The 288,358-nt window shown below is 38.1% G+C and overlaps 3 long non-coding RNA genes and 1 pseudogene across 3 annotated transcripts; 2 read left to right on the top strand and 2 right to left on the bottom strand.

Annotated features, from left to right (window-relative positions):
* Positions 1 to 75,506: 75,506 nt before the first annotated feature.
* Positions 75,507 to 77,571, top strand: LOC131274499 (uncharacterized). The gene is made up of 3 exons (XR_011646593.1): positions 75,507 to 75,785; positions 76,296 to 76,387; positions 76,837 to 77,571. It is a non-coding gene; the product is annotated as an uncharacterized lncRNA (long non-coding RNA).
* Positions 77,572 to 82,597: 5,026 nt separating this feature from the next.
* On the bottom strand, positions 82,598 to 246,425 carry LOC139436965 (uncharacterized). The gene is made up of 4 exons (XR_011646457.1): positions 246,313 to 246,425; positions 164,104 to 164,230; positions 88,792 to 88,885; positions 82,598 to 87,060 (listed from the first exon to the last, which is right to left on the bottom strand). It is a non-coding gene; the product is annotated as an uncharacterized lncRNA (long non-coding RNA).
* Positions 222,508 to 223,553, top strand: LOC131274681 (zinc finger and BTB domain-containing protein 44-like; annotated as a pseudogene).
* Positions 246,426 to 276,824: 30,399 nt separating the features above from the next.
* On the bottom strand, positions 276,825 to 278,366 carry LOC111759875 (uncharacterized). The gene is made up of 3 exons (XR_011646592.1): positions 278,293 to 278,366; positions 277,679 to 277,770; positions 276,825 to 277,228 (listed from the first exon to the last, which is right to left on the bottom strand). It is a non-coding gene; the product is annotated as an uncharacterized lncRNA (long non-coding RNA).
* Positions 278,367 to 288,358: the final 9,992 nt, after the last annotated feature.

Raw genomic sequence — 288,358 nt, 5'->3', positions numbered from 1 at the left:
CATTGTCAGTCCAGAGATTCAAATCCCCTAAATATATCTTAAACCCCAACATTAACTGCACCTCCAGCACATTAGCATGAAAGTCTTATGAAGGGAGATCCCATCTGAGTCCAGATTCATCACACATAAACACCATTTCCAAAGAGGGGCCATCTGCCCTGGTAGTTAACCCCATCGGCCATGACCATAACTCCCATGGGTCTCTTTAGCCCTCAAAGGAACCAATATCTGGGGGTTGTATCTGCTTTATCTGTCTCTCTGACTCTGCTCAGTTGTGCATGAGGGCAAACCTTCTGCCAGCCTCCAGACTCCTTTTTAGAAACTCGTAGCCATATAAACTCATTTCTCCTTTCCATTTCCCCCTTACTTTAGGTCAAACAGCATTTTAAAGTCATGGTATTTTATGTAGACATGGATATTCTGCTGATCCGCATTGAACCTTCCGTATAAGGTCATTTTCTAGTTGCATCATCAGTTGGTAGTTGATAGTGGTCCCTCGTTGCCAGGGAGGCTCATCCCCGGGTATCATGTCCCACGCTGGGGGGAAGGCATTGCATTTACATGCTGAGTTTGGCTTCGAGACTGGCCACATTTGAGTAACATGAAGGCTGACAGAAGGAAATTCCCAGGCACAAAGTTGCTCTAGGCCTTGTTATTATTATGGGTTTATCAGCTCACAAGCATAGTCATTAGTATCAGGGGCTCACTGTTGAACCCTCACTCCCTCCCGGTCCCCACCACTGTACCTGGGAGACTGTCGCTGCTCCCCTAGGGACCACGACAGAGCACCACTGGCCAGGAACCCAGTACCCCCCCTACTGTGGTTTTTAATTGTTGCCACTATGAGTATATCCAAACATTACCATGCACCCTGGACATATGTTCTGTACAGCTCCCTGTCATTCATATATCACCTGTCATTGGTATCCCATACCAGTATCCCTCCATTGCCATTGTTAAAACACTCTGTGATCCAGAACTCCCCGAAATTTGAAGCCCAATATAATGTCATGGTCCCTTACTAGGGAATGGCATATAGCGATGAGTTTAAAGGATAGATAAAGAACTTGGATAAAGTTAGATAAAGAACTTAGATAAAGAATGTTGACTTGAAAAAATTCCACATCCTATTTTTTTCTTTATTTCCCCCCCCCCCCTAATTATTCAGCTTTTCTTCACAGGAGTCCTAGACCACAGCAATGTATATATATAATATACAGCACTCCCACACATCCACCAGAAAACCTTTTCCCTTCCACAGTGATACTCTTACGCCCTATTCATATCATATTTACTTAAAGTGATGTACAGAGTCTGAGACATTAGCTTTCTAACAAGGTGACATCTGTGTTTACATTATGGTGCATAATTTAGGATACACAGTTCTTTACATTTTTAGTTATCCTATGTTTTACCTTATGGTTTACATTATCAGTCTGTCATCTCCTATATGTTATGGTGTAATATTACATGTTTTATATCCATCCTTGTGTACTCTCAAGAAACTCCTCTCTTACCCCCCATTTACTTTGGTTCCACACATTTAACGTCCATTTTCCCTTCCACCTTGGTGCCCTCAGTGATAGCCAACCTCCGTTTCCTGAGGAGCCACTTCCAGAGATAGATGGAATAGTGTTCAGGGCCTAACTTGCTCAACTGCCCCAATGCCCTGGGAGCCACCCTTTCTCTCGAGGGATACAGTTCCCTCTATTGGATGGCATTAGTCCTCCCCAGGATGTGGGTCCACCCCCACTCTCACTACTTGGGATTCTACCCCATGGTGTCACCCACTCTGGCAGAATGAGCATTTAGACATTCCCCAGGAGCCCGTCCTGCATCAGACCCTCCCCTCCGAGCATTCTAAACAGGTAACCCTCTTTATTATATTTTGATATGATTTTCTCGGCATTTTACTCTCCACCAACACCTGACCCTCTCCTGGTTCGTATGCTACCCCTCCCTCCCCCCACATTTGGGCAACGTTACCCACCCGTCCCTCCCCAGCCACCCTCAAACCCGCAAAGCCCCAAGCAAAGGCAACCCCTTGCCCCCCTTTTATCTCTTCTTTGTGTTCATACTTACCACCATCTCGTCTTAAATTCCACCCCTGCAGACATCGGCTCATATCCTTCCTCCACCCTCCAATTTCCTGCAAGCCTATCGTTCAGTCTCTTGCTATCTAGGGCAGCTTGTTTATTTCATATCATTGAGGTCATGTAGTATTTGTCCTTCAATGTCTGGGTTGCTTCACTCAACATAAGGTTCTCAAGATTCATCCATGTTATCACATGTGTTTGTAGTGTGTTTGTTCTTACAGCCGAGTAGTATTCCATTGTGTGTATATACCACATTTTATTGATCCACTCGTCTGTTGATGGGCATTTGGGTTGATTCCAACTTTTGGCAATAGTGAACAATGCTGCTATGAACATTGGTGTACATATATTGGTTTGTGTTCTTGTTTTCAGTTCTGCTGGGTATATTCCCAGCAGTGGTATTGCTGGGTCATATGGCAAATCTATGGCTAGTTTTTTGAGAAACCGCCATACTGTCCTCCAGAATGGTTGGATCCTTCTGCATTCCCACCAGCAGTGGATGAGTGTTCCCCTTCCTTCACATCCTCTCCAGCACTTGTATTCTTCTGTTTTTTTCATAGCTGCCAATCTTATGGGTGTAAGATGGTATCTCATTGTAGTCTTGATTTGCATTTCCCTGATAGCTAGAGATTTGGAACATTTTTTCATGTGCTTTCTTGCCATTTGTATTTCTTCTTCAGAGAAGTGTCTGTTTAAGTCTTTTTCCCATTTTTTAAATGGGTTGTTTATCTTTTTATTTTCAAGATATAGGAGTTCTTTATATATGCAAGTTATAAGTTTCTTATCAGATATATGATTGCCAAATATTTTCTCCCACTGTGTGGGCTCCCTTTTTACTTTCTTGACAAACTCCTTTGAGGTGCAGAAGGCTTTAATTTTGAGGAAGTCCCATTTATCTATTAGTTCTTTTGCTGCTCGTGCTTTTGGTGAGATATTCATAAATCCATTTCCTATTACAAGGTCCTGTAGATGTTTCCCTACACTGCTTTCTAAGGTTTTTATGGTCTTGGCTCTTATATTTAGGTCTTTGATCCATCTTGAGTTGATCTTTGTATAAGGTGTGAGATGGTAATCCTCTTTCATTTTTCTACATATGGCTATCCAGTTCTCCAGACACCATTTGTTGAATAGGCCACTGTCTCCCAATTGAGAGGGTTTGGTGGCTTTATCAAATATTATGTGGCTATATATGTGAGGTTCTATATCAGAGCTTTCAATTCGATTCCATTGGTCTATGTGTCTTCCCTTATGCCAATACCATGCTGTTTTCACCACCGTAGCTTTATAGTATGTTTTGAAGTCAGGTAGTGTGATTCCTCCAATTTCATTTTTCTTTTTCAGTATGTCTTTGGCTATTCGGGGTCTCTTTCCTTTCCAAATAAATTTCATAGTTAGTTTTTCTAGTTCCTTAAAGAAGGCTGCGTTGATTTTTATTGGGATTGCATTGAATGTGTAGATCAATTTTGGTAGGATAGACATCTTAATAATGTTCAGTCTTCCTATCCATGAACAAGGAATAGTCTTCCATTTATTTAGGTCTTCTTTGATTTCCTTGAACAATCTTGTATAATTCTCGTTGTATAAGTTCTTTACCTCTTTAGTTAAATTTATTCCTAAGTATTTGATTTTTTTATTTACTATTGTGAATGGTATTTGTTTCTTGATTTCCTCCTGATCTTGCTCATTATTGGTGTACAGAAATGCTACTGATTTTTGCACATTGATCTTATAACCTGCGACTTTACTAAACTCATTTATGTGTTCTAGAATCTTCGTTGTAGATCTCTCAGGGTTTTCTATGTATAGGATCATGTCATCTGCAAATAATGAAATTTTGACTTCTTCCTTTCCAATTTGAATGCCTTTTATTTCTGGTTCTTGCCTCAGTGCTTGTGCAAGTACTTCTAAGACAATGTTAAATAGGAGCGGAGACAGTGGGCATCCTTGTCTTGTTCCTGAGTTTAGAGGGAAGGAGTCTAGGATTTCTCCATTGTAAACAATATTGGCTTTAGGTTTTTCATATATACTCTTTATCATGTTCAGAAAATTCCCTTGTATTCCAATCTTTTGGAGTGTTTTTATCAAGAAAGGGTGCTGTATTTTGTCAAATGCTTTTTCTGCATCAATAGATATAATCATGTGATTTTTTTCCTTCAATCTGTTTATATGGTGTATTACGTTGATTGATTTTCTTATGTTGAACCATCCTTGCATACCTGGGATGAATCCCACTTGGTCGTGGTGTATAATACGTTTAATGTATTGTTGAATACGATTAGCAAGTATTTTGTTAAGTATTTTTGCGTCTAGGTTCATCAGAGAAATTGGTCTGTAATTTTCCTTTCTTGTGATGTCTTTGTTTGGCTTTGGTACTAGGGTAATGTTGGCATCATAGAAGGAGTTGGGTAATGTTCTTTCCGTTTCGATGTTTTGGAATAGTTTCAGCAGGATTGGTGTCAGTTCTTTCCGGAATGTTTTGTAGAATTCACCTGTGAAGCCATCTGGCCCTGGGCTCTTCTTGGTTGGGAGATTTTTGATAACTGATTCTATCTCTCTGCTTGTGATTGGTTTGTTAAGATCATCAATTTCTTCTTTCATCAATATGGGCTGCTTATGTGTTTCTAGGAATTTGTCCATTTCCTCTAGATTGTCATTTTTGTTGGAATATAGTTTTTCAAAATATCCTCTTATGATAGTCTTTATTTCTGTGGGGTCAGTGGTGATATCGCCTTTCTCATTTCTTATTTTGTGTATTTGCATCTTCTCTCTTTTTTTCTTTGTTAGTGTTGCTAAAGGTTTGTCAATTTTGTTAATCTTCTCAAAAAACCAGCTCTTGGTCTTGTTTATCTGTTCAAGTGCTTTCTTATTTTCTATTTCATTTAGTTCTGCTCTTATCTTTGTTATTTCCTTCCTTCTTCTTCCTGTTGGGTTACTTTGTTGTTGTTTTTCTAATTCCTTCAAATGTGCAGTTAGTTCTTCGATTTTTGCTCTTTCTTCTTTTTTGATATATGAATTTATGGCTATAAACTTCCCTCTCAGTACTGCTTTTGCTGCATCCCATAAATTTTGGTATGTTGTGTTATCATTATCATTTGTTTCAAGGTACTCATTGATTTCTTTTGAGATTTCCTCTTTGACCCACTGTTTTTCTAAGAGTGTGCTGTTTAATTTCCAAATCGTGGTGTGAAATCTGGGCTTCTGTCCCTTGCAAATCTCCAGCTTGACTCCACTGTGGTCAGACATAATGTTTTGTATGATTTCAATCTTTCTGAATTCGTTCAGCCTTTCTTTGTGGCCTAGCATATGATCTATCTTGGAGAATGATCCATGTGCGCTTGAGAAAAATGTATATCCTGCTGTGTTTGGGTGTAGCGATCTATATATGTCTATTAGATCGAGCTCCTCTAATATACTATTCAGATGTTTTGTTTCTTTGGTGATTCTCTTTTGAGATGTTCTGTCCAGAGTTGATAGTGGTGTATTAAAATCCCCCACTATAATTGTAGATGTATCTATTCTTTCACTTAGTTTTTCCAGCGTTTGCCTGACGTATTTAGAGGCACCCTTGTTAGGGGCATAGATATTTATGATTGTTCGATCTTCTTGACAGATTTTCCCTTTCACTAAAATGTAGTATCCTTCTTTGTCTCTCACAATTGTTTCACATTTAAAGTCTATTTTGTCTGATATTAATATAGCTACTCCTGCCTTTTTTTGGTTATTGTTAGCTTGTATGATTGTTTTCCAGCCATTCACTTTCAATCTCCATGCGTCTCTGGGTCTAAGATGTGTCTCTTGTAGACAGCATATGGATGGGTTATATTTCCTTATCCAATGTCCCAGTCTGAATCTTTTGATAGGTGAGTTTAATCCGTTGACATTCAGTGTTATTACTATCAAGGAATTATTTGTGTTAGCCATATTTTGATTGGATTTGTGTTTGTCATATTTTGTTTGTATATTTTTTTGGTCTTTTTTGTTGTTGTTGTTGGTCTTATACTCTCCTCCAACTTTGCCTTTCCTGTTTTTTCCTTTCTTCCTGCAGAACTCCCTTTAGAATTTCTTGAAGGGGAGGTTTCTTGTTGGTATACTCTTTCAGTTTCTGTTTGTCTGTGAATATTTTGAACTCTCCATCATGTTTGAATGCTAGTTTAGCTGGATAGAGTATTCTTGGTTGGAAGTTTTTTTCCTTTAGTACCTTGACTATATCATACCACTGTCTTCTTGCCTCCATGGTTTCAGAAGAGAAATCAGCACTTAATCTAATTGAGCTTCCCTTGTATGTGATGTTTTCTTTTCTCTTGCTGCTTTTAGGATTTTCTCTTTGTCTTGAGCCTTGGATAATTTGATAGGTATATGTCTTGGGGTGGGCCTGTTGGGGTTTATGACTTGCGGAGTGCGCTGTGCTTCTTGGATATGTACATCTGTCTCTTTCAGTAGATTTGGGAAGTTTTCAGCCATTATTTCCTGCAACACTCCTTCTGATCCCTTTCCCTTCTCTTCACCTTCTGGAATGCCTATAATATGTATGTTTGAGCGTTTTGCATTGTCATTCAGGTCCCTAAATCCTAATTGGATTTTTTCTATCTTCTTATTGACCCCTTCTACTATCTGTTTGATTTCTGAGGTACTGTCTTCCACATCACTAATTCTCTGCTGTCTCTTCTAGTCTGCTGATATTTGCTGCAAGTGTATTTTTGATTTCTTGAACTGTGGTGTTCATTCCCATCATATCTGTTATGTTTTTGCGTATGTCTGCAATTTCCCCTCCAAGTGATGTCTTCATGTTGTTAACCTCTTTCATTACTGCATCAAATTTGTCGGTGATGAATGTTCTGAGTTCTTTCATTGCTTGTGCCAAGTTTTGCTCCCCTTCATGATTATTGGTTTGTTGATTGGATTCAGTCATGTTTTCCTGATTATTGGTTTGGTTTGTAGATTTTTGTTGCTTTCTGGTCATCTCTTTATTTTGATGAATTTAATCAGTTCCTTAGCTTCTTTGTCTGCTTTTGGAGGTTAATTAGTTGTTATTTTTGCATAGGTGTTATATCTTCTCTTTGTCACTTTTTTCTTCTTACTCAAGTTACTTGTTGTTGGTTAAGTTCACTTTAGAAGAAAGTATTAGTGTTGGGAAAAGGCAATTGTGTCAGCAAGGGTAAAGTGTAAAGTGGTATTGGTAATGTATGTTAACAAAGCAAGAATATGAGATCTGGGAGGACGGAGGTTAGATTCATGTAGATTGTATAGAGTTATAGCTGTAGGTAGAGTATCTTTTATGAAGTAGATGCCTGAATATAGGCGGAATATGGTATGAACTACAAAGCTATTGTTTTCATGAGAGAAGGAAAAAGAAAAGAAAGGTAATAGTTTCAAGAGTGGATAACAGACAGAAAACAGAACAAAGGTATTAGAAATTAAGAGTTAGACACTTTGTGGATCAAAGAATGGGAGGTGGGGTGTGGAATATAGGAGAGACAGTAGATGATAGTGGTTATCAAGATGCAGGGGAAGAGGGATAGTGTAGGTAGCCTAAATCAGTTCACACAGAAATGAGGCAGTGGAGGATGGGAAAACCCAGCAAATGTGAGGTGTTCCCTGTAGCACGTATTGTGTACTTGAATTAAAATAAAATAAGTGGAAAATGAGGGACAAGAGGGAAAGAGAGAACCGAAAAAAAAAAAACACTAATTATAATAAAGAAAAAAAAGAAAGACAAGAAGAAAGGAAGAAAGAAAAAGAGGATAGGCAAGCGGTGGGGAACAGATGGGGGAGAGAGATACAGGTATACACGTGTCACAATTGCAACACTATCTAAAACAACAACCAAAAAAACCCCTAAATATCTGTATAAAAAAAAAAGGACTTTGGGGGAGACGCTAGGAGAAAAGACTAGGGGATAATGCAATATTAGCAATCAGGGCGTCAAAAAGAGTAAAAAATAAGATAAAGTGAAAATAAAAACAAAACAATATGAACCATTAAAGATAAAACGCAAACGTTTAGGTCCAGGGCACTCAAGGACCCCAGGTAGACCCCAGAGCGTGATGGATTCAGGGGTGGAAAGTCTGAGACACTGAAGACTCAAGAGGTGTGAGTGTGGGGTGTGGACCGCCAGAGTTCAGGGGACCCAAACCTGGCAAGCTCAAATCTGGTCCACAGAAAGCTTAGGAGCCCCGCAGTGCAACACAGCCCTCAGGGATCCCCGTAGCTGGGTGCCAGCCCTGTGGGGGAAGCCAGATCCGCGAATTTTATATTGAATTTCTGATCCCTGAAATTCACCTAACTCCTCAGGGTATCAGCCTTTGGACAGCTCCCTCCCTGTGCTCCCTCGCAACGGCCACTTGAGGGCGCCTCTACACCACGGCCAGTTCAATGACCCAGATCCCAAGCCCCGCCGGGTGGGGTGGGCTTCAGCTGGAAACGCCGAAAACAGACTCTAAGATCCGAAATCCCAAACTTCGCAAAATATCCTCCAATCAGCTTCCAGACGTGTCCTCCTCCCTCACTGCACCCTACAACAGTCTCCCAATTGTGTCCCCTTATTGTCCAAAATCCAATTCCGTTGCAGATCGGCAGCCGGACCTGTGGGGATGGGGCTCCAGGCGGAAGCACTGCCCCCCCGTCCGGCGACCAAAAACGTCCCCCGCTTCACAAGAAAACACCGTCTGTCTCCCCAAATCAATCTGCAAAGGAGTCTTGTCCCAACAATCCCTCACCAGCCAGCCCAGTATCCGCGAATTTCTCAGCACCGCAAAGCCTCTAGTAAAAGGAAAAAAAAAACAAAAACCCTGGCCGCCGCGGCTCCGGAGCTTCAGGAGCACCTGCTACCGCAGCTCCGCCCACCCAAGGAGGGAACTTCCCGAGCCCAGCTGGGACCTCCGTTTATATATTATAGATGTATCCTCTCTGTTACCTTCCCACCGAATTGACGTCCAGACACCTTCCAACCAGCAAAAATCCCCGAAACAGCACGGTCTCAAAGAGCCTTCAACGCTGCCCAGCCACCCCCTGCAGAGACACTACCAGGCAAGCTCACGCAGCCACCATCTTGCCGAAAAGCCTCTCTTACCCACTCTTGATAACACTGTCTTTCTTTTCTCTCTCCCTCTCTCTTGAAAACACTGGCCTTTTAATTCATACTATATTCCTCCCCATATTCAATTGACTATCTCATTATAGGTACTCTACTTACTGCTATAACTCTACACAACTTACATGAGTCTAATATCTATTCTCCTAGATCTCACATTGTTGCTCTGTTAACATTTATTACCAATACTACTACTTTATACATTTTCTTTTCTTACTCATTTTGCATTCCCTGGCCCTAATATTTTCCTTCAAAGTGAACTTAGCCAGCAACAAGAAAATAGAGTAAGAAGAACAAAGTTACAAAGAGAAGACATAACATTTATGTGCGAACAACTAATAATCCCCAAGACTAGACAAAGAAGCTAAGGAAGTGATTAAATCCATCAAGATAAAATGATGGCCAGAGAGCAACAAAAAACTACAAACCAAACCAATAATCAGGAAAACATGGCCGAATCCAATGAACAAATAAAAAACTAGGAAGAGGGGCAGAACATTGGACAAGTAATTAAAGATCTCAAAACATATATTAGAGACCAACTTAATGAAGTAAAGGAAGAGAATAACAATATGAAGAAAACACTTGGAGAGGAAATTGCAGACATATGCAAAAAGATAACAGATATGATGGGGATGAACACCATAAATCCCAACAGGCTTACCCCAAGACATATATTTGTCAAATTATTCAATGCTCAAGACAAAGAGAAAATTCTAAAAGCAGCAAGAGAAAAAAGAGCCATCATATACAAGGGAGGTTCCATAATATTAAGTGATGATTTCTCATCTGAAACTATGGAGGCAAGAAGGCAGTGGTATGATATAGTCAAGGTACTAAAAGAAAAATATTTCCAGCCAGGAATATTATACCCAGCTAAGCAAGCATTCAAAAATGATGGAGAGATCAAAATATTCACAGATAAACAGAAATTAAAAGAGTATGCATGGAAGTGGACTTGCCCACTGTTAGGGCATCTGTCTACCACATGGGAGGTGCATGGTCCAACCCCAGGCCTCCTAGACCCATGTGGAGCTGGTCCATGCACAATGCTGATGCATGAAAGGAGTGCTGTGCCACGCAGGAGTGTCCCCTGTGTAAGGGATCCCAACAAGTGAGGAGTGCACCCTATAAGGAGAGCCACCCAGTGTGAAAGAAAGTGCAGCCTGCCCAGGACTGGCACTGCATACAGGGAGAGCTGACACAACAAGATGATGCAACAAGAAGAGACACAGATTCCCATGCCACTGACAACAACAGAAGCAGACAAAGAAGAAGATGCAGCAAATAGACACAGAAAACAGACAACTGAGGTGGGGGTAGGGAGAGAAAAAAATAAATAAATCTTTTAAAAAAAGAGTATATGAACAAGAACACTGCCCTTCAAGAAATACTAAAGGGAGTTCTGCAGGAAGAAAGAAAAAAACAGGAGAGCAGAGATGGAGGACAGTGTAAGAACAACAAAAAAGACAAAACATGAAGGGAAAAAAATATGATGAGCACAAGTCCAAACAAAACATGGCTAACATAAAAAATTGCTTGAAAGTAATAACACTGACTGTCAATCCATTAAATTCACCTGTCAAAAGATTCAGACTGGAAGATTAAATAAGGAAATATGACCCATCTATATGCTGTCTACAAGAAACACATCTTAGACCCAGGGATACAAGGAGGTTGAAAGTGAATGGCTGGAAAACAATCTTACAAGAAAACAATAAACAAATTTTTTTTAAAAAGGCAGGAGTACCTATATTAATATCAGACAAAATAGACTTTCAATATGAAACAACTATGAGAGACAAAGGTGGGTACTACATATTAGCAAAAGGGATAATCTTTCAAGAAGAACAAACTATCATAAATATGTATGCTTCTAACAAGGGTGCCTCCAAACACATGAGGCAAGCACTGGAAAAACTAAGTGAAAGAATAGATGTCTCTGCAATTATAGTGGAGGAATTTAATATACCACTATGAACTTAGAACAGAACATCTCAAAAGAGAATTAATAAAGAAACAAAAACTCTGAACAGTATATTAGAGGAGCTGGACCTATTAGACATATATAGATCATTAAACGTGAATATACATTTTTCTCAAGTGCACATGAATCATTCTCCAAGATAGACCATATGCTAGGCCACAAAGAAAGTCTCAGTGAATTCAGAAAGATCAAAATCATACAAAATAATATTTCTGACCACAGTGGAGTGAATATGGAAATATGCAAGGGCCAGAGGCCAAGATTTCACACCATGATATGGAAATTAAACAGCATACTGTTAGAAAAACAGTGGGCCAAGGAGGAAATCTTAACAGAAATTAATAACTACCTTGGAAATAATGAAAATGATAACACAACATACCAAAACTTAAGGGATGCAGCAAAAGCAGTACTGAGAGGGAAATTTATAACCATAAATTCATGCATCAAAAAAGAAGAAAGCAAAAATTGAAGAACTACACATTTGGAGAAATTAGTAAAAAAACAACAACAAAGTAATCCCACAGGAAGAAGAAAGAAGGAACAAAGAGCAGAAGTAAATGAAATAGAAACTAAGAAAGCACTTGAAAAGATAAACAAAACCAAGAACTGGTTCTTTGAGATCAATAAAATTGACAAACCCTTAGCGAGACTAACAAAGAAAAAAGAGAGAAGATGCAAATACACAAAATAAGAAATGAGAAAGGATATATTACCACTGACCCCACAGAAATAAAGACTATCTTAAGAGGAAAATTTGAAAAACTATATTCCAACAAAAATGACAATTCAGAGGAAATGGACAAATTCCTAGAAACACATAAGCAGCCTATATTGATGAAGGAAGAAATGAAGGATCTCAACAAACCAATCACAAGTAAAGAGATAGAAGCAGTCATTAAAGCCTCCCAACTAAAAAGAGCCCAAGGCCAGACAGCTTCACAGCTGAATGCTACAAAATATTCCGGAAAGAACTAACGCCAATCCTGCTGAAATTCTTCCAAAAAATAAAAGAGAAGGAACATTACCTAACTCATTCTATGATGCCAACATTATGATAGTGCCAAAGCCAAACAAAGACACCACAAGAAAGGAAAATTACAGACCAATTTCTCTAATGAAACTAGACACAAAAATCCTCAACAAAATACTTGCTAACCATATCGAACAACACATTAAATGAATTATAAAAGATGGACCAAGTTGAATTAATTCCGGGTATGCAAGGATGTTTCAACATAAGAAAATCAATCAGTGTAATACACCATATAAACAGATCAAAGGAAAAAAATCATATGATTCTAACTATACATTTGACAAAATACAGCACACTTTCTTGATAAAAACACTGCAAAAGATTGGAATACAAGGAAATTTTCTGAACATGATAAAGAGTATATATGAAAAACCAACAGGCAACACCATTTACAATGGTGAAATCCTAAAATCCTTCCCTTTAAGATCAGGAACAAGACAAGGATACCCACTATCACCTCTTCTATTTAACACTGACTTAGAAGTACTTGCTCAAACACTAAAGCAAGAACCAAATATAAAATGCATTCAAATAGGAAAGGAATAAGTCAAAATTTCACTAGTTGCAGATGACATGATCCTATACATAGAAAACCCTGAAAGGTCTACAACAAAGATTTTAGAACTCATAAATGAGTTTAGTAAAGTCCCAGATTATAAGATTAATGTCCAAACATCAGTAGCATTTTTGTACACCAATATTGAGCACGCTCAGGAGGAAATCAAAACACAAATAACATTTACAATAGTGAATAAAAAGTCAAATACTTGGAATAAATTTAACTAAAGATGCAAAAGACTTATACACAGAAAATTATAGAACACTGTTCAAGGAAATCAAAGACCTAAATAAATGGAAGAATATTCCCTGTTCATGGATAGGAAGACTAAATATTATTAAGATGTCTATCCTACCAAAACTGATCTACACATTCAATGCAATACCAATAAAAATCAACACAGCATTCTTGAAGGAACTAGAAAAACTACCTATGAAATTTATTTGGAAAAGAAAGAGGTCCCGAATAGCCAAAGACATATTGAAAATGAAAAACCTAATTGGAGGAATCACAATACCTGACTTCAAAACATACTGCAAAGCTACAGTAATGAAAACAGCATGATATTGGCACAAGGAGAGACACACAGACCAATGGAACCGAACTGAGTTCTGATATAGATCCTCATATATATAGTCATATAAAATTTTATAAAGCCACAGAACCATCTCAACTGGGAGAGAATGGCCTATTCAACAAATGGTGCCTGGAGAACTGGATATCCATATGTAAAAGAATGAAAGAGGATTACCATCTCACACCTCATACAAAAATCAACTCAAGATGGATCAAAGACCTAAATATAAGAGCCAAGACCATAAAGACTTTGAAAAGTAGTGTAGGGAAGCATCTACAAGACCTAGTAATAGGAAATGTCTTCATGAACTTCACAACAAAAGCACGAGCAGGAAAAGAACAAATAGTGAAATAGGACTTCCTCAACATTAAAGCCTTCTCCACCTCAACGGAGTTTGTCAAGAAAGTGAAAAGAGAGCCTACACGAAGGGAGAAAATATTTGTTAACTGTATATCTGATAGGAGACTTATAACCTGCATATATAAAGAATTCCTATATCTTGAAAATAAAAAGACAAACAACCCATTGAAATAATGGGAAAACATTTTAACAGACACTTCTCCAAGAAGAAATACAAATGGCTAAAAAGCACATGAAAATAAAGCTCCAAATCTCTAGCTAACAGGGAAATGCAAATCAAAATTATAATGAGATACCATCTTACTCTCATAAGTAAGGTATGAAAAAAGGTATGGCTGGTATGAAGAAAAACATAAGACTACAAATTCTGGAGAGGGTGTGCAGGAATGGGAACACTCATCCACTGCTGGTGGGAATGCAGAAGGATCCATCCATTCTGGAGGACAGTTTGGCAGTTTCTCAAAAACTAGCTTTAGATTTGCCATATGACCCAGCAATTCCACTGCTGGGTATAGACTCAGTAAAACTGAAAACAAGGGCATAATCTGATATATGCACACCAATGTTCATAGCAGCATTGTTCACTATTGCCAAAAGATGGAATCAACCCCAATGCCCATCAACAGATGAATGGATAAATAAAATGTGGTATATACATGAATGGAATACTACTCAGCTTTAAGAACAAATACACTAGAAACACCTCTGATAACATGGATGAATCTTGAGAACCTTATGTTGAGTGAATCAACCCAGGCATTGAAGGACTAATACTACATGACCTCACTAATATAAAATAAGTAAACCAAGCTGCCTCAGAGAGCTAGAGACTGGATGATAAGCTAAAAGGAAAATGGGGGGTAGAGAAAGGATGTAAGCTGACGCCCACATGGGTGAAATCTATGATAAGCTGGAGTTAAGTATTTGTACAAAGAAGGGATAAAATGTGGAAAGAAGGTTACATTTGGGTGGGGCTTCTTGGGCTTGTGGGGGGCTAGGGATGGGAGTATGGGTAATATTACCCAAGAATTCAGGGGAGGGTGGGGCAATATATGAACATAGGAGATTGTCAGGTATTTGGTTGAGAGTATAATGCTGAGAAAATTTTTCAAAAATATAATACGGAAGTTTATATATTTAAGATGCTTAAAGGGGATAATTCGAAGCAGTACAGGCTCCTAAGGCATATGTGAATGCTTGTTTTGACATAGGGGTTATATCATTGGATAGAGACCCATATAATGAGAGCGAAGGTATACCCACATCCTGGGGAGGACTGATGTTTTCAAATAGAGGGAATTATATCTCTCGAGAGAAATCGTGTCTCCCAGTGCATTAGGGCAGTTGAACATGTCAAGCCCTCAACACTGCTGCAGGTATCTCTGAACATGGCCCTTCAAGCAATGATGACTGACTGTCACTGTGGGCCCTAAGAGGAGGGGGAAAGAGGTGTTGATTAGATGGAATCAATGTAACTGTGTGGGCAATAGAATGTTCCACAAGATTACTCAAGGATGGATATAAGACATGTTAAATTATAACAAAAATATATAGGGGCTGATAGGCCAAAATGTAAGTCATAATGTAAAACATAAGATAACTAAAAATTTAGAAAATTGTATAGTCTAAAATATAAACCACAATGTAAACCCAAATGTTACCTCATTTGAAAGCTATTGTCTCAATATCTGTACATCAGTTTCAGTAAATATAATATGAATATGTAAAAATACTATTGCTGTGAAAGGGAAAAAGGTTTTATGTTGGATATGTGGGAGTACCATATATTGTACATATTAATTACTGTGATCTAAAAATATTGCAAAGATAAATTTAATAAATAGGGAAAAAAAGAAAAAGAAAGGATGTAGACACTGAGGAAAAGACGGAAGAAGTTGCCTTGCCAATTTTCATACAGGGCAACACTTATCGCAGTGATGGAAGGCAAAATATCAAAAACAAAGTTTTTGCATTTTTAAATTTTTTGATACCCCAATTTATTTTGAACTTAATTTTTCTAAATTAATATGTATTCTATATCTAACATTTAAACTCATCACTGTATTCCATTTTACCATTAATGGAACCTAGCAATGTATTGGACTTCACTTTTGAAGAAGTTTTGGATCACAGGGAGGTTCAACAATGGCACGGAAGGAATACTGGTGTGGGATGTTATTGACATGGGACACATGGTTGATGGGGAGTTCTCCAGGATATGTATTCAGGGTACATAAAAATGTTTGGATAGTTTCATAGTGGTTACAATTAAAAACAACTGAGGGAGTGCTGAGTTCCTAGCCAGGGGAGCTCTATCAAAATCCCTAAAGGAACAGCAAAAATCCCTCAAGTGCAACAGCAAAGACCAAAAAAGAAGGTCCAACAATGAGCCCATGATACTGATGACTATGCTTGTGAACCTGTACACCTGAAATAAGGAGAAGGCCTAGAGCTGCAGGGTGCCTAAGAGTTACCTCCTGAGAGCCTCTGTGTTGCTCAAATGTGGCGAGTCTCAAAGTCAAATTCAGCATGTAAATGTGTTGCCTTCCCTCCAGCATGGGACATGACTCCTGGGGATGAGCCTCCCTGGTGATAAAGGATTACTACCAAGTGCCAGCTGAAGATGTAATTAGAAAATCACCTTGAATAAAAGGGTCAACTAGGACCAGCAGAATATCTCAGTCTGCATATAATACCAGGAGTTTAAAATGCTTTTTTACCTGAATAAAAGGTGGAAAGGGAAAGGACAAATGAGTTTATATTGCTATGAGTCTCCAAAAAGAGCTGGGAGGTTATCAGAGTGGTTGCTCTTATTCACAACTGAGCAGAGTCCCAGAGACAGATAAAGTAGATAAAACCCCAAGTATTCATTCTTCTGAGGGCTACAGAGGCCCACAGGTTCTATGGTCATGGCAGATGGAGTTCAGTGCCATCTCAGTTGGCCCCACTTTAGAGTTTGTGTTTCTGTGTGATGGAGCTGTACTTTGATGTGATCTTTGTCCACAAGTCTCTCCTGTTTACTTTCACCAGAACTGTAGTTGGTGCTGGGGTTTAATGTATACCCAGGGGACCTGAATCTCTGGACTGACCATATGATAGCCAAGTTCTAAGTTTCAAGAGACTTGCAACCACTAACCTCTGGTGTTTTGGTCTTACCCCATTCAGCTAACATGGAGGTGAAGATGGTGAAACACCACACCAGGGAGCCAAGAGTGCCTACAACTGAAAGTAGGAGGATTGCATCCAGCATCCATGTGGAATCTAAGCCCCCTCTTGATGCAGATGTGGAGTGGACAAAACTGTTCGAAGGTCCACAGGATGGAGGAATAGTGTATGGATTAGAGTCGACTTACTGATATTCTATTCATGAACTATTGTGATTAGTAATCAAAGAAAATGTGGCATTGGTGTGGAGAAAGTGGCCATGGTGGCTGCTGTGGTAGGGAGTGAGAGGAAGAGATGTGAGGTGGGGGCATTTTTGGGGATTGGAGGTGTCCTGGGTGAGGCTGCAGGGACAGTTACCAGACCTTGTGTGTCTTCCCATTGTCTCCTGGGTGGACTTTGAGAAAGTGTGGGCTATGATGTGGACCATTGACCATGAGGTGCAGTTGTGCTCAGAGATGTATTCAGCAAATACAATGAATGTCTCATGATGATTGAGGAGGTTGTTATGGGGGGAGGAGTGGGTTGAGAGGGGTGGGAGTATATGGGTACCTATTATATTTTGAATGTAATATTAAAAAAATAATGACAAAAATGAAAAAAGTAAGAAAAAAAGGGAAAAAATAAAAAATACACTCACAGAAAATAACAGCAGATTAGAAGAGTCAGAGGAAAGAATTAGTGATGTGGAAGACAGTACATCCAAAATCAAATAGATAGTAGAACTGATTGATAAAAAGATAGAAAAAATCCATCAGGGAATTAGGGAACTGAATGACAATGCAAAATGCACAAACATATGCATTATTGGCATCCCAGAAGGAGAAGAAAAGGGAAAGAGGACAGAAGCAGTTTTGGAGGAAATAATGCCTGAAAATTTCCCAAATATACTGAGGGAGATGGATGTACATGTCCAGGGAGCACAATGCACCCCAAACAGCATAAATCCCAACAGGCCTATCCCAAAACATATACATGTGAAATTATCCAATTCTCAGGGCAAAGAGAAATTTCTAAAAGCAGCAAGAGAAAAGAGAACCATCACATACAAAGGAAGCTCCATAAGATTAAGTGCTGGTTTATCATCTGAAGCTTGGAGGCAAGAAGGAAGTGGTATGATATAGTCAGGGTAATAAATGAAAAAATTTCCAACCAAGAATACACTATGCAGTGAAGCTAGCATTCATAAATGATGGAGAGTTCAAAATATTCACAGATAAATAGAAACTAAGAGAGTATGCTAACAAGAATCCTGCACTTCAAGAAATACTAATGGGACTTTGGCAGGAAGACATAATGAAGAGGAGAGGCAGAGTTGGAGGAGAGTGTAAGAGCAACTAACAAGACAAAAAGGGGGAAAAAAAAGAAAAGAAATATGACAAACACAAATCTAAAGAAAATATGGCTGATATAAGTAATTCCTTCAAAGTAATAACACTGAATATCAATCAATTAAATTCACCTCTCAAGAGATTCAGACTGGAAGATAAGGAAATATGACCCATTTTTATGCTGTCTATAAGAAACACATCTTAGACCCAGGGATTCAAGGAGATTGAAAGTGAATGGCTGGAAAACAATCTTACAAGCAAACAATAACCAAAAAAGGACAGGAGTAGCTATATTAATATCAGCAAATATAGACTTTAAATGCAAAACAATTGTGAGAGTCAAAGACAATTAGTAAAGGGGATAATCTTTCAAGAAGAAAGAACAATCATAAATATTTATGCTTCTAACAAGGGTGCCTCCAAATTCGTGAGGCAAATACTGGAAAAAATTAGTGAAGGAATAGATACCTCTACAGTTATAGTGGGGGACTCTAATACACCACTATCAACTTTGGACAGAACATCCCAAAAGAGAATCAACAAAGAAACAAAGACTTTGAACAATATATTAGTGGAGCTGGACCTAATAGATATATACAGAACATTACACCCAAATACAGCAGGATATACAATCTTCTCAAGTGCACATGGATCATTCTCCAAGATGGACCATATGCTAGGCTACAGAAAAATTCTCAATGAATTCAGAAAGATTGAAATCATTCAAAATAATTTCTCTGACCACAGTGGAATGCAGCTGGAAATCTGCAATGGCTGGAGATGCAGATTTGGCACCAAGATTTGGAAGTGCAACAACACATTCTTAGAAAAACAGTGGGTCAAGGAGGAAATCTCACAAGAAATTAATAACTACCTTGAAACTAAAGAAAATGATAAGACAACATATGCACACATATTGATGCCACAAAAGGAGTACTATGAGAGAAATTTATAGCCATAAATTCATACATCAAGAAAGAAGAAAGAGCTAAAATCAACTAACTGCACACTTGGAGGAATTAGTAAAAAAAAGAACAAACCAACCTAAGGAAGAAGTAAGAAAGAGCAGAGCAGAACTAAATGAAATAGAAAATAAGAAAGCACTTGAAAAAACAAACAAAACTAAGAGTTGGTTCTTTGAGAAGATCAATAAAATTGGCAAATCCTTAGCTAGACTTAGAAAGAAAAAAGAAAGATGAAATTACACAAATTAAGAAATGAGAAAGGAGAGATCACCACTGATCCCACAGATATAAAGAATATCACAAGAGGATACTTTGAAAAACTATATTCCAACAAAAACACAACCATTTAGATGAAATAGACAAATTCCTAGAAACACATAAGCATCCTACATTGACAAAAGAAGAAATTAACGATCTCAACAAACCAATCACAAGTAAAGTGATAGAATCAGTCATTAAAAACCTCCCAAATAAGAACCCTGGGCCAGACGGCTTCACAACTGAATTCTACCAAACATTCCAGAAAGAACTAACACAATTCTTGCTTAAACTCTTCCAAAAACCAAAACAGAAGGAACATTACCTAACTCATTCTATTATGCCAACATTACTCTAATCCCAAAGCCACAAGAAAGGAAAATTACAGACAAATAAATCACTATAATGAACCCAGATGTGAAAATTCTCAACAAAATACTTGTTAATCTTATTCCACAACAAATTAAACAAATTATATCCCACGACCAAGTGGGATTCATTCCTGATATGAAAGGATGGTTCAACATAAGAAAATCAATTAATGTAATACACTGCATAAACAGATTGAAATTTAAAAATTACATGATCATATGTATAGAAGCAGAAAAAGCATTTGACAAAATACAGTACCCTTTCTTGATAAAAGCACTGCAAAAGATTAGAATAGAAGGGAAACATTCTGAACATGATAAAGAATATATATGAAAAACGCACAGCTAACATCTTTTACAATGTTGAAATCCTAAAATCTTTCCCTCTATGATCAAGAACAAGACAAGCATGCCCACTATCACCCCTTCTATTTAACATAGTCTTAAAAGTACTTGCTCACACACTGAGGCAAGAATCAGACATAAAAGGCATCCAAACTGGAAAGGAAGAAGTCAAAATTTCACTAGTTCCAGAAGATATGATCCTATACATAGAAAACCCTGAGAAGTCTGAGAGAAAGATTCTAGAACTTTTAAATGAGTTCAGTAAAGTCACAGGTTGCAAGATCAATGTGCAAAAATCAGTACCATTTCTGTACAGCAATAATGAGCAATCTGAGGACGAAATCTGTGGGTAGAGCTGCTGAGACCTTCAGCCTTGCCATGCTGTGCACCGCCAGATGAGCAAACTCTCAGGCATACATGCTTCAGGGCACACCCTAAAGGTGGCGCACCGGCAGAGAGCGAAAGCGATCAAGCACCACCCTCCTGCCTCTGTCTGTTAGCATACAGTCCAATTTTAAAAATTACACATAAGCTATACTGCACTAGTGCCAATAGCTAACTGACACCTCGCTATTCATTCTATAGAAGCCGCTGATCTTGCAAAATAGAGTAGATTCATGTCCTGAACCGGTCTCTGGAGTGTGTTTATCTCCATCGTCCTCACCCCAGCGGGTGTCAAGTTCAACAAGTGGCTCCCAAACCTGCTGCATTGACGCCATGCACCCAACTTGGGTGAGTGACCCTCGTCATGAGTAATCTGCCTTCCTCTGCATGGGCTTCCCTAGCTAGGGCACTCCATGATCTCCTGGTGAGTAATCACATAAAAATATCAGAAAAGGAACTCAATCAATATTGGGATATTATTGTAAGATTTAATCTCTGGCTCTCTACCGCATCTCTATGGAACCCTCACACCTGGGCTAAACTGTTGAAGCACGTGCACGCTGCAAAAGTTCATGAAAACAAAACGTTCCCTCTTGGCCTTATCCCTGCGCTCCTAACTATTCATTCTTGCCTTACGGGGGCTCCAGTAAACGAACCAGCCCCTATCCCTGATATAATGTCTGCAAACTGCTCCCCAGCAGCACCGCTGCCCCCTCCTCTCCGCTTCCGGATCCCCTGCCCTGCGCACCAGGCGCCTCCCTCCCCTCCCCGGAGTTGCAGGCGGCCAGCGGCGGCAGGTCCCGGAGGCGCCCGCAGCGGCGGCCGGGGGCCTTGGGGCTGAGTCCCCCACAGGGTCCCACGGGCCCAACAGGGTCCCGAGTACCCAGAGGGCCGGCAGTGGCGGCAGCAACTCTAAACGCGCACTGGGCCCTTCCCGTAGATCACCCTGGCTGTGGCGGGCACCGAGGCCGCTCCCGGAGAGCCCCGCGGGCCGGCGTGGCCGCGTGCTCGCGGGTTGGCCTGGAGGAGCCGTGCTCGCAGGAGCTTGGGGGAATCCTCCCTCCCCGCCCCCTGCCTCGCCCCCTGCCTCGCCCCTCCCCGCCCCCTGCCTCGCCCCCTGCCTCGCCCCTCCCCGCCCCCTGCCTCGCCCCTCCCCGCCCCCTGCCTCGCCCCCTGCCTCGCCCCTCCCCGCCCCCTGCCTCGCCCCCTGCCTCGCCCCCTGCCTCGCCCCCTGCCTCGCCCCTCCCCGCCCCCTGCCTCGCCCCTCCCCGCCCCCTGCCTCGCCCCCTGCCTCGCCCCTCCCCGCCCCCTGCCTCGCCCCTGCCTCGCCCCCTGCCTCGCCCCTCCCCGCCCCCTGCCTCGCCCCCTGCCTCGCCCCTCCCCGCCCCCTGCCTCGCCCCTCCCCGCCCCCTGCCTCGCCCCCTGCCTCGCCCCCTGCCTCGCCCCCTGCCTCGCCCCTCCCTCCGCCGCAGTGGTGGCTCCGCCCCCCCCCCCCCCCCAAGTCCGCCTCTGGGCCGCAGTACCGCACAGCGCCTCGCGTCAGCCGGCGCCTAACAGCCAACTTAAAACTAGTACAAACCAAAAAAAATCCTACTGCTTAATTAAAACAAAACATCACAAAAGCTCACACCAAGTGTTAACGCAATGTCATTTCTGCCCAATGCTCTATCAAAGTAAAAAATTTCTTGTCCAACAATAGCTAAACTTTGAGCACATAAAGCCCACTACCAGCCCCCCCCAATACCCCTGTATTTGATATTAAAAAAAAAAACAACGAACAAATGGCGCTTTCGTAATGACTTACAAGCCGTCAACTCTCATAGGAAAAAAATGAGCTTACCACAACCGAATCTCCCTCATCCCTCAGCTATACATGAAAATAGTTATATTTTTATAATAAACATAAAAGATTGTTTCTTTTCCATCCCATTGCATAAACATGACCGCCCATATTTTGCCTTCACAATTCGGGCAATTAACCATGCTCTGCCAACTGCTCAGTTACCAATGGAAAGTCCTCCCTCAAGGCATGAAAAACAATCCCACTGCATATCAAAATTTCATAAGCAATGCCATATTACCATTGCAAACTTACTGCCAAATCGTCCACTACATGAATAACATTCTCATAACACACCCTAATCAAAATCATCTAACAAACGGTTTTAAAGTATTACTCCATAATCTAAAACAGTTAAGATTTTTCGCCCCCCAAAAAGTGCAAACTAAATCAACCTTCAGCTTTCTAAACTATCATATCAGTAGGGCATCAAACCCTTGTCACCATCTCTAACAAAACCACAAAACTGTACATTAAATAAAATGCAAAAGATCTGCAAGAACATAAACTAGATCAAACCACATCTATCCCTATCATCACATAAATTAGCCCCCTTCTTTTCCCTTTTAAAGGGAAACCCCAATCCCACGAGTCGTCGTGTCCTCACTTCTAAAACTAAAAATGTCATAAAATATATCAATTCGCAAATACAAAACACAAAACTAGCCAAACTTAATCCTCATAAACCTATCCTTACCATAGTATTAGCAACCCCCAAAACACCCACTAGAGTTCTTATCAAAACAAGCCCCTATATTAAGTTCACCTTTCCTTCGACAGTCTAAACAAAATCTCGTCCCAAGTAACGGCCATCTGCCTGCTGGAAAGAAAGCTATGTCACACAGCAAAAGTCATTTATGGCCAGGAGCCTAACAAACTAATTCTGCCTTTTTCTAGAGAACATATTACCCATCTCCTCCAAACCAACCCCGAAACGCAAATGCTTGTAGCTGAGTTTCCTGAACAAATAAATAATCATCTGCCCGCTCACAAACTTTTCTCCACCCTCAAGCAATTGCCATGCAGTTTCCATAAAAACACTTACCCGTGGTCCAAGCCACTCCCAAATGAAACCCTTTTCTTTACAGACGCCAATAAGTCATCCAGTGTAGTACTCATAAAACAACAAAAACAGATAAGTCACATTATAAAACACCCCCATGATGGCTTGGTACAATTTGGAAAACTTATGCACTCTTCCTTGCACTATATCATTGTTAAAATATCCCTATAAATATATTCTCTGACAGTGCTTATGTGGTACAAACCCTACGTGGCCGTCCACATGCAGTCTTCCACTCAAGAAAAACCCAAATAACCTGTTAGCCCAAACCAAGGCTATTCTTAAAAATAGAGCACTACCATGGTACATACAACACATTAGAGCACATAGTGGTTTGCCTGGCCCCCTAGCACAAGGAAACCAACAAGCAGATGAATCCAGCCAGTTAATCCTCACTACATCTACAATCAACCAGGCATGTACCCTACACGCCAAATTCCACATGTCTGCACGTGCACTCAAGCGGCTTTTTCCCTCACTCTCTCATCAACAATGCAAACATCTAACTCGCGCCTGCACATGATGTGGTCCCCTGTTACCACTAGAATCACTACAACCCCAAATAGTCAACCCAAGGGAGTTACATCCTAACAGCTTATGGCAAATGAACGTCACCCACATCCCCTCTTTTAGAATACTAAAATATGTCCATGTAATTATTAACACATATTCTAAATTTATGTTTGCCACCGCTCTCTCTAGTAAGCTTACCTGTCATACTACTTCTGCCCTGTTACAAGCCATTCTACAAATGGGGGTGCCATGGGCCTTAAAAACAAACAAACCCTGTTATATCTCCCGATCCTTTCAATCCCTCTGTTCTAAATAGCGGGTCAAACATTCTACAAACATCCCACACAACCCACAAAGTCAAGCCATTGTCAAACGCATCCATTCTACCCTGAAACAACAAATATTAAAACAAAAGAGGGAAAACCCTAGAAATATACCCAAAAACATCATAACAAAAGCCTTAATTGCACTAAATTACTTTTCTTTCAGTTCTGAAGGTCTCTTTCCCACCAACAAGCACTGGGGAGGCCTCCACTCTGTACCCACACCAGTGCCCTTGGTGTGCTGGAAAGACCATCTAACACAACAATGGAACGGGCCCCATCCCCTACTAACACAGGGGTGAGGGTTTGCTTATGTCTTTCCAGAAAACGCAGACCAGCCCACCTGGGTCCCCAGCAAATTGATACAGCCTGCCACGCCCACTGGAAAACATGATGGCCAATCCTCCACTGCCGAAAATAACCCCTCAGACAAGCACTCAACTCACAGGCGGCATAAATAACCTGTCCCTGGAAGAAAGGCGTGAAAGAGGCAGCCCTGTGAGACGACGCCATCAACGCCATACTCCTGCCCATCCCATGCATTGCATCACATGGGAGACATCAAATCATTATGCACAGAAGCCCAACATATGGCACCAGCCCCTGCAACACCAGAAACCCTCTTCCTCCTCATCTGCTCGATCCTCACAGCGAACTCTGCTCACGATCGGCACCTTTGGACTGCAGTACAACACTTGCCTCTTCTTATGCCTGTGGACACGGACGCTCCACAGTTTCCAGCTGCATTTGCCGCTGACTGTACCCTTGGCTTGCCATATCTCAATGAACCTACAATAACTGAACAGCTCTTTAAAACATATAAGAAACATATATGCTTTGGCAACTTACTCATACCCATTGTAACCAGCGGTTCCCATCCATGTGCGTTACACCAATTCCTATAACTAATGTTTTGCTTGCTCGGCAGTGACTCAAAACACACCTACTTGGCCCCTGGAACCAACAGTTCCTCAACCTCACCCAATTATTAACACCCCAAATCTTATCTATTAACAACACCCGAGCTTCTGGAATAGACACATCTTTACTAGCTGCAATGTGAGAACACCTTTGGTCCCTCCTATCACTTCCCAACCTTCTGCTATGGCTTATAATAAGAATATTTATAGTGTTATATGTATTATCTATCAATGTATCAACAAAAAACTTCATGCTTTATCCCAAAGAACAGAAAAACTAAAATTAGTACAATTGGTTCTAATTAATAACAGAGGGGGAAATGTGGGTAGAGCTGCTGAGACCTGCAGCCTTACTGTTCTGTGCACTGCCAGATGAGCAAACTCTCAGGAATACACGCTTTAGGGCACGCTCTAAAGATGGTGCACTGGCAGAGAGCAGAAGCGATCAAGTGCCACCCTCCTGCCTCTGTCTGTTAGCATATAGTCCAATTAAAAAATTACACATAAGCTACACCACGCTAGCGCCAATAGCTAATGGACACCTTGCTATTCATTCTATATAAGCTGCTGATCTTGTGCAATAGAGTAGATTCATGTCCTGAACTGGTCTCTGGAATGTGTTTATCTCTGTCGTCCTCACCCCAGCGGATTTTCGAGTTCAACAGAAATCAAGAATCAAATACCATTCACAATAGTAAATTAAAAAATCAAATACCTAGGAATAAATTTAGCTAAAGATGTAACAGACTTATACACAGAAAATTACACAACACTGTTCAAGGAAATCAAAGAAGACCTAAATAAATGGAAGAATATTCCCTGGTCGTTGATAGGAAGACTAAATATTATTAAGATGTCCATCCTACCAAATCTGATCTACATATTCAATGCAATCCCAATAAAAATAAACACAGCAATCTTTAATGAATTAGAGAATCTATGAAATTTATTTGGACAGGAATGAGGCCCTAAATAGCCAAAGACATATTGAAAAAGAAAAATGAAATTGGAGGACTCACACTACCTGACTTGAAAACATACTACAAAGCTACAGTAGTGGAAACAGCATGGTGTTTGCACAAGGATAGACACACTGACCAATGGAATAGAATTGAGAGTTCTGATATGGATCCTCATATATATAACCATATGGTATTTAACAAGGACACCAAACCCTCTCAACTGGGAGAGAATGACCTCTTCAACAAATGGTGCCTGGAAAACAGGATATCCATATGTAAAAAATGCAAGAGGGTTACCAAATAACACCTTATACAAAAATCAACTCAAGATGGATCAAAGATCTAAATATAAGAGCCACTACCATGAATATCTTGGAAAACAATATAGGGAAGCATTTACAGGACCTTCTAATAGGAAATGGCTTCATGAACTTCACACCAAAAGGAAGAGCAGCAAAAGAACAAATAGATAAATGGGACTTCCTCAAAATTTAAGCCTTCTGCAGCTCAAAGGAGTTTGTCAAGAAAGTGAAAAGAGAGCCTACACAATGGAAGAAAATATTTGGTAACCATATATCTGAGAGATGAGTTGTATATATGAAGAACTCCTATATCTTGAAAATAAAATGACAAAGAGCCCATTTAAAAAATGGGAAAAAGATTTGAACAGATACTTCTCCAAAGAAGATATACAAATGGCAAAAAAAAAAAAAACCACACATCAAAAAATGCTCAAAAGCACTAGCTATTAGGGAAATGCAAATCAAAACAACAATGAGATAACATCTTATTCCCATAAGACTGGCAGCTATCAAAAAATCAGAAGACTACAATTGTTGGAGAGGATCTGGAGAAATGGGAACACTCATCCACTGCTGGTGGGAATGCAGAAGGATCCAGCTATTCTGGACGAGAGTTTGGAGGTTTCTCAAAAAATTAGATATAGATTTGTCATATGACCCTGAAATTCCACTGCTGGGTATATACACAGAAGAACTGAAAACAAGGACACAAACATATATATGCGCACCAATGTTCATAGCAGCACTATTCACTATTGCCAAAAGTTGGAATCAACCCAAATGCCCATCAACAGATGAATGGATAAATAAAATGTGGTATATACATACAATGGAATATTACTCAGCTATAAGAACAAATACTTTACAAACGCATGTGATAATATGGATGAATCTTGAGAACCTTATGTTGAGTGAAGCAAGCCAGGAATTGAAGGACAAATACTACATGACCTCTCTGATATGAAATAAGTAAACCAAGTTGTCTCAGAGAGCTAGAGACTGGATGATAAACTTAAAGGAAGTTGGGGGGTAGAGGAAGGTTGCAAACTGACACCTACTTGGGTGAAATCTATGATAACCTGGAGGTAAGTATGTGCATAGGGAAGGCATAAAATGGGGGGGGGGCATAGCTATAACTTTGGGTGGGGCTATGTGGGCTTGATGGGGCCTAGGGATGGGAGGATGGGTCAGATGGCCCAAGAAATCGAGGTAAGGTGGGGGGAACATTTGAACATAGGAGAGTGTCAGTTATGTGGTTGAAATTATAGTGCAAAGGAAACTCTTTAGAAAATATCATGTGGAAGGTTACCTGTTTATCATGCGTAAGGGGGGCATCTGACCCAGGACAAGCTTGGGGTCAGATGTGTGAGTGCTCATTTTGTCATAGTGGGTTTTATCATTGGTTTAGACCCATGCAATGAGAGTGAAGGTATACCCACATCCTGGGGAGGACTGATGTTCTCAAACAGAGGGAATTGTATCTCTCAAGAGAATATGTGGCTTCCAACATCAAGTATGTCATTCCCTCAACATTGTTGCAAGTATCTCTGAATATGGTCCTTCAAGTAATGAAGTTTGATTGTCACTGTGTGCCCTGCAGTGAGGGGGAAAGAGGTGTTGAATACATGGCATCAGTGTAACTGTGGGGCAATGGAAGTGTTCCACAAGGTCATGCAATGATGGATATAGGACATGTTAAATTATACCAAAAATGTATGAAAGTCTATAGGCTAACATGTAAACCATAATGTAAAACATAAGATAACCAAAAATTTAGACAATTGTATAGTCTAAAATATAAACCATGAAGTAAGCCCAAATGGAAACATGTTTGAAAGTTATTGTTTCAATATCTGTACATTAGCTGCAGCAAATATAATATGAACATGTAAAAGATCATTGCTGGGGAAGGGACCAAGGGTTTGATGTTGGATATGTGGGAGTAACATATTGTATATGTGAATTACTGTGATCTAAAAGCTATGTGAAGACAGACTTAATAATTAGAAAAAAAAGAAAAGAAAAGAGGTAGACACTGAGGAAGAAATGGAAGAAATTGCCTTGTCACTGTCCATACAGGGCAACCCTTATAGCAGTGATGAAAGGCAAAATGTCAAAAACAATGCCTTTTCATTCTTTCATTTTTTGATACCCCAATTTATTCTTCCTTTATTTAATTATTCTAAATTACTATGTATTCTATATCTAACCTTTAAACCCATCGCTATATTCCAATTTACTATTAATGGAACCTTTTTGAAGAAGAAGTTTTGGCCTACAGAGAGGTCCAACTATGGTGGGGGGAGCACTTGTGTGGGGTGTTAATTGTGGGGGGGCTCGTGGATGGGAGGGAGTTCTCCAGGACATGTATACAGGGTACATAGAAAAGTCTGGATATTTTTCATAGTGGTTTCAGTTGGAAACAACACATGAGAGAGTGCTGAGTTCCTGGCCCTGGTATTTCTATCACATTCCCCAATGGAACAGCAACAAACTCTCAAGTGCAATGGCAAAGACCAACAAATTGGATCGTCCAATGATGACCCCTTGATACTGATGGCTCTGATTATGAGCCTGTGTGCCTGAAATGTGAACAAGGTCTAGATTTGCAGGGAGCCTAAGACTTAACTCCTGAGAGCTTCCACATTGCTCAAATTTGACCACTCTCAAAGCCAAACTCACCGTGTAAATGCATTGCCTTCCCCCCAGTGTGGAACATGACTCCCAGGGATGAGTCCCCCCAGTGCCGAGGGATTACTACCAAGTACCAGCTGATGATGTAACTAGAAAACGACCTTGAACAAGAGGGTCAACTCAGACTGGCAGAATATCTCAGCCTACATGTAATTTCAGGCGTTAAAAATGCTTTTTGAACTTGAATAAAAGAGAGAAATGGAAAGGACAAATGAGTTTATATGGCTATAAGTCTCCAAAAAAGAGTGGGTGGGGTCATCAGAGGGGTTGCCCTTACCCATGCCTCAGTAGGGTTCCAGAGACAGCCAAAGTAGACACAAGCCCAGGTACTGGTTCTTCTGAAGGCTACAGAGACCCACATGTTATACGGTCATGACAGATGGAGTACATTGCTATGTCAGTTGGCCCTACTTTGGGGTTTTTGTTCCTGAGTGTGATGGAGTTGAACTCAGATGTGATCTTTCTTCACAAGCCTCTCCTGTTACTTTTACTGGAACTGTGTTTGGCACTGGGGTTTGATGTATACTCGGGGGACCTGAATCTCTGGACTGTCCATATGATAGCAAGGCCCTTAGCCTCAACAGACTTGCAACTCCTACACTCTGGTTTATTGGACTTACCCCAGCCATCTAACAGGGAGGTTAGGAAGGTCAACCACCACACCAGGGAACCAAGAGCACCTACAACTGCAAGCAGGAGAATTGCATCCATCATCCATGTAGAATCTAAGCCCCCTCTCGTTACAGAGGTGGAGTGGACATAAACATCCCAGGGTCCACAGGATGGAGGCATGGGGTATGGATTCGAGTGGACTTAGTGATATTTTCTTCTGGAACTATTGTGATTAGTAATGGAAGAAAATGTAGCATTGATGTGGAAAGGGTGGCCATGGGAGCTGCTGAAGGCAGGGAGAGGGAAGAAGAGATATGATGTGGGGGTATTTTCAGGACTTGGAGTTGTCCTGGGTGGTTCAGCAGGGACAGATGCTGGACATTGTATGTCCTGCCATGGCCCACTGGGTGGACTGTGGGAAAGTGTGAACTATAATGTAAACCATTATCCATGTGGTGATGCAGTGCTCAAAATATATTCACCAAATGCAATGAATGTCCCATGATGATGAAAGATGTTGATATGGAAAGAGGTAGGTGGAGGTATACAGGGACCTCATATTTTTTTAATGTAACATTAAAAATAAATAAATAAAAAGTCTATTTTGTCTGATATTAGTATATCTAACCCCACCCCTTTTTTGGTTATTGTTTGCATGTAAAATAGTTTTACAACCATTCATTTTCAGCCTCCTTGTGTCCTTGGATCTAAGGTGAGTTTCATTCAGACAGCATATACAGGGGTCACATTTCCTTATCCAGTCTGCCAATCTGTTTCTCTTGATTGGAAAGTTTAATCCATTAACTTTCAGTTTTATTACTTTCAAGGAATTACTTACATTAGCCTATTTTCTTTAGGTTTATGTATGCCATATATTGTTTTTATTTCTCTTTTTAATATTTAAGTTATTCTTACACTCTCCTCCAGTTCTCTCTCTCCTGTGTTTTCCTTTCAACATGCAGAACTTCCCTTATTATTTTTTGAAGGGCAGGCTCTTTCTCACAAACTCTCTTACTTTACTTTTTTTTTCTCTGAATATTTTAAGCTCTCCTTCATTTTTGAATGTCAGCTTTTCTGGATAGAGAATTCATGTCTGGAAGATTTTTTCTTCAGCACCTAATCTGTGCCATGCCAGTGCCTTCTAGCCTCCATGTTTTCAGATGAGAAATTAGCACTTAATCTTATCAAGCTTCCCTTGTATATCATGGGCCTCTTTTCCCTAGCAGCCTTAAGTATTCTCTCTTTGTCTTGAGCTTTGGACAATTTGACAAGGATATGTTGAGATCAGGCCTTAACCTAAGATCGAAGCCCTTATAAGCAAAAATGGAAACCAGAGGAGAAGTAAGAGAAGGAGAGAGGGTTTTCCAGTGTTGAATGCAGAGACGCAACTACAAGTTAAAGAACCCCAAGGATTACTGGCAAACTAGCACCAGAGAACTACAAATTCTGGTAAAAAGCATGGCATATGGGTACTAGGATGTTGTGATTCTAGCCTTCAAAGCTGTAATATATGGAATTCCTGTTGTTTAAATCCATCATTATGTGTTATTTGTCATAGAAACCCTGGTACACTAAGTCATTCAGTGAGTGACACAAGAACTAATTTTGGAAGCATGTCTTTACAGTTCCATTGATTAGATAGCACAAGATGTTGCACTGTAAAGTCAAAAGTTCAATGTTCTTATTGGGCTTATTATGATTATATGGGGATTATATAAGGAAGGAGAATGAGAAGCACCTGCCACTTTCCTCTTTATTAAGTAAAGAAAATTTCGTCATTTTACCCTAACACAACTGAGAAAGGCAATTTGAATATATGTTAATAATTTGAGTACCCAAGAGATCTGTTTCATTTTTTAACATATCTAATTTTTTGATACATATTAGTAAAGAATAAATCCACCCAAAGTGCACAATCATGGTATTTGATATAATCACACAGTTGTGCATTCATCAATTCAGTTTTAGAGCATTTTCGTATTCCAGTAATAACAATACTAAAAATCCAATGAAACAAACACAACTCATCACCATTCAATCTCTCTGTACTTATCCTGCTGTACCTAACTGCTATTCTTTTTCCATCTCTCTAGTTTATTTGCATTTATATTTTGTAAAAACCATTTTGTATATGCAATGTTACACTTTTTATGTTTCCTTCCAGTAACTGACCTTAGGATTTCCCTTTTAACCATTGTCAAACCCATAAAATAGCTCTGCTGCTCATGAACAGTATGATGTGCTCTCACAATTTCAATTCACTTTCAAAACTTTAAAGTTTTTACCAATTCTTCACACATAAACTCAGCTTTACATTCTCTACCACCATCCAATTTTCTGGTCATTATATTCTAATTATTAATTCCTTGATTTTACACAATATAATTTAGTTCATAATAGCACAATCATACAGCATTTGTCGTATTTATGTCCGGCTTGCTTCACTCAAATTAATAGCCTCTAGGTTCATCCATGTTGTCATATGTGTCATGATTTCATTTCTTCTTACCACAGTATAATATCCCATCATATGTATAGACCACAATTTACTTATGCATTTATCAGTTTATGGACACCTGTGTTGTTTCCAGCTTTTGGCAATTGTGAATAATGAAGTGTGCAGATGTCTGTTCATGTTACTGCTCTCATTTCTTCTGGTTATATACCTGGAAAAGTTCACATGAGAAGTTGATATTTAAGTTCCTTAGGAACTTTTCCAACATCCTACACAGGGTTTGTGCAATTCTACATTCCCACCAAAGTGAATGAGCATTCCTATGTCTCCACTTCTCCTTTTTAATAGTGGCTAATCTAATAGATGTGTAATGATTTGAATTTCCCTAATTGCCAGTGATGTTGAACATTTTTTCATGTGTTTCTTCACCATTTGCACTTCTTCTTTGGACAATTGCTTTTTCTAGTCTTTTGCCCACTTTTAACTGGGTATTTTGTCTTTTTATTGTTAAATTGTATGATCTCTTTCTATAACATGGATATTAAGCCTTTATCAGATATGTGGTTACCAAATATTTTCTCCCATTGAGTCAACTGCCTTTTCACTCATTTGACAAAGATCTTTGAGGGGCAAAAGTGTTTAATTTTGAGTATTTTGTTGTTGTTGTTGCTCATGCTTTGGGTGTAAGTTTTAAGAAACTGCCATCTACTAAAATATCAGGAAGATGTTTTCCTACAATTTTATCTAGGAGTTTTAAGGTTGTCACCTTTTATATTTAGATCCCTGATCCATTTTTAGTTAATTTTTGTCTAATTTGTGAAATCAGGACGACTTTCTTTGGGATATGGATATCCCATTCTGCCAGGACCATTTGTTGAATACAGTGTTCTGGTCAAATGGGTGGGCTAAGAAACCTTGTCAAAAAATCACGTGACTACATATGTGAGAGTCTATTTCTGAGTTCTTGATTCAGTTCTATTTTCAAACAGGTCTAACTTTATGTCAATGCCATGCTGATTTTGCCACTATAGGTGATATGCTTTTACTCCTGGATGTGAGAATCTTCCAATGACATGTCTCTTTTTTTAAGATATTTTTGGCTATTTTGGGCTAATTGCCCTTCAAAATAAATTTGTATATTGGCTTTTCAGTTTCTCCAAAAAGGCTGCTGGGTGTTTTATTGAGATTGCATTGAATCTGTAAATCAGTTTAGGTAAGATGATCATTTTAATGATATTTAGTTTTCCAATCCATGAACATGAAATGTTTTTCCATTTATGTAAATCTTCATTTTCTATTAAAAATATTTTGTACTTCTCTGAATACTGGTCCTTTATGTCCTTGGCTATGCTTATTCCTAAATACTTTCTTGTTTTAATTGCTATTATAAATGAATTTTCCCTAATATTCTCCTCAGATTGCACACGAGTAGTGTACAATAAATCTATTGATTTTTGTTTATTAATCTGGCATCCTGTCATTTTGCTGAACTTGTCTATTAATTTTAGTAACTTTGTTGTGGATGTTTCAGGATTTTCTAGATATAGGATCATACTGTCAGCACATTGTGAAGTTTCACTTTTTCCTTTCCTACTTGGGTGCCTCTTATTTCTTTATCCAACCTAATTGCTGTAGCTAGTAATTCTAGCACAATACTGAATAATAATTGTGACAAGGGGCATCCTTGTCTTGTTCCTCATCTCAGAATTAAAGTTTTCAGTCTTTCACCACTGAGTACAATACTAGCAGTAGGTTTGTGTGTGTGTGTGTGTTTTAAGATTTTACTTATTATTTCTCTCTCCTCCCTCCCCAGTCGTCTCCTCTCTGTGTCCATTTGCTGTGTGTGTGTTCTTCTGTGACTGCTTCTATCCTTATCAGTGGCACCAGGAATCTGTGTTTCTTTTTTTGTTGCATCATCTTGTTGTGTCAACTCTCTGTGTGTGCAGTGCCATTCTTGGGCAGGCTGCACTTTCTTTCATGCTGGGTGGCTCTTCTTATGGGGCACACTCCTTGTGTGGGGACTCCCCTACAAGGGGGACACCCCTGTATGGCACGGCACTCCTTGTGCACATCAGCACTGCACATGGGCCAGCTCCACATGGGTAAAGGAGGCCTGGGGTTTGAACCGCAGACCTCCCATGTGGTAGGTGGATGCCCTATCCATTGGGCCAAGTCTGCTTCCCCAGCAGTAGGTTTTTCATATATGCACTTCACCATACAGAGAAGGCTTCCTTCTCTTCCAATCTCTCAGAGTATATTTTTAATGTGTAAAATACATTTTGTAAAATGTATTTTCTGCATTAATTTAGAGGATCATGTGATATTTCTTCTGCAATTTATCAATTTATTACACTATTTTTGTGTATGTGTTGAACAACCCTTGCATACCTGGGTTAAACCCACTTGATATGGATATAAAATTCTTTTGATGTGCTTTTGGATTCAGTTTTCAAGTATTTGTTGAGGATTTTTGCATCTCTATTCTTCAGAGATGTTGGGTTGTAATTTTTTTATAGTATCTTTATTGGATTTTGGTATTAAGGTGATGCTGGCTTCATATAATGAGTTTGGTAGTGTTCTTAACTGTTCAATTTTTTGGAAGAGTTTGAACAAGATTGGTATAAGATTGTCTTTGAATAACTGGTAGAATTCATTGCAAAGCCATCTTGATGCTGGCATTTCATCTTTGAGAGTTTTTTGATGATTGATTCTATCTCTTCGATTGTGATTGGTTTGTTGATATCTTCTTTTTTTTAATTGATTTTGTAAAAATATTACATTAAAAAAATATGAGGTCCCATTCAACCCCACCACCCCACCCCACCACTCCCCCCCAGCAACATTCACTCCCATCATCATGACACATCCATTGCATTTGGTAAATACATGTCTGAGCATCTCTGCACCTCATGGTCAATGGTCCACATCATGGCCCATACTCTCCCCCATTCCATCCAGTGGGTCCTGGGAGGATTTACAACGTCCGGTGATTGCCCCTGAAGCACCAACCAGGGCAACTCCAAGTCCCAAAGGCGCCTCCACATCTCATCTCTTCCTGCCATTCCCCATACCCATCAGCCACCATGTCCACTTTTCCCACTCCAATGCCACCTTTTCTCTGTGGACCTTGGATTGGTTGTGTCTGTTGCACCTCTATGTCAAGAGGAGGCTCAGATCCACATGGATACTGGATGCAATCCTCCTGCTTTCAGTTGTAGGCACTCTAGGCTCCATGGTGTGGTGGTTGTCCTTCTTCAACTCCATCTTAGCTGAGTGAGGTAAGTCCAATAAATCCGATTGTAGGAGCTGGAGTCTGTTGAGGCTCAGGGCCTGGCTATCATATTGTCAGTCCAGAGATTCAAATCCCCTAAATATATCTTAAACCCCAACACCAACTACAATTCCAGTAAAGTGGTTTGTTGATATCTTCTATGTCTTCTAGAGTCAGTGTTGGTGGGTCCTGTGTTTCTAGGAATTTGTCCATCTTGTCTACATTGTCTAGTTTTTTTGGCATTGAGTTGCTCATAGAATCCTCTTATGATCACAGTTATTTCTGTGAGTTCAGTAGCCATGTCCTGCCTCCCATTTATTTTATTTATTTCTGTCTTCTCTCTTTTTCTTTGTCATTATAGCTAAAGAGTTGTCAGGTTTGTTGATCTTATCAAAGAACCAACTTTGGTTTTGTTTATTCACTCTACGTTTTTCTCAATTTCTTTTATCTCTGCTCTGAACTTTATATTTCTTTCCTTCAGCTTGTTTTGGGATTAGTTTGCTGTTCTATTCTGGGTTTTCCAGGTAGCAGTAAGCTCTCCAATTTTAGTTATTTCTTCTTTTTTTACTGTAAGTACTGAGGTCTATAAATTTCCCAACCTTGCAGTGTCCCATAGGTTTTGATATGCTGTGTTCTCATTTTCTTTCATCTCAAGATATTTGCTGAATTCTCTTGTAATTTCTGCTTTGACCCACTGATTATTTGAGTGTATTTTTTAATCTCCATGTTTATTCAATTTTCCTTTTTCCAACACTATCAATTTCCATCTTCAGTCTGTTATGATCAGAGAAAGTGTTTTGTTTAATTTCAATCTTTTTAAATTTATTGAGGCTTTTCTTGCCACCCAACATATGGTCTACGTTGGAGAAGGACACATGAGTATGATTGAAAAGAAAGTATAACCTGCTCTTTTGGGGTGCAATGCTCTATACATGTCTGCTAGGTCTAGTTCTTTTATCATATTATTCAAGTTATCTCTTTCTTAATCCTCTGTCCATATGTTCTATCAAATACTAAGAGTGATATATTGAAGTTTCTCTTATTGTAGAGACATGTATTTCTCCCTTCAGCTTTGCCACTATGTACTTCATGTTTCTTGGAGGTCTTGGGTTAGATATTTTTTCTTGGTGACTTGACCCTTTTATTAATATATAATGACCTTCTTCATCCCTTAAAACAGTTTTGCATTTAAAACCTCTTTGGCCCAATATTAGTATCACTACAATAGGCTTTTTGGTTATTATTTGCATGAAATAACATTTCACTTTTTATCAGTATTTGTCCTTATATCTGAGGTGAGTCTCTTATAGACAACATATATTTGTTTCATTTTTACAATCCATTCTATCAGTCTATGTCTTTTGATTCAGGTGTTCAAGACATTAACATTCAAAGTTATCAGTTTAAAGGCATTATTACTTCATGCATTTTGTCCTTTGGCTTTGTGTTTTCATGTCATATTATTATCTGTCTATTTACACAAAAATTTATCCTTCTTGATAATCTTCATTTCTACATTCTTCTCCAAATCTCTTGCCTTTGCTTTTTCCTTTCAGGATGTAGCACTTCCTTCATAAGCTCTTGCAATTGTGATGTTTTGGTAAAATATTCTATCAGTTTTTATTTGTCTGTTTAGTCTTTGAACTCACCCTCATTTTTTAAGGACAGTTTTCCTGGATACAGAATTCTTGGCTGACAATTTTTTCTCCTTCAGTACCTTAGAATCATCATACCACTTTCTTATTTCCTCCATGGTTTCTGATGAGAAATTGGCACATAATCTTATTGATGTTTCCTTGTAAGTGATGTTTGCTTTCCTCTTGCTGATTTCAGAAGACTCTGTTTCTCTGATATTTGTCCTCTGATTAGTAACTGTCTGGGGGTAGGTCTATTCAGATTTATTCTGTGTGGAATATGTTGTCCTTCTTGGCTATTGATAGTTATGTCTTTCATAAGGGGTGGGAAGTTTTGGTCATTATTTTATCAAATATACTTTATGTGTCTTTTCCATTCCCTTCTCCTTCTGGGAAACCAATAATGTGAATGTGTTACATTGACATTCAATTCCCTGAGATCCTCTCCCATTTTTTCCCATTCTCTTTCTGTTTTCCTGTCTTTTTCAGTTCAGATGTTCTATCTTTAAATTACTAATTCTGTCTTTGAGCAATTCAAATCTGCTCTTATGTGCCTCTAATGTATTTTTAACTTCATCCATCATAACTTTCATTCCCATAAAGCCTGTGACTTTTATTTGCAGGCTTTCACATGGTTCTTTATGCTCACTCAGAGTCTTCTTAATATCTTTTATCCTTTTAGTCATACTTTCTTTCAATTCTTTGAATTGATTTAGGAGAGTTGTGTGATTATCATGTCTTGTTTTAAAGCCCATATCTCTTCTGGATATTTGGTTTGTTCATTTGCTTAGACAAACTATTCCTGTTTCCTGATATGATCTGTAATTTTTTGATGACACAGGCACCTGAATATGTTGGTGAATTTACTCTGATGGCCAGTTTTCTCTCTCTGGCCTATGACTTTTTTCACATATCTTCTTTGCTATTTGGTTCAACTTGTTCTATGTTTTTAAAAGTGCCCACCTTAAGTGCAGATTTCCTCCTGGAAGTTAAGGTACAGAGAGATCCCAATGCAATTTTGTCCATGCAATTTCCATATCTGCCTGTAAATGGCACTTGCCAGAGCACCTTTGCATGGAGGTATTTATTTTAATATCTGTTTTCCTGTGTTTTGGTCTGGCCAAAGCTGAAATTGAAATCAAACTCTGCTGGCTGAAGTCATGGAAGAAATTCCCCCCAATCCCTTTTCTTTTCCTTGTAAGAGATGACAGGTAGGAATATGTTCCTCTTTCAGTCATCTGCAGTAAGCTAGGGGCTTAACCCCAGCTTAATGTCTTGGGGTGGGGGAATGGAGCTCTTCCAGGATGCCAAAAGGGTTTGGTAACTTATATTTATAATTTTAAGGTCATCTCTCTGGCCCTCATCCTTCTGGGAATTGTAAAGCACTGTCCCGGTCTGCTGACCCCAAAAGCAGGCCTCTTAGAGAGCTTTTGACTCTTTCTCCATAGTTTTTGCCTCATATGATGCAATCTTCCCAAAATTCTGGTTTCAGTTGTAATATTAAGGGATTTCTCCCTTGATGGAGCAATTGGTCACTAATGGGTCCATTCTTGAAGGAGGACAGTTGATCTCTTATTGTGGAACTGTAGCTTTTCTTTGTCCATTTAAAAAAATTCATTGAGCAATTCTGTATATAAGGTATGCTCTTTCCAATGTATAAGGCATTACGGAAAATAGTGTGATACTTCACTGTAAACTGAAAAGACCAGTCCCAAACCAATTTTAAGCCCTTTTCATCACCCAATTGACTATTTTCACTTATAACAAATTCTGTGGTTTGCTTCACCCACTGGTGAGGACAGTTGAATAGAAACATGCCTAACAGTGAGATGTGGGTACTATTGTACAGGACCACTAAATTAGTATCATTAGAACTTGAACATGGCTGGATATTAACAGTTGCCTTGTTGGCACTCAAGAATTGCAAAAATAATGGAGATTCTTTTCCTGATCTCATTAAATGGTTGCATCTGTCCAGGAACTGATAGCCAGCCATGATCCACTCCTTCTATATCAAACACTGAAATACAGAAATTGTCCTAATATAGGCATCCAGCTTTACTTGAATAGGAGAAAATATGAAGTAAATCAAATCTACTAGTCCTCCTATAGTAGGATTACAGAGGTATGTTTGCTTTCCAGCCTGTACATAAGTGCTACTGAATGTTAAAGGAATGCCTTTACATTTTTAACCACCTAGTACATGGCAATGAAGATAGCCATTTAAGTTACATTTCTTCAAAAGGCACATTAACACAGAGTTGCTTAAGTTTTATAAATACCTTCTGTATTTCTTGGATATTAGACAAGGTCTTATTCAAATACAATTTGTAATCATCACATCTCTTTGGGTGATTTCTAGTTATTGCCTTACAGATACTTTGATCAATTTTTCTCTGCTGCAACACATCTTTTGTTAGGGCCATTCTCACCAAGATCTGCCATCAGGGTGGTTCCAGCACAGGAGTGGCAGTATTCTTCCAATAAATAATGGGGAAACTATTTTAGGTCTTTGTTTGCTAAAGAACTTGGCAATACAAAGTATTCTGGAAGGTAACTGGATATAATGTAACCCTTGTTAATGGAACAAACTCTCCACACAGAAACACCCACCCTATTGATACCTCTGTCCCATTCTGAGTAACTTCAAACCACTGGCTCTAACACCTCCTTCTCAACCTACTGAGGGTAGTCCATTTATTTTTTTGACTGAATTGTAGTATTTTTCCCAGCATGTTCAAATGTAAAGATTAGCTGCAGGTATGTTGGCTGAGAATAGTGAGGTATTTGCAAGGTATATCTTTTTAGGAGTTTTAGGACATGATTTTTAAAAGCAAAATCTGACATTCCTGGAATGTTACAATAAATAACTAACTCTATTGGATCAAATTAGATTTTTTGCTTGGGGCCTAGAACTTTCTCTTCTTTTTGTGTTAATTTATTGTTCAATTTGCTCAATACACTTCAAAGGATCATCACATTTACCAAGAAGAAAGTTTTGTCATGGAATTTCTTAAAATGGCATTGGATTATGTGGAATAAAGGAAATTTTTAAAACTTTTTAAAAATTGAATTTTATCACTTATAAATGAACATCCACAAACAATAAGTGTATAGTGAATGTTGTGAACTTGTAAAAAAAATGCATACCTTCATTCAGGGCTCCCATATATTACCCCAACACCAACACCTTGCACTGTTGTGAAACAATTGTTACAAACTATGAAAAGCATCATCAAAACACTACTACTACCTATAGCCAGTATCTTACATTAGGTATATTTTTCCCACAACCCAACTGATGACAGACACTCTGTATTAGCATTATAAAGTTGTTATAGTTCAAAGGAGAATGTTCTCATATTTGTTCAGATAACCACAGTCCAGCTTCCACCAAATGATTCATTGTGTTATATATTCCCATGATTTTTAAAATCCATTCAGAGTGTAAACTAAGTGGCTCTCATATTCATCACAGAGCTGTGCTGTCATCATCCCAATTTTCCTTACTCCAAAAAGAAAAATCCCATAATCTCTTCTACCCCCCAGAAAATAGAATATGGGTTGAGAATGGGAACTAATTCTTAATGTATGTAGAATTTTTAATAATGTTTATTGTAAATGTGTGGAAATGAATAGATTTGGCAGTAATTTACATTACAGTGAGTAAAACTAACACTGTTTTTTAATAAATATTATTGTAACTGAAAGGGGTAGTCTGTGGATGTAATATTTTAATTGAAAGGAAGGTAGAGAATAATGAGGGACTGTATAATATAGTGATTTTGGTGATGCATGAAGATTGTGGCTAATAGTATAAAAATACTCTTAATATGCAACACTGATAAACTTTGAAAACATACTAAGTGAAAGGAGCCAGACCAAAAAGGCATACATTGTATACTTCCAATGAAATTAAATACTCAGAATAGGCAAATTCACAAAGATAAAAAGTAAATCAGTGATTATCAAAGGCTTAGGGGAGGGGAGAATGGAGAGTGAATGCTAATGGATTTTCTTTTTGAAGTAATGAAAAATTCTGTAATTACATAATGGTAATGTTTGTAAAATTATGAATATGCTTTAAAAAATCACTGAATTGTACACTTTAAAAGAATGACATATGGTATATGAATGCTACCTCAATAAAAGTTACTTTAAAAAGTGTTAATAAAAGAAACTTTAAAATTACTGCATATTAGCTATCCCCACAAATCATATTGGCTTGCATCTGTTGCAATGCAGTTTTGTTCAAAATTGACTTCATTTATGACAATTCTCCTGGCAAAAAACTGGCTTCAGTTTTTAAATATTTGGTTCCAAATTAAATTTATCATCAGTCTGGGTCAGCAGCAGGACATAGGATCTGGAAGTGGGTCTGGGCAGCTTGAAGGAGAATGTAGTGCCCCCACTTATTCTCCTAAGATCTGGCATTACCAGTGGCAGCACTGAGGCCACCCAACACCTCCAGACACTCTGTCTATAGAGCTCCAGCTGCTGAAGTCCTAGGCCTACCTGGAGCAGGGTTGGGCAAATTGACAGGTCAGTCATGAAGAAGCAACTGACCAAGTAAGGAGCAGGGTACAGGAGAAAGCCTATGCTTATGCAGGCGCCCACTACCAGAAGGGACCCATCACTCCACCATGAGAGACTGCACACACAGGGCCCATGATCTGCATCTCAGGACCTCTAACTGATTGTAAAATTTGAAGACAACATTGGGCAAGTTTCTGACATGCAAATATCAGTTAAATCCAGGGCTTTGTCAGTGCAGAGCTAGCAAACTTGATGCTACTGTAATTTGACCAAAGAGCCAGAACCGAATTAGTAAAATTAAAACCCCAACTAATGGCAACTGAGTGTAAAATCCCCTAACAGTCCAAGGTTTTTATCAGATATGTGATGAGGAAGACTCTGCTGCCAAGCGGTTTTAAATCATATGACCAAATTTGGGAGCAGGTAGCTAATAATGTGTCAGTTTGTTTAGTAATGAAAATATTTGTGCCTGATATTGGAGCTCCAGAAGTTGCCTGTCGTCAGCTACTCCAATTTATCCAATTATTATGGGCTATTTGCCTCAATTGTTTGTTCAACTGGACATTGTCAAACCAATAGGTATTTGTACAGCAGGGCTTGTATTAGCCAAATTTGATGGCATATGACTCTCAGCATTTGATATTTTTGTTTGAAAGAATTGCTTATCTGGGGGATTTGGACCTCTGGATTACAAATCAAGGAAACCACCAAGAACAATAGCAACAACAACAACAAAGAGCCAACAAAATGGTATAGGTCTCCAATCAAAGATTTTTTCTTGGTTTATCCTGCTTCCCTTCTTGGCATGAATTATTACCAATAATAATATTACAAATAAAAATATTGCTAATATTGTCTGGTTTCATCATGGTGGGAGAGGGTTTTTGTTCCATATTATTTTCTAATATGATTATCATTTACCAAGTGGAGTTGCTAATCTCCTTTCTTGGTGGCTCATATTTTATGTAAATAGTCCTAGAGCACTAATTTAAATTTACTGAAGGATATTCATAGGGAAAGAGTAATCATTCTTCTCACATATGCTAAAAAAGTGGAACATGCCCAGGGGGTGTGAATTTAGGTTTAAACGTGTCCTATAACAAATAGTCCCATAATAGATCCTGGACTTTAAAATAATCTTGCATTAACGGGCCTAGGAGAGTATGTGTGTCCTCCAGTCCTGATGGGTTGAAGGCAAAATAGGAAATCCATTTTCATGAGAAAAGATATGAAGTGTTCTCATGTATACAGAATCCTCATAAACATGAAAATGAGACACGCCCCTTTTAAGTATATAAAAGAGCAATGAAAATGTTTGTAAAAATTATTAAGTGATATAAGTCTTCCCAAAAGTCTAGAATTAAGAAAAATTAAATCTTAGGCAAAGGTGAAACCCAGGCAAGAAGAATCAATGGTGAGAGTCCTGGGAAGATGGCACCAGAGTAGCTCATACAGGGTGCAGCTGTCATTAAAAAAAAAATGGGGGAGAAAGCATAGACATCATTCCAGGGAGCTAATTTGGGGACCTGCTGGAAACAAGAGTGCCACATTCATCATTGAAGTGAAGTGGAGATGGAAAAATTAATGGCCCGAAAGGAAAACTGTTAGTGGCTGAAACCACAGCTGGGAATGGCACCCATCCCCCACCCTCAAGGAGAACAAGCTCCATAAAACCTGAAGCTAAGTAGCCAACAAAGAGGGAAAAGGGCATATTCCTCCTAGGGAAAGAGAGGGTGTGGCAGAGGCCTGACTGTGGTTTTTGTTAAGGGAGTTTAACCAATATAATTTGGTTTTGAGTCTATGGTTCAGAAGTCAAAGGAAATTGAAGGATTCATTACAGTGGAAAGATTTGACAAAGCACCATCTGATGTCCAGCCAGGAAAATGAAGGAAGACAGGCTTTGTTGCCCCTGATTCTTTCCCAGTCACTATGCCACATTATTGGACCCCTGACCCTGTTTTGATAACTTAAACTGGGAAAAGTTAAAGTTTTAGAAAAAATTGAACCAGAAATCCAAAAAGAGCTGTGGGAAAAAAAATAAAAGTAGGTAAGAGAAACAAGTTGATGAACAGAGTAAGGTCACCAACATGATTAGATGCCTAGATATCAACAACAAAATAACAAAACATAAAAAGAGGAATATATGGCCAAGCAAGGAAATTAACTAAGAATCCAGGTGAGACAGAGGAGTAAAGATAACCAATCAATGATGTTAACAAAAATCTCTTTAATCAATTCCAGAAGTTGAAGAAAGATATGACTAATGAGATGAAGATATTAAGATGACACTGTTAGGTGCATAAATGTTTATGATTGTTCTTTCTTCTTGAAAGATTATCCCTTTTAATAATATATAGTGTCCATCTTTGTCTCTCACAATAGCTTTGTATTTAAAGTCTATTTTGTCTGATATTAACCTTTTTTGGTTATTGTTTGTAAGATTGTTTTCCAGCCATTCACTTTCAACCTCCTTGAGTCCCTGGGTCTAAGGTGGGTTTCTTGTACGTAGTATATAGATGGGTCATATTTCCTTATCTATTGTGCTAATCTTGACTCTTGACAGGTGAGTTTAATCCACTGACATTCAGTGTTATTACTTCCAAGGAATTACTTACATTAGCCATATTTTCTTTGGATTTGTGTATGTCATATTTTGTTTTTATTTCTCTTTTTGTCTTTTTAGTTGTTTTTTCACACTATCCTCCAACTCCATCTCTCCTGTTTTATTCCTTCCTCCTGCAGAACTCCCTTTAGTAATTCTTGAAGGGCAGGTTTCTAATTGGTTTACACTACTAGTTTCTGTTTATCTGTGAGTATTTTGAAATCTCCAACATTTATGAATGTCACCTTTGCTGGCTAGAGTATTCTTGACTGGAAATTTCTTCTTTAATACCTTGACTATGCCATGTCACTGCCTTCTTGCCTCCATGGTTTCAGGTGAGAAATCAGCACTGAATCTTATTGAGCTTCCTTTGTACATGATGGTTCTCTTTTCTTTTGCTGCCTTCAGTATTTTTTTCTTTGCCTTGAGCATTGTATAATTTGACAAGCATATGTCTTGGGATAGTGCTGTTGGGATTTATGCTGTTTGGGGTGTGTTGTGTTTCCTAGACATGTACATCCATCTCCCTCAATAGGTTTGGGAAGTTTTCAGCCATTATTTCCTCCAACACCCGTTCTGTCCCCTTTCCCTTCTCTTCTCCTTCTGGGATGCCTATAATGTGTATGTTTGTGCATTTTGTGTTGTCATTCAAATCTCCAAGTCCTCATGTATTTTTTCTATCTTATCTATTAATTCTACTGTCTGTTTGATTTCAGATGTACTGTTTTCCACATCACTAATTCTTTCCTCTGCCTCTTCAAATCTGATGTTATTTGCTGGGAGTGTATTTTTTATTTCTTTAATTGTGCCATTCATCACCATCATATCCATTATCTTTTTGTATAAGTATGGAATTTCTTTAGTATGCTTTCCAAGTGTTGTTTGTTTTGTTTTGTTTTTTTGTATCCTAATCTCTTCCTTCACTTCATTAAGTTGGACCATGATATTTGTTTGGAGAGCTTTGATCAGTTGTTTGATGTTTTGCTCCTCTTCCTGGTGTTTAGCTTGGTCATTATATTAGGCCATGTCTTCCTGATTATTAGTATGGTTTGTGTTTTTTGGTTGCTATCTGGTCATCATTTTATGTTAATGGTTTGTTCATTTGATTATCTTCTCTGTCTAGTCTTCAGGTTTTATTTAGGTGCTGTTTCTGTGCATGTGTTAAGTCTTCCTTTCAATACTTTGTTCTTTATTCTCTATTTCCTTATTGTTGTCTAAGTTCCTTAGACCGAAGGAAAAAGATTAGGGTGAGGGAAAGCAAAAGAGGTAAGAAAAGAAATAGTATAATAATAGTATTGATAGTAAATGCTAGCAGAAGAACCATATAAGACCTAAGTGAATGAATATTAAACTCATATACAACACAAAGAGTGAACCCTAATGTAAACTATGGACTATGGCTAATAGTATAATTATTTTCATCAATTGAAACACAGGTACTAATGCAGTTTTAATAAAGAAACCTCTTATATTTTTAATATAAAAAAATAAACTCATGTAAGCTCTGTAGAGTTACAGTAATAAAAAGTGGAGTTCCTACAATGAGAATGGAAACTGAATATGGAGAAGAATACAGTGTGAATTAAAAGGCCAGGGTGATCAGGAGAGAGGTATAGAAAAAAGAAAGGACAATAACAAAGAGTGAATAAAAGATAGAAAACAGAGTAGAGGAGTTAGAAATAAAATGCCAGAAATTTTGGTGGCTAAACAAAGAGAGGTGGAATGTAAGAGCAGCAACAGAAGATGGAAGATAGAAAGATGTAAAGGAGAGGAGATAGTGTTGGTAGCCAAAATTAGTACAAAAAGAAAATTAAGGGAGTGTTGAATTCCCATCCTGGGGAACTCTTTTGCATTCCCCAATGGAAGAGAAAGAATTGCCCAAGTACAAGGGTAAAGTGAAGTGAAGAAGGAATGTCCAATGATGGTCCCTTGATACTGATGAGCCTATCATTATGAGCCTGTGTACTTAAAATTTCTATGTGGCCTAGAACTGCTGTGTGCTTATGAGTTACCTCCTGAGAGCCTCTACGTAGCTCAAATGTGACCACTTTCTAAGCCAAATTCAGCATATAAATATATTACCTTCCCACCTGCATGTGATATGACTCCCAGGGATGAACCTCCCTGGCACTGAGAGATTACTACCATTCCCAGCTGGTAATGCAATGAGAAAAAGACCTTGAGTAAGAGAGGTAAATGGTAAAGACAAATGAGTTGATTTGGCCAAGAGACTTCAAAATGAGTCAGGAGGTGACCAGAGGAGTCATATTTATGTCTCAGCAGGATCCCAGAGACAGCCAAAGTAAATACAATCCAAGGTAGTGCTGCTTTTGAGGGCTACAGAGACACACCAATTCTACAGTCATGTCAGATGACTCTGGAGTTTAGTGCCTTGCCAGTGGGCCCTACTTTGGAATTTGTGTGAAGGAGTTGGACTCAAAAGAGACTTGTCTACACATGCTTCTTCTGTCACATTTACTGAACTTGTGGTTGTCACTGGAGTTGGTGTATGCTCAGGAGACTTGAATCTCTGGACTGTGCATGTGCCAGCTTGGTCCTGAGGCTCAGCAGAGTTTCAACACCTACTCTGTTATTCAATGGACTTACTCTGGTCTGCTGACAGTGAGGTGAGGATAGTCAACCACTACACCAGGGAAATGAGAGTGCCCACAACTCCAAGCAAGAGAACCACATCCATCAACCATATGGGACCTAAGTCCCCTCTTGATTTACAGGTAGAGTGGACATCACCATCCAAGGGTCCTCAGGATGGAGGAAGAAAATATGGATTAGAGTGGACTTTCTGATATTCTAGTACAGAACTATTGTGACCCTAGCAATGCAAAAAATTGCATCACTGATGTGAAGACAGTGGCCATGGGAGTTGCTGGGGGAAGGGAGAGGGAAGACAAGGTGTGATATGAGGGATTTTGGGGACTTGGAGTTGTCTTGAATGATATTGCAGGGTCAGATGCAGGACATTATATATCATCCCATAACCCAATGAATGGAATGGGGAGAGTGTGAATTACAATGCAAACTATAATCCATGTGGTGTATCAGTGCTCCAAAATGTATTCATCAAATGCAAAGAATGTGGCACACTGATGAAAGAGGTTGTTGATATGGGAGGAGTGGGGGGGTGGGGAGTCAGCTATATGGAAAACTCATATTTTAATGTAACATTTTGTGTGATATGTGTATCTTTTTAAAAAAGACAATAAAAAAGAAAAGAATTTTGAACCAAAAAAAAACACAAAAAGATGATACTGTATGAGCATAAAGAACAATTTGAAAGCCTGTAAAGAAAAGTACATAACATATAGAAATGAAAGACAAAATAGAATAGATTAAAAATACATTAATGACATATAATAGCAGATTTGATTTGGTTGAGGACAGAATTAGTGAAGTAGATGACAGAGCATCTGAACTTAAAAAGACAGAAGAACAGAAAGTGAAAAGAATGGAAAAGATTTAACAGGGTTTCCAGGAATTGTATACTAGCATGAAACATACAAACAAACACATTATAGGATTCCGAGAAGAAGAGAACTGAAAATGGGCAGAAAGAATTTTTATGGAAATAATGGCTGAAAATTTTCCAAATCTTATGCAAGACATGAATATCAATATTCCAGAATTACAACATATCTTAAACACAATAAATCTGAATATATTTAATCTGTGACATATTCTATTTATAATTTAAAATTTAAGAAATAAAGAGATTTCATAGAGCAGCAAGAGAAAAGCAATTTATCACTTACATGGGAGCCTCATTAAGTCTAAGGGCTGATGTCTCCTCAGAAACAATGGAGGTAAGGAAACAGTGGCACAATATTTTTAAGGTACTGAAAGAAAAACATTCCAGCCAAGAATTCTGTCTCCAGCAAAACTATCTTTAAGAAATATTTAAAGCCTTCACAGACAAAGAAAATCTGAGAGTATGTCACCAAGAGACTGGTACTACAAAACATACTACAGTGTATGTTACAGGCTGAAAGGAAACAATAAGGGTGAGAGACTTGGAGAAGTGTTTGGTAATGAAGATAGTGAATAAGGGTTACTGGAAGTGTTAAAAGACAGAAAATAGTAAGATATGACAACAAAAATCCAAAGGATAAAATGGACAAGATAAGTAAATCTTGATAGTAATATTTAATGTTAATGTATTGAACTTCTCAATCAAAAGACATAGAATGACAGAATGGATTAAAAATATGAGCCATCTGTTTTTTGACTACAAAGAGCTCACTTTATTATTATTACTTTTTTAGTTTTTTAAGGAAGTACTGGGGATTCAACCCCAAACCTCATACATGTGAAACAGGCACTCACTACTGAGCTACACCCACTCCCCCAAAGACTCACTTTAGATGCAAGGACACAATCAGCCTGGAAGTGAAAGTTTGGAAGGAGCTATTCCATGCAAGTAGCAACCAAAAAAGATCTGGAATAATGACATTAATATCAGAAAAAATGGATTCTAAATGCAAAACTGTTACAATGGAAGGAGAAGGTAACTATATATTAATAAATGGGGAAAGTAAACAAGAAGAAATAACAATAATAAATATTTATGCACCTAACTTAGTTCTCCAAAGTACATGAGGTAAATACTGGCAAAACTGGAGGGAGAAATTGATGTTTATACTTTCAGAATTGAATAAAACACCTGGATAGAGAATAAATAAGAAAAAAAGAGAGCTTGAATAATTTGATAAATGTAATAGATCTAACATGCATTTATAGAACATTACACCCCGAAGCAATATGATATATATTCTTCTCAAGTGCTCATTAACTTTTCTCCAGGACAGACTTTATTTTGGGACATGAATCAGATCTGAATAAATTTTAAAAGATTGAAATTAAGGAAAGGACTGTCTCTGATCATAATGGAATTAAGTTGGAAAATAATAACAAGTTGAAAAAAAGGAAAATTCACTAATACATTTAGATTAAACAGTACACTCTTAAATAATCAGTGATTCAAAGAAGAAATTGCAAGTGAAGTCAGTAAATATCTCAAGATGAGTTAAAACAGGGACATAGCATATAAAAATTTATGGCAAGGAAGCAGATATGGCTCACACCACTGGGCTCCTGCCTACCACATGGTAGGTCATTGTTTCAGATCCCCATGCCTCCTGAAGAAGACAGCTACCTGGCATGATAGGTGGGCATGGCAAGCTGACATAACAAGAGACACAAGAAGAAAAAAACATGTTGAGAGACACAAAAAAGCATGAGCAGAGGTTCCTGGTGCCTTCTAAAGAAGACAGTGAGCTGATGTGATGGGACGGCATGGTGAGCTGATGCAACAAGATGATGTAACACGAAATGTGGGGAGGAAAAGCAGAATAAGAGACACAACAAAGCAGGGAGCAGAGGTGGGTCTAGCAATTAAGCACCTCCTTCCCACATCAGAGGTCTGGGGTTTGGCTCCCAGTGCCTCCCATAGAATCAAGGATGATGAACAGGCACAGTAAGTGAAAAACAACAAGGGGGTGGGGAGAAATACATAAATAAAGGAAATTTTTAAAAAACTTATAATAGGGGAGCAGCAGTCCAATTGTTTGAGTATCTGCTTCCCATGTATGAGGCCCTAAGTTCAATCCCCTGTACATTCTAAAACAATTATGGCAGTGCTCACAATGAAATTTATATCCTTCAATGTTTACTTTTAAAAAGAAGAAAGAGCTAAAATTAAAGACATAACTGTACATTTGGAGGAACTAGAAAAAAATGTGCAAACCAACCCAAAAACAAGTAGAAGGAAAGAAACAGTAAGATTAGAGCATAACTAAATAAAATGGCTAATAAAAATAGACAAAAGAGAGAATCAACAGAACCTAAGGACAGTTCTTGAGGAAGATTAGATAGTTTAAACAAAAAAAAAGAGAGATGATGTAAATAAATAAAATTAGAAATGAGATGGGCCACTAATGCTACCTAAGCAGAAATTAAAATATTAAGGAGAGACGCCCAGTGCGAAGGAGGGAGCAGCCTGCCGAGGAATGGCGCTGCCCACACTTCCCGTGCTGCTGACGACAACAGAGGCGGACAGAGAAACAAGACGCAGCAAAAAGACACAGAAAACAGACAACCGGGGAAGGGGAGGGGAATTAAATAAATTTTTTTAAAAATCATAAAAAGATATTAACTATATGCAAACAAACCTGACAAATGTTCATGAAATGGATGAATTCCTAGAAATCCATGAACAACCCACACTGACCCTAGAAGAAATCAAAGACCTCAACAAGTCAATCACAAGTAAAATAAATGTAACAGTCATCAGAAACCCCCCCAAAGTGAAAGGCCCAAGGCCAGTTGGCTTCACAGTGAATTCTGCTAATCATTCAAAGATGATCTAATACTGATCTTTCTCAACCTCTTCCAAAAGTTAAGCAGGAAGGAACACTACCAAACTTTGTCACTAAAGCCATCACCTCAATACTAAAGCCAGATAGAGATATTATGAAAAAAATTATAGACAAATATCTCGAATGAATATAGATGCAAAAATCTTTACAAAAAATACTTCCTGACCAAGTTAAAAAGCATGCTAAAATTATGCATCATGATTATATGTTGTTTTTTTTGTGTGAGGTACTGGTGCCAGGGATTGACTGTAGGACCCTGTATGTGGGAAATCAGTACTTAGCCACTGAGTTGCAATGGCTCCCCTGAGTTAGTTTTTTTCATTTGTTTGCTTGTTTATATTAATTTTAGGAGGTACTGGGAACTAAACATGTGGGAAGCAGAGGCTCAACCATTCAACATCCACTCCCTGATCATATAGGTTTTATAGCAGGTATGCAAGGATGGTTCAATGTAAGAAAATCAGTGTATTATACCTCATTAATAAATCGAAGATAAAAAGCACTTGATTATTGCAATTGAGCCAAAAAGACTTTTCACAAAACACATAACTTCTTGATAAAAACTCTCTGAAATATAGCAGTAGAAGGAATCTTTATCAATAGGTTAAATGCCATATGTTAAAAACCCCAAGACAAACATGGTAGTGAATGGTGAAAGATAATTTTTTCCCAATCTCATTGGGAAAAAAACAAGGATGTTCACTATTTCTCCTGTTAATCAGTATTGTGCTAGATGTTCTAACTAGAGCAATTATGCAAGTAAACATACAAAAGACACCCAAATAGGAAAGGAAGAAGTAAAATGTTCACTATTCCCTGATGATATGGTCCTATCTTAGAATATCCTGAAAAATCGACCACCAAATTACTAGAACTAATAGATATTTTTAGCAAAGTTGCAGAATAAATATTAATATGCAAAAAGTCAATACAGTTTCTACACTACTAAAGAGCAAACTGAGGAGGAAGGTAGGAAAAAAATTCCATTTACAAGAATGACTAAAAGAATCAAACATTTAGGAATAACCAACCAAAAACATAAAGGGTCTGTGTTCAAAGAACTACAAAACATTTTTAAAAGAAACCAAGGAAATCTTCAATAAATTTAAGAACATTCCATGTTCACGTGTTGTAAGACTAAACATCACTTAGATGTCAATTTTACACCAACTTAACAATAGATTTAATGCAATGCTGATACAAGTTCAAAAACCTTTTTAGGGAAGCAGACTTGGCCCAGTGTTTAGGGCATCCATCTACCACATGGGAGGTCTGCAGTTCAAACCCCAGACCTTCTTGACCAGTGTGGAGCTGGCCCATGCACAGTGCTGATGCGTGCAAAGAGTTCTGTGTCACACAGGGTTGTCCCTGTGTAGGGGAGTGCCATGCACAAGGAGTGCACTCCATAAGGAGAGTTACCCAGTGCAAAAGAGAGTTCAGCTTGCCCAGCAATGGTTCCACACACACAGAGAGCTGACACAACAACAAGATGACACAACAAAGAGAAACACAGTTTCCCATGCTGCTGACAACAACAAAAGCAGACAAAGAAGAACATGCAGCAAAATAGACACAGAGAACAGACAACTTGGGAAGGGGGAGGGAAGAGAAATAAAAAAAAAAAAAAACAGTGTCTTAAAAAAAAGAAAACCTTTTTAGTTTAATTGGAAAAGCCAATTATCAAATTTATCTGGAAGGACATGGGCCCCTGAATAACCAAAACTCTCTTAAACTAAAACAATGAAGTTGAAGGACTCTCACTTACTGACTGTAAAGCCTATTATTTACCTCCAGTGGTTAAAAAAAAAAAAACAAAAAAAAGAAAACAGCATGTACTGGTTTAAAGATAGATTGATAGGATCAAATCAAGAGTTCCAGAATAGACCCTAATATCTATGGTCAAGTGATTTTTGACAAGGCTGTGAAACAAACCCAGATGAATCAGAACAGCCTATTCAACAAATGGGGCTGGGAAAACTGGATGCTCGTATCTCAAAGAAAGGAAAGGATCCCTATCTTACACCTTATACAAAAATAGCTCAAAATAGGTCAAACTAAAAACTAGAACCATAAATCTCCTAGAAGAAAATGTAGGGAAACAACTTTTAGATCTTGTGTTAAGTGGTGGTTTCTTGGCCCTTCCACACAAAATGCAATGAAATAATGAGCAGATTAAAAGGACTTAAAGACTTCCTCAAAATTAAACATTTTTGCATTTCAAACAATTTTTCAAGAAGGTTAAAAGGCAGCATATTCAATGGAAGAAAAACCAACAAGGGTTTTATTTCCATGTTTTATAAATAGAACACATAAGTCAATGACCAAAAAACAACCAAATTTAAAAATGGGCAAAAGAATTAAATAGACATTTTTTCCAAAGAGGAAATACAGATGACCAAAAGAGCACATGAAAAGCACCACTAGCTATTAGGGAAATGATCAAAACTGCAATGTGATAATGTTTCATGCCATACAGAATGGCCATTATTTAAAAAGGTAGAGAATTACAAGTGTGTGAGAGTACGTGGAGAAATCTGAACACTCTTTCACTGTTAATGGGAATGTAAATGGTGTTGGCTCTGTGAAGTATGATTTGGTGGTCACTCAGGAAGCTAAATATAGAAGTACTCTCTATGATCCAGCAATCCAAGTAGGAATATATACAGAAGAACTTAAAGAAAGAATGTTAACAGATATTTGCACATCCGTGTTCACAGTGGCATTACTCACAATTGCTAAATGATGGAAACAGCTTAAATGCCCATCAAACAATGAATGGATAAACAAAACATGGCATAAACTTGCAAGATAATACTCTTTACTTGTAAGAAGAAATGAAATCAGATGCATGTGACAAAAAGGATTAACCTTGAGAATACTATGTTGAGTGAAATAAGGCAGAAACAAAAGGATGAATATTGTATGTTCTCACTGATATGGACTAAATACTGTTAGTAAGCTTATGTAATTACACTATAGAGTACAGGTCTAGCTAAGAAGGGGTAGATGATATGGAATGTATGTAAAAAGTTTAATAAAGTCAGTTGTAAATATGTTGCAATGGAGAGAGTTGAAAGTAGCACATTATAATGACTATTACATACACTGCTTATTTATAACCTGTGATTGTAGATGAAAGATGTAGTCTACGGAGGTTAATGTTAATTGAAAGACAGCTATAGGATAGTCTATGCGGTCATTTTGGTGGTAGATGAGGATTCTGTTTAATAATATAAATACAAGAATGTTCTTCAACAACAAGATATTAAGAATTTGGTGATAAATAAGAAAAATACAACTAATATAGACTATAATTATGAACAATATTGTAATGTTTTTGTAGGAAAGGTGAAGAAGGTACTATATTAATGTAAAAGGTAAAAAAAATGAGTTTAGTTTTATGAGAGGTGAATATGATTAAACAGTTTTTTCTTCATCTCCTGCATTAAGAAGGAGATGTAGGTCATGTCATTTAACCAATCTCTGCTCATTTATGTATCCTTCTGAACACTGAAGAAATAATTGAGTTTGCTTTTACGATTAAATATGATAAATGTGACTGGACAGAAATTTTTAGATTAATGCTTCCATAATTTGTTAGGCTGACTTTGAATATTATTTTATTTTTTGAAGTTGAGATAAAGTTAGAAAAAATCAATGAGGGAGTAGATACAGCTCAAGTGGCTGGTTTCCTGCTTCCCATGTATGAGGCCCTGAATTCAATCCCTGGTACCTTCTGAAAGCAAAATTTAAAAAAATGAAATAAACCAACTCTCATTGGAGAGTGCATGTAACTCAGTGGGTGAGGTCTTGCTTCCCCTGTAAGAGGTCCTGAGTTCAATCACTGGTAACACTTGAAAAAAAAAAAAATCAGTGGTGGCGGGGTGACATCATCAACAAGCGACGGAAGTCATATCCTGAAAACACCTCCGCAGATAGTCTGGAGGATGGTAGAGACTGCAGAGGGGCTCCACAAATGCCAAATTGAAGCAAGAAAAGTATCAGGTAGGAAACTTCTTTCCAGGACCAACTGGTCCTCTTCGCTTCCCTCTCAGTGGGGGCCCTGCAAAGCTTCTGGGTTCTGCAGCAAGCCGCCTGGACGCCTCTCACTGGGGAAACAGGTTTTAGAGGAACTAACAGCAGTAAGTTGGAACCCTGTGCGTATTCAGGCACAGAGACCCAGTGCTGAAAACCATTTGCTGCAGGGTGCAGGAAGCAAAAGAGACCCCATTTTGGGGGGTTGGGGAATAAAATCTCAGCAGATTGGCCGTGGCTGAGTGGTGCACTAAAGATTCCTGAAGGAGGACGAGAGGAAAAACTGGCAAATTATGGCAGGCTGTTTGTTATTTTTCTTGTATTGGGGAAAGGAGCGCTTATAAGAGATAGGAATTAAGTTAAGCTTCAGTTCGCTGATGTAGGGCTTAGCATAAATGTCTCCATGTAGGGTCTGCTTAATTTATTTAATTTACCTCAGTTTGATCTGGCTGTCAGCCACTGAGAGTTGTGATAAAAATTTAAAGTGTTGAACCCATTTTCATTTACTGCCTAAGGCCTTGGGGTAATATTTGCTAGTTGTTTTCATGTTGGGCTCATAGATGGTCATGATGTCAGTTTTAACAGGATCATAATTTTTAGGTCATCCCAGACATAAAGAAATCATTTGCTGGGTCACAAGTAGTTGGTGACACACATTCAAATCTTTGGGAAAAACAGTCCACCAGGGAGATTATAATGAATACTATGAGTGATAAAAGGTCCAAATGCCCACCTCATAGTATATGCCTAAGCCGAGTTCCTATGTTTTGACCCAAATGAAATCAAAGTGATCAAAAGGAAGGCCTTACCTGTTTAAATAATGTAGTGCATTTAATTATTTCATTCAATTTTACCCTAACTTCCACAGAAGTATGTACCCAAATACAACAGGTGGTGTTGGCAATGACAAAAATGCCTCCTTGTGCAGTGAATAAATAACAAGTAATTAATAAGTAACAAATCTAATGACTTGTTGTGCAGCTATAGCTTTAGCAGTAGATTCAGTAATTTCTCCTATTGTGAGTCTAATACTTTTCTCATTTGTGTTAGCCCTAAGCCAGGATAGCAGCAATCTGCCCAAAGAACCAAACCCAGAATCATTACCTCCTTGGGTAAATTCTCTTTCCCCTGAGACTGTAGCTTGAGGGGAGTAGTCCAAAGAGAAGTTTCAGATTTATTATAAATTCCTAAAGGACTGTGAGGTGAACAAATGCACATTGCCCAGGCATTTTATCAACTATAAAATTACAACCCAGTCAAATATCTGATAACATTTCCAAAATAAAAATATTGCCTGGGGAAATGGATGTGGCTGAAGTGATCAGGCTCCCATCTACCATATAGGAGGTCCAGGGTTTGATTCCCAGGTCTCCCTGTTGAAAGGCAAACTGGCCATAATGGTGAGCTGGCCTGAGTGGAGTGCTGAGAGCTGGCCCATACAGAGATCTGGCACAGCAAGGTGATACAACAGAAAGAGGCCCAGAGGAGAGACAATAAGAGATGCAGCAGACCAGGGAGCTGAGGTTGCACAAGAGTTTGAGCACATCTCTCCTATCTGGAAGGTCCCAGGATCAATTCCCAGTGCCACTAAAGAGAAGACAAGCAGACATAGAAGAACACACAGAGAGCAGACAGTGAGTGCAAGGTAATGGGGTGGGGGAGAAATAAATCTTAGAAAAATTTTTTAAAAATTATTGCCTGGCAGAGCAATGTAAATACAGTCAATGTGATGTTGTTTGTAGATTTATTAGTAAGAATACTGTCATTTGTCCTTAGTATCCAAGGGTCTGTCTTATTGAGACTATAAATGAAAAGTTTACCAAAATTTATTTGTATTGTGAATATTTTGCAGAGCCAGTAACCTAAATCTGAAAGTGGACAAGCATTGTTAATGTAACTTGTAGTTTGTGGAAATATGTGGACTAGTATGGCAAGTTTTCCAAACTCTTCTATGATATCTTTATAATTCTCTCAATCAGTTGTGTCTATTATGTGGTTTACACTGAGAAAAAACAGGTACTTTCCTTCCAATACACTTTAAAGACCAGTTCCTGAGACACTGGGTGTCCAAGTGAGAGAGTTTATTTGCTAGACAAGCAAAGAGATCATTGGTCTAGCAAGGTCCAAAAATCTGCCTCCTTGATTTTGAGGAGTTTAGGGTTTTTATGGTTTCAAACAGGGGAGGATGGAGTGGTTATAATCACAGTAGTAAATATACACAAACCTAGCTTTCAAATAACCATAAACCAAAGTAAGATCAGACTGTAATAACCATCACAATAGTATGTGTACACAAAGGTGTGCCTCATTTGAAATAACCAAAAAGAAAGGTGAGGTTGACCTAGCCAGTTTCAGTAATTTCAGGTATTAGCTTTGGACTATTCTATAATATAGTGAAAAAATAAGGGAAAAAACCATCTGTATAATGATTCAGTAATCATAAACTTAAGCTAAGTCTTAATTTTTGGTTACAAGGTTCCAGGTCCAAGAAATTTTAAAGCATAATAAATAAGGCTTCGGTCTAGTATTCATATCTGATATGAAACAAAGTGTGCAGTTTGATCTGAAGAGACTGAACCATTTGGGATAAAAAAGAAATGTGTTATGGGTAGAACTATGGGGTCCCTCACAATGTGCATATATCAGGGTTTATGGTGACAATTCCAACAGTCTATAAGGTTACATTCCTTTGAAAAGTCCTTGTAGAAACAACAATGACATTGTCTTTCTAAGCCAGTGCAAGGGCAAAGCATAATGTAATATAAAGATTTTATACATTATGGGTATTAGTAAGGTAGAGTCTGTGTGAGGACTTGTTTATGCTAGCATTTGATCTGCTACCTTGGGATTAAGTAGTCTACTTTGTGACATTGTCTACTTCCCTTCCTGGCTAGTTGGATTTTTAACTCTCCAAAATTAGTCCAGGAGTCTGATAGAACAGTTTTTTAGTTGAGTAATGTGGACCCATGGCTTAACACCCTGTAATAAATTTGCATTACCAGAAGTTAGAAATACTTAGCAGGGTTCCTTTTAAACAGGACCTAGGGCTGTATTTGTATGTGTCATTTCCAGTAGATCCATTATCCTGGTGTCAGATTATGATTAATGGAGTGTCTGTCATGTGTGATAGGAAAAGTGTCCTTTATTTGTTGAAGGTAATTTTTGACATAATGCATTAATGATTTGCAAATTGGGTCATGACATTGTGTGACAATGTTCTCAATTTATTCCCAGAGATAGGTCTGCCAGGAAAAATTTCTTATGGGGAGAATTTGAATTTCCTACAATAAATGCTATGAATAAACAGAGGGCCTAAGGTAAAATTTGGGGCCTGTAAAGGCTAGGTTCTTCAGTTAATTTAGACAGTACTAATTTAAGTTTATAATTATATCTGTTTTACTAGTGGCTGTTTTTGCATGAAAATATGCAAGTGCATCTTTTAAATATTCACACTCAGTTCTTTTTGTGTAAACCTTTATCTTAATAATATTAACTGTAAATGGGAATAAAATGGCAAAAAGGAGATAACTTACTTGTCCACAATTTTCAACTGGCATAACAGATATGAGGAACCCTCTTTGCTTCCAGAGCATGATGAAATCACTGTAGATCAGGGGCTCTAAACCAGGGTCTGTGGAGATTTCAGGGGCAGGTTTTCAGGGGGTCTGTGAATTTGAATCAAATTAATTTAAAGACATGCTGATGTTGAGTGTCGTAAAATTATGTGCTGCTACATTCTGAGCTGGGGTCCATGGTATTCACCTGACTGGCAAAGGGATTCTTGGGAAAAAAAATGGTTAAGAACCTCTGTTATAACTGTTCACTGAATTTCCTTCTGATGGAAAGCAGGGTGGGTAAGGGTACAGAGTTCATCCTTTTTGGTGGAAGAAAATTGTAGATGGCTGCCTTGGCACATGGCACAGCACTCCTTATGCACATCAGCACTGTGTGCCACCCAGCTCACCACATGGGTCAGTTTGAACCCTGGGCCTCCCATGTGGTAGGTGGACATTCTGTATGTTCAGCCAAATACGCTTCCCTCTCTTACATTTTTTATGTAACATTTATATGATCTAAGTATCTTTTAAAAAATTAAAAATTTAAAAATTTAAAAAATATATTATCATGAAACATATGCTGAAATATGCATGCTTGGAATACATCTGGCAGTAAATATTACATACGTTGGGAGGTAATGTTTGGGAAGTAGGTTTGAAGCAGGCAAGTTAAGCAATCAATAGACAGATCTGGAACCTGGCAGAAAAACCACCACGATTGAACATGTGGAAATTGGTACTACCAAGATGGCCGCTGGAGAAACTTGCAAGAATCCCATTCTGAATGAGATTTCCTCTGAAGTCAGAATCCCTGGATATTCTCCAGGGGCCTTATAATAGGTCCCTCCTGGGGGATTCATGGGGGAGTCAATCAAAACAGCAAACAGCTGGGACAACCCCCTGTCATTAGCAGAAGGGTGTGATAATGTTTCTAAATGCAAGTGCAAAGGCCAACTGACCCTCTCTTGCCTTTTGACCCCTGTTCCTGACTTCTGCCCACTGTTCTAGCCTTCTTCACCCCTCACCTGGATCAATACACTAGTAAACCTGAGGATTTATAATCTGTAATGGGGAATTGTAGTCTGTCAACCCTCTTTATCACTCTTCAGCCCCTTCCTCTTTACTTGGGCCCCATGATCTGTTATTTTCTCCCATTTCTCTTCTGACCATTCACCAATAAGTTACTGGCCTAACTAACCCAGTTTGCTCTTGAAATTAATTTATTATTGCTTAGCCAAGGACATAGAGAAAATCTGACAGCAGGTTCAATGGAAAGGAGATTTCCTTGAACAGGTTTGCTCTTCATGGGTGTAACTAACAAACTCTATGAAGAGGAAGTTTTGACAACAGTGTGAGGATCTGAATACTGAAATGAGAGGTGACATTCCATGTAGTACCTAGGTGATGTAACCCTTAAGATACTAGAAACTGGGATACAGGAAGAAAAAAATGAATCTCTAGCTGTGTCTTTCAGTGGTCATATAGATTTGTCATTTTACTTCACCTCTCTGAATGTTGATGTAGGACATTTGTTAAAGGAGTAAATTAGCCTTTATCAGGTGTGTAAGTGAGAAGATTAATTTTTCAATAAAATATGTAATTCTCCAAACATGTTGAATATAATCATTTTCTTCCTGGAATTGAGGTATGAATGATTAAGTTAATCTTGGTTTTGATCAACCTCATAATAATTATATATTTTTTTCTTTTTTCTTTTATTTTAATAATATAAATTCTTAATTTTCTTATCTTATTTCCAAATATATGTGGGTGGGATGTAGAACTCAGTGTTGAGTGGGTTGCATTATACATATGGAAGAATAAAGGTGTTTTAGGACAAATGTATCCAGAAGGTCAGGTTCATGGTAGAGCAGGGAGGGAGAATCCAGAAATCAGAAATGCATGTGAGAGAACCAATGCTATCTCAAAAAAACAGTAATATTTATAATGAGAGATTCCAATCTGCTTCCTCCTATGGTGAGGTCCCAATTCCAGATGTGATTTTGGTAAGGGATACCTATGTTTTGGAATCAGCAATGAATTAAAAGTCTCCAATGAACCAGAGAGCATGTTTTGCAATTCTCTTGAGGCTCAGGGCCTAGCTGGCACATGTACAGTCCAGAGATTCAAGTCTCCTGAGCATACCCCAGCACCTACCACAGGTTCAGTAAGTGACAGAAGAGGCATGTGTAGAGAGGCCCCATCTGAGCCCAACTCCATCACATTCAAGAGCACAAATTCCAAAGTAGGACCCACTGACAAGGCACTGAACATGATCTGTCATGACTGTAGAACCTGGGTGTCTCTGTGGCTCTCAGGAGCACCACTATTTGGGGTTCTATCTACTTTGGCTTTCTCTGAGATCCTGCTGAGATGTGCGTAAGTGTGATCCCTCTGATGACCTTCTGACTCATTTCAAAGTCCCTTAACCATATAAACTCATTTGTCTTCACCATTTCCCTCTTTTAATCAAGTCTTTTTCTACTTGCATCACTAGCTGGTGTTTGGTAGTAATCACTTGACATCAGGGAGGTCCATCCCTGGGAGTCATGTCCCATGTAGGGGGAAGGTAATGCATTTACATGCTGAGCTTGGCCTCAGCAAAGTTGTAACACCTGCTCTCAGGTTCACTGGACTTACCCAGGTCAGCTAACAGAGAGATGAGAATGGTCAACCAGCACACCAGGGAACTGAGAGTGTCTACAACTATAAGCAGGAGAATCCCTTCCAACAACCATGTGGGATCTAAGCACCCTCTTGATTTAGAGATGGAGTGGACATCTCCATCCCAGGGTCCTCAAGATGGAGGAATAAAATATGGATTAGAGTGTACTTACTGGTATTCTACTACAGAATTGTGACTCTATCAATGAAAGAAACTATCATTGATGTGGTGACAGTGGCTATGGGAGTTGGTAAGGGCAGGGAAGGGGAAGAAGAGGTGTGATAAGGGGGCATTTTCAGGACTTGGAGTTGTCCTGAATGATATTGCAAGGACAGATGCAGTACATTATATATCCTATGATAACCCACTTTAATGTACTGGGAGAGAGTGTAAACTACAATTAAACTCTAACCCATGCTGTGTAGCAGTGTTCCAAAGTATATTCATCAAATGCAATGACTGTGTCACACTGATAAAAAAGGTTGTTGATGTTGGTGGAATGGGGGTAGAGGGGAGTGGGAGTATTTTGGAACCTCTTATATTTTTACTGTAACATTTTATGTGATCTAAGTAACTTTTTTTGTCTTTATTTTTTTAATAATACATCCAAAAAATATGAGGTCCCCATATACCCCCCACCCCCCTCACCCCTTACCTCCCCCCCATAACAATCTTCTCCATCATCATGAGACATTCATTGCACTTGGTGAATACATCTCTGAGCACTGCTGAACCTCAGGGTCAATGGTGACATCATAGCCCACACTCTCCCACGTTTCAGCCAGTGGGCCAAGGGAGAACATACAATGTCTGGTAACTGTCCCTGCAGCCTCACCCAGGACAACTCCAAGTCCCAAAAATGCCTCCATATCTCATCTCTTCTTCCCATTCCCTAACCCCAGCAGCCACCATGGCCACTTTCTCCACACCAATGCCACATTTTCTTCGATTACTAATCACAATAGTTCATGAATAGATTATCAGTAAGTCCACTCAAATCCATACTCTATTCCTCCATCCTGTGGACCTTGGAATGGTTGTGTTCACTCCACATCTATATCAAGAGGGGGCTTAGAATCCACACGGATGCTGGATGCAATCCTCCTGCTTTCAGTTGTAGGCACTCTTGACTCCATGATGTGTTGGTTGACCTTCTTAAACTCCCATGTTAGCTGAATGGGGTAAGTCCAATAAACCAGAGTGTATATGAGCTGAAGCCTGTTGAGACTCAGGGCCTGGCTATCACATGCTCAGTCCAGAGATTCAGGTCCCCTGGGTATATATTAAACCCCAGCACCAACTACAGTTCCAGTAAAAGTAACAGGAGAAGCTTGTGAACAAAGATCACATCTGAGTCCAGCTCCATCACACAGATACACAAACTCCAAAGTAGGGCCAACTGACATGGCACTGAACTCCATCTGCCATGACTGTAGATCCTGTGGGTCTCTGTAGCCCTCAGAGGAACCAATACCCAGGGTTGTATCTACTTTATTTGTCTCTGGGACTCTGCTGAGGTGTGCATAAGGGTAACTCCTTTGATAATCTCCTGGCTCTTCTTGGAGACTCATAGCCATATAAACTCATTTGTCCTTTCCATTTTCCCCTTGATTCAGCTCAAAAAGCATTTTTAACTCCTGGTATTATATGTAGATTGAGATATACTGCTGGTCCGAGTTGACCCTTTTATTCAAGGTCATTTTCTAGTTACATCATCAGCTGGTACTTGGTAGTAATCCCTCAGCACCAGGGAGGCTCAACCCTGGGAGTCATGTCCTACACTGGAGGGAAGGCAATGCATTTATATGCTGAGTTTGGCTTCGAGACTGGCATCACTTGAGCAACATGGAGGCTCTCAGGAGGTAACTCTTAGGCACCCTGCAACTCTAGGCCTTGTTCTTATTTCAGGTGTTCAGGCTCACAAGCATAGCCATTATTATCAAGGGCTCATTGTTGGACCTTCATTCTTTTATGGTCTTTGCCATTGCACTTTGGGGATTTTTGCTCTTCCTTGAGGGACTGTGATAGAGCTTCCCTGGCTAGGAACACAGCACTCCCTCAGTTGTTGTTTTCAATTGTATCCATTATGAAAATATCCAATCATTTTTATGTACCCTGGATATATGCCCTGTAGAACTCCATGCCAACCATGTGTCCCCTGTCAATAACATCCCACAGCAGAATTCTTCCACTGCTATTGTTGAACCTCTCTGTGATTCAAAACTTCCTGAAAAGTGAAGCCCAATATATTGCCAGGTTCCATTAATAGAAAAATGGAATATAGCAATTAGTTTAAAGGTTAGATATAGATATATATTAATTTAGAAAAATTAAGGTAAAAATAAATTGGGGTATCAACAATTTAAAAACTGCAAAAGCTTTGTTTTTGATGTTTTGCCTTCCATCACTGAAATGTGTTGCCCTGTATGCAAATTGGCAAGGCAACTACTTCTGTCTTTTCCTCAGTGTCTACGTCCTATCTTTTTCTTATCTTTTTTCTAATTATTAAACTTATCTTCACAAGAGTTTTAGATCACAGTAATTCATATATACAATATACAGTACTCCCACATATCGAACATAAAACCTTTTCCCTTCCACAGCAATAATGTTTTTACATATTCATAGTATATTTACTGAAACTAATGTACAGATATTGAGACAAGAGCTTTCAAACAAGGTAACATTTGTGTTTATATTGTGGTTTATATTTTAGACTAAACAATTTTCTAAAGTTTTAGTTATCTTATGTTTTACATTATGATTTACATTTTAGCCTATCAGCCCCTATATATTTTTGGTGTAATCTAATATGTCTTATATCCATCCTTGCGTACTCTTATGGAACACTTCTATTGCCCACACAGTTACATTGGTTCCATCTAATCAATACCTCTTTCCGCCTCCCCTTAGGGCCCACAGTGACAGTCAATCTTCATTGCTTGAAGAGCCATGTTCAGAGATACTTGCAACAGTGTTGAGGGCTTGACATGCAAAACTGCCCTAATGCCCTGGGAGCTACTATTTATCTTGAGAGATAAAATTCCCTCTATGTGGGTATACCTTCACTTTCATTATATGGGTTTCTACCCAATGATATAACCCACTTTGGCAAAATGAGCATCCACATATTCCCTAGAAGCTTGTCCTGTGTCAGATTATCCCCTTTAAGCATGTTAAACAGGTAACATGCCTTATTATATTTTTGAAAAAGTTTTCTCAGCATTATACTCTCAACCAAATACCTGACAATCTCCTATGTTCGTATGTTGCCCCACCCTCCCCCTAATTTCTTGGGCAATATTTTACCCATCCTCCCATCTCTAGCTCCCCTAAAGCCCACAAAGCCCCACCCATATGCCCCCATTATATCCCTTTCTTGTGCAAATTCTTACCTCCAGGTTATCATAGATATCAGCCATGTAGATGTCAGCTTACATCCTTCCTATACCCCCCAATTTCCTGTAAGCCTATCATCCAGTCTCTAGCTCTCTGAGGCAGCTTGGTTTACTTATTTCATATCATTAGGTCATGTAGCATTTGTCCTTCAATTCCTGGCTTGCTTCACTCAGCATTAGGTTCTCAAGATTCATCCAAGTTATCACATGTGTTTGTAGTGTATTCATTCTTAAAGCCGAGTATTATTCCATTGTATGTATATATCACATTTTATTTATCCATTCATCTGTTGATGGGCATTTGGGTTGATTCCAACTTTTGGCAATAGTGAACAGTGCTGCTATGGACACTGGTGTGCATATATCGGTTTGTGTCCTTGTTTTCAGTTCTACTGGGTATATACCCAACAGTGAAATTGCTGGGTCATATGACAAATCAATTGCTAGGTTTTTGAGAAACTGCCAAACTGCCCTCCAAAATGGCTGGACCCTTCTGCATTCCCACCAGCAGCGGATGAGTGTTCCCATCCCTCCGCATCCTCTCCAGCATTTGTTGTCTTCTGTTTTTTTCATAACTGCCAATATTATGGGAGTAAGATGATATCTCATTGTAGTTTTGATTTGCATTTCCCTGATACTAGATATTTGGGGCATTTTTTCATGTGCTTTTTAGCCATTTGTATTTCTTCTTTGGAGAAGTGTCTGTTTATATCTTTTTCCCTTTTTTTAAAATGGGTTGTTTATCTTTTTATTTTCAAGATAGTGTTCTTTATATATGCAGGTTATAAGTCTCTTATCCAATATATGGTTTCCAAATATTTTCTCCCATTGTGTAGGCTCTCTTTTCACTTTCTTGACAAACTCTTTTGAGGTTCAGAAGGCTTTAATTTTGAGGAAGTCCCATTTATCTATTTGTTCTTTTGCTGCTCATGCTTTTGGTGTGAAGTTTATGAAGCCATTTCCTATTACAAGGTCTTGTATATGCTTCCCTACACTGCTTTCCAAAGCCTTTATGGTCTTGGCTCTTATATTTAGGTCTTTGATCCATCTTGAGTTGTTTTTTGTATAAGATGTGAGTTGGTAATCCTCTTTCATTGTTTTACATATGGATATCTGGTTCTCCAGGCACCATTTATTGAGTAGGCCATTCTCTCTCAGTTGAGAGGGTTTGCTGGCTTTATCAAACATTATATGACTATATATATGAGGGTCTATATCAGAACTCTCAATTCAGTTCCATTGGTCTGTGTGTCTCTCCTTGTGTCAATACCATGCTTTTTTTCACTACAGTACTTTGTTGTATGTTTTGAAGTCAGGTAGTGTGATTCTTCCAATTTTGTTTTTCTTTTTCAATATGTCTTTGGCTATTCAGGATGTCTTTCCTTTCCAAATAAATTTCATAGCTAGTTTTTCCAGTTCCTTAAAGAATGCTGTGTTGATTTTTATTGGGATTGCATTCAAAGTGTAGATCAGTTTTGGTAGGATTGACATCTTAGTAATATTTATTCTTCCTTTCCATGAACAGGGAATATTCTTCCATTTATTTAGGTCTTCTTTGATTTCTTTGAACAGTTTTGTACAGTTCTCTGTGTATAAGTTTTTTCCATCTTTAGTTAAATTTATTCCTCTGTATTTGTTTTTTTATTGACTGTTGTAAATGGTATTTGTTTCTTAATTTCCTCCTGAGCTTGCTCATTATTGGTGTACAGAAATGCTACTGATTTTTGCGCATTGATCTTATAACCTGTGACTTTACTGAACTCATTTATGAGTTCTAGAAGCTTTGTTGTAGACCTCTCAGGGTTTTCTATGTATAGGATCATGTCATCTGCAAATAATGAAATTTTGACTTCTTCCTTTCCAATTTGAATGCCTTTTATATCTGGTTCTTGCCTCAGTGCTCAAGCAAGTACTTCTAAGACAATATTAAATAGAAGAGGTGAGAGTGGGCATCCTTGTCTTGTTCCTGAGTTTAGAGGGAAGAATTTTAGGATTTCACCATTGTAAACGATGTTAGAGTGGGTTTTTCATATATACCCTTTATCATGTTCAGAAAATTTCCTTGTATTCCAATTTTTTGCAGTGTTTTTATCAAGAAAGGGTGCTGACTTTTGTCAAATGCTTTTTCTGCATCTATAGTTATAATGTGATTTTTTTCTTTCAATCTATTTATATGGTGTATGACATTGTTTGATTTTCTTACATTGAACCATCCTTTCATACCCGGAATGAATCCCACTTGGTCATGATGTATAATTTGTTTAATGTGTTGTTGAATACAGTTAGCAAGTATTTTGTTGAGGATTTTTGCACCAAGGTTCCTTAGAGAAATTGGTCTAATATTTTCCTTTCTTAGGGTGTCTTTGTTTGGCTTTGGTACTAGGGTAATGTTGGCATCATAGAATGAGTTAAGTAATGTTCCTTCTGTTTCCATTTTTTTGGAATAGTTTCAGCAGGATTGGTGTTAGTTCTTTCTGGAATGTTTTGTAGATTTCACCTGTGAAGCTGTCTGGCCCTGGGCTCTTCTTAGGTGGGGGGTTTTAAATGACTCATTCTATCTCTTTACTTGTGATTGGTTTGTTGAGATCATCAATTTCTTCTTTCCTCAATATAGGCTGCTTATGTGTTTCTAGGAATTTGTCCATTTCCTCTGAATTGTCATTTTTGTTGGAATATAGTTTCTCAAAGTATCCTCCTAAGATAGTCTTTATTTCTGTGGGGCCAGTGGTGATATCTCCTTTCTCATTTCTTATTTTCTGTATTTGCCTCTTCTCTCTTTTTTTCTTTGTTAGTCTAGCTAAGGGTATGTGAATTTTATTGATCTTCTCAAAGAGCCAGCTCTTGGTTTTGTTTATCTTTTCAAGTGTTTCTTATTTTCTATTTCATTTACTTCTGCTCTTATCTTTGTTCTTTCTTTCTTCTTCCTGTGGTGTTAATTTGTTGTTTTTTTTTTACTAATTCCTCCAAATGTGCAGTTACTTCTTCAATTTTTGCTCTTTCTTCTTTTTTGATGTATGAATTTATGGCCATAAATTTCCCTCTCAGTACTGCTTTGGCTGTATCCCTTAAGTTTTGGTATGTTGTGTTATCATTTTCATTTGTTTCAAGGTAGTTATTAATTTCTTTTGGGATTTCCTCTTTGACCCACTGTTTTTCTAAGAGTGTGCTGTTTAATTTCCATATCTTGCCATCATGGCAGATGGAGTTCAGTGCTATGTCAGTTGGCCCTTCTTTGGAGTTTGTGTTTCTGTGTGATGGAGCGGGACTCAGATGTGATCTTTTTTCACAAGCATCTCCTGTTACTTTTACCAGAAGTGTAGTTGGTGCTGGGGTTTAATATATACCCAGGGGATCTGAATCTGTGGAATGACCATATTATAGCCAGGCACTGAACCTCAACAGACTTCAGCTCCTACACTCTGATTTATTGGACTTATACCACTCAGCTAAAATGGCATTGAAGAAGGTCAACCATCACACCATGGAGCCAAGGGTGCCTACAACTGAAAGCAGGAGGATCGCATCTAGCATCCATGTATAATCTAAGCCCCCTCTTGATGTAGATTTGGGGAGGACAAAATCATTCCAAGGTCCACAGGATGGAGGAATAGAGTATGGATTAGAGTGGACTTACTGATATTCTATTCATGAACTACTGTGATTAATAATTGAAGAAAATGTGGCATTGGTGTGGAGAAAGTGGCCATGGTGGCTGTTGGGGGTGGGGAATGGGAAGAAGAGAAGAGATGTGGAGGCATTTTCAGGACTTGGAGTTGTCCTGGATGAGGCTGCAGGGACAGTTACTAGACATTTTATGTCCTCCCATGGCCCACGGGGTGGAATGTGGGAGAATGTGGGCTATGATGTGGACCATTGACCATGAGGTGCAATGGTGCTCAGAAATGTATTCACAAAATGCAATGTCTCATGATGATAGAGGAGATTGTTGCTATGGGGGGAGGAGTGGGGGGAGGGTGGTAGGGGGTATATGGGGACCTCATTTTTTATATGTAATATTTAAAAAATAAATAAAGACAAAAATAGGACCTCTGCTGGACCTCAGGGTGCGGTGGATTCAGGGATGGGAAGTCTGTGACACTGTAGACTCAAGGTGTGTGAGTCTCTGGGGCATGGACCTCCAGGGTTTAGGGGACACAGACCTGGGAACCTTGCATCCAGATAACAGGGGTACTGGGAGCACCACAGCACAACACAGCCTTCAGGGATTCTCACAGCTGGGTGCCAGCACCTGCAACCTCTGACCTCCATGTCAGAAACCCAAAATTCCACCTCTCACAAGAATCTCTTCTGTCACTGTCTCACCAAATCAACATCCAGACACCTCCTGCCCTGCAAGCCCCTGAAACAGCCCACTGGGAGTGCTGCTGCACTACAAAGATTTCAGGCACTGCTGAGGATGGGCCACCATTCCTAGGGGGAGGGGTTTTGCCTACAACTTCTGATTTCCATGTCAGAAACCAAAAGTTCCACCTGTTACAAGAATCTCCTCTGTCACTGTCTCACCAAATCAACTTCCAGACACCTCCCGCCCTGCAGGCCCCTGAAACAGCCTGCTCAGGGCTTGGGAACTCCCCAGGACAGCAAAACCTTCAGGAATCACCACCGCTGGGCCACCAGCCCCAGGGAAAAGGGTCCTGCCCATGACCCCAACCTCCATGAAAGAGACCCAAAATTCTACCTCTTGCAATAATCTCCTCTGTCACCATCCCTCTAAGTCAACATCCAGACACCTCCTGTCCTACAAGCACCCAAAACAGCCCAGCCCAGCAGGGCTCCAACTCTACTCAGCTGCTTCTTTGCAGGAGAGATTATGAGGTGCGCTCACTCAGATGCCTTCTTGCCCCCTAATCTAAGTATCTTTATAAAAAGCTGCTACAAACAAAAGAGTAAAACTGGCATTATATTTTCAAAAAAAAGTCTCTGACATCATGGGCTAATTAATACATGCAATTCATGGATTTTCATCTTTTTATCTATAATATGAAGTAATCATATCTTTATTAGCCAAAGAAGGCAAGATCTCCAACATCTTGACCCTGGGAAAGGAGAGTCCTTCCTTATTTCTCTTGAGCATACCTTATATTCCAATTTGGGCAGGGGATATTCCTAGGTGAAAATTTTGGCATTCATGATGGGGGACTTAGAAAATTGTGGTCAAGACTTGAATCTTAAGACTTCTTTCTCAAGATTTAAACAGACACTTCTCCAAAGAAGAAATACAAATGGCTAAAAAGCACATGAAAAAATGTTCCAAATCTCTAGCTATCAGGGAAATGCAAATCAAAACTACAATGAGATACCATCTTACTCCCATAAGATTGGCAGCCATGAAAAAAACAGTAGAATACAAATGCTGGAGAGGATGTGAAGAAAGGGGAACACTCATCCATTGCTGGTGGGAATGCAGAAGGATCCAACCATTCTGGAGGACAGTTGGTGGTTTCTCAAAAAATTATCCATAGATTTGCCATATGACCCAGCAATACCACTGCTGGGTATATACCTATCAGATCTGAAAACAAGGACACAAACCGATATATGAACACCAATGTTCATAGCAGCATTGTTCACTATTGCCAAAAGTTGGAATCAATCCAAATGTCCATCAACAGATGAGTGGATCAATAAAATGTGGTATATACACACAATGGAATACTACTCAGCTGTAAGAACCAATACACTACAATCGCACGTGATAACATGGATGAACCTTGAGAATCTTATGTTGAGTGAAGCAACCCAGGCATTGAAGGACAAATACTATATGACCTCAATGATATGAAATAAGTTAACTGCCTCAGAGAGCTAGAGTCTGGAAAAGTGGCTTACAGGAAATCAGGGGGTGGAGGGAGGATGTGAGTTAATGTCTGCAGGGGTGGAATCTGTGATGAGCTGGCGGTAAGTATGAGCACAAAGAAGGGACAAAATGGGGGCAAGGGGTTACCTTCGGGTGGGGTTTTCTGGGTTTGAGGGGGGCTGGGGATGGGAAGAGGGGTAATATGGTCCAAGAAATAGGTGGGAGGGAGGGGCAACATACGAACATGGGAGAGTGTCAGAAGTTCATTGAGAACTAAATGTTGAGTAAAACGTATCAAAGTATAAGTAGGAGGGTTACCTGGTTAGGACGCTCAGGGGGTGTGGTCTGATGCGGGATGGACTCCGGAGGGAATAGCTGAAGGCTCATTTTGCCAAGGTGGGTTCTACCATTGGGTGGGGTGGACCCATATCCTGGGGAAGACTAATGCCATCAAATAGAGAGAACTGTATCTCTCGTGAGAAAGGACGGCTCCCAGGGCATTAGATTGGCAGGCATTGTGGGCCCTAAGGGGAGGGGAAAATGGATGTGCAATGGATGGAACAAAGGTAAATAAGGGGGTAAAAGAGGAGTTTTATGTGAGAGTACATGAGGATGAATATAAAACAGCTAATATTACACCAAAAACATATAGGGGACGACAGACTAATAATGAAAACCATAAGACAAAACATAGGATAACTAAAAAATTTAGAAAACTGTACAACCTAAAGTATGGACCACATAGTAAGCACAAATGTCACCTTGTTTGAAAACTATAGTTTCAGAATCTGTACATCAGTTTCAGGAATATGATATGAATAAGTTAAAAGATTATTGCTGAGGAAGGGAAACGGTTTTATGGTGGATCTGGGGAAATACTGTATATTGTATATATGAATTTCGGTGATCTAAGACTCTTCTGAAGCTGACATTATGTTGGGATTCACTTTACGGGAAGTTTTGGATTACAGAGTGGTTCAACAATGGCAGCAGAGGAATACTGATATGGGATGTTATTGACAGGATATATATGGTTGACAGGGAGTTATACAGGGCATATGCCCAGGGTATATGGTAATGTCTATATATACTCATAGTGGAAACAATTAAAAACAACAGCTGGGGGGGTACTGGGCTCCTGGCCGGGGGGTCACTGTTGTGGGCCCTGGGAGAGCAGCGGCAATCCTCCAGGTGCAACGGCAAGAACCAGGAAGGAAGGAGGGCCCAACAGTGGGCTCTTGATACTAATGGCTACACTTTTGAGCCTATACACCTGCAATAAGAACAAGGCCTAGAGTAGCATTGTGCCTGGGGGTTTCCTCCTGACAGCCTTCATGTTACTCAAATGTGGCCACTCTCACAGCCAAACTCAGCGTGTAGATGCGATGCATTCCCCCCAGCGTGGGACACGACACCCGGGGATGAGCCTCCCTGGCACCGAGGGATCACTACCACATACCAGCTGAAGAAGCAACGAGAAAATGACCTAGAATTAAAGATTCAATGCGGAACAGTAGAATATACCTGTCTACATATAATAACATGACTTTGGGAAGCGGTTTGACCTAATGTAAGGGGGAAATGGAAAGGAGAAATGAGATTATAAGGCTGTGAGTCTCTAAAAAAGAGTCTGGAGGTTGTCAGAAGGAATACCCCTATGTACAACTGAACAGAGTCTAAGAGACAGATAAGGTAGATACAACCCCAGGTATTGGTTCTTTTGAGGGATAAAGAGACCCATGGGTTCTATGGTCATGGCAGAAGGGGTTCACTGCCATGACAGATGGCCTTTCTTTGGAGCTGGTGTTTCTGCGTGATGGAATTGGACTCAGAGGGGATCTCTTTTCACAAGACTTGCATGCTACTTTATTGGAATTGTAGTCAGTGCTGGGTTTAAGATATATGTAGGGGATTTGAATCTCTGGACTGATAATATGACACCCAGGCCCCGAGCCTCAACAGACTTCAGCTCCTACACTTTGATTTATGGACTTACTCCACTCAGCTAACATGGAGTTGAAGAAGGTCAACCACCACAACATGGAGCCTAGAGTGTCTACAACTAGAAGCGGGAGGAGTGCATCCAGTACCCATGTGGAATCTAAGCCCTCACTTGACATAGGTGTGCAATGGACACAACCAATCCAATGTCCACAGAGAAAATGTGGAATGGGTGTGGGAACGGTAGCCATGGGGGCTGCTGGGTGTGGGGAACGGGAGGAAGAGATGAGATGTGGAGGCATTTTCGGGACGTGGAGTTGTCCTGGATAGTGCTTCACGGACAATTATGGGACACTGTAGATCCCCCCAGGGCCCACTGGATGGAACGTGAGAGAGTCTGGGCTATGATGTGGACCATTGACTATGGGGTGCAGTGATGCTCAGAGATGAACTTACCAGGTGCAATGGATGTGTCATGATGATGGGAGAGAGTGTTGCTGTGGGGGGAGTGGGGGGCGGGGGCGGTGGGGTTGAATGGGACCTCATTTTTTTTTAATGTAATTTTAAAAAAATAATAAATAATTTTTAAAAAAAAGACTTCTTTCTCCATTTTCAGCTTTGTTTTCCTTCTGCTTATCTGGTTGCAAGTGAAAATCCAGAGGAAGATAGATGCCTGCTAAGGTTTTCGCAATGCAATCACATGTGAGTAGGTAATTCTTTTTTGTACCTCTGTTGCCAGCATATGGGAAGATTTCTCCTATTTGTGTGACTATTCCAAATGTATTCAGGAGTTATTCAAGGATCTTAAGCTTATATATGACTCTTTATTAATTATGGTAAGTTAGGTATGGATCTATGAGTAATCTTCTAAGGTAATTACAAGAGTTGATTAAAGCTACTGTTAAGGCTGTGTATTCTCTGAGAAGATTACAGAAGTTTTCTTTTTCTCACACATCCATGGCCTCATTGAATAAATAATGAAGTCATGAATCATGTTAGTGCTTGAGATTGGCCTTACCATATGATGAATAGTGGTGACAGAGGTGAGTAAGAAGAGATGTTTACAGTTAGAAGGGTGCTGAATTTTCAGCTGTGCATTCAGTCAATCCAACATTACAGATACTGGGGTGTAAGGATAGATATATTTGTCAGAAGCACATGAGAAGTTTTGTAAATTAAATGAAATTAGAAATAATGTATTTGTTTCCTCCAATTTTAGTTTTCTTAAAATTTGATGGAATATATTTGTACATTTTAAAATAACTTCAAAAAAGATTTATTGAATCCCCCTCATTGTTTGCACTCACTGTCTGCTCTCTCTGTCTTTTCATTGCATCCTCATCTTCTATTTAAAAGGAACAAGGAACTGAACCTAGGACCTCCCATGTGGGAGGGAGACAACCAATGAATTGAGCCACCTCTTCTCCTGCTGGTTGTGTCTCTCACTGTGTTTCCTATTTGTGTCTCTTCATTGCAGCATCTTGTTGCATCAGATTGCCATGCCAGGTCCTCATATATTTGTCTCTTCATTGCATCATCTTGTGTCAGCAAACTCTGCCAGCCCATGACAGCTTGCTATCTTGCTCATCTTCTTTAGGGGGACAACAGGAACCAAACACAGGGCCTCCCATGTTGTAGGCAGGAACCCAACTATTTGAGACACATACACTTTCCTTGAAATAATTTTTCAAAAACTACAATTCTCCTTACCACTCTTGCTCAAATTTCCCAACTTCAAGTTTCTAAATTAAATTTATTAAAATATTATAAATGGGTGCCGTGTATAGAATTATTTTTTTCTTCATTGTGGCTGAGGTTTCAGAAGCTGTATAATAGAATACAATTTATGTCTCAGTGAAAAATTTTAAAGATTAGTAAAGGCCAGAGGCAATGAACAGGATTGTTTTAATCTTAGACAGACGACATGAAGATAAAAGTGAGACAATAAAACTGGTCTTTGTACACCCCAGAAAAAGTTGAGATTGGGGGGTCTCCTACCACAGGAATGGTCAGTCTAAGTCCATGTATCAGTACAACTCTCTCAAGTGTCCCAGGTTCGTGACACTAAACCATCTGTATTTATGTATTACAGTGAATACCTGAGCTTTGTAACACTGAGGAAATCAGGACTTACTGATTTGAAACCTATTTAGTTTTGCAGAATTCTGGTTATGTTTTCAAGCATCCCTGCCATTTTAATGGATAATAGCCCTGTGAATTGAATTTAGATAGAAAGCAATTGATGCATTAACTTGCATTTGCCAAAATGCATAACAAATTCTTAAATGATTTTATAAATGAGAGGAAAGTGAGCTCATCTATATAGGGGAGTAACCTAACCATACCCATTTTTTTAAAAATTATACATATAATCAATATTGCTTGCCTTATAATATCTGTAAATTTACTTAAAATTGTTGACAAATATTGATTGTCATTAATGCTCAAAGGAAAACTGAATAATTAGCAGAAAGAGGCATAATTACAAATTTATTGGGATATTTCCAGGTGTATATCACACCCTATGTCATGTGATTTTCTTTTACAATGGGGTGTTGTGGGTTCAGAGTGTGTATGTGCCTGTGAGTACATCTGAAAGGCAAATGGAAGTTTAGCATTGATAATGTTGTTTCTGGAACCCCAACACCTTTTGTGTTTTATATACAGTTTCTGCTTCTTTAGTGCTGTTATTTTGTACATCTCACTCAAGACATTGGTAAGGGTAGACCTGTATGAACACAAATTTCTGTGATTTTTTTAGGAGTTAGTGACCTTGAAGGATGTGGCTGTAGACTTCACCCAGGAAGAGTGGGACCTGTTAGACACAACCCAGAGAAAGCTGTTCAGAGAAGTGATGCTGGAGAATATCAGTAACCTGGTCTCAGTAGGTGAGACTCTCAAAATATATTTACCACCCATATCTATCTTTTTTCTATCTAACATCTATCTAATCTACCTATATATTCATCATAAATCATCTTTCATTTTTTAATTCAGATATCTAAATCAGCTCTGAATTGTATAATCTTTCTTACATTATATTTTTAAATTTTATAATTTTGATACATTTATATTGTGCTAACTATCCCGAAATGAATTTGCTTCCTAATTTTTTATTTACATCTAGTTCACCCCAACAGAATCTAATCTTCTTGACAAAAATTTAATGTCTTTTTTGAAATTCAACTTCCAGCAATCAGGGCTGTGCTGATATAAGTATTCTCCTCCAAGTCCTATGCTGAGGCTTCAGAACACAGTAGTAGAAACATTGCATATATCCTTTTCCATATACAATTTAGATCATTTTTTTGGGAATTTATGTTAATTGGATTATTTTTGAACATAATATTCAATTGCTTTGAAAACATAGACTTCACACCATTTAGAATATAGACAATTCCACAGTCTCTTTTTACTAGTACATGGGTAACAACAAACAGTGGTCCTCATTGAAATGGGCAAAAGGTCAAGAATTACAATTTCTATTGAAATATTGTCAGTGATCTAAGTTCAAGTTATTGTTGCATTGCTGACCTTCAGTGCTTACCCTATTCTTTGGTAACTTGTGATGTACATCATGATCATGCCCTGTTACTGTCATAACTCAAAATCCAGGTAACTTTTTTCCATACAAACAGGATATCAAGTCTGCAAAAGAGATGTGCATTCACAGTTGGAACAGGAAGAAGTGTCGAGAGAAGGAGTAGTTGTTCCTCAATACCAGAATCCAGGTGAGCTGTGAAGACTTCTACATTAGAAGAGGGGTCTCATGATAAAGTATGTGCTTGCATATTTTAACTTCAGGATTCCTTAAGTGTGTAATGATTTCTTCAGTTTTCTTTGTATGAGTTATGATTTCTAAAATGTACCTCAAGATATGGGGACATTTTAGTGACATATGTTTGTTCCATATATCTCTCAAGCTTTATTGGGTTTCATTGGCATTGAGAAAGGAATATTCATTTGTTTTTGTGATTAACTATCACATAATAATCCTTTTCTGGTTCCTATTCTTGGAAGATTTTTTCTTCTTTTTTACCTCACTGCTTTTTCCTCACATTCCATGTCTCAAAATCCTTTCTGACTGTGATGTCCTACAATTATCTTATGTATGACTTTGATATTCTTCCCAGTTAATTGTGAATGTGGGAAACATACTGAAAGGGATATTTGGAACTTTTAAAATTTTTCTTCCCCTGATACTATTCTAACAATTTATTCTGCTTTTGCAATCACTACAGGGAGGAAATGTGCCTTTAAAACATGGGAAATGATAGAAATGGTATTCAGTAAACCTACCTGTAGGAAAGACTCTTCTAAAATCATGTCATTGGTAAGTTCAATTTTTAAAACCCTAGTGTTCTAAATAGATATCAAAGGATGAAATAAATTAGAAATTCAGTAAATCATGAAATTAAAATTAATGTTAGAATTATGTGCTAATCCAGCAAAAATTTGTGATAGTTTGAATTTTTGATAAAAACCTAAACGCATACTCTAACTTGAGTTCACATAAAAATCAAATTGCATAAGCAGGATTCATGAATGTAATCTTTAAAACATCATGAAGCTCAAAATTGATCAGATAACCCTGCAATTAGATTTTTATAATAGAGACAATCTATGTGTATGGATTAGAATACTTTTTATATGAAACCAACATGGCAGATATTTTCATTGTAGACTACCACTAGGGATTAGCCTAGGTTTCATATATAGGGAAATGCAGGAATTCATTTAAATGGACAAAAGTTTTACAGTCTCTCATCTAATTCCCCACAGCACAGATCTCACACCCAGAAGAATTCCTTTAAATGTATTTCTTTGCAAGAAGATTCTTCTTTCACATCCATAGTGAATCAATATGCATTGATTCACTTAACAAAGAAATCCTATTTCAGGAAACCACCTCCAGCAGTCCTCAGTGACTATTCAAATTTTAAACAACATAAGCATTTTCACCATACAAGTAAATTATATGAATGCTACCAAAATGATAAAAATTGTATCCAATGCTCTGAACTCACGCAATACAATGTAACTCCCATTGGAGAGAAAACCCATGAATGTCATCTAGGTGGGAAAGCCTTCACTACATCCTCTTCCCTTAAACTGCATGAGCGATGTCACACTGGAGAAAAACAGCAAGAATGTGATCTTTGTGGGAAAGCCTTCATTCAATCTTCTTCCCTCAAAAAACATGAAAGAACTCACACTGGAGAGAAACCCCATGAATGTCTTCTATGTGGGAAAGCTTTCATTCAACGTAGCAATCTTCAACAACATGAGAGAACTCATACTGGAGAGAAACCCCATGAATGTCATCTTTGTGGAAAAGGCTTCATTCAACTATCTAACCTGAAACAACATGAAAGAACTCACACTGGAGAGAAACCCCATAAATGTCATCTTTGTGGGAAAGCCTTCATTCAGTCATCTTCCCTCAAACAACATGAAAGAACTCACACTGGAGAGAAACCCCATAAATGTCATCTTTGTGGGAAAGCCTTCATTCAATCATCTTACCTCAAATATCATGAAAGAACTCACACTGGAGAGAAACCCCATAAATGTCATCTTTGTGGAAAAGCCTTCATTCGACTTTCTCGCCTAAAGCAACATGAAATAACTCACACTGGAGAGAAACCACATGAATGTCATCTTTGTGGGAAAGCCTTCATTCAATCATCTTACCTCAAACAACATGAAAGAACTCACACTGGAGAGAAACCCCATAAATGTCATCTTTGTGGGAAAGCCTTCATTAAATCATCTTACCTCAAACAACATGAAAGAACTCACACTGGAGAGAAACCCCATAAATGTCATCTTTGTGGGAAAGCCTTCATTAAATCATCTTCCCTCAAACAACATGAAAGAACTCACACTGGAGAGAAACCCCATAAATGTCATCTTTGTGGGAAAGCCTTCACTCAACTATCTAACCTGAAACAACATGAAAGAACTCACACTGGAGAGAAACCCCATAAATGTCATCTTTGTGGGAAAGCCTTCATTCAATCATCTTCCCTCAAACAACATGAAAGAACTCACACTGGAGAGAAACCCCATAAATGTCATCTTTGTGGAAAAGCCTTCATTCAACTTTCTCACCTAAAACAACATGAAATAACTCACACTGGAGAGAAACCACATGAATGTCATCTTTGTGGGAAAGCCTTCATTCGACTTTCTCGCCTAAAACAACATGAAATAACTCACACTGGAGAGAAACCACATGAATGTCATCTTTGTGGGAAAGCCTTCATTCAAACATCTTACCTCAAAAAACATGAAAGAACTCACACTGGAAAGAAACCCCATAAATGTCATCTTTGTGGGAAAGCCTTCATTCAATCATCTTACCTCAAACAACATGAAAGAACTCACACTGGAGAGAAACCCCATAAATGTCATCTTTGTGGGAAAGCCTTCATTCAATCATCTTACCTCAAAGATCATGAAAGAACTCACACTGGAGAGAAACCCCATAAATGTCATCTTTGTGGGAAAGCCTTCATTCGATCATCTTCCCTCAAACAACATGAAAGAACTCACACTGGAGAGAAACCCCATAAATGTCATCTTTGTGGGAAAGCCTTCACTCAACTATCTAACCTAAAACGACATGAAAGAACATCACACTGGAGAGAAACCCCATAAATGTCTTCTATGTGGAAAAGCTTTTAGTCAATGTAGCTCTCTTCAACAACATGAGAAAACACACTAGAGAGAAACCCCATGAATGTCATCTTTGTGGGAAAGCCTTCATTCAACTATCCACCCTAAAATAACATGAAAGAACTCACACTGGAGAGAAACCCCATGAGTGTCATCTATGCAAGAAAGCTTTCAGTCAACATTACGCTCTTCAACAACATGAGAGAACTCACACTGGAGAGTAACCTCATGGATGTCGTCTTTGTGGGAAAACATACAGTCAGTATACTAGTCTTCAAAAACATTTGAGAATTCACACTGGAGAGAAACCCTATGAATGCTATCTATGTGGGAAAACTTTCACTTTTAGCTCTGCCCTCAGGAAACATTAATTATTCTAACCTTGGACAACAGGAGATTACTTAAACTGGAGAGAATCCCTATGAATGCCAAAAATTTGAGAAAGCCATCAGTCAATATTCTTTAAATGTAAAAACTCACAGTATAATAGTTTTGGGTATGAAAGAGACTTCAGCCACATATTTAACCTTTAAACATACCAAAGAACTCACATAGTGAATAAACGGTGTTTTTAATCTGTTCAGTAGTTCCTGTAGTCATTTGTACTATTTCAATAGCTTGCATGTATACTTTAAGCCCCTGAATCCTGACCATTTTTTACTTATTATCATTTATATATATGTGTATTGAGTGTAATAAAGGTTTATTTATCACTACCTTTTTTACATTTGCATTTACGCACTTGTAGGAAGCAAGATACAGAGTTACATAACAAACAATACAATACAATAATACTGGCATTTACAATTACCCAAATGGTTACCTGTACTGCAGATCATTGTTTCTTTAGGCTGTTTTTGAAGTACTATCTAGTGTATTTTCATTTCAGCCTGAAAAACTCCCATTAGCATTGCTTGTGAGGCAGGTCAAGTAGTGATGAATTCCCTCAGCTTTTGTTTTACAGAGAATGTCCTAATTTCTCCCTCATTTTTCTCTCACCGCTCCCCTCCACCCTGCTCTTTTTCCTGTCTGTGTCCCTTTGTTGTGTGATCTTCTCTATTTCTCTTTTTTGGTTTTTGCTTCTCATTTTCTCCTCTAGGATGCACTGGGATTTGGTCCTGGTAACCTCTGATGTGGAGAGAGTTTCCCTGTCACTTGTGCCACCTCAGTTCCTGGTTTCTGTTGTCTCACCTTGACTCTCCCCTTCATTTCTCTTTTTTGTTGCATCATTATCTTGCTGCATGGCTCACTGTGTGGGCACTTGCTCACCACATGGGCACTGGCTTACCACATGGGTTGCCACATAGGCACTGGCTCACTATGCAGGCACTGGCTTACTGTGCAGGAACTGGCTCAATGCATTGGTTGCCACACAGACACTGACACCGTGTGGGTCACTGCCTTGCCACATGGGCCTGGCTCACCACATGGGCATGCCTTTATCAGGAGGCCCCAAGGATCAAACCTGGGTCATCCCATTTGTTAGATGGAAGCCCAATCACTTGAGCCACATCTGCTTCCCTCTCCCTCATTTTTGAAAGAGCAACTCGCTGTATAAATTTTTGTCAGGCATTTGTTTTCCTTCAGAACTTTTAGTATTTCAACCCTCTGCCCTCTTGTCTCCACTGAGTTCTGGTGAGAAATCAATCACTCCTCAATCTAATTGGGACTCCTTGTATGTAAAAATGTTGCTTTTCTCTTGCAGCTTTCAGAACTCTGATTGTCCTTTGTGTTTGGTAGTGTAATCAATATATGATGGAGTATATTTTTTCATGGTTATCCCATTTGGTGGTCACCAAGCTTCTTGGATTTACATATTCACACCTTCTTAAAAGTTTGTGAATGTTTCTGTTATTTTTTTAATATCCTTCTGGCCCTTTTTATCTTCTCCATCTGGCAGAGCCAGATATATTGGTATGCAATAGGCGTTTTAGGCTATTTTCACTTTCAATATTTCTTTTCTCTTTGTCCTCCTCAGCCTAACTCACATCAAATGTTTTTATTCAAGACCACTGCCAACTCCAATCTACTCTTGAAAGCCTCCTGAAAATTTCTCATTACCATTTATTTTGGTATTCAACTCTGGTACTATTGTTTTGCTACTTTTACTTAAATTGTTTACATTTTTCTCTTTACTTAAACTTTTATATTGCTCATTTTTTGTTTTTCTGATATACTTTAGTTCTTTACCTGGACTTTCATTCACCCGCTTTAGAGTTTTTAAGACCTCTCTTTCAAATACTTTGTTCATTATGTCCACATTCTCATCTTCTTCATTAGAACTTTCTGTATTTTTATCTGCTTCCTTTGTATGGACCATCATTTCATGTTTCTCTGTTTGTATTTTGGGTTTTTCTTGCACATTCTTTGTGCTAATATTTTAAATGTTAATTCTTGTATTTATGTTCAGGATGGATTTTTTCACTTTGTAAACAGCTGGTGAGAAGACAAACATTTCCTTGGAATTCAGCCCTCTTATCAGGAAGGCTTGTCAAGGCAAATGTACTGTGCAGGGTTTTCCTTGTCTTTCTGGGCCTCCATCTTGTCCTGTGGCTTTGTTTGTTAGTTGTTTTGGAGCTTCACTGTTTACAGGAGTTTGGTTTTCTGCTCTTTTCCTAGTATATAGACTGCCCTTTCCTGAGTATTTGAAGCTGTAGGCCTTTGTCTCAGACTGTCCACTTCTAGTTTTTCACACTCATTTCATTGTCTCATGTTGCTTTTGTGTAGAGTATAAATTCTGGTAGGAAGGTCACCCCAGACATTCCCAAGTTGTTCTTTCCTAGTTATAACAGAGCCAGGGACTAATGAAGGGTTGTAGGCTTGCTCCAATGTGTCCTGTGGAGATGGAGAGTAAGGACAGCAAAACTTGAATGTCTTCCTAAAGCTGAGCTTTTCTAGCCTGGCAACAAATGCAGCACTTCAGCTTACTCTCCCCCACAACCCTGGGGAACTACTGCTTTAAATCACCACTGCCTCTGCCTCTGTCCAGGAAAGGTTGGTAGATGCCACCCTGTTTGTGCAGAGCAGTTTGAAACAATAACATCCTCCAGAGCCATTACCCAGTGATCTTAACTCATTATTAAAACCTGTGATCAATGATCAAGTGTGCCTCTCCTGTTCTTGGAGAATAGGATTTTTAAATACCTTTCTGCCAGTGGCAGCTAGCCAGGGTCTATGCCCCATGGGGGTGGCCTTTTGTGAGATTGTACAGTGGGCACCAGTAGCTGCCACTCAGAGACTGTAATTACAGTTTTTTATGATAGTTTATTGGCCTTTTCCTCCTGCTCTTTCATGGATGTTGTACAGTGTTATACTGGACTTGAACATTTGAAATAGGTGTTTCAGATGTTCCTTGCTTGTCTTATAGTTGTTGTGGAAGGACTGAGTACTGGAACTCCCTACTCTATTATCTTTCTAATGTCTCATAATTTTGATTTCACCTGCAGGTCTCCATTTTCAATTCTCATAATCTCCTAAACAATGAATGGCCTCACACTCACAACAATATTATTCTCGGAGGCCTGATTGTAATCCTGGTTCCAGAATGAAAAGAGATATAAGAAACCATGAGCCAGAATCTGGTAGCCCCAACCTCATTGATCTTAGGATTAAACCAGTTTGGCAGCTCCCTGGTATTCATGGGGGATTCTTAAAGTCCCATTTATTGATACCCTTCCTCAAGAGGATGTAGACATCATGCCATAGGTACCTGAAATGTGGGGCTTTACCTCTACCCAGGATTGTAGACAAGGTTGAAACATTGGCTACTACTATCTTTGTGCAGAGCAGGTTGAAATAATAACTTCCCCCAGAGCCATTACTCAGTGATCTGAATTCAGTAATCAAAAACTGTGGTCAGTGATCAGCTGTAGACAGTTTACTACACAAATGCTTCAGTCCTGTATTGCTCAAGACACCACCATACAAAAGATACAAAAGAAAGTTGAAAATAATGGCCAAAAAAACACAATTCCATTCCATAATTTGCAAGGTACTCTGCAGCCCCCTAAATCAGTGGAACAAGTTGCTCTGTAGTGCATCTTGGGAACATAGGCTCAGGCACAGAAAATCGTGTAGTAAATGAACAGTTTATTAGTTAGCACAAATGGCCAGAAGAGGAGGCAAAAGATACAATCATGGCCAGTCTCCCAGGCAGGCCTGCTACTCAGGCCAGAGTTGGTAGATGCCTGCTCTACATGCTCCACTAGGAGAGAGTGACTCTGTACTGTTTTGGTGTTGAGTATTTATACACTCAGAGGGAAGATGACAATAAATCTTAACACATTTGATCTTATTTCACAATTTGGAATATTGTGCATTTAATATACACTGAAAAACTGGCATTTATGGTAAATCACTGTCACCTTGATGGTGCTTTATTCACCGCAGGCCTAATTAAATGCCAGAAAATATAACCATTTTTTCATGCAATGATTTGAAGGAATTAAAAAGAGAATTATTATCTATAGACTTTTCATTAATCTCAATGCTTCAATATTGATTGATCCGTTTTAACAAATGGACCACACTAATCAGCAATGTCAGTAGTGGTAACCATGTGTGGGTGCCAGGATGTTGTATGGGAATTCCCTAAATTGTTATTGTAATTTTTCTGTAAATATAAATCTAAACATCTCTAAATATAAAGTTAAAACATAATCACACTAAGGAAAAAAAGACTACTATGATCACTAATAAAGTATAGGTGGTTACAGAGATATCCTTTCATGTGAGGAGATGAAGTGAGCTTCAGGCTTAGTTATGAAGAATTTGGAGGCAGCCATTCAAAGTGCTAAGGCAAGAGCTTTCATGGCAGCAGTCACAGGAAGGGCAAATGCTTTAAATGGGGAAAGAAGTTCCCCAGTTCAAGGAACAGAAGAGAGAGTGGGGAAAATTGGTTGGGAATGCAATTGGAGAGCTGAGAAGAAAGCAGATCACATGGGACTTTGGAATCTGTATGGAGAGTGGTGGAAGCAGGGTAGAAGCAACAGGAGGAACATGGCATATTTCTGGGCAAGTTAACCCTTTTTTAAAAAAGATTATAGTTATTTATTTCTCTCCCCTCCCCCCCACCCCAGTTGTCTGTTCTGTCTATTTGCTGCATCTTCTTTGTCCACTTGTGTTGTTGTCAGCAGCATGGGAATCTGTGTTTCTTTTTGTTGCATCATCTTGTGTCAACTTTCCGTGTGTGTGGCACTATGCCTGGGCAGATTGAACTTTTCTTTCATGCTGGGTGGCTCTCCTTACAGGGCACACTCCTTGTGCATGGGGCTCTCCTACTCAGGGGACACCCCTGTGTGGCAGGGCACTCCTTGCATGCATCAGCACTGCACATAGGCCAGCTCCACATGGGTCAAGGAGGACTAGGGTTTGAACAGCAGACCTCCTGTGTGGTAGATGGATGCCCTAATCATTGGGCCAAGTCCGCTTCCCAAGTTAACCCTTATTTGTTCTAACCTACTAAGGTAAGGAATAGTCAAATGGGTAAGAAGATGTTTCTGCCTAACTTAGTGAATCTATCCAAAATATGCCAATCGATGAACAATATACTTGAATAAGCAAATATTAATAGGCCTATTTCAGTTGACCTTGACTATGTTGCTTCTCATCTTGCCCCAACAACCTTGTTCAATCCCTTCAGATGTCTCGCCCCTTTCTCTCTGGCTTTCCCTTGGCACATAAGCATGCTCTCCCCTCTCTTTATGGCTCATCCAAAACTGAAATATCTGCTTTGCTGAAGGCCTTCACCACTGTAAGTACTCTTCCCTCAATCTCCTCTCAGAGCTAAGGTTCTTAGATGAGTCTGTCATTACTTGACACTACTTCCTCATTTCCAATTCAACTAGCTGTGATCTTGTCACACTTCAACCAACTACTCCACTGAAACTGCTCTTCTAAGGACCATTTACATTCAAGTTCTCAATTGTAATGACACATTCCTCTTTATCTTCTTGATCATTTCTTCCTAATTTCTCTCATCATTATTTATAGGTTTGATTATATTTTTCCCTACTCCCACCTTGGCCTACCCATGTCATCCTTTTCAACTTCCTTCCTACCCTTTGGTTTCTTCCTTCTCAGTGTAGTCTTCCACCATTTATCCCTTTCCTGTTGATGCCCAAAGTTTCAAACTCCTGCCCATATACCCCTCACTCTAATATAATTTGGAGTGACCACTTCCAAATTATGGATTCAACTGAATCAAAATACAAGATAACCTAAATCTTCACATCTAGTGAGAACTGTCCCCTCAGCCCCACATCTGAATTTCCAGTGAACTCTCATAGACACCTCAAACTAAAGCTTATCATACAATGTTCTTCCCCCTCTTCCCTGTCAGGGTGTAGTCACCACCAATGGTCTAAGACAGAAGATAGAAGATTTCCTTGACATGTCCTGCTTTCTCATTCATTAATGCACTTAGTGATGATGTGTCAACTCTACTCCCTAAATACATTTTCTTAATTTCCCTCCTCTTCCCTGTTTTTCCTGCTATAGACTATCCCAAGTGCTTATTACTTGTATCCTGGCTCTCTATCACAAAATTTCTGCTAGTTCCTCTGCCTCTTGATGGAACGTTCTCCAATTCATCCTCTATATTGATGCTATTAAAAATATAACAACCCTATTGAAAATCTTTCACTGGTTTATGTAGTCTCCATAGTAAAGTCCAAATTCCTCAACATTTCATACCAAAAATCTCATGGTCTGGCCACAGTTCATCTCTCCAGGCTCACCCCTACCATCTCATCAGAGTTATGCTACAGTAGAGTTCAGGATATTCTAAAAAGGTTCTGAGTAGAAATTCACAAATTATTAATAAAATTCTGAACAAATAATTTTAATTTGTGAAAGTGGGGAAATTGGTTTAAACACAGTAATGGGCATTAAGAATAGCCAGGAAAAGAGCAGAATGTAAGTTTTGAGTACTGAACTCCTGTTTTTTATTGAAAACCTATTAACATCCTTAGGAGTTCAGTTTAGAAAATGCTACTGAAGGCATTTGGAACAACTTATAACAGGTCCTAGAATATGCTGTCTTCCCTTGTTTCTCCATCTCTGTGTGGGATGCCATCCATTCATTCATTTACTTTTTTAGTGCAAAAACATTCATTGTACATCAATTGTATATACTAAAACTAGTATAGTTTGGGCATTCAGAGGGAGAAAATGATCTACATGAGCCAAATTAGAAAATGTGCTTTAAAAAATCAGGCTGAATGTTATGAACTTGGCAGTATAAAGTATGAGGAACTGAATTGGGGAAGATCATGAGACAGTAACCTTGCCCCATCCTTCTTCTACTGTCTCTGAGGTAGGTGTCAGGGTTTTATTTTAGGTATTTTGGGGCATAGATATTAAGTATGCATATATTTAAAGTTATATTTTCTTCATGTATTCATTCTTTTGTTATGAAATATACATCATTGTCTCTAGTAATGTTTCTTGTAAAGTCTATTTTGTCTGATACTAATATAATTACTCCAGTTCTCTATTGGTTTCTGCTTGAATGATATGTCTTTTCCCATCATTTTATTTTCACTCTATTTGTGTCTTTAATCTAAGATGGGTCTCTTGAGACAGTATATAGTTTGATCTTGTAATTTCATCCAATCTGATGATCTCTAACATTGGGCTGTTTAGGCAATTCACATTCAATGGGTTGTTGGCATTTCTGGAATTATAAATTATATTAGTAGTTATTTATTTTCTATGTCTTCTTTCTTGTTCTTCTGTTTTGTATAAGTTACTATTTAGTGTAATCTTTAAGTTGATTTGTTTACTTTTAACATTTCCTTTAGTTATTCCTTTCAGATTCTTATTGAAAGATTGGAATACAGCTTATTTTATACATTCTACTTGAGATCAATCCATAAATACAGACACTTTTCTCCAATGTACCTCTATTTCTTTTCCCTTTTCTTTAGGTTGTTATGATATATATTTTTTATATGTTACAAATGCTCCATGTAAAAATTATTGATTTATACAATTTCCTTCTCATAAATTAAAACAAAAAATAAGACAATGTATACCTATAGAAGCTTTTATATTAACCTACATATTTAACATTTTCTGTGCTCTTCATTGCTTCCCAATGGAGTAAGTTCTTTTCAGTCTGCAGTACTTCCTTTCAGTTTTCTTGTAAAGCAGATATGGTAGTTAAAATGATTTGTCAAAGGTGGGGCAAGATGACATCTGAGTGAGTGCACTTCATCATCTCTCCTGCAAAGAAGCGGCTGAGTAGGGTTGGAAACCTGCTGGACTGGGCTGTTCTGGCTGCTTGATGAAGTTTCTGTCATGATCTCTGGAAGAGATCACTGCCTGCAAGGGATGGTGTTTGATTAGTATTCCCAACTAAAAATTCTTTTGGTCTGGTGCCCCATTACATGTTACACACACAATTCACAGAGGTTACAGTATAAGTGGGGATATTTGTACTTACCGTGAGGGGTGCCTCTTCCTAGAAACCCAAATGTCCTGTTTTTAGGGTGCATCTCACAGATTTCAAGGAATTTGAAACAGTGGGGCCCATATGTGCAACATCACAGACAGGTTGGGGATTCTGAGATTGGTTACTCAGACCACCAAAACTCACATAGCCATGCTGGTTTCCCCAAAGGAAAGACTTGGAATACTCATGTGTCTTGTTATCCATGTGTGGTATTTTCCTGTCTAACTCTCAAAGAGTCAGATAGACAAGGTCAGTGAAAAGTTTGCTTTTTGACAAGGTTGATTTTTGGGTTTGAGCATCTCCAATTAACAGGGGTGTAAAAGGTGCTGTTGTATTGCAGTAATTTGTGACAGGAGTGCTCTTTCTGGCAATGCTTCCCTCCCTTATTTAGAGATATTGCCATGGTGAACAAGTAGGACTTGGATGATTAAGGCCTTAGCTCTAAGCCCCAATGGACCACAGAAGAAGACTGCTTTCAAATGGCAAAGAATCAGGAGGAAGGAATTGGAAGATTTTTCCACTGCCCCAGGTGGCCTCAGCCACTTGGGGAATTGCTGGGAGTCTCCAGAGCCCCACCTCTCATCCCAGAGTCCCTGAGATCTGTAAGAACAAGGACATTCACAGTTCCCGTCTCAGAGGGAATCTCTTCCCAGGTGAAGATGGCTTTACATGGCCTGTCTGCAAGTCCATGGTCTCCCAATCTCCATTCGGGCTTCAGGCTGAAGCTTCCTATGATAGCATATCTAATCTGAGCCCCTATTTGTTTCTGACTGCTGAGTTGAGAGGGATTCCCAATGACAGTGAGTGTGTCCTGCATGAAGGCAGAAAGTTGGGCCAAGTGGGACCCTGGTGCCCACAGCTCCTGCAGGCCCAGTCCGCAGGGCAGATATCAGCTTTCTGCCTTGGGTGGTTCCCAGTTGGGCTCTGAGGGCCTAGGATGGAGCCTGGCAAGTGACAGGTGCTGTGCTCAATCAAGGGTGGCCAATAGCAGGAATTCTGCAGCCACACTGGTGGGAGGATGATGGGTGGAATGGGTGGACATGATGGGAGGGTAGGGGAGGGCAAAGCCCAGTTGGGGCTCTCTAGATGCCCAGAGCAGGCTCACTAGAGGACAGAAGTTCCTGGGTATGGTTGGAAAATAAAGCCTCTGAATTCCTCCCTTGTCTGCTGGTTCAAGCATGTTGAGTAGATGGGGCCTTGGGCAGGCTTGGTGTTAGAGAGCATCCAAAGGAAGGCCCAAAAGGGAGGGCAGCTCACTGCTGGGTGAGATGGCAGGGGTGAAGGCAGTTCCAGTTGAGAAGTTGAAGACCCTGGGTCCAGGCAGGGACCAGCATAGGCTGGTGATGTGGTTGGGCATGGTATTTCGATGGGATTGGGGTACTTTCCAGAAACTGAACAGGGCTGGGCAGGGTTGGGTAGTGCTGCAGGACTGATGGCACAAAACCCTGAATTCCTGACTTGGTGGTGTGTTGAAAGCCAAGGGGAGCTTGGAACTCCTTGGAGTTCCTTGGAACTCTTATGGTGATTGCATGGGACAGGGGGTACAGGCCTAAGCCTCTGGTCTACCTGAGAGGGAGATGGACACTGCTGGGCTTTCTCACCTTGTGCCTTGTGCCCACTGCACTTGCACTTGGAATGTCAGCACTAGCAAGACTGGAAGGCTACCACAGCAGCTTGGATGTCTGGCATAAATTCCTGTTATTTAAGAAAGAAATAAGTAATTTATTATAAATTGTGCTTTTTCTGTAGCCACAATTTCTTAACACACACCTGCCATCTGGTGAATGGTGAATCATGGTGAAGAATGAATGTTTTTAGGTTCTATCCTGGTCCACACTGACTCAGATTTGTATTTGAGGTCCTTATCCTGTCACTTTTCCTGGGTCTTGCTGTTTGCAGTGTGCCACAGTGTCCCCAGACCCGAGAGGCCATGACATGTGTCAATACACACCCTAGTTGCTGATCTATGGTGGCGGGGATGCCACCCCTTCAGAGGGATCAGGGCACAGGTTCTGCCTGGCACTCTGATTTGACTTCTTCTGGTTCTCTTCTGTCACTCTCCTCCTTTCCCACCCACTGCCAATCTGCCATGTGGTATCACTGAAGTCAGCAAAGCTTTCCTTTCACATGACTATGACTTTTTTCTCTTCCAGTGACCCCTAATTTCTGGGTTCTGATGCCCTCACATTTCTCTCTCTAGAAATGTTTTAATTGTGGTAAAATAAACATAACATAAAATTATTTTAACCATTTATAAGTTCATAATTATGTGACATTAAGTACACTGACAATTTTGTATAATATTTATCACTGTTTTTTCCCAGAAACTCACTATCCCAAACAGAAACACACATTAAGCAAAATCCTCTTCACCCACCACAGACTTGTTAAAACTCATCTGCTTGCAGTCTTTACAAATTTTCTTATCCTATGTATTTCATATTTTAAAAATCATGCAATATTTTTCTTTTTGTATCTGGCTTATTTCACACAGCATGGTGTCTTCAAGCTCATCCATGCTGTAGCACATACATTTTTTTAAAAGCAGTTTTAGGGATTGTGGGAAGATGGCACTGCACTAGCAGGCAGGGTTAAATTCTCTCATAAAAAACAATGGAGAAATATCCAAAAGATGCCTGCAGGAACAGCTTTGGGGGCCAGCAGAATAGGACAGTGCTACAGAACTCCCAGGAGGGTGAGGGGCAGAGAGGAAAAAAACTCAAAACAACAAACATGAGTTACCAACTCCCTGCAGTGGCTGGGGAGGGTTTGCCTGCCCACCCCCAAGATATTAAGTTGGGGTAAAACCCCTGGCTCACTGAAGCTGACAGAGAAGGGAACATGTCGGCTGTTTCAAGAGAAACTGGAGAAGGAGTTGGAAAGATTTCTTTTGATGAATTTGGCCAGCAGAGCCTGCTTTGAATCTCTGTTCTGGAGAATCAACAAAGCAACAGAGGAAAGCCCAGACTGAAACAGCTCTGTGGAAAGATGCACTGATGAGCAACACTTGCTCACTAGTCTGAAAAATGCATGGACAAAAACTGTTTTTGGTTCTCTCTCTATCTTAACACCTGAGGGAAAACCTGGACCCCATTAGTGGGCCCCTGGACTGATTTTTGTAATTTAAACTGGGCAATAAAGATTTAGAATGAGTTGAATGAAATATTTTTAAAATGCTGTGAAACAAAATAGGCAAGAGAGAGAAATTGACCAACAAAGAAATTAACAAACATATTCAGATGCCTAGATATCAGCAAAAATTTACAAGTCATAGTAGGAAACAGAAAGAGATGGCCCCATGAAAGAATCAAACTAAATATTCTGAAGAGATACAGGATTTAGGACAATTAATCAGAGATAATCTCACAACTCTCCTGTCGATTAAAATAATTTAAAGAAAATATGAGTAAAGAGACAAGTAATGGAAGAAATTGTAGCATTGATGTGGAGAAAGTGGTCATGGTAGTTGCTAAGGGCAGGGAGAGGGAAGAATGGATGTGTTGTGGGGCCATTTTCAGGACTTGGCACTGATTTGGCACTGATATTGCAGGGACAGATGCTGGACAATATATATCCAGCCATAACCCACTGAATGGACTGGGGGAGAGTGTAAACTACCATGTAAACTGTTATCCATGTGGTGAAGCAGTGCTCCAAAATGTATTCACCAAATGAAATGAATGTGCCACAATGATGAAAGAGGTTGTTGATGTGGGGGGAGTGGAGTGGGGGTTGGGGGTATATGGGAACCTCTTATATTTTTTAATGTAACATATTTTGTGATCTATGCATCTTCAAAAAATATAATTCAAAATGATGGGGTGGGGGGTGGGGAGTGGGTTATATGGGGAACCTCTTATGTTTTTTAATGTAATGTTTTGTGTGATCTATTAACTTTGAAAAGAGTTAATTAAAGATAAATAAATTTTTTCTTATCCCCCCCCAAAAAAGAAGATACTGCATGAGCTTAAAGAACAATTTGAAAGCCTGCAAAGAAAAGTAACAGAACTTATGGGAATGAAAGAAATGATGGATGAGATTAAAAATACATTAGAGACACATAAGAGCAGATTTGAATTGCTCAAAGACAGAATTAGTGATTTTGAAGATGGAACATCTGAACTGGGAAAAACAGAAGAACTGAAAGAGAATAAGAGAATGGACAAAATGGAGCAGAATCTCAGGGAATGACATGCACATTTACATTATCAGTGCCCTAGAAAGAGAAAAGAATGACAAAGGGGCAGAAAGAATATTTTAAGAAATAATTGAGAATTTCCCAACTCTTATGAAAGACATAAACATCAATATCCAAGCAGGACAATGCACAAGAAACAGAATAAATCTGAATAGACCTACCCTGAGACAACCACTATTCAGAAAGACAAATATCAGTGATAAGAGAGGATTTTGAAAGCAACAAGAGGAATGTAAAACATCACATACAAGGGAAACTCAATAAGATTAAATGCTGACCTCTCATCAGAAACCATGGACGCAGGAAGAAAGTGGCATGATGTATTTAAAGTACTGAAAGAGAAAAACTGGAGTCAAGAATTTTATATCTGGCAAAACTGTCCTTCAAATATGAGGGTGAGTTTAGTCTTCACAGACAAAAATACTGATATAATATGCTATCAAAAGACAAGAATTTAAAGAGGTACTAAAGGGATTGCTGCAGACAGGAAGGAAAAAAGTGTGAGAGATTTGGAGAAGAGTATAGAAGTGAATATTATTAGGAAGCATATATTAAAGGGTAAAAAACAGACAATAGAATAGTATTACAACAGAGGGCTAAAGGACAAAATGGATGAACAAGTACTTTTACTGTAATAACATTGAATACTAATGGATTGAATTCCCTCATCAAAAGACATCGACTGAAATAATGGATAAAAAATTATGAGCCATCTATATGTTGTCTACAAGAGACCCATCTCATAAGGTCACAAACAAGTTAAAAGTGAAAGGTTTGGGGAGATTATGTGGTCAATGGTTAAGCACTGGCTTTCCACACTCCCACATAAGAAGTCTTGGGTCCAATCATTGGGGCTTGTACATAAAAAAAAAAAAAAAAAGTTAAAGGTTGGAAAAAGATATCCCATGCAAATAGCAACCAAAGAGGGCTAGAGTAGTTACACTGCTAATGGACAAAATAGATTTCAAATGTAAAACTGCTATAAGGGATGAAGTTTATTATATATTATAAAAGGGACAATTCACCAAGAAGAAATAACTATACTAAATATTTATGAACCTAACTTGAGTTCCCCAAGAGACATGATGCAAACACTGAGAAAACTGAAGGAAGAAATATTTATCTTTATGATAATATTTGGAGAGTTCAATATACCACACTCAGTATTGGATAGAATATCTGGACAGAGGATAAATAAAGAAATAGAGAAGATGAATAATATGATAAAGGAACTAGACCTAACAGATATCTATAAAGCACTGTATCCCAAATAAAAAGATATACATTCTTTTTTTTTATTTTATTTATTTTTTATTGATTTTGTAATAATATTACATTAAAAATATATATGTGAGGTCCCATTCAACCCCCCCCCCCACCCCACCTCTCCCCCCCCCCCCTCCCAGCAACACTCGTTCCCATCATCATGACACATCCATTGGATTTGGTAAGTACATCTTTGGGCACCTCTGCACCTCATAGTCAATGGTCCACATCATGGCCCATACTCTCCTCCATTCCATCCAGTGGGCCCTGTGAGGATTTACAATGTCCGGTGATTGCCTCTGAATCACCATCCAGGGCAGCTCCATGTCCCAAAGACGCCTCCACCTCTCATCTCTTCCTGCCTTTCCCCATACCCATCAGCCACCATGTCCACTTTTCCCAATCCAATGCCACCTCTTCTATGTGGACATTGGATTGGTTGTGTCCATTGCACCTCTATGTCAAGAGGAGGCTCAGATTCCACATGGATGTTGGATGCAATCCTCCCACTTTCAGTTGTAATCACTCTAGGCTCCATGGTGTGGTGGTTGTCCTTCTTCAACTCCATCTTAGCTGAGTGTGGTAAGTCCAATAAATCATATTGTAGGTGCTGGAGTCTGTTGAGGCTCAGGACCTGGCTATCACATTGTCAGTCCAGAGATTCAAATCCCCTAAATATATCTTAAACCCCAACATTAACTGCACCTCCAGCACATTAGCATGAAAGTCTTATGAAGGAAGATCCCATCTGAGTCCAGATTCATCACACATAAACACCAGTTCCAAAAAGGGGCCATCTGACCTGGTAGTTAACCCCATTGGCCATGACCATAACTCCCATGGGTCTCTTTAGCCCTCGAAGGAACCGATATCTGGGGGTTGTATCTGCTTTATCTGTCTCTCTGACTCTGCTCAGTTGTGCATGAGGGCAATCCTTCTGCCAGCCTCCAGACTCTTTTTTAGAAACTCGTAGCCATATAAACTCATTTCTCTTTTCCATTTCCCCCTTACTTTAGGTCAAACAGCATTTTAAAGTCATGTTATTTTATGTAGACAGGGATATTCTGCTGATCCACATTGAACCTTCCGTATAAGGTCATTTTCCAGTTGCATCATCAGTTGGTAGTTGATAGTGGTCCCTCGGTGCCAGGGAGGCTCATCCCCGGGTGTCATGTCCCATGCTGGGGGGAAGGCATTGCATTTACATGCTGAGTTTGGCTTCGAGACTGGCCACATTTGAGTAACATGAAGGCTGACAGGAGGAAATTCCCAGGCACAATGTTGCTCTAGGCCTTGTTCTTATTTTAGGCTTATCAGCTCACAAGCATAGTCATTAGCATCAGGGGCTCACTGTTGAACCCTCACTCCCTCCCGGTCCCTGCCGCTGTACCTGGGAGACTGTCGCTGCTCCCCTAGGGACCATGACAGAGCACCATTGGCCAGGAACCCAGTACCACCCCTGCTGTGGTTTATATTGGGCTTCAAATTTCGGGGAGTTCTGGATCACAGAGTGTTTCAACAATGGCAATGGAGGGATACTGGTATGGGATACCAATGACAGGTGATATATGGCTGACAGGGAGCTGTACAGAACATATGTCCAGGGTGCATGGTAATGTTTGGATATACTCATAGTGGCAACAATTAAAGATATACATTCTTTTCAAGTGTTCATGGATCCTTCTCCAATATAGACTATATGTTGGGTCAAAACACAGGTCCAAATAAATTTTAAAAGGTTGAAATTATACAAAATACTTTCTCTGATCATAACAAAATGAAGCTGGAACACAAGCATGGATGGAAAAGGGGAAAGTCATAAATATACAGTGATTAAACAACACACACTTAAATAATCAGCAGGCCAAAGAAAAATTGCATGAGAATCCAGAAAATATCTTGAGACAAATGAAAACGAGAACACAACATATCAAAACCTATGGGACTCCACAAAGGCAGTACTGAGATGGAAATTTATAGCCCTCAATGCTTACCTTAAAAAAGAAGAAAGAGATAAGCATGAAGATCTAACTGCACACCTGGAGGACCTAGAAAAAGAACAGTAAACTAATTCCAAAGCAAGCTGAAGTAAAGAAATAGTAAAGATCAGAGCAGAAATAAATAAAATTGAGAACAGAAAACCATAGATACTCAACAAAACCAAAAGTTGTTTTCTTTGAGAAGATAAATAAAATCAACAAACACAAACACTTAGCTAGACTGACAAAGAGAGAAAAAGCACAAATAAATAAAATAAGAAATGAAAGAGGGGATGTTTCAACTGAACACAGAAATAAGAGAGATCATAAAAGGATACAGTGAACAACTATATGTCAAAAAAGTAGACATTGTAGATGAGATTGACAAACTCTTATAAATATATGAACCACCTACATTGACCCTAAAAGAAACAGAAGACCTCAACAAACTAATCATAGGTGAAGAGATCAAAACAGTCATCAAAAACCTCCCAAAGATTAAAAGCCCAAGACTAGATGGTTTCACAGGTGAATTCAATCAATATTTAAAGATGATCTAATGCCAATCTTGCTCTAGCTCTTCCAAATATTGAGCAGGAAAGAATGCTACCAAACTCATTCTAGGATGCCATCACCACCATAATGCCAAAGCCAGGTAAAGATAGTACCAAAACCCCACAAAATTACAGACCAATATCAATGAATATAGGCAAAAATCCTCAAAAAAATACTTGCAAACAGAATCCAAAAGCACATTACAAGAATTATACAAATGATCAAATGTTTTTTATTCCAGGTATGCAAGGATGGCTCAACACAAGAAAATCAAATAGTGTAATTGTTAGAGTTTGCCCTTCCCCCTAAAAAGATTTGCACTGATTAACAGGTCATAAGGCTGTGACTCCATTAGAATTGATTGAGCAAGAAGCCAATGTGCAGAGTACAGCATATTTCCACCCAAGGATGAGCCATATCACAGCGGGAATGGAGCAGATAAGGACCCTCATCCCTTCCAGGCCACCAGACCCCCGCATTCCAAGTAAACCCTACCTCCTGGCCCACTACCCCCAAGTCATGCATGAGAAGAATTCACTTTTACAACCCCTACTAACCCCCTCCTCATGGACTAGTGTTTCCCTGCTTATTGCTGTACTGTATAAAGTCATATCCATCACTTCATGAGTTGTCTGAAGTCTGATCTTCAGATCCCCTCTACTAGAAGAGTTTCCCAATAAACTTACTGCCTGCCTGCAACCCTCAGTCTCTGTCTCTCAGTGAGCACTGTTTATCTCTAACATTTGTTGATGAAAACCCAGCTCTGGGTTTCCACCCTGCCACTGTTGAATGCTCATCCAACATCAGACATCGAATCTCAGCTGAGTGAGTTAAGGATTTCTCCACTGGAGGATCCTGCTGTCTCTCTCTCTCCTTTATCCATTGCCCAGAAAAACCCGCTGAGAAAAAACCTAGTGCTAGGTCAGGATCTTCAATGTTCCCTGAGGGCCACAGCAAATGAAAGGCCTGCGTCCTCATGGGAAGAGACCCATGGCTCTGGAGACATCCAGTCCCAAGTGCAGTCTCCTGTTTTCTTGGAGATATCTGACTGATTTGGGGATGCCTGTCTCACAAGCTCCTCTGTCCTAGAGATCCTTAGTCTCACCCAGGCCACCTAAAATGGGGAAATCAATTTTGCCCCCCCCAAAGCCATGCCTCTGGGTTTTCTCCTTCAAAACCTTAAAATGTTGTACCCAAAAGGAGACATCAGACCCAAAAATCTCATTTTCTGTTTGACCTCTGTGTGGCTGCAATACCAATTGGACAATGTAAGTCAATGACGAGAAAATGCACTTTAGTTCCCAAGTTCTCTGAGACTTAAAGAACTTTATCCAGCATAGTGGCAGGCCTGTGAGATTCCTTACACTCAGGCCTTCTCTCATCTTTGTATCCACCACTCCCTCTATCAGCCCTGTTCTTTTACACCAAAAACCTCCTCAAAAGCTTTCTTCTTTCTCCTTTCTGCCCCTCAAATCCCCCAAAAACCTCAACTTTGATCCAGCTGGTCAGGCTCCCCCTTCAACTCCATATATACCTTGGACATCACCACCATCCCACCCTCCTCATCCTCTGACTCCCCTTCCTCATAGTCACTGCCTTCTGCCCCAACTTTATCCCCTCCTCATACAGGAACCAGGGCTGGAGCTCTTCATAAAACTAGCTCTTGCCTAAATTGAATAGCTTATTTTTCTTCACAGAAAAAAATGAAAGATGTGAAATTTAATAGAAAGTTTGTAGCTGATTGAAATTTGATAAGTTTGTTCAAGAAAAGTATTATTTTTCCTAGGATGGGATGGCTGGTTTTCATAAAATCAGAATGGAAGTATGTTATTGTGAACTAATTGCAGCATTCATGAGTAAGAATGACAACACTGTACTAAATGCTACTTATTTTGACCAATAGCAAGAGAAATAACTGGATTTTATTTACCACAAGAGTAAGGCAACTTTGTATTTTACAGTCCACACCATGGCTTACAAATGCATGATTTAGCTTCAGAAATTTCAAAACAAACATGAACACTTTTCAAATGGTCCATAAATGTTTTCAGGAATTTTTAACTTGTTACATTTCTATGTAGATGAAGCACTGAAAAATGCAGAGTCTGTATCTTGGCATGACCCAAATGCATTGCTGGCTCAGGAACTCTGCCAGTTCAAACAAGTCCAAAGGAAGGAAAGCACATAATGAATGTTAGTTCTGTGTTCACTTCACACAAACTCAGAGAAGTCAAACAGTCAAAGCTTAAGATCAATTCTGTGATATTAGTGGGAAAAAAAGTGGAGAAAGAAGCCATGCTATAGGCAATAGTCTTAATGATAAAAACACACAGCAATTAAAGACAGAGAATCAAAAGCCAGACTCTGTTAACTCTTACAATGAAATAATATTTCTCTGGGCATGTAAACCACAACATACTTTGAAAATGTGGTTGACAACTCAACTATGATTTACAAATAATCATCAAGTAGAAAAATATTAATTGTCATTCCTCACTAGTCCCCAGAATAGGAGCATCAAAGAAACATTTGCAAAGAAAACAAGTCACCTGTCTTTCTTATCTCAAGCTAGAACAGCATAATGCTACTCTCCAGATTTAAAAAGTGAACCAAACTCATCAAAAATTCTCATCTCATCCTAGAATATGAAGTCACAGAAGCTAACAAGCTACATCAACAGGATAAGTCTCATGTTGTTTTCATAGTGGGTGAAATGGGTGTGTGGATCCATTCATACTCCCATCTAGTTTCTCTTGATAATCATTGTCGAATGGCCTGCACAGATTGTAAGTGTCACACACAGACATACAGACTATGAAAGACCCCTACAGATCACTACAGCACACACGTACAAATCTAAGTAGTTAAATAAAGGGCCAGGGCTCTTTCTGTATGTATTAGTTTGGGTAAAATGCACTCCTAATTCAGTGATTTGAATCTCTCAGATGATGAATCCTAACAGGAGAAAATGGTACATATCTTTCCGGACTAAGTTTAGGATGTACCAAAAAACAAGATAATAAAACACTTGACCCAGTCTGAATGAATGAATGAATGAATGAATGAATGAATGAATGAATGAATGAATATTGATGTTATCTTTCCCTTCTTTCACTCCTCTGCTTTTAAACTAGCAGTCCCATTCCTGGGCCCAGATAACACTGATTCCCACATGGAGACACCAAATGAAAGCCTTACCACATCCACTAACTGCACTTTTATCAGGCTAAGCTCCCATCATGCCTGCTCTGTGCAACTCCCTCCCATCATCCTATCAGCAGATCCTGCCCTCAACTTGGTCAGGTAATGGTGCCCAGGATTTCAGTCAAGCAAAGAGTGGTCTAATTTTTACTGTGAGAACATTTTGGGGACATAAATCATTAGTGAGTTGCTCACCCCCATGCCTGACTAACATCTACAGTCAGCTAAGAATGTCCTCAGCAATGAAAGCTATCTCATCCAATCAGTGGAAGGCCTTTCAATGAGAAGTGGTTCCAGCAGTCAGTGAGAGAATTCCCATTTCTACTTCAGACAGACATCTTCTCCTAGGGAAATAGTCCATCAAGAACGTTCATCAAAGTTCTAGGCTTGCAACCTGCTCTACAGAATTTAAACCTGTACATCACTGCAGTCACGTGAGATGATTTTATAATATCTCATATTTACAGATATCTCCTGTCAGTTGTTTCCCTCGAGAATCTGACAGAGTTGAAATTAGATTGTTATTTAAAAAACTTGATTGCTATAGATTTAGGATGTTAAATTTAACCCCCTATAAACATAAAACAAACATTTGAAAAATATACACAGAAAGAAAGAAGGAACTAAAAACTTTACTGCAAAAAAATCAAATCAATATAAAAGTAGGCAGTAAAGGAAGAATTGAGAGATACGAAAGATTTAAGACTTACTCAATTATATGGTATACCTATATTATATTTCAAAGAAGGTTTAAGAAATCATTCCCTCCCATGAATTGTCATTGCTATGTCCACCTCTCAAACACCAATACCATGCTGAATATGAGGAACACAGAGCACATAGATGGTTGGCATAAAGAATAAAGTGTAGAAGACTTGCTTTCCATTGTTATGGAACTCCTACACACTATATACTTAAAGGAAAGAAAGGGAAATAATGAGATCTCTAGTTTTTGGAAGGTGTAAATTATTCCAAAGAAACTGAGAATAACAGTAAAAAGAAATAAAAAATATGAATTGTCTTTCCCTCAGCAATTTTAAATGGTAATAATATTCCTTATGCTTTAAGCAACAGATTACTTTTATGTAAAACCATGACATCACTTTAGTTGTGACATCATTTCAACTCCAAACATGAAGGATTACAGAAAACAAATTGGATATTTTCAATGTCAACATTATCAACACTTTCAAAGCCATATATTATTATTGGTTTCAAACTAGAAATGTGGAAACCTCTGGAGTGTTCTAGGCTTTAATTTCTGATAAGATAAACATAGCTAGATACAACCCACATAAACACCAAGCCCTTTGGGATCTTGAACATTTTTGTTAAAAGTGTAGTGAGTTATTGAGACCAAAAAGTAAGAGGAAACCACTGAGTATGATCCATAGACCTTACAAGGAGCCATTGTTATGGAACTCCAAGTCCCTATATAAGTCCTATGATCTCAGATATGTGGTCCACTATCCCAGACTGCTCTTTTTGGTGACCTGTTTCACAAAGACTGTTCTTGGCTTGTTTATTTCTCATTCTTGTGGATTATTAGTTTATTTTGTCTGTTTATTATATATTTTTTCTTTTTGTCCTTATTTTTTCCAAGATTTTCTTTTCTTTATTCTTTTTTTTAGTTTTTTTATTTTATTATCTTTTTAAAATATTACATTCAAAAAATATGAGGTCCCATTCAACCCCACTGCCCCCACCCCCCACTCCCCCCACACCAACACTGTCTCTCATCATCATGACACATCCGTTGCACCTGGTAAGTACATCTCTGAGCATCACTGCACCCATAGTCAATGGTCCACATCATAGCCCACACTCTCCCACGTTCCATCCAGTGGGCCCTGGGGGGATCTACAATGTCCCGTAATTGACCGTGAAGCACCACCCAGGACAACTCCATGTCCCGAAAATGCCTCCCCATCTCATCTCTTCCTCCCATTCCCCACACCCAGCAGCCACCATGGCCACCCTTCCCACACCCATGCCACATTTTCTCTGTGGACATTGGATTGGTTGTATCCATTGCACATCTCTGTCAAGTGGGGGCTTAGATTCCACATGGATACTGGATGCACTCCTTCTGCTTTCAGTTGTAGACACTCTAGGCTCCATGGTGTGGTGGTTGACCTTCTTCAACTCCATGTTAGCTGTGTGGGTAAGTCCAATAAATCAGAGTGTAGGAGCTGAAGTCTGTTGAGGCTCTGGGCCTGGGTATCTTTTCTTTATTCTTTATATCCAAATATAATCAAGTCATTTGAAATCATTGGGAATGAGAGAAAACTATCTTATTATGGAGTATGCTAGTAGAGGAAAACTCTTTGAACACCTTGTGGCTCAATGTCTTCTGTAAGAACAAGAAATCTGAAAGAAATTTGATCAAGCAGTATCTGCTCGGCAGTATTGCCAACAAAATTGCATTGTGCAAAATATTTTAATCAACATTTCTCCGAAGAGGAAATGGCCAAAAACAACATGAAAGAAACGTTCTCTAACTCGCTATTAGTGAAATGCAATACAAAACAATAATGAAATACCATCTCACACTGCATTGAATGGAAATTTTAAAAGTAACAAAATAATAAGTGCTAGAGAGGATGTGGACAAATAGGAACACTCCTTCACTATTGGTGGGATTGTAAAATGCTACAGTCTCTGTGGAAGACAGTTTGGCTGTTCCTCAGGAAGCTAAATAGAGAACTGCTGAATGGTCCAGCATTTCCTCTACTAAGAATATGTCCAGAAGAAATGAAAACTGTGACACAAACATACATTTGCACACCGATGTTCACAGTGGCATTATTCACAATTGCCAAAAGGTGGAAACAACCCAAGTGTCCATCAACCAATGATTGGATAAACAAAACATGATATATACATATGATGGAATACTATGCTGCAGTAAGAAGAAATGAAATTTGGACACATATATAATTTGGTTGAATCTTGAAGACATTATGCTAAGTGAAGAAAGCCACACACATAAGGACAAATATTGCATGGTCTCATTAATATAAACTAAATATAAAGAATAGAAGCATGGAGGTAAAACTTCAAGTATAGGTTATTAGTAGATAAGAGGAAAGCTGAGAAGGACTATCGATACTTAATGCATGTAGAAGTTTTAATTAACTGGACTATGAAAGTGTGAAAATGGATAAAGTTGATGGTAACACATTATAGTGAGTAGCAGCTGGTTTATAAATGGGATTGTGGCTGAAAAGGGTAGTCTAGGGATGTAAATGTCAACTGAATGAAAGCTGGAGAATAATCTAAGGACTGGATAACACTGTGAACCCAGATAGATAAAATTTGTGTTTGATGGTACAGATGCAGGAGAGTCCTTCTGTGGGCTAGAGCAGATGTATGTCACTATTGCAGGGTGGTGAGAATGTGGAGAAGCATGGGAAAACTCAATTGGTTTGACATATGGACTGTGATTAACACCAGTACTGTAATATTCTTGAATCAATGCCAAAGATGTACTGTGTTGATAATGGGAGGTGTGGAAAAGATGTGCCAAATACATGCTATGGACCATGGTCTGTGGAAATAATCTGTAACAAGTGTTCCAACACAGGGTGGTGTGTTGATGAGGGGGAGTTGAGTGGGAATTCTATATATGTGCATGATTTTTTTTTGTTTCACAACTTCTGTAATAAAAATATATTTTAAAAAAATGATAGGGTGGGTTGGGGGTAAAATATGCCAAATGTAAGTTATGGCCTAATATTTTTATGATATACTTTCAAATTTTGTAACAAATGTTTCACAATGCAAGGTGTTGTTTCTGGGGTGTTGTTTGGAACCCCTGTTTGATGTTATGCATGCCTATTTTGTAGGCTCACAACTTTTACTATACATGTATTGTTTATCCATGTTCGTGTATGAATGATGTACTTCAATAAAATTTTTTAAAAAGATAAAAAAGCAGAAAATCCCAGTTCTCCAATTTAAAGGAAATAAATTCTATGAGTAATAAGAGTGACTCCATTCCTAGTCAACCCTCCAAATGATAAGTCAGTTTTTAATTTTGATGAAGACAACCTTATAGGTATGATAAAAATATCATCTTCTGTGAATCCCACATTTATGTCATATGAAATAACTTTTTGCCTAGCCAAAGTCACACAAACTTTTCCTATATTTTTCCTGATAATTGTGTAATTCTACTTCTTTCTTTAAATATTTTTACTTTTTTATTTTTTTTAAAGATTTATTTTTATTTATTTCTCTCCCATCCCCCTGCATTGTCCACTCTTTGTGTCCATTCACTGTGTGTTCTTCTGTGTTTGCTTGCATTCTTGTCATGCAGGACTGGGAAACTGTGTCACTTTTTCATTGCATCATCTTGCAGTGTCAACTCTCCATGTGTGTGGCACAACTCCTGGGCAGGCTGCATTTTTTTTTTTATGGAATGGTTCTCATTGCAGGGTACACAGGGGACACCCCTGCGTGGCATGGCACTCCTTGCATGCAGCAGCACTTCACATGGACCAGCTCACCACATGGGTCAGTGACCCTGGGTTTGAACCCTGAACTTTCCATATGGTAGGCAGGTGCTCTATCAGTTGAGTCACAAACATTTCCCTAGTTCTACTTCTTACACACAGTTCTTTTTTTCCCAATTTTGTGTTGATTTTTTGCTTGATGAGCCATAGGAGTCTACGCTCATTTTACTATTTATTCTTCATTTATTAATGTCATTAGGGATGCATATGTGTATGTGTATATGAATATATGTAGTTTTTCATTGATATCCAGAATGGGTGTAGCATAGGGTGCCATGAGTGGGGACCTACCTTTCAATTCACTGAACTCCAGGACCTGTGGAGGACCCAGGGCCTGTGTAACTCTTATTTGAAAAAATGTAAAAAGCTTAGACATTTGTAAGAGAACACTACAGCATATAATGAGTGATCCGTGGGTAATGTGGGCTATGAACATCAAGAACTGAAGCCCTATGTGGCACCCCTCCTGGATTACCAGGACCCTCAACAGTTATCATTGATAGTGTCCATGAGATACAGCATAGAAGAGGTGAAGGAATTACTCACTCATGAAAAAGCATGCTGAAGTCATGGCAACCTATCTGTTGTTGGGCTACAACAGATGAAAGCAGGAGGTCTCCACAATTGCCCTGCAGCCTGAGCCCTCACTGATCAGAAACAACACAGTGTGCCTTCCAAGCCAATTCTGCAAAAATAGTGAATCCATATTTCCTGCTTCTGATTCCTTATTTAAAAACATAAATGAATAAAGGAGGTTCAAGTGTCATGAAAAGGATCAGAGTTCAGAGAGGAAGGCCTGGAGCAAAGTCACCATTGCTGCCCACCCTATGCCAAGCAAGGAGAGGGAGAAGCCTGCCCCTGTCCTTCCAGGCACAACATCTTCACCAGCATTGGTCAGCAGTGCAAAACTCCTCTTCAGAAGAAGAGCAGCCTTAGCCAGGCCTTCATTCAAAAGGACAGAGAGAGCAAAAATGCACCAGAGTCAGGATCTTCCAAGACCTGTGCTTTAGCCATATAGCCCCAGGCACTGTCCCACCTGCAGCAACAACTCCTGATGGCCTTGGTGCAGCCTAGCCTGGCTGGGTCTGAAGAATGACCCTGGGAGGGACCACAGCCCAAGTCAAGCTCCCAGCTTTGCACTATGGCCTCACATTCTATGTATATAAAGTGCAGTTAGGATGGAGACCTTCCAAGCTGTTTCCAAGGGAAACTCCCTCCAAGCTGTTTCCAAAGGAAATTCCACATGGAGCAACACCAAGTGAATGGGAAGCCACAGAAAATTCCTTATGGTGTGAGGTCAGTCTCCCCTTCTGGCAAAATCTAGGGTCAGCAAGGGGCCGTGAAGCAGTTCATTAATTTTATATGACCTGAAGTATGCTTGGGATGTGCCAGCAGGAAGCAAGACAAATGGGAGAGTAAATACCAGAGAGAGATTTTCAGGCCCTCCAGTAGTCTGGCCATGCTCATGGAGCTTGAAACGGAGGATGAGAATCATGAGCTCCCTGGTTCAGCAAGAAATGATGCAGGAGATTTGTGAGGTGCTTTATGCACTTGAGGCTGAGTGGGACCTGACCAAGTGTTATAAATTGTTGTGCATGTGGTGTAAGAGGTTATCCACAGGCTGCAAGTAAAAAGGACATCTGGGATCCCTAGCAACTTTACAACTATTACTATGAAACTAAGAAAGGAATTTAGCTTAAAAGTGCTCCTAGGATTTGACTGGAAGTGTTCAGGAGGGCTATGCACCCCTACTGCCAGATGGCCATTCTGCATATTATCTGGGTGGACCTACAGAGATTGGACTGAAATGTTTCCCCTGGGGTGCTGGTTTCTTGGCCTGTCCTTCTCCAAGTCTGGTAGTGATGGCCAGGGGCCATCATAATGACTCCCCCACACCACATGGAAGCCTGTTAAAATAGAATCCCCTTTGTGATTTTTGTGGTAATTTTTTGCAGGATAAGAAGGTGCTGAGTGTTGGAAACTGAGGCACAGTGGCCTCACAAGGAGAGATGTGCTGTCTCCATGCTGGTGCTGTCTCCATGGCTATGCTTGCACCCTAAGGAATGTGGTAATTAAGAGTTCCAGGCAAATGGGATGAAGCTGTTAAAGGCTGAAAGAAAAGATGAGCACATACCTTTTGTAGTGAATATAACACTTAGACTTTGTACCTTGAGATAAGATTTTTAAAAAATTCCTTAGACTATGGGTAATGCTGATAGTTAACTGCATGTTGCTGCTTGTTGTCATGTAGGCTATGCGTTGCTGCTTGTTGTCATGTAGGCTACGTGTTTCTGCTTGTTGCCATGTAGACTGGGGTATATAGAGAGCCCCTTGTAAACAATAAAGTTGTTTGATGAGTTTCTACTTGCAGACCCCCTGATCCCAGCTCTCTTGTTCTTTCTTTCTTGTTCTTTCTCTCTTTCTCTTTCTTTTTTTACTCTCCTTTTTCTCTTTCTCTCATTCCCAATACACTTCAGATCCAAATCTCCAACAACTGGGGTTCTCCTTAGTGGAACTTCACAGAACCTGCTATAGTATACACATATCTCCACCCTGCCCTAAACAATATCTCCCATCCTTGTGTGACACATAAACAGTAATCAGTTTAGTTTTCACAAAAAGGCAATATAAAGCAGGGAGGAAAAATATCAATTAATATAACTTGGCAGCCTACTGCCTCAGTTTCCCACTCCCAGGTTAAACAGGAACAAATGTAAGCAGCTTAAGCCAGTCCTATAGCTAGAAAAAAGGATGCACAAGAAAGAGCTAAGTCAATACCAATTCAACACTGAGTTCCTTTCTTATGTGGCAGAAGGAGCAGGTAAAAGCCAAAAAGTTTGGAATGTGATGGGGGAACTGTTAATCTTAAACTGGAGGACTTACACTGTAAAGTTAGACTTCTCAGATAGGCTGTAACCTCTGAAGTATACAATCTATGGAGAAACAGAGGGAGGGCTCACATGCTAGGCTTAGGAGTATAAATTGTGTCATTTTCCTTTGTCTGGGGTACCAGCTACATGTTCTGGTTATGCGCTCCTTCTTGCAAGATTGAGAATAAATTATTTTCTTCTCTACAATCATGTGAGCCATATTTTCTTCCAGAAAAAGATTTCTTTCTTACAACTTTGGATGTTCATCTGGGATTCTGAAGCTTCAGAGAGTGGGCCCCTGGGATGGATGATAGGGAGGTGTACCACACTGCTTAAGCTGCCTTAGACTCCACCAGTGGAGGCTCCACCTCTGACTGCCAAGAGACCCAAAAACAGATGTTTAGATCTGCTGATTGTGGATGAGAAAAAGGGAAGGGAAAATCTGCCTCTCATTGACCAGGTAACTCCATGCATGGACCAAGGTAAAAATAAGGGCTATTAAGTATGACCTTGGTGGTCGGGAATTCTGGTGAGTCTGAAGTTGATTGTGAATGCATGACATGCATGGCATACTGGGAAGTGAGTGTGTGTCATCCCAATTCATGTTTTCCTCCTCCTGTGAGGGAAAGGACAGGAGATAGATGAAACAAATGATTCGAGAGAAAGGGACCCAGACAAAATTCAGAAGGGGAAATATAAGCAGTTCACTGGGAAAAAGGGGAATGGGTATCTGTAGGATCCCCCAGAGATATTCCTCTGGATAATCCCTTAGGGAGGATGTAAAACATTGGAATGATAGACTCAGACCAGGGGAAAAAACAAGAAGAAAATGATTGAATACTGTTGTTGTATCTAAACAAAGGGAAGTCTTCCAGGGCCCAACATATTCTGGCCAAAATACAGGGCAGATGAGGATTGGCTTTGTGCTGAACTTGTACTGTGTGTTAATGGGAAAACACCCTACCAAAAACAAAAAGAAAGAAAGAAAGAAAGAAAAGAAAAGGAGTCTGACTATGCTATGTGCTCATTAAAAGGAAAGGGGGGCCACTCTCTATCCTAAAAAAGCTGAAAATCTAAACCCCAAAGCTAATGTAGAAATTAAGGCTGCAGAAACTAAGGTTGCAGAAATAAAAGTGGCAGAAACTAAAGCCTGGGAATCCTTGTTGTATCTGTCCCCTCCTGATGTTACCTCTTTCCTCCTGGGACAATGGCCAGGAGACTTGAAGGGCTCAAAAGAACAGATTCTAAACCCTGCGGAACTGGAGAATCAAGTGGGGCAACAGCCCCACTGGTTAGAACCTACCAAAAGCTGAAGAAAGAATTTGAACAGTGTAAGAAAGATATACAAAATTTTCCATTTTCCAGAGCATATGAGGAAAAGAGATGGTGAAAGAGGAACACTCCATTGAGCCTTTGTATCCACTGAGAGAAGTACCAATGGGGCCAGGGGAAATTGGCTATGTAAATGCCCCACTGACGAGTACTGAAGTAAAGAACCTCAAAAAGGAGATTAAAATCACTAATGGAAGATCTAGAGGGGCTGGCTGAACAAGTACATCAATTCCTAGATTCTAGTTTATATACTTGGCCTGAACTTATGTCCATACTGAATATTCTCTCTACAGGATAAGAAGGAGAGATGGTGCATAAGGCAGGTATGAAGGAGTAGGAAAGGCAGCATCTGCCCAAACAGGGAGTAATGGCAGCAGAACAGAAGTTCCCAAACACAGACCCTAATTGGGATAATAATGACCTATAGGACAAAGCACAGAGGAAAGATCTTAGAGATCTCATTATACAGGGGATCAAATTGGCTATACCCAAATCTCAAAACTTGAATAAAGCCATTGAAGTAGTCCAAGAGAAGGACAAAACTCCCTCTGCTTACCTGCAATGATTGAGGGACCAAGTAAGGAAATATTCAGAGATGGACCCTGATGACCCTGTGGCTCAGGGAATGTAAAAGTCAGCTACATGAAGGGGTATTGGCCTAATATTCAGAAGGAGATTCAGAAAATAGAAAGATGGGTGGGTAAGCCATTGAAAGAGTTACCAAGGGAGTCCCAGAGAGTATTTGTAAAGAGAGAGAAGGAAAAGCAGAAGCAGAAAGCAAAATTTATGATAAGCACCATCAACCAAAAGGTTAAGAAAAGATTGGAGAGGAGTCAGGGAGGAAACAGGCAAAGACAGATAAAGATGCAAAAGGAGTTTATTTAGATAAGGGGGAAAGGGAAATGCAAGTCTGAGCAGAGTGCTATCATTGTGGGAGGCCTGGTTATTTCAAAAGGGAATTCTTGAGTTTAAAGAAAGAGAGTGGGGTAATCCCCCTCATAAATTTTGAAAATTAGGAGGGTCTCAGGCTTCTTACTTCAAAAGCCCACCAGGAGGTCCTGGTAAGTAGACCATCGTCATCTCTCCTGCAAAGGACCCTCTGAGTGCTGATGGAATCCTGCCAGAGCAGGCTGTTTTGGGAACCTACAAGGCAGGAGGTGTGTGGACATTGATCTGGAGAGACTGCAACAGAATTACTGCTTGCTCAAGGTAAAACTGCAGGTTTCTAACACTGAACTCAGAAGCAGTGGAAAGGTAAATCTCTTCCCCCTAGGGCTAAGGGCTGCAGCATTCCCTGACAATTACTGGCTGTGCAGCAGAGTTCCCAAGACCCTTGTTCCCCAAGTGCTGGAACCCCAAGCCCATGTTCCCTGAAGCCCCACAACCCATTTCTCACAGAGCCACATACCCCGAGTCCCCATTCTCCTGGCCTCTGTTTCCCAAACTCAGCACTCCTGGATATCTGGCATTGTCCTAGTCCTCCAGTCTTGTACTAACTCTGGGAGTGGGAGGGCTTAGGTGAGAGGTGCAGAGGGACCTAAGGAGTGCAGGTTCCATTTTCTGGTTCCTCCTTTTATTGAGTTTGGAGGTGCATACCAGCTGACTTGGGCAGAGCCTAGGAAGAGAGGAGAGGTGAATCTGCTGAGAGAACCTGATTTACCTAAATATCCTGGAATAGGAAATTTGGTCTGGGAGAAGGTGGAGTCAGAAAATTAACTAGCTCCCTGTATCACATCAAAGGGAGAGGGACAGTAGAACTTGTTTTGCAGGCTTCCATAGTATATTTAGGGTTCCTGGCAATGAGTAAGGTGATCTCTCTCAAGAAATTAAGAGACATTATTTTCTGAAGGGAGTTGGTTTACCAGGGACCCATTTTAATCTCCTACAGGAGCCCTCACACAGCCTTCTTACTGCCCCAAGAGAGAGGGAAGTGAGGAAGGGAGAAAGGGGGAAGGTTAGACTCCTAGCAGTTTATTCAAAATATGACAAACACAAACACAAAGAAAATATGGCTAATATAAGTAATTCCCTGAAAGTAATAACACTTAATGTCAATGGATTAAACTCACCAGTTATGAGACGAATATTGGAAGACTGGATAAGGAAATATGACCCATCTAAGTGCTGTCTACAAGAAACACATCTTAGACCCAGGGATTCATGGAGATTGAAAGTGATTGGCTGGAAAACAATCTTATAGGCAAACAATAATGGAAAAAGGACAGGAGTAGCTATATTACTATCAGACAAAATAGACTTTAAATGCAAAGTCATTGTGAGAGACAAAGATGGGCATTATATATTAGTGAAAGGGATAATCTTTCTAGAAGAAAGAACAATCATAAGCACTTATGCTCCTAACAAGGGCACCTCCAAACATGTGAGGCAAACAGTGGAAAAACTAAGGGAAGGAATAGATGCCTCTCTACAATTATAGTGGGTAACTTTAACACACCACTAACACCATGGGACAGAATATCTCAAAGGAGAATAAATAAAGAAACAAAGACTTTGAACAATATATTATAGGATCTGGGCATCACAGACATATACAGAACATTACATCCAAAACAGCAAGATATATATTCTTCTCAAGTGCACAAGGATCATTCTCCAAGATAGACTACATGCTAGGCCACAAAGAAAGTCTCAATGATTTCAGAAAGATTGAAATCCTACATAATAATTTTCTGTGCCACAGTGGAATGAAGCTGGAAATCTGCAGGGACAAAGACTCAGATTTGGCACCAAGATATGGAAGTTAAACAACACACTCTTAGAAAAACTGTGGGTCAAGAAAGAAATCTCAACAGAACTCAAAAACTACCTTGAAACTAATGAAAATGATAACACAACATATAAAAACTTATGGCATGCAGCAAAAGCAGTACTGAGAGGAAAATTCATAGCCATAAACTCATACATCAAAAAAGAAGAAAGAGCTAAAATTGAAGAACTAACTGCACAATTGAAGAAATTAGAAAAAAACAAAAAACTAACCCCAAAGAAAAAAGAAAGTAATAACAAAGATCAGAGCAGAACTAGATGAAATAGATAATAAGAAAGCACTCAAAAAATAAACAAAACAGAGAGCTGGTTCTTTGAGAAGATCAATAAAATTGACAAACCCTTAGCCTGACTAACAAAGGAAAAAAGAGAGAAGATGCAAATACACAAAATAAGGAAAGTGGACTTGGCCCAATGGATAGGGCATCTGCCTACCACATGGGAGGTCCATGGTTCAAACCCAGGGCCTCCTTGCCTCATTGGAGCTGGTAAATGCACAGTGCTGATGTGTGTAAGGAGTGCTGTGCCACACAGGGGTGTCCCACACATAGAGGAGCCCCAGGTGCAAGGAGTGCACTTCATAAGGAGAGCTGCCCAGTGTGAAAGAAAGTGCAACCTGCCCAAGAATGGCACCACACACAGGGAGAGCTGACACAGCAAGATGATGCAACAAAAAGAAACACAGATTCCTGGTGCCACTGGTAAGGATAGAAGTGGTCACAGAAGAACATGCAGAGAATGGACACAGAGAGTAGACAACTGGGGGGGGGTAAAGGGAGAGAAATTTTTTTAAAATATTAAAAAATACACAATAAGAAATAAGAAAGGGGATATCACCAATGAACCCACTGAAATAAAGGCTATCATAAGAGGATACCTTGAAAACCTATATTCAAACAAGAAAGACAATTTAGAGGAAATGGACAAATTCCTAGAAACACATAAGCAGTGTATATTGACAAAAGAAGAAATCGATGATCTCAACAAAATACTCACAAGTAAAAAGAAAGAGCCAGTCATTAAAAACCTCCCAACTAAGAAGAGCCCTTGCCCAGATGGTTTCACAGATGAATTCTACCAAACATTCTGGAAAGAACCAACACCAATCTTGCTTAAACTATTGCAAAAATAGAAATAGAAGCAACAATGCATAACTCATTTTATGATTCCAGGATTACCCTAATAATACCAAAGCCAAACAAAGACACCACAAGAAAGGAAAATTACAGACCAAACTCTCCAATGAACCTAGAAGTGAAAATTCTCAGCAAAATACTTGCTAACCATATTTAGCAAAACATGAAATGAATTATACACCATGACCAAGTGGGTTTCATTCCTGCTTTGCAAGGAATATAAGAAAATCACTTAATGTAATACACCTCATAAACAGATTGAAGGGGGAAAATCACATGATCAAATCTATAGAGGTGAGAAAAGCATTTGACAAAATACGCAATGTTTCTTGATAAAAACACAGCAAAAGATAGGAATAGAAGGAAACTTTCTGAATATGATAAAGGGTATATATGAAAAACCCACAGCTCATATCATTTACAATGGTAAAATCCTAAAATCTTTCCCTCTAAGATCAGGAACAAGACAAAGATGCCAACTATCACGCCTTCTATTTAATATTCTGTTAGAAGTACTCACTTGAGCATTGAGGCAAGAACCAGATATAAAAGGGATCCAAATAGGAAAGGAAGAAGTCAAAATTTCACTATTTGCAGATGACATGATTTTATACATAGAAAGCCCTGAGAAACTCCAACAAAGTTTCTAGAACTCATAAACTATTTCAGTAAAGTTGCAGGTTACAAGATCAATGCACAAAAATCAGTAGCATTTCTGTACATGGATGATGAGCAATCTGAGGAGGAAATAAAAACCATTTACAGTAGTAAATTAAAAAATCAAATACTTAGGAATAAATTTAACTAAAGATGTAACAGACTTATATACAGAAAATTAGCCAATACTGTTCAAGGAAATCAAAGAAGATCTAAATAAATGGAAGAATATTCCCATTCATGGATAGGAACACTAAATATTATTAAGATGTCTACTTTACCAAAACTGATCTACAGTTTCAATGCAATCCCAATAAAAATCAACACAGCATTTTTTAATAAACTAGAAAAACTAACTATGAAATTTATTTTGAAAGGAAAGAGGTCCCGAATAGCCAAAGACATACTGAAAAAGACAAAAGACATTGGAGGAATCATAATACCTGACTTCAAAACCTGCTACAAAACTACAGTAGTGAAAACAGCAAGGTATTGGCACAAGGATAGACACACTGACCAATGGAAACAAATTGAGAGTTCTGATATAGATCCTCATATATACAGTCTTCTGATATTTGACAAGGCCACCAACGCCACTCAACTGGGAGAGAATGGCCTCTTCAACAAATGGTGCCTAGAGAATTGGATATCCATATGGAAAAGAAGGAAAGAGGATTACCACTTCATACTATATACAAAAATCAACTTAAAATGGATCAAAGACCTAAATATAAGAGCCAAGACCATAAAAACCTTGGAAAACAATGTAGGGAAACATCTACAGGACCTTGTAAGTGGAAACGGCTTCAAGAACTTCACACCAAAACATGATCAGTGAAATAACTAATAGATAAATGATACTTCCTCAAAATTAAAGCCTTTTACCCCCCAAAGGAATTTATCAAGAAAGTGAAGAGAGAGCCTACATAATGGGAGAAAATATTTGGTAACCATGTTTCTGATAGGAGACTAATATCCTGCATATTTAAAGAACTCCTACATCTTGAAAATAAAAAGACAAACAACCCATTTTAAAAATGGACAAGAGACTTAAACAGACACTTCTCCAAAGAAGTAAATCAAATGGCTATAAAGCACATGAAAAAATGCTCCAAATCACTAGGTGTTAGGGAAATGAAAATCAAAACTACAATGAGAGGAAGGAGATGGGGCAAGATGGCGTCAGAGTGAGTGCACCTCATAATCTCTCTTGCAAAGAAGCAGCTGAGTAGGGTTGGAATCCTGCTAGACTGCTCTGTTTCAGGTGTTTGGAGGGCAGGAGTTGTCTGGACTTTGATTTGGTGGGACAGTGACAGAGATTCTTGCAAAAGGTAGAATTTTGGGTCTCTTGCATGGAGGTCAGGATTGTGGTCAGGACCCTTCCACCTGGGGCTGGCAGCCCAGCTGCTGCGATTCCCAAAAGCTTTGTTGAGCTGGGGTTTTCCCAAGCACTGAGGAGGCTATTTTGGGGGCTTGCAGGGCGGGATGTGTCTGGATGTCGATTTGGTGAGACAGTGACAGAAGACATTCTTGTGAGAAGTGGAATTTTGGGTTTCTGACACAGAGGTCAGAAGTTGTGTGTGGGATCCCTCCCCCTAGGGCTACCGGCCTGGCCACTGTGATCCCTGAAGGCTTTGTTGTGCTGCACTGTTCCCAGGCCCTGTGTTAACCAGATGCGTGGTCCCAGGTCTGTGTCCCCTAAATGGTGGTGGTCCACACTTCAGAGACTCACACACCCTGAGTCTGCAATATCATGGACTTCCTATCCCCAAATCCACCATGCCCTGAGGTCCATTTGAGGTCCTTCATTGCCCTAGTCCTTGGCATTTTGTTTTGTTGTTGTTGTTTCTCTCTCTCTCTCCTTGAACTTGGAGGAGTGTACCAGCTGACTCGAGGAGAGTCTGGGAAGAAAGGAGAGGTGAATCTGCTGAGGAAGCCCAATTTACCTAAACATCCTGGGATAGGAAACTTGGCCTGGGAGGTGGTGGAGTCAGAAAATCAATTAGACCTCTTCTAACACACCTACAGGGGAGGTACTGTAGGAGGTGCTATCCAAGTTTCCAATGACATATTTGGGATTTCTGGTGAGGTGTAGGGGCTCTCAAGCTGGAAATAAAGAGTCATAGTCTTCTGTGTTAGGGTGGATTCAACAAGGACCTACTTGAATCTCCTACAGGACCTCTCAGGCAGCTTTCCTGCTGCCCTGGGAGAGAGAGAGAAGAGAGGAAAGGAGAAAGGGGGAAGGTCAGATCCCTAAGTATATTATTTTACTGCAAAGAGGATTCCCAGCTCGAAAGTTGTTTTTTTTTGGGGGGGGGGGGTGTGTGGTTGCTTATATAGCATTGTCTCCTGGTCTTTTCTGTTTTATCCATCAAGGTCCTTTTTCATTTATTTAGTTTTTTTCTCTCTTTTCCTTGCTTGTTCCCCCCCTTTTCTTTGCAACCCCTTTTCTCTTTTTTTTTCTTTTCTCTCTTTTTCTTTTTTTTAAATTTTATTTTTGTTATATAATAGGTGCTGCAGGGAGTGCTTCACACTTGCCTTGTTTCCTCATCCATCATTTCCTCTTTTCTGTGTGTACTGATTTTGGTCACCTACACTATCCCCTTTCCCACACATCTTTCTATCCTCCATCATCTGCTGTTTCTCTTACATCCTACCTACCTTTCTTTGGCCCTCAAATTGTCTGACATTTTATTTCTAATACCTTTGTCCTGTTTTCTATCTGTTATTCACTCTTGATATTACTGTCTTTCTTTTCTTTTTCCCTCTCTCATGAAAACACTGGCCTTTTAATTCATACTATATTTCTCTCTATATTCAGTTGACTATCTCATTATAGGTACACTACTTACTGCTATAACTCTACACAACTCACATGAGTTTAATATCAATTCCCCTAGACATCACATTGTTGCTCTGTTAACATTTATTAACAATACTACTTTACACATTTTCTTTCTTTACTCATTTTGTGTTTCCTGACCCTAATATTTACCTTCAAAGTGAACTTAGCCAGCAAGAAAAAAATAGAGTAAGAAGAACAAAGTGACAAAAAGAAGACATAACACTTACCCATGAACAACAATTAATTAATCCCCAAGACTAGACAAAGAAGCTAAAGAACTGATTAAACATGTCAAATAAATTGATGACCAGGCAGGAATAAAAAACTACAAACCAAACGAATAATCAGGAAAACATGGCCAAATCCAATGAACAAACTAAAAACCAGGAAGAGCACCAGGACATTGGACAAGTAATTAAAGATCTCAAAACATATATTAGAGACCAACTTAATGAAGTAAAGGAAGGGATTAACAATATGAAGAAAACACTTGGAGAGGAAATTGCAGGCATATGAAAAAAGATAAAAGTTATGATGGTAATGAACACCATAGTTCAAGAAATCAAAAATACTCTCAGAAAATAGCAGCAGATTAGAAGAGGAAGAGGAGAGAATTAGTGACATGGAAGACAGTACATCTGAAATCAAACAGATAGGACTGATTGATAAAACATAGAAAAAAATCCAGTTAGGACTTAGGGACCTGAATGGCATATAATGGAGGCTCCATAAGACTAAGTGCTGATTTCTCATCTGAAACCCTGTAGGCAAGAAGGCAGTGGTATGACATAGTCAAAGTACTAAAAGAATGAAATTTCCAACCAAGAAAACTCTACGCAGCTAACCTAGCATTCAAATATGATGGGTAGTTCAAAATATTCACAAATAAACAGAAATTAAAAGAATTTGCCAAAAAGAAACCTGCCCTTCCAGAAATACTAAAGGGAGTTCTACGGAAAGAAAGAAAAAAACACAAAAGGCAGAGTTGGAGGAGAGTGTAAGAGCAACTAAAATACAAAAGGAGAAGGAAAAACAAACAAACAAAATATGAGAAACACAAGTCCAAACAAAATATGGCTAACATAAATTATTCCTTGAAGTTAATAACACTGAAAGTCATTGGATTAAACTCACCTGTCAAAAGATTCAGATGGGAAGATTAGATAAGGTAATATGACCCATCTATAAGCTGTCTACTAGAAACACATCTTAGACACAGGGATTCATAAAGGTTGAAAGTGAATGGTTGGAAAACAATCTTACAAGCAAAGAATAACTAAAAAAGGCAGAAGTAGCTATATTAATATCAGAAAAAATAGACTTTAAATGCAAAACAATTGTGAGAGAAAGAGAAGGATACTACATATTAGTGAAAGGGATAATCTTTCAAGAAGAATGAATATTTATGCTCCTAACAAGGGTGCTCCAAATACGTGAGGCAAACACTGTAAACACTAAGTGAAAGAATAGATGCCTGTACACTTACAGTGGGAGATTTTTAATACACCACTGTCAACTTTGGACAGAAATTCTCAAAAGAGAATCAATAAACAAAAACTTTGAACTGTATATTAGAGGGGCTGGATCTAATAGACATATACAGATCATGACACCCAAATACAGCAGGATATACATTTTTCTTAAGTGCACACTGAATCATTCTCCAAGATAGACCATATGCTAGGGTGCAAAGAAAGGCTCAATGAATTCAGAAAGATTGAAATCATACCAAATAATATCTCTGAGCACAGTGGAGTGAAACTGGAAATCTGCAAGGGCCAGAGTCCCAGATGTCACACCAAGATATGGAAATTAAACAGCACACTCTTAGAAAAACAGTAGGTCAAAAAGGAAATCTCAAAAGAAATTAATAACTACCTTGAAACAAATGAAAATGATAACACAAAATACCAAAACTTATGGGATGCAGCAACAGCTGTACTCAGAGGGAAATTTATGGCCGTAAATACATACATCAAAAAAGAAGAGCAAATATTGAAGAACTAACTGCACATTTGGAGGAACTAAGTAAAAAAACAACAAAGTAACCCCACAGGAAGAAGAAAAAAAGAAATAACAAAGATAAGAGCAGAACTAAATGAAATAGAAAATAAGAAAGCACTTGAAAAGATAAACAAAACCAAGAGCTGGTTCTTTGAGAAGATCAATAACATTGACAAGCCCTTAGCTAGACTAACAAAGAAAAAAAGAGAGAAGATGCAAATACACAAAATAAGAAATGAGAAAGGAGATATCAGCACTGTCCCCACAGAAATAAAGACTATCATAAGAGGATACCTTGAAAAACTGTATTACAAAAATATGACAATTCAGAGGAAATGGACAAATTCCTACAAACACATAAGCAGCCTATATTGATGAAAGAAGAAATTGATGACCTCAACAAACCAATCACAAGTAAAGAGATAGAATCAATTATTAGAAACCTCCCAACTAAGAAGAGACCAGGGCCAGATGGCATCGCAGGTGAATTCTACAAAATATTCTGGAAAGAAGTAACACCAGTCCTGCTGAAGCTCTTCCAGAAAATTGAAACAGAAGGAACATTACCTAACTCATTCTATGATGCCAAAATTACACTAGTACCAAAGCCAAACAAAGGCACCACAAGAAAGGAAAATTACAGACCAATTTCTCTAATGAACCTAGAAGCAAAAATCCTCAACAAAATACTTGCTAACCATATTCAAAAATACATTAAATGAATTGTACACCATGACCAAGGGGGAATCATTCCGGGTATGCAAGGATGGTTCAACATAAGAAAATCAATCAATGTATTACACCATATAAACAGATTGAAGGACAAAAAACCACATGATTCTATCTATACATGCAGAAAAAGAATTTGATAAAATACATACCTTTCTTGACAAAAACACAGCAAAAGATTGGAATACAAGGAAATTTTCTTAACATGATAAAGAGTATATATGAAAAACCCACAGCCAACATCATCTTCAATGGTGAAATCTTAAAATCCTTCCCTCTAAGATCAGGAATGAGACAAGGATGCCCACTCTCACCTCTTCTATTTAACATTATCTTAGAAGTACTTGCTCGAGCACTGAGGCAAGAATCAGATATAAAAGGCATTCAGATTGGAAAGGAAGAAGTCAAAATTTCATTATTTGCAGATGACATGATCCTATACATAGAAAACCCTATGAGGTCTACAACAAAGCTTCTAGAACTCATAAATGAGTTTAGTAAAGTTGCAGGTTATAAGATCAATGCACAAAAATCAGTAGTATTTCTGTACACCAATAATGAGCAAGCTCAGGAGGAAATCAAGAAACAAATACCATTTACAATAGACAATAAAAGAATCATTTACCTAGGAATAAATTTAACTCAAGATGTAACACTTATACACAGTGAACTACACAAGACTGTTCAAGGAAATCAAAGAAGACCTAAATAAAAGGAAGAATATTCCCTGTTTATGAATAGGAAGACTAAATATTTTGAAGATGTCTATCCTACCAAAATTGATCTACACATTCAATGCAATCCCAATAAAAATCAACACAGCATTCTTGAAGGAACTAGAAAAACAAGATATGAAATTTATTTGGAAAGGAAAGGGCCCCCGAATAGCCAAAGACATATTGAAAAAGAAAAACAAAATTGGAGGAATAAAATTACCTGACTTCAAAACATACTACAAAGCTACAGTAGTAAAAACAGCATGGCAATGGCACAAGGAGAGACACACAGACCAATGGAACCGAATTGAGAGTTCTGATATAGATCTTCATATATATAGCCATATAATATTCGATAAAGCCACCAAACCCTCTCAACAGGGAGAGAATGGCCTATTCAACAAATGATGCCTAGAGAACTGAATATCCATATGTAAAAGAATGAGAGAGGATTACCATCTCACACCTTGTACAAAATTAACTCAAGATGGATCAAAGACCTAAATATAAGAGCCAAGACCATAAAGCCTTGGAAAGCAGTGTAGGGAAGCATCTACAAGACCTTGTAATAGGAAATGGCTTCAAGAATTTCACACTAAAAGCACGAACAGCAAAAGAACAAATAGATAAATGCAACTTCCTCAAAATTAAAGCCTTCTGCACCTCAAAGGAGTTTGTCAAGAAAGTGAAAAGAGAGCCTACACGATGGGAGAAAATATTTGGTAAACATATGATAGGAGACTTATAACCTGCATATATATAGAACTCCTATATCTTGAAAATAAAAAGACAAACAACCCATTTAAAAATGGGAAAAAGATTTAAAAAGACACTTCTCCAAAGAAGAAATACAAATGGCTAAAAAGCACACGCAAAAAAATGCTCCACATCTCTAGCTATCAGGGAAATGTAAATCAAAATCAAAAATCAAAATGAGATACCATCTTACTCCCATAAGTTTGGCAGCTATGGAAAAAACAGAACACTACAAATGCTGGAGAGGATGTGGAGGAATGGGAACACTCATCCACAGCTGGTGGGAATGCAGAAGGATCCAGCCACTCTGGAGAACAGTTTAGCAGTTTCTTAAAAAACTAGCCATAGATTTGCCATATGGCCCAGCAATTCCACTGCTGGGTATACACCCAGTAGAACTGAAAACAAGGACACAAACTAATCTATGCACAACAATGTTCATAGCAGCATTGTTCACTGTTGCCAAAAGTTGGAATCAACCCAAATGCTTATCAACAGATGAATGGATAAATAAAATATGGTATATACATACAATGGAATACTACTCAGCTTTAAGAACGAATATACTACAAACACATGTGATAACATGGATGAATCTTGAGAACTTTGTGTTGAGTGAAGCAACCCAGGCATTGAAGGACAAATACTACATGACCTCAATGGTATGAATTAAGTAAACCAATCTGCCTCAGAGAGCTAGAGACTGGATGATAGGCTTAAAGGAAATTGGGGGGTAGAGGAAGGATGTAAGCTGATACCTACATGGGTGAAATCTATGATAAGCTCGAGGTAAGTATTTGTATAAGGAAGGGATAAAATGGGGGTGTACAGTTACCTTTGGTTAGGGCTTTGGAGGCTGGAGAGTGTCAGGGATGGGAAGATGGGTAATATTGCCCAAGAAATTGGGGGTAGGGTAGGGCAACATATGAACATAGGAGATTGTCAAGTATTTGGTTGAGAGTATAATGCTGAGAAAACTTTTTCAAAAATATAACAAGAAAGGTTACCTCTTTAAGATGCTGAAAGGGGATAATCTGATGCAGGACAGTCTCCAAGGGAATATGTGAATGCTCATTTTGCCATAGTAGGTTATATCATTGGATAGAGTCCCATATAATGGGAGTGAAGTTGTACCCACATCCTGAGGAGGACTGATGACCTCAAATAGTGGGAATTATGTCTCTCAAAAGAAATGGTGGCTCCCAGTGCATTAGGGCAGTTGAGCATATCAAGCCCTCAACACTGTTGCAAGTATCTCTGAACATGGCCCTTCAGGCAGTGAAGATTGACGGTCACTGTGGGCCCTAAGGGGAGGGGGAAAGAGGTACTGATTAGATGGAAACAATGTAACTGTGTGGGCAATAGGAGTGTTCCACAAGATTATGCAAGGATGGATATAAGACATATTAAATTACACCAAAAATATATAGGGGCAGATAGGCTAAAATGTAAATCAAAATGTAAAACATAAGAACTAAAAATTTAGAAAACTTTATAGTCTACAATATAAACCACAATGTAAACAGAAATGCTACCTTGTTTCAAAGCTATCGTCTAAATATCTGTACATCAGTTTCAGTAAATATAGTATGAATATGTGAAAAGATTATGGCTGTGGAAGGGAAAAGGATTTTATGTTGGATATTTGGTAGTACTGTATATTGTATATATGAATTACTGTGATCTAAAACTCTTGTGAAGATAAGCTTAATAATTAGAAAAAAGAAAAGAAAAACATAGGATGTTAACACTGAGGAAAATACGGAAGTAGTTGCCTTGCCAATTTGCATACAGGGCAACACTTATTGCAGTGATGGAAGACAAAACATCAAGAACAAAGCTTTTGCAATTTTTAATTTTTTTGATATTCCAATTTATTTTTACCTTAATTTTTCCAAATTAATATATATTCTATATCTAACCTTTAAACTCATTGCTATTTTCAATTTTACTAATAATGTAACCTGGCAATATATTGGGCTTCGCTTTTCAAGAAGTTTTGGATCACAGAGAGGTTCAACAATGGCAGGGAAGGAATACTGGTGTGGGATGTTATTGACAGGTGACACATGGTTGGCAGGGAGTTCTTCAGGGCATATATCCAGGTTACATAAAAATGTTTGAATATTTTCACAGTGGATACAATTAAAAACGACAACTGAATGAATGCTCAGTTCCTAGCCAGGGGAGCTCTATCACAGTCCCTAAAGGAACAGCAACAATCCCCCAAGTGCAATGGCAAAGACCAAAAAAGAAGGAAGGTCAAACAATAAGCCCTTGATACTAATGACTATGCTTGTGAGCCTGTGCACCTGAAGTAAGAACAAGGCCTAGAGCTGCAGGGTGCCTAAGAGTTACCCCTGAGAGCCTCTGTCTTGCTCAAATGATGCCAGACTCTAATCCAAACTCAGCATGTAAATGCATTGCCTTCCCCCCAGTGTAGGACATCACTCCCAGGAATGAGCCTCCCTGGTGCCGAGGGATTACTACCAAGTACCAGCTGATAATGTAACTAGAAAATGACCTTGAATAAAAGAGTCAACTCGGACCAGCAGAATATCTCAATTTACATATAATACCAGGAGTTTAAAATGCTTTTTTACCTGAATCGAGGGGGAAATGGACAGGACAAATGAGTTTATATGGCTATGAGTCTCCAAAAAGAGCTGCAGGTTATCAGAGGGGTTGCCCTTATGCACACCTCAGCAGAGTCCCAGAGACAGATAAAGTAGATACAACCCCAGGTATTAGTTCCTCTGAGGGCTACAGAGACCCACAAATTCTATGGTTATGGCAGATGGAGTTCAGTGCCATGTCAGTTGGCCCTACTATGGAGCTTGTGTTTCTGTGTGATGGAGCTGGACTCAGATGTGATCTTTGTTTACAAGCCTCTCCTGTTACTTTTACCGGAACTGTGGTTGGTGCTGGGGTTTAATATATACCCAGGAGACCTGAATCTCTGGACTGACCATGTGATAGCCAGTGCCTGAGCCTCAAAAGACTTCAGCTCCTACACTCTGGTTTATTGGACTTACCCCACTCAGCTAACATGGAGTTGAAGAAGGTCAACCACCACACCAGGGAGCCAAGAGTGCCTACTACAGAAAATAGGAGAATTGCACCCAGCATCCATGTGGAATCTAAGCTCCCTCTTGGTATAGATGTGGAGTAGACCAAACCATTCCAAGTTCAACAGGATGGAGGAATAGAATATGGATTAGAGTGGACTTACTGATATTCTATTCATGAGCTATTGTGATTAGTAATTGAAGAAAATGTAGCATTGGTGTGGAGAAAGTGGCCATGGTAGCTGCTGTGGTTAAGGAATGGGAGGAAGAGATGAGATGTGGGGCATATTTGGGAATTGGAGTTGTCCTGGGTGGTGCTGCAGGGACAGTTACCATACACTGTATGTCCTCCCATGGCCCACTGGGTGGAATGTGGGAGAGTGAGCGCTATGATGTGGTCCATTGATCATGAGGTGCAGTGGTGCTCAGAGATGTATTCACTAATACAATGAATGTCTCATGATGATGGAGGAGATTGTTGTTATGGTGGGAGGAGTGGGGTAAGGGGGTTTGGATATATGTGAACCTCATGTTTTTTTAATGTATTATTAAAAAAATAAATAAAGTAAAAAAAATGCTCTCTTTTTCATAATGTGAGAAATCTAGGTAGGGTATTTACCTAGACACTGTTGGAAAAAGGCTCCAAATAGGAAGGTTCTAATTTTCTCTGAAGTGAGTTACTATAGCAAACAAATTAACAAATTTGAATTTTCAGTGATCAGTTCTCCTCTTTCTTCAATGAGAGCTTTTGTTTAATGTTCTATTTCCAAATCATTTCCTCTGACTTACTTGTTACTGTCATGCCATTTTAATTTTGAGACATTTTAATTTTGAGAAATACTGTGTGTGGATGCCAGTCATGATGTTGAATATTTATTTCCTCTACTTCTGACAAGGAGTTTCTTTCCACAAGAAAGTAATCAGATTTGTGTAAGTTATGATTCTCAATTCTTGCTTCAAAAATATTTCAGTTATTCCTTTTACCTCTTTCTCATCCAGAGAATCCTCTTTTGGTTTTACTTTGGATGAAATGGTACCTCTTCCTGGCTGTCCAGGAAAAATTGGTCTCTCCCTCTGTGCTGTTCTCTGCTCCTCTCTCTGTGTAGAAATTACTGGTTTATAATATAATGATAGATTTCTAGGTCTGTTTTCTCCCCCTAGGATTTCAAATTTCCCCAGGATAGGAAAAGGATAATTTTCCTTCTATGTCCCTTCTGCTTATGAAAGTGTCAAGCACATGGCCAACCTAAAAGGGAAACACTTAATAACTCTTTATTCCTTTAGACATTTTCTTATATTTTAGACCTAGCATTTTTCTCAGGTGTGATGGCATGTGTATTTAGCTGTTGAAAATGAAATGTAAAGATTCTCTCTTGAAAAGCTGATACACTGTTTTAAACGTCCCTTGTTAACCACTCTGTATAGTCATTTCAGTTAATTAAAGCTCTTAAGAGTTAAATGGTTTAAAGACATTTGACCTTTACAAATTTTGAAAAAATTATCATCACTACTATTATTTTACTTTAATGGCACACATAGCTATTGATAAAATACATTTAAAGCACCTGTCTGGTGAGAACTAGCATAGGGATCTTTATCCTTTATGTCCTCCACTTGGACTCTAAGTGTCCATTTGTCTGTGGTTGAAATGGGCCTAGAATTTTCCCCAAGAGACGTTACTGTCTCCTGCTGCTCTCCTGGTCATCCATAAATGTAGGCAATGACCTTCTGTTCATGCATATTTTAATTCACCCTACAAACCCTACCTGAACTCAATTCATGATCAAGGGATATGAACTGCCCATAGTTTGCAACATGGTATTTGCATGTTGTAAAAGCAAAACTCTAAATGTTCTTCTGACCAATACTTATCAAAATCAAGAAATAATATTTATAGAAGTTGATCTTAAGAAAGACAGTTTTGCACTTCGTATGTTAATCTTTCAATAATTAATAGAATTTTCCTTTTCACTGTCATCTGCTTTCTTCTTCTTTATTGTTAAATTGTTGTTGATACATTATGATAAAAGAAATGTAGTCCATTTGTTCTCTAGTTCTCTTGGAAAACTCTAAAAATCCTTCTTAGTCCAGACCATTAGATTGCTGAGTGTATGCACCTCATTATTGTGGTCTTTTGTAGACCTGAATTTCTGGATTGGGTAAGTGGTATAATTTGGAGATTGAGAGCTTGGGGTTTGGAAATAGATATTCTGATTTGAATCCTGCTCTTAGTCTGAGATCTCCCTCTTGCTCTTTGCATTACCACTGTCACTTTTCCTGACCATTCTAAGGCTCAGCTCTCCTTCCCATCTGTAAAATAAGGTAAGATGATTCCTGACAGGATTGTGAAGATCACTAAGGGAATAATTTATATATTGCAGTGAACACAATGCCTCACCTAGTAAGTGTTCAACATAAAACTATGGGCAACTTGGTGTATTGTCATTGTTCTGCATGGGGTAACACTATATGACAGAGCTCCCCTAGTCACAGTAGAGATGTTACCAAGAATACTCATTCATTCATTTATTCAACAAGCATTTTGTGCCAGCCATAATTCCTCTCACCAGCCATAGAGCAATGAAAAAACAGAAAGTAATCCCAGCACTGAAGGAGCTTATATTCTAGGTGGGGTGGGTGGGATATACATAATGTATAAGTAGATTATTTAATACAGGAGGTGAGAGGGATATGGAATTAAAAGTGAGAGCAATGTAGTGGATGTGGGTAGTGTTGGGAAGGAGAATATATTTTTAAAGGTTGTCATGCAAGGGATCACCAAGAAGCATCACTTGAGGAATCCTTGAGGGAGGAATAAGGGAGGCATGCAGATATCTGGGGAATAGAATCCCACCAACAACATTGATGTGGAAGTGAGTTCCTGGTGTGTTGAAGGAATAGCCAGGGCACTAGTGGGGCTGGGGAGCAATTGGCTGGTTAGTCAGTGGTGAGGTTGAGATTAGGTGTAGGGGAAGATTTGGACTGGGGCAAGATAGGAAAAGCTTATGTGCCTTGGGTTCTCCTTTGAGTGAAAGGGGAGCTGCTAGAAGATTATGAGTGGAGAGTATGTTGTTCAGTTTGTATATCCTACAGTTTATTCTTCCCTCCCTCCCTTCCCCCTCCCTCCTTTCCTTCCTCTTCCTTCCTTCCTTAGTTCCTTCCTTCTTCCCCTTTTCTCCCTTTACTATTTTCCCTTCCCTTCCATTTTTTATATTATCTCTCTGTTTCTCTCTCACTCTTTCTCTTAAAATCTGAGATAATCCCATCTGTGCCATCTCATTGTTGGTATCTATTGATTGTCTTTTCTCATTCAAGTTGAAAATTACCTGATTCTTGGCATGATCATTGGTTTTTATTGTACCTTAGACACTGGGGTTATGAGACTCTGGATCCTATTTAATTTTCTTCTTTGCAGGAAGTTACCCTTTTGAAGTACATGATGCTTGTCCAGATAGAGGTGGAGGTTTATTTTTTCCTACTGGGATCCAATAGACACTACCCAGCATAAATGAAGCAACAAATGACCTCACCTCACCTTATCAGTTTCCACCCCATTTTGTAGCTTAAGGATGGGGTAGATATTCAGCTCCCAGCTTGACTTCACTGATATCATGAAGAGTGGGTGCAGAGGGAGGGAAAGCAAAGTGTTGACTATCATGAACTCGCTTTGAGTCATTCCACCTCACTGATGCTTAGTGAGGGAAGAGTTTTAGCTGCCTGATGCACCTTGTTCACACCACCACTACAAAAGCAAAACACCAATTTGCAAAACCCCACTGTGGCTTTTTGCTTCCAGCTGGAGTAGGTATTCAGCGGTCTGTTCAGTTCCACTGACACCTTGGGCAGTTTTCCTTTGGAGCTTGGGTGGATGGGTGGACATTATTTTTAAAAAGTTTTTATTATAATGTCCACCCATTTTTCTGGTCTTTTGGTTGGGGTAGCAAGCTCTTTCTCTTCAGCAGTTGGTTCTGCATTGTCATGCCATTTGCAAATTGTGGAAGTTTTACTTCCTCTTTACCTCTTTGGATACCTTTAATTTTTTCTTGTCTAATTGCTCTAGCTGGAACTTTTAGTAAAATGTTGAATAACAATGGTGATAGTGGGCGCCCTTTTCTTGTACCCAATCTGAGGGGAAAGATTTCAACATTTCCCCATTGAGTACAATATTGGCTGTGGGTTTTTCATATATGACTTTTATCATATCAAGGAATTTCCCATTTATCCTTATACTTTGAAATGTTTTTATCAAGAAAGGATGCTGGGTTTAGTCAAATGCCTTTTCTGCACCAATTGAGATAATCATTTGTGTTTTATTCCGTCAATATTTAAATGTGGTGTATTACATTGATTTTCCTATTTGAATCAGCCTTGCATACCAGGAATAAATCTCACTTGGTCCTGATATATAATTCTTTTGATATGCTGTTGGATTCCATTTGCAAATATTTTATTGAGACGTTTTACATTTATGTTCATTAGAGAGATTGGCCTGTAATTTTCTTTTCTTTTTGTATTTATCTGGCTTTGGTATTATGGTGACGGCTTCATAAAATGTGTTGGTAATTTTGCCTTCTCTTCAATTTTTTGGAAGAGTTTTAAAAGGATAGGTGTTATTTCTTTTCTAAATGCTTGGTAGATTCACCTGTGAAGTCATATGGTCCTGGATTTTCCTTTCTTGGGAGATTTTTGATGATGGATTCAATCTCTTTAAATGTGATTGGTTTGTTAAGTTCTTGTATTTCTTGTAGCATCTGTTTAGGTTATGGTTTTCTAGGTATTTGTCCATTTCATCTAGGTTATCTCATATGCTGGCACACAGCTTTCTCATAAGGATCTTATGATCCTTATTTCTGTGGAGTCAGACATACCTTCCCCCTTCTCATTTCTGATTGTATTTATTTGCATTTTCTCTCTTTCTTGTTTTATTAGTCTGGCAGGCTAGGGGTTTGTCAATTTTACTGATCTCAAAGAACCAGCTTTTGATTTTGTTGATTTTCTCTCTTTTTTTTTTTTTTTGGTTGTTCTCAATTTCATATAATTCAGCTCTTATCTTTATTATTTATTATTGCTGGCTTTGGGATTGCTATGCTGTTCATTTTCTAGTTGTTCAGTTAAATCCTTTTTCTTTTAATGTAATCATTTAGAGGTATAAATGTCCCTCTCAAGACTGTCTTCACTATATCCCATATGTTTTTTATTTTTTAATGTGTTGAAATATATACCTCATACATAAACATACATAAACAATAAGTGTATAATAGTTGTGAACTTTCAAAACAAATATATATAACATCAAACATATATAACATCTCACCCTACCACCGATAAATTGCATTGTTTTAAAAACCTTTTAATAATTAAAGAGCATTGTCAAAATATTACTACTAAACAAAATATTTTCCCCTAACCAACTCTATTATTATCTTTATATCATTTATAATGAACATACATAAACAATTAAGTGCATAGTAAAAGTCATGAACTTACAAAGCAAACATTCATAACATCATACAGGGGTCCCATACATCAGCCCTCCACCAACACCTTGCATTGTCATGAGACGTTTGTTGCAAATTATGAAATAATATTGTCAAAACCTTACTACTAATCATAGTCCTTATCTTATATTTGGTGTGTTTTTCCCTCAACCCACCCTATTATTATTTTATAAATAATTTTTGACAGAAATTGTAAACTTATAAAGCAATCATGCACATGTGCAGAATTCCCAAACGCCACTCCATGAACATTTGCTACAGATAAAATATCATCTGGTTGTTACCATGTCCATAGTGTACATTTGCCCCACATTTTCCATACTGCCTCAGTATCAACACAGTACATCTTTTGCATAGATGCAAGAATAGTATATTATTACTAACCACAGTACATAAATCACTCCAGCTGTATTTTTCCCATACTTTTCCACATTCCCAACACCCTGGAGTAGTGATATACATTTGTTCTAGCTAACAAAGGACACTCTTGCATCTGTACCATCAACCACAATTCTCATCCTCCTCTTGTTTACTATGCTATCCAGTTCCTAGATTATTCTCTAGCATTCTGTCAATTGGTATTTACATAACTAGACTGCCATTTTCTGTCATATCCCCATTTATAAACTAGCTGTTACTCACTGTGTGTTACCATCCACTCTATACATTTCCACACTTTTACAGTAAAGCTAATTAAAACTTCTACATATATTAAACATCAGTAGTCCACTCAATCCTTCTCTTATCTCCTTTAAGAATCTGCCACTTACCACCGGGTCTTGAAGATATTTTCCTACAACTTCTTCTAGAAGTTTTATGGTTCTAGCTTTTATTTTTAGTTTTCTTTATCCATTTTGAGTTAATTTTTGGATAAGGTGTGAGATAGGGGTCCTCGTTCCTTCTTTCAGCTATGGATGTCCAATTTTTTCAGCACATTTTGTTGAATGGATTGCTCTGACTGAACTGTGTGAGGTTGACAAGTTAATCAAAACTCACTTGACCATACCTGTGAGGATCTGTTTCTGAACCATAAATTTGGTTCCATTGGTTTATTGTGTCTGTCTTTAGGCTAGTACCATGCTGTTTTTACCACCAAAGGTAGGTATTATGATTTAAAATCTGGAGATGAGGGTTCACTTTTCCTTTTTATGATGTTTCTGGCTATTCAGGACTCCTTACCCTTCCAAATAAATTTAATGGTCATGATTTCAATTTTTTCTTTACTGCTGGCAGAATTTTTATTGGGATTACAGTAAATCTGTATATCAATTTCAGTAGAATTGACATCTTGATGATACTTAGTCTTCCAATCCATGAGCATGGAATGTTCTTCCAGTTATTTAGGGCTTTTTAAAATTTATTTAAACATTGAGTTGCAGTTTTCTGAATATAAGTGCTTTACATAATTGGTTAAGTTTATTCCTGACTATCTGAGTTTTATTTGTCATATTATATTTTCACCACTTTTTACACTTTCAGTTACTTTTTTGATATAATCTTCATTTCTAGTCTCAGTTCCAGGCCCCTCTCTCCTGCCTTTCCTTTTCAGGCTCTAGCACATCCTTTAGCATTTCCTGAAAATCTGGTCTCTTCCTTAGGAATTCTCTCAGTTTCTGTTTATCTGTGAATATTCTAATCTCATCCTCAATTTTGAAAGACAGTCTTGCTGGATATAAGATTCTTGGCTGGAAGTTTTCTCCTGTAATATCTTAAATATATCAGACCACTGTCTTCTTGCCTCCATGGTTTCTGGTGAGAAATCAGCACTTAATCTTATTGGGTATTCCTTATATGTTATGCATTGCTTTTCTTTTGCTGCTCTCAGAATTCTCTGTCTTTGGCCTTTGACATTCTGATGAGTATGTGTCTTGGAGTTGGTCTATTTGGATTTTTTTTGTATAGGAGTATGTTGTGCTTCTTGGACATGGATATCTATGCCCAACAATAGGATTGGGAAATTTTCTACCATTATTTTTTCAAATATTCCTTCTGTCCCTTTTCCCTTCTCTTCTTCTGGGACACCCATGACACATATGTTTGCATGCCTTTTGCTGCCATTTAGTTCCCTGAGACCCTGTTCAATTTTTTTCCATTCTTTTCTTCATCTGTTCTTTTGCATGTTCAGTTTCAGAGGTCATTTCTTCAAGCTCATCAATCCTTTCTTCTGCCTCCTCAAATCTGCTATTATGATTCTGTTTTATTTGGTGCTGTAAGCTGTGGAGGCTCAAGCTGCCCTCATTGTGCCAGGGACCAATGGAGCTTCTTCCAACTTTCTCCTTTGCCAGGGGTAGGGACAGAGTCACAACTGTGTTGAATAACCCAAGTGCAGGCGTAGACTGTAGTTGCCCAGAGAGACTGATGAAGTTTCACAACCCTTTCTCTCCTCTCTGGGGGAAAGATGGAGCTACAGGTGTGGGCAGCAATCTCTGCAGTGTGGGTCCAAGATGACCACAGTTGCTCTGGTAGACTTCTGATTTTCAGTCTATGCCAGCCAAAGTTACCTGCAGTTACCTGTATAGGCTGGTGCAGGTCTCTTCATCCTCCCCACCAGAGGCAGGATTGAAGCCTGGGCAGACAGCAGGCTGATATGCGTGAAAGAAAGTGGTTCCTGCCAACACTGAGAGTTTCAGTCAGCCTGGCTTCCCCTCAGGCTGTGGGCAGAGGCAGAATGGTGGCCACTGGCCTCTTTCTGACTTGGGCTGGTTCACACTCCAGCCATTCCCAGGTTATCTTTTAGCCAGCCAAGTCTCCCAATCAGTAGCTGAAATCAGCAGCCAACTGTCTCCCCCTCCCCTGTTTCTGGGAAATGGAACTTCCAATTTCAGCCACAGAATAGCTCCTGGGGTGGCTCATGCCACCAAAGTAGGATAGTCACTGGCCTCCATGGCTTGGCTGGCAATTACCCGGAGAGTCTGGTGCAGGTCCCCACAGCCCCCTCCCTCCTGGAGGTGGCACTGGGGCTTAGGCTGGAGCTGCAATATGATCAGGATGGAGAGAAGCAGCTTCCCACCAGCACTGGAATCCTCAATACACCTCACTTCCCCTCATACCAGGGGCCAAACTTAGATGGAAGCTCCTGGCCTCTCTCTGACTTGGACAGCCTCAAACTTTAGCTGTTCTTAGAATTATACTGTAGCTGCTGAATTTACTCATCAGTAGCTGAAATTGGTGCCCAACCATCTCTTTCTCCCCAGTTTTGGCAAAGTGGAGCTTTCAATTCCATCCACAAAACAGATCCTGAGGCTGCTTGTGCCTCCAATGGAGGATGGGCACTGGCCTCTGCAGCGTGGAGTGCTCTACTTATGATTCTTTTTGGCAGATAGGCAGTCTCCTCATTCCATTCCTTCAAGGACATTACAGGATGCTCTTCTGGTCTCCTGGAGCCCCCCAAACAGGTGCTTCAGCTAGCTCCAGATAGCTCTGGGTGTTTGCTAACTGCCCTGTAGCAGGAGCTGAGTCTAGGAGCTCTTTACACCATTACCATCTTGCTGGTTCCATCCCATATGTTTTGACAGGTTGTGTTCTTGTTTTAATTTGTCTCAAAATATTTACTAATTTCACTTGCAACTTCTTTGATCCACTAATTATTCAGAAGTGTACTGTTCAGCCATCACACATTTATAAATTTACCCCTTTCCAAATATTGATTTCCAGTTTCATTCCTTTATGATCTGAGTTGGTGCTTTGTATAATTTCAATATTTTTATATTTATTGAGAGCTGCATTGTGACCTAACATGTGGTCTATCTTGTAGAAAGATCCATAGGTAATTGAGAAAAATATATATACTGCTCAGTTTTAATGCAATATCCTTTATATGACTGTTGGGTCTAACTATTTACCATGTTGTTCAAGCTCTCTGTTTCCTTGTTGATCTTCTGTCTAGTTGTTCTATCTAATATGAGTAGTGTGCTGAAGTCTCCAATGACTATTTTAGAGAGGTCTAGTTCTCCCTTCAGAAGATGTGTATTTCTCCCTTCAGTTTTATAACTTTAACTCATGTATTTTGTGGCACCCTGGTAAGGGGCATAGATATTTATGACATATCTTCCTTGTGGAGTGTACCTTTTATTAATATATAATGGCCATCTCTCTTTCTAGTACATTTTGTATTTAAAGTCTGTTTTGTCTGATTGTAGTATAGCAACCTTTGCTTTATTATTTGGTTTCTCTTTGCATGGAGCATCTTTTTCCAAGCTTTCACTTTCAGATAGTTTGTATTAGTGTTCTATGAGAAGTCTCTTGTAAGGAGCGTATGGATGGTTCATGTTTACATTTTATGCATTCTGCCAGCCTATATCTTTTGATTGGAAATTGAATCCATTCACATTCAATATTACTGTAAATTCATTATTTACATCCACCATTTTATTCTTTTCTTCTCATGTCATATCATATTTTCATCTCGTTTTAGTCTTTTGGTTATCCATTCTGCTCTTTTTTCTTATGTACTCTTCTCCAAACCTCTCTCTCCTTTTTCTTTCAGAATCCAAGGCTTCCTTTAATATTTGCTGCAAGCTTGGTCACTTTTTTACAAACTCTGTTAGTTTCTGTTTGCTTGTAAACATTTTATACTGTTTCATATTTGAAGGTCAATTTTGCTGGATAAAGAATTCTCAGCTGACAGCTTTTCTCTCATTATCCTGACTGTATCATATCACTGTCTTCTCACCTCCATAATTTCTGATGAGAAACCCACATTAAGTCTTACTGGGTTTCCCTTGTATGTGATTGTTTGCTTCTCCATTGTTGTTCCTAGAATTTTTTTTAACTTTGTTTGACATTCTGAGCAGTACATGTCTTGCAGTAGGTCTTAGTCAAATTGATTCTGATTGGGGTATATTGTGCTTCTTGTAGAGGTAAGTTCATTTCTTTCAAGAGCATTGGGAAAATTTTAGCTATTATTTCCTCAAGTACTCTTTTTGCCCCTTTTTTCTTCTCTTGCTCTAGAACTCCCATGACATGTATATTGTTGCATTTCATGTTGTCATTTAACTCTCTCAATTTTTTCCATTCTTTTCTTTCTCTGTCCTTTGTTCCCTTCGATTTCATCTGTTCTGTCTTTGGTATCACTTATTCAATCTTCTATCATTTTGAGTCTGCTGTTGTATACTTCTTATGTGTTGGGTTTTTAAAAAGATTTATTTCTCTCCCTCCCCCCCCCAGTTGTCTCCTCTCTTGTGTCCATTCATAGTGTGTGCTGCTGTGTCCACTTGCATTCTCAGTGGCACCAGGAATCTGTGTCTCTTTTTTGTTGTATCATCTTACTGTGTCAGCTTTCTGTGTATGTGTTGCCCTTCCTGAGCAGGCTGCACTTTTCATGTGGGGTGGCTCTCCCTGTGGGGTGCACTCCTTGTGGGGGAGCATTTCTATGTGGGGGCCATCCCTTTGTGGCACAGCACTCCTTGCTCACAGCAGGACCACACATGGGCCAGCTCACCACATGGGCCAAGAAGTCCTGGGTTTGAACCCTGAACCTCCTATATGGTAGGCAGATGCTCTATCAGTTGAGCCACATCTGCTTCCCCCTAATGTATTTCAATGTCATGTATTGTCTTTCATTCCCATACAATGAAATCTTGTTCTATTTAAGATTCCAAATTCTTCTTTGTGATCACTCAATATCTTCTTGATGTCATTTATCTCTTTGGCAATATTGTCTCTCAACTCAATGTGATTTTGGAAATTTGTGTCCATCTCATTAATTATTTGTCTCAAATCCTGCATCTTTTTAGGGGCTTTGATATTCCTTTTCTTGGGTCATGTCATCCATTTTGAGTATAGCTTGTAATTTTTTGCTCGTGTTTAAAAATCTGATTAAGATTGTAGTTTACTCTAGTGCTCATTTTCTCTTCCCTTTTTAGGGATTTAGTGGAGGAGGTTATGTGTTACTGCTGTTCTTTGATTCTTGGTTTAACCTGTGCCTTTAGGATTCTCCCTGTTAGTTGAATAAAACTGGGCTCTGGGCCCAGAAATGAGTTGCAGAACTGCTTCCCAGGGCTTTGGGGACGGAGGCTATAAAGGCCAGCAAATCTTTTTTACTTATTTGCTTTTAATTTCCTCACATATACTTCTTTGTTCTTCCAGCAGACAGCATACTTTAGCAGCCATCTCAATTAAATGTCTAGTCAGAGTGTGTTCTGCAACAAATGCTGAACCAATGTAATTGAGGTTCCGTTCTGGAGACTAAGAGCCTTGTTATTCAAATTTTCTCTGAGACAGATTTCCAACATTCACTGGGAGACCTTTCTCTTTCTTTGGGTTGAAAATAATTCTACTCCCTTTGCATCTACAAGAAAGAGTCCCAGTTAATAGATGGGGAGATTGGGAGGGTTGGATCTCTTTAGTCCTGGAATTCTTTAGTTCTCAGTTAGCTCCCAATGCAAACAATGGCATGGCCTAACCCAACATGGAAGGGTTTGTGAACAGAGCAGACCAAATTTGTGGGTCAGAATCTGAGTGTGCCTTAGGCTGTTTCCCTCTCTCTCCCCTTTCCCAGGGTGGTGGATCCCTGGAGCACCCTTTGTCTGTAGCCAGCCCAGAGGCCTGAGAATTCAAAAGTGTATTTAGTGTGACGGGGTGCTGGGAATAGCAGCTGCTGGTTTAAAATCAGATTTGCAGCTGTACTCTTATCCTTTGTCCCTCTCTCTCTTCTAAGTGGTGTCCTGCTTTTGCCTGGTATCTTAAACCCTAGACGATTTTTTTCGAGGACATTTCAGCCTGTCTTATAGCTAAGAAGAGAAGAGAGTTCTGTGTCTTTCTAGACTGCCATCTTCCCAGAAGTCAGAATTTTTAACAACTCACAAAAATCAGCAGTGTCCTCTTCTTCAAATTTCTGGTAATGTGTTAAAGGGTTGTGGTAACTGAATGTGTGCTGAATCAAGAAAATACAGATTTAAACATGGTAGCAGCCATGGCACCTTGCTGGCACCCTTCCTCCAACTTTCCTTGTGTGATGGGGAGCTGGACTGTACTCCCATTGTGAATCCCTGGTCATGTTCCAGAGGGATCAAAGTAACCCTTATGCACATACAGGGGGAGCCTGCATACCAGCACCAGTTCATCAGGTGACAACATGGAAAACTGAATGAGGGAACTCGTCTCTGCTTGGCTTCCCGCAATTTTCCTTGTAAGCAGAAGCAGCTGGCACACAGCTAATACAGTGTAAGAAGCAGTTATATCAAAGTGGCTTAGGAAAAGTATCAGGTTTTTAGGCATATGATAGAGTGCAAATGGGGGGGGGAGGCTATTTCACAAGGTATGTCAGAAACATATGGATTTCTGTAATGGGAGAATTCCTAAGGCCATGGGTGAACATAAGTCTAGGTCAAGACATGGGCTCAGAAAATATACAGAGGAACTTCCATTTCAATTTTCCTCAGGGTGATCTTTTTGATGGGAAGGTAATACCCTGAAGGAAAGCAGCACCCAATGCAGAGTCAGTTTGCAAAGACTGTGAAAAGGTGTTCTTTTGAGTTGACTTGTTTGTTTTTGTTAGCTCCCAGCACTCAAAGAAATCTGTCATATCACTAGCTAGATACAAACTTAAGGAACAAAAACCTCAGGGGATAAATTTCAGAATCAACTCCTTAAAATATACAATGTGCAATAAAATAGCTCAAAACAAACAAACAAGACATGATGGCCTATTCAAAGGAAAAAGAGAAGTCCAGAAAACATCAATTAAGAATAGGCTATGAATACAGCAGAAAGAGAATTTTATAAAAGGATCTTCAATATGGTCAAGGAGAAAATGGAAAACCTAGACAAAGAATAGTACAAAAGATATCAGGAAAACAATAAATGGGCAAAATGTGATCTCATTGAAAGAATAAAATTTATTAAAGCTAAAAAAAAATTCTAGAGTTGAAGACCATAATAAATTAAATTAAATTAAATATCCCTTAGGAGTGTTTTAACAGCAAAGTGGAACTGGCAGAAGAAAGAATCAATGAAGCTGAAGATAAGACTATTGAAATGATTCCAGAAGAGGATCAGACAGAAAAAAGTAAGGAAAGTGAACAGATTGTAAGAGAGCTGAAAGACACCATCAAGCAGATCGATACATATTATGGAAGTCACAATAGGAGAAGAGAGAAAGGAGCACAATGACCATTCAAAGAAATAGTGGCATAAAACATCTTGTTTAACAAAATACATGAATGTACACATTCAAGGACCCCAAACTGGATGAAATTTAGAAGAGCCATGTCCAGATAAATTACAATGAGTATAATGAATGCTGAAGACCAAGAGAGAATTCTGAAAGCTGCAAAATAAAAGCAACATGTTAAATACAAGGGAGCCAAATAAGACTAAGTTTTGGTTTTACATCAGAAATAAAGGAAGAAAAAAGGCAGTAGGCAGTGTGGTGAAATATTTAAAGGGCTGAAAGAATGTAATTGCCAAACAAGAATTTTATATCCAGTTTGTCATGGTTAGGAATATATGTTAGCTTGGACAGGTAATGGTGCCAAGGATTTCAGTCAAGGAAGCAATGGCCTAATTTTTACTGTGAGATCATTTTGGGGACACAAATCATCACTGATTTGATTACATCTTTGCCTGATTAACATCTACAATCCGCTAAGAATGCCTTCAGCAATGAAAGACATCTCACCCAATCAGTGGAAGGCTTTCAATGAGAAGTGATTCCAGCAGTCAGTGAGAGAATTCCCATCTCTACTTCAGACAGACATCTTCTCCTAGGAAATAGTTCATTGAGAACTTTAATCAAAGTTCTAGACTTGCAGCCTACTCTACAGAATTTAGACCTGTGCATCAATGCAGTCATGTGAGACAATTTTATAATATCTCATATTTACAGATATTTCCTGTCAGTTCTTTTTCCCTTGAGAATCTGACAGATTTGAAATTAAATTGTTATTTAAAAAACTTGATTGTCATAGATTTAGGATGTTAAATTTAACCCCCTATAAACATAAAACAAACATTTGAAAAATATATACAAATAGAAATGAGAAGAAACTAAAAATTGTTTTCTACCAAAAATCAAATCAATATGAAAGTAGGCAGTAAAGGAATAATTGAGATATATGAAAGATTTAAGACCTACCCAATTAAATGGTATATCTATACTATATTTCAAAGAAGGTTTAAAAAATCATTCCTTCCCATGAATTGTCATTGCTATGTTCACCTCTCAAACACCAGCACCATGCTGAATATGAGGAACACAGAGCCCATAGATGGTTGGCATAAAGAATAAAGTGTAGAAGACTTGCTTTCCATTATTTTGGAACACCTACACACTATATATTTAAAGAAAAGAAAGGGAGATAGTGAGATCTCTAGTTTTTGGAAGGTATAAATTACTCCAAAGAAACTGAGAATAACAGTAAAATGAAATAAAAAATATGAATTATTTTTCCCTCAGCGTTTTAAATACTAATAATATTCCTTATGCTTTAAGCAACAGAATACTTTTATGTAAAACCATGACATCACTTTAGTTGTGACATCATTCCAACTCCAATCACGCAGAGCTACAGAAAATAAACTGGATATTTTCAATGTCAATATTATGAACACTTTCAAAGCCATATATTTTTACTGGTTATCAAACTAGAAATGTAGAATCTTCTGGAGCATTCTAGGTTTTATTTTCTGATAAGAAAAACATAGCTAGGCACAACCCACATAAACACCAAGACCTTTGGGATCTTGAACATTTCTGTTAAAAGTGTAGTGAGTTATTGAGACCAAAAAGTGAGAGGAGACCACTGAATATGATCTACAGACTTTACAAGGAGCCATTGTTATGGAACTCCAAGTCTCTATATAAGTCCTATGATCTTAGATTTGTGTTCCAATATCCCAGAAAGCTCTTTTTGGTGACCTGTTTGACAAAGACTGTTCTTACCTTATTTATTTCTCATTCTTGTGGATTATTAGTTTATTTTGTCTGTTTATTATATATTTTTTCTTTTTTCCTTATTTTTCCCAGATTTTCTTTTCTTTATTCTTTATATCCAAATATAATCAAGTCATTTGAAATCATTGGGAATAAGAGAAAATGATCTCATTATAGAGTATGCTAGTGTAGGAAAACTCTGAACACCTTGTGGCTCAAGGCCCTCTGCAAGAACAAGAAATCTGAGAGAAATTTGATCAAGCAGTATCTGCTCTGCAGTATTGCCACCAAAATTGTATTGTGCAAAATATTTTAATCAACATTTCTCCAAAGAGGAAATGGCCAAAAACAATATGAAAAAAATGTTCTCTAACTAGCTATTAGTGAAATGCAAATCAAAACAACAATGAAATACCATCTCACACTGCATAGAATGGATATTTTAAAAGTAAGAGAAAATGATAAGTGCTGGAGAAGATGTGGAGAAATGGGAACACTTCTTCACTATGGGTGGGATTGTAAAATGGTAGAGTCTCTGTGGAAGACAGTTTGGCAGTTCCTCAGGAAGCTACTGCCATATGATCCAGCCTTTCCTCTACTAAGAATATGTCCAGAAGAAATGAAAACTGTGACACAAACAGACATCTCCACACCGATGTTCACAGTGGCATTATTCACAATTGCCAAAAGGTGGAAACAACCCAAGTGTCCATCAACCAATGATTGGATAAACAAAACATGATATAGACATATGATGGAATACTATGCTGCAGTAAGAAGAAATGAAATTTGGACACATATATAACTTGTTTGAATCTTGAAGACATTATGCTAAGTGAAGAAAGCCAGATCCATAAGGACAAATATTGCATCGTCTCAATAATATAAAGTACGTACAAAGAATAAATGCATGGAGGCAAAACTTAGAGTACAGGTTATTAGTAGATAAGAGGAAAGCTGAGGAGGACTATTGATAATGTATGTAGAAGTTTTAATTAACTGGACTATGAAAGTGTGTAAATGGATAAATTTGATGGTAACACATTATAGTGAGTAGGGCAGTCTAGGGATCTAAATGTTAATTGAATGAAAGCTAGAGAATAATTTGAGAACTGAATGGCACAGTGAACCCAGATGGTTATAATAGTTTTTTGATGGTACAGATGCAGGATTGTCCTTCTGTAAGCTAGAGCAATATATGTCAATATTGCAGGATGCTGGGAATGTGGAGAAGCATGGGAAAATACAATTGGTGTGACCTATGGACAGTGATTAACAACAGTACTGTAATAGTCTTGAATCAATGCCAAAGATGTACTGTGCTGATAATGGGAGGTATGGAAAAGATGTGCCAAATGTATGTTATGGACCAGGGCCTGTGGTAATAATCTGTAACAAGTGTTCCACCACGGTGTGGAGTGTGTATGAGGGGGAGCTGAGTGGGAATTCTATACATGTGCCTGATTTTTTTGTTGTTTCACAACTTCTGTAATAAAAATAGGTTTAAAAAATAATAGGGTGGGTTGGGGATAAAATACACCAAATGTAAGTTATGGCCCAATATTTTTATGATATTCTTTCAAATTTTGTTACAAATGTTTCACAATGCAAGGTGTTGTTTCCTCTCTTTCTACCATCTTGGAGCCTGTGGAGGCCTGCTGGGAACAGGACTTCTAAAACGGCAAATATGTCTGGAAGGCTGTGGTCCAAAGCCACTTTTGCTGGCTATAAGTGGGGGCTTCAGAACCAGAGGGAGCACACAGCCCTTCTTAAAATTGAAGGTGTTTATGCCCGAGATGAATCTGAATTCTATTTGGGCAAGAGATGTGCTTATGTGTACAAAGCAAAAAACAACACAGTGACTCCTGGTGGCAAACCTAACAAAACCAGAGTAATCTGTGGAAAGGTAACTCGTGCTCATGGAAATAGTGGTATGGTTCGTGCTAAGTTCTGAAGCAACCTTCCAGCAAAGGCCATTGGACACCGAATCCATGTGATGCTGTACCCCTCAAGGATTTAAAATTATTGAAAAGTAAATAAATAAAATTATTTTGGTGTTAAAAAAAAGGTGTTGTTTCTGGGGTGTTGTGTGGAACCCCTGTATGATGTTATGCATGTTTGTTTTGTAAGTTCACAACTTTTACTATACATGTATTGTTTATCCATGTTCATGTATGAATGACATAATTCAATATAATTGTTTAAAATGGTAAAAAGGCAGAAAGGCAGAAAATCCCAGTTCTCCAGCTTAAAGGAAATGAAGTCTATGAGTAATAGTCAAGTCTTCAAATGATAAGTCAGTTTTTAATTTTGATGAAGACAACCTTACAGATATGATATAGATATTATCTGTGAATCCCACATTTGTGTCATATAAAATAAATTTTTGCCTAGCCAAAGTCACACAAACTTTTCCTATATTTTCTCCTGATAATTGTATAGTTCTTTTTAAAAATATTTTCACTTTTTTCTTTTTTTAAAGACCTTTTTTTTGTTTCTCTCCCCTCTACTCCCCTTTCCTCTTTGAGTCCATTTGCTGTGTGTTCTTCTGTGTCTGCTTGCATTCTTGTCATGTGGGACTAGGAAACTGTGTCACATTTTTGTTGCATCATCTTGCTGTGTCAGCTCTCCATGTGTGTCACTACTCCTAGGTGAGCTGTTGTTGTTGTTTTTTTTTTTTGCATGGGGTGGCTTTCCTTGTGGGATGCACAGGAGACACCCCTGCATGGCATGGCACTGCTTGTACATGGCAGCACTGCACATGGACCAGATCACCACATGGGTCAAGAGGCCATGGGTTTGAACCCTGAACCTTCCATATGGTAGGCAGATGCTCTAGCAGTTGAGCCACAACCGTTTCCTTAGTTCTACTTCTCAGACACAGTTCTTTTTTCCAATTTTGTGTTGATTTTTTGCATGATGAGCCATAGGGGTCTACGTTCATTTTACTATTTTTGCTTCATTTATTAATGTCATATAGGGATGCATATATGCATGTGTATATGTATATATGTATTTTTTCATGGATACCAAGGATGGATGTTGCATAGGGTGCCATCCGTAGGGACCTACCTTTTAATTCACTGAACTCCAGGACCTGTGGAAGACTCATGACCTGTGTAACTCATAAAAAAAAAAAAAAAAAGTAAAAATCTTAGACATTTGTTAGAGAACACTATATCATATAATGAGTGATCCCTCGGTAAATATGGGTTATGAACTTCAAGAACTGAAGCCCTGTGTGGCACCCCTCCTGGATTACCAGGACCCTCACAGTTATCATTGATAGTATCCATAAGATACAGCATAGAAGAGATAAGGGAATTACTCACTCATGAAAAAGCATGCTGAAGTCATGGCAACCTATCTGTTGCTGGGCTACAACAGGTGGAAGCAGGAGGCCTCCACCATTGCTCTGCAGTCAGAGCCCTCACCAATCAGAAACACAGCTGCAGTCCTTCCCCACATTATGTGAAACAACACGGTGTGCCTTCCAAGTCAATGCTGCAAAAATACAGTGAACTCACATTTCCTGCTTCTGATTCCATATCTAAAACATAAAGGAATAAAGGAGGTTCAAGTGTCATGAGAAGGATCAGAATTCAGAGAGGAAGACCTGGAGCAAAGTCACCATTCCTGCCCACTCCATGCCAAGCAAGGAGAGAGAGAAGCCCACCCCTGTCCTTCCAGGCAAAATGAATCATCAGCATTGGTTAACAGTGCAATACTCCTCTTCAGGAGAAGAGCAGCCTTAGCCAGGCCTTCATTCAGAAGAACAAAGAAAGTAAAAAATGCACCAGAGTCAGGATCTTCCAAAGCTTGTGCTTTACCCATGTAGCCTCAGGCTCTGCCCCACCTGCAGCAACAACTCCTGATGGCCTTGGTGCAGCCTATCCTGGCTGGGCCTGAAGAATGACATTGGGAGGGACCCCAGCCCAAGTCAGGCTCAGAGCTTTGCCCTATGGCCTCACATCTGTGTATATAAAGTACAGTTAGGATGGAGACCCTGATGGAACAAATTCCCTCCAAGCTGTTTCCAAGAGAAACTCCATGTGGGGCAACACCAAGTGATTAGGAAATAGCACAAAATTCCTTATGTTGTGAGGTCAGTCTCCCCTTCTGGCAACATCCAGGGTCAACAAGGGACCATGAAGCAGTTCATTAATTTTATATGGCCTAAAGTATGCTTGGGATGTGCCAGCAGGAAGCAAGACAAATGGGGGAATAAATACCAGGGAGAGATTTTCTGGCCCTCCACTAGTCCAACCATGCTCATGAAAATGGAAGTGGAAGAGGAAAGTCATGAGCTTCCTGGATCAGCAAGAAATGATGCAGGAGATCTGTGAGGTGCTTTATGCACTTGAGGGTGAGTGGGACCTGATCAAGTGTTACAGATTGCTGTGCATGTGGTGCAGGAGGTTATCCACAGGGTGCAAGTAAAACAGACACCTGGGATCCCTAGCACCTTTACAACTATTACTATGAAACTAAAAAAGGAATGTAGTTTAAAAGTGCTCCTAGGATTTGACTGGAAGTGTAGAGGTCTATGGGTCTTTACTGCCAGGTGGCCATTCTGCACATTGTCTGGGTGGACCTTCAGAGATTGGACTGAAATGTTTCCCCTGGGGTGCTGGTTTCTTGGCCTGTCCTTCTCCAAGTCTGGTAATAATGGCCAGGGGCCATCATATTGGCTCCCCCACACCACATGGAAGCCTGTTAAAATAGAATCCTCTTTGTGAATTTTGTGGTAATTTTTTGCAGGACAAGAAGGTGCTGGGGTCCTCCTTAGTGGAACTCTACTGAGAACCTGCTATAGTATCTACATATCTCCACCCTGCCCTGAAAAATATCTCCCACTCTTGTGTGACACATAAACAGAGATCAGTTTACTTTTCACATAAAGGCAATATAAAGCAGGGAGGAAAAATATTAATTAATGTAACTTGGCAGCTTACTGCTTCAGTCTCCCACTCCCAGGTTAAGTAGGAACAAAGGAAACCAGCTTAAGCCAGTCTTATAGCTGGAAAAAAGATGCACAAGAAATAGCTAAGTCAATATCAATTCAACACTAAATTCCATTTCTTATGTGGCAAAAGGAGCAGGTGAAAGCCAAAAAGGTTGGAATGTGATGGGGGGAACTGTTAATCTTAAACTGTAGGACATACACTGGAAAGTTAGACTTCTCAGATAGGCTGTAACCTCTGAAGTATCCAATCTATGGAAAAACAGAGGAAAGGCTTTCATGCTAGGTTTAGGGGTATAAATTGTGTCATTTTCCTTTGTTTTGGGTACCAGCCACATTTTCTGATTATGCACCCATTCTTTTAAGATTGACAATAAATTCTTTTCTTCTCCACAATTGGGTGATCCATATTTTCTTCCAGAAAAAGATTTCTTTCTTACAACTTTGGGGGTTCATCTGGGATTCTGAAGCTTCAGAGAGTGGACCCCCAGGGAGAATGATAGGGAAGTGCATCCCAATGTTTAAGCTGTCTTAGACTCCACCAGTGGAGGCCTCACCTCTGACAGCCAAGAGACCCAAGAACAGATGCTTAGATCTGCTGATTATGGATGAGAAAAAGGGAAGGAAAATCTGCCTCTCATTGACCAGGTAACTCCATGCATGGACCAAGGTAAGAATAAGTGCTATTAAGTGTGACCTTGGTGGTCAGAAATTCTGATGAGTCTGAAGTTGATTGTGTATGCATGAGATGCATGACATACTGTGTAAAGTGAGTGTGGAGTCCCAATTCATGTTTTCCTTCTACTATGAGGGAAAGGACAGGAGATAGATGAAGTGAAAGATTCGAGAGAAAGAGACCCAGACAAAATTCAGTATGGGAAATAGAAGCAGTCAGTCGACTGGGAAAAAGGGGAAGGGGTATCTGTAGGATCCCCCAGAGATATTACTCTGGGTAGTCCAATAGGGAGGATGTAAAACATTGGAATGATAGTGATCAGACCATGGGGAAAGACAAGAAGAAAATGATTAAATACTGCTGTTGTATCTAGACCAAGGGAAGTACTTCAGGGCCCAAAGTATTCTGGCCAAAATACGGGACAGATGAAGATTGGCTTTGTGCTGACTTGTACTGTGTGTTAATGGGAAAACACCCTAATCCAAAAAAAATTCTGAGTATGTCATGTGCTGGTTAAAGGAAAGGGGACCACTCTCTATCTTATGAAAGCTGAAAATCTAAATCCCAAGGCTAAGCTTGTAGAAACTAAGGTTGCAGAAACAAAAGCAGCAGACACTAAAGCCTGGGACCCCTTGTTGAATCTCCTTCCTTCTTATGTTTCCCCTCCCCTCCTGGGATGAAGGCCAGTAGACTTGGAGGGCTCCAGAGAACAGATTCTAAACCCTGAGGAACTGGAGAATCAAGTGGGGCAACAGCCCCATTGGTTACAACCTACCAAAAGGTGAAGAAAGAATTTGAGCAGTGTAAGAAAGAAAATTTTCTATTCTCCAGAGCACCTGAGGAAAAGAGTTGGTGAAAGAGCAAAACTCCATTGAGCCTTTGTATCCACTGAGAGAAGTGCCAATGGGGCCAGAGGAAATTGGCTATGTAAATGCCCCACTGACAAGTACTAATGTAAAGAATTTCAAAAGTAGATGAAATCACTAATGGAAGATCCAGAGGGGCTGGCTGAATAAGTACATCAATTCCTAGGTTCTAATTTATATACCTGGCCTGAACTTATGTCCATACTGAATATTCTCTCTATAGAAGAAGAAAGAAGAATGGTGTGGAAGGCAGGTATGAAGGAGTAGGAAAGGCAGCATCTGCCCAAACAGGGGGTAATGGCAGCAGAACAGAAGTTCCCAAACACAGACCCTAATTGGAATAATAATGACCTATAAGACAAAGCACAGATGAAAGATCTTAGAGACCTCATTATACAGGGGATCAAATTGGCTATACCCAAATCTCAAAACTTGAATAAAGCCATTGAAGTAGCCCAAGAGAAGGACAAAAATCCCTCTGCTTACCTGCAGTGACTGAGGGACCAAGTAAGGAAATATGCAGGGATGGACCCTGATGATCCTGTGGCTCAGGGAATGTAAAAGTCAGCTACATGAATGGGCCTTGGCCTAATATTCAGAAGAAGATTCAGAAAATAGAAAGATGGATGGGTAAGCCATTGAAAGAGTTATCGAGAGTCCCATAGAGTATCTGTAAAGAGAGAGAAGGAAAAGCAGAAGCAGAAAGCAAAAGTTATGATAAGCACCATCAACCAAAATGTCAAGAAAAGATTGGAGAGGAGTCAGGGGGAAACAGGCAAAGACAGATAAAGATGCAAAAGGAGTTTATTTAGATAAGGGGGAAAGGGAAATGCAAGTCTCAGCAGAGTTCTATCACTGTGGGAGGCCTGGTTATTTCAAAAAGTAATGCTTGAGTTCAAAGAAAGAATGTTGGGTAATCCCCTTCATCCATTTTAAGAATTAGGAGGGTCTGAAGCTGCTTACTTCAAAAGCCCACCAGGAGGTCTGAGTAAGTACATCAACATCATCTCTCCTGCAAAGGACCGTCTGAGTGGTGACAGAATCCTGCCAGAGCAGGCTGTTTGGGGCACCTACAAAGCAGGAGGTGTCTGGATGTTGATCTGGAGAGACTGTGACAGAATTAGTGCTTGCTCAAGGTAAAACTGCAGGTTTCTAACACTGAACTCAGAAGCTGTGGGAAGGTAAATCTCTTTCGCCTGAGAATTACTGGTCATGCGGCAGAGTTCCCAAGCCCTGTGTTCCCAAATGCTCGAATCCCAACCCCGTGTTCCCTGAACTCCCATAACCCACATCTCACAGACCCATGAACCCCGAGTACACATTCTCCCCGGCCTCTGTTTCCTAAACTCAGCACTCCCAGATATCTGGCATTGTCTTAGCAATCCAGTCTTGGAGTAAGTCTGGGAGTGGGTGGGTTTAGGTGGGAGGTGCAGAGGGGCCCAAGGAGTGCAGGTTCAATTTTCTGTTCCCCCCTTTTATTGAGTTTGAAGGAGCATACCAGCTGATTTTGGGAGAGCCTAGGAAGAGAGGAGAGGTGAATCTGCTGAGAGACCCTGATTTCCCTAAATGCTCTGGGATAGGAAACTTGGTATGGGAGAAGGTGGAGTCAGAAAATTAAATAGCCCCTCTGTAGCACACTTAAGGGACAAGGACATTAGGACTTCTTTGCAGGCTTCCAAGAGCACATTTAGGGTCCTGGCAAGAGTTGGTCACTCTCTCTCAAGAAATTAAGAGATGTTATTTTCTGAAGTGAGTTGGTTCACCACGGACCCATTTGAATCTCCTACAGGAGCCCTCACGCAGCCTTCCTACTGCCCCGGGAGAGAGGGAAGTGAGGAAGGGAGAAAGGGGGTATTTGCCATCAGGGACAGGCAAATCAAAATCCTTTCATATTCAATAGAAAGACTGCTCTTATCTTTAAAAAAATAGAAAATACGTTTGTGAGAGGATGTACAGGGAGAAGACTCATTCATTGCTGGTGGCAATATAAAATGATTCAGACCCTGTGGAAAACAGTTTGGAAGTTCCTCAGAAAGCTAACTAACATATGACCTGGCAATCCCAATGCTAGGTATATACCAAAAAGAATTAAAAGCAACAGCCCAAACTGATATTTAAACACTGGTGCTCATAGTGCCATTATTCACAGTTGCAAAAGGGTGGAAGAAGCTCATGTCCATCAATCAATGAATGAATAAAAAAATATTATTGTATTAGTCAGGGTTCTCTAGGGAAACAGAATCAAAAAGGGATATTAGTCAATAGTAAGAGATTTATCAGAGTCTCTCACACAGCAGAGGGGCTGCACAAGTCCAAGTTCCACAGGCAGGTTGCAACCAGGGGCTCTGATGAAAGTCCAATGAAGGTTCTTGTTGAGTTCTGGGAGATGTTGGCTGTCCAAAGACGAGCTGGGAAATTCTCACTCAATGCTGGAATCACTTCCCCTTTTAAAGTATTCAACTGATTGGATAAAGCATCACTCATTGCTGATTGCAATCTCCCTGACTGATGTAATTATAACCAGCTATCTGTGATTTACCACTGCAGTAAGTCAATGGTGACTAAAGTCATTAAATGCCCTTGTATTACAGTTAGACCTGTGCTGGTTTAACCAAACAACTAGGAAAAATTACCTCACATGTTGACACATTAGCCTAACCATCACAATTATATACACACAATGGAATATTTTCAAGCATTGAAAAAGAAATGGAGTTCTGATACATTCAACAACATGGATGAACCCATGGTAATATGTTGAGTGAAACAAGGTAGACTCATAATATTGTGTGATCTCAGTGATATGCAATAATTAACAGTCACAGATGCAAAATATTAAAGGTAGATTACCAGGGACAAGGTGGTGATAGTTAATCCATAATTACTGCTTAAAATTTATGGAGTCTATGCATATAAATCCTGCACCACTGCACATCCTAGCAGTTAATAAAATTGTATGCTCCCCATCCCAACAAATTCATGATTGGGGGTGTGAAAGATCATGCACCCCCAGTGTGTGCAACTCTTTGCATTGTCAGCAGCAGCAATACTGCCTTCCTGGTGGAGAAAAGGACATTACAGACTCATAAAAGACCTTCTATCTGTGGCTGAGACAGCACTACTCCAAAAGGAAATGTGTTGTATGTTCTTGGGCCTTGCTGGAAATGGGAAGAGTTATCAAGAGCTCTCAGGCCCTCTTGAGGCTAGAAAGCTCCATCTCATACTGGGTCCTGTGTAATCAGAACCCTTCCCCCAGGGAGTGCCCAATGACAGTATATCATTGGTAAATTCAGGACCATGCTTGCCATGGCCCCAGGAAATGTCACAGTTGCATGTATGGGTGGTGGAGATACCAGTGAATAATTATCCTGATGCAATACCAGACTAAGGCCTTGCCATCCCTGCACTGGCATCCTGAAAATACTGAAACTCAGTGCTGGTTCACTGATGGATCAACCAAGCTGAAGACATCTGGCATTATATCTATATAGAATGGAACTGATAAGAGAAGACACCATTTTTGTCTCTGTTTATAATAAAGCATTCTGTCTTTTAATGACATGAAAGACAAGATGTAGTGGTAAGAACAGAAATAACTGTAGTAACCCCAATTTTAGCAGGAAAACATTCTGCAATCTTTTAAAACTAGGCATGAAATTATCTGTAAAGTTTTGATATTTGCAAGTTCTGGGGTGATTTTTTAAAAATAATTAACAGCCAGGAGAGGGTTTCCAAATCTTGACCATCATAATGGCATTGCCTATGGTCCCATAGGACCACAGGTTTTGGAATCTATTAAATATTTGGTTATTAACCATACAATTATTGCAGTGCATTGTGACTGATACTCTCTACTGCACCATTAATGAGGGTTAAATACCCTTTGTTCCACCTGTTCTTACCCCTCCCCTCAGAATATCTGATAGTTATATCTCCATGTCAGTGTGACAATTACTACAATAATAAGTCTAATTTGGTCCATGTTCGCATTCCTCCTTAGGTTTCTCATTCCTCAGTCCTGAGGATTTGGGGGTGGTGATGCTTGCCCTACTTCAGACTGAAAGGGGCTTAGACTGTATGGGAAAGATGGAAAGAACAGTTTTGCTTGCAGTTTTACTCTTTGCTTTTTGGAATGGGTGCTGTCCATCATCATCATTTGTTCAGTCTTGGGCAAGTCTGATGAATTGGAGAGTAGGTGTTGGCTGCAACAGTGCTGAGATTCAGGGTTCAACTGGCATATGCACAACCTGAAGATTTAAGTCTGTGGCACCTACATTTAATGTATATAGTGTTAATTATAGGTTCAAATACAAGGGGTAGAAGAATGTTCTGAGGGAAATGATAAATGAGCCTTACTCTGTTATAGTGGGGAAATAGGTTATCAAATATTCCAAAGTAAGGCACAGTGATGGAATTATGATTTGATGGGGTACATTCTGTGCCTTTCTTATACTATCCAGGGTGTCTCTAGAGCCTTCAGGGGCACCCCAGTTTGAGGCTTTTTTTACTGTGGCACTTAGCGAGATCTACCGTGGCATTTAGTGAAAAATTTAACCCATTCACTTTATCATAGAGTCTCCTCAGATTGAGAATTGGCTCACCAATCTCAACTCAGTTTTCATCCCCTGATAACCTGTATTCAAGGCTCTAGACCTGGGAGTCTGCTCAATATCCTTTGCTCATATCAGTGGGATAAAGAAATATTTGTCCTTTAATGACTGACTTACTTCACTCAACATTGTCTTCAAGATTCATCCATGATGTCTCATGTGTCAATACTTTATTCCTTTTTAGGGCAGAGTAATATTTCATTGTATGTATATACCACATTTATTTACCCATCCATACATTGGTGAAAACTTGCATCCATCTTCCAGCAATTGTGAATAATGCTGTTATGAACATTGCTGTATGTATAGGTTTGCATTCTTGCTTTCAATTCTTCTAGTAATGGGATTACCAGATCACATGACAATTCTATACTTAACTGCCTGAGGAAGTGTAAATCTCTCCTTATTAATAGAAGTTAGGCTAATAGGTTTAAGATGATATCCCATTATAGTTTTTGATTTGCATTTCCCTAATAGTTGGTGTGGCTGTTTTGGATTATTTATGAATTCCAAAATGAGAGATTATGTTTGTAAACTGGTCTATTCCTCTAGGTTTGAGAGCCCTTGGGTTATAATAGATTCAGATGAGATATCTGACTAAATTATGTTAAGATTAGAGATTTAATTCAGCCATATTAGAGTGGAACTCAGACACTGATAAAACAGACACACAAAAGTAGACACACAGGAGAAGAACACAGAGAAATAGGGATGGTGCAAAGTCACAGAAGAGGCTCCAGGAAGAAAGATGAGCCAGATATTCCACACCTGACTTTTTGAAGAGACAGAGGAACTGACTCCAGAAAGAAAGGAGCCTTGGGGAGAGAGATGAGCTTTACGCCAGCCTACAGCTGAGATCAGAAGAAGCTGGGACTATGGAGCCTTAAGAAGAAGGAAGGCTGAACCCTCACAGATATTTCCCATCACCTAACTTCAATATGTGGCAAATGACTTTGGGTGAGAAAGTACCTCTGATGGTACCTTGAGTTGAACTCTTTAAGGCCCTGTGACTGTAATCTTCTACCCCCAATTAAATATCTTTTATAAAAGTCAAGAGATTTCTGGTACTTTGTTTCAGCACTCCTTTGGCAGACTAATGCAGCTGGTGATATTGAGCACCTTTACAAATGATTTTTAGCCATTTGTGTTTCTCTTTGGAAAAGGGTCCATTCAAATAACTTGCCCAATTTTTAAATGGGTTGTTTTTATTTTTGAGATGTATGATTTCTTTATGTATGCTGGATATTAAGCCCTTATCATATAAGTAGTTTCCAAATATTTTCTACAATTGAGAGGGCTGCCTTTTCACTTTCTTGACAAACTCCTTTGAAGCACCAAGGTTTTAATTTTCAGGAGACTTCATTTATCTATTTCTTCTTTCATTGCTCATCCTTTGGGTGTAAAGTTTATGAAACCATCACCTCTAATGAGATCTCATAGATGCATACCTACATTATCTTCTAGGATTTTTATGGTTTTGGCTGTTACATTAAGGTCTTTGATTCATCTTGAGTTAAAATTGTACAGGACATGAGATGATGGTCCTCTTTCATTCTTTAAGATAAAGACATCCAGTTCAGGCCCCATTTATTGAGGAGACTATTCTGTCTCAGTTGAGTGGGTTTGGTGGTCTTGTCAAACATCTGTTGACTGTATATGTGTGAGTCTATATCAGGACTCTTAGTTTGGCTCCATTGGTCTGTATGTCTATCCTTGTGACAGTATAATGCAGTTTTACCACTGTAGATTTGTACTATGTTCTAAAGTCAGGTAGTGTGATTCCTCCAATTTCAATATCCTTTTTCAAATTATTTTATGCTATTTTGACCCCTTGCCCTTCCAAATAAATTTGAAAATTGGCTTTTACATTTCAGTAAAAATTTCTGTTGAAACTTTTATTGGGATTGTATTGGATTTGTTAATTCGTACAGGATAGACATCCTAATGATATTTAGTCTACCTATCCATGGACATGGAATATTCTTCCATGTATTTGAATCATCTTTAATTTCCATTAGCTATGTTGTGTTGTTTTCTGGGTACAAGCCCTTTCCATACATAGTGAAGTTTATTCCTAGATATTTGATTCTTTTTGTTGCTATTGTAAATGGTAATTTATTCTTGATTTCTCCCTCAGATTGCTTATTATTTTACATAATTGCTATTGATTTTTGTGTGTTCAACTTATATCCTACCACTTCATTGATCTGGTTTGTCAGATGTAGAAGTTTTGTTGTGAAATTTTGGGACTTTCTACAAATAGGATTTTATCATCTACAAATAGTGAAATTTTTATTTTTCCTTTCCAGTTTGGATTCCTTTTGTTTCATTTTCTCACCTAAGTGCTCAAGTAAGCACTTGTAATACAATGTTAAACAAAAGCAGCAACAGTGTGCATTCTTCTCTTTTTCAGATCTTAAAGGGAAAGACTTTAGCATTTCATCATTGAGTTGATGTTAGCTATGGGTCTTTCACATATGTCTTTTATAATGTTGAGGAAGTATATTTCTAAGACTATCTTTTGAAGTATGTGTAATAAAAAATACATGCTAGGGGTGGCGGACTTGGCCTAGTGGTTAGGGCATCCGTCTACCATATGGGAGGTCTGCAGTTCAAACCCTGGGCCTCCTTGACCTGTGTGGAGCTGGCCCATGTGCGGTGCTGATGCACTCAAGGAGTGCCCTGCCACACAGGGGTGTCCCCCACATAGGGGAGCCCCACACACAAGGAGTGTGCCCCATAAGGAGAGCTTCCCAATACAAAAGAAAGTGCAGCCTGCCTAAGAATGGTGTCGCCCACATAGAGAGCTGACACACCAAGATGACACAACAAAAAGAGACACAGATTCCCATGCTGCTGACAACAACAGAAGCAGACAAAGAAGATGCAGCAAATAGACACAGAGAACAGACAACCAGGGTGGGGGGTATGGGGAGAGAAATAAATAAATAAATAAACAAATCTTTAAAAAATACATGCTATGTTTTGTCAGTTGCATTTTCTGCATCAATAGAGATAATTGCTTAATTTTTTTTTGATCTGTCAATGTGGTATATTATATTGATTTTCTTCTGTTGAACCATCCTTGCATACATGAGATAAAACCCACTTGATCATGGAGTATAATTTGTTGTGTGGTTGGATATGATTAGTAAGGATATTTGGATATCTTTGATTATTTCTTCTATGTTGTGACTCCACTTACATTTTAGTTTGTTCATTAGACTGGGACATGAATTCTGGTTTCTTAATATGGCTTAAAATTTTTTGCTGATATCTAGTCATCAGTTTATTATGAGGCTCTCATTCAGTTGGTTAGTTCCTCTTTCTAGTCTAGGATTTTATTTTTGTTTGGTTTTCTGTTATGATCCTCTTTATCACTCAGTTCCATTTTTTCCATACCCTTGTTATTACCCATTTCTTCAGAAAAAAAAAATTTACTCCACAAAAAGGAAAGAAGAGACAAAAGAAAAAGAAATAAAATAAAAAAGCAAAAAGAACACAATAAATAAAAAATGTAAATAGTGAAATAGTAGATAGGAATAATATTTTAAAATGTGAATAATAGAAAGGAAAAACTGAAAATAAAATAATATAAATGCCCTAATATGTGAGAAAAGAAGACAAAACAGGGGAAGGCAGGAGGGAAGAATAGGAAAATATCACAGAATATTAGAAATGAAAGAATAATTAAAAAGGAGGGAGGGGAGGAGAGAGGCAAGATGGTGGCTGTGTGAGCTTACCTGGTAGTGTCTCTGCAGGGGGCGGCTGGGCAGCGTTGAAGGCTCTTTGGGACCACGCTGTTTCGGGGATTTTTGCTGGTTGGAAGGTGTCTGGACGTCAATTTGGTGGGAAGCTTTGTAGTTCATACCATATTCAGCCTATATTCAGTCATCTACTTCATAAAAGGTACTCTACCTACAGCTATAACTCTATACAATCTACATGGATCTAACCTCCATCCTCCCAGATCTCATATTCTTCCTGTGTTAACATACATTACTAATACTACTTTACACTTTTCCCTTGCTGACACAATTGCCTTTCCCCAACACTAATACTTTCTTCTAAAGTGAACTTAACCAACAACAAGTAACTTGAATAAGAAGAAAAAAGTGACAAAGAGAAGATATAACACCTATGCAAAAATAACAACTAATTAACCTCCAAAAGTAGACAAAGAAGCTAAGGAACTGATTAAATTCATCAAAATAAAGAGATGACCAGAAAGCAACAAAAATCTACAAACCAAACCAATAATCAGGAAAACATGACTGAATCCAATCAACAAACCAATAATCACGAAGGGGAGCAAAACTTGGCACAAGCAATGAAAGAACTCAGAACATTTATCACCGACAAATTTGATGCAGTAATGAAAGAGGTTAACAACATGAAGACATCACTTGGAGGGGAAATTGCAGACATACGCAAAAACATAACAGATATGATGGGAATGAACACCACAGTTCAAGAAATCAAAAATACACTTGCAGCAAATATCAGCAGGCTAGAAGAGACAGAGCAGAGAATTAGTGATGTGGAAGACAGTACATCAGAAATCAAACAGATAGTAGAAGGGGTCAATAAGAAGATAGAAAAAATCCAATTAGGATTTAGGGACCTGAATGACAATGCAAAATGCTCAAACATACGTATTATAGGCATTCCAGAAGGTGAAGAGAAGGGAAAGGGGTCAGAAGGAGTGTTGCAGGAAATAATGGCTGAAAACTTCCCAAATCTACTCAAAGAGTCAGATGTACATATCCAAGAAGCACAGCGCACTCCACAAGTCATAAACCCCAACAGGCCTACCCCAAGACATATACTTATCAAATTATCCAAGGCTCAAGACAAAGAGAAAATCCTAAAAGCAGCAAGAGAAAAGAAAACCATCACATACAAGGGAAGCTCAATTAGATTAAGTGCTGATTTCTCTTCTGAAACCATGGAGGCAAGAAGACAGTGGTATGATATAGTCAAGGTACTAAAGGAAAAAAACTTCCAACCAAGAATACTCTATCCAGCTAAACTAGCATTCAAACATGATGGAGAGTTCAAAATATTCACAGACAAACTGAAACTGAAAGAGTATACCAACAAGAAACCTCCCCTTCAAGAAATTCTAAAGGGAGTTCTGCAGGAAGAAAGGAAAAAACAGGAAAGGCAAAGTTGGAGGAGAGTATAAGACCAACAACAACAACAAAAAAGACAAAAAAATATATACAAACAAAATATGACAAACACAAATCCAATCAAAATATGGCTAACACAAATAATTCCTTGATAGTAATAACACTGAATGTCAACGGATTAAACTCACCTATCAAAAGATTCAGACTGGGACAGTGGATAAGGAAATATGACCCATCCATATGCTGTCTACAAGAGACACATCTTAGACCCAGAGACGCATGGAGACTGAAAGTGAATGGCTGGAAAACAATCATACAAGCTAACAGTAACCAAAAAAAGGCAGGAGTAGCTATATTAATATCAGACAAAATAGACTTTAAATGTGAAACAATTGTGAGAGACAAAGAAGGATACTACATTTTAGTGAAAGGGAAAATATGTCAAGAAGATCGAACAATCATAAATATCTATGCCCCTAACAAGGGTGCCTCTAAATACGTCAGGCAAACGCTGGAAAAACTAAGTGAAAGAATAGATATATCTACAATTATAGTGGGGGATTTCAATACACCACTATCAAATCTGGACAGAACATCTCAAAAGAGAATCACCAAAGAAACAAAACATCTGAATAGTATATTAGAGGAGCTCAATCTAATAGACATATATAGATCGCTACACCCAAACACAGCAGGATATACATTTTTCTCAAGCACACATGGATCATTCTCCAAGATAGATCATATGCTAGGCCACAAAGAAAGGCTGAACGAATTCAGAAAGATTGAAATCATACAAAACATTATGTCTGACCACAGTGGAGTCAAGCTGGAGATTTGCAAGGGACAGAAGCCCAGATTTCACACCACGATTTGGAAATTAAACAGCACACTCTTAGAAAAACAGTGGGTCAAAGAGGAAATCTCAAAAGAAATCAATGACTACCTTGAAACAAATGATAATGATAACACAACATACCAAAATTTATGGGATGCAGCAAAAGCAGTACTGAGAGGGAAGTTTATAGCCATAAATTCATATATCAAAAAAGAAGAAAGAGCAAAAATTGAAGAACTAACTGCACATTTGAAGGAATTAGAAAAACAACAACAAAGTAACCCAACAGGAAGAAGAAGGAAGGAAATAACAAAGATAAGAGCAGAACTAAATGAAATAGAAAATAAGAAAGCACTTGAACAGATAAACAAGACCAAGAGCTGGTTTTTTGAGAAGATTAACAAAATTGACAAACCTTTAGCAACACTAACAAAGAAAAAAAGAGAGAAGATGCAAATACACAAAATAAGAAATGAGAAAGGCGATATCACCACTGACCCCACAGAAATAAAGACTATCATAAGAGGATATTTTGAAAAACTATATTCCAACAAAAATGACAATCTAGAGGAAATGGACAAATTCCTAGAAACACATAAGCAGCCCATATTGACGAAAGAAGAAATTGATGATCTTAACAAACCAATCACAAGCAGAGAGATAGAATCAGTTATCAAAAATCTCCCAACTAAGAAGAGCCCAGGGCCAGATGGTTTCACAGGTGAATTCTACAAAACATTCCGGAAAGAACTGACACCAATCCTGCTGAAACTATTCCAAAACATCGAAACGGAAAGAACATTACCCAACTCCTTCTATGATGCCAACATTACCCTAGTACCAAAGCCAAACAAAGACATCACAAGAAAGGAAAATTACAGACCAATTTCTCTAATGAACCTAGACGCAAAAATACTTAACAAAATACTTGCTAATCGTATTCAACAACACATTAAACGTATTATACACCACGACCAAGTGGGATTCATCCCAGGTATGCAAGGATGGTTCAACATAAGAAAATCAATCAACGTAATACACCATATAAACAGATTGAAGGAAAAAAATCACATGATTATATCTATTGATGCAGAAAAAGCATTTGACAAAATACAGCACCCTTTCTTGATAAAAACACTCCAAAAGATTGGAATACAAGGGAATTTTTTGAACATGATAAAGAGTATATATGAAAAACCTAAAGCCAATATTGTTTACAATGGAGAAATCCTAGACTCCTTCCCTCTAAACTCAGGAACAAGACAAGGATGCCCACTGTCTCCGCTCCTATTTAACATTGTCTTAGAAGTACTTGCACGAGCACTGAGGCAAGAACCAGAAATAAAAGGCATTCAAATTGGAAAGGAAGAAGTCAAAATTTCATTATTTGCAGATGACATGATCCTATACATAGAAAACCCTGAGAGATCTACAACGAAGATTCTAGAACTCATAAATGAGTTTAGTAAAGTCGCAGGTTATAAGATCAATGCGCAAAAATCAGTAGCATTTCTGTACACCAATAATGAGCAAGATCAGGAGGAAATCAAGAAACAAATACCATTCACAATAGTAAATAAAAAATCAAATACTTAGGAATAAATTTAACTAAAGAGGTAAAGAATTTATACAACGAGAATTATACAAGATTGTTCAAGGAAATCAAAGAAGACCTAAATAAATGGAAGACTATTCCTTGTTCATGGATAGGAAGACTGAACATTATTAAGATGTCTATCCTACCAAAACTGATATACACATTCAATGCAATCCCAATAAAAATCAACGCAGCCTTCTTTAAGGAACTAGAAAAACTAACTATGAAATTTATTTGGAAAGGAAAGAGACCCCGAATAGCCAAAGACATACTGAAAAAGAAAAACGAAATTGGAGGAATCACACTACCTGACTTCAAAACATACTATAAAGCTACGGTGGTGAAAACAGCATGGTATTGGCATAAGGAGAGACACATAGACCAATGGAATCGAATTGAAAGCTCTGATATAGAACCTCACATATACAGCCACATAATATTCAATAAAGCCACCAAACCCTCTCAATTGGGAGAGAGTGGCCTATTCAACAAATGGTGTCTGGAGAACTGGATAGCCATATGTAGAAGAATGAAAGAGGATTACCATCTCACACCTTATACAAAGATCAACTCAAGATGGATCAAAGACCTAAATATAAGAGCCAAGACCATAAAAACCTTAGAAAGCAGTGTAGGGAAACATCTACAGGACCTTGTAATAGGAAATGGATTTATGAATATCTCACCAAAAGCATGAGCAGCAAAAGAACTAATAGATAAATGGGACTTCCTCAAAATTAAAGCCTTCTGCACCTCAAAGGAGTTTGTCAAGAAAGTAAAAAGGGAGCCCACACAGTGGGAGAAAATATTTGGCAATCATATATCTGATAAGAAACTTATAACTTGCATATATAAAGAACTCCTATATCTTGAAAATAAAAAGATAAACAACCCATTTAAAAAATGGGAAAAAGACTTAAACAGACACTTCTCCGAAGAAGAAATACAAATGGCAAGAAAGCACATGAAAAAATGTTCCAAATCTCTAGCTATCAGGGAAATGCAAATCAAAACTACAATGAGATACCATCTTACACCCATAAGATTGGCAGCTATGAAAAATACAGGAGAATACAAGTGCTGGAGAGGATGTGAAGGAAGGGGAACACTCATCCACTGCTGGTGGGAATGCAGAAGGATCCAACCATTCTGGAGGACAGTATGGCGGTTTCTCAAAAAACTAGCCATAGATTTGCCATATGACCCAGCAATACCACTGCTGGGTATATACCCAGCAGAACTGAAAACAAGGACACAAACCGATATATGTACACCAATGTTCATAGCAGCATTGTTCACTATTGCCAAAAGTTGGAATCAACCCAAATGCCCATCAACAGATGAGTGGATCAATAAAATGTGGTATATACACACATTGGAATACTACTCGGCTGTAAGAACAAACACACTACAAACACATGTGATAACATGGATGAATCTTGAGAACCTTATGTTGAGTGCAGCAACCCAGATATTGAAGGACAAATACTACATGACCTCAATGATATGAAATAAACAAGCTGCCCTAGATAGCAAGAGACTGAATGATAGGCTTACAGGAAATCGGAGGGTGGAGGAAGGATATGAGCCGATGTCTGCAGGGGTGGAATTTAAGATGAGATGGTGGTAAGTATGAACACAAAGAAGAGATAAAATGGGGGCAAGGGGTTGCCTTTGGTTGGGGCTTTACGGGTTTGAGGGTGGCTGGGGAGGGACGGTTGGGTAACGTTGCCCAAAAGTGGGGGGAGGGAGGGGTAGCATACGAACACAGGAGAGGGACAGGAGGTGGTGGAGAGTAAAATGCCAAGAAAATCATAACAAAATATAATAAAGAGGGTTACCTGTTTAGAATGCTCGGAGGGGAGGGTCTGATGCAGGACGGGCTCCTGGGGAATGTCTAAATGCTCATTCTGCCAGAGTGGGTGACACCATGCGGTAGAAACCCAAGTAGTGAGAGTGGGGGTGGACCCACATCCTGGGAAGGACTAATGCCACCAAATAGAGGGAACTCTATCCCTCGAGAGAAAGGGTGGCTCCCAGGGCATTGGGGCAGTTGAGCAAGTTAGGCCCTGAACACTATTCCATCTATCTCTGGAAGTGGCTCCTCAGGAAACGGAGGTTGGCTGTCACTGTGGGCACCAAGGTGGAAGGGAAAATGGATGTTAAATGTGTGGAACCAAAGTAAATGGGGGGCAAGAGAGGAGTTTCTTGAGAGTACACAAGGATGGATATAAAACATGTAATATTACACCATAACATATAGGAGATGATAGACTGATAATGTAAACCATAATGTAAAACATAGGATAACTAAAAATGTAAAGAACTGTATATCCTAAAGTATGCACCATAATGTAAGCACAGATATTACCTTGTTAGAAAGCTAATATCTCAGACTCTGTACATCACCTTAAGTAAATATGATGTGAATAGGGTGTAAGAGTATCGCTGTGGAAGGAAAAAGGTTTTGTGGTGGATGTATGGGAGTGCTGTATATTATATATATACATTGCTGTGGTCTAGGACTCCTATGAAGAAATGCTGAATAATTAGGGGAAAAAAAAAAAAAAAAAAAGGATAGGATGTGGAATTTTTTCAAGTCAACATTCTTTATCTAAGTTCTTTATTTAACTTTATCCAAGTTCTTTATCTATCCTTTAAACCCATCGCTATATGCCATTCCCTAGTAAGGGACCATGACATTATATTGGGCCTCAAATTTTGGGGAGTTCTGGATCACAGAGTGTTTCAACAATGGCAATGGAGGAATACTGGTATGGGATACCAATGACAGGTGATATATGGCTGACAGGGAGCTGTACAGAACATATGTCCAGGGTGCATGGTAATGATTGGATATACTCATAGTGGCAACAATTAAAAACCACAGCAGGGGGGGTACTGGGTTCCTGGCCAGTGGTGCTCTGTCGTGGTCCCTAGGGGAGCAGCGACAGTTTCCCAGGTACAGCGGCGGGGACCGGGAGGGAGTGAGGGTTCAACAGTGAGCCCCTGATGCTAATGACTATGCTTGTGAGCTGATAAACCTAAAATAAGAACAAGGCCTAGAGCAACATTGTGCCTGGGAATTTCCTCCTGTCAGCCTTCATGTTACTCAAATGTGGCCAGTCTCGAAGCCAAACTCAGCATGTAAATGCAATGCCTTCCCTCCAGCGTGGGACATGACACCCGGGATGAGCCTCCCTGGCAACGAGGGACCACTATCAAATACCAACTGATGATGCAACTGGAAAAGGACCTTATACGGAAGGTTCAATGCAGATCAGCAGAATATCCATGTCTACATAAAATAACATGACTTTAAAGTGCTGTTTGACCTAAAGTAAGGGGGAAATGGAAAGGAGAAATGAGTTTATATGGCTACGAGTTTCTAAAAAAGAGTCTGGAGGCTGGCAGAAGGATTGCCCTCATGCACAACTGAGCAGAGTCAGAGAGACAGATAAAGCAGATACAACCCCCAGATATTGGTTCCTTTGAAGGCTAAAGAGACCCATGAGAGTTATGGTCATGGCCGATGGGGTTAACTATCAGGGCAGATGGCCCCTCTTTGGAAATGGTGTTTATGTGTGATGAATCTGGACTCAGATGGGATCTCCCTTCATAAGTCTTTCATGCTAATGTGCTGGAGGTGCAGTTAACGTTGTGGTTTAAGATATATTTAGGTGATTTGAATCTCTGGACTGACAATGTGATAGCCAGGTCCTGAGCCTCAACAGACTCCAGCACCTACAATATGATTTATTGGACTTACCACACTCAGCTAAGATGGAGTTGAAGAAGGACAATCACCACACCATGGAGCCTAGAGTGATTACAACCAAAAATGGGAGGATTGCATCCAGCATCCATGTGGAATCTGAGCCTCCTCTTGACATAGAGGTGCAATGGACACAACCAATCCAATGTCCACATAGAAGAGGTGGCATTGGATTGGGAAAAGTGGACATGGTGGACGATGGGTATGGGGAAAGGCAGGAAGAGATGAGAGGTGGAGGCGTCTTTGGGACATGGAGCTTCCCTGGATGGTGCCTCAGAAGTAATCACCGGACATTGTAAATCCTCATAGGGCCCACTGGATGGAATGGAGGAGAGTAGGGGCCATGATGTGGACCATTGTCTATGAGGTGCAGAGGTGCCCAAAGATGTACTTACCAAATCCAATGGATGTGTCATGATGATGGGAATGAGTGTTGTTGGGGGGGGAGAGGGGGGGTGGGGGGGTGGGGATGAATGGGACCTCACATATATATTTTTAATGTAATATTATTACAAAGTCAATAAAAAAAAAAGGAGGGAAATAGAAATAAGAAAAAGGCGATGAAATAATATGAAAAGGGAAGAAAATAGCAGATAAAAAGGGAGAAAATAAAAAGAGAAAGAGAAAAATTAAAAAATAAGGGAAGTGGGAAGAAAAGAAAGGAATAACAAAAAACAGGAGATGAAGGAATGAAAATGAGGAAGCAGAGAAGAAGAAACAAATAGGTAAAACAAAGCAATTCAAAAGGAAACAAAAATTTGGTTCTCCCTTTCAGACCACCTGGTACTGATTGCCTATTCTGTGCAATTAGTCACCCCACAGAATATACCAGGCCTCCATCTCAGGCCACCAGAACCTCCCTACTCTACTCTTATCCAGCTGCTTTTACCTGCCAATCAATACACCCACAGCTAGCCTCTCTGCCAGAACCCAAATAAAGAAAAACGTTTAAAAACTTTATAGACAGCTAGCATCTCTGCCAGAACCCAAATAAAGAAAAACATTTAAAAAACTTTATAGAAAAGGAAACAGGAGGAAAAAAAAACACTTTGGCTAATTTCCCCCAGCTCCCTCCATGTTCCATTGAGCTCTACCTACTCTAAGCTGGCTGGGCACAGACCCACCTGTATGATTGCTTGTCAACAGCTCCTGTGGTCCCTGAGAGCTAACTGTGTGTCTTCCCATCACCCAGGGCCAGATGTGTGAATCTCCATTCCTGCATAGATAACATTAATGTGGTTTCTCTACTGTGTGAGATATCTAATGTTCTTTAAGGTAAAAATATTGACTGCTTTCACACATGAGTGACATTCAGGAGGTTTCTCTACAGTGAGTTCCCTCATGTTTTTTAAAAAAGAGTGGTGAAAGAGGCCTTTCTCACACAGATGACATTTATGGGGTTTCTCACCAGTATGAGTTCTCTCATTTTATTTTGGGGAAGGAGATTGAACAAGGCTTTCACACAAAGATGACATTTATGGAGTTTTTCTCCAGTATGACATTTCTCATAATATTTAAGGGAAGAGGATGCAGTGAAGACTTTCCCACAAAGAGGCATTCATACAATTTCTCTCCAGTGTGAGTTCTTTCATGTCACTGAAGTTTGGAAAGTTACAAAAAGCTTTCTCACATAGATGACATTCATGGGTTTTTCTCACCAGTGTGAGTTCTCTCATGGTGTTTAAGTTTAGAATATCAACTGAAGCCTTTGCCACATACATAACATTCATGGGTTTTCTCTCCAATATGAGGTTTCTCATGTCATTTAAGGGAAGAGCAATGAGTGAAGCATTTTCCACATAGATGACATGCATAGAGTTTCTCACCAGTGTGAGTTATCTCAGGTTGTTTAAGTTAAGAATGTTGACTGAAAGCTTTGCTACATAGATGACAGTCTTGGGGTTTCTCTCCAATGTGAGTTTTCTCATGTTTCTTAAGGTGAGAATATTGACTGAAGCCTTTACCACATAGATGACATTCATGGAATTTCTCACCAGTGTGATTTCTCTCATGTCATTTAAGGGAAGAGCAATGAGTGAAGCATTTATCATATAGATGACATGCATAGGATTTCTCACAAGTTTGAGTTCTCTCATGTTGTTTAAATGTAAAAATTCATTGAAGCCTTTGCCACATAGATGACATTCATGGGGTTTCTCTCCAGTGTGAGTCTTCAAATTGGTTAAGGGAAGAGGGATGAGCAAAATGTTTCCCACAAAGATGGCATAAGTAGTGTTTCTGGGCAGTATGAGTTCTTTCATGTTCTCTAAAATAAGAATAGTGACATTCATGAATCTGCTTATGCTGATTAAAAGCTGACTGGTCCCTGTGTACTTTTGCCATTGGACTGTTAAAACATGATTTCTTTGTCATGCAAATTAAAACATATTCAATCACTGTGGATCTGTCAGTGGTATCTTCTTGCAAATAATTGCATTTGAAGGAATTTCTTTTAATGTTAGCTCTCTGCTGTGGGGAATTAAATGGGAGACTGTAAAACTTTTGTCCATGTACATTAATTTATTCACTTCCCTACATATAAATTCTAGACTAATTTTTCAGTGAAAGAATCCAGTTAAATAATTCCTTTGTTACATTCATAAATACATTATTCTTCTCCATACAGAGATAATCTTTAATATAGCCATCCAATTTCAGAGCTATCTGATAAATTTTGAACTTCATTTAAGATTACATATGTGAAACCTGTTTATACAATTCTTTTTTATATGTTCTCAGGATAAAATTTTTGGCTTAGGTTAATATTCCCTAAATTGAAACACAGATTTTTTGCTGGATTAGCATTTAATCCCCAAATTGATTACAATTAGGATATTTTACTGAATTCCTAATTTATTCATCTCCAGATATCTATGTGGAAACTAGGGTTCATACAATTAAGTTTACGAATGACATGATTTTAGAAATGTCTTTCATAAAGATAGGTGGGCTGATTATCATTTATATCATTTCCCATTTTTTAAAAACACTTTTTCTGCCCGTAATATTTGGAAAAAACACAATATCATGTTACAGTAAGATTAGGGGCATGAAAATGTTTGAAGTTTCCAAGTGTCCCTCTCAGGATGTTTTCAATATTCAGAATTATCTGGAAAAGAATATCAAATTGAATACTTTAAATATAAAAAACATTATATCCATATATAATGGGCAAAATTTCATATGTGACTTTTTCTTTGAAACTGAACAAATGTATGTTAATACTACAAGATGTTAATATTAGACAAAAAACATGCTAACTGAAAGAAGCCAGATGCAAAATACTCTAAATTTTTATTCCATTTATCTAAAACATAACTATAAATCAACTTATAAAGAAATAAGCTTACTCATTATGTAAGGCTGGGGAAGGATTGCTAAGCAGGATAGAGTTTTTTCTTTTTGGAGTAATGACATTGTTCTAAAATTTTTTGTGTTGATGAATGCACAACATTTTGATTATACTAAAAGCCATTGATTATACCCTTTGGATAGATAGTATGGTAAATGAATATATCTCAATAAAACTGCTTAATAAATAAATAAGCAAAAACAGCCAGAAATAGCAGCTATGTACAACAGGTGAAGCATAAATTGAAAAGTGAAGAATCTTCTTGTGTGTCTTGTTTTTGTTTATTATAATTATTGAAAAAATGAAACTGCTCTAATAACATTAATGATGCTTCAGAAAAGTAAAGAATCCTGTTAATCCTAAATAGGAAGTAATCTATGTTTCCACAGTGACTGAATGTTTTTTAAAACAATTCAATATTATTGATACATATTAGTAAAGTATATGATCCATCCAGGGTGTACAATCAATAGTATTTGGAATAATCACATAGTTGTGCATCCATCATGTCAATCATTATTAGAGCAGTTTCATTATTTCAATAATAATAAACACAGAACAAAGAAAAACATCATCACCTCTCAATCTCTCTATGCTTCATGAGGTTCATTTTATGTTAAAAAAAAAAATCCAGTAAGCAAATTCCATCAGAATTATCTAAATTCTATCTGGGAAAGGGTACACACATTTTTTTGGACTGCTCTCAAAACTCAGCATAGCCCTTGGAGTAGAATACATATTTCACAACAACTAATTATTTATCCATTCAAAAAATATTAATTGAGTTCCCTACACTGCACTGAGTGTTCTAAATGGAGATTCACAAAAGACATTAAGTTGTGGTCAAGATTAAGTTATATTGGGGTGAAATAGAAGTAAATAAGGAAAAAATTTCATTTAGGCAGTTGTGTTATAAAATCATATATTTAAATTACAATACATAAAATATAAGAGCAAATAATTATATGACAATACAGGAAAGCTGATCTAGATATTTGAATTAATAAATGGAATATATTTATAGTAAGCAGATAGGTGAATAGTAGATACATAGGTTAGATAGATGGTAAACAGAGATGGATATAGATGATAGATACATTTTTAGATTCTTACCCACTGAGACCAGGTGATTGATAATCTCCAGCATCACTTCTCTGAATAGCTTTCTCTGGGAGGAGTCTAGCATGTCCCATTCTTCCTGGGTGAAGTCCACAACTACATCTTTGAAGGCAACTATCTCCTAAAACATCAAAGAAATTTTGGTTCACACAGGGTATCTGTAACAATGTCCTGAGTATGATGCTCAAATTAAGAGCATTAACCTCTAGAATACATTTATATCTTATACTGAGTTCTCTTAACCATAAAAACTCTTTCATGTTTACTGATTCCCCATTTTGGCCAAGGTCTTTTTCCACATGTCTCACTAGTTTGTGCTTCATATTAATCCTTTGGTGCCAGGGAGTCTCATCCCTGGAATTCATGTCCAATGCAGGGGGTAAAGTAGTGCTTTTATTTGTTCATCAGGGGTTTTGCATTTTGTCTGTTTTCTATTATTAGGCATTGCTTATGTACTTGAGAGATTCTTCTCTTTTTGAGAATGTAGCAGGAATCCCCAGGATGGGAGTTTAAAATTTTGTTGTTGTGTGGGTCTCTACCCACTTAAGATAACATTTCATGTCGACATGAACACATTCATATTTCAAAGGAGTATGTTCTAGGTGTACCCTTCCCCATACATCCTCACACTGACAACATTCTGCATCAGTGACCCTTTTCTGCCAAAGTTGCTAAAATAATATTCCCACAATATATTATCAACTACAGTCCTACACCTCCCCAAAGTTCACCTGTTCCTTACTCCTGCCCTCTCCTCAGCTCCATGGATAGCCCAAGCCATCCCCCAAACCTTCACACACTCACATTCAAGTACCACTGACTCCGCTCACACTATTCCTTCACCATTAGCCCATCTTTTGCCAAACAAAACCCATCCATCTTATCATAGTTTCTCCCCAAATTGAGCATCACCTCACCACTCTCTACTCCATTTCTATCTCCTGGCAAACTAGCTCCCAGAATCTATCTCTGTGAGTTTGCTAAATATCCTTAATATCAGTGAGATTATGCAATATTCCTCTTTCAGTGACTGGCTTATATCACTCAACATAAAGTCTTTGGGTTCTTACATGTTGTCTCATGTGTCAATACTTCATTCCTTCTTACAGCTGAATAATATACTATATTGTATGGCATATCTTGTTTATCTATTCATCCCTTGATGTAAATTTGGGTTGCTTCCAACTTTTGGAAGTAGTGAATAATGCTGCAATACATATTTGTGTGCATATATATGTTAATGGCCCTACTTTCAATTCTTCTGGGTATATTCCTAATATTAGAATTGTTTAGTCATATGGCAATTCTATACTTGGTTTCCTGAGGAACAACCAAACTCTCCTCCACAATGACTGCACCATTCTACATTCCCACTAGCAGTGGAAGAGTGTTCCCATTCCTCCACTTTCTGTCATGTCAATGAACATTACCTTGCAACATATGACAACCAAAATTCCCAATGTAACAGAGTTAGACTCATTTATAATTTCCCTACACATGATTCTTTTACCCCCTTTGTTTGAGCCAATGAACAGTATCATACCAGTTAAACATACATCTCTGAATCTTGAATCTACAGACTGTTCCTATGTCACTTGAGCCCTGAATCTCAGCAGAGGTGCAACCAACACCTAATCTCCAGTTCATGAGACTCACGTAGGAGAACTAACAGAATGTTGTTACTGGAAAAACCCCATCCCCCAAAACAGGGAGGATATACAACTGCAAGCAAGACAGTTCCTCAATCTGAAGCAGTGTAGAAATTGCCATTGCATAACCCTCAAGAGTGAGGAATGAACATACATAAAGGGGAAATGCAACCATGGACCAAAGTAGACATTATTATTGTAGCAATGAAAGAACTTGTAAAATTGATATAAATATAATAGTTACCAGAGATTCTGAGGGGAAGGGGAGGTAAGAATAGTTGGAAAATAGGGCCTATTAAGGCTATTGGAATTGTTCTGCATGATATTGCTATGATAGATACAGGTCTTTATACATTTTTTCAAAGCCATAAAATTGTGTGGTTCAAAGTGTAAAAAGTATGATAAAATACAGACCTGGGTTAGTAGCAATGTTTAAATATTTGTTCATTAGTTGTAGCAAATGTACCACTCTATTGTAAAATGTTAATAGGGAGAATGTGGGAGAGGGAGAATTGGGGTATATGGAAATCTCTTATACTTTCCATGTAACATTTCTGTAATCTAAAACCTCTTTAAAAATAAAATTTATTATACAAAGAAAAAAATATTACAAAAAAACCACCCAGCACAAAAAGCAGAGACTGTGCATGTAAAACTCAATGAGTATGGGTTTCCAGTGTAATTATTATTAATGCTGAACTGTCATCTGCCATTCTGATATGCTCACAGTCACATACACACTTTGAATGCATAAAACTCTACAATTAAGGAATAGCACATGAATGTATGATATACACCTGGAAATTTCACAATAAACTTGTAATTATGACTTCTTACTGCTGATTATAAAGCTTTCACTCAAGCATTCATAACTAAAATAATCTTTTCCTCCAATTTTAAGTTAATTTACAGACATCATCAATATTATTTCAATTGTCCTATAAGTTTGAAAGTATTTAAAAATAAAGATTTAAAAGAAAAAAATGAGTATGTTTAGATTATAAATGTATATATATATCATTTTCCTCTCACTTATAACATTGTTTAAGAATATGTTATGCATTTTGACAAATCTCACCAGCTAATGTGTGAAGTGCTTTCTATCCAAATTAAATTAATTGGTCTATTGCTAATGGAAATGGCAGAGAGCTCTGAAGCAATATCCAGAAATATGCAGAATAGTTTTCATACAGAACTCAGACTCAATAAGGGCTGCTTGCTTCAACTCTATATATTTCAAGTATTGGTTATATTGTGAAAGTAAAGATGTCACAAGCCATGAACTTCTGAGACCATTGTACTGAAACTGGCCCTTGATTAACCAATCCTATGGTAGGGAACCTCACAATCTCAACATTTTCTGAGGCCTACAAATACAAGTTTTCTTTGTCTCTCTTGTTTCTTCATGACATCTGTCTGATAAAAATTAAGACAATCCTCTTCATTACTTCTGATATCTCCAAATCTTCAAAAATAATCACAGGGACATAAATTTTATTCTGCTTATGATATGCAATCTGAATACACAGCCACAATGGAGGAAAAAACAATTATTACACATTGCATCCATTTTGAAAATTTGTATAAATTTGATGTAGAAAAACTGAAGTTGGGAAATTTAAAGAAGAGTGGTAAGGAGAATTTTTTGAGAATTTCAAATTGGGTAAAAACATTCTATAAAAACTTTAAAGAAAATTAAAATTGGGGAAAATAAATGATTCCTCATTTCCTTTCACTTACTAAATTTCTTTTGCACTTCTGGTGAATATATTTAGCCTTACATTCTAGTATCTGTAACCTTGCATTGATTGAATGCACCAGTTGTAAATTTAGCCTTTTTTATAACTGTAAACTTATATTCTTACTTATCACTATCACCTATACTCACTGCATGCTAAACAATTTCGGGCACTAGCATGACTAATTAATACATTACTCTCTAATGAGGCCATAGGTTGGGAGAGAAAAAGAAAACATCTCTTATCTTTCCAGAGAATACACAGCCTTTCTAGAAGATGGAAATAACTATTGTAATGGTTGGAAGGAGATTACCTATTAATCACTCCCTAAATTACCATAATTATTCTAGAGTCCTGTAAATCATAATGTAAGACCAGATACTTGAATAGGTCATGAATGCACTTGAATAATCCATGTCAGTAGGAGAAATTTCCCCATCTGCTGTCAATGGAGGTGCAATTTCAGTTAAAGAATTCCCAACTCACCTGTGATTCCATTGTCAATACCTCCAGTAGCATTAACTTCCTCTGGATTTTCACTCAAATCCAGACAAGCAAAAGGAAAGGAAAGCTGAGAATGGAGAAAGAACCTTAAGAGTCAAGACTTGGTCATAAATTCCAGGCCCACCTGTAATGAATGCCAAAATCTTCACTTGGTAATAAACATAGGCCAGTCAACAAGAGGAACATGAAGTGTGCTCCAAGGGAAATAAGGGGAGGACTCTCCTTTCTGAGGGTCAAGAGGCCAAGATTTTGTCATCTCTGGCTAATAAAGATGATATGAACACCTTCACTGTACAGATAAGAACACAAAAATCCATGATTTTTATTAATTAGTCCATGATGTTCAGAGACTTGCTTTTTAATTTTTTTTAAAAAGATACTTAGATTACATAAATGTTACATAAAAAATATAGAGGATTCTTATATGTTCAGTACCCCACACTCCTACATTTGACCCCATTAACTACAGTCCTTCATTAGTGTGGTACATTCATTGCAGTTGAACACATTTTAGAGCATTGCCACTAAGCATGGATTATAGTTTACATTGTAGTTTACACTCTCTCCCATACAATTCTGTTGGTTATGGCAAGATACATAATGGTCTATATGTCATTTCATTGTGATTCAGGAAAATTCCCAAGTCCTGAAAATGCCCGTGTATTACACCTGTTTTCCCTCTCCCTGACCTCAGAACCTCCAGTGGCCACTGCCTCCACATCAATGGTATAAGTTCTTACATTTAAAATCACAATAAGTCTACAGTAAAATACCAGTAAGTCCACTCTAGTCCATATTTCATTCCCAATCCTGCAGATTCTGGGAAGGTGATGCTCATTCTAATTCTAATTGAGAGGGGTTTCCCATAGAGCTGATGGATGGGACTCACTTGCTTACAGTTGTAGGCTCTCTTGATTTGTTGGTACTGTGGTTGTCCATCACCACCTCCTAGTTAGTTGTCCTGGGTGAGTCCAATGAACTGGAGCATAGGTGTTACAATTCTGTTGAAGCTTAGGGCCCAGGTGGTACATGGACAGTCCAAAGATTCAAGTTTCTTGTATGTACAACACTAAATGTAAGATCAAATAGAAGGGACCAAAGAGCCATGTGGAGGAAAATAACTGAGCTCAATTCTGTCACACTAGAGGGCACAAACCCCAAAGTAGTGTCTGCTGGAAAGGTGTAACTTCATGAACATTATCTACCCTGACCATAGTACCCAGGTGTCTCCAGAGCCCTTAGGAGCCCTGTTATTTGTGGTAGTGTTTAATTTGGCATCATTTAGTGTTCTACATGATCTTGCAATAATGCATATAAGTGATGTTAAGTTTCATCAATATTTATAAAAGAGGAGGTAGGAAGTAAGATGGTGGCTGACTGAGCTTGCCTTTCGGTCTCTCCAGGGAAGAGGCAGCTGGGCGCTGCTGGAGGTTCTCTGAGAACAGGCTTTTTTGGGATTTTTGCAGGGCAGGAAGTATCTGGACATCGATTTGGAGGGAAGGTAATGGAGAGGATTGGTCTATAAGATATAATTTGGGTTCTATTGCCCAGAGGTGAGACCTGCACATGGGCTGCCCCCTCCCTGGGTGTGGGGGGAGCCATGGTATCACCACTGCCACTGCATTTTTTGGTGGCTCTGCAGTGCTGGGGAATTCACGAGTCCTGGGCGGGCTGTTGGGTGGATGGGACGGGACGCCTTTGCAGATTGATTTGGGGAGACAGATGGTGTTTTGTGGTGAAGCAGGGGAATTTTTGATTGTGGACATAAGTAATAGCACTTCCGCCTGGAGCCCCACCCCCACAAGCCTGGCTGCCGATCTGCAATGGAATTAGATTTTAGACAATAAAGGGACGTAATTGGGAGCTTGTTATAGGGTGCGGCAAGGGAGGGGGACACATCTGGTAGCCGATTGGGGAATATTTTGTGAAGCTTGGGAATGCCGGTTTTGTCTGAGTTTCCAACTGGAGCCCCACCCACCGGCCAGACTTCTGATCTGCACCATTAAATTGGCCATGGTGTAGAGGCACCCTCAGGCGGCCGTTGTGTAGAATCACAGGGTGGGAGCAGTCCAAAAGCTGAACTGACAATATATCCTAATATAATAAACTGAGTAAGTGAAATGCAGGGTTCAGACATAATATAGAATTTGCGGATCTGACTTCCCCCATAGGGCTGGCACCCAGCTGTGGGGATCCCTGAGGGCTATGTAACACTGCAGAGCTCCTAGGCTTCCTGTTGACCAGATTTGAGGTGGCCAGGTCTGAATCCCCTAAACTCTGGTGGCCCACATCCCAGAGACTCACACCTCTTGAGTCTTCAATATCTCAGACTTTCCACCTCTGAATCCATCACGCCCTGAGGTCCATCTGAGGTCCTTGAATGCCCTAGCTTTCAAGGTTTGCATTTTTTCCTTATTGTTTCATTTTGTTTTGTTTTTATTTTCATTTAATCTTATTTTTTAATTTTTTTAATGTCCTGATTGCTAATATTGCATTATTCCCTAGTCTTTTCTCCCAGTGTAACCCCCAAACTCCTTTTTTTAAAAAATTCAGTTATTTAGGGTTTTTTTGTTGGTGTATTTCCTGTTCTAATTGTGGTTTGTGTATATCTATTTTTGTCTTTCCCTACTTGTTCCCGACCCTTTGCCTACCCCCTTTTTCTTTCTTCCTTTCTTCTCTTCTTTCTTTTTTTTTCTCTTTTTCTGTTTTCTCTCTCCCTCTTGTCCCTCATTTTCTACTTATTTTATTTTAACTCAATTATATAATAGGTGCTCAATTATATAATAGGTGCTACACCTCACAGTTGCGGGGTTTTCTCATCCTCCACTCCCTCATTTCTGTGTGAACTGATTTAGACTACCTACACTCTCCCCTTTCCCTACATCTTGATATCCGCCATCATCTACTGTCTCTCCTATATTCCACCTCCCATCTCCCTTTCTTTGATCCACAAAGTGTCTAACTCTTAATTTCTAATACCATTGTTTTGTCTTCTGTCTGTTATCCACTCTTGAAAATTTACCTTTCTTTTCTCTTTCCCTCTCTCATGAAAACAATAGCTTTCTAGTTTGTACCATATTCCTCCCATATTCACTCACCTACCTCATAATAGGTACTCTACCTACTGCTATAACTCTACACAATTTACATGAATTTAACCTCCATCCTCCCAGATCTCATATTCTTGCTTTGTTAACATATATCACCAATACTACTTTACACTTTTCCCTTGTTTACACAATTGCCTTTCCCCGGCACTAATACTTTCCTTTAAAGTGAACTTAACCAGCAACAAGAAATTAGAATAAGAAGAACAAAGGGACAAAGAGAAGATATAACATGCAAAAACAACAGCTAATTAATCTCCAAGACTAGACAAGAAGCTAAGGAACTGATTAAACCCATCAAGATAAAATGATGACGAGACAGCAACAAAAATCTACAAATCAAACCAGTATTCAGGAAAACATGGCTGAATCCAATCAACAAACTAAAAATCAGGAAGGGGAGCAGAACTTTGCACAAGCAATGAAAGATCTCAGAACATTTATCACTGACAAATTTGATGAAGTAATGAAAGGTTAACAACATGAAGACAACACTTGGAGGGGAAATTGCAGACATACGAAAAAACATAACAGATATGATGGGAATGAACTCCACAGTTCAAGAAATCAAAAATACACTTGCAGCAAATATCAGCAGACTAGAAGAGGCAGAGCAGAGAATTAGTGATGTGGAAGACAGTACATCAAAAATTGAACAGATAGTAGAAGGGGTCGATAAAAAGATAGAAAAAATCCAGCTAGGACTTAGGGACCTGAATGACAATGCAAAATGCTCAAACATACGTATTATAGGCATCCCTGAAGGAGAAGAGAAGGGAAAGGGGTCAGAAGGAGTGTTGCAGGAAATAATGGCTGAAAAATTCCCAAATCTACTGAAACAGACAGATGTACATATCCAAGAAGCACAGCACACTCCACTGGTCATAAACCCCAACAGACCCACCCCAAGACATATACTTGTCAAATTATCCAATTCTCAAGACAAAGAGAAAATCCTAAAAGAAGCAAGAGAAAAGAAAACCATCACATACAAGGGAAGCTCCATAAGATTAAGTGCTGATTTCTCATCTGAAACCATGGAGGCAAGAAGGCAGTGGTATGATATAGTCAAGGTACTAAAGGAAAAAAATTACAACAAAGAATACTCTATCCAGAGAAACTAGCATTCAAACATGATGGAGAGTTCAAAATATTCACAGATAAACAGAAACTGAAAGAGTACACCAACAAGAAACCTCCCCTTCAAGAAATTCTAAAGGGAGTTCTGCAGGAAGAAAGGAAAAAACAGGACAGGCAAAGTTGGAGGAGAGTATAAGAGCAACAAAAAAAGACAAAAATAGAAGGGAAAAAATACAAACAAAATATCACAAACACAAATCCAATCAAAATATGGCTAAAACAAATAATTCCTTGAAAGTAATAACACAGAATGTCAACAGATTAAACTCACCTATCAAAAGATTCAGACTGGGACATTAGATAAGGAAATATGACCCATCCATATGCTGTCTACCAGAGACACATCTTAGACCCATAGATGCATGGAGATTGAAAGTGAATGGCTGGAAAACAATCATACAAGCAAACAATAACAAAAAAAAAGGCAGGAGTAGCTATATTAATATCAGACAAAATAGAATTTAAATGTAAAACAATTGTGAGAGAAAAAGAGGGACACTACATTTTAGTGAAAGGGAAAATCTGTCAGGAAGATTGAACAATCATAAATATTTATGCTCCTAACAAGGGTGCCCTAAATATGTGAAGCAAACACTGGAAAAACTAAGTGAAACAATAGATACATCTACAATTATAGTGGGGGATTTTAATACACCACTATCAACTCTGGACAGAACATCTCAAAAGAGAATCACTAAAGAAACAAAATGTTTGAACAGTATATTACAGGAGCTGGATCTAAGAGACATATATAGATCATTACACCCAAACACAGCAGGATATACATTTTTCTCAACTGCACAGGGATCATTCTCCAAGATTGACCATATGCTAGGCCACAAAGAAAGGCTGAATGAATTCAGAAAGATTGAAATCATACAAAACAATATCTCTGACCACAGTAGAGTCAAGCTGGAAATTTGCAAGGGACAGAGGCCCAGATTTCACACCACAATTTGGAAATTAAACAGCACACTCTTAAAAAAAAACAGTGGGTCAAAGAGGAAATCTCAAAAGAAATCAATGACTACCTTGAAACAAATGATAATGATAACACAACATACCAAAATTTATGGGATGCACCAAAAGCAGTACTGAGAGGGAAATTTATAGCCATAAATTCATATATCAAAAAAGAAGAAAGAGCAAAAATTGAAGAGCTAACTCCCTATTTGAAGGAATTAGAAAAACAACAACAAAGTAACCCAACAGGAAGAAGAAGGAAGGAAATAACAAAGATAAGAGCAGAACTAAATGAAATAGAAAATAAGAAAGCATTTGAAAAGATAAAGAAGACAAAGAGCTGGTTCTTTGAGAAGATTAACAAAATTGACAAACCTTTACTGAGAATAACAAAGAAAAAAAGAGAGAAGATGCAAATACACAAAATAAGAATTGAGAAAGGCGATATCAACACTGACCCCACAGAAATAAAGACTATCATAAGAGGATACTTTGAAAAACTATATTCCAAGAAAAATGACAATTTAGAGGAAATGGACAAATTCCTAGAATAAGCAACCCATATTGATGAAAGAAGAAATTGATGATCTCAACAAATCAATAACAAGCAGAGAGATAGAATCAGTCATTAAAAATCTCCCAACTAAGAAGAGCCCAGGGCCAGATGGCTTCACAGGTGAATTCTACAAAACATTCCAGAAAGAACTAACACCAATCCTGCTGAAACTCTTCCAAAACATCGAAACAGAAGGAACATTGCCTAACTCCTTCTATTATGCCAACATTACCCTAGTACCAAAGCCAAAAAAAGACAGCACAAGAAAGGAAAATTACAGACCAATTTCTCTAATGAACCTAGACGCAAAAATACTTAACAAAATACTTGCTAATCATATTCAACAACACATTAAACAAATTATACACCACACCACGACCAAGTGGGATTTATTCCAGGTATGCAAGGATGGTTCAACATAAGAAAATCAATCAATGTGATACACCATATAAACAGATTGAAGGGAAAAAAATCACATGATTATATCTATAGATGCAGAAAAAGCATTTGACAAAATACAGCACCCTTTCTTGATAAAAACACTCCAAAAGATTGGAATACAAGGAAATTTTTTTTAACGTGATAAAGAGTATATATGAAAAACCTACAGCCAACATTGTTTACAATGGAGAAATCCTAAAATCCTTCCCTCTAAACTCAGGAATAAGACAAGGATGCCCATTGTCCCCGCTCCTATTTAACATTGTCTTAGAAGTACTTGCTCGAGCACTGAGGCAAGAACTAGATATAAAAGGCATTCAAATTGGAAAGAAAGAAGTCAAAATGTCATTATTTGCAGATGACATGATCCTATACATAGAAAACCCTGAGAGATCTACAACAAAGCTTCTAGAACTCATAAATGAGTTTAGTAAAGTCGCAGGTTATAAGATCAATGCGCAAAAATCAGTAGCATTTCTGTACACCAATAATGAGCAAGATAAGGAGGAAATCAAGAAACAAATACCATTCACAATAGTAAATAAAAAAATCAAATACTTAGGAATAAATTTAACTAAAGAGGTAAAAAACTTATACACTGAGAACTATACAAGACTGTTCAAGGAAATCAAAGAAGACCTAAATAAATGGAAGAATATTCCTTGTTCATGGATAGGAAGACTGAATATTATTAAAATGTCTATCCTACCAAAACTGATCTACACATTCAATGCAATCCCAATAAAAATCAATACAGCCTTCTTTAAGGAACTAGAAAAACTAACTATGAAATTTATTTGGAAAGGAAAGAGGCCCCGAATAGCCAAAGACATATTGAAAAAGAAAAACGAAATTGGAGGAATCACACTACCGGACTTGAAAACATACTACAAAGCTACAGTAGTGAAAACAGTATGGTATTGGCATAAGGAGAGACACACAGACCAATGGAATTGAATTGAAAGCTCTGATATAGAACCTCACATATATAGCCATATAATATTCAATAAAGCCACCAAACCCTCTCAACTGGGAGAGAGTGGCCTATTCAACAAATGGTGCCTGGAGAACTGGATAGCCATATGTAGAAGAATGAAAGAGGATTACCATCTCACACCTTATACAAAGATCAACTCAAGATGGATCAAAGACCTAAATATAAGAGCCAAGACCATAAAAACCTTGGATAGCAGTGTAGGGAAACATCTACAGGACCGTCTAATAGAAAATGGATTCATGAATATAACACCAAAAGCACGAGCAGCAAAAGAACTAATAGATAAATGTTACTTCCTCAAAAATAAAGCCTTCTGCACCTCAAAGGAGTTTGTCAAGAAAAAAAAAAGGAGCCCACACAGTGGGAGAAAATATTTGGCAACCATATATCTGATAAGAAACTTATAACTTGCATATGTCAAGAACTCCTATATCTTGAAAATAAAAAGATAAACAACCCATTTAAATAATGGGAAAAAGATTGAAATAGACACTTCTCTAAAGAAGAAATACAAATGGCAAAAAATCACATGAAAAAATGCTCCAAATCTCTAGCTATCAGGGAAATGCAAACCAAAACTACAATGAGATACCATCTTACTCCCATAAGATTGGCAGCTATGAGATAAACAGAAGAATACAAATGCTGGAGAGAATGTGAAGAAAGGGGAACACTCATCCACTGCTGGTGGGAATGCAGAAGTATTCAACCATTCTGGAGGACAGTTTGGCATTTTCTCAAAAAACTAACCATAGATTTGCCATATGACCCAGCAATACCACTGCTGGGTATATACCCAGCAGAACTGAAAACAAGGACACAAACTGATATATGTACACCAATGTTCATAGCAGCATTGTTCACTATCACCAAAAGTTGGAATCAACCCAAATGCCCATCAACAGATGAGTGGATCAATAAAATGTGGTATATACACACAATGGAATACTACTCGGCTGTAAGAACAAACACACTACAAACACACATGATAACATGGATGAATCTTGAGAATCTTATGTTGAGTGAAGCAACCCAGATATTGAAGGACAAATACTACATGACCTCCATGATATGAAATAAGAAAGCTGCCTCAGAGAGCTAGAGATTGAATGATAGGCTTACAGGAAATCGGTGGATGGAGGAAGGATGTGAGCCAACGTCTGCAGGGGTGGAATTTATGATCAGCTAGCGGTAAGTATGAACACAAAGAAGAGATAAAATGGGGGCAAGGGGTTGCCTTTGGGTGGGGCTATGCAGGTTTGAGGGGGGCTGGGGATGGGTGGATGGGTAATAGTGCCCAAAAAGTGGGGGGAGGGAGGGGTAGCATATGAACATAGGAGAGTGTCAGGTGTTGGTTGAGAGTAAAATGCTGAGAAAATCGTATCAAAATATAATTAAGAGGGTTACTTGTTTAGGATGCTCGGAGGGGATGGTCTGATGAAGGACGGGCTCCTGGGAAATGTCTGAATGCTCATTTTGCCAGAATGGGTGGTACCATTGGGTAGAGACCCAAGTAGTGAGAGTGGGGGTGGACCCACATCCTGGGGAGGACTAATGCCATCAAATAGAGGGAACCGTATTTCTCGAGAGAAAGGGTGGCTCCCAGGGCATTGGAGCAGTTGAGCAGGTTGGGCCCTGAACACTGTTGTAAGTGTCTCTGAACATGGCTCCTTGGGAAATGGAGGTTGGCTGTCACTGTGGGCACCAGGGGATGGGAAAATGGATGTTAAATATGTGAAAGCAAAGTAAATGTGGGGTAAGAGAGGAGTTTTGCGAGAGTGCACAGGGATGGATATAAAACATGTAATATTACACTATAAACATATAGGGGACAACAGACTAATAATGTAAACCATAATGTAAAACATAGGATAACTAAAAATTTAGAAAACTGTATATCCTAAAGTATGGACCATGATGTAAGTGCGGATGTCACCTTGTTTGAAAGCTATTGTCTTAGAGTCTGTACATCACTTTAAGTAAATATGATATGAATAAGTTCTAAGAATATCACTGTGGAAGGGAAAAGGTTCTATGGTGGATGTGTGGGAGTATTGTATACTGCATATATGAATTGCTTTGGTCTAGGGCTCTTGTGAAGAGAAGTTCAATAATTAGGAAAAGAAGAAAAAGAAAAAGATAGGATGTAGAAATTTTTCCAAGTCAACACGTATTCTGTACCTGGCCTTTAAACCCATCGCCTTATCCCATTTTGCTAGTGAGGGATCCTGACATTATATTGGGCTTCAATTTTCGGGAGGTTTTGGATCACAGAGTGGTTCAGCAGTGGCAACAGAGGAATACTGGTGTGGGACACTATTGACAGGTGATATAGGGCTGACAGGGAGCTATACAGGGCATATGTCCAGGGTGCATGGTAATGTTTGGATATACTCATAGTGGCAACAATTAAAAACAACAGCTGAGGGGGTACTGGGTTCCTGCCCGGGGGTGCTCTGTCATGGCCCCTACGGGAGCAGCGGCAGTCCCCCAGGTGCAATGGTAAGGACAAGGAAGGAATGAGGGTCCAACTGTGAGAGCATGATACTAATGACTATGTTTGTGAGCCTATATGCCTGAAATAAGAACAAGTCCTAGAGCAGCATTGTGCCTGGGAATTTCCTCCTGACAGCCTTCATGTTACTCAAATGTGGCCAGTCTCAAAGCCAAACTCAGTATGTAAATGAAATGCCTTCCCCCCAGCATGGGACATGACACCTGGGGATGAGCCTCCCTGGCACTGAGGGATCACTACCAAGTACCAACTGATGATGCAACTGGAAAATGACCTTGAATTGAAGGTTCAATGTGGATCAGCAGAATATCACTGTCTACATATAATAACATGACTTTAAATTGCTGTTTGACCTAATGTAAGGGGGAAATGGAAAGGAGAAATAAGTTTATATGGCCACGAGTCTCTAAAAAAGAGTCTGGAGGCTTTCAGAAGTATTGCCCTTAAGCACAACTGAGCATAGTCTAAGAGACAGATAGGGTAGATACAACCCCAGGTATTCGTTCCTTTGAGGGCTAAAGAGACCCACGGGTTCTATGGTCATGGCAGATGGGGTTTACTGCCATGGCAGATGGCCCTTCTTTGGAGCTGGTGTTTCTGCGTGATGGAGCTGGACTCAGATGGGATCTCTTTGCACAAGACTTTCATGCTACTTTACTGGAATTGTAGTTGGTGTTGGGGTTTAAGATATATTTAGGAGATTTGAATCTCTGGACTGACAATATGATAGCCAGGCCCTGAGCCCCAGCAGACTTCAGCTCCTACAATCTGATTTGTTGGACTCACCACACCATGGACAGCCACCAGGACAGCCACCACACCATGGAGTCTAGAGGGCCTACAACTGAAAGCAGGAGGATTGCATCCAGTATCCATGTGGAATCTGAGCCTCCTCTTGAAATGGAGGTGCAACGGACACAACCAATCCAAGGCCCACAGAGAAAAGGTGGCATTGGAGTGGGAAAGGTGGACATGGTGGCTGATGGGTATGGGGAATGGCAGGAAGAGATGAGAGGTGGAGGTGCCTTTGGAACTTAGAGTTGCCCTGGATGGTGCTTCAGGGGCAATCACCAGACATTGTAGATCTTCCCAGGGCCCACTGGATGGAATGTGGGAGAGTATGGGCCATGATGTAGACCATTGACCATGGGGTGCAGAGATACCCAGAGATGTACTTACCAGGTGCAATGGATGAGTCATGATGATGGGAGTGAGGGTTGCTGGGGGGGGGGGGGAGTGGTGGGGTGGGGGTGGTAGGGTTGAATGGGACCTCATATTTTTTTAATGTAAAATTTTTACAAAATCAATTTAAAAATATTTATAAAAGTGTATGGTCCAAAATGTAAACCATCACATAAACCTCTGACCATGGTAGGCAGATATGCTTCAATATTGTACATCACTTGTAACAAATGTACTATCCATGTATAAAATATTATTAATAGGAGAAGGGGGAAAATGGGGAGGATGTTGGACATATGGGTGCCCCCTTTATTCTGTATTTGATGTTGTTTTGATCTAAAACTTCTTTGAAGACAAAATGAAAAAAGTAAGATATGGGGGAATAAATGGAGAAAATGTCACTGTACATATAGGACAGCAGATGTTATAGGGATGAAAGCCACAATGTCAAAAAGAATTTTTATATTTTTTCATTATTTGTTATTATCCTAAATTTATTTTATTTTTATATTTTCAAATTTTCATATCTTATTTCCAATTATCAAAACTATCAATATTACTTAATTTTCTTAACAATTGTATTTAGCTATTGTATTTGGTTCATTTTTAAAGAAAATTTAGATCATTAAGGGTTACAACTATGGCAAGATCATTTGTGTAGGATGTCAATGAAAGGGGATACATGGGAGAAGATTCACATAGGCATGCATATTAAGCATATAAATGCATACAAATGCTCATAGGGCATTGTCATAGTCGGTGGAGAGTCACCCAATAACTGAAAGAATATTGAATTCCCATCCTGGGGAGCTCTGCCACATTCTGTTATGAAACAGCAAGAATCCCCCAAGTATAGAGACATTGGCTAGAGAAGGATGATGGTCCATTGGCAGGTCCTTGACATTGATGACTGTAGTTATGAACCTTATGCTTGAAATTGAAACAGCATAGTATTATAGGGAGCCAAAAGTTTACTTCCTTAGGCCTCTTTGTTGCTCAAATGTGGCCTGTCTTTAAGCCAAACTCAGAATATAAATTCAATAATTTCCCCCAAGATGTGACATGACTCTCAGGTATGAGCCTCTCTGGCACCAAGGGATTACTAACAAGCACCAATTAGCAATGCAACTGGAAAAAGACCTTGACCAAAAGGGGGAAAATTTAGACAAATTATATGACTATATATATGACTAAGGGAGTTCAAAGTGAGTTGGAAGGTCATTACAGAGATTGTGCTTATGCACATCTAGCAGGATCCCATTAACTGCCAAATTAGATGAAGACTTTCGATTCTATCCTTGATTCTAAAATGTAGGAATCCCTAACCCATGTCATATTTGGAATTATGTCTCTACAACCAGAGAAAGCAGACCAAAGTTACTCAATTATATTTATCCTTAAGTTTAGTACTAGCATCGATTCTCCAACCTCCATCCGTGTCTTCTAGACTCTCACTCCCTTCCTGCTCTGTTCTGTACCTGAACTTGTGGCTACACATGTCCTAAATCATCTTGTTCTTCCATATGTGATGCATAACAATGCAACTCCTCTAACACTGTGTTCTACATCTCATCCCAATGTATATAAAAATCAACTGAAAGAAAAAAATCACATAATCATACCTATAGATGCAGAAAAAGCATTCAACAAAATACAGCACACTTTCCTGATTAAAAAACAAAAAAACAAAAAACAAAAAATAGGAATAGAAGGAAACTTTCTGAACATGATCAAAGGTATATATGAAAAACCAACAACTAACATCATTTACAATAGTGAAATCCAAAAATCTTTCCCTCTAAGATCAGGAACAAGACAAAGATAACAACTGTCAACTCTCCTATTTAACATTGTGTTTGAAGTACTTGCCTGAGCACTGAGACAAGAAACAGATATCCAGATATAAATGCATCCACATTGGAAAGGAAGAAGTCAGAATTTCACTATTGGGAGATGACATGATCCTATATATAGGACGCACTGAGAAATCTACAAGAGAGCTTCTAGAACTTATAAATGAGTTCACTAAAGTCACAGGTTATAAGATCAATGCACAAAAATCAGTAGCATTTCTGTACACCAATAATGAGCAATCTGAGGAGGAAATCAAGAAACAAATACCATTTACAATAGTAAATAAAAAGATCAAATACCTAGGTATGAATTTAATAAATATAATAAAAAATGAAATACCCAGGAATAAATTTGAATAAAGATGAAAAAGACTTATACACAGAAAACTACACAACACTGTTAAAGGAAATCAAAGAAGACTTAAATAAATGTAAGAATATTCCCTGTTCATGGATAGGAGGACTAAATATTATTATGATGGCTATCATAACCAAACTCATCTACAGATTTAATACAATCACAATAAAAAATCAACACAGCATTCTTTAATGAACTGGGAAAATTAACTATGAAATTTATTTGGAAGGGAAAGAGGCCCTGAATAGATAAAGACATTTTGAAAAGGAAAAACAAAATCAGAGAAATCAAACTACCTGACTTTAAAATATACCACAAAGCTAGAGTGGTCAAAATGACATGCTATTGGCCCAAGGATAGACATACTGACAAATGGAAATGAATTGAGAGTTCTTATATAGATACTCACATATAAAGTCTTCTGATATTTGACAAGGCCACCAAGTCCATTCAACTGGAGAGAATGGCCACTACAACAAATGGTGCTTGGAGAATTAGGTATCCATATGTAAATGAATGAGAGGATTACCATCTCCCACCTTATTCAAAAATCAACTCAAGATGTATCAAAAATCTAAATATAAGAGCCAATATCATAAAGATCTACAGGACACTATAATAGGAAATGGCTTCATGAACTTCACACCCAAAGCATAAGCAGTGAAAGAAAAAATAGATAAATAGGACTTCCTCAAAACTAAATCCTTTTGTACCTCAAAGGAGTTTATCAAGATAATGAAAAGACAGCCTACCCAATGGAGAAAATATTTGATAACCATATATCTGATAGTATCCTAATAACCAACATCTATAAAGAAATCCTATATGTCTAAAATAAAAAGACAAACAACACATTTAAAAAGTGGGTAAGCAACTTGAACAGATGCTTCTCCAAAGAAGAAATACAAATGGTTAAAATGTACATAAAAAGTTGTTGAACATCACTAGCTATTAGGGAAATGCAAATCAAAACTATAATAAGATACTATCTTACATCCACTAGACTGGCAGCTATTAAAAAAACAGAGTATTACAAGTGTTGGAGAGGATGTGGAGGAAAGGGAACCCTCATCAATTGCTGGTGAGAATGTAGAGGGTCTAGACATTGTGGAGGACAGTTTGGCAGTTTCTCAGAAAACTAGCTATAGATTTGCCATATGACCTAGAAATCTGACTGTCTGGTATATACCCAGAAGAACTGTAAACAAGGATAAAAACCAGTGTATGAACACCAATGTAGATAGTGGCATTATTCAGTATTGACAAAAGTTGAATCAACCCGACTGCCAGTCAACAGATGAATGAATAAAAAATGTGGTATATACATAGAATGGAATACTCAGTTGTAAGAAGTAATACAATACTAGCACACAGGATAACATGGCTGAATCTTGGAGACCTTAGGTTGAGTGAAGCAAGCCAGGAATTGAAGGAAAAATACTACATGGCCTTTCAGATATGAATTAAGTAAATCAAGCTGTCTCAGAGGGCTAGAGAAAGGAAGATAGGCTTACAGGAAATGGGGGGGGGGGGAGAGGAAGGTTGTGAGCCAGTGCCCACATGGGCAAAATCTATGCTAAAGTGGAGGTAAGTAGTTGTGCAGTGAAGGGATAAGACTGGGGCATAGGGATAAATTAGGTTGGGTTTTGAAGTCTTTAGGGGGGCTAGGGTTGGGGGCATGGGTCATATGATCTATAGAAAAGGGGAGAGGGTTGGGGGAGCAGGCAAACATGGGAGATTGTCAGGTACATGGCCGAAAATATAATGTTGAGAAAACTCTTTCAAAGATATAATAAGGAAGGGTTACTGGTTTTAGGTATTTGATGTGGGACATCTGGCACAGGGTGCACCTGGGGTAGGCTTCTAGGGAGTGTGCAAGTGCTCATCTTGTCATAGTGTGTTACATCAGTGATAGGAGACACATACAATGAGTGGGAATGTGTTGTAATCCCACCCAGGGGAAGCTTGATCTTCTCAAACCGAGGGTTAGGTGTCTCTTGAGAGCATGGATGGCTCTCAATTGGGGAGGACAGACTAGTATGCCACGCCCTCAGCATTGTTGCAAGTATCTATGAATCTAGTCCTTCAAGCAGGGAAGCTTAGTTGTCACTGTGGGCCCTGAAGGGTAGGAGAGAGAGAAATAGAATAGATGGAAGAGGGGGTAACTGCAGGGCAATGAATGTGTTCTGCATGATCATTCAATGATGGATACAGGCCATGTTAAATGCCATCTAATCCATGTGGTGCAGCAGTGCCCCAAAATGTATTCACCAAATACAATTCATGTGCCACAATGATGAAAGAGGTTGTTGGGTGAGGAGTGGAGGGGTGGGGTATGTGGAATCTCTTACATATATATATATATATATTTAAAGATTTATTTTTACTTATTTCTCTTCCCTTCCCCCACCCCACCCCAGTTGTCTGTTCTGTATGTCCATTCGCTGTACATTCTTTTGTGTCCACATCTATTCTTTTCAGCAGCACCAGGAATCTGTGTCTCTTTTTGTTGCATCATCCTGCTGCATCAGCTCTCCATGTGTGCAGCACCGCTCCTGGGCAGGCTGTACTTTCTTTTGCACTGGGTCACTCTCCTTACAGGGTGCACTCTTTGTGCATGGGGCTCCTCTATGAGGAGGACACCCCTGTGTGGCATGGCACTCCTTGCATGCATCAGCACTGTGCATGGGCCAGCTCCACACTGGTCAAGGAGGACCTGGGTTTGAACAGTGGACCTCCTGTGTGGTAGGCAGACACTCTAACCATTGAGCCAAGTCTGCTTCCCCTCTTATATTTGTGCATGGGGCTCCTCTACATGGGGGACACCCTTGTGTGGCATGGCACTCCTTGTGTGCCTCCGCACTGTGCATGGGCCAGCTTCACACGGGTCAAGGAGGCCCTGGGTTTGAACAGGGGACTTCCCAAGTGGTAGGTGGATGCTCTAACCATTGAGGCAAGTCCACATCTCCTTATATTTTTAATGCAACATTTTTTTGTGACCTATGTATCTTCAAAAAAAAACAGTAAAAAATAAATGCTTATAAAAAGTGTATAGTGTAAAATGTAAACTATAGAGTAAACCATAATGTACCCCATTGATTGACTTAAAGTTTATTCCAATGTTTAAGACTGAGGTGCCTATAAATTTGTAGTTCTCTTGTTCAAAAGAGAGAAGAACTGTATTCATTATATATAAAACTATGGAAAACATCGATGCTACACACCTTCCCTTGATGATGCATTGCCAAAGCAATTAGGAATATCATATGTGCAAAAAAATTAAAACCTGTGAATTTTTCCTACATTTATAAAATGTCCACTATAAGAAATATACTTAGACCTTCCTAATCACCAGGGTTTGAGCACAGCAAGATGAATGGGTAGTCTTATTTATTGTTCCTACATATCCTTGAGTGGTGCCCAAGTTATTTTATTAATAGCACTAATAATATTTCTATAAACTTAAGATCAAACAAGAAAGAAAACTTTATATATTTTAAATGTTTACATGTAGTAACATAAGTACATTTCAAAATTTGCATTTTAATCATATTCAATTATACAATTCATTGGTGATGTTTATATGCAAAACAGATGGTTACAATGAGCATCATTTACCTAAACTCATTTATCACCTCAGGCAGAAACTCTGCACATGGTAAGCAATAACTGAAGTGGGTTATGGATGGGAAGTTCTTTGTCTGTTCAGAGATAACTTAAGTAGTCTGTGTCCTGACTTGTGGGTGTGGGACACAGTAAGAGGCTGCAGTCCTGCCCTTGGAGACCATGGCAATAACTCCAGTCCTGGGAGGCTATTTAGCAATGCAAACTACCAGTCAGTTCACAGAAGCTCTGATGGTGGTGATGCCGAAACTTAAGGGTCTTGGACTTGGCCTCAAATGGGAAATATAATATAGCCTGTGCATAAATTCAAAACCACCTAATTCTGTATCCAAGTGTACCTAGTCTCTAGAAATCAAGTTAAGTGATATAGGGTTTGAATGTTCAGAAAGGGTGTAAGACTAAATGTGTATTCAAGGTTGCATCCAGACAGAATGTGGGCAAGATGCTAATTCAAGCTCACTTGAAATGTGGGTGATATGTTAATTCAAAACCTATCTGGGACTCAGGCAAAAACTTAACTAACAAAGAAAGTAGTTTTCTTTGTTAAAAGCACCATTTGACTCCCCACCCTGTATAAAAGGCACTTGAAAATCTTATTCAAGTCTTGGGTTTGAAACAGAAAGCTCCTGAGTATGGCCGGCCATTAATAAACCATTTTTTCTTCTCAAAATCATTCTTGAGCCCTGGTCTTTCTATATGCAAATAATTGAACCTCTCTCATTTTCTACAACATTTTTGGGGGCTCTCCCAGGAATGCAAATGAAGGCCAGAGAAGGTAGCATTTTGCTGCCCTTTCCAAATCCCCATGGAAACTGGGAAGACTTGGGTGAACCCCAAATCTGAGCACCCCTGGATTAAGTTTAATCCAGAAAAGATGTGGGCTCCACCAGAATTGTCCTGATGAAAATTGAGGGCAATGGAAGATTTGAAGAGAAAGATTCTGGGAACAAAAAAGAATTGCTAACATGGAAGAAGGTAAGACTCCCCCAGTGAGAACAGTCTGGAGAATCCTAGCTTTAATTGCTAGGGAGGGAGGCTGATCACCTCCTGAAAGAACCCTAGTAGCCCCAGAAATTGGGGGGAAGCCATTTTCTCCTGGTAAAAGGAGAAAAACTGGGAAAAAGTCTGGTGTTTTGGGTTTGTCTAACTGCATGTTAGAATCTGGTACTGGTCTTATATCCACCAAAGGAGTGGAGGCTTGATTTTAATAGGAAGAGCTGTTTATAGGTTCAAGTCCTAACATCCTGGAGAAAAGCAGGGAAAAAGCCTGGTGTTTTGAGTTTGTCTAACTGCATGTTGGAATCTGGTACTGGTCTTATATCCACTGAAGGAGTGAAGGTTTCATTATAATAGGATTATTTATATTTATATTTATATTTATATTTATAGGTTCAACTCCTAACATCTTGGAAATTGCTCTGGATTTTAAAAAAAAACTTAGTTACAGGAAAATAGATTGGCTTTCTAGTGAAGCTTGGTCTGGGTGTAAAGTTAAACATTGAAAAAGGTCTAGCTGGAATCTTTTATTTTGGTGTTGAATTGTGAATGAATTCGCTTTATACCAGATCTTAATGTTAAGTGTTTTTTCTAAAGTTTGTGATGGCTGCAGGGGCAGCCATGCTGAAAAATATATATATAAAGAACTTGTGGGTCAGATTAGTGACCTTTGTGCTTCTGTCTGTGTCAACTCAATGCTGGTATTGGAGTTATGTGGTTATGTAAAGTGATGGAATTTAATTGAGCTGGAACCCTCCCTTGCCATTGGCAAGGGGGTGAATTGATTATGGGGCAAAACTGCTGAGTCTGGATGTTTGTGCATGTTCTGCTGCCTTGTCTCTGGTCTGCCCCCTTGCTGGGGCTTAGCAGCCATCTCTGTCCACACCACACACCCAGGTTTGTTGGGGCTGCCCCAGTCAGGGTGGCTGGGTCCCTGGGAGAGGTGCCGAATTTGAGTAAGTTCTGTCTGCCCATTTTGGCAGAAAGCTAGAAAGCGGGGAGTAGCTTGCCCCTTTCCAGTGAGTCTGTACCTTCTATTCATAAGCCACATGTCTATTTGATCGCTGTGCACCCTAATGCCTGGAAGGGGGAAGGTGAAGGCGATGAAAGGCAGAATCATAATAAATGCAGTAAAGTTCCCTCCCTCGGGTGTCAAGGCCATAATACATTTTCATTCTGCCCAGGTTCTTTACTTTTCTGAATCTCTCTCTTTGTAAGACTGTAGAAATACTTGGAAATGTTTTAAAACTGTAAACTCATTTGAAGAAAGGAGGCTATTGCTTGAAACAATAGACTTCTAATCACTTGATAGCCTTTTCAATGGTCTAGCTGGGAACTTCAGGGTAGTGAGACTACAGAGGAAAAAGAAAAAAAAAAAAAGGAATGAAATGCCACTTTAAAATCTATGTTTGGCTTTTCTCAGTTGCTGGTGCCTAAGAATTCATAGTAAAAAGGTAAAAACATAGTTGAAAATGAATCTTTAAATACCAATACTCTCTTGCTGGTGAATTAAATGCATAACTTGCAGATGAGAATTTGTTCCATTACTACAAAAGTGCAGGATGTCACAGAATTGTTACTAATAAAATTCTTGTACCTTAATTAATAAAGGTATCCAATTCACTTTAAGGTTAAAAAAAATTAGTAAAAACTGTAAGAGTTAAGATCATTTATAGATGCATTTATATTATAAAACAACAGAAAGATAACTGAAATAACTGAGTGAATTTAGCCTGAACCTATTTTTATAAGTGTAAATTCTAAACTAACCTTACCTTCATTTATGGTTACTTTAAGCCTAGCCTCATCCCTTCCCTTGCCTTTGCCAGGCTGGTAGAATATTGGAAACTCTCTCTAGGACCAACAATGCTGTGCCTTATTTATTGTGTGAAGAACATGCTAAGTGGAGCCATTATACAAGGATACTGTAAGTATAACACTTAAACACATTTGGCATTATGGCTTGCTCCCATGGAGAGGTAACATGTAAAGAATTACAATCCTGAAATTTAAAACTATTAATTACAACATAGAATCCTTATGCATTAAGTAATACATTAATTGACATTAAAGTGCTGTACTTTTATCCTGTACTAAATATATGCCTAATAATTATAATGTTAACTTTTCTATTTTGGATCAAGTGCAAAAGTATATTAGATATGTTAAATTCCTAGTAAATTCATTTTTTAAACAGTTAATAAACATGTATATAGAATAAGGTGGCAGTCTCAGCCAGGCTCAGTCAACTCACTATTCTACTGTATTCTACTGTGTAGCAAAAATGAGACTTACTTGGTAATAATGAACAGTCAAAATTACCAGAAATAGTACAATTAAAACCAAAATGTAAGGAAACTGTATTCTGTAGTTCTGATCACTCCCACAGCTAAAGACGAGGAAAAATTTCCAACTTGGTGCACTAATCCCGAATGAAACCAACTGCCCAAAGGGTGCCAGTTCAGTAGAAGCATCTAACAGAGCACATGAGTGCATATCATTAAACAGCATGAAATGTGTCTTCAAAACAAAGCTAAGTATCTATTGCAATTTCTCTCTGAAAATAAAAAACTTAGAGAAAATATATATATACTGTTCCCACCAGCTTTGGGGGAGTGGTGCCATCTTCATAGGCACCTTACCTTGTCTACCTCTGTAATACAATGTCCTCTTTTAAAAACAGATATTCCAAATTTTTAATTTAGTTTGTTTCTTTCAGAATGAACATTTTATTAACCATATGAAAACTTCATCCAGCTTTGTACAGAATGCCAGATCCATCTTCCTCCAGTTAAAATAAGAGTTTTACATCTTGTTAGGCAATGACTACAGCCCATGGCCAGCAGGAAGCTGTTACAGAAAAGAGATCATCTCCATTCAGCACCCCTTTAAGATTAAAGGTGTAAACTCTTTAAGGATAAAACAAAATTAATAGATGGATTTGGAGCCTAACTGGAAATCCATGTGAGTGCCCATTGTCCCAGGATAACTGCAGGGGGGGGCCCCCGCCCCAGGATTCTGCTGTCCAGAATGAAAACTTCTAAGCTTCTAAAAACAAGGTCCTGGATGCTACACTAAAAATTGATGTAAAGTAATCAATCAATACAACAAATAGCCATCCACCTCATAGCTCCAACAATAATTATGCCAAAGCTTAGCAAGTTAAGGTTCAGCATAAGGGGAAAAAATGATGTGAGCTATGGTTGGGAGGGTCTTTGTCTCTTTGGAGATAACCTAAACTGTCTGTTCTGATTTGTGGGTGTGGGATGGTGAGAGGCTGCAGCCCTGCCCTTGGTCACCATGGCAACGACTCCAGCCCCAGGAAACAGTTTATCAATGCACACCAAATGTGCTAAAAGCTTATCTAGAATATATGAAGTCCATGCTAAAAGCTTACCTAGGATGTGGAAGATATATATGCTAATTCAAACCTATTGAGCACTGAAACAAAGAACGATTTAGCCCTTCCTCTGTATAAAAGGAACTCAAAATTCTTGTTCAGGGCTTGGGTTTGAAACTGAAAGCTCCTGATTCTGGCTATCCATCAATAAACCATTTTTCCTTCTCAAAATCATTCCTGAGTCCTGGCCTTTCTGTATGCAAAAAATTGAACCTCTCTCAACTGCTACAACAGAGGTAGGTGAAGGCTTCACAAGGGAGGTAATAATTAGGCTAATCCTTGAAGGAAGAATTGGACTAATTTCAGAGGAGAAGGGGATTTATCAGTCCAAGAAGTGTTGACAGGGACACAAATATGGGATCAATATAATGTAAGCTGTGGTTAGGTTTTAGCTATTGTTCCTAATATCTGATATACAATGAGAGACAGTCTGAAAAATGGACCATAAGCATGGAAAATTTGGCAGGAGCCACATAAATGAGAGCCTTGCTTTTTGTCCACAGGATGGATATATATGTTTATATTTATTATAGAGTCAGTGAGGGGTTTATTGAATGTGATATTCATGAAAATCTTGGCATGAGGAAAGTTCACTTTCCCTCAATGTGAATATTGCTGTTGTCAAAACCCTGGAGAATTGATGATGGCTGTAATTTGCACAGTGGACATGGGGAAGAAGATGTGAGGATTGAGTCTGTCTGGGATAGAATCATAATGTACAAAATAGTCACCATTAATACTAGAATGTGAGACATTTTATATTCATTCAATTTCTCTATGAAATTGGTTTCACTATTCTGATTTAATGGAGGAAGAATATGAGACTTATAGCAGTGTGGTATTCCTGTACCTGTACAATACATGACAATGTATCTGGATTAAATCTTGGAGTTTAATTTCCCTAGGCTTTTGAATTTCACTAATAAGTTAATTCTTAATGATGTGGGCTATGAGTGGGAGGGTATTCATCCCTTCATAGATAACCTAAGAGATCTGTGTCCTGACTTGTGGGTGTGGGACAGTAAGAGGCTGCAGTCCTGCCCTTGGTGACCATGGCAACAACTCCAGTCGTGGGAGGCAATTCAGCATGCAAACCCCATATACATACCAGTCAATCCAGGGAAACTCTGATGGTGGTGATGCTGAAACTTAAGGGAACTTGAACTTGGTCTTGAATGGGAAATATAATATAGCCTGTGCATAAATTCAAAACCACCTAATTCTGTATCCAAGTGTGCATAGTCTCTAGAAATCAAGTTAAGTGATATGGACTTTGAATGTTCACAAAAGATGTAAGACTAAATGTGTATTTAAGGTTACATCCAGATGGAATGTGGGCAAGATGCTAATTCAAGCTTACCTGAAATGTGGGTGATATGTTAATTCAAAACCTATCTGAGACTCAGGCAAAAACTTAACTAACAAAGAAAGTAGTTTTCTTTGATAAAAGCACCATTTGACTCCCCACCCTGTATAAAAGGCACTTGAAAACCTTGTTCAAGGCTGGGGTTTGAAACAGAAATCTCCCAAGTCTGGCTGGCAGTCAATAAACCATTTTTTCTTCTCAAAATCATTCCTGAGTTGAATCCTGGCCTTTCTATATGCAAATAATTGAATCTCTCTCAACTTCTAGAACATAACCACTCCTCACCTTGGACCCACGTAATGTAATCTACTATCCACCTGTACATATTTTATATAAACAAGAACATACCATATGTGTTTTACCATTCTTGACTTTTTCTTGCCATGATGTATTCAATGTTCATCCATGTTGCAGCATGCATCAGAAATTCCATCATTTTGTTGCTAAAAAATATTCTATTTAATGTATAATTCACCTTGGGCAAAGAGAAGATCCTTGGGACTAACATGTTCTGTTCTGGTTTGGGCTCTGATTCCATAAACATATCAGTTTTGAAAATTCATTGAGCTTATGATATGGCACTTTTTTTTGAGAGGATATGTTTTCATATGTGATAGAAAGAGTGCATCATATAGTATAAGGAATATCTAATATTCTGCAAGCAAAGTCCAATTCCACTTGTAGCTACATCTCACACCATTTTATAAGTGGCCATGGTAACTGCTGAGTGTAGGCAGAAGGAAGAAGAGATACACTGTGGGGGCATTCTCAAGACTTGGCATTGTCCTGGGTGGTACTGCAAGGACAGATGCTGGACATTGTATGTCCTGCCATGGCCCACTGGGTGGACTGGGGGAGAGTGTAAAGTACAATGCAAACCATTATCCATGTGGTGCAACAGTGCTCAAAAATGTATTCACTAAATGAATGTCCCAGGATGATGAAAGATGTTGTCAATGTGGGCGAAGTGGGGGGAGGGGAGAGGGGATATATGGGGACCACTTGTATTTTTTGAATGTAACATTTTTTAAAAAGAGAGAAAAAAGCTATTAAAATAAAATAAAAAATAAATATTGTAACTACAAAAAAAAAAAATCCACAAAACTGTAGGACATTTGGGCCCAAAGGGTATCAGGAATGAAACAGAGAAAGAGAGAATGATGCAAAGAGAGAAGGGATCAGGGGATCTGTGAGTAGAGACTCATCAGACAACTTTATTATCTACAAATGGCTGTATATATACACAAGCTATTGTGATAATAAGCAATGTAGCTATGTTGTAGAATTTGAGAGAGGTTCAATTATGTGTGTATAGAGAGGCCAGGACTCAGGAATGATTTTGAGAAGGAAAAATGGTTTATTGATGGCCGGCCAGACTCAGGAGCTTTCTGTTCCAATCCTGAGCCCCCAACAAGATTTTTGAAACCTTTTATACAGAGAGGAAACATTAAATGGTCCCTTTGTTTCAGTTCTCAGTAGGCTTGAATTAGCATATATCTTCCACATCTTAGGTAAGCTTTTAGCATGGATTTCATACATTCTAGATAAGCTTTTAGCATATTTTGTTTGCATTTCCCCTAAATACTTAAAGTTTACAGACCTTGCATTGTTAAACTGTTTCCTGGGACTGGAGTCATTGCCATGGTCACCAAGGGCAGGACTACAGCCTCTTACTGTCTCACACCCACAAGTCAGACAGCTTAGGTTATCTCTTAAGAGACAAAGAGCCTCCCACCCATAGCCCACATCATTTCCCCCCTTTGCCAAAGTTTAACTTGCTAAGCTTTGGTATAATTATTGTTGGAGCTATGAGGTGGTTGGCTGTTTGTTGTTTTGATTGATTACTTATTAATCTTCAGTGTAGAGTCCAAGACTGTTTTTAGGAGTTTAGAAGTTTTTATTCTGGACAGCAGAATCCTGGGGTGGGGGCCCCCTGTAGTCATTCTGGGGCCACCGGTGCTTATGTGGATTTCCAGTCAGGTTCCAGATCCATCTATTAATTTTATTTTACCCTTAAAGAGTTTACATCTTTAATCTAAAATGGGTGCTGAAGGGAGATGATCTCTTTTCTGTAACTGCTTCCTGCTGGCCATGGGCTGTAGTCATTGCCTAACAAGGTGTAAAATTCTTATTTTATTTTAACTGGAGGAAGATGGATCTGGAATTCTGTACGAAGTTGGATGAAGTTTTCATATGGTTAATAAGATGTTCATTCTGAAAGAAACAAACTTAATTAAAAATTTGGAATACCCATTTTTAAAAAGGTCATTGAATTACAGAGGTAGACAAGGTTAGGTGCTTATAAAGATGGCACTCCTTTTTAAAAAACTGCTGGGAACAGTGTATATATATATACTTTTTAAAGTTATTTATCTTTAGAGAGAAATTGCAACAGACACTTAGCTTTGTCTAAAGGCACATTCTAAACTGTTCAATGATTGGCTCCTGGTGAACTGGCACTCCCTGGGCAACTGGCTTCATTCAGGATTAGAACACCAAGTTGGAAATTCCCTTAGTTTTCAGCTGTGAGAGTGATCAGAATTACAGAATAAAGGTTTTCTACACCTTGGTTTTAATTGTACAATTTCTAGTAATTTTGATTTGTTCAATAGGTGACTCACCATCAGCAATCAAGCCTCACTCTTGCTACATAGTAGAGTACTGTAGAATATAGTAAGTTGACTGAGCTTGGTGAGACTGCCACCCCATTCTACAGACATGTTTATTAACTGTTTAGAAAATGAATTCACTAGGAATTTAACATGTCCAATATACTCTCACACTTGATCCAAAATAGAAAAGATAACGTTATAATTATTAGGCATATATTTAGTACAGGATAAGAGTACAGCACTTAATATTAATTAATGTATTATTACTTAATACAAAGGATTTAGAGTTGCAATTAATAGTTTTAAGTTTCAGGTTTGTAATACTTTACATGCTGTCTCTCCATGAGAGCAGGCCATAATGCCAATTGTGTTTAAGTTTTACTTACAGTATCCTGGTATCATGGCTCCACTTAGCATGTTCTTCAACACAGTGAGCAAGTCTCAGCATCCTTGATCTTAGATTTTCTAGTATTCTACTAGTCTGGTGCATAGTGCTCTCTGGCACCATGGAACAGTGCCAGTCTGGAGGCGATATCCATTGTACACTTGGCTGTACTGAGTCAATATTGGCTGCTGCAGGAGCTTGAAACTGCAATGTAGTTTCCATCGACTTTAGGAGCAGAACCAGAGGCTGATATAGCAAATATTTTTAATTGAGAGATCAGTGACCAGCCTAGCCAATAACACACATGGAGAGGCCACCTGTAATGTATTCAAGGCCTGGTTTGAATGCACAAAAGAGTTTGACAATGTTAAAGTTTATTCCTTGTTCGTATATATATTTTAAACAATTTAATGCAACACATCATATATCAAATGACTGTTTACTTACACAATTTTATCATGAACAGTAGGTACTTTATTTTAGTAATAGAGGAAAAAAATTATTTTTCATTGTTAGAATGAAAACAGAAGATTTCCAATAGAATCAAGATAACTTTTTATTATCATTTACTTAAATATGTACCTTGCGGTGGCCTTCTGACAGGTTTTATTATCACAAAGTTATTTTTTGCAACCAATACCAATTTAAGTTTTTAGTTAACAATGACTTTTAGAACTAGAACTATTTAAAAGTTTTCAGTTTGGAAGATGTTTTACAAACTCTTTATAATTGACTATAACCACATTGACTAGCCACCTCATGTTTAAATAAACTTATTAAATTATAATTACCAACTAAAGAAATTTACTCTATTTAAGAGAGCATATCTACAATCTTTTTCCTGTAGCCTAATTTCACCAATGTGAACTTACAATTTTCATTACTCTAAAGATTTCGTACATATAATGTTAATTTAGTTTATAAATTAACTATGGGAGATTACACTCAAGTTAAATAAAATTGAAACCATTATAGTTTACGCAAGAAATGTTCTCTTTTTCCCTTAAAGGAAGCTAAAAATGTCCTTTCTTTAAGTTATGAAAATGAATAATTTAAAAACATACTGACTACCAGGTTTTAAAACACACTACACAACTACTTAATTTGTTTAATCATAATCCAGGAAAGATCTTTCCATAGTCTTTATGGACTTTTCTTTACTTACTAAAACTTGTTAATAGAGCCATTAATTACCTTTATTTTGTTGGAAAGAAATCTTCTGGAAGAAAATAAGGCTTACCAGATTGTGGAGAAGAAAAGAATTTATTCTCATTTTGCAAGAAGGGGTGCAGAACCAGATATGGCTGGTGCCCCGAACAAAGAAAAATGACACAATGTATACCCTTAAGCCTAGCATGCAAGCTCTTCCTCTGTTTCTCTATAGATTGGATACTTCAGAAGTTACAGTTTATTCGAGAAGGTCTAACCTTCCCACGCAAAAGTTTGTGATTTAACTGCTTCCTCTATCACATTCTAACCATTTTAGGTTTTACCTGCTCCCCTTTGTTAAATAAGGAATAGAATTTAGTGCTGAAATGGCACCGACCTAGCTCCTTTTAGGGCATCCTTCCACTGCCCATAGGATTGGCCTAAGCTGGTCTCCTCCACTGCTGTTCAACCTGGGAGTGGGAGACTGAGGCAGCAGGCCTCCAGGTTACACCAATCAACATTTTTTCCCCTTATATGAAAACTAGCCTAATCTTTGTTTTTGTTTTTTGTTTTTTTTTCACATTTTATGGCTGACAAAAGGTTTAAACTGGGAAATTACAGGGCAAACTGATTCTTAATTCCCTAGCCTAGTAGATAGGTTTAATCTGCCACACCTAGTCTTGCCTTTAAAGCTCTTGCAAAGAGGAGGCCCTTTCCCAATTATTTCTATAATCAGATTTCTATATGACTTTTTCATCCTGCTTAGTTTAATTTGGGCTTTAAGAATATTTATTTACAAATATAACTGCATATTTAATTTTTAACAATTTGAATAGAGCTCTTTTAAGAATTTTCATTTGTTAATTTGACATTATTATCCTGATGTATGAAGACATACACTGAGCAAATGGGCAGACAGAGGTAGACACAGAAACACAACTCATTGATGTTACTTATAATTTGCATTATTTTGTATACTGTTTAGCTTAATTTGGGGTCCAGAAATATATATTACTTATACAACTGCATATTTAACCTCAACAATTTGAGCAAATAGGCAGACATGAATGGTTTGACACAAAAACATAACTTTAGTTACTTTAAACTTCTAATCTTTACAAAACAAGTGTGACTTCAAAACATTTCAAAGACTCCAGAAACTTTTCTTAATTTGCACTATGACTGTACAGTTTTACACAAGAATTTTCTTTCTTATTTAATGGATTGTAACCAAAATGTTCTCAATACTTTAGCACCATTTTTTGTTTCAGAACTTTATATTTTACTTTGAATTTAGCAGAATTTTGGATAAGCAACAAGATTAATTCTATGTATATTTACTGAGGCTATTTGAAGCCTCAGGGAGACAGACTGGTTTCCCTCATGAATTGCCACCCTTAGGAACACTGACCATCAGGGTGGGGGACTTCTCCCTCTCCCCCCCCTTTTTTTTGATTGTGGAGATAATAAAACTCCAGTGGTTGTTTAACTTTATTCCATTAGGCAGCAATTTATTTAGTTTACACTTGAATTCATGAGAGAAAGGGTTACTAATACCAGGACAGGACACAGTGATGTCCCGGCTCTTCTCTGGCCTGTAGGGACAGAAGCTATTGTGAAATAACCAATAGGCAAAGGCAAGGGGTGAGGTTAGGCTTGAAGTAACCATAAAAAAAGGAAAGGTTAGTTTAGAATTTACACTTAAATAATAATTTCAGGCTAAATTCACCCAGCTATCATTTCAATTATTATCTTTCCACTGTTTTATAATATAAATGCATTTATAAATGATTTTAACTCTTACAGTTTTTATAAAGTTTTAAAAAATTTACTAACTTTATAATACCTTCAAACACCTTTTATTCAACTTATAACATATTAAATGAACTTAACTATTACTTTAATTTTTCTTTTAAGGTAAAAGAATAAATCTCTTGCAGTTAGTTTGAAATAAAAAGCTACTTTTCAGGATTTGATTTCTAGAACATGTTCTTTTAAAAGAGATAAGATCCTTTCTTCTTCAAACACTGAGGGAATGATGAGGTTAAAGCACAGAAGCTATTTTGATAACAGATTTTCTTTGTATATTGATCTTACTCAATTTTATTTTTATTTATTTATTTATTTTTAAGATTTATTTTTATTTATTTAATTCCCCTCCCCTCCCCCGGTTGTCTGTTTTCTGTGTCTTTTTGCTGCATCTTGTTTCTTTGTCCACTTCTGTTGTCGTCAGTGGCACGGGAAGTGTGGGCGGCACCATTCCTCGGCAGGCTGCACTTTCCTTCACACTGGGTGGCTCTCCTTATGGGTGTACTCCTTGCGCATGGGGCTCCCCTATGTGGGGGCACCCCTGTGTGTCACGGCACTCCTTGTGCACATCAGCAGTGCACATGGGCCAGCTCCACAAGGCTTACTCAATTTTAATCATAAAAATTTTCTTTCCACAAACCTACACTTTCAGTATTCATTCAGGTTTTGTCCCACACTCTACTCTTTCCAATAATCAATCATTTTATCTTAGGACAAAATCATCTTCTGTTTCCTTAACAATAAAAATACATTCTATATATCCCACATACTAAGTTACCAGGCAAACTTCTTACAATATATAATTGCCATTAATACTAAACAAGCTTGTTAAAATAATGAACTTTTCTTCACTTTAAATACTTAGTAGCATGTAATATCAGAAACAGTTTTTTTTGGAAGCAAGTTGGCAGGGGAGGCTGGCTGCTGAAGAAAACTTTTCTTGTTATAAAATTAACTTTTATTATTATTATCAATTCAGGTTTTGTTTAATAATGACTTTCTGCAATCAGCCATTTAAATACGTTAATTTAAACAATGCTTTTGTTAAACTTTTATAATTATTTATACTTTTAAGACAAATTTTACCTTCACAGAGCACATTCTCTTACTTAAAGTTACTACAATACCTTCTAAGAACCTGGGCAGAATGCAAATGTATTTTGGCTTTGACACCCTAGGGAGGGAACTTTGCTGCATTTATTCTGATTCTGCTTTTCACCCCCTTCACTGCCTCCCCTTCCAGGCAGTCAGGTGCACAACAATCAAATAGGAATGAAGCTTATGAATAGAAGGTATGGACTCACTGGAAAGGGGCAAGCCGCACCCCCCTTTCCAGCTTTCGGCCAAAGTGGGCAGACAGAACCTATTCAAATTTGGCAACTCTCCCAGGGACCCAGCCACCCTGACTGGGGCAGCCCCAACAAACTTGGGTGCATGGTGCAGACACAGATGGCCTCCAAGCCCCAGCAAAGGGGCAGGCCAGAGACAAGACAGCAGAGCATGGACAAACATCTAGACCCAGCAAACATCCAGACTCCTCAGTTTTGCCCCATAATCATTTCACCCCCTTGCCAATGGCAAGGGAGGGCTCCAGCTCAACTGAATTCTACTTTACATAACCACACAACTCTAACACTAGCATTGAGCTGACACAGACAGAAGCACAAAGGTCACTAATCTGACCCAAAAGTTCTATATATACATTTTCAGCATGGCTGCCCCCACAGCCATCACAAACCTTATAACACTTAACATTCGGTATAAAGTGAATTCATTCACAATTTAGCACCATAACAAAAGATTTCAGCTAGACTTTTCCACTGTTTAACTTTACACCCAGACCAAGCTACACTAGAAAAGCCAATCCATTTTCCTGTAACCAAGTTTTTTTTAATCCAGACCAATTTCCATGATGTTAGGACTTGAACCTATAAATAGCCCTTTCTATTTAAATCAAGCCTCCACTCCTTTAGTGAATATAAGACTAGTACCAGATTCTAACATGCAGTTAGACAAACCCAAAACACCAGGGCTTTTTCCCAGTTTTTCTCCAGGAAATTAGGACTTGAACCTATAAACAGCCCTTCTTATTAAAATCAAGACTCCACTCCTTCAGTGGATGTGAGACCAGTACCAGCTTTTAACATGTGGTTAGACAAACCTAAAACACCAGGGCTTTTCCCTGGTTTTTCTCCTTTTCCCAGGCCTAGAGAGAATGGCTTCCCCCCAATTTTCTGGGGCTATTAGTGTTCTCTCAGGAGGTGATCAGCCCCCCCTTCCTAGCAATTAAAGCTAGGGCTTTCCAGACTCTGCTCACTCAGGGAGTCTTACCTTCTTCCATGTTCGGAGTTCTTTTTCATTCCCAGAATCTTTCTCTTCAGACCTTCCATTGCCCTCCATTTTTGTCGGGAAGATTCTGGTGGAGCCCACATCTTTTCTGGATTAAATTTAATCCAGAGGTGCCCAGATTTGGGGTTCACCCGAGTCCTCCCGGCTTCCTCACGGATTTGGAAGGGGCAGCAAAATGCTACCATCTCTGGTTTTCATTTGCTGTCCAACCAGAGTCACCAAAAATGTTGTAGAATTTGAGAGAGGTTCAATTATTTGCATATAGAGAGGCCAGGACACAGGAATGATTTTGAGAAGGAAAATGGTTTATTGATGGCTGGCCGGACTCAGGAGATTTCTGTTTCAATCCCCAGCCCAGAACAAGATTTTTGAGTCCCTTTTATACGGAGAGGAAAGGCCAAATGGTCCTTTTGTTTCAGTTATCAATAGGCTTGAATTAGCATATATATCTTCCACATCTTAGGTAAGCTTTTAGCATGGACCTCAGGTATTCTAGGTAAGCTTTTAGCATATTTTGTTTGCATTTCCCCTGAATACTTAAAGTTTATAGGCCTTGCATTGTTAAACAGTTTCCTGGGACTGGAGTCCTTGCCATGGGACTGCAGCCTTTTATCATCCCACACCCACAAGTCACAGATAGTTTAAGTTATCTCTGAAGAGACAAAGAGCCTCCCATCCATAGCCACACCAATACTTCAATTTACTTTTTCTTTATTTTAGTGTTTTCAAATTATTATGCATTTTAATTTTTAAACCTATCATTACTATTTCATTTTCTTATTGGTTGAATTTGGCAGTGTATTAGGCTTCATTTTTGAAGAAGTTTTGGATCACAGACTGGTTGTACTATGACAGGGGAGGAGCACTGGTGTGGGGTGTCATTGATGGGGGATTTTTGGGTGGGAGTTCACCAGGGCATGCCTGTTGGGTGTGTGTATATATATATGGATATTCATGTTCATATAGTGGGTGGAGTTTCACATAATGGCTGTAGGGGCTGTGTTCCCAGCATGGGGAGATCTGTCATCTTCCCCAGCACTGTGGTGGCAGGTTCTTGGGTGCAAGGACAGAGAAAAGTGAAGAGAATGGTCAAATTGTGGGCCCTTGATGGTGGTGACTATGCTTGTGAGCCTGTGCTTAAAATTTCAACTTGGCCTAGAGTTTCAGGGTGCCTAAGGGTTACCTCCTGAAAGTCTCCATGATGCTCAAATGTGGCCACTCTCTAAGCCAAACTCAGCATGTAAATGCATTCCCTTCACCCCAGCATGGGACATGACTCCTGGGGATGAGCCTCCCTGGCACCAAAGGATTACTACCAAGCACCAGCTGATGATATGACTAGAAAAAGACCATGAATAAAAGGGTCAACTCAGACCAGCATAATATTTCAACCTATATGTAATATTAGGTGTTAAAAACTGCTTTTTAACCTTGGATAAAAGGGAGAAATTTAAAGGACAAAAGAGTTTATATGGCTATGAGTCTCCAAAAAAGAATCAGATGGTCATGAGAGGAGTAATGTTTATGCATGCCTCAGCAGGGTACCAGAGACAGCCAAAGTAGACAGAAACCAAGGTACTGATTCTCCTGAGTGCTATGGAGACCCACAGGTTCTATGGTCTTAATGGATGGCTCTGGAGTTCAGGTTCATATCAGTTTGCCCTACTTTGGAGTTTGTGTTCCTGAGTGTGATGGAGTTGGACTCAGATACGTCCTTTCTACACATGCCTCTTCTGTTATTTTTACCAGACCTGTGTTTGGTGCTGGGGTTGGTGTATACTCAGGAGACCTGAATCTGGACTGTTCATTTGACAGCCAGGTCCTGAGCTTCAGCAGATTTGCAACTCCTACACTCTGGTTTATTGGACTTACCCTGGCCAGCTAACAGGGAGGTGAAGAAGATCAACCCCCACACCAGGGAGCCAAGAGTGCCTACAAATACAAGCAGGAGAATTGCATCCATCACCCATGTGGAATCTAAGCCCCCTCTTGATGTAGAGGGGGACTGGTCTTAACCATCCCAGGGTCCACAGGATGGAGGAATAGAGTATGGATTAGAGTGGACTTACTGGTGTTCTGCTGAAGAACTACTGTGATTAGTAAGTGAAGAATTTGTAATATTGATGTGGAGAAAGTGGCCATGGTAGCTGCTGATGGTAGGGAGAGGGAAGAAGATATATGATGTGGGTGCATTTTCAGGATTTGGAGTTGTTCTGGGTGGTGCTGCTCGGACAGATGCTGGACATTGTGTGTCTTGCCATAGCCCACTGGGTGGAATAGGGGAGAATGTAGACTACAATGTAGACCACTGTTCATGTGGTGCAGCAGTGCTCCAAAATGTATTCACCAGGTGTAGTGAATGTGCCACAATGATGGAAGAGGTTGTTGATGTGGGAGGAGTGGAGTAGGGGGGTTTCAGGGTATATGGGGACCTCATATTTTTTAAATGTAACATTTAAAAGAAAATAAAGAAGAAAAAATTTAAAAATCAACTAAAAAAATTAAGAATGTATTTTATTATGGGATTGATCAATTCAAAGTCTTCATCAATTGGGGGTGATCAATGACTCCCATCAAGCAAATCTAGTCATGAAAGTCCCCTGCATCAATACATAGTAGAAATATATAGGTCATAGTTTCTTAGTCATGTCCCACAATCCTCATAGGATTAGGAGGCTTAGACAATGCAGAATGAAGGAATTTTGGAGAAAATACATTTGAACACTTTGAAGTGGTCAGTGAAATCTTGTTCTATATTAATCATCATCAGCTACATCGCTATATTTCATTATTTGTGTTTGAGAAAATGTGTATACTGTAAATTCTCCTCTAAACTATCATTAACAATTACATCCATTTCATGGACAATTGATGAGAGCTAGGATTAACTTAGCTATTTGTACCTGAAGTCCAGAAAGAAAATGGTTGTATTCAATATGCTTGGAGTGTTGTAGAGAAGTCAGGTGTATGTGGTATTGAAGGCCAGAACACAAGAACTCTAGAAGGAAGTTGATTTATTTTGACTGGATGGACTCAGTGAACTCTTGTCCTAATAAATACCAAGCCCCAAATAGAATTTTTTGGTCCCTTTTATACAGAGGATATAAGAGTAGGGAGACAAATGGTGTTTGTATGCAAAAAGACTTTTTGTTAATTTCTTCAAGTGTTTTATCTGAGTATTAGATAGGTTATTTCCTCCAGGTAAGTTTGATTTAGCACATATTCCCCACATTCCAAGCAAGCTTGAATTTAGCATATCCTCCACATTTCTTCTGGATGCAACTTTATTTTTAATTGATTTTGTAAAAATATTACATTAAAAAAAATGAGGTCCCATTCAACCCCACCACCCCCACCCCATCACTCCCCCCCCCCCCCACCGCAACATTCATTCCCATCATCATGACACATCCATTGCATTTGGTAAGTACATCTCTGGGCATCTCTGCACCTCATGGTCAATGGTCTACATCATGGCCCATACTCTCCCCCATTCCATCTGGATGCAACTTTGAATACACATTCAGTCTTACATCCTTTCTGAACATTCAAAGACTTTAGGGCCTATATTACTTATTTGGATTTCCAGAGACTAGGTACAATTGGAAACAATTTTGAATTTATGCACAGGCTATATTAGGAGAATGACAAGTATTTTTAATTAAGTCCTCACAACTAACCCTGCTGATAAATATTAATTTACCAATTTAACAGATTTCCTAAAGAGACGTTCAGAAAGAAAAATATGACAAACTCACATGACCAGAAAAAGATAGGTAAAGTTTGAAATTTTTCTTCCTGTATCCCAATCTCAAATAAAATGAGGGTTACTTGCTACTCTTAGGTATTACCTGGAATGTTACAACTCATATCAATAATCAGATCCTCACCATGTTTTCAAAGTATTCTCTTTATATAGTCTGTTACCGTATTTACACCCCATGCCCAGATTTTCCTGTCACAAGGAAAACTCCATTGCATTGGACCCACTTCCAAAATATCAGATTCTAACTCACATAATGTTTATCACCAATCAATCCAATTACCAATTATTCAGCATATTCTTCCTGAGAATGATATTCCTGATGTTTCTTTATTTACCATATGCCAGTAAATACCTTATTATTTACCACTCTTACCCTCATAGGAGGTGACTTTAATTATCTGTCTTGTTTTTACTCATCTGACACAGTACATTTCTAAGCTCTTGCTTTAGGTCTCAATGAAGAATCAGTACTCCTACTGCTTTCAAATATACCAGGGAAACACACTACAGCTTGAAAATTGAGTCAATTTTCCACATGCCATAATCACTTCACATCCCATAGTTTTGAAAATCACACTCACATTTCACATTACCTCCTAATAACCAGTTGAATGATGTAATTTGAGAAATCACCTCAATTTAACACCATATTCCTGCATTCATACCCATTAGTTAATCCTTCTTTCATGAAGTGCCATATCACCTGATTGAATGTCTCCAACTGAATTGCTACCTTTCCTATTTCTTTGAAATCTTTACCAGCAACATGTCCCTTATCATAATCATCTCATCATTTAACATCATTTCTCTTCTATTAGAATGAAAATGTAAACTAGGCCTATTTCCTTTCATTCCTGATATCTTACTCCTCTCACAATCAATCACAATGCATGAGAATTTTATCAAGTCATCACACAGCCTAAAATGATGACTTAATGACATCACTGTCTTCCTCTTTAAAAACATGCTATCATCTCCAATGAACTCCTTATGTATAAATCCAGTCTGTATGCCTCATTCTGTAATTTAGAATTAAAGAATTAAACCTTTTGAGAACTTTCTTTTCCCTAGACTTCTCTGACCTCTCAGTCCCCTGAATGTATTCAAACTATTCTAGTTATTTCTTCCTTTTGTGCTCTGTATTGTACTCCTCAATCCATAACACCTTTTTAAATTAATTTTAATTGTATTTTTTAAAAATATGTAGATCATAAAAAAATGTTACATTAAAAAATATTAGACGATTCCATATACCCCACCCTTTTCTCTCCCATTTCTGTAACTGTCATGACATTCTCCCATATTTATTAAATTGCTTCAATTTATTGCACTCTCAGCCCTAAAATGACAATGAAGATCTCTATTTTCAAAGGCAGAGGCAGAGAAAATCAAATATAACTCAAGACATTACCCACACAAACCCAGAAATCTAAAAAAATCTATCCTCCTATAGAGATTACTCTCTGGTTAACTTAGATGTCAATCAAGATAAATATAATCAAGGTATGTTACTTTAACAAAATATTTCCCTTCCAATTGGATACATTTCATTTAGATTTTCTCCAGGTATCCAAGGATTAAAATAGAAATCACTGCTCAGAAATGTACAAATACATTTAAGGAAAGCTATTATTTCAGCACTGACCACCATAATCATTCTTCACATCCACGGTAACCCCATCAAACATCGCCCCATATAAGAATATGTTCTTTTGGTCTCTATTTTGTCATGTCTTCAGAGATCTTTTCACTGAACTCCAGCCTAAGATAGACTTTTCCTTTCCTATAGCCTCTATTAAAATTCTACTATTCTTTCAGGTCACTCATATAATTTCTCATTATACATTTATCTGTTTGTTCATTTGTCTCTCCTACTGGTCTAACTGCATAAAATTCTTCTCTGAATATTAATTTTAGGTGAATTTCCCTTTGAAAACTAATAAATAGGTCCAGAGATACTGTATCTCCACAATAACTTCCCCTAATCTCAGATGGTCTTTGCCCAACTGCCTACAGTCAAATTAAATAATATCTTCTGAATAAAAAGAAAATTATTTCTAAAATAAATTAGAATTCTCATATTTGGTGAAAGTTCTCTCCTTACCTTATCAGAACAAAAAAGAACTAAGAAGGTAAGTAAACTAAGTTTTAATGAGGCTGCTTTCACCAAATTCTGTAGTTCAGAGCTTCTATCTCTCTAGGAAAAATACCGTTTTGATGGTGAATCCTCTTTTTATGCAGTTGATAACTGCATCAGTCCTATAATTCAAAAGGCATACCTCAACTAACTCAGATGTTACTCAAGATAGTCTAATAAAGTCATGACTTGTGTCATTCACTATCAATAGTCTCAAAATCCATCTTCCTGCCTGGTTCATGATGTAGAATTTGAGAGAGGTTCAATTATTTGCATATAGAAAGGCCCAGGACTCAGGAATGATTTTGAGAAGGAAAAATGGTTTATTGATGGCCAGGTGGACTGAGGAGCTTCTTGTTTCAAACCTGAGGCCTGAACAAGAATTTTGAGCTCCTTTTATATAGAGGAAGGGCTAAATCATTCTTTGTTTCAGTGCTCAATAGGTTTGAATTAGCATATATATCTTCCACATCCTAGGCAAGCTTTTAGCATGGACTTCACACATTCTAGATAAGCTTTTAGCACATTTGGCTTGCATTGATAAACTGTTTCCTGGGACTGGAGTCATTGTCATGGTTACCAAGGGCAGGCTTCAGCCTCTTACCATCCAACCCCCACAAGTCAGGACAGACAGCTTAGGTTAAGGTTATCTCTGAAGAGAAAAAGAGCCTCCCACCCATAGCCCACAAAGCTTTGGCATAATTATTGTTGGAGCTATGAGGTGGATGGCTGTTTGTTGTTTCGATTAATTATTTTACTTATCAATTTTTAGTGTAGCATCCAGGACCTTATTTTTAGAAGTTTAGAAGTTTTCATTCTAGACAGCAGAATCCTGGTGCAGGGGCCCCCCCTGCAGTCATGCTGGGGCCACTGGTGCTCACGTGGATTTCAAGTTAGGCTCCAGATCCACCTATTAATTTTGTTTTACCCTTAAAGAATTTACACTTTTAATCTTAAAGGGGTGCTGAATGGAGATGATTTCTTTTCTGTAACAGCTTCCTGCTGGCCATGGGCTGTAGTCATTGCCTAACAAGATGTAAAACTCTTATTTTAACTGGAGGAAGTTGGATCTGGCATTCTGTATAAAGCTGGATGAAGTTTTCATATGGTTAATAAGATGTTCATTCTGAAAGAAACAAAATTAATTAAAATTTTGGAATATCTGTTTTTAAAAAAGGACATTGGATTACAGAGGTAGACAAGGTTAGGTGCTTATAAATATGGCACTCCTTTTTAAAAGCTGGTGGGAAAAGCTGGTGGGAATATATATATATTTTCCTCTAAGGTATTTTTAGAGAGAAATTGCAATAGATACTTAGCTTTCTTTTTTTTTTTTTGTCTCTCATGAGATGTGGGTTTTATTTTTTAACACAAATAATTTTTATTTGCACATAATTATAAAGCATACAATCCATCCAGAGTGTATGATTAGTGACTGCATTCATCACTTCAATCATTATTATAGCATTTTCATTATTCCAATTTAAAAAAAGCAGACCAAAAAAACTTACTTTCAATCTTTCTATACTTCCCCTGCCATACATAGCTGCTATCTGTTTCTGTCTCTCTAGTTTATTTGTATTTATATTATGTAAAAAGTCTTATATATGCAATATTACCCATATTCATATTTTACATGAGATTTCACTGTTATGCATTCCTGTGTTACATTTTTTAGCTTTCCTTCTAGTAATATACATGTCCTTAAACTTTCCCCTTTAACCATTGTCATACCCATCTATTAGCACTGCTAGTTACAAACACTATGAGATGCTTTCACCATTTCTATTCGTTTTCAGCAGAGGTTTTAAATTGCATGAAACAGACTTGCTGTGTGGTTGAGTGTGAATTACACTGTAGAAGAGGTCCTAAGATCCTTATACTATTTACTTTTTGAGAAATCAATATGTTTGACTTTTGTTGTGGTACCTATACATTCCAGAAGTTTCCTATTTATTTTACCTATGTTCATAGTTGCTTAAGAATGCCTTGTAAGTGCAGGTTTATATTACAATGAAACAGGAAAGTGAATTCTTTCCAGTGGTTATTTGGAATTGGGTTTCTAACCAGCTTTTTTTTGTTTTTTTGCCTTTGTTATAACTTTTATTTTTTTAATTTTTTTTATTTTTTCCCAAATTCTACTCAATTTATTTATTTTTTAAAAAAGATATTACATTAAAAATATATGAGGTCCCCATTCGCCCCCACCACTCCCCCCCCAACAACACTCTCCCCCATCATCATGTCACATCCATTGCACCTGGTGAGTACATCTCCGGGCATCGCTGCACACCATGTCCCGTGTTCCACACCATAGCCCACACTTTCCCACGTTCCATCCAGTGGGCCATGGGAGGACATACAACATCCAGCAATGGTCCCTGGGGCACCACCCAGGACAACACCAAGTCCCGAGAATGCCTCCACATCTCTTCTCTTCCTCCCCTTCCCCGCACCCAGCAGCCACCATGGTCACTTTTCCACATCAATGCCATATTTTCTTGATTATTAATCACAATAGTTCATGAATAGAATATCATTAAGTCCACTCTGATCCTTACTGTATTCCTCCTTCCTGTGGACTTTGGCTTGGTTGTGTCCATTCCACATCTATGTAAAGAGGGGGTCTAGATTCCACAAGGATATTGGATGCAATCCTCCTGCTTTCAGTTGTAGGCACTCTAGGCTCCATGGTGTGGCGGTTGACATTCTTCAACTCCATGTTAGCTGAGTGGAGTAAGTCCAATAAATCAGAGTGTAGGAGCTGTATTCTGTTGAGGTCAGGGCCTGGCTATCATATTGTCAGTCTAGAGATTCAAATCCCCTAGATATATCTTAAGCCCAAGCACCAACTACAATTCCAGTAAAGTAGCATGAAAGGCTTCTGAAAAGAGATCCCATCTGAGTCCAGCTCCATCATGCAGAAACACCAGCTCCAAAGAAGGGCCAACTGACATGGCAGTGAACCCAATCTGCCATGACCATAGAACCTGTGGGTCTCTTTAGCCCTCAAAAGGACCAATACCTGGGGTTGTATCTACTTTATCTGTCTCTGAGACTCTGCTCAGGTGTGCATAAGGGCAATCCTTCTGACAACCTCCAGACTCTTTTTTAGAGACTCATAGCCATATAAACTCATTTGTCCTTTCCATTTCCCCCTTAATTTAGGTCAAACAGCATTTTTAACTCCTGTTATTATATGTAGACAGGGATATTCTGCTGGTCTGCGTTGAACCTTTAACTGAAGTTCATTTTCTGATTATGTCATAAGCTGGTACTTGGTAGTGATCCCTCGGCGCCAGGGAGGCTCATCCCCGGGTGTCATGTCCCATGGTGGGGGGAAGGCAGTGCATTTACATGCTGAGTTTGGCTTCGACACTGGCCACATTTGAGTAATACAGAGGCTGTCAGGAGGGAACTCCTAGGCACAGTGCTGCCTTAGCTTTCTTTTGAAGATGCATTTCAGGCTGTTTAATAATCGGTACTCATGTTCTGTTAGATGCTCCTGGTGAACTGACACCTTTTGGACAGTTGGTTTCATTCAGGATTAGTGCACTAAGATGGAAATTTTCTTAGTTTTTAGCTGTGGGAGTGGATCAGAACTACAGAATAAAGTTGTTGTTTTTTTACATTTCAGTTTTAATTGTACAATTTCTGATAATTTTGACTGTTTAATAGGTGACCCATTATTAGCAAGCTAGCCTCATTTTTGTTACACAAGAGTACACTAGAATAGTAAGTTGGCTGAGCCTGGCTAAGGCCGTTGCCTTACTTTATAGACATGTTTATTAATTATTTAGAAAATAAAGTTACCAGGAATTTAACATGTCTAATATACTTTTGTACCTGATCCAGAATAGAAAAGATAACATAATTATTAGGCATATATTTAGTACAGGATAAAAGTACAGCACTTTAATATTAATTAATGTATTACTTAATGCATATGGATTCTGAGGTGCAATTAATAGTTTTAAATTTCAGGTTTGTAATACTTTACATGTTATCTTTCCATGAGAGCAGGCCATAATGCCAATTGTGTTTAAGTTTTACTTACAGTATCCTGGTATCATGGCTCCACTTAGCATGTTCTTCACACAGTGAGCAAGTCACAGCATCATTGATTTCTAGAGAGTTTCTAGTATTCTACCAGCCTGGTGCATAGTTCTCTCTGGCACTATGGAACTGTGACAGTTTGGAGGCAATATCCACTGTACACTTGACTGTACCGAGTCATCATTGGCTGCTGCAGGAGCTTGAAACTGCAATGTAGTTTCCATCAACTTCAGGAGCAGAACCAGAGGCTTATATAACAAATATTTCTAATTGAGGGGTCAGTGACCAGCTTAACCAATAGCACACATGGAAAGGCAAATTGTAATGTATTCAAGGCCTGGTTTAAATGCACAAAAGAATTTGACAATGTTAAAGTTTATTCCTTGTTTTTATATATATTTTAAATAATTTAATGCAACACATCATATATCAAATGACTGTTCACTTATACAATTTTACCATTAAGATAATAGTAGGTATTTTACTTTAGTAATAGAGGGAAAAAACTATTTTTCATTGTGAAAATGAAAACAGAAGATTTCCAATAGAATCAAGATCATTTTTTATTATTATTTGTTTAAATATGTACCTTGAGGTGGCCTTCAGACAGGTTTTATTATCACAAAGTTATTCTTTGCCACCAAAGCCAATCCAAGTTTTTAGTTAACAATGACTTCTAGAACTAGAACTATTTAAACAATTTCAGTTTGGAAGATGTCTTACAAACTCTTTATAATTGACTACAACCACACTGACTAGTTACCTTATGTTTAAATAAACATATTAAATTACAATTACTAAATAAAGAAATTTACTTTATTTAAGAGAGCATATCTACAATCTTTCTTCTTTAGTGTAATTTCATTAATGTGAACTTACACATTTTATTACTGTAAAGATTTTATACATAAAATGTTAGTTTATTTAATGGGTGTTTTATAAACTAAGGGAGATTACACCCAAGCTAAATAAAATTGAAACCATTATAGTTTATGCAAGAATGTTCTTTTTTTTTTTAAAGGAAACTGAAAACATCTTTTCTTTAAGTTATGAAAATGAATAATTTTTAAAAGCATGGGGGGAGGAGTGGGGGAGGGGGTAAGAGGTATATGGGAACCTCATTTTTTTATGTAATAATAAATAATAAATAAAGACAAAAAAGAAAAAAAGAAAAAAGAAATAGAAAAACAATAGTCTGAATAAAACTCTTGGAGTAACTTGGGAAAAAAATAAAATAAAATACATTGCACAATTACTTAATTTGTTAATCATAATCCAGGAAAGATCTCTCCATAGTTTTTATAGACTTTTCTTTATTTACTGAAATTTGTCAACAGAGCCACTAATTACCTTTATTTTATGGCTGACAAAAGGTTTAAACTGGGAAAATACAGGGCAAACTGATTTTTAATCTCCCAGCCTAGTAGATAGGTATAATCTGCCATACCTAGTCCTGCCCTCAAAGCTCTTGCAAGGAGGATGTCCTTTCCCAATAGTTCCTGTAATTAGATTTCTATAAGACTTTTTCATCCTGCTTAGTCTAAAATAGGGCTCCAAGAATATTTATTCACATATAACTGCATATTTAATTTTTAACAATTTGAATAGAGCTCTTTTAGGAATTTTCACTTGTTAATTTGATATTATCATTCTGATGTATGAAGACATACACTGAGCAAATGGGCAGACACAAATAGAGTTAGACACAGAAACACAACTCATTGATGTTACTGATAATTTGCATTATTTTATATACTGTTTAGCTTAATTTGGGTTCCAGAAATATATATTACTTACATAACTGCATATTTAACCTCAACAATTTGAACAAATAGACAAACATGAATAGTTTGACATGAAAACATAACTTTAGTTACTTAAAACTTGCATTTTTTACAAAATCAGTGTGAATGCAAAACATTTCATAGACTCCTGAAATTTTTCTTAATTTGCACTATGACTGTGCAGTTTTGCATAAGAATTTTTGTTTCTTTACTAATGGCTTGTAACTAAAATGTTCTCAATGCTTTAGCACCATTTTCTTTTGTTTCAGAACCTTATATTTTACCTTAAATTTAGCCAAATTTTGGATAAGCAACAAGATTAATTCTATGTATATTTACTGAGGTTATTTGAAGCCTCAGGGAGACAGACTGGTTTCTATCATGAATTGCCACTCTTAGGAACACTGACAGTTAAGGGAGGAGACTTCCTTTATTCCCCCCAGTCCTTGGAGATAATAAAACTCCAGGGCTCATTTAACCCTAAGGGCTAAGAATTCCACCAGGCAGCAATTTAGTTTACACTTGGATTCATGAGAGAAAGCAGGGTTACTAATACCAGGACAGAAGATAGGGATGTCCCAGCTCTTCTCCGGACTGTAGGGGCAGAAGCTATTATGAAATGACCATAGGCAAAGGCAAGGGGTGAGGTAAGGCTTAAAGTAACCATAAATGAAGGAAAGGTTAGTTTAGAATAGTTACAGGCTAAATTCACTCAGTTATAATTTCAGTTATAATTTTTCCACTGTTTTATAATATAAATGCATCTACAAATGATCTTAACTTTTAGTTACAGTTTTCTTTAAGTTTTCACCTTAAGGTGAATTGGATACTTTTATTAATTAAGCTACAAGAATTTTATTAGTAACAATTATGTGAAGTTCTGCATTTTCTTAGTAATGGAACAAATTCTCATCTGCAAATTATGCATTTAATTTACCAGCAAGAGAGTATTGGCATTTAAAGATTCATTTTAAACTACTTTTTAAACTTTTTTACCAAGAATTCTTGGGTGCCAGCAACTGACAAAAGACAAACATAGATTTTAAAGTGGCCTTTCATTCCTTTTTTTCCTTTTCCCTCTGTAGTCTTACAACCCTGAAATTCCCAGCCAGACCACTGAAAAGGCTATCAAATTATTAGAGGGCTATTATCTTAAGTAATAGCCTCCTTTCTTTAGACAAGTTTATAGTTCTAAAATATTTCAAAGTATTTCTACAGTCTTACAGAGAGAGAGATTTGGAAAAGCAAAGAACCTGGGGAGAATGCAAATGTATTTTGGCCTTGACACCCTAGGGAGGGAACTTTACTGCATTTATTTTGATCCTGCTTTTCATTATCTTCACCTCACCCCCTTCCAGGCAGTAGGGTGCACAGTGATTAAATAGGAATGTGGTTATGAATAGAAGGTGTGAACTCACAGGAAAGGGGCAAGCTGCTCCCCCTTTCCAGCTTTCTGCCAAAATGGGCAGACAGAACCTACCCAAATACAGCACCCTTCCCAGGGACCCAGCCACACTGACTGGGGAGGTCCTAACAAACCCAGGTGCATGGCATGGACACAGACAACCTTCAAGCCCTGGCAAAGGGGTAGACCAGAGATGAGGGAGCAGAGCATGAACAAACATCCAGACTCCTCAGTTTTGCCCCATAATCAACTTGCCAATAGCAAGGTAGGGTTCCAGCTCAATTAAATTCCACCACCTTACATAACCACACAACTCCAATACCAGCTTTGAGCTGACACAAACAGAAGCACAAAGGTACTAATCTGACCCACAAGTACTATATATATGTTTTTTCCAGCATGGCTGCCCCCACAGCCATCACAAACCTTAGAGAGAACACGTAACATTAACATCTGGTATAAAGCAAATTCATTTGCAATTCAGCAGCATGACAAAAGATTCCAGCTAGACTTTTTTCACTGTTTAACTTTACACCCAGATCAAGCTTCACTAGAAAAGCTGATTCATTTTCCTGTAACCAAGTTTTTAAAAAAATCCAGATTAATTTCCAGGATGTTAGGTCTTGAACCTATAAACAACCCTTCCTATTAAAATCAAGCCTCCACTCCTTTGGTGGATATAAGGCCAGTACCAGATTCTAACATGCAGTTAGACAAACCCAAAACACCAGGCCTTTTCCCAGTTTTTTTCCTTTATCCAGACTTAGAGAGAATGGCTTCCCTCCAATTTTCTGGGGCTACTAGGGTTTTCTTGGGAGGTGATCAGCCTCCCTCCCTAGCAATTAAAGCTATGGTTCTCCAGACTGTGCTCTCCCAGGGAATCTTACCTTCTTCCATGTTCAGAGTTCTTTTTCATTCCCAGAATCTTTCTCTTCAGACCTTCCATTGCCCTCGATTTTTGCTGGGAAGATTCTGGTGGAGCCAACATCTTTTCTGGATTAAATTTAATCCAGGGGTGACCAGATTTGGGGTTCACCTGAGTCCCCCCATCATCCTCATGGATTTGGAAGGGGCAGCAAAATGCTACCATCTCTGGCCTTTGTTGGCAATCCCAGACTAGCCCCCCAAAATGTTGTAGAATTTGAGAGAGATTCAATTCTTTGCATATAGAAAGGCCAGGACTCAGGAATGATTTTGAGAAGGAAAGATGGTTTACTGATGGCCAGCCAGACTCGGGAGCTTTTTGTTTCAAACCCGAACCCCGAACAAGAATTTTGAGTTCCTTTTATACAGAGAAAGGGCTAAATCATTCTTTGTTTCAGTGCTTAATAGGTTTGAAATAGCATATATATCTTCCACATCCTAGGCAAGCTTTTAGCATGGACTTCATACATTCTAGAAAAGCTTTTTAGCACATTTGGCATGCATTGATAAACTGTTTCCTGGGACTGGAGTCATTGTCATGGTTACCAAGGGCAGGCTGCAGCCTCTTACCATCCAACCCCCACAAGTGAGGACAGACAGCTTAGGTTAAGGTTATCTCTGAAGAGACAAAGAGCCTCCCACCCATAGCCCACATCAATGAGGTTTCACAATTTTATGTACTTTGGTTGTCCAAAGTAAGTACAGTAGAGCATCCATAGCAAGAAGATTGCTACTAATTTGTAGGTCTAAAAAGGACTTGTAATCTACCACCATTTTCTCAGTCATTCATGTGATTATAAAAATAGAAAAATTCATGTTAAAAAATATATTCAAGGAAAAATATTTTGATATTTCTTGAGTGTATATATTTTACTACCAAGAAAAGGAGAGACCATCCAGTACAGGTCTTGTTATATCCAATATTGCTTCAAACTTCAAAATATTTGGTGTTCCCAAAATAAGTGATTAAATTTCAGTGCTGATTTTCCTATGAATAAGGTGGACTTCAAAGAATTTTTATATTTATAACTACAAAATTATTCAGACACATAATGACATATAGAAGAATAAATTATTTCTGTAGGGAAATCAAACAATGTATTTCCATTTTATGTTTGGTATTTACGTGCAAATAAATATTTTGTCATTTTCTTTTATAATTCACTCCTCTGAAATAAAAAAAATTACACTTTAGTTTTTTGGTTACATATATTTTAGGTAATCAATTTCTCCCTTTTCATAATTTTCTACTGTAGTCCTATGTGTTTTCAGCCTAATTTCTGTAGCATTAGTAAAATAAAATCTATGGGTAGCCTACCATGCACCTTAGTATAGAAATAAAGCTTTTGTAGGAAAGCAAATAGTCCTGCTTATGTGCTTTATTTGAAATTAAGCAGACCTTTTATTTCTTCTTTGTAAATAAAAATACATGATGTAAGCATGGAATGCTTCAATCATACTTTTATCCTTATCACCATGAGTCTTAGAGTCACCAGGCATGATATTCATCTTGATGTCAATGATAGCAGAACAATAGAGAAACTCCTGAGTCTCTTCCCAGAGATCTCAACTCAATAATTAAATTTCTTTGTTCAAAATCTATATAAAAGTTGTATGAAAATTCCTCACTAGGGAGGAATATTTGAGATTGATTAGATCTGCAATCCACCTTCTGATAAAACCACTTTTCCTTTCTAGCCTACTGTGTCTTCATATTCTGCTGTGCCATGTGATGATCTGTGGACCATTCTGGTCACCTTCAATTGACAACCAAGATGGACTAGTGTCCTCATGATAAGCACACTGCTTGATTATCCCCAAGGATTAGATTTTCATGAACTCTCACTCTGTAGCTGCCAGAGTATTTTATTCTGAGACAGGAATGAGTTTCTTGCCCTGGGTATCTAGGACCCCTAAGGGAGGCAGGGCATGAAGGGAAACATGTTCTTTTCTCTGTGTATTGTGTGTGAGGTTGTACTGTCCTTTTCAGCAACACAATAGCTCTGGCTGAAGTTGTAAATGGAAATTTGTCATGCCTGGTTTTGTGGAGATGTTACTTATACAGGAGGTGTTACTAACATTGATTGTCTAGGTTTCTTGGAACTTGTTTAGCCAAACTATGGAAAGGAGAAATAACCAGAATTCTGAGGGAAAAGTAGAGCAACCTAGTAGGCTGCATTATTAAACAATAAGAACAATTTGTGTATGAACTAATGACAAAAAAGAGAATGATCTGTTTTTGTAAGTAAATCTGGCCTCAATGTGTATTAGAAGATGAAGAGAAATGACCAGGACAAGCGTCCTTAGAGCAAAATACTGTTCTGCAATTGGATCTATTCTGAAGAAGGTAAGTAAATGTGATGAGATTCCTTATATTCAATATTTTATGGAGTTAGTCCAAAATAAAAATCTTGAGATAGTTTGTTTCAGACATGGTACATTGCCAAGTTAGTCAGGACCTGTATCCCCAGCACTTGAAAGTAAAAAATGAAAAGGGTTCACCACACCAACCAGGAAAGGAATTAGTTAACTACCTCTAAACCAAAGCAGGAATTAAATAGCTGTAAGGATGACTGAATAAAAGTTAGAAAAACCCTCTCTGATTCTATCTGTACTGATGAGGTTTTATTTCTGATTATGTTTCAGATACCACTGTTTCTAATACATTGATACTTGAGACTGTCAGAAATCCAGTATCATCTACACTGCCATATAAGAGGGATAGAAATGAGCCTGAATTACCATTAGATTCCCCAGAAATTACCTCCCTACCTTACACCCAGAGGAATGAGACTTTTTGTCAGGGTGCCTCTACCTTGAAAGAGCAAAGTCAGGGCCAATTCCCTTTTTGATGATTACCTGCAGGATCAGATGAATAAGGACAACCAAGGTGCTATCTATATACCCATATTCAATTTTCAATAACTGACCTATATAATTGGAAAGATTGAGGCCTACCTATAGAGAGGACACCAGAAGGGTAGAAAATCTTTTAAAATCTATATTTGGAACCATCACAACAAATTGGGCAGACATCCAGCCATTAACAAATGTAATTGTAACCTCAGATGAAAGTAAATTTTACTAGAAAAGGATGAAGATCATGCTGAATTTTAGGCAGTAGTAACACTCACAATGCTTCTTATGTCCTGGGGAGTCAGACAGTTCAAATAACTGATCCAAACTGGAATCTGAACAAACAAGGAGACTGAAATAAACTGGATAATTACAAATCTTGTGTAATTGTTGGGCTCAGGAATATGGCACCCAATCAGAAACTGAAGGAAAAATATCAATATTCAGGATGGACAATGAACCACAAAGTGCATAAATCCTAACAAAACTACTGTGATACACCTACTATTCAGATTGTCAAAGGCCAAACATAAAGAGAGGATTTTGAGAGCAGCAGAGAAAAGAAATGTATTACTTATGAAGGAGTCTAATAAAGCAAAGTGCTTTTCTGTCTTCAGAAACCATGGAGGTAAGAAGGTACAAAATGTTTAAAGTTCAAAAAGAAAAAAAAAGCTGCCAGCCAAGAATTCATTATGTGGAACACTATCCTTCAGAAATGAAGGTGAGTTTAAAGTTTTTACAATCAAAAACTTAGAGAGTATGTTACCAAGAGACCAAATCTATAAGAGATATCAAAGAATGCATTACAACCTGAAAGGAAAAGACAAGGAAGAGAGCCTTGGACAAGAATGTGGAAATGAAGAACATAAGTAAGAGAAATCAAAAAGGTTAAAAGACAGACAATAATAAGATATTACAACAGAAAGCAAAAGGATAAAATGTACAAAATAAGTAATGCTTTTATAGTAGTAAGATTGAATTTTAATGGATTGAACTCCCCAATTAAAAGAGATAGACTGGTAGGGTGAGGTATGGTAGTCTTGGATGATGTTATATATGTTTGTTTTATAAGTTCACAGCTATTACTATATACTTATTGTTTATTTATGTTTATGTATGAGTGATATACTTCAATAAACCTTTTTTAAAAACTGTAAAAAAAAGAAAGAAACATCCCCATAAGATCACTCATATATTGGTGGTGGGAATGTCAAATAGGATGGCTGCTCTGGAAAATAGTTTGGCAAGTTCTCTTTAAAAACCCTAAATTTGCAGCTATCATACATCCCAGCAATCACACTCTTGGGGAATTTATCCCAGAAAAACTAAAACATATATTCACATAAAAACCTGTAAACATGTTGATTGTAGCTTTATTTGTATTAACCAAAAACTGTAAACAACCTAGATATCCTTTAAAAGTGTAATGGTTAAACAAAATATACTTGTGTTATATACTTCCATTCTATAGAATACAACACAATAATAAAATAGAACAAACTATTGATACATGCAATAACTTAGAAGAATCTCCATGGAATTATGCTGAAACAAAAAAATGCTATTCCAAAATATCATACTGTAAGATTCCATTCATATAATATGCTTGAATTTACAGCACATGGAACTTCCCATTTTAAAAATAAAAGATATAAAGAACTAATACGATTATTAAGGAAAAAATAAAAAACCCAGAATAAAAATGGGTAAGTTCTGAATAAACATTTTATCATCCTCAAAATAAAATGAAATGAAAATAAACATAATCACATGAAAGTGTTCTTAATGTTTCATTTCAGTAATACAAAATGCAAAACAGTATGATTATCTCATATCTGACAAATTTGGAAATATAAGTTTTTCAAAAACAAATGTTTGTGGGAATATGGAATACATGAAACTCTCTTTCTGAGATTGTATACTGCTGCATCCATTTTGTAATGATTTGGCATTAACATGAAAATAAAGTTGTGCATATTCTATAACCTGGCAAAAAAAATAGAGTGATAGAATTGATTTTTAAAATAAGCCATTCTTGCTTTCTACAGAAGACTCATCTTAGATACCAGGACACAATCAGGCTGAATATGAAAGGTTGGCATAAGATATTCAATGCTAATATCAATAAAAAAGAGAAGGTGTAGTGATACTAATGTCAGACAAAATAAATTTTAATTGGAAAATTGTTATAAGAGATGTAATATGGTATAATATATTAATAAAAGGAACAATTCACCAAGAAAAATCACAATAATAAATGTTTATCCACCTACCATAGATGCCCAAAATACACGAGACATACACTAGCAAAATTGAAGGGGGAAGTAAATGCCTTTATAATAATTCTTAGACTTCAACACTGGAAGTCAGTGTTAGATGAAACATCTGAAAAGGGGATAATAAAGGAAACTGAAAGCTTGCCTAATATGATAAATGAACTAGGTCTAATAGATATTTATAGAACATTACACTGCAAAACAGGATATATACTCTACTCAAGCACTCATGGATCTTTCTCAAAAATAGATGATATATTGGGTCATAAGTCATATCTCCATAAATTTCAAAACATTGAAGTTATACAAAGCACTTTCTCTGATCATAGTGGAAAAATGTTGGAAATGAATGAGGTATTAAAAAGGAAAATTCACAGATACATGCATAGTAAACAATGTACTCTTAAATAATCAACAGTTTAGAGAAGAAATTGAAAGAGAAATCAGTAAATACTTCAAGACAAATGAAAATGAGAGCACAACATATCAAAACTTAGGGGTTCCTGAAAAGGGAATGGTAGGAGAGAAATTTATAGGTTTCAATGCTCACTTAAAAAAAGAAGAAAGCTAAAATAAAAGAACTAACTGCACACCTGGAGGAATGAGAAAAAGAATAGGAAATCAATCCCAAAACAAGGAAAGAAATAACAAAAACAAGCAGAAATAAATGAAATGGGGAATTAAAAACAATAGAGAAAATCAACAGAACCACAAGTTGTTTCTTGGAAAAGAACAACAAAAGCAATAAGCTCTTAGCTAGATTAACAAATAAAAAAATAAATAAAATCAGAAATGAGAAGCGTGACATTATCCTTGACCCAGCAGAAATAAAAGAGATTATAAGAGGATACTATAAATATGAAAATCTGTATGCCAACCAACCAAACAACATTGAAGAAATGGGCAAATTTCTAAAAGACATGAACAAGCCACAATGAATCTAAAGGAAATAGAAAGTGGCCACAGTAGCTGCTGAGGGGAGGGAGAGGGAAGAAGAAATATGATGTGGGGGCATTTTCAGGACTTGGAGTTGTCCTGGATGGTACTGCAGGGACAGATGTTGGACATTGTATGTCCTACTATGCCCAATGGGTGGACTGGGGGAGAGTGTAAACAATTTACATATGGTGCAGCAATGCAGCAATACCATGTGGTGCAGCAGTGCTCCAAAATGTATTCACCAAATGCAATGAATGTGCCTTGATGATGATGAAAATAAATAAATAAAATAGAAGACCTCAAGAAACCAAACAACAACAAAAAAAAGAAATTGAAACAGTCTTCAAAATTATTCCCAAAATGACAGTGTTTGAAAGGGAAGGTCTAAGGACATTTATATTACTAGAAGGAAAGCTAAAAAATGTAACATGGGACTGTATAACATTGTGAAACCTCATGTAAAATATGAATATGGGTGGCATTGCATATGTAAGACTGTTTTTACAAAATATAAATATAAATAAACTGGAGAGAAGGAAACAATTGCAGCTATGTATGTCGGGGGAAGCACAGACAGATTGAGAGGTGATGAGTTTTGTTGACTTGGTTGGTTTTTGTTATTTTACTTGTATTATTATCATCAAAATAATGAAAATGCTCTGGAAGTGATTGGCATGGTGAATGCACAAAAGAATTCCATTGATTGTACATTTTGGATAGACTATTTTATAAATATGAATCAATAAAGTTGATTTGTTAAAAAAAAATCCCCAAAATGAAAAGTCCAAAAAAAAGATGGCTTCACAGGTGAATTCTACCAATCATTTAAAGATGATCTAATACAAATATTGCTTAAATGCTTCCAAAATATTAAATAGGAAGTAATGCTCCCCAAATCACTCTATGAAGCTAACATGGCCCTAATACCAAGGCTAGGTAAAGGTATTATGAAAAAAGAAAATTACAGCCCATGTTCTTTAATGAAAATAGATGCAAAAATCCTAAAAAAATTTGCTCACAAAATCCAAAAACACCTGTAAAATATGATATATCACGATCAAGAGGGCTTTATACCAGGTATGTGAGGTGATTCAACATAAGAAAATCAATCAGTGTAATACACTACAATTGTGGCATTGGTGTGGAGAAAGTGGCCATGGTAGCTGCTGGGGGTAGGGAGTGGGTGGAAGAGATGAGATGTGGGGGCATTTTTGGGACTTAGAGTTGTCCTGGGTGGTGCTGCAGGGACAGTTACTGGACACTGTATGTCGTCCCATGGCCCACTGGGTGGACTGTGGGAGAGTGTGGGCTATGATGTGAACCACTGACCATGAGGTGCCACTGTGCTCAGAGATGTATTCACCAAATGCAATGAATGTCTCATGATGATGGAGGAGATAGGCAATGAATGTCTCATGATGATGGAGGAGATTGTTGTTATGGGGGGAGGAGTGGGGTAAGGGGGTGGGGGTATATGGGGACCTCATATTTTTTTAATGTAATATTAAAAAAATAAAGACAAAAAATAAAGTTAAAAAGAATTAATGCATTATCTTCTTATTTGTTGCAGAAAAGGCATTTGACAAAATAGAGCACCTTTCCTTGATAAAAAATTTCAAAAGTTAGAAATAGGAAATTTTTCAACATGATAAAGTGCATATATGAAAAACCCATGGATAACATGGTATTCAATGATGAAAGACTGAAAGCTTTTCCACAAGAATGCCCATTCTCCCCACTGTTGTTCAATATGGGGCTAGAAGTCCTTGCTAGAGCAATCAGGCAAGAAAAAGAAGTAAATAGAATCCAAATATGAAATAAGAAGTAAAATTTATTTGCAGTTGGTATGATCCTATCATAAGAAAATCCAAAAAAATCCACATCAAAACTATTAGAACTTATAGACAATTTCAGCAAAGGGGCAGGATACAAGATCTATATGCAAAAATCAATAGCTTTCTATGTACTATTAATGAGTAATCTGAGGAGGAAGCCAGAAAAAAATTTTGATTTACAATATTGATTAAAGAATCAAATATTTAGGAATAAATTTAACCAAGGACATAAAGGACCTGTATTTAGAAAACTATAAAAACATTGCTAAGAGAAACCATGGATGCTCTAACTAAAGGGATATTCTGTGCTCATGGTTTGAAAGACTAAATATCATTAAAATGTCAATTTGATCTGAACTGATCTACAGATTCAATGCAATCCTAATGAATTTTTCAGTATCTTTCTTTGTAGAATTGGAGAAGCCAATTATCAAATTTAGGTACAAATGTAAAGCCCCCAAATAGCAAAAAATATCTTAAAAATAAAAAAAGAATGAAGTTAGGGACTCCCACTTCCAAACTTTAAAGCATATTATCTAATTTTCAGTGGTAGAAATGTCATGGTACTTGCAGAAAGACAGACTGACCAATGGAATCAAATCAAGAGTACATAAATAGATCCACACATCTATAGTCAAGTGATTTTTGACAAGAGTGTTGAACAGACTCAAATAGGTCATACTTGCCTATTCATTAAATTGTACTGGGAAACTGAATATCCATATCTAAAAAAGAGAACCCTTATATCATACCTTATACAAACATTAGTACAAAATGGATCAAGGACCTAACTATATTTAAAAAAGAACTATAAACCTCCTAGAAGAAAATGTAGGGAAACACCTTTAAATTTTTTGACTAATGATGGTTTCTTGGAATTACACCAAGAGCACAAGCAACAAAGGAAAAACTAGACAAATGGAACTGCCTCAAAATTAAATGCTTCTGTTCTTCAAAAGACTTTGTCAAGAAAGTAAAAAGGCATCCTACTCAATGATAAAAAATCTTGTGAAATGCTATCCTGATGAGGGATTTATCTCCATGCTAAATAAAGAGATCACACAATTTATCAACAAATTGACAAGGAAACCCATTTTAAAAATGGGTAAAATCATTGAACAAAAATTCCTCCAAAGTGGAAATACAAATCACCAAAATACATGAAATGATGTTCAACATCACTAGCTACTAGGGGAATGCACATAAAACTCATCACCCAATGTTTAGTATGGCTATAATTTAAATAACAGAAGAGTGGTGGGGTGGGGGCCCAAACTTGCAGCAGTGGCTCCCCTTCATCAACCTTCCTTACCTTCCCCTTTTTCCCCCTCCCCTTTGCCACTGGGCTCTGCCTGGACCACATGCTACTCTAACTGCATGCTGCCTGTGACTGAGCAAATCCACCTCCAGCTTGGGCTGGTAACTCACTCCTCCCCCTCAAGCCCAATGGCCAGCTGGACTACACCACCACCACCCATTGTGCACAAGCCCCACATGGATGTGCCACCATGCCCCAGCCAACAGCCCTGCACAACCCTCTGTGCAATGTGAGATAGGGCCTCTGTCCCTGGGGGACCAGAAGGGAGCCACATGCCCTGCCCTCCCTTGGGTCACTGCCCAACCCAGCAGAAGGAGCAACAGCAGTAGGGCTAAGGACCCTGAACCACTGCCGCAGGGCAATTCTGACTCATTGCATCTTGAAGAGCATCCGTAGAAGAGGAAGAAGATGGGTTTGAAAACATTTATTCATAGCTCCTCTTCCCACAGCCAGGAAATGCTTGGAAAGCTAAATATGCTGCAAAATGATGGACATTTTAGTAATATCACTATATGTGTCCTGGACAAAATCTTTTGGGCACATAAGGTGCTTCTAGTGGCTTGCAGTTATTTCTTTTGCACCAAGCTTGTGGGGCTAGCTGTGGGTGAGAACAAGAATGTGTTGGATTTACATTATGTTACAGTGATTGACTTTCTACCCCTTTTAGAATATGCTTACACAGACACTCTGTCAATTAACAGAGAAAATATTATTGATGTTCTAGCTGTTGCCACGTACATGCAAATATTTAAAATTGCCAACCCCTGATCAGAATTCATGAAATCAAGTATTTTATGGAATACACCCAATAGCCAACCAGAAAAGGGTCTAGATGCTGGACAAGAAAAAATTCCAATGGAAATTCTACTTCTTGAGATGGAAGCATTTTTCCTTTGATTCAGAGTGCAGTGTGGTAGAAAGAAACATTCCTGTTTGCCAAGAGTCCCAGAGAAATTGTAAAAGCTACATAGTTATGTCTCCTTAAAGTCCTAGAAAGTGTAGCAAACATGTTCTCCCCAGGTATTGAATTCCTTAGCTTCCTACTCAGAAGGTATAAATCAACTAGCTTATTCTTCTTTAGCTTTTCCCTGGACTTTTCCTTTTGAAGTTGGTCAAATGATACAGTCTGAAAAGGTTAAGATGCAGAAAACACCCAAACTTTATAATTTCCTGACCCATCTGATCCATGCAGAAGATCAGCTGATTATGTGACTTATAAGAGCACAATAACTAGTTTGCCTCTGGGTACTGAAGAAGATGTCTGTGTCAACGTCAGAAGGTTAAGTGATGAGGAGGTTCATGAGGAAGTGCCCCAGCCTGTCAGTGCATCTCATTTTTTATTGAGAGATCAGCAGACAATATTAGGAAGTGAGCAAGATCAAGAGGACCTTCTCATTAGTCCACAGTCTTCCTCTATAGATGTAATGTTTTCTATGTTTTTTATGATACAATAAAACCAATTCAGCAAATGTTTTTAAGTGTCTATTAGATACTATGAAATGTAAAGAAGGGTTAAATATGATAACTGGATTTTTTTAAAAATGCTAATAGCATTATAATTGTTTTTCCATTTCCACGGTGGGAAAGAAAATAGAGTTGAACAGCAGCTGATGGGCCAAAAGCATAAGGTATGAATTGTGAATTATTTTCAATGCAAAAGAACAAAGAACACCAGTTTTTTTTTTTTAAAAAAAAAAGAACAGAAAACTACAAATTCCACAGAGGATGTGGAGAAATAGGAACATTCCTTCACTGTTGATGGGATTACAAAATGGTTCAATCTATGTGGAAGATGATCTGGTAGTTCATCAGGAAACAAAATATAGAAATGTCATATGATCCAGCAATCCCACTACTAGGAATATATTCAGAAGAACTGAAAACAATGACTTGAACAGATATTTGCACACTGATATTCATATGGCATTGTTCACCACTGCTAAAAGAGGGAAATAACCTAAGTGTCCTCCAACTGATGAATGGATAAACAAGATATGGTGTATTCATATGATGGAATATCATTCAGCTCTAAGAAAAAATCAACTGGGAAAGCACATGAAAACATGGAGTAACCTTGAAGATATTATACTGAAAGGAACAGGGCAGACTCAAAGGGAGGAATATTGCATGGTCTCACTGATATGAACTAAATACAATGTGTAGACTTATGGAGTTGGACAATGAAGTGAAGGTTGTTGTCAGAGATGGAATGGGATAAGAAGGGAGAGAAGATACTGGATGTATGTAGTATGTTTAATAAGGTCAATGTAAATATGTATTGGTTGGAAATGATAGTAACATATTATAACGAATGTAACAAACACTTTTGGCTTATGGATGTGACTGTGGCTGAAATGAGTTGTCTAAGAAAATTAACGTTAGCTGGAGAATAGATGGAGGAAAATGTTGGGAATGTATAGCAATGATTTTGGAAGTAGATGAGGATTGTACTTAATAATATAAGTATGGGAATGTTCTACTTCGGGGTGTTAAGAATATGGTGGTACATGGGAAAAATATAACTATTTTATGGACGATTGTTAATATTTTAATGTTTTTGTAGCAAAAGCAAAGTTGGTACTATATTAATTCTAAAGGTAAAAAAGAATATGGGGTTAGATTTTGTGAGATATGTATATTACTAAGCCTTTTTTCTCTTCTTTTTTTATTAATAAGGAGACCTGTTCTATGTCATTTAATGAATCTGTGTCCACCTTTGTATTTTGCTGAATACCTTTACAGAAAGAATCACAAATGCTTTTTGTTTTTGAATGGGAGGATCCCAATACTGGCCCAAAACAATATTGTTGAACTGTTTTGCCACAAGTATTCAAAAATGACCCAACTCTTTTTGGGCAACACTGTCTAAGAACTTACAAAGAATATGCCTCCAAGAAAAACATTTCCTTCAGAGTGCTGATGATATACTCATAGCTAGCAAATCCCATGAAGCGCCATATCAAAACACAATAATAATGCTAAAAAGGCTAGCAGAGAAAGAATATAAAGTACTTGGAAAGATAGCTCAAATATTTTGCCACTTTTGATCATTGGATGAAATAAACTTCAGAATGAAGAAATGTGGCTTTAAATGCAGTGATCAGATGTTTCTTTGGTTACAGCTCAATGTTACAGCTTGAGTTCACAGTGTTGCAGCTTGACTGTTAGCCTGGTTGGGGTGCATATGGAAGTGCTCTCAGTGTTACAGCCCAAGCCTGGTCAAAGTGATGATGGAAGTGCACCCAGGGCAAAGATGGAAGTATGCCCAGGGCTTTGGGGCTGTGTTAGATACAGGTTCACTGTGCAGCCACCCTGGGCATGGAGCCTTAAGTTTCAATACTCTGGTTAGTTATTGAGTTCCGCATGGGAGCATTGGCTGGGGTTTGGAAGCTAGATTAGCATTTTATGTTAAGAGGCATAACATTGGGTGATTACTAATTAGGTGAATGGTTTTAATATAGCCCATGCATAAATTCAAAATTGTCTTATTCTGTACTCAAGTGTGCCTCATCTCTAGAAATCCAAATAAGTAATATAGGGCCGCAAGCTCTGAATGTTCAGAAAGGATGTTAAGACTGAATGTGTATTCAAAGTTGCATCCAGACAGAACATGGGGGAGACTTTAATTCAACCTCACCTGAAATGTGGGGGGTATGCCAATTCAAGCTCACCTGAAATGTGGCAGGGTACTTTAATTCAAAACCTATTGTTACTCAAACACTTAACTAACAAGGAAAGTCATTTTCTTTCATAAAAGCACCATTTAACTTCCCACCCTTATATCTTTTCTGTATAAAAGGGAACCCAAAATTCTATTTGGGGCTTAGTTTTTATTAGGACAGGAGTCCAGCAAGTCTGGCTGGTCAAAATAAATCAACTTCCTTTTCAGAGTTCTCATGTCCTGGCCTTCAATACCACAAACACCCAACTTCTATAGTGTTGTAGAAGTTGAGAGAGGTTCAATTATTTGCATATAGAAAGACCAGTACTCAGGAATGATTTTGAGAGGGAAAAATGGTTTATTGATGGCCAGCCAGACTCAGGAGCTTTCTGTTTCAAACCCGAGCCCTGAACAAGAATTTTGAGTTACTATTATACAGAGAGGAAGGGTCAAATTGTCTAAATTCAATAGGCTTGAATTAGCATATATCATCCACATCCTAGGTAAGCTTTTAGCATAGACCTTACACATTCTAGATAAGCTTTTAGCACATTTGGTTTGCATTTTCCCTGAATATTTAAAGTTTATAGAGTTTGCATTGCTAAACTGTTTCCTGGCACTGGAGTCATTGCCATGGTCACCAAGGGCAGGACTGTAGCCTCTGACTGTCCCACACCCACAAGTCACAGACAGCTTAGGTCATCTACAAAGAGATGAAGAGCCTCCCACCCATAGCCCACATCAATATCAGTAGGTGAAGACCCACATAATGAGAGGGAAGTGTTGGACTGCCATCCTGGGAAGTCATGCTATGATCTCAAATAGAGGGACAGGAGTCTCTGGAGAGCATAGGCAATGCCTATAGGGGAAGACAGACCAGCATGTCAAACACTAAATATTGTTGCAAATAACTATGAATCTTGTTCCTCAAGAGAAGTTTGATTGTACCATGGGTCCTGAGGGGAGGAAGAGGGAGTAATAGAAGAGATGAATATGGGACATTTGGGGGTGATGGAATTTTACTACATGATCTTGCAGTGATGGATACAGGTCACATTAAATTTCATCAAAATTTATAAAAAGGGCATGGTCCAAAATTAAACCATAATGTAAATCATTGACCATGGTTAGTAACAATATTTCAATATTTGTACATCAATTGTAACAAATGTATGATCCACAGGAAAAATATTATTAATAGGGGAAAGGAGTGAAGATATGTTTATGGGAAACCCCTAAATATGTACATGACTTTTCTGTAACATAAAACTTCTTTGATGACAATGTGGAAAAAATAACACTGGGAGTATAAATGGTGGAAAACGTCACTGTACATACAAGACAACAGACCTTACAGTGATGAAAGACAATGTCAAAAATGTTTAAATATTGCTTCATTTTTTTTATTATTCCATATGTTTTATTACTTATATTTAATTTATTTAAAAAATTATCATTAATTCTGTATTAGTCAGCCAAAAGTGTGCTGATGCAAAATACCAGAAGCATGTTGGCTATTATAAAGGTATTTATTTGGGGTAGGAGCTTACAGATACCAGGTAGCATAGGTTATTTTGCTCACCAAAGTCTACTTCCACATGTTGGAGCAAGACAGCTACCAACATCTGCCAAGGTTCAGGCTTCCTAGATTCCTGTCTTCCCAGGTCTTGCTTTTCTCTGGGCTCAGGTTCCTCTCTTCCAAGGACTTCCTTCTTCCTTGGTTCAGAGTTCCTCTCTCCCTGTGGCTTGCTTCTCTTTCCTCTGTGTGCTTACTTTCTGAGGGTTCAGCTTAAGACTTCAGCATCAAACTCCAACCTCAAAACTCTAACATTAAATACCCTCCAACTCTGTCCTTTGCCATGCCTTTTATCAGTGCCCCACCCACCAAGTGGTAGGGACTCAATACCCTACTGACATACCTAATCAAAGCCCTAATCATAATTTAATCATGCCTGGGTATAGGCCAGTTTACAAACATAATCCAATATCTATTTTTGGAATTCATAACTATATCAAACGGCTACATTCCACTCACTGAATTCTAAAAAGACATTGCAATATTAAAACAAACCTTAAATCAGTAAAAAATGCAAGCACTAAATCACATCACAGTCAATTTAAAGAAATACACTTTGTCTTTGGGCAAAGTCCCCATCTGGATGTAGATGTCTGAAACTTACAAAAACAATTTATCTGCTTCCAATATGCAAATGGACAAAGGATAAACCTTTTCATTACAATATGGAGAAATTGGGAAGGAAACATGAGTCATGGGTCCTCTAGATTTTAGTAATCCTGCAGGGCATCCTCTGAACAATTTCAAAGTCTGAAAGTCATTCTTAAAAAGATGGTCTTTTCTCCTTGGGGTGTTATAGGAACCCACCCCTTCCACAGGCTTTCCAATGGCCATTTTCTTGGTTCCATCCTCATCAAGCATCTGGGTGTTGCCCTACCTCCAGAACTCACCCTGTGAGAGCACTGGGGTGACTTGCCACACTTTATCCAATCCCTGGGTTAGTGTCTTAACCCTCCTAGCACAGTGACATGAGGACAACATTCCCCCTAACTTTTAGCATACAGGTTCAACCCTCTCAGAGCAATGAGTTGACCACCTGGCCTTCCCTAACCTTCAGCATGCAGGTTCAACACTCTCAGAGCTATGAGTTGACCACCTGGGCTTCCTTGATCCATGGGGGACAGGTGCACACCTCTCAGTCCTATGGGGTGCTGATCTTAACTGTCCAAATCCTCAAGGAATGTTTTCCACCCTCTCTGTACCTTGGGGTGGCAAAAGTCTATCAGAACATTGGGCAGGAACATCCACCTTCTTCATCTAGTGGGGCAAACTCATCCTCTCTGTACACATGGGTGGGGTTTCTCTATTGGTCCAAGGTGATGTCTTAATTCCAGATCTCAGCTTCCATGGTTTTCTTCTTGAAGTTGTTTCCCCATCAATCTCTTCTTTTCATGTCCTTTTTATTCCAGGCTGACAGTGGTTTTGTTCATACAGCTCTCTCAAAATTCTGTTGGTTTAGCATGCAGGAAGCATGGATCTAAGCCATCAGACAGTAAAACTTTCCACAAGTCTTTCTGACATAACTGCATCTTCAATCCTGATTTACAAGTTCCAAGTTTAGTTAAGCCCTCCAATGGGGCACTTTCACCTGAGATCTTGATTTCCAGAGGCTTGGAATTTCCAGAATCAGTTTCTGTTTCCTTTGTACCCAACAAATCAGTCCTCAGCATATCTCCCACATCTAACATTTGAGTATAAGCTGCAAGCAGAAGCCAAGCTGCATTCTGCAAGTTCACTTGGAAATTTCTTCAGCTAAATACCCAGGCTCACCATTTTCAAATTCTGCCTTCCATAAAACACCTGGAGTTAATCTTGCTAAGTTCTCTGCAACTTTAAAACATGTATTGCCTTTCCTCCAGTTTCCAATAATAGTTTCATCATTTACTTCTAAGGCATCATTGAAAGTCTCTTTAGCATCCAGATTGCTATTAACAGTCTCTTCAAAGCACTGTAGGTCTTTTCTTCCAAACATCTCATAATTCCTCCAAAAAAATACCCCTTATCCATTTATAAAACCGTTCCAGCATTTTGGTAATTGCAAAAGCACTTCCCTACTCCTTGGTACCAAATTCTGTAATAGTCAGCAGAAAGGGTGCTGATGTAAAATACCAGAAGCCTGTTGGCTATTATAAAGGGTATTTATTTGGGGTAGGAGCTCACAGATACCAGGCAGCATAGGTTACTGCCCTCACCAAAGTCTATTTCCACCTATTGGAGCAAGATAGTTTCTAACATTGGCCAGAGTTCAGGCTTCCTGAGTTCCTGTCTTCCCAGGTCTTGTTTTTCTCTGGGCTCAGGGTTCCTCCCTTCCCAGGATTAGCTTCTTTCTTGGCTCAGTGTTCCTCTGTTCCTGGGGCTTGCTTCTCTTTCCTCTGTGTGCTTAACTTCCTGGGGTTCCAGCTTAAGACTTCAGCATCAAACTCCAACATCAAAACTCCAACGTTAAACACACTCCAACTCTGTCCTTTGCCATGTCTTTTATCAGTGAGTCCCCACCCACCAACTGGTGGGGACCCAACACCCTACTGACAGGGCTCAAAGTCCTAATCATAATTTAATCATGCCCAGGTACAGGTCATTTACAAACATAATCCAATACCTATTTTTGGAACCCATAACTATATCAAACTGCTACAATTACTTTTCTTGTTAATTGTATTTGATTATTTGTTGGCTTTATTTTTTAAGAAGTTTTGGATCATAGAAGGATTACAACTATGGTGGGGAGGATCATTGGTGTGAGGTGTCATTGATGGGAGATATAAGGGAGGGGTTCACCTATAAAGCATATAAATGTGTTCAAATTTTCATGGGGCATGGCCATAGTGGGTGGAGATTTACACAATAAATGAAAAAATATTGAATTCCCATCCTGGGGAGTTCTGCCACATTCTCTAAAGGAACAGCAAGAATCCCCGGAGTATGGCTGGGGTCAGTGACAAGTGAAGGAGAATGGTTCATTTATGGGCCCATGATATTGATGACTGTACTTAGGAACTTTTAATTTTGAAATTGTAACTTAGCTTAGTATTATAGGGTGCCTAAGAATTACCTCCCAAAAGCCCCCTTGTTGCTCAAATGTGGCCTCTTTCTAAGCTGAGCTTAACATATAAATGCATTACCTTCCCTCAGATTGGGACAGTACTTCAAGGATGAGCCTTCCTGGCACCTAGGGATTACTACCAAGCACCAATAAGCAATGCAACTGGAAAAAGACCTTGACCAAAAGGGATAAAATGTATAGACAAAGGAGTTTATATGGCTAAGAATTTCCAAGTGTCAAGAGGATACTAATGAAGGATGTTGTTAATGTGGAAAAATGTGGAAGGGATAGGTAATGGGGCATATGGGACTCCCTTATATTTTTTATGTAATATTTATGTAATTTAAGTAACCTTTAAAAACATAAAAAAATATATTTTAAAAAAACATTCAGAAAAATTGGTATAGAAGGAAATTTCCTCAACATAATGGACATTTATGAAAAACACATACCAATGGGGACAGCCTTAAAGCATTTCCCCTAAGACAAGTAATGATACAAGGATACTTGTTTTAATCATTGCTATTCAATATTATACTGAAAGTTTTACCCAGAAGCATTAAACAAGAAGAAAAAAAATAATCCTGTACCTACCATGAAAAAAATAAAATGAAGGGTAGCAAACGTAGCTCAATAATTGTACATTTGCTTCCCATGTATCAGGTCCTGAGTTCAATATTCAGTATCTCCTAAAATAAATAAATAAGCAAAGTGAAGATGAAGAAATATTAATACTTGTGATTGACATTGCTTTTGTGATAAAAATGAAACTGGCTAGTGTTATGGAGCATGGAGTAGGGAAATGTTAGGGCAGAGACCACATAGTAGTCTCTAGAACATTTTATTCTTACTAAAGCTAAGATAAAAGGGGAAGCCTGTTGTATAATTTCATTTTTGTAGGTCAAAAGTTAAAATTTAAGTATCTACCACAGAGTACTATGCAATTTTGTGGTTTTCTTACTAAGAATTAGAATTTATATTTGAATGGAATTGAAGAATTTTATTTTATTATTTTATTATATTATTATTTTATATATATTATTTTATCATATTGTGATTATTTTATTTTTTTATTGAATGGATTTGGCAAAGTACAACAAGAGTGACTGCTGTTTGGTATATTTTCTTTTGGGGACAATTAAAATGTTCTAAAAAAGATTATGGTGCTAAGTGCAAAATTCTTTGTACACTTAAATTTTTAATTTTTGGACATGCTAATTATATATAAATAAAGCAGTTAAGATTTCAAAAAAATATCCAAATTTAGTGGATTTTAAAATCTGAATATGGTTACAAATATCACTAGAAAAACACTCTAGTATATACAAACCTATACTGATATGCATATGAAAATAATTTTCCTTTTATTAAAAATATGCAACTGTGCTTATGATTATTTGCACATTTAATGTAGACATTTCCTATATTGCACCATGCACTCTAAGGGCATAGATCTCAAAAGCATCAGCATATTGAAATCTCTTGGAAACTTTAACAAATTCTAATGCTGGGTTTCTAGCATTAGAAATCATGATTTAATTGTTCCCATGTGTGACTTGGGTGTTGAGAGTTTGAAAACTCCAGGTATGATTCTTATTAATATCAAAGTTGAGAATGTATTCTCTAAAGAATAAACTTTCTGACCCCAAACAAGACCTTGGTACTTATAGTGAGTAGTAGGTGGATCTGCAGCATTAGCATGTCTGGGAGGATAGTAGAAAAGCAAAATGAAAAACCCTATCCAAGACCAATGGAATTAAAAGACACTACTAATGGGAAGTAGATGTGGCACAACTGACAGAGCATCTGTCTACCATATGGAGGGTCCAGGGCTTCATACCCAGGGCCTCCTGACCCATGTGGTGAGTTGGCCCATGCACAGTGCTGCTGTGTGCAAAGAGTGCCAAGCCACACAGGGGCATCCCCATGCAGGGGAGCACACATGCAAGGAGTGTGCCCCACAAGGACAGCCACCCTGCTTGAAAAAAGTACAGCCCACCCAAGAGTGGCACCACACACAAGGATTGCTGACACAGCAAGATGACACAACAAAAAAGAGACACAGTTTCCCAGTGCCACCTGAAAATATAAGTGGACACAGAGGAACACACAGCAAATGGACACAGAGCAGACAATGAGTGAGGAGGGGAGAGAAATAAATAATCTTTTAAAAAAAGGCACTACTGGTAATGTTGGGCTATCTTCTGCCATTTTGTTATTTGGCCTTTGTGAGTGTTATATATTTTTGTGACCCTTGATTCTTCTATTAATGCCAACTTCCATATTTATTTGATTTTCTTTATTGTACATTTTGGTCATCTCTATCTGGATATATTTTTCATATATTTTCCTTGTGGTTATTTATAATGATCATATTTCTTTTGATATTTTATAACTATTACTGTTTATAATTATTTTTCATGCTCTAAAGCTCTTTATGTGCCCAGGGTCTTCCCACTCATGTCTTTTTTTAAAAAAATTATTTATTTATTTCTCTCCTCTTCCCCCCCCACCCTGGTTGTCTGTTCTCTGTGTCTATTTGCTGCCCCACTCATGTCTTCTCTATGAGAACTGTGTAGTTTGAGTCCTAAGATATTTTATCAATTTAGAAAATTGTGCATGCAAGTTTAACAGAATTGTATAGAAAGAGTTGAATATTAATTATAATATACCAATCATAGACAATAGTCCCATTCTTAGAAAGGGAATGGGCACTGTTCAAAATCTTCCAAGGTCTCTAAATAGTATCATACATCTCCATGTCATTGATTCTTGGAAGGAATAATTCTACCAACATCAAAATCTCACAGGATGAATTGAGAAAATGACAGATTTTATGGCTATATTTCCATCTTTGATATCAGAAAATATGATATTATTAAGATAACTAAAAATAGATGCCATAATTTAAACTAAGTAATCCAGTAAATATTCATCATAAATTTGATAGGAAACACAAAAATTATTTTGGCAAAATGGAAAAGGGAATCCTTTGAAATAATCTAATAGGCCCCTAAAGGGCTTAGGACAAAAATATACTTTTTAAACTTGTATACAAATAAATGACTTCCTGATGAAAATTTATTATCAGTGCTATTAATAAAATTCTATATTAAATTATTTTTATATGGAAAACAAGGAATGTAAGTATTTATAAATTTATACAGTTAGGAGTACATATTCTTTTTTACCCCACCATTACCAATCTCAGTTTGGGTTTCTGTGAAAGGGTTTGGGTCAATGAACAGATAGTTTTTATTCAATCATCCTTGAAACTGACTCAGTTTAAGTATATGGGTAGCCCCCATGGACATCCACATTAATGCCCGACATTCCTTGGTTTGTTACTTCTTCATAACTCTTAAATTACTTACCTCACAAGTGGTTTCCATCAATATTAATCCCAATACTTGGGCTTTAATAATAACAAATGCCCAAATCAGTGTCTATCATTCTGTCATCACTTCTGAGCCTCTTCATACACTAAACTTTGATGATGAAAGATAAAACAGACAAGCTAGACTCCTGACCACTTGGAGTTCATTGTGTAATGGAGGATGTAGTCAAGAAGTGTATTTTACAGTGGTACAGACTTTGGTAGAACACAGAGGTTCTGTTTAGCTTTAGATAGGCACTAGTATTGGACTTGAATATTCAAGAAGGTTTTAAAAATTGTTATATTTAGGTCAGACTTGGAAAGAAAGCCATCTTGGATGTTGGTGTAAAGTCTACCAGCAATAAAGGACTTCATAGATAAGTCATTAATGAACTTTTAGAGGGAAGAAACTCCTATGTTACCTCACAAATCCTAAAGCAATGGAAATGAACACTAGTAACCACTTTGACCCTGTAAGATATATACAAGTCATGTCAAACAACAGTAGCAGAATGTACATTCTTTTCAAGTGTACCTGGGATATTCTACAGGGTAGACCATATATCTGGGCATAAAAATGTCTAAAAATTTTTAAAAATTAAATATATTCTTGAACAATAATGGAATAAAAATAAAATTCAATTCCAGAAAGAAACCTGGAAAACTCACAAATACACAAAAATCAACATTTTTGAGCAACCAATGATTCAAAAAAATCATGAGGAAATTAAAAAATACTTTGAGATAAACTAAAACCATGACAATATACTAAAACTTATGGGATGAAATTAAAGTCATGTTCAGAGGATAATTTATATATATATAAACAGTTACTTTTAATAAGAAAAACTTTAATTCAGTAACCAAAAACTTAACCTTATATCTTGAAGAACTATGGAAAGAAAAGAAAACTAAGCCCAATGTTATGAGAAGGAAGGAAATAATAAGGATTAAAATGAACATGCATAAAATAGAGAAGAGAGGAAATAATACAGAAAAAACAAAACCAAAAGTTGGTTCTCTGACAATAAAATTGCCAAAACTTTAGCTACAGTGACAATGAAAAGAAAAACATGAATAACTAAAGTTAGAAATGAAATTGTATATAACTACTGACTATAGAAATTGAAAAATTATAAGATGATACTATGAACAACTGAACACCAAAAAAAATTATAAAAGTCATGCTTTATTTTTGAACCTGATTCAGAACCTAGCTGACTAAATCACATCTTCCAATTTGGGGGCTCTGGTGAAGTCTCCAAATAGTAAATGTGACCAGGCCTCATTTACTTATATTTTATAAGTCCTGACTATATTCAGAAATTTTTAAACCAAAAAAACTCTCTTCCATTTTATTGTATCAACTTTTGCCTCACCATTCTCATTGCCAATTTTTGACTACTTTTGTATTCATTTTTCTTTCAAATCTATTTCATTACTTTTAATTACATTGTTCAAGGTTCTAGGTCTTTACTTTTCATTACTGTAAGCAATAACCATATATGACTATTAAATTTAATTAAATACCACTAAAAATTCAGAGCTAGTGCTAAAATTCAGCACTAGCCAAATGTCATGCCCAATAACTGTATGTGGCTATCAGCTGCTGTAATGGAGTGTGCAGATATAGAACACTCTTCATTGCAGAAATAACAACAGGCACAGATATTTCTTCTATTTTTTCCAGTTATAAATGATTTATTTTTTTCTTCTCTATTAATTCTCTTCCATATGTATACCAGTAATGGTTACTTTTATTTCTTTTAACTTGTTACAGTAGGTATTTATATCATTTAGGTATTTTAATTTATATAAGTATTTGACCTAATACAAGACCAATAATTATCTCAGGAATATTGGTCTAGGTTTGTGACTCTGGTAATATGTAAAATATTCAACAATTAGTATTGGTTTTCCTAATGTATGTTTATTATGTGTGCCAAGGTTATTTAGAAGAATTTTCACCCTTATTTTCAGTTCATAAATTATATTTTTCATGTTTTTATTTTCCATTATTTTCTGGATTTATTTTCTTTTGAATAGGGAATATTGTTCATCCCTTTCAAAGTTCTGATATTTGCAACCATCCTATTACATGAAACACTTATAGCATGGGTCCATGAGTTCTTTAAAGGTAGTTTTTTTTTTTCTTTTGGTGTGTACTTCCTTAATGTATACTTTGTTGAATAATTGTGGAAATTATTCTACCTTTGAGAAAGTAGGAAGGACTTTTATTGTTAAAACAAAAAGAGATACAGGCCTAAATGATGTTAAATAGAGTACATTGGACTGAGATGTAGCCTCCCATGCTAAGCCCTATGTCAGGAAACCTAAGCTTACCTAAGTTCCTATCTCTGTAAGTTCTTCTGTCCCCGATACTGAATCTTGGGAACAACCAATCATAAAGCAACAGCTCCCTTCTTCTGTAGTTTAGTTCCTCATAGTCAAGGTTAAGCCAAGGTAGGAAAACTATCCTGTGCCAATCAATAAGATTATTTTCTTTAAGACTATCTTATTCTGCCTATAGAATGCTTATTGCTCTCACTCTTCAGAACACTTTCCATTGTATGGCTTGTATATTATCAGATTCATGAAGAGCTTTAAAAGCTGTGAGAGACAAAAAGTTCATTTCCTTTGGATTTTTGGTGGTTTTACTTTTGGCAATTTTGGATATGAGAACAGGAACCAATGGTGATTACTAATAACACTGGAGGCAAGAAGACAGGCAAAATGGGCTGTTAAATCCTTTGTGTTTTCTTTACTCTCCACCATTTCCAAGGTTCAATGATGAGTTCCTTTCAGATCTGAGCTCCACTATTTTTGCATTTGAGCTCTCTGATTTGCTAGCTCTCAATCCAAAGGTTAGTGGGTCAATCTTAATGATCAGTGTCCAAATTTTGAGCTTGGACTGAGTTCCTAGCTTTTTGGTATACCAGTTTCATATGTGCAACAATTGGTTTCTTTGTTCTGTACACAAGAAGTAAAATAATAAAGGGGGATCCTCATATTTATCTGAAAACTTTGATTCCCTACACTCTGGCATATTACATATTCAAAGTTTGTGGGACTGGAAGCTGTGCCAATCTAACAAATAGCAAAATCTCATGAAAGACAACCTGGAATTTCAGGGCCTGTTCTAGGGGTCACCCAATTAGACAAAATTACTCATCACTTCAGAAGAAGAGCTCTAAAATTAAACAGCTGAATGGAATGTCCACTTTAATTAGTACTCACAATTTACTTAGATATTACAAGACTTGGCAATAGTTTCATAAAAGGATGCTTTGCAAAAGGCAAATGAGAAAGTGTAAGCTCATGGGATTTCTATATTTATTTCTATGATTTTGCATTTGACAAATGGATAATTTATTTTTAATTGAAGTTATAAGCTCTCTATTTATGTCCATCTGTATGTTTGATGTATGATACTTTCCTACCTCTAAATGGTATTACCAAATTAACTTCTGAAATTCCTTCAAAGGATCTCTGTTCAAGTTGGCAGATATATAAAATAAGCACTTAAAAATATAAATTAATTCTCCAATTGTTCCAGAAATTAAGGAAAATAAACTAACAGTATTTTCAGTGTAAACAGAGTGTTCATAGAAATGAATCCAAATATTTCAAGAAAATCAAAGTTTTCACAATTCAGGTAAAAACAAGGCAAAGGAGACTGATTTAATATCATTAGTTAAATAAAAATAACTATATCTTTGGAATTATCAATACAAGTATAATTAAGGATAATTTTATTCTATTTGGGTTTGTTCTTCCTAAATTTATAGTTTTCTAATCAAATAATCAAGCATTATATCTACTAGATCCTTAAGATGATCAAAAGTGTAAACTGTGTTCAGAAGGATGTTGTGTTAAAGACAGTCTGCAAGAGCTTTTTATAACTTAAATATGTAAAGTATGCAGGATGTATTTTGTTAAAAGAAAGGAGAAGAGTTGTGCCTTAAGGTAAAATGACATGTTGTTACAAAATGAGAAACAATAATATGTAGGACAATCCTGAATATAGAAAGTTGTAGAAAGTTTACAGAAAAGAGATTTTATTTATCATGGTCAAGTGGGGACCTCATATTTTTTAATGTAACATTTAAAAGAAAATAAAAAGAAAAACAAACAAATATCAAACAAAAAAGAATTGGTAGGTTTATAAGATTTTTAAGAGTTTTCTTATCAGACTGTCCCCCACGCAAAAGTATTCAGTTTTCTTTCTGTTAAAATGACAAAGTATTCTTGGATAATTCATCTGCTCTTAATAAGAATTTTAAAAAGGCTGTTCTAAAATATCTGAGCAACTTGATTAGAAAGCAAAGATTTTGTATTTTATCCAAAAAAATCCTGTGCTTTATACTGATCTTTTCCTTTATTGTTTAAGAGAACAAGTCTTTTTACTTTTGAAATAATTTTTTTTTACCATCATGCTATATCTTCTCCTCATTTTAAAAATCTTTTGTTGTCACTTTAAGTAGGGAACTAAATATTTCACATGATCCTGTTTAATAAAATGTTAAAATGTGACAACTTTTGACATATTTCTTACAAAAATTGAACCATAAGTGATACTTTCTTGAACTCAAACTCTTGGGATTTTCTTTTTTTCTCTCTCTCTTTTTTTTAATTCATTTTTTTTTAAAATATTACATTAAAAAAATATGAAGTCCCATTCAACCCCACAGCCCCCACCCCCCTACAGAATCACTCTCTTCCTTCATCATGACACATCCATTGCACCTGGTAAGTACATCTCTGGGCATCGCTGCACCCCATAGTCAATGGTCACATCATAGCCCACACTCTCCCACGTTCCATCCAGTGGGCCCTGGGGGGATCTACAATGTCCCGTAGTTGTCCGTGAAGCACCACTCAGGACAACTCCAAGTCCCGAAAACGCCTCCCCATCTCATCTCTTCCTCCCATTCCCCGCACCCAGCAGCCACCATGGCCACCCTTCCCACACCAATGCCACATTTTCTCTGTGGACATTGGATTGGTTGTGTCTCTTGGGATTTTCCAGAGACCAAATGGAAAATGACAAAAGGATTTTTTCTTTTACATTGTAAAAAGAGAAGTGTTAAAACTAGTTTTATTTGATATGCTAGTTGCAAAGGAAGTGTTATCAAATTAAAAAGGATTTTGTAATTTTCTGTTGGTTAAATGTATAAGATAAATTGTTAATATAAACATTTCAAAAATTATATGAAGTTCTTCAAGTCTTGTCAATAACCTTGATGTCCAGGAGCTGTCCAAGTACTGATATATCTGATATTGGACAACAGTATTACTAGTCATAACTTCAGTTGTTCTTAAAATAATATTTCTTGAACTCTCATCTGATATTTCACTTTTGCACAACAGCAATAAATTAACTATGGACATTTTGGACTTTTCATCATCTACAAATAATTTTTGCTCAGGTGTATCCATGAAAACACAATCAACACAGGCCAGTGTGTTATGAACAAAAAAGATTGTCTCAGAGACCTACAGAAAGGGCTATGTCAACCTCTCTGAGGCACAAAATTCTAATGACATATTTAAAATAACTATGAGAGCATACCACTGTACTGAGTCAAGATATCCAGAATTTTAGTGAAGAAATTGATAAATTCATGAGATTGATAACAGATCACATGAAAGAAGGATTCATTGCCTAAGGCTAAATGAACTGATAAAGAATGATGACAGTTTTGTTTGGATTGTTGCTAATATTTTATGTTCTATTTTCTAGATACAAGGGATTAAGCTATATATAATTCATGAAACATGCATACTTTATTCTTTCTTTATGCTGACCCCACCAGATTTTGAAAACTCTTATGGAATATTCTATTTATGGCCTTATGTAATACCTAATAATAATTGTATTATGGTAATACAAATATTTGCATCATTATATCAGGGTCTGTCCTCCTTGTTAACAGGAAATAATTGGAGTTAATGGTTATATAACCAAGTCTTAGGAATGTTAACTCAAGGACACAGAGGAAATTGCAAATCTATCGCTTTTTAGAGTCTGCATCTTGATGCAGTTGCCTGTGCTAATCCAAATTGTTTTAAAGCTATAGCAGAAGCTGCTGAATTAGTTAAAGCCTCAGCAAACTAAACTGAGTATAACTAATATTTTTCCTTCATAAAACTGTCTTATGAGTTCCTTTTACTTTACCTCTTGACCTTCACCTAAAATGCTGCAATGCTCTTAATCCTGCTACTCCACTACTTTTATCTGATGGTGTTCCCTTGACTGTAAACTGTTAACTTCAAAATTAACAACTCCATTAATGCTCTTATGATCAATCCAGATGTCATTTTGTTGTTAATGCTTCTTATGCTAGAAATTTTCATGATACATTCCAAGCTGGCTATGTGGTTACCACTTACTGACTGAATAATGTAGACTTCCATAATTTTTTTCTGCCATAGAGGAGGAGGCCTATGATCTTATCCAAACCTTCCTTTCATGTGAAGGAAATTCTAACATCTGTAGTGATAACAGATATGCTTTTGCTTCAATTCATGACTTCAGCATGCAATGGAAACAAAGACTGTTCCTAACTTTTCTGGAACTCCAGTTGAAAATTGAGGACAATTATCTCCTTTCTGCCATTTTATTCCCAACTATGGTTGCCATCATTAAGATAGCTACATGTATAAAAAGAACTGAGCCTGAATATTTCTTAAAATGTTCTTCAATACGTTCATGTGAAAACAGCCACTACTAAAAGATCTGTTAGTATAAACTTAAGTTAAAGCTCTTTGTGAATTAATTGAACCAAAATTTTAGTTTTTGCCCTCATGTGTAATCATACCATTCCCTTTGGTGAATACAAACTCTTCCCATATGAGATAGTTCATAGCAGACCTGTCCTTGTGAATAAAATTGAGGACTGATAACTTGTTGTCACATTGTGATATAACACACTTTGTAAATCCTAAAGACCTTATGTCAAAGATTATCTTCAATGGGTAAAGGACACCTTTCCTGTCCCACATGACAGACACCCCATTAATCATAATCTGACACCAGGATAATGGGTCTACTGGAAATGACATAGACAAAAGGCAGCCCAGATCTTCATTAAAATGAACCCTGCTAATTACTACTAATTTCTGACAATGCATCTTAATGACAGGGTATTGAGCCATAGGTCCACATCACTCAACTAAAAAAGGTTCCATCAGACTCCTGGACTTGTTCTAAGTCTGGAAACTTTAAAATAAACTAGCCTGGAAGTGAAGCAGACAATGTAATGTGGTAGACTACTTATTCCCAAGTGCTCACATAAGTGAGATCTCAAAAAGACTTTAAATAACACTTATAATGCTTATGTTTTTCTATGCTTTATCCTTGCACTGGCCTGGAAAGACAATACCATTTTATGCTTCTCCAAGGACATTTCAAAGGGAAGTAACATCACAGGCTGTTGGATTTGTCACCACAAACCCTGATTGATGCACAGCTCAGGGGTTCTCATTGTCCTACCCATACCAAATTTCTTTCTTGTCCAAAATAAACTATTAGGGCATTAGCCTAACCATCACGTCTCTTTGGATCAAACTGCATATTTGTTTTATATTAAATATGAATACTAGACCCAAGGTCCTCTTTACTCTGCTTTAAGCTTTCTTAGACCTATAAACTTATAGCTAAGAATTAAGAATTATAAAAAAAGTTTATGGTTACTGAATTGTTATATAAATGCATTTTTCCTTTTTTTAGTATAATATAGAATAACCAAAAAAATAATACCTGAAATTAATGAATTTGGCTAGCTCAGCCTCACCCTTATTTATGGTTATTTGAAACTTGGCTTTTCTTTGTGTATACTTACTGTTGTGATGGTTATTATAGTCTGACCTTACATTTGTTTAGTTATTTCAAAGCTAGGCTCACCCTTGTGTAAGCTTACTATTTGGATGGTTATTATAGTCTGATCTTTGGTTTGTTTATGGTTATTTGAAAACTGCACTCACCCTTGTGCACCTTTATATGGTGATGGTAACCACTCTACCCACCCCTGTTGGAACCCATAACAACTCTAAACTCCTCAAAATCTGGAAGGCAGATTTTTGGGCCCTGCACAAATGACCTCTTTGTTAGACTAGCAAAGAAATTCTTCTCTCTTAGAAAACCAGTGTCTCAGGAATTGGTCTTTAAAGAGCCAAAGAATAATTTCTGTGGCATTCCACCATCTTCCATTTAGTCCCTTGGAGAAATCTACCACCAAGCATGGGGGCCTCACACCAACAAAATTGTAAGCATTGTTAGATTTTCATCCAAGAATTGCTGTAGCATGGCTAACTGACAGGTGAGTGCTAACTACCCATGGCTACCAGCTACACTAAGGTTGTAATAGCATTTTTATGACAAAAAAAAAATCTTTTAAAATAAAACCTTAACATTTTGGGTCTTTTCCTTGATTTTATTTGCTTTTTTAATGAATTTTTATATTAGGACATTTTATGTGAGAACTGCCCAAAAAGTATTAAAAAATAAATATCCATGTTATCCCGTATTTTAATATTGTATGGAGAAGGGGGAAAAGGGTTTGATGTTGGGTATATGGGAGTTTCCTATATTTTCTATGTGACTTTACTGTGTCCTAAAACTTTTTTGAAGACATAAAAAAAAGAGGATGTAGACACTGAGGAAGTAATGGAAGAGACTGCCTTGCCACTGCACATATAAGGCAACACAAATTACAGTGATGAAATGCAAAACTCGAAAATTTTTTTTATATTTTTCATTTTTAATACCCCAATTTATTTTCTACCTTATTTTAGTTTTTCTAAATTATTATGTATTCTATTTCTAATCTTTAAACATATTATTACTATTGCATTTTCTTATTAATTTAATTTGGCAATATACTAGACTTCATCTTTGAAGAAGTTTTGGAACAGAAGGGTTCAACTATGGCAGGGGAGGAGCACTGATGTGGGGTGTCATTGATGGGGTAGGCATGGGTGGGAGAGAGTTCTCCAGGGCATGAATATAGATTACATAGATATGTTCAGATGTTTATTGGGTATTGACATACATGGTAGAGTATCACATGACAACCGAGGGAGTGCTGAGTTCCCATTCTGGGAAACTCTATTGCACTCCCGAATGGAGTAGCAACAGTCTCCCAAGTACAAGGGCAAAGACCAGAGAAGAAGATGGTCCAATGATGGGCCCTTGATACTGATGACTATGCTTATGAACCTATGTGCTTGAGTTTTCAACTTGGCCTAGAGTTGCAGGGTGCCTAAGAGTTACTTCCAGAGAACCTCCATGTTGCTCAAATGTGGCCACTCTCCAAGTCAAACTCAGCATGCAATTGCATTACCTTCCCCACAGCATGGGTCATAACTCCTGGGGGTGAGCCTCCCTCTTGCCAAGCGATTATTACTAAGTACCAGATGGTGATGCAACTAGAAAAAGTCCTTGAATAAAAGGAAGAAACAGTAAAAACAAATGAGTTTATATGACTAAGAGACTTCAAAATGAGTTGGGAGGTCACTTATGCACAGCTCAGTAGAATCTCAGAGACAGCCAAAGTAGATACAATCCTGGTTCTCCTGAGAACTATGAAGACACATAGGCCCTACAGTCATAACAGATGGCTCTGGAGTTCGGTGCCTTGCCAGTGGGCCCTACTTTGGAATTTGTGCTCTTGTGTGTAATAGAGTTGGACTCAGATGTGATCTTTCTATGCATGCCTATTCTGTCACTCTTACTGAACCTGTGGTTGGTGCTGGGAATAGTATATGCTCAGGAGGCTTGAATCTCTGGACTGCCCATGTGTCAGCTAGGCCCTGAGCTGCAGCAGAGTTGCAACACCGACTCTCTTGTTCAATTGGCTTACCCAGGTTGCTGATAGGGTGGTGAGGATGGCCAACCACCACACCAGGGAACCAAGATAGTCTACAGCTGCAAGCAGAATTCCATCCATCAGTCATGTAGGATCTAAGCCCCCTCTCAATTTAGAGGTGGAATGGACATCACCATTCAGTGTCCTCAGGATGGAGGAATAAAATATGGATTAGAGTGGACTTACTGGTATTCTACTATAGAATTATTGTGACTCTAGCAATGGAAGCCATTATATCATTGATGTGGAGATGGTGGCCATGGGAGTTGCTGAAGACAGGAAGAGGAAAAAAGTGGTGTGCTATTGGGGCATTTTCAGGACTTGGCATTGTCTTGGATTGTACTGCAGGGATAGTACATTATATATCCTGCCATAACCCACTGACTGGACTTGGAGAGAGTATAAACTGCAACATAGACTATAATCCATGCTGTGTAGCAATGCTCCAAAATGTACTCATCAAATGTGATGAATATATCACACTAATGAAAGAAGTTGTCAATGTGGGAGGAGTGGGGGTTGTGGGGAGTGGGAAATACGGGAACCTCATATTTTTTATTGTAACATTTTGTGTGATTTATGTATCTTTAAAATAAAAAGATAACAACAAATAATAATTTTTAAAAAGAAATAAATATTACTCTTTGGTTAAAAAAATAATAAAGTGAATTGGGAAGAAAGAGCCTGCTTTTGCACAGTATCAATCACACTATAGATACAACTGGTCTAGAGGATTAAACACATCATAGAAGAGCATGAAAACTGTACTAAAATAGTCCATATGCTTCCATGAACTACAAGTTACTGTAACAATGCATGTCCACTTTCATGTTTAAGTTACTGGATCTGCAAAACATTCACAACTCAAGTAAATTTTGGTCAGCTACTCATTTATACTCTGAGTACCACAGAACCTTGGATGCAAAGGACAAGTGACAGCATTCCTAGTAATGGGTCTATAAACAAGATCATTTTGGCTGTACTGACATTGTTCTGCCAGGCAACATTTTTATTGTGGAAATTTTATAGGCTATTTGCCTGGGCAGTAAATTGCCTTAACAGCTGGTAAATACCTGGGCAATGTGCACTTGGTCTCCTCACAGCCCCTTAAAAGTTTATAAATCTAAAACTTCTCACTGGACTACTGCCCTCAATCTACATTCTCAAGCAAAACAGGATAAACCCAGGGAGTTAATGATTCTGGTTTTGCCTCTTTTGGCAGATTGTTGCTACCTTGCCTTATGGCTAACCCAGCTGAAAACAGGATTGGCTATTTATCAATTACAATAGGAGAAATTACTAAATCTCCTACTAGAGCTATTGCAGCAAAACAAGTCATTAGATTTACTTGCTTAACTTGTTTTAGACAATAACACTGCCAAATGTGATTACTTAGAAGAACGAGGAAGGATTTTCACCATTGCCAACACCACCTGCTCTACTTGAGTAAACACTTCTATGGAAGCTGTTCCACAGATAACTCAATAGCATAAAAAAATTAAAACATTCCACATGGTTTAAACAGGTAAGGCCTTCCTCAGGAACCTGATTTGATTACTTTGCTTTCAGTTGGTTCAAATCATGGGCCCTGGGCTTAGGAGCATACTATGAGGTGGGCATTTGGGCATTTTTTCAATCATAGCACTCATTTTATTCTCCCTGGTGCACTGTTTGTCTTCAAAAGTTTTGAATGCATATCACCAGCCACTTGTGAAGCAGCAAATGATTTCTTTATGTCTGGAGTCACATAAAAATGATAAATAAGGAAAAATTGACATCATCATGACTATGTGCCTAACATGAAAATAACCTGTAAGTACTACTCTAAGACCTTAGTAACTGAAAATGGGTTCAACACCTTAAATTTTGATCAATAGTTGAGAATCAGATCAAACTGGGGGAAACTGTTAAAGAAATTAATTTATACCCAGGCTGGTTTCCCTCATACTAAGCCCTCTACCAGCAAACTGAAGCTTAACTAAAGTCCTATCTCCTGTAAGTTTTCATTTTCCCGGAATCTGAAACATGAGCACAACCTGCCTTAACTTGCCAGCTTCTTTCATCTCTGCCTTCAGCAGGAAACTTGACTCTGTTCTGTTTATTTTTGCGCAGAATTCTGTCCCCAGTTCCTGTGATTTGTTTAAATTCTCTTCCTCACTCAGTACCCCATTTTCCTTGCACATTTTATTTCTGCGACCCTCCCATCACACAGCAATTCAGTTTAACCCTCCCCACTATTTTCTCCATCAGGCGTTTCTGTCTCAGGTTTCTTCCCTACTAGGTTCCTGCCTCTGGGAGTCAGATGGCGTTACTTCAGTAAGGTGGGTCCCTCCAGAGAAGTCAATTCTGCATTTAGCATCCCAGTAACACTAATTAGATCGCAAGAGTGCACCACTTAACCACGGCCATTCTGCCCTGTTTTCACTCCCCGCCCTCCACCCAGAGGCCCTTTGTTTTCAATAGTCCTTAGAGGCTTGTTTTCCACCTTGGGTCTCTGTGGATGGACTTGGGTCTAGGTGCCTGGATATGCATGGGGTTCTAACTCACAGCTGTGAGTTCTTCTAAAATCTTTTTCTTCAGTGAGAGGGACTCATGCTGCTGGCCGCTCTGGAGAACTCCCAGGCATTACAAGCGGCCCATTGAGAGGGAAGGGAAGAGGACTGGCAAGGCTGGATAGAATTTTCCCACCTGACATTTTCTCTTTCTTCAATTCAGTGTTTGTGGAGTCCTTCTCTAGCTTCTGCCATCCTGCAGAGCTCCGGAATCTGCCTGTAGTCACGGAATGGCATCTCTGAAGTTTTTTTCAGGGGATACTTCCGTCGCTGTGTTGATGACGTCACCCTCTGTTAGGTTCCGGGGGAAGCTGAGGGAGGGAGTTGTCTTAGAAATCAGACCAGGAGCTGAAATCAGTTTAAGCAAAGCCTTTAATGAGAGGGAGAGAGTGCTCAGCAGTAGGGCTGAGTCAGAACAGACTGCAGCAGCCAAGGAAGGGGACGGGGGTGTATTTATAACTCTTTTGGGGGCTATACTACAAAGAGGCTAGTTTGTGATGGTTTATGGTAGGTTTGCAGTTTTAAGGTAAGGGCAAGATAACTCATATTAATATAACCTGTGTATAAATTCAAACTTATTTTATATCCAAAATGCCTAGAAAGCCAATTGAGAAGTATAAACTCTATAGGCTTTGGATATTCAGGGAGGATGCAAGGCAAATGTTTCAAGTCCATCTGGAATGTGGGGGGCTCATGCTAAAAGCCTACCTGGAATGTGGGGGATATGTGTTAAGTCAGCCTTACCTGGAGGAAATAGCTTATCTAATAATCAGATAAAACACTTAAAGAAACTAACAAAAAGTCCTTTTGCATACAAGCACCTTTTGATTCTCCACTCATTTCCTCTGTATAAAAGGGACCCAAAAATTCTATTTGGGGTTCAGGTTTTTTTAGGACAGGAGTCCGTGGAGTCTGGTGGGTTGAAATAAATCATCTCCCTTCTCAGAGGTCTCGTGTCCTGGCCTTTGATACCACATACACCCGGCTTCTCTTCTACTACAATATAGGCTTTGTAGTACCATCTGTGTCCCTCAGACAAGGGTTGCTACTATCAGACCTGAATGTTTAGGGAGGAACCTGGGAGGAAAGAGGGAGAGGAGCTTTGGTTTCATATCATTTAGGAATACACAGCTACAGGGAGAGGGGGAGAAGCTGAGAAGGAGGATGAAGAGAAGGCGCAGGATGGGCGCCCTGGGCCTAACACCCTGATTTTTTAAACTTCATTTCAACTTCAAAAAATAAAAGAGACAAAAAGCAGGTCAATAAATTATAGAAGCACTACTCTAAAAAAATTCTATCCAGGCTTACTTATCATATTTAATTCTAAGAGCAAACAATTGTTTCTCCAGAGTTCCAAAAGGTAAATAAATAGACTGGTTGGCAAGACCAAAGTCCCCTTGTTAAGAAGAAAATGAAGAAAAAAGTGTTTAATCATGTTCATATCTCATATTCTAAAATCTATTTTCTTCTAGAAGTTTCATGGTTATAGATTTTAGAATTAGTTCCTTGACATATTTTTGAGGTACTTTTTATATAAGTTGTGATATAATGGTCCTCTTTCTTTCTTTTACATATGGATATCCATTTTTCCCAGCACCATTTGTTGAATAGACTATTCTGACACAGCTGGGTTGGTTTGACAGTCTTGTAAAAAACACTTCTACCTATAAATATGGGGATCTATTTCTGAACTCCTGTTTTGATTTTTAAACCCTGTATAATATTTTTCACCTTTAGCATTGATCTAGTACCTTCTTTGCTGTTGCTAAAATATTATTGGTAGCTATAATCTCTAAGTGATATTAGTGGTATTCCCCATGTGTCACCATGACCTTAGCACCATATAGTAGAAAAACATTCTTGTATTTATATTACTAACCACCATCCTCATTTACCAACAAAATCACTGTTATACATCCCCTGGATTATCTTCTAGGTGTCTTTCAATCAACATTAACCTCCCTAGACTACTCCTTTCAATGACAATCCCATTTATAAATCAGGAATGTTTGTTATACTCATTATAATGGGTCACTATCAATTCTACTCATTACAACATAATTTACAATCAACCTTATGTGCATTCTACATTCATTTAGTATCATCTCACCCTTCATAACCAACATTCTGCCTCCTGGCAACCTATACTCTATAATTTAATTCCTTAAGCTTACTAATGATATTTAGATCCTGTCAATGAGAACATACAATATTCATCTTTTTGTTTGTTTTATTTCACTCAACATAATATCCTCAGGGTTCATCCATGTTGTCATGTATTTCCCAGTTCTTTCTACTTACGGTTGAATGTGTAACATCATAGGTATATTTCACATTTCCTTTATACATGGTAAGATGATGATCACTTAGGTTATTTCTGTCTTTTAGCAAATGTGAGTAATATGGCTATGGAAATTGGTGTGAAAATAACTATTAGCATTCATGTTTTTAGTCCTTCCAGATATATAGCTACTAGCAGGATTGCTAAGTGATAAGGCAGTTCTAAATTTAGCTTCCTGAGGATCCACTAAACTGTCCTCCACAGAAGATACAGTTTTATAATCCCATAAACAGTAAAGGAGTGTTACTATTTCTCCACAACTCTACAACACCCATAGCTCTGTTTCCTTCAGGCTGCCATTGTGTAAGTCATGAAATGGTATCTTACTTTAGTTTTGATCTGTATTGCCCTAATAGCTAGTGATGTTGAGCATCTTATCATATGCTTTTAGATCATTCATATTTCCTCACTGCCAAAATGTCTATTCAAGTCTTTTGCCCATATTTTAATTAGGTTGCTTGTCTTTCTGCCCTTTTATAACCTCTTTATATAACAAGCATATAAAACCTTTGTTGGATATGTGGTTTCTAAAGATTTTCTTCTGTGATGTAGGCTGCCTTTCCCCCTTAACAAAATCTCCTGAAAAGCAAAAGTGTTTAATTTTGAGGAAGTCCAATATAACTATTTTTCTTTCATTGATTATGCTTTGGGTGGAGTACAAAAAACCACCACCTACCACAAGAACTTGAAAATGTTTCACTATGTTTTCTTCTAGGAGTTTTATGGTTAGAGATTTTAGAATTAGCTTCTTGACCTATTTTTGAGGTTATTTTTGTATAAGTTTTAAGATAAGGGTCCTCTTTCTTTCTTTGAGATATGGATATTGGATATCCACTTTTCCCAGCACAATGTGTTGAATAGACTGTTCTGACACAGTTGGGTTGGTTTGATAGTCTTGTTAAAAAACACTTGGTCAGAGATATGAGGGTCTATTTTTGAACTTATGTTATGATTCCAGCAATCATTATGCAAGTATACACTCTAAATAATATACCTAAATAATATACTTTCAAGACTTGGAGTGTGTGTCTTCCAAATTCATTCTTCTTTTTATAGATATTTTTGGCTATTCAGGGCTCTTTTCCTTCCTGGATAAATTTGATAATTGGCATTTCCAATTCTACAAAAAAAGTTTTGGAAATTTTATTGGATTGCATTAAATCTATAGATCAGTATGAGTACAATTGATATCTTAATGATATTCAGTCTCCCAACCCATTAATAGAAAATGTCCTTCCATTTATGTACGTCTCCTTTAGTTTCTTTTACCAATATTCTTTAAGTCACTGAAAACAGGCCCTTTATGTCCTTGTTTAAGTTTGTTCCTAAATATTTGATTCTTTCAGTTGCTATTTTAAAAGGAATTTAGTTCTTTTTCCTCAGTTTTGCTCATTAGTAGTGTATGTTAAATCTATTGGTTCTTTGCATATTAAGCATCAAGTCCCTTTGCTGAAATAGCCTATTATTTCTGTTGTTTTGTTGTAGATTTTAATGGATTTTCTATATATAAGATATCATCCATGAAAAGCAAAAGTTTTACTTCTTCCTTTAGTATTCGTTTTTCTTGCCTAATTACTCTAGCTAGAACTTCTACCACAATATTGAATAACAGTGGAGACAAGGGGTATCCTTGTCTTCTTTTTCCCAATCTCAGTGGGAAAGCTTTCAGTCATCCACCACTGATTGCAATATTTTTCATGGGATTTTCCAATATGCACTTTATCATATGGAGAAATTTTCCTGCTATTCCTTTCTTTCAGAGTGTTTTCATAAAGAAGGGATGTGGAATTTTGTCTACACCTTTTCTGCATCAAATGAGATGATCTTGTGATGTTTTCATCTTCATTTTATTATTTTGGTATATTACACGGATTGACTATCTTATATAGAACCACTCTTTCATTCCAGGTATAAAACCCATTTCATCATGATGAATAATTTTCTAATATGCTTTGGAATTCAGTTACAAAATATTTTTGTTGAGGATTTTTCATCTTTGTTTATTAGAGAAACTGGTCTATAATTTTTCTTTTTCATAATATCTCTGTGTGACTTTGGTATTAAAGTGATGTTGGCTTCATTGAATGAGTTTGTTACCATTCCATTTTGTTCAAATTTTAGGAAGAGTTTGAGGAAGATTGGTATTAAATCTTCTTTAAATAATTTGTAGAAATCTCTTGAGGAGACATCTGGTAAAGGGCTTTCATTCGGGGGAGGTTGTTGATGACTCTATCAATTTCTTTACTTTTGGATGGTTTGTTGAGGTCTTCAATTTTTTTCTGGGGTCAGTGTGGGTTGCTTATGTGTTTCTAGGAATTTGTCCATTTCATCAATATTGTCAACTTTTTTCGTGTACAACTGTTAACAGTATCATTTTATCATCTTGTTTATTTTTGTTGTCAGTAATCATGTCCCCTTTCTCATTTCTGATTTTATTTATTTGCATCTTCTTTCTTTTATTTTTAGTCTAGCTGAGAATTTATCAATTTTTTTGATCTTCTCAAAGAATGTGCTTTTGGTTCTATTGATTTACTGTATTGATTTTAATTCTATATTTTATTTCTGCTTTAATCCTTATTGTTTCTTTCCTTCTGCTTGCTTTTGGATTAGTTTGCTGTTCTTTTCCTAGTTCCTCCAGGTGTCCAGTTAGGTCTTTGATTGTAACTCTTTCTCACTTTTAATATAAGCATTTAGAGCTATCAATTTCCCTCTCAGCACTGCTGAGCTATATCTTGCAATTTCTCCTTTGAAACATTAAGTATTTAAATGTATGGTTGAATCACCATATATTTGTGGATTTCTACTTTTTCCTCCCATTATTAATTTCCAACTTTATTCTATTGTGATCAGAGAGTGCTTTCTGTAATTTCAATCTTTCCAAATTTATGGAGATCTGACTTAAGTCCCAACATAAGGCCTATTAGGAAGAAAAATACATGAGCACTTGAAAGGAAGATATGTGTGTGTGTGTGTGTGTGTGTGTGTGTATTCGCAAACATTTGGGGGTGTAATGTAATACAAATGTCTGTTAGGTCTAGTTCATTTATCATATTTGTCAAGCTCTCTGTTTCCTTACTTTCCCTCTGGCCAGATGTTCTACCCATTGCTGATAGTAGTGTGACCTCTCCAACCATTATTGTAGAGAAATATATCCCTTCCTTCAGTTTTGCCAGCGTGTGCCTCATTTGTGGGCACATAAGTTAGATGAATAATATTTATTATTGTTATTTCTTCTTGGTAATTGCCCCTTTTATTATATATAGTGACTTCTTCATCTCTTTTAACAGTTTTCTTTTAAAATCTATTTTTCTAATATTAGCAATGCTACTCCAGATCTTTTTTCATTACTATTTGCACAGAATATTTCTTTCCATACTTTTACTTTCAGTCTGCTTGTGTCCTTGTGTCTAAGTTGAGTCTCTTGTAGACAACAAACAGATGACTCATATTTATCCATTCTGTCATTCTACATCTTTTGTTTTGGGAGTTGTAATAGTGTGCCAGAGGGGTGCCAATTTCTGCTATCCTGTTAATTAGCTCTACAAAGAGATTGTAATAGATAAATGGTTTGGTTTAAATTGTCAGTCCCAGTTTTCCATGGTGGTGGTTATGTTTAAGACAGTTAGGAGGGGGGAAAGAAGAGACATTTCCCCTTTAGTAATTGTATAAGGAGAAATTAGAGGAAATGAAAACAAATAAGATTTCTTAAGGGGTGTCTGGCTTTCCTTCCCCCTAGCAATAGGTGTTGGGGCTTGAGTTACAGGAAACAGCTGGCTTTGACACAGACTTTGACACAGTCCTTGAAGATGTATTTCAGGCCATCCCGTGACTGATCCTTGTATGTCCCATCAGGTTCCTCTGGTGAGTTGGCACTTTCCTGACAAACTGGCTTCACTCAGGTTAAGTGCCCCCAACTGGGCAATTCCTTTACCTTTAACAGCATTCTCTGGTGGGGGTCAGGGAGCACCACTCATTTATTTTCTCTAGGCAATGGTTAACAAAATGAAGATGGAGAATGTTGGATTCCTCTAGGTTCTTGGCTATTTTGCATAAATGAATTTAGGAACACACCAGTTTAGTTAGGCCAGTAAAAAGAATTTATTGGGAAATGGGGAAAAGAACAGAGCTTGCTAATAAATGGGGGAGAAAGATGGAAATACAAACCAAGATTTGGTTCAGGCTTATCTAGGCAAAGATACTTATGCTGTTTTAATTACAGTTATTTTCTAATAAGTTTTTAAAAGATTTATTTATTTATCCCCCTTTGTGTCAGCTTTCTGTGTCCATTCACTCTGTGTTCTAGTGTGTCTGCTCGCCTTCACTTTAAGTAGTGCCAAGACAGGATCCTGGGACCTTCTGGAGAAGGTCTTGTGCCACCTCAGCTTCCTGGTCTGCTGCATCTCTTATTGTCTCTCCTCTGTGTCTCTTTTTATTGCATCATCTTACTTTCCAGCTCTCCACTCTGGCAACTTGGTGCATGGGCCAGCTCTCTGCATGGGCTAACACTCCACATGGCCCAGCTCTCCATGTGAGCTAACTTACCTTCACAAGGAGGCACCAGGAATCAAACCCTGTACCTCCCATATGGTAGACAGGAGCCCAATTGCTTGAACTACATCTGCTTCCCCCTAATAAGTTTTAAAATTGGAAAATGTGACTCCTCCAACTGCATTGATCTATTTCAAGATGGTCTTGCCTACTTGGAAACCCTTATCCTTCCATATAAATTTTGATTGGCTCTTCCATTTTAGAAAAGAAGGTTGTTGGAGTTGATTGGGAATATGTTATTCCATAAACTGCTCTGGGCAGCATTAACAACAATATTTTGTCTTCCAATACATGAACACAGAAATTCCTTCCATTTATTTAGGTCTTCTTTGATTTCTTTTGGTGATGTTTTACATTTTTCTGTATACAAATCCTTTAAACTTTGGTTAGATTTATTCCTAGGTATTTCCTCAGTGAATAAAAGCCAGTCTGTTCATGATGAGGGGGATTTTTCATGTGTTTTCTGAGAAGATTGTTCTTAGACAGGGAGCACATAACATTTCATTTTCTGGACTATTCCTATGGGATTAATTCTTTACTTTCTCATTGAATACTTTAGCAAGACTTATGCAAGTTTCCAATCAAAGCATTCTGCAGTATCTTTTACTGATTCAGGGTTGTTTTTATGTAAAATTCTTATAGATTCAAAGAGATTTGGAAAACATATACAATTGTGACTCAAATATACAAATCATTGGGATCTTTCAGTAAGATATGTTGGGGACATACTGGGGCCAGGTGAGCCGCATTGGAGCCCAAGGAGAAAGGGCACATGGGTGCCCCTGATTACATGTTTTTTTAAAAAGATAGGTTTTGGGAACTGGGCTTGGCCCAGTGGTTAGGGCCACATGGGATGTCTGCGGTTCAAACCCCGGGCCTCCTTGACCCATGTGGAGCTGGCCCATGTGCAGTGCTGATGTGTGCAAGGAGTGCGGTGCACGCAGGGGTGTCCCCCGCGTAGGGGAGTCCCACACGAAAGGAGTGCGCCCATAAGGAGAGCTGCCCAGCGCGAAAGAAAGTGCAGCTTGCCCAGGAATGGTGCCGCCCACACTTCCCGTGCTGCTGACAACGACAGAAGCAGACAAAGAAACAAGACCAGCAAATAGACACAGAGAACAGACAACCAGGAGAGGGGGAGAATTAAATAAATAAATAAATATTTTTTAAAAATAAAATAAAAATTAAAAGATAGGTTTTATTTCTCTGCCCCCCCCCCCCCGCCACCCCCGCAGTTTTGCACTCATTGTCTGCTTGCGTTCATTTTTTAAAGGAGGCGCCAGGAGCTGAATCAGGGACCTCTCATGTGGGAATGAGGTACCCAATTGCTTGAACCACTTCTGTTCCCTATTTGTGTCTTTCATTGTGCTTCCTTTTTGCATTATCTTTTTGCAACATCATCTTGTTCTGTTGACATCTTGATTGTCATCTTGTTGCATTGTCACCTCACCATGCCAGCCCACCACTTCAGTTTGCTGTCTTGCTTGTCTTCTTTAGGAAGCACTGGGAATCAAACCCAGGACCTCCCATGTAGTAGGTGGGCACCCAAGGGCTTGAGCCACATCTGGTTCCCTAGATGGCTTTATTAAGTTTTAATGTGCAATAATTCCTGGAACATTAATGTAGTGAAAACTATTTAAAATTGAGAAGTACATGGAATTTTAAAAAAATATTTTAAGTGTAAAATTTTATATAATATTTTAATATTTCTTGAATTTAGTAAAAATGAATCTTTCAAAAGTATTTTCATATTTACTATGAGGCTCATTTCATTTTCAATTGGCATGATTCCAATGTATAACAATTTCTCATGAACCAGTAGTGGTGTTAAATAAGTTTATATTTTTACTTCTAACACATATGTGTTAATAAGGTTTTGTGTTACCTTCCCAAAATGTGTTTCCCAGGCTCCCCTTCTTTAACATATTTCATAAAGGGTTTGTAGTTTTCAAGTTAAAAATCTTCCACCTCTTTGGTTGAATTTCTTCCTAAGTATTTTTTTTTTCTTTTTGATGCTGTTGTAAAATAAATAGCTTTTCAAATTTCCTTTTTATATTATTTGTTGCTATTGTACAGAAATACAGTAGATTTTTGTGCAACTTTACTGATAATGTTTATTAGCTCTAAAAGTATTTTTGTGAATGCTACAGGATTTTTTATATATAAATCATGTTGTCTTTAAGTAGCAGTACTTTTGTTTCTCCCTTCCTCATTTGGATGTCTATTCTATTTTCCTAGATTAATTCCTCTGTCTGGTTTATCCAGGACAATGAGTAAAGCAGTGATGAAATGTGTCATCTTTGGTTTGTTTCTAATGGTATTAGGAAAGCTTTCAGTCTTTCCCAACTAAGATGCTAAATATGTATTCCTACTTTGGTTTGCTTTTTGTTTGTTTTTAATCATGAATGGTTATTTACTTTGTCAAAAAGTTTTCTGTGGCAATGTGAGCCAGTTCTTTTCTTTATTGAATTAACGGTGTGTTATTTTGTATTTTTAATAAAACTTTAACAATTATTTATTAGAGAAGTTTTAACTTACAGACAAATCACACATAAATTACAGAATTCCCATTAACAGATTTTCCTATTAACACTTTGCATTAATGTGGCAATTTCATTTAATTGGATGAAATCCTGTTATGAGAATTATATGGTTAACTGTAGTCTATAGTTTATGTTAGGATTCACTGTTTCTATTGTATAATTCTATGATTCTTCTAGTAACATATATACAACCTAAAATGTTAATTTTAAGACTTTCCAATATAAATTCAATGGTGTTATTTACATTCACAATATTGTCACTACCATCAACCACCCAAATTTTTCCAGCACCCCAAATAGAAACTGTATACCAATTTAAAATGAGCCCTATTCCCTACAATCACCCTGACCCAGGTAACCTAGATTCTAGTTTCCCACAATAGAATTTATTTTTCAGAGCAATTTTACTTCTATGGAAAAAGCATTTAGAAAGTATAATTACTTCTGATATCCTCCCTCTACACCCTCTGCCCACAGTTGTCTTTTTATCAACATCTTGAATTAACGTGATAGATTTTTACCATTGATGAATCAATATTGATGCATTTTTATCAGTGAAAGTCCATAGGTTATACTAGCAATTACTCTTTGTGTTGTATTGTTCTATGGGTTTTGACAAATTTGTAAGGTTTTGGGTCTATTACAGTACCTTACAGAATAGTTTCACTCACTTAAAAGTGCCAGTGCTCCACCAATTCACCCTTTCCTCCCTCCCGGTGAAACCCTGGCAACCTTGAATTATTTATTGATGCTGTAGTATTGTCTTTTCCAGAATATCATAGATGATATGTAGGCTTTTCTAACTTTTTTCACATATTCATATGAATTTAAGATTTCTCTATGCTTTTTCATGACTTGATAGCTAATATTTTTTGGTCAATGCAAAACACTCCATTCTATGGATGTATCACACACTGTTTATCCATGCATCTTTTGAAGGGTGTATTCATTACTTCCAATTTTTGGCAATTTTGAATATGTTGTTTTAAACAATTTGTGCAGGTTTTTGTGTGGATATACATTTTCAACTAATTTGTGTAAATAAGCCATATTCATGCTGGATTTTGTGACAAGCCTATATTTAGCTTTTTAAAAAACTGGCAATCTATCTTTCAAAATTATTGTACTATTTTGCTTTTCCACAAGCAATGAATGATTTTGTTCTCAGCGACTTCACCAGCAATTGAAGTTGTCAGCTTTCAGGGTTCCAATCCTTCAAATAGCTGTGTAGTGTTATCTCAGTTTTAAAATTTTGTATTTTCCTAATGACACGGTATTGCAAATCCTTTCATATGCTTCTATGTATTCTGTATTTTTTTTTTTATTTATTTTATTTATTTATTTCTCACCCCACCCTAGTTGTCTGTTCTCTGTGTCTATTTGCTGCATGTTCTTCTTTGTTCACTGCTATTGTTGTCAGCGGCATGGGAATCTGTGTTTCTTTTTGTTTCATCATCTTGTTCTGTGAGCTCTCCCTGTGTGTGGCACCATTCTTGGGCAGGCTGCACTTTCTTTTGCACTGGGTGGCTCTCCTTACAGGGTGCACTCCTTGCACACGTGGCTCCCCTACATGGGGACACCCCTGTGTGTGGCAGGGCATTCCTTGCATGCATCAACACTGTGCGTGGGTCAGCTCTACACAGGTTAAAGAGGCCTGGAGTTTGAACCGTGGACCTCCCATGTGGTAGACGGATGCCCTAACCACTGGGCAAAGTACACTGCCCTGTATATCTTTTTTGGTGAGGTGTCTGTGCAGATTTTTTCTCCATTTTTTATTGGATTGTTTGATTTATTATTTTTGACTTTTAAATATTCCTTGTATATTTTGAATGTTTTTTTTATCAGATATGTGGTTTGCTTATACTTTCTCCCAGTCCTTAGTTTATATTTCATTTTCTTAATAGTGACTTTTGCAGATAGTTTTTAAAAATTTTAATGAAATCCAATATATAGTTTCTTTCAATATATAATGCTTTTGATATTGTGCATAAAAAGTCATTGCTTAGCCCAATGCCACCTAGGTTTTCACCAATATTTAATATTTTAATATTGTATATTTTAGCATTTTAATTTATTTTATTTTTTAAAGATTTATTTATTTATTTAACTCCCCCCCCCCCCCCCCGGTTGTCTGTTCTTGGTGTCTATTTGCTGTGTCTTGTTTCTTTGTCCGCTTCTGTTGTCGTCAGCAGCATGGGAATCTGTGTTTCTTTTTGTTGTGTCATCTTGCTGTGTCAGCTCTCCGTGTGTGCGGCACCATTCCTGGGCAGGCTGCACTTTCTTTCCCACTGGGCAGCTCTCTTCACAGGGCGCACTCCTTGCGCATGGGGCTCCCCTATGTGGCACGGCACTCCTTGTGCACATCAGCACTGCGCATGGGCCAGCTCCACACGGGTCAAGGAGCCCCGGGGTTTGAACCGCGGACCTCCCATATGGTAGACGGATGCCCTAACCACTGGGCCAAAGTCCATTTCCCTTTAGCATTTTATTTTAGATGTAACCTGCATTTTAAGTTCGTTTTAAAGAAATATATATAGTGTTTGTCTACATTCTTTCTGCATTTGGTTTTCTAATTTTTCTAGCAAAATATGTTGCAAAGACTATCCTTATATCTTGGTATTGCCTTTGCTCCTTTATCATAGATTAGTTGACTCTTAACTATAAACATGTGGGTATACTTCTTTTCTTTTTATTCTTTCCAGTTAATTTCTTCTCCATTGTTTCACCATTACCACACAGTTTTAATCACAATAGCTTTATAATAGGTTTGGGTTTTTTTTGGAAAGCCATGTATTTTTTTTAAGTCTCTCATAGCTTTATTTATTTTATTTTTTTTTATTTTTTTGTCTTTATTTTTTTAATATTACATTAAAAATATATGAGGTCCCCATATACCCTCCACCCCCCTATGCACACTCCTCCCCCAATAACAACAATCTCCTCCATCATCAAGAGACATTCATTGCATTTGGTGAATACATCACTGAGCACCACTGCACCTCATGGTCAATGGTCCACATCATAGCCCACACTCTCTCACAATCCACCCAGTGGACCATGGGAGGACATTGAATGTCTGGTAACTGTCCCTATGGCACCACCCAGGAAAACTCAAGTCCCAAGAACACTGCCACATCTTATCTCTTCCTCCCACTCCCTACCCCCAAGAGCCACAGTGGCCACTTTCACCACACCAATGCCACATTATTTTTTGAATGTTAATCACAATAGTTCATGAATAGAATATAAGTAAGTCCATTCTAATCCATACTCTATTCCTCCATCCAGTGAACCTTGGAATGCTTGTGTCCACTCCACATCTATATCAAGATTCCACATGGATGCTGGATGCAATTCTCCTGCTTTCACTTGTAGGTGCTCTTGGCTCCCTGGTGTGGTGGTTGACCTTCTTCACCTCCATGTTAGCTGAGTGGGGTAAATCCAATAAACCAGAGTATAGTAGCTGAAGTCTGTTAAGGGTCAGGGCCTGGCTATCACATGGTCAGTCCAGAGATTCAGGTCCCCTAGGTATTAACCCCCCCCCCCCCACCAACTACAGTACTGGTAAAAGTAACAGGAGAGACTTGTGGACAAAGATCACATCTGAGTCCAACTCCATCGCACAGAAACACCAACTCCAAAGTAGGGCCAACTGACATGGCACTGAACTCCATCTGCCATGACCATAGAACCTGTGCGTCTCTGTAGCCCTCAGAAAAACCAATACCTGTGGTTGTATCTACCTTATCTGTCTCTGGGACTCTGCTCAGTTGTGCATAAGGGCAACCCCTCTGATAACCTCCCAGCTCTTCTTGGAGACTCATAGCCATATAAACTCATTTGTCCTTTCCATTTCCCCCTTTTCTTTAGATCAATAAGCATTTTTAAATCCTGGTATTATACATAGATTGAGGTATTTTGCTGGTCTGAGTTGACCCTTTAATTCAAGGTCATTTTCTAGTTACATCATCAGCTGGTACTTGGTAGTAATCCCTCGGTGCCAGGGAGGCTCATACCCAGGAGTCATGTCCCATGCTGGGGGGAAGGCAACACACTTACATGCTGAGTTTGGTTTCAAGTCTGGCCACATATAAGCAACACAGAGGCTCTCAGAAGGTAAAACTTAGGCAACCTGCAGCTCTAGGCCTTGTTCTTATTTCAGGTGCACAGACTCACAAGCATAGTCATTATTATCAAGGGCTCATGGTTGGACCTTCCTTCTTCTTTGGTCTTTGCCGTTGCACTTGGGGGATTGTTGCTGTTTCTTTAGGGACTGTGATAGAGCTCCCCTTGCTAGGAACTCAGCACTCCCTCAGTAGTTGTTTTTAATTGTATCCATTATTAAAATATCCAACCATTTTTATGAACCCTGGATATATGTCCTGTAGAACTCTCTGCCAACCATGTGTCCCCTGTCAATAACATACCACACCAGTATCCCTACACTGCCATTGTTGAACCTCTCTGTGATCCAAAACTTCTTCAAAAGTGAAGCCCAATATATTGCCAGGTTCCATTAATAGTAAAATGGAATATAGTGATGAGTTTAAAGGTTAGATAGAGAATACATATTAACTTAGAAAAATTAAGGTAAAAATAAATTGGGGTATCAAAAAATTAAAAAATACAAAAGCTTTTTTTTTGATATTTTGCCTTCCATCACTGCAAAAAGTGTTGCCCTGTATGCAAATTGGCAAGGCAACTACTTCCATATTTTCCTCAGTGTCTACATCCTGTTTCTTTTTTTTTTCTAATTATTAAGCTTATCTACACAAAAGTTTTAGATCACAGTAATTCATATATACAATATACAGTACTCACATATCCAATATAAAACCCTTTTCCCTTCCATAGCAATAATCTTTTTACATATTCATACTCTATTTACTGAAAGTGATGTATAGATATTGAGACAATAGCTTTCGAACAGGGTAACATTTGTGTTTACATTGTGTTTTATATTTTAGACTACACAGTTTTCTAAATTTTTAGTTATCTTATGTTTTACATTATGATTTACATTTTAGCCTATCAGCCCCTATATATTTTTGGTGTAATTTTACATGACTTATATCCATCCTTGTGTACTCTTGTGGACCACTTCTATTGCCCACACAGTTACATTGGTTCCACCTACTCAATACCTATTTCCCCCTCCCATTAGAGCCCACAGTGACAGTCAATCTTCATTGCTTGTAAGGGCCATGTTCAGAGATACTTGCAAAAGTGTTGAGGGCTTGACATACTCAACTGCCCTAATGTCCTGGGAGCCACCATTTCTCTCAAGAGATACAATTCCCTCTATTTGAAAACATCAGTCCTCCCCAGGATGTGGGTATACCTTCACTCTCATTATATGGGTCTCTATCCAATGTTATAACCCACTATGGCAAAATGAGCACTCACACACTCCCTAGTCGCCTGTCCTGCATTGGATTATCCCTTTAAGCATCTTAAACAGGTAACCTTCCTTATTATATTTTTTAAAAGGCTTTCTCAGCATTATACTCTCAACCAAATACTTGACAATCTCCTATGTTCATATGTTGCCCCACCCTCCCCCAAATTTCTTGGGCAATATTACCCATCCCCCCATCCCTAGCCCCCCTCAAGCCCACAAAAGCCCAACCCAAAGGTAACCCTATGCCCTCATTTTATCACTCCCTTGTACAAATACTTACCTCCTGCTTATCATAGATTTCACTCATGTAGGTGTCAGCTTACATCCTACCTCTACCCCCCAATTTCCTTTAAGCCTATCATCCAGTCTCTACCTCTCTGAGGCAGCTTGGGTTACTTATTTCACATCATCAAGGTCATGTAGTATTTGTCCTTCAATGCCAGGATTGCTTCACTCAACATAAGGTTCTCAAGATTAATCCATGTTATCATGCGTTTTTGTAATGTATTCATTCTTAAAGCTGAGTAGTATTCCACTGTATGTATATACCACATTTTATTTATCCATTCATCTGTTGATGGGCATTTGGGTTGATTCCAACTTTTGGCAATAGTGAACAATGCTGCTATCAACAGTGGTGTGCATATATCAGTTTGTGTCCTTGTTTTCAGTTCTACTGGGTACATAACCAGCAGTGGAATTGCTAGGGCATTTGGCAAATCTATGGCTAGTTTTTTGAGAAACCGCCAAACTGTCCTCCAGAATGGTTGAATCCTTCTGCATTCCCACTAGCAGTGGATGAGTGTTCCCATTCCTCCACATCCTCAACAACATTGTAGTCTTCTGTTTTTTTCAGAGGTGCCAATCTTATGGAAGTAAGATGGTATCTGATTGTACTTTTGATTTGCATTTCCTTGATAGCTAGAAATTGGGAGCATTTTTTCATGTGCTTTTTAGGCATTTGTATTTCTTCTTTGGAGAAGTGTCTGTTTAAATCTTTTTCCCATTTTTTTTAAAGGATCATTTGTCTTTTTATTTTCAAGATATAGGAGTTCTTTATATATGCAGGTTGTAAGTCTCCTATCAGATATATGGTTACCAAATATTTTCTCCCATTGTGTAGGCTCTCTTTTCACTTTCTTGACAAACTCCTTTGAGGTGCAGAAACCTTTATCTATATGTTCTTTTGCTTCTCATGCTTTTGGTGTGAAGTTCATGAAGACATTTCCTATTACAAGGTCCTGTAGATGCTTCCCTACACTGCTTTCCAAAGTCTTAATGGTCTTGTCTCTTATATTTAGGTATTTGATCCATCTTGAGTTTATTTTTGTTGAGATCACCAATTTCTTCTTTCATCAATATAGCCTGATTATGTGTTTCTAGGAATTTGTCAATTTCTTCTGAATTGTCATTTTTGTTGGAATATAGTTTTTCAAGGTATTCTCTTATGATAGTCTTTATTCTGTGGGGTCAGTGGTGATATCTCCTTTCTCATTTCTTATTTTGTGTATTTGCATCGTCTCTCTTTTTTTCTTTGTTAGTCTAGCTAAGGGTTTGTCAATTTTATTGATCTTCTCAAAGAACCAGCTCTTGGATTTATCTTTTCAAGTGATTGCTTATTTTCTATTTCATTTAGTTCTGCACTTATCTTTGTTATTTCTTTCTTTCTTCTTCCTGTGGTGTTACTTTGTTGTTGTTGTTGTTGTGTTGTGTTTTTTTTTTTTTTGCTAATTCCTCCAATGTGCAGTTAGTTCTTCAATTTTTGCTTTCTTCTTTTTTGATGTATGAATTTATGGCTATAAATTTCCCTCTAAGTACTGCTTTTGCTGCATCCCATGAGTTTTGGTATGTTGTGTTATCATTTTCATTCATTTCAAGGTAGTTATTAATTTCTTTTGAGATTTCCTCTTTGACCCACTGGTTTTCTAAGAATTTGCTGTTTAATTTCCATATCTTGGTGTGAAATTTGGGCCTCTGGCCCTTGCAGATTTCCAGTTTCACTCCACTGTGATCAGACATATTATTTTGTATAATTTCAATCTTTCTGAATTCATTGAGCCTTTCTTTGTGGCCTAGCATATGGTCTATCAGGAGAATGATCCATGTGCACTTGAAAAAAATGTATTTCCTGCTGTATTCAGGTGTAATGATCTGTATGTCTATTAGATCCAACTCCTCTAATATACTGTTCAAACTTTTTCTTTATTGATTTTCTTTTGAGATGTTCTTTCCAAAGGTGATAGTGGTGTATTAAAGTCTCCCACTATAATTGTAGAGAAATCTATTCTTTCACTTAGTTTTTCCAGTGTTTGCCTCACATATTTGGAGGTGCCCTTGTTAGGAGCATAAATATTTATGATTGTTGGTTCTTCTTGAAAGATTATCCCTTTCACTACTGTGTAGTATCCTTCTTTGTCTCTCACAATTGTTTTGCATTTAATTTCTACTTTGTCTGATATTAACACAGCTACTGCTGCCTTTTATTGGTTATTGTTTGCTTGTAAGATTGTTTTCCAGCCATTCCCTTTCAACTTCCATGAATCCCTGGGTCTAAGATGTGTTTCTTGTAGACAGCCTATAAATTGGTCATATTACCTTATCCAATCTTCCACTCTGAATCTTTTGACAGATGAGTTTAATCCATTGACATTCAGTGTTATTACTTTCAAGGAATTATTTATGTTAGCCATATTTTGTTTGGACTTTTGTTTGTCATATTTTGCTTGTTTTTTCCTTCTCTTTTTGTCTTTTTTGTTTCTCTTACACTCTCCTCCATCTCTGCCTCTCCTGTTTTTTTCTTTCTTCATACAGAACTCCCTTTATTGTTTCTTGGAGGGAAGGGTTCTTGTTGGCATACTTTTTAATTTCTGTTTATCTGTGAATATTTTGAAATCTCCATCATTTCTGAATGCTAGCTTAGCTGGATAGAGTATTCTTGGCTGGCAATTTTTTTCTTTTAGAACCTTGACTATATCATACCACTGTCTTCTTGCCGCCATGGTTTCAGATAAGAAATCAGCACTTAATCTTATGCAGCTTCCCTTGTATTAGATGGTTCTCCATTCTTTTGCTGCTTTTAGAATTTTCTCTTTGTCTTGAGCATTGGATAATTTGACAAGTACATGTCTTGGGGTGGGCCTATTGGGATTTATGGTGTTTAGGGTGTGTTGTGCTTCTTGGACAAGTACATCCATCTCTCTCAGTAGGTTTGGGAAGTTTTTAGCCATCATTTCCTTCTGTCCCCTTTCCCTTCTCTTCTCCTTCTTGGATGCCTAAATACATATGTTTGTGAATTTTGCATTGTCATTCAGGCCCCTAAGTCCCAGCTGGATTGTTTCTTTTTATCGATCAGTTCTACTATCTGATTTCATATGTACTGTCTTCCACATCACTCATTTTCTCCTCTGCCTCTTCTAATCTGCTTCTATTTGCTGAGAGTGTATTTCTGATTTCTTAAACTGTTGTTCATCACCATCATATCTGTTATCTTTTTTCATATGTCTGCAATTTCCTCTCCAAGTGTTTTCTTCATACAGTTAATCTATTCCTTTACTTCATTAAGTTGGTCTCTAATATGTTTTGAGATCTTTAATTACATGTCCAATGTTCTGCTCCTCTTTCTGGTTTTTACTTTGTTCATTGGATTCAGCCATGTTTTCCTGATTATTGGTTTGGTTTGTAGTTTTTTCTTGCTGTCTGGTCATCATTTTATCTTGACAGGTTTAATCAGTTCCTTAGCTTCTTTGTCTAGTCTTGGGGATTAATTAGCTGTTGTTTGTGTGTAAATGTTATGTCTTCTCTTTGTCACTTTGTTCTTCTTACTCTATTTTCTTGTTGCTTGCTAAGTTCACTTTGACAGAAAATATTAGGGCCAGGGAAAGCAAAATGAGAAAGTAAAGAAATTGTATAAAGTAGTATTGGTAATAAATGTTAACAGAGCACCAATGTGAGATCTAGGAAAATGGATATTTGACTCATGTAAGTTGTGTAGAGTTATTACAGTAAGTAGAGTACTGATAATGAGATAGTCAACTGAATATGGGGAGGAATACAGTATGAATTAAAAGGCCAGTGTTTTCATGAGAGAGGGAAAGAGAAAAGAAAGACAATAATATCAATAGTGGATAAGAGACATAAAACAGAACAAAGGTATTAGAATTAAAAAGACAGGGGCCAAAGAAAGGGAGGTAGAATGTAAGAGAAACAGCAGATGATGGAGAATAGAAAGATGTAGGGGAAAGGGGTAGAGTAGGTGGCCAAAATCAATACACACAGAAAAGAGGAAATGGAGGATGAGGAAACACAGCAAGTGTGAAGTGCTCCCTGCAGCACCTATTATACAAAGAACATAAAATAAAAAAAGAAGTAAAAGAGAGAAAATTAAAAATAGAGAAGAGAAAGGGGGCATAGAAAAAGTAGGAGCAAAAAGCAAGAAAAAGAAAAAGAGAAAAAAACTAAATAAATGAAAAAGGACCTTAGGGGATACAATGGGAGACAGCACCAGGAGACAATGCAATATTAGCAACTATGCCAAAAAGAACAAAGAAAAAAAAACACCACACAACAAAAAACCCCCAAAAACAAAACCAACATTTCAAGCTAGGAATCCTCTTTGCACTTAAATAATATACTTAGGGATATGACCTTCCCCCTTTCTCCTTTCCTCACTTCTCTCTCTCCCAGGGCAGCAGGAAAGCTGTAGGAGATCAAGTAGGTCCTTGTTGATCCAACTCAACATAGAAAACTATGACTCTTTATTTCCAGTGTGAGAGCACCTACCCCTTACCAGAAACCCCAAATTTGTTATTGGAAGCTTGGATAGCACCTCCTATAGTCCTTCCCCTTAGGTGTGCTAGGAGAGGTCTAATTGATTTTCTGACTCCACTTTCTCCCAGACCAAGTTTCCTATCCCAGGACCTTTAGGTAAATTGGGCTTTCTCAGCAGGTTTGCCTCTCCTTTCTTCCTAGACTCTCCCCAGGACAGCTGGTACACTACTCCAAGTTCAAGGAGAGAGAGAGAGAGAAAAAATAAAACCCACAAATGCCCAGGGCTAGGGTAATCAAGGACCTCAGATGGATTTCAGGACACAGTGGATTCAGGGATGGGGAGTCTGATATTGCAGACTCAAGGTGTGTGAGTCTCTGGAGCATGGGCCACCAGGGTTTAGGGGACACAGACCTGGGAACCATCTGGTTAACAGGGGGCCTGGGAGCACCACAGTACAACACAGCCTTCAGGGATCCCCACAGCTGGATGCCAGCCCTCAGGGGAGGTGTCCCACCCAATACCTCTGACCTCTGTGTCAGAAACCCAAAATTCCACCTCTCAAAAGAATGTATTCTGTCACTGTCTCACCAAATCAACATCCAGACACCTCCTGCCCTGCAAGCCCCCAAAAGAGCCTGCTCAGTTTTTGGGAGTGCTGCAGCACAACTTAGATTTCAGGGACCACTGTGGACTGGCTGCCAACCCTAGGGGGAGGGGTTGCACCTACAACTTCTGACCGCTGTGTCAGAAACTGAAAGTTCCACCTCTTGCAAGAATCTCTTCTGTCACTGTCTCACCAAAGCAACATCCAGACCCTTCCTGCCCTGCAAGCCCCTGAAACAGCCCTCTCAGGTTTTGGGAACAACGCATGCAACAAAGATTTCAGGGACCACTTCAGACTGGCTGCCAGCCCTAGGGGGAGGGGCTCCACCCAGAACCTCTGACTTCCATGTCAGAAACCCAAAATTCCACCTCTCGCAAGAATCTCCTCCACCACTGTCTCACCAAATTAACTTTCAGAGACCTCCCACCCTGCAAGCCCCCAAAACAGCCCACTCAGGGCTTGGGAACTCCCCATCATAGCAAAGCCTCCAGGAATTGCCACTGCCAGGCCACCAGCCCCAGGGGGGAAGGGTCCCGCCCACAACCTCAACCTCTGTGAAAGAGACCCAAAATTCTACTTCTTGCTAGAATCTCCTCTGTCATCATCCTGCCCTGCAAGCACCCAAAACAGCCTGGTCCAGCAGGACTCCAACCTTACTCAGCCACTTCTTTGCAGGAGAGATTATCAGGTGCACTCATTCAGATGCCATCTTGTCCCGCATCTGACAAATCATTTTAACTACTGTACATGCTTTACAAGAACACTGAAAGGAAGTACTGGAGACTGAAAAGAACTTACTCCATTGGGAAGCAATGAAGAGCACAAGAAATGATAAATATGTGGGTTAATATAAAAGCTTCTATAGGTATACATTTTCTTATTTTTTGTTTTAATTTATGAGAAGGAAAATTGTATAAATCAATAATTATTACATGGAGCATTTGTAACATAAAAAATATATATCATAACAACCTAAAGGAAAGGGAAAAGAAATAGAGTTACATTCGAGAAAAGTGTCTGTATTTCTGGATTAATCTGAAGTAGAATGTATAAAATAAGCTGTATTGCAATCTTTCAATAAGAATATGAAAGGAATAACTAAAGGAAATGTTAAAAGTAAACAAATCAATTTAAAGGGTACACTAAATAATAACTTATACAAAACAGAAAAACAAGAAAGAAGACACAGGAAAAAATAACTACTAATATAGATTTATAATTCCAGAAATGCCAACAACCCATTGAATGTGAATTGCCTAAACAGCCCAATGTTAGAGATCATCAAACTGGATGAATTTACAAGATCTAACTATATACTGTCTACAAGAGACCCATCTTAGATTAAAGACACAAAGAGTGAAAATAAAATGATGGGAAAAGACATATCATTCAAACAGAAACCAATTGAGAACTGGAGTAATTATATTAGTATCAGACAAAATAGACTACAAGAAACATTACTAGAGACAATGATGGATATTTCATAACAAAAGAATGAATACATGAAGAAAATATAACTTTAAATATATGCATACTTAATATCTATGTCTCAAAATACCTAAAATAAAACCCTGACACCTACCTCAGAGATAGTAGAAGAAGCATGGGGCAAGATTACTGTCTCATGATCTTCACCAATTCAGTTCCTCATACTTTATACTGCCAAGTTCATAACATTCAGCTTGATTTTTTAAAGCATGTTTTCTAATTTGGCTTATGTAGACCATTTTCTCCCTCTGAATGTCCAACCTATACTAGTTTTAGTATATAGAGTTGATGTACAATGAATGTTTTTGTACTAAAAAAGTAAATGAATGAATGGATGGTATCTCACACAGAGATGGAGAAGCAAGGGAGCACAGCATATTCTAGGACCTGTTATAAGTTGTTCCAAATGCTGTCAGTAGCATTTTCTAAACTGAACGCCTAAGGATGTTAATGGATTTTCAATCAAAAACAGGAATTCAGTACTCAAAACTTACATTCTGTTCTTTTCCTGGCTATTCTTAATGCCCCTTACTGTGTTGAAACCAATTTCCCCACTTTCACAAATTAAAATTATTTGTTCAGAATTTTATTAATAACTTGTGAATTTCTACTCAGAATCTTTTTAGAATATTCTGACCTCTAGTGTAGCATAACTCTGATGAGATGGTAGGGGTGAGCCTGGAGAGATGAACTGGGCCAGACTATGGGATTTTTGGTATGAAATGTTGAGGAATTTGGACTTTACTGTGGAGACTACATAAACCAGTGAAAGATTTTTAATAGGGTTGTTATATTTTTAATAGCATCAATATAGAGGATGAATTGGAGAATGTTCCATCAAGAGGCAGAGGAACTAGCAGAAATCTTGTGATAGAGAGCCAGGATACAAGTAATGAACACTTGGGATAGTCTATAGCAGGAAAAACAGGGAAGAGGAGGGAAATTAAGAAAATGTATTTAGGGAGTAGAGTTGACACATCATCACTAAGTGCATTAATGAATGAGAGAGCAGGACATGCCAAGGAAATCTTCTATCTTCTGGCTTAGAGCATTGATGGTGACTGCACCCTGACAGGGAAGAGGGGGAAGAACATTGTATGAAGAGCTTTAGTTTGAGGTGTCTATGAGAATTCAACTGGAAATTCAGATGTGGGGCTGAGGAGACAGTTCTCACTAAATGTGAAGAGTTAGGTTCACTTGTATTTTGATTCAGTTGAATCCATAATTTGGAAGTGGTCACTCCAAATTGTATTAGAGTGAGGGGTATATGGGCAGGAGTTTGAAACTTTGGGCATCATCAGGAAAGGGATAAATGGTGAAAGACTATACTGAGAAGGAAGAAACCAAAGGGTAGGAAGGAAGTTGAAAAGGATGACATGGTTAGGCCAAGGTGGGAGTAGGGAAAAATATAACCAAACCTATAAATAATGATGAGAGAAATCAGGAAGAAATGATCAAGAAGATAAAGAGGAATGTGTCCATTACAATTGCGAACTTGAATGTAAATTATCCTTAGAAGAGCAGTTTCAGTGGAGTAGTTGGCTGAAGTGTGACAAGATCACAGCTAGTTGAATTGGAAATGAGTAAGTAGTGTCAAGTAATGACAGACTCATCTAAGAACCCTAGCGCTAAGAGATTGAAAGGAGCAGTACTTACAGTGGTGATGGCCTTCAGCAAAGTAGATATTTCAGTTTTGGATGAGACATAAAGAGAGGGGAGAGCATGCTTATGTGCCAAGGGAAAGCCAGAGAGAGGGAGGGAAGACATCTGAAGTGATTGAGCAAGGTTGTTGGGGAAAGATGACAAGCAACATAGTCAAGGCCAACTGAAATAGGCCTATTAAAATTTGCATATTCAACTATATTGTTCATCTATTTGCATATTTTGGATAGATTCATTAAGTTAGGCAGAAACATCTTCTTACCCATTTGATTATTCCTTACCTTAGTAGGTTAGAACAAATAAGGGTTAACTTGGGATGTGGACTTGACCCAGTGGTTAGGGCATCTGTCTACCATATGGGAGGTATGAAGTTCAAACCCCGGGCCTCCTTGACCCATGTGGAGCTGGCCCATGTGCAGTGCTGATGCACACAAGGAGTGCCCTGCCACACAGGGGTGTCCCCTGAGTAGAGGAGCCCCATACACAAGGAGTGCACCCTGTAAGGAGAGCCACCCAGAGTGAAAGAAAAGTTCAGCCTGCCCAGGAATGGCGCCAAACACACAGAGAGCTGACACAACAAGATGATGCAACAAAAAGAAACACAGATTCCCATGCCGCTGACAACAACAGAAGTGGACAAAGAAGACACAGCAAATAGACACAGAGAACAGACAACCAAGGTGGGGGGGGGGAGGGGAAAGAAAGAAAGAAATAAGTAAAATCCTAAAAAAAAAAAAAGGTTAACTTGCCCAGAAACATGCCATGTTCCTCCTATTGCTTCTACTCTGCTCCCACCACTCTACATACAGATTCCAAAGTCCCATGTGATCTGCTTTCTTCTCAGCTCTCCAATTGCATTCCCAACCAATTTTCCCCACTCTCTCTTCTGTTCCTTGAACTGGGGAACTTCTTTCCCCATTTAAAGCATTTGCCCTTCCTGTGACTGCTGTCATGAAACTCTTGCACTTTGAATGGCTGCCTCCTTCAAATTCATAACTAAGTCTGAAGCTCACTTCATCTCCTCACATGAAAGGATATCTCTGTAACCACCTATACTTTATTAGTGACCATAGTAGTCTCTTTTTTTCTTTAGTGTGATTATGTTTTAACTTTATATTTAGAGATGTTTAGATTCATATTTACAGAAAAATTACAATAACAATTTAGGGAATTCCAATACAACATCCTGGCACCCACACATGGTTACCACTACTGACATTGCTGATTAGTGTGGCCCATTTGTTAAAACTGATCAACCAATATTGAAGCACTGCTATTAATGAAAGTCTATACATGATAATTCTTTTTAATTCCTTCAAATCATTGCATGAAACAATGGCTAACTTTTCTGGCATTTAATTAGGCCTGCTGTGAATAAAGCACCATCAAGGTGAGAGTAATTTACCATAATGCCAGTTTTTCAGTGTATATAAGTGCACAACATTCCAAATTGTGAAATAAGATCAAATATGTTAAGATTTATTGTCATCTTCCCTCTGAGTGTATAAATACTCAACACTGAAACATTACAAGTCACTTTCTCCTAGTGGAGCATGTAGAGCAGGCATCTACCATCTCTGGCCTGAGTAGCAGGCCTGCCTGGGAGACTGTCCATGATTGTATCTTTTTGCCTCCTGTTTTGGCCATTTGTGCTAACTAATAAACTGTTCATTTACTACAAAATTTTTTGTGCCTGAGCCTATGTTCCCAAGATGCACTACAAAGCAATTTGTTCCACTGATTTTGGGGGCTGCAAGCAGAGTGCCTTGTGAATTATGGAATGGAATTGGTTGACTTTTTGGCCATTATTTTAAACTTTCTTTCATATCTTTTGTGTGGTGGTGTCTTGAGCAATACAGGACCGAAGCATTTGCATAGTAAACTGTCTACAGCTGATCAATGATCACAGTTTTTGACTACTGAATTCAGATCACTGAGTAATGGCTCTGGGGGAAGTTATTATTTCAACCTGCTCTGCACAAAGATGGTGGCAAATAATGTTTTAACCTTGTGTACAATCCTAGGTAGAGGTAAAGCCCCACATTTCAGGTATGTATGGCATGATGCCTACATCCTCTTGAACAACGGTATGAATAAATGGGACTATAAAATCCCCCATGAATACCAGGGAGCTGTCAAACTGGTTTAATCTGAGATCAATGAGGTGCCAGTGCCTGGCTCATGGTTTCTCATATCTCTTTTCATTCTGGAACCAAGATTACAATCAGGCTTCCAAGAATAATATTGTGGTGAGTGTGAGGCCATTTATTGTTCAGGAGATTATGAGAATTGAAGATGGAGACCTGCAGGTGAAATAAAAATTGAGACAAAAGGAAGATAACAAGAGTAGGGATTTCCAGTACTCAATCCTTCCACAACTATAAAATAGGGAGGAAACATCTGAAACACCTATTTCAAATGTCCAGGTCCAGGATAACACTGTACAACATCCATGGAGGAGCAGGAGGAAGAGGCCAATAAGCCATCATAAAAAACTGTAATTATAGTCTCTGAGTGGCAGCTACTGGTGCCCATCACACACTCTTATAAAAGGCCATCCCCCTGGGTACAGACCCTGGCTAGCTATCACTGACAGAAAGGTATTTAAAATTCCTATCCCCCAAGAACAGGAGAGTAACAGCTGATCACTGATCACAGCTTTTGATTATTGAGTTCAGATCACTGAGTAATGACTCTGGAGAAAGTTATTGTTTCAACCTGCTCTGCACAAAGGTAGTGAAATCTACCAAACTTTCCTGGACAGAGGCAGAGGCAGTGGTGATTTAAGAAGCAATAGTTCCCCAGGGTTGTGGGGGAGAGCAAGTTGAAGTGCTGCATTTGCTTTCCAGGCTAGAAAAGCTCAGCTTTAGGAAGGCATTCAAGTTTTGCTGTCCTTACTCTCCATCTCCACAGGACACATTGGAGCAAGTCTGCAACCCTTCATTACTCCTTGGCTCTGTTATGGCTAGGAAACAACTTGGGAAATTCATCCCTGAGGTGATCTTTCTACCAGAATTTACACTCTACACAAAAGCAGCATGAGACAATGAAATGAGTGTAAAAAAACTATAGAAGCGGACAGTCTGAGACAAAGGCCTACAGCTTCAAATACTCAGGAAAGGGCAGTCTATATACTAGGAAAAGAGCAGAAAACCATACTCCTGTAAACAGTGAAACTCCAAAACAACTAACAAACAAAGCCACAGAACAAGATGGGGGCCCAGAAAGACAAGGAAAACCCTGTACAGTGCATTTGCCTTGACAAACCTTCCTGATAAGAGGGCTGAATTCCAAGGAAATGTTTGTCTTCTCACCAGCTGTTTAGAAAATAAAAAAAATCCACCCCAGGCATAAATACAAGAATTGCCATTTAAAATATTAACACATAGAATGTGCAAGAAAAAAACAAAATACAAATGGAGAAATATGAAATGATGGTCCATCCAAAGGAAGCAGATAAAAATACAGAAAATTCTAATGAAGAGGATGAGAATGTGGACATAATGAACAAAGTATTTTAAAGAGTGATCTTAAAAACTCTAAAGAGGGTGAATCAAAGTCCAGGTAAAGAACTAAAGTATATCAGAAAAACAAAAAATGAGCAATATAAAAGTTTAAGTAAAGAGAAAAATGTAAACAATTTAAATAAAAGCAACAAAACAATAGTACCAGAGTTGAATACCACAATAAATGGTAATGAGAAATTTTCAGGAGGGTTTCAAGAGTAGATTGGAGTTGGCAGTGATCTTGAATAAAAACATTTGATGTGGGTTAGGCTGAGGAGGACAAAGAGAAAAGAAATATTGAAAGTGAAAATAGCCTAAAACGCCTATTGCATGACAATATAGCTGGCTTTGCCAAATGCAGAAGAAAGATAAAAAGGGCCAGAAGGATATTAAAAAAATAACAGAAACATTTATAAACTTTTAAGAAGGTGTGAATATGAAAATCCAAGAAGCTTGGTGATCACCAAATGGGATAAACATGAAAAAATATACTCCATCATATATTGATTACACTACCAAGCACAAAGGACAATGAGAGTTTTGAAAGCTGCAAGAGAAAAGCAACATTTTTACATACAAGGAGTCCCAATTAGATTGAGAAGTGATTGATTTCTCACCAGAACTCAGTGGAGGCAAGAGGGCAGAGGGTTGAAATACTAAAAGTTCTGAAGGAAAACAAATGCCTGACAAAAATTTATACAGTGATTTGCTCTTTCAAAAATGAGGGAGAGGGAAGCAGATGTGGCTCAAGTGATGGGGCTTCCATCTACCAAATGGGAGGACCCAGGTTTGATCCTTGGGGCCTCCTGATAAAGGCATGCCCATGTGGTGAGCCAGGCCCATGTAGCAAGGCAGTGACTGCAGTGACCCACGTGATGGGTCAGTGCCTGTGTGGCAACCAATACATTGAGCCAGTTCCTGCACAGTAAGCCAGTGCCTGCATAGTAAGTGGTGCCTACGTGGCAACCCATGTGGTAAGCCAGTGCCCATGTGGTGAGCAAGTGCCCACACAGTGAGCCATGCAGCAAGATAATGATGCAACAAAAAAGAGAGATGAAGGGGAGAGTCAAGGTGAGACAACAGAAACCAGGAACTGAGGTGGCACAAGTGACAGGGAACCTCTCTCCACATCAGAGGTCACCAGGATCAAATCCCAGTGCATCCTAGAGGAAAAATTGAGAAGCCAAAAACCAAAAAAGAGAAATAGAGAAGATCACACAGCAAATGGACACAGACAGGAAAAAGAGCAGGGTGGAGGGGAGAAGGGAGGGAAAAATATGAGGGAGAAATTAAGACATTCTCTGTAAAACAAAAGCTGAGGGAATTCATCATTATTAGACCTGCCTCACAAGCAATGCTAATGGGAGTCTTTCAGGTTGAAATGAAAATACACTAGATGGTACTTCAAAACAGCCTAAAGAAACAATGATCTGCAGTACAGGTAACCATTTGGGTAACTGTAAATGCCAGTATTATTGTATTGTGTTGTTTGGTGTGTAACTCCATATCTTGCTTCCTACAAGTGCATAAATGCAAACGTATAAAAGGTAGTGATAAAGCCTTTATTACACTCAATACACAAATATATAAATGATAAGTAAAAAATGGTTGGGGTTCAGGGGCTTAAAGTTTACATGCAAGCTATTGAAGTTGTATGGATGACTACAGGAACTACTGAACAGATTAAAAACATTGTTTTCACTATGTGAGTTCTTTGGTATGTTTAAAGGTTAAATCTGTGGCTGAAGTCTCATTCATACCCAAAACTATTATACTGTGAGTTTTTACATTTAAAGAATATTGACTGCTGGCTTTCTCAAATTTTTGGCATTCATAGGGATTCTCTCCAGTTTAAGTAATCTCCTGTTGTCCAAGGTTAGAATACTTAATGTTTCCTCAAACATATATTATGATTTCTGTCCAGCATGAATTCTCTAATGCTTCCTGAGGGCAGAACTAAAAGTGAAAATTTTCCCACATAGACAACATTCATAGGATTTCTCTCCAGTGTGAATTCTCAAATGTTTTGAAGACTAGCATATTGATCAAAGGTTTTCCCAAAAAGATGACATCATGAGGTTTCTCTGCAGTGTGATTTCTCTCATGTTGTTGAAGAGAGTAATGTTGACTGAAAGCTTTTCCACATAGATGACATTCATGGGGTTTCTCTCCAATGAGAGTTCTCTCATGCTGTTGAAGAGAACTATGTTGACTGAAAGCTTTCCCACATAGGTGACATTCATGGGGTTTCCCTCCAGTGTAAGTTCTTCCATGTCATTTTAAGTTAGATATTTGAAGGTTTTCCCACATAGATGACATTCATGGGGTTTCTCTCCAGTGTGAGTTCTTTCATGTTGTTTTAGGGCAGATAGGTGAAAGAAGGCTTTCCCACAAAGATGACATTCATGGGGTTTCTCTCCAGTATGAGCTCTCTCATGACATTTAAAGGAATTATGACTATAGGTTTTCCTACGCAGATGACATTCATATGGTTTTCCCCCAGTGTGAGTTCTCTCATGTAGTTGAAGAGAGCTATGTTGACTGAAAGCTGCCACTTAGAAGACATTTATGGGGTTTCTCTCCAGTGTGAGTTCTTTCATGTCGTTTTAGGGCAGATAGGTGAAAGAAGGCTTTCCCACAAAGATGACATTTATGGGGTTTCTCTCCAGTGTGAGTTCTTTCATGTTGTTTTAGGGCAGATAGGTCAAAGAAGGCTCTCCCACAAAGATGACATTCATGGGGTTTCTCTCCAGTGTGAGTTCTTTCATGTTGTTTTAGGGCAGATAGGTGAAAGAAGTCTTTCCCACAAAGATGACATTTATGTGGTTTCTCTCCAGTGTGAGTCCTTTCATGATATTTAAAGGAATTATATTGACTATAGGTTTTCCTACACAGATGACATTCATATGGTTTTCCCCCAGTGTGAGTTCTCTCATGTCGTCGAAGAGAACAACGGTGACTGAAAGCTTTGCCACATAGAAGACATTCATGGGGTTTCTCTCCAGTGTGAGTCCTTTCATGTCATTTTAGGGCAGATAGGTGAAAGAAGGCTTTCCCACAAAGATGACATTCATGGGGTTTCTCTCCAGGGTGAGTTCTCTCATGACATTTAAAGGAATTATAATGAATATAGGTTTTCCTACACAGATGACATTCATATGGTTTTCCCCCAGTGTGAGTTCTCCCATGTCGTCGAAGAGAACAACGGTGACTGAAAGCTTTGCCACATAGAAGACATTTATGGGGTTTCTCTCCAGTGTGAGTTCTTTCATGTCGTTTTAGGGCAGATAGGTGAAAGAAGGCTTTCCCACAAAGATGACATTCATGGGGTTTCTCTCCAGTGTGAGTTCTTTCATGTTGTTTTAGGGAAGATAGGTGAAAGAAGGCTTTCCCACAAAGATGACATTCATGGGGTTTCTCTCCAGTGTGAGTTCTTTCATGTTGTTTTAGGGCATATAGGTGAAAGAAGGCTTTCCCACAAAGATGACATTCATGGGGTTTCTCTCCAGTGTGAGTTCTTTCATGTTGTTTTAGGGCATACAGGTGAAAGAAGGCTTTCCCACAAAGATGACATTCATGGGGTTTCTCTCCAGTGTGAGTTCTCCAATGACGTTGAAGATGAGAATGTCGACTGAAAGCTTTCCCACAGAGAAGACATTCATAGGGTTTCTCTCCAGTATGAGTTCTTTCATGTCGTTTTAGGTTAGATACATGAATGAAGGCTTTCCCACAAAGATGACATTCATGGGGTTTCTCTCCAGTGTGAGTTCTTTCATGTTTTTTGAGGGAAGATGATTGAATGAAGGTTTTCCCACAAAGATGACATTCTTTCAGTTTTTCTCCAGTGTGACATCTCTCATGCTGTTTAAGGGAAGAGGATGTAGTGAAGGCTTTCCCACCTAGGTGACATTCATGGGTTTTCTCTCCAATGGGAGTTACATTGTATTGCATGAGTTCAGAGCATTGGATACAATTTTTATCATTTTGAAAGCATTCATATGATTTACTTGTATGGTGAAGATGCTTATGTCATTTAAAATATGAATAGTCACTGAGGACTGCTGGAGGTGGTTTCCTGAAATAGGCTTTCTTTGTTAAGTGAATCAATGCATATTGGTTCACTATGGATCTGAGAGAGGAATCTTCTTGCAAAGAAATATATTTAAAGGAATTCTTCTGGGTGTGAGATCTGTGCTGTGGGGAATTAGATGAGAGACTGTAAAACTTTGCCCATTTAAATGAATTCCTGCATTTCCCTATATATGAAACCTAGGCTAATCCACTAGTGGTAGTCTACAATCAAAATATCTGCCATGCTGGTTTCATATAAAAAGTATTCTAATCCATACACATAGATTTTCTCTATTATAAAAATCTAACTGCAGAGCTATCTGATCAATTTTGAGCTTCATGATGTTTCAAAGATTACATTCATGAAACCTGCTTATGCAATTTGATTTTTATGTGAACTCAAGTTAAGAGTTTGTGTTTAGGTTTTTACCAAAAATTCAAACTATCACAAATTTTTGCTGGACTAGCACTTAATTCTAACATTAATTATAATTTCATGATTTACTGAATTCCTAATTTATTCCATCCTTTGGTATCTCTTTAGAACACTAGCGTTTACTAAATTGAACTTACCAATGACATGACTTTAGAAGTGTCTTTCCTACAGGTAGGTTTACTGAATATCATTTCTATCATTTCCCATGTTTTAAAGGCACATTTCCTCCCTGTAGTGATTGCAAAAAGCAGAATAAACTGTTAGAATAGTATCAGGGGAAGAAAAATTTTAAAAGTTCCAAATATCCCTTTCAGTATGTTTCCCACATTCACAATTAACTGGGAAAGAATATCAAAGTCATAAATAACATAATTCTAGGACATCACAGACAGAAAGGATTTTGAGAAATGGAATGTGAGAAAAACGCTGGGATGTCAGTGAGGTAAAAAAGAAGAAAAAATCTTCCAAGAATAGGAACAGGAAAAGGATTATTTTGTGACAGTTTAATCACAATAACAAATGAATATCCCTTTCCCAATGCCAGTGACACTCAATAAAGCTTGAGAAATGTATGGAACAAATACATGTCACTAAAATTTCCCCATATCTTAAGGTACATTTTAGAAATCATAACTCATACAAATAAAACTGAAGAAATCATTACACATTTAAGGAATCCTGAAGTTAAAATATGAAAGCACATACTTTATCATGAGACCCCTCTTCTAATGCGGAGGTCTTTACAGCTCACCTGGATTCTGGTATTGAGGAAAAACTACTCCTTTTCTTGACACTTCTTCCTGTTCCAACTTGGAAAGCACATCTCTTTTCCAGACTTGATATCCTGTTTGTATGGAAAAAAGTTACCTGGATTTTGAGTTTGACAGTAACAGGGCATGATCATGATGTACATCACAAGTTACCAAAGAATAGGGTAAGCACTGAAGGTCAGCAATGCAACAATAACTTGAACTTAGATCACTGACAATATTTCAACAGAAATTGTAACTCTTGACCTTTTGCCCATTTCAATGAGGACCACTGTTTGTAGTTACCCATGTACTAGTAAAAAGAGAGACTAGACTGCAGAATTGTCTATATTCTAAATGGTGAGAAGTCTATGTTTTCAAAGTGATGGAATATTATTTTCAAAAATAATCTAATTAACATAAATTCTCCAAAAATGATCTAAATTCTATATGGAAAAGGATATATGCAATGTTGCTACTACTGTGTTCTGAAACCTCAGCATAGCACTTGGAGGAGAATATTTATATCAGTACAGCCATGATTGCTGGAAATTGAAATTCAAGAAAGACATTAAATTGTTGTCAAGAAGATTAAATTCTATGGGGGTGAACTAGATATAATAAAAAATGAAGAAACAAATTCATTTAGGGATTGTTAGCACAATATAAATGTATTAAAATTATAAAATATAAAAATTTAATGTAAGAAAGATTATACAATTTGGAGAAGCTGATGTAGATATCTGAATTAAAAAATGAAAAATGATTTATGATGAATATATAGGTAGATTAAATAGATGTTAGATAAAAAAAATACAGATATAGGTGGTAGATAAATTTTGAGAGTCTCACCTACTGAGACCAGGTTACTGATATTCTCCAGCATCACTTCTCTGAACAGCTTTCTTTGGGTTGTGTCTAACAGGTCCCACTCTTCCTTGGTGAAATCTACAGCCATATCCTTAAAGGTCACTAACTCCTAAAAAAATAACGGAAATTTGTGCTCACACAGGGCTATCCTTACCAATGTCTTGAGTAAGATGTACAAAATAACAGCACTAAAGCAGCAGAAACTGTGTATATAAAACTCAAAAGGTGTTGGGGTTCCAGAAACATCATTATCAATGGTAAACTTCCATTTGCCTTTCAGATGTTCTCACAGGCACAGACACACTCTGAACCCACAATATCCCATTGCAAAAGAAAATCACATGACATAGGTGTGATATACACCTGGAAATATCCCACTAAATTTGTAATTTTGCCTCTTTCTGCTAATTATTCAGCTTTCCTTTGAACATTATTGACTAAATCAATATTTGTCAACAATTTTAAGTAAATTTATAGATATTATAAGGCAAGCAATATGGATTATATGTATTATTTTCAAAAATGGATATGGTTAGGTTACTCCCCTATATAGATGAGCTCACTTTCCTCTCATTTATAAAATCATTTAAGAATATGTTATGCATTTTGGCAAATGCAAGTTAATGTATCAATTGCTTTCTATCTAAATTCAATTCACAGGGCTATTATTCATTAAAATGGCAGGGACACTTGAAAACACAACCAGAATTCTGCAAAATGAAATAGGCTTCAAATCAGTAAGTCCTGATTTGCTCAGTGCTACATAGCTCAGGTATTCATTGTAATGTAGAAATACAGATGGTTCAGTGTCACAAGCCAGGGACTTCTGAGAGAGTTGTACTGATACATGGCCTTAGACTGATCATTCCTGTGGTAGAAGACCTCCCAATCTCAACTTTTTCTGGGGTCTACAAAGACCAGTTTCATTGTCTCACTATTATCTTCATGTCACCTAAGATTAAAACAATCCTGTTCATTGCCTCTGGCCTTTATTAATCTTTAAAAATTTTCACTGAGACATAAATTGTATTCTATTATACAGCTTCTGAAACCACAGCCACAATGAAGGAAAAAATAATTCTATACATGGCAGCCATTTATAAAATTTGAATAAATTTAATTTACAAAATTGAAGTTGGGACATTTGAGCAAGAGTGGTAAGGAGAATTGTAGTTTAAAAAAAATTATTTCAAGGAAAGTGTATGTGTCTCAAATAGTTGGGTTCCTGCCTACAACATGGGAGGCCCTGTGTTTGGTCCTGGTGTCCCCCTAAAGAAGATGAGCAAGACAGCAAGCTGTCATTATGGGCTGGCAGAGTTTGCTGGCACAACAAGATGATGCAATGAAGAGACAATGATATGATGGCCTGGCATGGCAATCTGATGAAACAAGATATTGCACCAAAGAGACACAAATAGGAAATACAGTGAGAGACACAACTAGCAGGAGAAGAGATGGCTCAATTCATTGGTTGCCCCCCTCCCACATGGGAGGTCCTAGGTTCAGATCCTGGTTCCTTTTAAATAGAAGATGAGCATGCAGTGAAAAGACACAGAGAGCAGACAGTGAGTGCGAGCAATGAGGGTGATTCAATAAATCTTTTTTGAAGATATTTCAAAATGTACAAATATATTCCATCAAATTTTAAGAAAATTAAAATTGGAGGAAACAAATACATTATTTCTAATTTCATTTAATTTACAAAACTTCTCATGTGCTTCTGACAAATATATCTACCCTTACACCCCAGTATCTGTAATGTTGGATTGACTGAATGCACAGCTGAAAATTCAGCATCCCTTCTGACTGTAAACATCTCTTCTTACTCACTTCTGTCACCACTATTCATCATATGGCCAGGCCAAAATCAAGCACTAACATGATACATGACTTCATTATTTACCCAATGAAGCCATGGATGAGTGAGAAAACGAAAACTTCTGTAATTATCTCAGAGAATACATAGCCTTAATGGTAGCTTTAACCAACTCTTGTAATTACCTTGGAAGATAACTCATAGATCCATACCTTACTTACCATAATTAATAAAGAGTCATATATAAACTTAAGATAAGATCCTTGAATAACTCCTGAATACATTTGGAATATGCACATCAATAGGAGAAATCTTCTCATATGCTGGCAACAGAGGTGCACAAAGAATGACCTACTCACATGTGACTGCATTGCCAAAACCTTAGCTGGCATCTGTCTTCCTCTGGATTTTCACTCTCAAGCAGAAAAGCAAAAGGAAAACAAAGCTGAGAATGGACAAAGAAGTCTTAAGATTCAAGTGTTGATCACAATTTTCTAGGCCCCCATCATGAATGCCAAAACTTTCACCTAGGAGTATCCCCTGCCCAAAGAAAATGTAACATAAGGTATGCTCACGAGAAATAAGGAAGGACTCTCCTTTCCCACAGTCAAGATGTTGGAGATCTTGTCTTCTCTGGCTAATAAAGATATGATTATCTTCATATTATAGATAAAAAGATGAAAATCCTTGAATTGCATGTATTAATTAGCCCATGATGTTCAGAGACTTTTTTTTGAAAATATGCCAGTTTTACTCTTTTCGTTTGTAACAGCTTTATATAAAGATACTTAGATCACATAAAATATTACAGTAAAAATATCCCCATTACCCCCATTCCACCAACATCAACAACCTTTTTCATCAGTGTGACACATTCATTGCATTTGATGAATATACTTTGGAACACTGCTACACAGCATGGGTTAGAGTTTAATTGTAGTTTACACTCTCTCCCAGTCCATTCAGTGGGTATGGTAGGATATATAACATCCTGCACCTGTCCTTGCAATATCATTCAGGACAACTCCAAATCCTGAAAATGCCCCCTTATCACACCTCTTCTTCCCTCTCCATGCCCTTACCAACTCCCATAGCTACTGTCACCACATCAATGATAGTTTCTTTCATTGCTAGAGTCACAATTCTATAGTAAATTACCAGTAAGTACACTAATCCATATTTTATTCCTCCATCCTGAGGACCCTGAGATGGAGATGTCTTTTCCATTTCTAAATCAAGAGGGTGCTTAAATCCCATATGATTGTTGGAAGAGATTCTCCTGCTTGTAGTTGTAGACACTCTCATTTCCCTGGTGTGCTGGTTGACCATTCTCATCTCTCTGTTAGCTGACCTGGGTAAGTCCAATGAACCTAAGTGCAGGAGTTACAACTTTGCTGAGGCCAAACTCAGCATGTAAATGAATTACCTTCCCCCCGAATGGGACATGACTCCCCGGGATGGCCTCCCTGATGCCAAGTGATTACTACCAAACACCAGCTGGTGATGCAACTAGAAAAAGACTTGATTAAAAGAGGGAAATGGTGAAGACAAATGAGTTTATATGGTTAAGGGACTTTGAAATGAGTCAGAAGATCATCAGAGGGGTCACACTTATGCACATCTCAGCAGGATCAAAGAGAAAGCCAAATTAGATACAACCCCAAATAGTGGTGCTCCTGAGAGCCACAGAGACACCCAGGTTCTAGTCATGACAGACCATGTCAGTGCCTTGTCAATGGGCCCTATTTTGGAACTTGTGCTCTTGAATGTGGAGTTGGGCTCAGATGTGGCCTCTCTACACATGCCTCTTCTGTCACGTGCTGGGCCTGTGGTAGGTGCTGGGGTTGGTGTATGCTCAGGAGACTTGAGTCTCTGGACTGTACAAGTGCCAGCTGGGCCCTGAACCTCAACAGAATTGCAACACTTGCCTCTGGTTCATTGGAGACTTCTAATTCACTGCTCATTCCAAAACATAGGTATCCCTTACCAAAATCATATCTGGAATTGGGTCCTCACCATAAGATGAAGCAGACTGGAATCTCTCATTATAAATATTACTGTTTTTTTGTGATAGCATTGGTTCTCTCACATGCATTTCTGATTTCTGGATTCTCCCTCCCTGCTCTACCATGAACCTGACCTTCTGGATACATTTTTCTTAAAATATCTTTATTCTTCCATATGTATAATGCAGACCACTCAACACTGAGTTCTACATCCCACACAAATATATTTGGAAATCAACTAAGAAACTTAAGAATATATATTATTAAAATAAAAGAAAAAAGAAAAAAAGAATATATATATATTATATATATATATAAAAAGAATATATATAATTATATATATATATATATATATATATATATATATATATATATATATATATAATTACTATGAGGTTGATCAGAACCAAGATTAACTTAATCATTTGTACCTCAATTCCAGGAAGAAAATGATTATATTCAACATGTTTGGATAATTACATATTTTATTTAAAATTTAATCTTCTCAGTAACCCAACTGATAAAGGCTAACTTACTTCTTTAACAAATGTCCTACATTAAGGTTCAGAGAGGTGAAGTAAAATGACAAATTTATATGGCCACTGAAAGACACAGCTAGAGTTTGAATTTTTTCTTCCTATATCCCAATTTTGAGTATCTTAAGGGTTACATAACACACCTAGGTACTACATGGAATGTCACCTCTTATTTCAGTATTCAGATCCTCAATGTTGTCAAAACTTCCTCTTCATAGAGTTTGTTAGTTACACCAAGGAACAGCAAACCTGTTCAAGAAAATCTCCTTTCCATTGAACCTGTTGTCAGATTTTCTCTTTGTCCTTGGCTAAGCAATAAGAAATTAATTTCAAGAGCAAACTGGGTCAGTTAGGCCAGTAACTTATTAGAGAATGGTCAGAAGAGAAATGGGAGAAAATAACAGATCGTGGGGCCCAAGTAAAGAGCAAGGGGCTCAAGAGTGATAAAGAGGGTTGACAGACTACAATTCCCCATTACAGATTATAAACCCCCAGGTTTACTTGTGTATTGATCCAGGTGAGGGGTGAAGAAGGCTAGAACAGTGGGCAGAAGTCAGGAACAGGGATCAAAAGGCAAGAGAGGGTCAGTTGGCCTTTGCACTTGCATTTAGAAACATTATCACACCCTTTTGCTAATGACAGGGGGTAGTCCCAGCTGTTTGCTGTTTTGATTGACTCCCCCACCAATCAATCCCCCAGGAGGGACCAATGACAAGGTCCCTGGAGACTATCCAGAGATTCTCCTGACTTCAGAGGAAATCTCATTCAGAATGGGATTCTTGCAAGTTTCTCTAGCAGCCATCTTGGTAGTACCAATTTCCACATGTTCAATGGTGGTGGTTTTTCTGCCAGGTTCCAGATCTGTCTATTGATTCCTTAACTTGCCTGCTTCAAACCTACTTCCCAAACATTACCTCTCAACTTATGTAATATTTACTGCCAGATGTATTCCAAGCATGCATATTTCAGCATGTTTCATGAGAATATATTTTTTAATTTTTTAATTTTTAAATTTTTAAAAGATACTTAGATCATATAAATGTTACATAGAAAATGTAAGCGAGGGAAGCATATTTGGCTCAACTGATAGAGCATCCACCTAACACATGGGAGGTCCAGGGTTCAAACTCAGAGCTTCCTGATCCACGTGGTGAGCTGGCCCACACACAGTGCTGATGTGCACAAGGAGGGCTGTGCCATGCAGGGGTGTCCCCTGTGAAGGGGAGCCCCATGTACAAGGAGTGCACCCTGTAAGGAAAGCCATGCCACGTGAAAAAAAGGGCAGTCTGCCCAGGGGTGGCACTGCACACAGCAAGATGATGCAACAAAAAAGAGACATAGATTCCTGGTGCCACTGACAAGAATACAAGCAGACACAGAAGAACACACAGCAAATGGACACAGAGGAGCAGACAACTGGGGTGGGGGAAGGGGAGAGTAATAAAATAAAAAATGAATCTTTAAAAAAATGTAGGAGATTCCCATATGCTCCACTCCCTCCCCTCCCACAATTTCCCACATTAACAGCATCCTTCATTAGTGTGGTACATTTGTTGCAATTGATGAACACATATTGGAGCATTGACACTAAGCATGGATTATAGTTTACATTACAGATTAAACTCTTTCCCATGCATTTTTAAGTTATCACAGATATATAATGGCCTGTAACCATCACTGAAACATCATTTAGGACAATTCCAATGTCCCCAAAATGCCACCATATTGCACTTATTTTTTTAAGATATTTTGATTACATTAACATTACACAAAAAAATATAGGCAATTCCCATAAGCCCTAATCCTCACACATCCCACATCTTCCCACATTAACAAGTCCTTCATTAATGTGGTACATCCATTGCAATTGAGGAACACAATTTGTAGCACTGCCAATAAGCATGAATTAAAGTTTACATTCCTATTTATTTACACTCTTACCCACACAATTCTGTAGGTTATGGCAAGATACATACTACCATGCTCTGTCACTACTAATGTCATTCAGGACAATTCCCAAGTTCCAAAAATGCCCCTTTATTACACCTGTTTTCCCTCTCCCATCCCTCAGAACCTCCAGTGGCCACTGCCTACACATCAATGAAATAGTTTCTTCCACTGCTAGGATCACAATAGGTCTAAGTAGAAAACCAATAAGTCTACTTTAGTCCATAGTTCATTCCCCAATCCTGAGAATTCAGGGATGGTGATGTCCATTCCACTTCAAATTAAGAGAGGGCTGTGATCCATTAGGGCTGATGAATGGAAATCTCTTGCTTGCAGCTGTAAACTTTCTTGGTTATTTGTTTGGAAATTGTCCATTCTCACCTCTTGTTAGTTGTCCTAGGTGGGACCAATGAACTGGAGAGTAAGTGTTGCAACTCCATTGAGATTCAGGGCCCAGCTGGCACAAGGACAGCCCAAAGATTTAAGTCTCTTGGATGTACACCTGCCAACTCTAATACTAATTATAGGTTCAAATTCAAGAACAGAAGAGCCATGTGTAGGGAAATCACAACTGAGTCCAACTCTATCACCTTGGGGAGCATAAATTCCAAATTAGGGCACATTGGCAAGGCACCACACTCCTGACCTATCTGATCTGACTATAGTGTCTGGATGTCTTCAGCAACCTCAAGAGCCCTGCTTTTTGGGAAAGTATCTACTTTGGCAGTAAATGAGATCCTGCTAAGACATGCATAATTATAACCTCTGAAATGACCTCCCAACCCACTTTGAAGTCTCTTGGCCATATAAACTCATTTGTCTTTTACATTTTCCCCCTTTTGGTCAAGGTCTTTTTCCAAGAACATTTCTGATATCATTGTATTTATGCAGTGTGTCAATAGATAACTTACTATTTTCCATATCTGCCCACATAGGAAGTGACTTTAATTTTCTGTCATGTTTATTACTGCATGTGGCACAGCACATTACTAAGCTCTCACTTTAAGACTAATACATAGTGCTTTCAAATATATCTGGGAAAAAGACTACATCTTGATTAATTGAGTCATTCTTCCATCTCCCATAATCACTTCAAGTCCCATACCTTGAATCCATATAGTCTCACATTTCATATTACTTTTACCAGAGGAGATTAACCCCATAATAACTAGGTGAATGATGACATTTTAAGAAATCACCTCAACTTACCACCAGTGTCTACAGTTATTCCTGCATTAATATCCATTAGTTACTCCTCTCTCATTGAAGAGCCGTGTCACCTGTTTTAAGTTGAATATCTCTAATTGAATTACATCCCTCCCTGTTCCTTTTTGAAGTCATTACTAGCAACTGCTCTCTTATCACACTCAATCACCTCATTATTTAACCTTATTGTTTCTCCTCTTTTATGAACCAAAATGCCCCTTGTGTCTATTTCATCTCTTGTGCCTGATCTCCTTTTCCTTCTTTCATAGTCAATCTACATAAGCACTTTTATGCTTTACTCACACACCTTAAAGAATGAGTTAGTAGCATGACAGGCATCCTCTTAAGTAAATCATGCCACCATCTCCAATAAGCTCCCCATGAATAAATCCAGTGTGTGCACTTTAGTCTATAACTTGGAAGTAAAGAATTGGACCTTTAGGGAACTTTCTTTTTCCTAGACTTCTCTGACATTTCAGTCCAGAATTTATTCCTTCTTCTTGTGTTCTGCATGGCCATGCTCAAACAGGATTATTAGACCATCTTGAGGCTGAATCGTATGTAGCCCCCTCTCTCCCACTTCTGTATACAATCATGACAATCACACATCTATTCAATTGCTTCAACTTACTCCATGTTGGCTCAAAGCTGAGTGTACATCTCTATTTTCATAGGTAAAGGCAAAAAATCCAACATAACTCGACAATAATACCACTATGAAACCACAAATCTAAAATAAATTCTCTTTTTCTAGAGCTAATTCTGTGATTAACCTTGATGTCACCCAAGATAAATTTAATCAAGAATATGCCACTTTAACAAAATATTTCCTTCAAATTAAGTAATTTTAAGTTAGGACTTCTCCAGGCATCCAAGGATTGAATAAGAACTCATTTCTCAGAAACACTCAAACACATTCATATTAGCTATTGTTTCAGCACTGAACACTATAACCACCCTTCATTTCCATGGAAATCCCCTCAAAAAAAATTCCCACATCATCCTCTTTTAGTCTTTGTTTTGTCATTTTCTGAGAGATCTCTTCACTGAATCCCAACCAAAAGTATCCTTTGCCCTTCCTATAGCCTATATCAAAATTCTACTATTCCTTCAGATCACTCATATAATTTTTCATTGTACTATTATTTATTTGTTCATATTTTGGTCTCTCCCCTGGTCTCAATGCATAAAATCCTTCCTTCAGTGGTAACATATTAAAAGAGTCTCCCTTTGGAAATGAGCAAATAATTATAAATCCAGAAATATTATATATCCATAATAACTTTACCTGACCTCAGATTGCCTTTATCCAACTGCCTGTAGTCAAATTAAATAACACATTCTGATTAAAAAGTAAATCATTTACAAAATTAATGAGTGCTCTCCCACCTGGTTAAAATTCTCTCCCTTATTCATGAGAATCCAAATGGACTGAGAATGCAGGGAGCCCAAGTCTTAATGAGGCTGCTTTCATCACAAGTGTAGTTCAGAGCCTCTTTCTCTGTAGAAAACTCAGTACTTTGATGACAAACTCTCTTTTAATGCAGTTGTAATAGCATCAGTCCTATAATTCAAAAGACAAAATTAGATTAACACAGATGTTAGTTAAGATAAATCTACTCAAGGCACACCTTGTGTCATTCACTTCCTTCTAAAACTCTCAAAACCAACCTTTCTGCTTTTTCAA

The sequence above is a fragment of the Dasypus novemcinctus genome, chromosome 19, assembly GCF_030445035.2.
Source record: "Dasypus novemcinctus isolate mDasNov1 chromosome 19, mDasNov1.1.hap2, whole genome shotgun sequence".
Lineage (NCBI taxonomy): Eukaryota > Metazoa > Chordata > Mammalia > Cingulata > Dasypodidae > Dasypus > Dasypus novemcinctus.
The sequence above is the reverse complement of the archived record's forward strand: the minus strand, read 5'-3'. Positions and strand labels throughout refer to the sequence as shown.